This window comes from Uloborus diversus, chromosome 4 (genome assembly GCF_026930045.1).
Source record: "Uloborus diversus isolate 005 chromosome 4, Udiv.v.3.1, whole genome shotgun sequence".
In the NCBI taxonomy this organism is placed as follows: Eukaryota; Metazoa; Arthropoda; class Arachnida; order Araneae; family Uloboridae; genus Uloborus; species Uloborus diversus.
This window is the reverse complement of record NC_072734.1, coordinates 136,509,461-136,753,253: the sequence shown is the minus strand read 5'-3', so window position 1 is coordinate 136,753,253 and position 243,793 is coordinate 136,509,461. Positions and strand designations below refer to the sequence as shown.

General features: G+C 33.3%; 1 protein-coding gene across 1 annotated transcript; it reads left to right on the top strand.

Moving 5' to 3' along the window:
- Nucleotides 1-4,942: 4,942 nt before the first annotated feature.
- Nucleotides 4,943-140,424, top strand: LOC129220849 (structural maintenance of chromosomes protein 4-like). The gene is made up of 26 exons (XM_054855280.1): nt 4,943-5,023; nt 12,657-12,799; nt 17,636-17,818; nt 20,475-20,648; nt 28,567-28,731; nt 31,009-31,136; nt 33,539-33,679; nt 51,835-51,985; nt 57,878-57,991; nt 62,354-62,461; nt 62,734-62,855; nt 66,288-66,396; nt 69,394-69,525; nt 78,640-78,801; nt 88,353-88,393; nt 93,182-93,369; nt 102,382-102,617; nt 103,067-103,193; nt 103,563-103,614; nt 113,381-113,518; nt 124,492-124,636; nt 126,805-126,978; nt 133,586-133,762; nt 134,301-134,533; nt 137,943-138,126; nt 140,068-140,424. The coding sequence occupies exons 1-26, from the start codon at nt 4,957-4,959 to the stop codon at nt 140,257-140,259; spliced, it is 3,786 nt and encodes a 1,261-aa protein (XP_054711255.1). The 5' UTR covers nt 4,943-4,956; the 3' UTR covers nt 140,260-140,424.
- Nucleotides 140,425-243,793: the final 103,369 nt, after the last annotated feature.

Genomic DNA, 243,793 nt, shown 5'->3' with positions numbered 1-243,793 from the left:
TTTGATCGGGATTTTGTGAAAGGTCCGTTTTGGTTGATCGGATTTTTGTGAAGGGTCCGTTTTGGTTGATCGGATTTTTGTGAAGGGCAGACTTAGATAAAATGAAAAGCTTTCTGCAAACACAAATCCTAACTGGAAAATTTTCTGCAAATAATTATTTTGTCTAACTCACCCTTGAATAAAAAATTAAATTTATATTCATATATGAAAGAGGCAAAAAAAAAAAAAAGTGCTTTAAATCATTCAATTTTTTTTTTTCACCAACTGAAGAAAACTGCCAAAACCATTATTTTTTTCACACATGTGCTTTAAAAGGCTTTTGGAGAAAGGCTTTAACAGAAATAAACTCTGGGATTTTCTTAAAAATTCCCTTAATTTTTTTTTTTAATCAACGTTAGCAGTTTGAAAAAAAATTTCTGCAGAGCCAAAAAATTTCTGCGAACCCCGTTCGCGCTTTCGTCTATATTATGCAAGCCTGGTGAAGGGTCCGTTTTGGTTGATCGGATTTTTGTGAAGGGTCCGTTAACGGACCCAAATATCCTCTGGCCAGACCCCTGTAAGTATAGGTTTATTAATTTATTTTTAAAAGCGTGAACGTGTTTAGATTCTTAATAGGTTGTTTAAAATGTTAATTTGCATCATTTACGAATGTGAATCTTTATTTTCTGAAATTAAAGTGAAATTTTCAGTTGATTATTTAAGTATAATTTTATTTATGTTTAAAAAAATTGTTAACATGTTGAGAACAACTTTTAATAATATATTTAAGATATTAATTTGCATTTTTTAATAATGTTAATCGTTATTTTCTGGAATTAAAGAGAAATTTTAAGTTGATTAAGCGTAAGTTTATTAATTTGTTTTTAAAAAGTGAACGCGTTGAGAATGACTCTTAATACTGTATTTAAGATGTTAATTTGCATCTTTTAAGAGAGTGAATCTTTGTTTTCTGGAATTAAAGTAAAATTTTCAGTTAATTATGTTAGCATAAGTTTATTAATTTGTTAACTGGAGTGCCCACCTGGGGGGGGGGATGTTTTAAGGGTATTTTTCTCTCTTTTTGGGGACTTTCTATTTGGGGGATATTTATGGTTTTTAGGGGGTGGGCCCTTGCTCTTAGGGGGGCACCCCTGTATTTAAGATTCTAATTTGCATCTTTAGAGAATGAATCTTTGTTTTCTGGAATTAAAGTAAAATTTTCAGTTGATTATTTTAGCATAAGTTTATTAATTTGTTAACTGGGTTGCCCACCTAGGGGGGGGGGATGTTTTAGGGGTATTTTCTCTTTTTTGGAGGGGGGCTTTAATTGGGGGGTATAATGGTTTTTAGGGGGGGCACCGCTGTATTTAAGATCTAATTTGCAAAATGTACCTTTATTTCTGGAATTAAAGTATAATCTTTAGTTGATTATTTAAGTTTATTTATTTATTTTTTGAGTCAAACTGGCCCTGTTTTAATATTTTCTTTTTTAGCTTGTATGTTAGAAAAATTTTGCACGTGTATTATCTGTAATAAAAATGATTTCAAAGCAAAGTTTTATTTTTTGTTATTTCTAAATTGGAAACAAGAAAATGTATTATACTTTATGATGAAGTTTTAAAAAAAATTCTACTCGTCATGCAAATCTAATAACAAATACGACTCATTATACCACCTTTAAGATTTCAACTATAAATAATTAAAAGTTTAAACCATGTGTACATTACATACAGAATTAATTTTTGCCGAAAATTTGTCTCTTTCGAAAAAATCTGTCGAAATAAAACAATATTTTAATGTTTCATTTTATATATAGCACAATTCCTAAATTAAAATATATAGACTCTAAAAAAGTACATTTGAATGTACTTAACATGTTTTTAAAGAAATGATATGTGGAACAAGTTTGATTTATTGTTTTGAAACGACGTTGAAAAATATGCAAACATGCATGCAATCGAAATGCCGGATTTAAATGCTTTAATATTTTTCTAAATCTAATATTTAAATCATGCCTTAGTATTCTATTGAATTCTTCTGATCAAAAATTTTACATTTTTTATCATGTCATGTAGAGACGTACCGAGTAGCACTTTGGCCGAGTAGCCGAGTACCGAGTACTCGGCCTTTCACTACTCGGCCGAGTACCGAGTTACCGAGTACTCGGCCTTTCACGACTCGGCCGAGTTACCAAGTACCAATTATGTTTTAACAAGAACCACCGACACACATGTGATGAATTTTGAACTTATTGGAATAGTAGTATAGACCTCCTTGTCCATATAATAGTTTTTAAAACTAAATTCCTGGTGAAATTTAATTACGCATTATATAAACAATTTTGTTTGTCAAAAATTTTACCAAAAAATGATTTTTAAAATTAAAAATAAATAAAAGGTATGATTAATCAAGTTGGAATTAAAACAATTTACAGTAAAATCCCTCTAATGCGGACACTAACAGGACAATTTTTTTTGTCTGCAATAGAGAGGTGTCCGCAGGACAGGGGTTTAATAATGTTATTTGCATCCAACTTTAGTCGGATGCCTTTAAATCCACGAGCTCCCATTTTGTGCATAGAAAAAGGAATTCCTTGTAACTTCCAAAACACGTATCTGCAGTGTTCCTACACTGTGCTTTTAACATTGTTTTATTTCCTTTAATTTTTTAGCAAAGGTATTTTTATATTTTTATAACTAATTTTTGTTTGTATCAAATATCCATTTTTAATATAAAAATTCCATATTTTCTATACTTGCCTTTTTTTGCATAATTTTTAATAAACAAGTTTAATAAACTTTGGGGACATTAAAAGAAAGATTTATACCACTGAAGCATTACAAACTTCATTATTCTCAAAATTTAAATTTGACTTATAAATTTTAATTGTAAATTATTGCAGAATATAATGTTTGCTTTTTTTTTAATATAAATTTTGGTATCCGTCTTGGACAATATTCAATTTTTTGCAACTACTCGGTATTGGCCGAGTATCTGATCAGAATTTGGCCGAGTACCGAGTACTCGGCAAATTGGCCGAGTATGCCGAGTACCGAGTAATTACCGAGTACTCGGTACGTCTCTAATGTCATGTGTGAACAGGGTTGGACAATGCCAGTGCGCAGTTCTTAATTTTTGGTAAAAGGTGCCGGTCAACTTCCCTGTGCCCTCCTCTTTTCTTACTGCGTATTTTTTATTGTTTTAATTTTTTTCAATTGAAAATCTTCAACCCCCCCCCCCTATTTTAACCTTTGTTATCTTCCATTTTCCTCTTACCCACTATAGAGGCCTTTGCCACTTCTTATTTTGAAAGATCATTGTTGCAAAATGGGGTCAGCAACTAAAAGTTTCTCTTTGTTCAGGCAGCTGACTGAAAATTGCCCCACAACCCAGACATCGTAATTGTCCTAATATTACCAATAAAAATATTTTCTCCAGGTTTTACCTTTTAATTAATTGGGTTTTTTGTTTTTATTTAGTTGGGGAGTTATTTGTAAATCAAACTTTTTACATTATTTAAACGCTTTTTCATAACTTGGCGGATTATTTTCATATTATTTAAAGTATGAAGTGAAAGGTATGAAGTCGCGCTTGAAACGAGCACGAGCACTGAGACCTCATGTCTATTGTACTGTCCCTGCTTAAACTACTAAAGGAGCCCAGTAACAGAAATAAATTTCAGCAGTTGCCTAACCGAAATTGTAGGCAGTGAACAGGGATCTACATTTCATATTATTTAGAGACGTACTCGGGACTCTGCCAAGTACTCGGTACTCGGTGGAATTTTGATCAGATACTCGGCCAATACCGAGTAGTAAAAAAATTGAACATTGTTGAAGACAGATTTTACAATTAATAAAAAAGTGCAATCATTTACAAGCCAAATTTAAATTTCGAGAATAATGGAGTTTCTTTTGCTTCAACAGAGTAAATCTTTATTTTCATGTACCCAAAATTAATATACGTATTCATTGAAAATGGGACAGAAAAGGTACATATCGGAAATATGAAATATTTACATTATTAAATGGATTTTTGCTACAAACAAAAATTATAAGAAATATAAAAACACCTTTGCTTAGAAAATAATAGCAAATAAAACAACGTTAAAAGCAGAAATGTGTAGGAACACTGCAGACACATGTTTTGGCATTATAAGGAATGCCTTTTACTGTGCACAAAATAAGAACTTATGGATTTAAAAGACTTCTGACATAAGTCGGATCTTTTTGTCGGATGTCTTAACATACATTAGCTCACATTTTAGGCACTGAAAAAGACGTTACTTGTAACGCAGAAATACGTGTCTGCAGTGTTCCTGCACATTTGGGATTTTAACATTGTTTTATTTGCTTTAAAAAATCATTAATGTTTGGTGGATTAGAACTATAATATATTGATATAATTTGTTTTAATTCCAACTTGATTAACCATACTATTTATTTGTTTGTTTATTTTTAATTTTTAAAAAACCTTTTTTGTAAAATTTTTGACAGAAACAAAATTTTTGAAAAAAATGCGTAATTAAATTTCAGCTGGTATTTTGTTCTAGAAACTTTTTTGGACATGGAGGTCTATACTACTATTCCAATGAGTTCAAAATTCATCACATGTGTGTTGGTGGTTCTTCTTAAAACAGAATTGGTACTCGGCCGAGTAGTGAAAGGCTGAGTTCTTCATACTTTTCCACTCGGCCAAAGTGCTACTCGGTACGTCTCTAATATTATTGCATCACTTTAACTATTTGAAGGACTTTTTTTTGCTTTAATAAAACTTTTAGTCTTGTTTAAAGGCTTTCTTCATTACAAAGTCCATTAAAAAATTGAAACATATGATATCACCAAACAAGTTGTAACTTTAAACTCCTTGATAACCCCCCATCCTAAATCTACAGAGATGACGAGCATTTATTATTTTTAAAATTCTATTTTTATTCACTATTCTTCTCATGTATTGTTAGATGCTTTCTTCTGAAACATGGCTACTCAAGAAGCATTGACCAGAGAAGAGTGTGGTTATTTCGAAGATGAAGATGGAACAATCAGTAAGTTACACAATTAAGAATGAAATCCATGTTTATGAATAAATTTCACAATTCATTATTTATGAGTATCTTAAACTGTTTTTTATTCCATTACAACAGTACCCGCACAGCGATGCCTATGCTAAAAATTTAAGGGAAGTCCGTTGAATAAAAAAAAAATTATCACCCCACCCCCTGATCTGAAATCGTCATTTTTCTTTAACTAAAATGCATACACATCTTTTAAAAAAAGACCTATTAAAGTTTCTTTAGAATTTAAAACTATTCGCCAAAGCATTAAATTAGATTTACAGTGTTCATGCTCAACTATTTGTAACCTGGGACCCAGGGACCCATTAATGAAATAGATTTGGGTCCTTTGGTGGAAAAAATAAGTCCCTTAAATTTTAAATAGAAAATCTTAAGGTATAAATGAATAATATAAAAATATTTATACTTAGGGAAGAAAACTATCCACATAGTGATTTAAAAAAGGTATGAAATAAACTAAATTGGTTAATTTTGCCCCTTTTTCTGCGATTATCATTGTAAAATTATTTTCAAATAGTACACTTGCAAGACTTAGCTATGTGAGAAGCTATTTGGTCAGTTACAATGAAATTAACTTAAAATTTACTTTAAAGTTGGATTTTACCATAAAATAAAAACCAAATACCTCTGATTGATTAAGCAAAAGAGCTCTCCCTTAACCTTTGTTTTCCTGAAATTTTTTCTAGGCGAAAAAAGCGAACAGCCTCTCCCCCCCCTCATGAATTATCAATTATCATTGGCAATTTCATATAAATAGAAAAAAATTGCGATCTCAAAAATGAAACACTCTTACATGAATGGGGAAATTGCTCATTTGCAATCTTAAATTAGTATATTTAACTTCATTTTGACGCTTTTAAGATATCTGTTTTGACTTTAGGGCTATTTTTAAAATTGGGCCATTTTAATCGCGCCATTTTCAAAATGTCGTGATCGATTTATACCTGACTTTTGCAAGTCCAAATAAAAATAGCCCCTCAGAAATAGATGAATTATTAGAAAAAAAAACAAGGTTTAAGTGCTTTTGTACAAAATTCAAGTATTCATAAGCAATTTAACAAGAAAAATGTGAAGTTCAGAACTTTGTGTTTAGTGCAATCAGGAAAATGTTTTTTTCTCCAATCCTTTTATTGAGGATGCAAAATAATGAGTTTCAAAAGTAATTCTGGTTACATGAATGCAAAATAGATATCATTTTACTGTACAGTTGTCTTGTATTAATCCTGAGGATTGCATTGATACCTTATTTCTAGTCTTTATTGCTGTTTTCAGGAATTTCCCCAAGATAATAGTTGAGGGAGAACTTATTGTTAGAATACAGTACAATGAGCTATTAATGAACATGCCATATTTTGCTTCCTGAACTCTCCTCAGGAGGTCACTGTAAGCTCCAGTCTTATCACTAGAATTCTATTGACTAGTCAACAATAGGGGTGTGTTTGAATAGCTGATAAAGAGATAGGGTCATTTTAATCCATTTCTGTTGATTCTCCTGGTCATTGAAGCTCTAAAGCATTTACTAAATATATCTTCAGCATTTTTCCCAATTTTTTTTTCTGTTCTTATCTTTTGGGTGTTCTGGGTCCCCAGGACTCAAATTTTCATGGAAGTTGCATCCCTTTCCTGCGAATTTGCATAAAAAACCCACTATTGCATGTAAACGCGAACCCTGGATTTATAGTTGCTTAAAAACTTTTTAGTGAGTGAAGCGGTTATTTCTGCAATTTAAAATGTTTCGCGAACATAACAAAAAAGACATCAAATAATATCTTTAAAATGTAAAAATATTCCGCAACTCTATTGTTTATTGCTAAACTGGCCCAGCAACCATGCTACCGTAACCTAGTTGTTAGCGGGCGAAGCGAACTCCGATTGATTAGCTATCCCAAACGTCTAACAAAAGAAAAAAAAATCCTGTGGGACATTTGAAAATCATCGCCAGAAAAAGTAAAAAAATAGAGAATAAATTGTATATTTCATTAGGTTAAAAAAAAAAATATCAAAAGTTTCTTTGGAATTCAATACAATTCGCCAAAACATTGGATCGCATTTACGGTTGCTTCAAAACAATAATCCTACACTGGATTTTTCAGCGCCTAATGCTCCAAGTGTCCACGCTACCAAACTCCAGTCCTTTTGCGAGTGAAGTGGATTCTTATACCTTGGCAATAATAAATGTTTCGCCAAACAAACAAAAAGTATGAAATCACATTAACAGAACAAAGCAAACTCTGGCCGATAAGCGATCCAGTCTTTCTAACAAAAACGTTTAAACAAAAATTCACCAGCAGAAAAACAACATAATTAAAAAACATGGTACATCTAGGACAAAAAATAAATCCCGTATACCCTGTATGAAAAAAGAATTTATCTATACAAAAGCTATCGTTTGTGGAAAGGGAAAAAAACCCTAGAATCCCCCCTCCCCCCGTTCACTTCTGATGTCAACTAATCAATAATCATTCTTTAACTAAAATGCATCAACACTCTTCGAAAACCTAAAAATAATCCTTTAAAATTTAAAATAGTTTACCAAATAAACAAAACTTACATTTGCAGTAGCTTTCAAATGTAAAATAGTTTCGCAACTCCATAATTCATCGCCAAATTCACCAAGTGACTTTCTAATTAAAAAGAAAATCAATTAACATACGCACAATGAACTTAAAATAAAGTAATAACAGTAAAATATTTATGAGCAATAAAGGAAACTTTCCCCAAAATGTTTAAACAGAAAATCATTGAAAATCGTTTGGAAAATGAACCTAGTATTATAGTTGAAAACTGTCTGGAAAGTGGACCAAGTGTTATAGCTTTTTCTCGAAAGAGAAACCTTGAAAATTGACTTAATTAGAATCCTTATATCTCCTGTTCTAATTAAATGAGTGAGATGGAACAAACATCATCTTGTTCAGGAAGAAAAACCCTTTCCAACGATATATAATGCTAACGGGTGGGGCTTTTTTTACCCCCTAATTAGGCAAAATTTAGCTTAATTAGTTAATTAGAAAAAACTAATTCAAAATTTATAATTTCAGCTTCAAGTTGCACGGGCCTGGGGTACGTTTGAATTTTTGTGCCAAGTTTCAGGGCTGTAGGTGCTATCGGGTATTCTGGCCATCGGGTACAAACAGGGGCGGCATTTCAGCATTTTATTTGGGGGGTCGAGTTTCCTAAATATGTATTACCGTGCGGTACAAAACACACATTAGCTAATAGGAAGTGCTCATAAAATCGGTTTAATATGAATAAGAAATAGCGTTTAGAAACAATTAAAATTTTGATTCGTTTTCTAATAAGTTATCATACAAAACATCTCGATACTAAAGTATTTATACCTTTTGGGAAAATTTTAATGCATGATTTTTGGAAAAATGGAAGAGCAGGGAATCGTGTTACTAATCTATCAGTGCCCAGTGTCGAGCTGTTTTACCAGTACAGCTAAATAGGAAAGATTTTTTTTTTTGCCCATTGTACTTCGAAAATATAATTTTTTAACTTCCTGAGACATAAAAAAAAAATCTTTCGCTACTATTAGCTGATTGGAACAGTTAAGAAATAATTGAAGTAACAAAGTTATGTAAGAAAACACTCTTTATATCTTACTCTTCAAAATAACCCTGGCAACTTCAAAAAATGTGAGGGGCTTAATTTTTCATCATTGAATAATCTAGTCTCGTCGACGCTCTCAGTTTCAATGAGATGTCATCTACCTCTAGCTCTGTTATTCACTATTCCAGACTGATGAGTTCATAAAAAGACGAAACTACAGTCTCTGGATGTGATAACCGGTCTGTCGGTATATTGCTTGTAATTTTTTCTTGCCTCATGCTAAAAATTTTACTCATAATTGAAACATTTTATTTTTCGTTTTCAAAATCCAATCCAGATAATATAGAGCCAACCATACAGAAAAATATTTATCACCAAATCTTGCGTTAATTTTATTCGATTTTCAGTTTCATTTGTAGATTGAACTATAGTAGTACGAACGCACAGATCAATTGTAGATTGAACTGTGGCTTGAATAGTCCGTAAATTAAGGGTAGCGGATTGAAAATGTTTTGATAGAGTAAGGCATTTTTCAAAAACTTTTCTCAATACAAACAAATTGAATAAAAATTCTAACAAAGTCATACATGCTAAAGGGCATGAGCTTTTTCGCCATTGAAAGAATCGTTTTTCAATAATTTTTCTAGTCATCAAATCACTGCTTTGAAGTTATAGAGAAATGTTTTTATGGTTTTAACTCTTGAAGACCATGTTGTGTCACTCCGAGATTACATAATTATAGAGCCCCATAAAAGGTATTTTTTGATACTTTTTTTATTTTATTTAATAAGCACATGCATTTTTAAGAAGTTACTATGAAAGCATATGATGCATTGAGCACCTGAAACGTGTTTCTAGCAAAGGAAAGCGATGAACACTCATTAAATAAATATACACTTAAAAAATGGGCGTAAAAGTGAATGTAAAATATCAAGGACTTTTCTTGTGAAAACCATGCAGCCACACCACCTCCTATTGGACATACCATCGTTACACTGGGCACACAAGTATGAAACATTTAGCCTACACGAGGAAATGTCTTCTTTAGTTAAAATTAACCATGGTTCGCTATCAGTTTTCTTTGTTTCGAAAAGGCCGGAAAATACTTCATGAATTTCTAAGACATCATCCAAATAACGAAAAACCCTTTTTCCAGTCTGGGAATGTGTCGAGTTTCATCAAATAGTAGTTACTAAGAACCAGCGAGATTTTTTTTAATGAACATTGATTTCCGACTTACATAAATTAAATTCACCCATTTTCTATCATTCTGCTCAAAAAATTTGGGGGTGCGACCGCCCCCTCTTGACCCCCCTATTTACCGCCCCTGGGTACAAAGAAACAAAGAAAGAAACAAACAAAAATCATCATTTTTATATATTTAGATAATGAGTCGAATCTTTAAATCCACGAGTAGGCACGAGCATGCAGGTTGCGGTTAATGGAATTTTCTGTAACACTGATTATCCTGTTTAGTATTGAAATTTTTTAAGTGTTTCATGCATTGAAAGGTATTAAGTGTTTCATGCATTGAAAGGTATTAAGTATGCTTACCTTTTTTTTTCTTTAAAAAAGAAAAACCTGAACTAATGTCATATGCCCCCCCCCCCCCTCCGGCGACTTTTTCCTGTTAATGCCAAAAAAGCGTCGCCAAGAAAATGATGTATGATGACATACGACGTACATCTTTCTTAGCAATGCTTTTTTAGCTCCAGCAGGTAAATTCAGATAAAAATACATGATCAAAACACAATATACATTAAAGCAACATAAAACCACAGCAAAAAAACATCGTGAATATATGCTTCAAAAATATCAGAAACTAAAAAGTTTTTGTACTCAAAAAAAAAAAAAAACTAAAAGTTATTTAAAATGTTTAAATTAACACATTACTATTGCTGTTCACCAAGAAAAGATGTACCTGTAAGAATAAAAGCTTTTTACCAACATGCATTTCATCGAACAAAAACTTTTCTCATTCTCTACTAAAAAAGAGCACAGCAGTTCAAATTGCAATGTTTTAAGTGGAAAAGATCCCCAAAACCAATCACAAACATAAAAAAATCAGAAAGTAAATTATGAACTGAAATGCTACTAAATTAGCAAAAACTATAAGAGTATTATTTTACATTTTTACTTCCTTTTAGAAAAAAGGAAGTATTATATTCGCAAAAAAATTTTCACTCAAAAATCGACCTTAATTTCCATTTTGCTCGCCCCCAAATGAATGTTGAGTTTTTTTTCCACACGACCACACGTTCATATATACCTAAGAATGTATAAATGCCCAAAATATCCATTTTAACGATTCCCGAGTTAATTACAACAAGTTTTCTCATGACCTCTGTATGTACGTATGTGCGTATGTATGTCGCGGTAGGGTATATCCTAGAAAGTTGAAATTTGGTACGTAGACTCCTAGTGGGGTCTAGTTGTGCACTTCCCCTTTTGGTTGCATTCGGGTCTTTATAAACGTGTTTTTTGCCCCTTTTCAATGCAAACTAAAGTGGTGTTATAATTTGGCAAATACTTGGTAATATTTATCGCCAAGTTTTGTTGCCAACTTGGCAACAAACTTGGCGATTTTTAAAATTTTTTTTAATCTGGTTTCAATGTGGCTATTGTTGGTAATATTAAAAGAGTTAACTCTTGAATCACATAAAAATTGTAATAATGGGAAAATAACATTAAATTAATTTAAAAGGAAGTCATGTGATGCACACATCAGCTCGTTAATACTATTTCAGCCAAAAAATGCAAAATTATTCAAATTTCGCTGTATGAAAAGTAGCAATGTCTCGAAAGAACATCCCAAACATAAACAATACAAAAATATCATGCATCAAGTTGCTATCCAGAAATGCTTTCAAAATACCAAAAATATCTACTTTATTTTACATAAAATAACACCTTCATATTTTTATAAAATGCTAGAGTCAACATTTTCAGTTATTCAGTACCTACTAAAGGGATGTACGTTTACGGAAATGAGAAATTTCTAAAAATATGCATTGAAATGCTTAAATCAATCACAAAAGAATGAAGAATTTTCCTAAATAATTCTTGAGATCAATAAGAATTAACTTTCAGAATAAAATAACCGTACTATTTATGTAAAATAAATTTACATGCAATAAAAATAAAGTTAAAAAAACTATGAAAAACCCTCAAAATTTTGTAAAAACATCAAGAATTTCGAAAGTAAGAATTTTTTTTTGAATTCTAAAAAAAAGAACTTATTTTTTCATTGTCTAAATCTACACATTCAGCCTGAAACTACTAATAAATAAGGAACTAATGTCAAGAATGAAAGTACAACAACATATTGTAATCAAACAATGGTGCTGCACAGAGACATCCCTATGTTTGATTTTACTTTAAATTCTTGGTCAAGTTAGAAGGAAACTGGCATTTTCTAATATTTACACATCAAAAAAAAAAAAAACAACAACTTCTGAATTTGAAAAAAAAAAAACACAAACTTTCCTATGAGGTACATTGCACAAAAAAATAAGAATAATGATAAGATGCATACCAACATACATACAAAAGGTAAAGAGTTTGAACATATCTAGATTGCCTTTGGGTTGCCAAACATAGGTTAGTTTTGACAAAAATACCATTTTTTAAAAAAATTATTGCCTCATTGGCAAAAAAAAAAACTTGCAAAAATTTGAATGTCGCCAAATTGGGGGGGGGGGGGACACATGACATCTGAGCCAAAAAATCTTTATTGTTCCACAAAAATTTTTTCACTCATTTTTACTAGTCTGCAGACGAAATGACGTTGAAAATGTTGCTATAGTCTATAAAAAAAATTTCTTTTGATATAGAAGAAAGTTTTTTGTAAATGATTGTTTCAACTGTTAAACTGGTCTTTTTCGAATTATTAATTTTAGTGCAAGTAACCTGATATAAATAGCTAATGCTACATTAGAAATATTATGTTGGTATACGGGTACGTAGGATCTTGAATGTTTTGATGTTTATTTCATTTTTTTCTTGGATAAGTAGGTATGTTATTCATTGTTTAAATTTTCTTCTTTTGTAGGGATTGAAGATCTTGTCATTCAACCAGCTCGTCCCCCTACTTTGAGTTATGATGCCCCAGAATCTAGGCTAATGATAACTGAGTTAATCGTAGAGGATTTTAAGTCTTATGCAGGAAAACAGACTCTTGGTCCATTTAACAAGGTAAATTTATTTCATCTTTCATTTTCTGTTTACCATAAATCAAAATAGTGTACATGAATTTCTTTTATTGTCAGTTTCTTTTTTAAAATGTAATTTTAAATTTAATGAAGCTTTAATTGCAAATGCTAAGCAAAATAACATGTTATACTCCCCCCCCCCCTTCCTCCTTTTTCTTTCTACGGGAAGCAGCAAAGCAATGGGTTATAAGTTTAACATGTCTGTGTGTCTGTGGCATTTTAGCTCCTACATGAGATTGGAGTACCGAGTTTGATCATTCTTTTTCGTTCAAGAGGTGACTTGATTGAGAATGTTCTTAACTAGATCTCATCTTTGTTGGACTTTAACTAAAGGAAATATTAATTTAAACCCAAATTAGCCTTTTGTATTTTGGTAGTGAAAACTTACTCCTACATTTAAAGTATAGTACCAATCAAGCAAACAATTTTTTCTGCCTAATGATGGAATTTGTTTGGAACTTCCAAGTTATATAGAACTATAATTCTAACTTTTTCTGTTATATATGAGTTTTTTTCAAAACTTTAACTATGGGTAGTACTATAACTCAAAGTAATGTTATTAAATTTGTAATATTTTGGTGCAAAAAAAAGGCTTAAGTTTTTAATGGTTTCTGCACATAAGTTTTACATGATATTTTTTTGAAAATTATTTTCTAAATCATAGATTAAAGAAAAATACATTGATAATTAAATATATGCTCTTATATTTTAAAACTTGTGCAATTTCTTTTTTTAATTCATATTTTTAATATAATACATTTTATAACTATTGTAAGCAAAAACTATAGTAGGTAGGACAATTTTTGAAATAAATTATTGGCATTTTCCTAAAGTAGCTTTTGTTGGCAATTTAGTTTTAGATCACGAAATGGAACCATAGTCAAAGGAAGAAAATCTTCACAAAACTGTAAAAACTCTCAAATATATTTATTTTTCCTTCAATTCAAAAGTTGTCCATATATTACATTTAAGTCAATTATTGCACTACATTTGGAACACTTTTATTTGCACACACGCATAAATGTTGAAACATTTTGTTACTATTATATTAAAAAAAAAAAAAAAAAAACTCCAGAGTACAAATTGAAATTTTTAATGAAGAATGTAAGTACTATGTAACTACAGGGTGCGGAGAAAATTCCCACAATTTTATTAGATATTTCAATAGTCTGTAACTAACACATAATTCAACAAATCAACAAGTTAAAGCAATAAAAACTCTTTATTGAAACAATAATAATAACATTAAACAAAAAAATTATAACAATTGTTCAAAATTGACTCCTAAGGCTTCAATACATTTATGGAGCCGCAGTCTGAAATTGCCGACGATGCTCGCGCACGGATCCACTGTTATCTCATTCCAGGCACGCCTCAGAGCCGTTTTGAGCATAGACTAATAATAAGAGTAGACCGAGCTATGGCAACCCTTTTGCTGCTCATAAACCAAACCATGTGACTGGTGGATATCCTAGCAACAGCGGGCGTTAATCGTAGCAGACGATCAACGCCAGCGCGAAATAAAATAAATAGAATTGATGGAACACGGAAGAATGATCTTTTATGGAGTCCGATTTGTAAATTTGTTATTCTAAGTTGTAAATATTTTGTTAATGTAGCGAGTTTTTAGTTTAGATAGTATTGTGCATTTTCTTTAGTCAATTTCAATAACTCTCTAAGCAATAAAAGATGCAAGCGACCAAGAAGAATCAGCAAACGGTAAGATTTTTACCTACAGTTTCAATTTAAGATACCGATTAGTACATTTTTGCGTTAACGCAAAACGTTTACGCCATTTCGTTCACGCCAACGCTGACAGCACCAAATGAAATAAAAGTTACCGAAAACTGATCAAAAACTATTACTAATGTCAAAATAATGCATAACTAAAAGAAAAACAGTTCAATCTCTGCACCTGGAAGTTTTTTTTAATGAAAACACGTTGTCTTAAAATACATGTCGAGTGCCAAACTATAGATAATGCTGCCATCTAGCAACCCTGCTGCCAAAGTCTTCGCCAAGCCCTTCCACTAGTCACATGATACATCTATGAACCAATTTTCTTCATCAGCAAGAATGAGAAAGCTCGGTCTACTCTTATTATTAGTCTATGGTTTTGAGCATGTCGACCGTGGCGTATCGTTTTCCCGAGATTTTTTCCTCTAAGATGACCACACTGAGTAATCCATCGGATTGAGGTCTGGTGAGTTAGGGGGCCAAACATCCTTGTCCCAAAAACCTGGGAACAGATCTTCGTAGATGGCAATCGTCGATCGGGCCGAATGCGCATGAGCCCAGTCTTGTTGGAGTGTGAATCCATCTTGGCCAAAGTGTTCTGTTGCCCATGGCCTTAGTACATCGCATAGAACCCCTCCCCCCCCCCCAAATGATTAAACCTCAAATACTTTTGATGACAATAAACAATATGTGCCAAATAAATGGCCAACATACGATTTTAACGCCAAAAAAAAAAAGTTTTAAACAAAATTGTGGGAACTTTCTCCGCACCCTGTAGATTAAAATCAGCTGTATAAATAAGTTACATGTATATTTATACAAACATGTTTACTTTGAATAAATATTCAATATAAAATATAACTTTGACATATTGTAATCTGTTTTTTTGATATTTTCTCACAAAATACAATTTTTTTTGAAAATGTAGTTTTGGACACTTTTGGGCAGTTTTGAACACAAAGGTTTTGGACAGGACGTGGTTTTTAGTGTAGTGTCCAAAATCTTGCCAACCCTGTCAAAAACGTTTGGCATAAATTGAAGAAAAAGTTTCGAAAAAATGCTCTTTCAAGTAAAACCAAGTTGGTGGCACCTATAAATTTTGTTTAATCTAATATTGACCCAAATGTTTTTAAACATCTTGTATATAGTATGCCAGATCAATTGTACACTGTTATTAAAGCTAAAAGGGATGCTACAAAACATTAACTGCTATTCACTTTATATTCATAGGCAACATTTTTGCATAAAATAAAATATTCTAATAGTTTAAACCATATAAATTTTATTCTGATATTTTCATATGTTTCATAAAGATGTAATATTTAATGTTATATATTATTTCTCTAGCCTGCTTTTCTATCGCTACGTGAGATTTTTTTAATTTCTCAATCAAATTCCATGATTTACTTCTCATTTTAAAGCTTATTGTGCTGGCTAATAACAAAAAACAGACCCACAGTCTTTTTCTTTTTGTGTTAAAAAAAACCGCTTTTTTCTGGTTTTTTATTATACACTAGCCGCCTGCAGCGACCAGCTGGTTTGCCTGCTGGTCTGTAGCTTGCGGCAGCTGTGTGGCTTACTTGTCATTTTTACTTGTAAGCCAAGATTGCCGCCTTTGGCAGCTGTTTAAATAAATTTGGTAGCAACATTAGATAATCTATATCTGTATGAATATTAATTTGAATGTAATATTTTCTTTATCTCCAGCTGCATTATGTGCCCTTCACCTTTTTACGCCAAGATTGCCGCCTTCGGCAGCTTCTATCTACCAATACGATCTATCTATAAATTTCTCTATTTATTTTAACCTAACTTTTCATTCCCTAACAAAAACAAAAAATCACTCAAAAAACCATGCACTTTATTTAATTAAATAGTACAAGAAAAAAAAACCTCTCTACTATATTCCCCGTAATGTGCAAAAAGTAGAGATTCTCCCTTCCAAAAAAAAAAGTTTTTCTTGAATTAAATGTGCACAAATATGTAACATAAAATAGATACAGCAAACCGACTGGTGGGAGTTGGTCGGGAAAAGAGAGAAATGAAATTCTTAAAAAAAAAGGTAAAGTAAAAACAAACGCTTCCATTAGATCACATGGTCATGACATCATAAAATATACGATAAGCAGTAGTTGAAAAAAAGATAAGAAGCGACTAAGGTTTTGTTTTGTTCAATATTGAATCGAAATCCAGGTTGTGACGTCAGCAGCATAAAAAAAGATTTTTTTTTGACCAATACGTGAAGATATGTTTTTCAGCATTTAAAAAATAGTAAAAAAAACTAGGCTGTGTGGATTTGAAAACTTTTCTTTTCTGAAGAGGGCGAAATGTTTTTACTATAACCAACTTAAATTTTAGAAAAGAGGAAGGAAGTTTTTATGCTTTTCGCGGATGAGTTTAGAAAAAAATTAAACGTAGGAAAAAATGCAAAATAAAGATTTTTTAAAAAAATTCATAAAAAATACAAAAATTGCTCCACCTTCAATTTTTTTTTTCATCATATTTGAAACTAAATTTCCTTCATTTTAGTACAAGAAATATTTTTTTGGCTCATTATTTTCGGGATTTAAAGGGTAAAAAATATGAAAAATTGCTAAAAATCACATAAAACATTAAAGAACTTTTTTAAAATGCAAATATCAAAAATTGAATCCTGACGTGCCCTCCATCCGCAAAAAATTGCATCTGTGTACCAAATTTCATTTTTCTAGGCCTTACCGTTTTCCCGGGATGTGCGCCATACAAAAATCTCATTTTGTTATACGTACAGATTATTTCAATGAATTGCATTTCTAAAAAGGAAAATTTGAAAAGTGCATTCTGTCCATTGAACTCCGAGATTTTAAACTTTCATTATTATTTTTTAATTTCAAAAAATTCTGTCAAATATTGTTATTTCTTTGTTTTTATTCTGTTCAGGAAAGGAGAATCACAAGGTCTGAATGTTAGCTATATTCGCAATTGTGTAACAGTCTTTTTGTGACAAACTATGACTGCAGTGAAATATTTCACAATCCTAAAGGCAAATGGTAATGATAATAATATTGCTTTTAAAATGTTTCTTTTTTTTTTCCTTTTGTAGCATTTCACTTCTATAGTTGGACCAAACGGAAGTGGAAAATCAAATGTTATTGATTCTTTACTGTTCGTGTTTGGAGCCAGAGCTCGAAAAATTCGATCAAAGACTATTAAACAATTGATTCATGACAAAGGAGGTCGCAAAAGGTGCTCTGTCACAGTTAATTTTGCTATAATAAGAGATGAGGTATGTAAATAATTTTCTCTATATTGTTTTTATGAAAAATTGTTGTGAATATGTGAATTGTTTTACGGTATACTGTATTCTTTTGCATATTGAATGTTAAATTTGATAAAATTACCACTTAGCAACTGGCTTCCTTCAATAGATTTTAGTGCTTTGTGATGATAATCCCAAAACTTACAGATTTGTTGGATCTCCCAAATTTTGCATGATATAATATATCAGGTTAATTCATTGTTTAGATTAAAAAGCTGATCATGTTGTAAGGAAGTCCTCAAACAAGGTTTGTACGCCGTTTGAAAAACCTTGAAAAGTGCTTGAAAAAAAAAGTTTATTTTCAAGTGCTTGAAACCTTGAAAAAGTTTCTTAGTGTTTGATTTCTTTCAAAAATAATCAGATTGTGCTTAGAAATTTTAAAAAAGTATTTCACCAATGCAATTTTCTGAATATTTGTTCAATATGCAACATCGCGAAAAATTGCTTCTGTGTTTGGAATTTCAATCCTTTTGCATCTTGTAAATATTTTGATGATTTTTTCAATCGGAAGCTATTTTGGCGTATGGTACCTTAGATTAGTTTATTTTTTTTTAAATTTCAATAATTAACAGTAGAATTATTTTGGAAACTATGACACCATTGAACTTATTCGGATTTCGTGGAAAATTGCTCTTGTGTTTGAAGTTTCAATCTTTTTGCATCCTGCAAATATTTAAATATTTTGGCTAATTGAATGTTTTTTTCTTATATGAACACAGAGATTAATTAATGGAAATATTAAATGGAAGAATAAAAGTTAAAGTAATACTTTTAAAATGAAAAGTTATTTAGGGAAGAAAAGAATTTCAATTATCTGTAAAAATACAATCATAGGCCGCAAAGTGCTTGATAATAGCTTTCGTTTTGTGTACAACAAGAAATGTTGTAATTAAGCAACATAGACTTAGCGATGAGTGTGCGAAGCGGGATCGCAAACTTTAACAAGAACTGATTTTGCCAGATTCTAATGTCCTAAAGTTTGAAATTGAGTAGGAAACTTTCAAACCATAGAGTAAAGCGCTAAAACGATGTAAAAGTTTATTTTAAAGGGGTTCATTATTTCAGATTTTTTGAAAAACTTTTAAATTTAAACAATTGAGCACCTATCATTTTAACTTAAAGTTTGTATTTTAAATATGAAGTTGAACTGTAGTTTTATAAAGTTGAATTGAAAAGTACATCATTTTCTTTGTCTGCTAAAATAATTAAGGTATGTAACGGGTGATTGTATTTTGGTGATTCACTGGAAATCCAGTAGTGTTTGTTATGCTTTTACATACCTACGATTTTCCTCCTTTTGCTCAAATGTTCAAAATTACTACTTTGCTAGGTTGTGGGCACTTGGAACAGCATACTGGAAGAGGCTGTAATTAGCAAAGGGGTAGATAGCTTAAGGAGAATCATTTATCTTCATTGGGGTCTAATAAATTGACTAGGAGCAGCCTAGATAAGCCCAATGCCTGTTGCCGGTTATCAACATTTTGACATAATAATCTGTTTTTATATAAGAAATAACTGTATGCATTATCAAAAGTTTTACATGTGTTATTCCACGCCAACTGAAACCGCAAAATGTTTTTTTGATTTTTAAGCAATACCCTTCTGTTTGATATTATTTTGAAGGAAATTTATTGAAGTTTCTGGATTGAATAGCTGTTTTTGACTGACATGCATAGTTATGTTTAAAATTTAAGAAAAAGAGACATTTCTAATTTTAATTTTTAATATTTTAAAAAAATTTTAAAAATGTTTTAAAAAATTAAAAATGTTGTTTTAAAATTAATTATAAAATTAAAAATGTTTTTTAAAACACGGGACAATAACTTTAAAACATAGTGATTTTTCATACAGTTTCATTTTATGCATGAAGGTTCGTTGTGTCTTAGTTCATGTGTGTGCAATGATTTTCTTCATTCAACAGTATATTTTTATTTTTTAAAATTAGAAACCTTTCCAGAAACAAATTTGTTCCTTCTGTTACAAATTTTGAAATAATGTTACTTTATGTAAAATTGAATAGTTTAATCATATTTTGTAATAATTTAAATTTTTTTTCACTAATTAGAAGAAATATAGCCGTAACAGAGGGACATGGATGTGTAACAGAGGGGACACAGCTGGAATGTCCTCTTTGTTGCAGCTTGACATTAGATTTTTTAATAAAATCTCACTTGATGACACTGCTCATAAGGCATTCTGGGAATGTATAAATGGGTAGTAACATCTTGTTTAAACCAGTTTCTTCAGTGTTTTATCACATCAGGGTTTGTACGCTCCTTACAAACTCTTAAAACTTTTAAGAAAAGAAAATTCAAGCCCTCAAATTCCTGTATTTTATTACTATCTCCTTACAAGCCCTGCTTTTTTTTTTTGTAGAAAATATTTAACTGTATTTAGTCTATCAAATCTTAAGTATTCCTCCTTCCCTCCAATATTATGTTCTTCACGTTTCTGCTAAAATACCCCTCTTATTGTTAAATTTAATAACCATCACAGATTTTCACTTGTTCTCAAATGCAAAAATTCCAGATACGCCTGTTTAAAGGTACAATCTATAAAAAAAGTACTTTTATGAAAATGTTACGCCTTTATAGATTAATGTTATCTTTTATACCGTTTTTAGGGAGAAGGATATTCAGTTATTCCCGACTCGAGGTTTATTCTTTCAAGAACAGCTTTCATCGATGATACTTCATATTATGAAATTATGCATAAACGAGTTCCATATAAAGAAGTCAATCGTACTCTGAAAGCATATGGAATTGATATGGATCATACTAGGTTTTTAATATTGCAGGTAAAAAATTATTTTATATTTTAACGTGTTTAACTTATTGTAAATATTTTATGGATTGATCTTGATGTTAAAAGGTACTAGATTGTTGCTGAACAATCTGAAAAACCAAGTATAGAAAATGTAGAATTTATCAAAGAAAAAAATTTTTTTTTTGCAATTGGTGTAGGATAATTCAAATTCATTGTGCACCAAAGTATTTCATATTATTTCTCTTTCATAAAACTATAAAAATATATGCAGGACAATTATATCAGTAACATCAATTAGTGGGAATATTTTGATGATAGCAATTTATGAAAATGAACTGGCAAATAATGATTGGATTAATTTCAGTAAGTTTGTGCGTTTTGAACTTAGAAATCTAACTGGCATTTAGGAAGCAGAATACTTTTTTAATAGTAAAATTTTTAAGCATATTTCTAAAAAGTAAAAATGAAATAGACAGCGTATATTTTTAAATATTAAGCTCTTTTTTTAGTTTTGTAAGAAAATGTAACTAATAAACTGCATTTTAATTGGCAAAAATTCAATATTTTCTAATTTTCTCTGAAAAAAATACTGGAATTTTTTTCTCACATGGTTTTAAAATTTTACAAGGTGTGGCTATTAAATAACGAGACTGACACTGTTGCAGAACAAATGCGCCTGCACCAAACGCCAGCAACTAACATTTGTTATCCTAAAGCCCTCCTTTTAAAAGCAGTACCTCTTGCTTTTGTTAAAAAATCAGTATAGTCATAGCTTTCATTCAAATTAGTGTGGTGTTTTTGTTTTGCCGGGAAAATGTCGATAGAGCAACGTATCGTCGTGAAATTTCACATGAAACTTGAAAAACCCGCTACTGAAACATATAATTTATTGAAATAAATGTACAGCAATGAATGTTTATCTCCTGCATTTGTTTATGAGTGGTTTAAACATTTTAAAGATAGTTGAAAAGACATTCCAGATAATTCCCGCTTGGGTTGCCTTTCCACGGCATAAACGGAAAACAATATTGAAGCAATCAGTAATTTGATTTGATCTCACCATTGGTTAAGTATTCGTATGATTGCTGAAGCTGTACAACCGGAATTTTGAAAATATAAGTTATAAGTTCTGCACCAGGACAGTGTGTCAGTTCATTTCACATTGTTTCTCAACAGTTTCTAGCCAATTTCAGCATCTCAGTGTTAGACCTTTAAAATTAATTTGTCAAATCTTGCGCCGTGCTACTTCTAGCTTTTCTGAGGGGAAATCTGCATTAAAAGGGCAAGATTTGAGTCCGTTGAAGCTGTGAAACAAAGCAGCAAACGTGCTGAAGGGACTCACAGAAAAATACTATCACTACTTGAACGACGGAAATTCACATCGCGTGTTGTACATATAGAGGAAGGATGTATACTGAAGGTGATAAGTAAATTTGTATGAAATCAAAATAAAATGTTTTGCAACGTCAGTTTTGTTAATCAATAGCCACACCTCATACATTTCTGGTAGGGAGAGGAAAAAAAAACTAAAATTTTAAAGAAAAAAAAAATGTATGTTTCAGCAAGTGAAGATTTGTACCATATTTTCTGAGATGTAGTCCACAGGTTGCCTGTACTTGTATCTCTAGAGTTTAGCATCTTATTTTTAGGCATTTCTCAGTGCTCATTTAGATTTTACGAGAAATCTAATGTTGGTTTGTCTTGCCTACTATTTTTGAGATTTTCGATTTGCTCAGCAAATTGAAAAAAATTCTGCTGCCAGGACCTACATGTTTGAATAACCGAAAGTGTGTGAGTCAAAAGCAGGGTTGGTATAAAAACCGTTTTTTTTTAATAACCAAAAAACCGGGTTTTTTGTTTTAAACCAGCTTTTTTTTGGTTTAAACCGGCTTTATTTGTTTTTTATTGCTATTTGTAAAGAAAATAATTATATTTTGGGAGAATCATGAAGATTTTATAAATTAATTGTTAAGGAATGTTTAATATTCATATTTGTACCTAATTTCTTCGTAATTAATAAAATAATTAAGTGTAAAACCTTGTAATTTCATTTTCTCATACTTAGAGACTTCTATTGAAGAATATTGGTTGAAAATCTTTAACTCTTATAAAAATACAATACATAAATGGATCTTGGTATAAGTAATCAAAGCAATAATTTACTGTGAAAGTTCAGATATTATTAATTACAAATAACCAAAAAAAAAAATAAAAAATCTTGCAAATTAATTTTTTCAAAATCATAGCTATCTACTATAAATAAAATAATAAAAGTAAAATTAGAGTTATGCATTCTTAAGCATGGAAACTATTTTGCAGTATCTATAAATGAATCTGATGTACATTTTCAACTTCAAAAATCAAAAGATCAATGCATATTTTGTTTAAATATTAATTTATTTACCTAATGTATCAGTGACAACAATTATAGAAACAGGACAAGGTTTTTAGAAAATCATTACGTTCTCCATTGTAGACATTATTTCTCATACACTGGTGTAAGAAATTAAGAGAATTTTCTGATTTGGTCGATTATTTTCAGAACTACTGGACAGATTTTAATGAAATTTAATATGTACATACATTGAAACAATATAAAACAAATAACCATCTAAAATTTAAAATACATACGCATGATCATAAATAACACTCGTTAGAGTAGGATGGCATGAAACAGCGGTTGCAAAATTGAACAAAAAATGGGTTAGTAGGGGGTATGGTCCCTTCTAACAGACATATAAGCCTCGCAGTGTCACTCCATGCTTGAAATGAAACAGTTTGTGGGATCTTGGGGCAATTGTTTCCACTCGTTCAACAATCCTGTACTCAGGCTATGGAGGGTCCTCGGAGGGGTGTTGCAAGTATCTATTACCCGCAAAGAGCGTCCCAGACATGCTCTATAGAATTGCTTGGCCAATCAATCCAAGAAATATCCTACCTTTCAGGAAATTAGTTGACCAGAAGAGCTGTCTGCAACCTTGTGTTAACATCCATTAATATTAACTCGGGGCTAACAGCGCCCCTTAAGAGGTTGTCATAGTGCTCCGAGACCACATTCCTGTACCTCTCAATTGTCACAGAGCACTGGGCAACAAAGAATTTGCAACGGAGACCACAATGGGTATTCTTTACTAAATTGGGTGCGCTGATTTCAAAAATAGCAATAAAAAATTTCTATCACGTAAGGTTTTTTTGTTATCACTAACTGGATCATTATGCACTTCATACTTAACTTCCATTATAAATGACACATATTTTATAGTATAGATCAGATATATTTTTAGTAAAAGGTTATTTTTTATTTACACATTTCACTATTCTACATGCAGTTGTGATACACAGTACATTACTGTATTTATTATATATATTTTCGGCTACATTACTGTCTATATACATATTTTTAACTTAATTGACACGTTTCATAGATGAATTAAAATCCGTGGCTTCAATTGTTGTTTTCTTAATATACAGTATTTTAATTAATTTTCTGTAGAATTAAATTGATTATAAAATTAATTTTGATATAATTACCTTCGCATGATATAGATGTGGAAATGGAAAAGTCGTAGGAAACTACTCATTCATTTTCTTCTCAACTGACTTTGCATGTTTACGTTTTCTCTTGTATTCATGTGGATTAGTCTCTCGTTGAAGAAACCAACAGAAGTCCCCCATCATTGCAAGATCCATCTTCCTTGATATCTTTGTTCCATATGAGAAATGTCTTGGTGAAAGCGCTCACCCTGTTCGTCACTCACTGCGCCTAAGTTCTCTGGAAAAAAATCCAAGTGCGAATGTAGAAAATGAATTTTTAGCGACATATTGCATCCCAGTTTCTTATAATTTTTCAATAGATTTGAAATATGTGTTTCAAAGTTGTCGGACTTGTTGTTTCCTAGAAATCCTGTCACTACTTCCTTAAAACTTTGCTATGCAGCTAATTCTGCAGTACAAAGTTTATTTTCAAAGTCTGTATTCTTCATTAGTTTCCTAATTTGGGGTCCCACGAAAATGCCTTCTTTTAACTTTGCATAACTGAATTAAGGAAAAACTGTTTGCAAGTGTTTAAAACCATCGCTTTCTCTACCTAAAGTTTTGACGAAATTTTTAATCAAACAAAGCTTGATATGTAATGGAGGAAGAAGCACCTTCTGAGGATTAACTAATGGAGTATTTTTCACATTGTGCTCTCCGACTACAAATTTTTTTCTTTTGGGCCAACTCTTCACCGCATGATGTTTTTCCCTAGCACAACTATCCCAGAGGCACAAAAAGAACAATATTTGGTGTATCCTCCTTGAAGACCGAGAAGAAATGCTATCACCTTCAAATCAGCACAAATCTGCCAGTTGTATTTGTTGTATTTTACACATTGCAAAACTTGTGACATACTGTCGTATGACTCCTTTACGTCTACTGCACATGCCACTGTAATGGACGGTTTAATGTTCCCATTATGCAGTAGAACTGCTTTTAAGCTGACCTTTGATGCGTCAATAAATAGGCGCCATTCAATGGGATTATGTTGAAAACCCAGTTGTTCCATTAATCCGTCAATGTCCCGGCAGAAACAAATCGAATTGTCTATGGAAAAAAAAGGCGAAAATTGTCTGTTGCGAGATCTAAACAAGCTAATTTTAGTTTCTTCTGCTAACAAATTCCATTGTTGCAGTCGGGATCCTAGAAGTTCAGACATCTCAATGGACAAATTTAAATCACGAACTAAATTGTTTAGTTCAACTTGCTTTATCAAATGTGGTGTTTTTTCACTTAATTTAGGAACATAGTCTACGTCCTGAGCATTTTCATCTTCATTAACTACATCATCCAAGTCTTCCTCTTCGATTAATGCTGCAAAGTCAATAGGAGGTATGGGAACCGGTAGTCCCTCTTCATGAGCTTGCGGACGAATGGCGGATGGTAAATTTGGATAACTAATACAGTGTTTATTCCTATGCGTAAATCCCGACGTCTTCGTTATACAAAAGTAGCAGTCATCATGGTGATTACTTGGCTCTCTCCAAATCATTGGTATTGCAAATGTCATGGAGGACAGTTTCCCTTCTCTACATTTTACTAAATTAGCGCAGCAAGTCACACAACAAATATGGGGAGCCCAAGATTTATCTTACTCTCCAACTTGTATGCTAAAATACTCGCGATATGCTGCTTTTACATTCGTTGAAATTGGGCGACGCTGATCTTTAGGCGTAAACTGACCGCATATGTAGCAAAAAATATCCACGGAATTCATACAAGAACGTTTTTTGGCAGTTGCCATTTTTATCACACTATTCTGTCACAAAATTACTTTGTAGCTGAATACAATATAATATAGAGAATAAAGTAACTTAATTTGCCAAGCCGATAAAAATGCGTATTGAATGTATTGAAGTCGAATAGTGAATGAATTTTTTCGTCTTCCGCGACAACGTCAAAGTACGGTAAACAGAAAGAGAGAAGGGAGAAACCACGTGATCAAAGAACACCTGCAAAACTTTTCGCGGGAAATTCCCTACATCCGGCGTCTCAAAACTATTGATTAGCACCCACGTCGAAATTCGTTCAACTGCATGCGCGGAGGAGGAAATTTTTATTTTTTTATTTCGGTTTTTTGCTAGTCATATCATAAAAACGTCAAAAATATGTATATAGACAGTAATGTAGCCGAAAATATATATAATAAATACAGTAATGTACTGTGTATCACAACTGCATGTAGAATAGTGAAATGTGTAAATAAAAAAATAACCTTTTACTAAAAATATATCTGATCTATACTATAAAATATGTGTCATTTATAATGGAAATTAAGTATGAAGTGCAAAATGATCCAGTTAGTGATAACAAAAAAACCTTACGTGATAGAAATTTTTTATTGCTATTTTTGAAATCAGCGCACCCAATTTAGTAAAAAATACCTATTGTGGTCTCCGTTGCAAAAAAAAAATTTAAATTTGTTGCCTAGTGAGAGCGTCTCTCAAAGGCATGGAGGGGTCTACAGCCATCCCACATGATGTCAGTCCAGACCGTCAAACTTCCTCCTCCATAATGATCGATTTTGCGGACATTGGAAGGCAAATTACAAGTCCCGTTTCAGCTTGAACGACTATTCTTGTCCTACGTTTACATGGATAGAAGCAGGAACCTGCTACCTACCCTCCAATATTGGCGAAATCAACCATTATGGCGGTGGTGATTTGACAGTTGGGCAGGCATCATGTTGGATGGCTGCACACCCCTCCATGTCTTTGAGAGAGGCTCTGTGACAATTGCGAGGTATAGGGATGTAGTCTTGGAGCCCTGTGCCCACTTCTTGAGTTCCCGAGTTAATTTGAATGGATGTTAACACAAGGTCTCAGACGGCTCTTTTGGTCGACAAATTTCTGGAAGGGGAGGATATTCACTCAATGGATTGGCCAAGTAGATCTCTAGACTCCAACCCTATAGAACATGTCTGGGACGCTCTTGGGAGGGCAATGGCAACTCGCAACAATCCTCCGGGGATCATCCATACCCTGAGAACGGCGTTGTGGAACGAGGAGAAATGATTGCTTAAGGATCCCATGAACTGCTTTATTTCAAGTATGGAGTCACACTGCGAGGCCTATATGTCTGTTAGAAGGAACCATACGCCCTAATAACCCTATTTTTTGTTCAATTTTGCAACCGCTGTTTCATGCCGTCCGACTCTAATGTGTGTCATTTATGATCATGCATGTTTATTTTAAATTTTGGAGAGTTAATTGTTTTGTATTGTTTCAATGTATGCACATACCAAATTTCATTAAAATTGGTCTAGTAGTTCTGGAGATAATTGACCAAATCTGAAAATTCTCTTAATTTCTTACACCAGTGTAGTTAAATGCATTTAGGAATAAAAATTTTTATCAAAGAAAAAAAAATCATTTTAATTAAATGCCTCAGTACAAACTTAAATGAAAATATACTTTAACATTTTATTAATCAAGACTATCAAAAAAATTAATGTTTATTGATTCTTCCACCATTCATACATGAGACTTCTTTTATTATATTGGGACTAAAAAAGTTCTTTGAAAGATGAAAATTTGGCCTTAATTTTTTCTTTTTTTAAGAAGAGCAGAGTTACATGAATTTTTTCTGTTTTCATAATTTTATACATTTTCTTAAGATATTTTTACACTATGCATCGCTTCAATGGTCCATAATCTGTCTCAAAAAATCTGAAGTAATCAAGCAAATTAGGTAGTATATGAAGTTTTGGTTGACATATGCTTTTTGGACTATTTTGAAATGCAAATGGCTGATAATAATTAAAAAATTATAAAAGAGCTACTTGGGTTTTTCTTCCTTGTAATTTTAGAAAAACTTAGTTAGCCTTGTATACTTATGTGCCTAATAGGAAAACTGCATAGATTTAAAAAAATAAAATACAAAATAAAATCTATTTAGCAAACTTGCATAAACCTAAAAAATATAAGTTTCTAAGCTTATTAAATCTGTAATTTATTTATAAAGAGTTGCTAGTTACTTTGCATTAACTAGATTTTACTCTTAGCAGTAATATGTAAAATTTATGAAAACATTTAGGGAAAAACAATGAAATTAAAAAAAAATAAAATAAAAACATTTTTGAAAAAAAAAAACACTTTTTTTTTAAACCACCGTTTAAACCACTGTTTAAACTATGGTTTAAACCAACATGCTACAAACCAAACAACTCTGGTCAAAAGATTAAATTTTACTAAAATTTCTATCATACATGGTCAGCATTTTCTAATTTGCATAAAATGCAATGATGTTAAGCTGCATATCTTGCGTAGGTATATTATTCTGCTTGAATGTGGTGGTATTAATGTTTTAAGAACATTTGTCAAAATTGTTATTCAGTGTGGCTTTTGCTTTTTTAATTAGTAATTTTGTTTATGAATCTTTATGACAGGTTACAATAACTTTATTTTTGTTAGGGAGAAATAGAGGCAATTTCATTATTGCAACCCAAAGCTGCAACAGAACATGATGAAGGAATGCTGGAATATATTGAAGACATTATTGGCTCTGATAGGTTCATCGAACCAATTAAAACATTTACGGAGAAAATTAATTTATTGAATGAAGAAAAAAAACTGAAAGTAAGCTTTTAAATTTTGACTTAATTACAAATCATGTGTGCAAATTCAAAAGTAAAATATATCTAACTACACACTATATCTGGATATGAAAGTAGAGCTGTGTATAAGAGATTTATAGTTTATTTTTCACTGTTCTGCATTGATACAGTAAAATATTATTATTTCTTAATGGCAACACAGATAAAGATTTGTACAATCCCTAAAAAATCATTTGAATGATCTTATTACTGCATTATAGTCCTTAATTTTTCTTTAAGGATCCACAGTATGATTTTTTTTCTTCAAAACAAAAATTATCAACTTTGAAATACAGTGCCGTCAAAAAAAATCTTTACATTCGGTTGGCAATTAAAAACTTTACATGCAAACTTCTTTTTATGATTTTATTATTTGACCAATTCACAAGAGAGCATGCCAAGTAAAATCATGACAAGGAAAAGTTATGTAAAGTTTTTAATTTCCAACCAAATGTAAAGATTTTTTTTTTACCGGCACTGTGCAAACTATGTAGAATTTATTTTTATAGTTTCATGTAAGTATATCTCTTATACCCACAGAAATATGTGCATCTCTTTCAAAAATACGATTTTTTAAAAAGGTTTTTGGCTCATAACACACAGAGTTTTCTGTCAAACGTTATCAAACTTTCATATTAATTGACAACATACAAGAGAAACATAATAATAAAATTTAAAGTTAAAATACTGAAAATTTGATGAAATATGAATGTTTAAAGCAATTGAATTTTCACTGCGCATGCGACAAGGATAGCAATTTATAACCTTCATAATCTAAAGCTCAGGTTGATCCTACACCTCGTGATAAAATTCCAGCTTGATATCTTAAAAATTCGAAAAGTTATCATTTATCTAATGAGCCGAATTTCAATAATTCTTTGATAGGCGAGGACTCGTGAGGGGTTGTTCGCAAATAATCTGTTTTTATCTTGAATGACGGCAGGCAAGTGTTACCAGTTTGCGAACGATTCCTCGCGAGTTGCCGCCTATCAAAGAATTATTGAAATTCGGCTCATTAGATCGCTGATAAATTTTTGAATTTTTTAGATATCGAGCTTAAATTTTATGAGGAGTTGTACGATCTATCTGGGCTTGGGATTATGAAGGTTATAAATTGATATCTTTCGCGCACATGCAGCAAAAATTCAACTGCTTTAAACCTTCATATTTAAACAAATTTTTAATATTTTAATTTCAAATTTTATTATGTTTCTCTTGTATGCTGTCAAATATTCTAAAAGTTTAGTAACAGTTTGTGGAAAACTCTGTGTGCTATATGAGCCAAAAACTTTAAAATAAAACTTGCATTTTTGAAAGTACTTTCACAAAAATATAAAAATAAATTTTACATAGTTTGTACAGTGCTTTCAAAAAAAAAATCTTTACATTTGGTTGGCAATTAAAAACTTTACATAACTTTTTCTTGTCATGATTTTACTTGGCATACTCTCTTGTGAATAGGCCAAATACCAAATATTCGGTCGCAATCTGGCCGAATATTCCGCTTTCGGCCAAGAAAGTATTGAGCATGCCAAATAAAATCATGACAAGAAGTTTGCATGTAAAGTTTTTAATTGCCAACTAAATGTAAAGAGTTTTTTTTTGCTGGTACTGTATATTTCAATTTAGTCAATAGGAGTAAAGAATAACATTAGTAGGGTTTTTTTTTTTTTTTTTGAGCAATCACGATTGCATATTTGCTTTCGTATCACGGTCCTTGGCATTTGGTTCCTTTTTCAGCTTGGACCGGGCACACCAGCACCACCGGCCTCTACAGGCGCGGCTCCGAGCACTGCCTCCTGGAATCCGTTTCTCCCGGTCGATGGCGCCCATGTCCTACACACAAGGGCACTCATACACATACACATGCTCATACACAGAAGCCTTTACACACATACACACGCCTACGTGCATGCACACAGGTCTATGCACACACACAAGCCTACACATGAACGCACGTGCCTACACATACACACACGCCTGCACACTGATACACAGCTATACACACGTAACCACCCAGGAGGAGGGGCAAATTTGGGAGGACAGGAGCTGTTTCTAGAAGCAATAGCCCGCAATGAGTAGGGCCCTGTCGCAACTGGTGATTGCGAAAAACATAATTTAAATTCAAAATTTCTTTTTTTTGGTCTTGTGAAAGATGTTTTCAAAATGTTTCTCATCTTTTGAGTTTTGAATTTAATCAACTTATTGCCAAACGTTTAAAAACCATTTACGCTAACAGTTACTCTTGTTTTTTTTTTAGGTGAACGAAGCCAAGATCTTTGAAAGTGAAAAAGATAAACTTGAAGAGCCCAAAAATCAAGCTATTCAGTATTTAAGATTAGAAAACCAAACATTTATCATTGAAAATTCGATTTTACATTTGAAACGGTAATCAATTTTTAATTGAAACCTATGAGCAGCTATATGAATTAGAAAATTTAAGCTACCTATCAGATAGTTTGATTCATAAGCCATTATAAAGTTGAAATTTTATATTGTTTGTGTGATAGTTTGAGCTTTATACTGAAATATTGCTGACTATGTTTTACTTCACAAAGTTTTGACTTGGTAACAAAATCTTATTATTTTTTCATTTTTTATCTGTACCTTTAAGTTTTTATTATTTATGTATTAATGGTGGAATCCATGTTATTTCTACCAGGGCGTTACATTGATAGCTTGGAGTAGTTTGAATGTAACATACAGTATACTCTCGATTATCCACAGAATTGAGTGGCACAGATATTGCGGATAATCCGAAAAGCACTTAAAATGTGAGGCAAATAAGATAAAACTTGTCCTTACTTAAAAAGATTGTAAACCATAGACGTAAAACGTGATACAAACTGAAAATATATGCAGTTCATACAGGGCTGGATTTACGCACAAGCTAAGCAAGCTATAGCTTTGCTTGGGGCCCTAACTCCCGGAAATTAGCTTGAATCGTCCCCCCCCCCCCAAAAAAAAGAAGAAAGAAAGAAAAGAAAATTACTGAAAAAACTAAATCTCATTTTCTAGTGCTTGAAAACATTGAAAAGTTGGAAAAGTATGGCTTTGAACCATGAATGGGAAGGGGTAGGAAGAAGGAATGCCAATATATGTCAAATTCAGCTCCTTGCTACATCCTGCACCAAAAATGTAAAAATCATGGTTCTCACTTTTCTAAAACATAGTACTATTTTTTGTGACTCACATGTTTCATATGGTGCTATTTATATAATTCCGAATGCAGTAATTTGGAAATTCTTTTGTTATTGCTAACTGAATTTGTGTTTCATGCAGACTTGTACACATAGCCTGGAAAGTTTTAGTGCATTGATGAGTTATGACCCAAAACTGTTTTCGATATAAAGTTTTGAGCTTTCTTCGCCGATACTAGCATAATTTTTCAACATCAACCCAAAATTCACTGAGTGAAACATAGTCAAACGAGTTTTTTTAAATCGGATAAAATCGTTGTTCAATTAATGATTTAGATTCATACTCTGGCATAAACAGTCATTTACTAATGAGTTTTGTACTGTTGATTCAAAGTTGTTATGAGTGAGCGGGAAGTATTCCTACAAACTTATGTAAAGCTTCTCGAATGGCCTGTAACACTTTTTTGAGTACCACGAAATAGTTGCACAGTGCAACTATAAATAGAGATGGGCTGCAAAAATTCCCTTTTAAGAGAGCAAAATATTGTATGCTGCTCGCTTTTAGTCTGATAATACAAAAATTCAACTTACTTTTTGCTGTGTTATTTTGTCTCTCACTTTGAATGAGGCAACTTTTCCTTGAATGAAAATAGCGACTTTGTTCAGTTTACCAAGGAAAGATAGCCTGATGTATCAACCATCGTTCTTCATGCAAACCATTTAAAACTGCTAAAGATACTGTTGTCTTTTGCTCCAGCTGAAAAACCTTCAATTCATCTGCAAGTTCATGCGATGATGCAATCTTTCAAGTAAAGTAAGAAGAACATGTTTAAGCTGCATGCTTATCTGCTCTTGGCTTTTGTCGGATGTCTTTTCATCCATAAGCTCATTAGTTTTTGCATTGAAAAAGGCGTTCCCAGTAACGCCGAAACACGTGTCTGCTGTAATTGGCAAATTTGTGCTTTTTTTAACTGTTGTTTTTCTTACTTTACTGTTCAGCACAAAGAAATTTATTTATCTTAATCTTTCAAGTGTTTGGGATAGCCAGTGTATTTTGTATGCAAAAGTAATGATTTGTGATGTTTACCCATGTTTTCATAGTTTTTTTTTTGCATAGAAGAGTTTAGTTTTTAGAGGATAGCCTTACTTCTTCTGTTGTATTTGGGACACTATTATATTTATTTATTGTTTCAATAACTTTAAATCCTCAACAACACTGAAAATGCCAACACTATTATCAGATGTTATTTTTGTTTCATAATCAAATGTGATGGCTGCATAGAATGTGTGAGGTAATTTCATTTATTCTTGAAAATTAGTGATGCAGAAATAGCTTTAAAAAAGTTTAAGATAATTGGTGTGGAACTAAACAATGAATGGAATTGCTCATTTTTTTCAAATTGTTTGTAATTTACTAATGCAGTAAGAGCCGATAGAGTATTGGGGCAAGTTTTTTGCTCAAAACTATTTAGTTTTGCAGTTTTCTACTGTGATGTATTTAGGAGGTTTTTCTAAATTTTATCTTAAAATATCTTTTAGTGTAAGCTTTGAAACACTCCACAAAAAAATTCAAACTCCTTTTTTATCTGTGACAAATAAGTATGTACTCCGTTTGATAAATGTATTTATTAATGACTGTTTATTCAACAGCAAGGAAGCAGAGCATGAGCTACAGGTAGTTAGTGAAAAAAAGAAAGATCTTGTCAGTACGATGAGAGATGTAAAGAAGCAGATGGATGATTTGGCAGACTCCAAACATTCAGTTCAAAAGGAGCTTGAAAAAGTCACTCAGTATGTTATTATTATTATTATTATTATTATTTTTAAACATTTTGTGAGATAGTTCCACATTTTTATTTTTATCAAGTTTTTTGGTTACTTACTCATGTATTTTTACGCCTTAAAGGTTGACCTCTTTCAAGAAAAAATAGTTGTTGAAGGCCAGGGCCCGACTATGATTTTGGAAGATACTAGGCACAAAATTTATTTGGTGCCCCCCCCCCATCACCACTTATTGTAGCAAAGCAACAAAATATTTTAACATGTTAACACAGCCATGCTAAATTTGGCAGTGCATTATTTTACACTTATATTCATTATAAAAAATGGAGGTGGTATACAGGGTGGTGCACAGGAACTTCTTTTTTTGAATTTGGTGCACAAAAAGTGTGGAGCATTACAGAGTGGCTCAACCATTGAGAAGAGTTAAAATGGAGGAAGTGAAGACTTTTATTCATGAAAACAAGACCCGAAGTCACATGATGGATTTTAAAGCAAAGCATTGGAATAAAGCTGGTTTCTTTCACACACAACGTGCCAACCATTCGTTGTTGTTGAATCACGTGACTTGTTGTCTTTAGGTCAGTTTTTGAAAAGCCAATGATTGGACTTGCTCCCAAAGATGATCCACATTGCAGTATCTGTTAATTTCGGAAATTAGCTGGAAGACTTGTCCTCTATCAGTAATGATCATTCTCGGCACCATGCTTTAAAACAGTTTCTTTGACCACAAACCTCGTGACTTCAGCAGATGGTAGAGCTCTTGTTAATGCAAGTACAATAGTCAGTACACACAATAATCCACTTGTTACCGTCTCTTGATTTGGGGAACTGTCCGAGCAGATTCATACCAGCACGATGAAAAAGGTGCCTTAGTTGGGGGAATCTTTATATATTAATAGGTAAGCTGTTTTCTTTCGGTACCGATTCCTCTTCTGTTTGTGAACTGATTCCCTTCATTCTTTTTTTGTTCGGTAGCTATTGCCAAGTTTTAGTGTCATCAATAAAATTTTTTTAAATCAAACGCTAATTAACGGAGATATTAATAAAAAATGCATTTTCGTCCTAAATGGCTCTTTCTAGGCGAACGGATGGTCCAATTTTTTCGAATTTGATATGGCTGGAAAGGTTTTTAAAAAATACTCCTAACAAAAAAATTGTCAGGGCACCCAAGGTCCAATAACCTAAATCCACTAGAAAAAAAGTTATAAGCGTTTTTTAGTTGGCAAAACTCAAAAGTTTTAATTTTATCTCTTTTCCATTGTTGAAATTCATTGTTGGAAGCGTAAAACATTTAGTTTTAATTAATTTTTTAAGCCACTTTTTCTACATGAAAAATGCATTTTAATGCTTCAAGCTTGGTATGGTTGGAAAATTCGTGAAAAATACTTTGAAACACGGTTCTACCCGGTTTACCGAGCGAAAACGCCAACCCGCTAGAAGCACTAAAAAAAGCGCAAGAAGCAATCAAAAATTGGTGACAATTCATTTTTATTTGCTTTTTCACGCGACATAGTTAGCGTGAAGAAATTGCAGGATAATATTGTGGTGTTGCCAGTTCTCGCTTGAGCAAAAAGAAATAAAATAATACTTGCATTTGTTTTTATTATTGAGGCTTTTTGGGTAACTATGGGCATTTAAAATATTTTCATTTTGATTATGTTTTCGCGATTTTAATATTTAAATGAATTATTTTATGGAGTGAGAGACGACTTTCAGCTCCAGCTCTCAATAATTCCTGCATTTGCTATCACCACAAACAGATCTCATGGTGAAACTTTTAATAAAATTGGCGTATTATTACGACGTGCAGTGCTTTTGCATGGACAATTATATGTTGCCGTGAGTAGAGTTCATTCATTTGACTGTTGAAAATTTTATATTTAACAGCAAGATCATGCCTACTTTTACAAAAAATATTGTTTGTCCAGAAGTTTTACATATTAAGGGAAATTTGCGGCATCATTTCATTCAGAATGACTCCCGTAATTGTGAAATTGGTGAACTTTATCCATTTTGGCACCAATTCCAAGGCGAGAAATATTTTTCTTTTGCATTCTTTATAAAACGAGTACAGAAATGTATATTTGCAAGGAACTGACTATGAATGAAGTCCCTCTTTAAGATGGGGTTCATTAAATTGTAACCGTTCATGGCAAGGCGAAGGAAATAAATGACAAGAGAAACATACATTGGGGAGAATGGGACATCAAGCTCTTTTTTTTTTTTTTTGATAAGAACGTTTATGAAAAACAGTGTGATGTGTGGCAAAGAGGAGAGGGGTTATGGTGAAGTGTGAAACTTTGTGACAAAGGGGAGAGAGATCAAAAATTTTGAAAAGTGCATTTGTCAGTTTTCCCCTAAACCGTAATGAAATCACAAACACGATTTTTAAAAAAATTACACTATTATTGCGACATCCACTGTTTTTTAATGGACAATTTTTAATTTAGCAAGTAGGATTCGTTCATTTGACTGTTTGGAATTTAATAATTCTAACAGCAGAGGTCAAGCAACTTACTCAATAATATTAAACTTATTAAAAGAAGCATTGTTCATGCAACAGTTTTAATTATAATCTCAGTTTTACAGGATCATTTCATTCGGGAAGATTTTGATAATTGTTAAATTGGCGGGCGCTCTTCATCTATTGGCGTCAAATTTTTGGCACCAATTGCAGCTCGAAAAATGTTTTTACTTTGCATACGAAAACAAAGTAAGGAAATGTATATTTGCATACGATTGCCACAAAAAAAAGGCTGTCCATGAATGAAGTCCCGCTTTAAGATGGGGTTCACGAAATAGTAACAGATTGTGACAAGGGAGAGGAAAGACATGACAAGAGGAGCATGCAATGGGGAGAACGTGACAACAAGCCTTTTTTTAATAGGAACGTTTATGAAAAACAGCGTGACATGTGACAATTGGGAAGAGGGGGTATAGTGAAGCAGGGGCGTAGATAAGGGGGGGGGTTTGGGGACAACCCCCCCCCCCCCCCCCCCCCCCCGAAACGTTAGTCTCAAAAAAAAGAGAGAAAAAGAAGAGGGAAGAGAAAGAAAGAAAAAGAAAAAAAAATCAAAACGACTTTTTTCTGAGTAACAAAGGTCAAAAATTCGCTTCGCTCCCCCCCCCCCCCCAATGCCATTGAAAATCTGCTCCATGTGTGACCCTCAAGCATAAAGACGTCTCCCTCTGCTGCGACAATTTTTTGATAATTGAGTGAAATTTGACACTTCGCTTTAGAAATGAGATTGATTTGTTAAATCCACGTATGTATATGCAGCCTTTTTTTGTCATAGATTCTGCAAATTGTTAAATATATTTAATTGAATGAGCCGCGCAGTGGGAATATTGCATCCAGTCGAATCTGTATATTTCGAATTTCACATTAAAGAAAAAAATCGAGATAAAGAGTTTTGAAATACGGGGGCTTAAGAAACTTTTTATAGAAATTTGAAAAATGATGGTAAAAATTTGAAATCGATACTAAAGACAATATGGGCTCTTTATTAGTTTTGTTAGGTATTTATTCCATTATTACATTATTGAGTACTTTATTGCGAGTTTAAGGAATTATTTTGACAGTAAAAGAAACTTTAAGCGTATCTTTTTCAAGAAAGTCTTTTATTGCTTTTTGGTCCCTGATTTTTTTTGGATTCATTATTTATCCTCTTCAGGTTAGCAATTGCAGCAAATCTAACTTGGCCAGTATTCTACGATTTTCCTTTTTTCATCATTTGAAAAAAACTCATACTTTCTTTTCACTCCTATCATTTCGGTTTTCTAAGGAATCGCAATTTTAAGAAAGAGAGCAACCAAAGAACAGTACTAATCCAGATAAAAACGAAATTGCTTTTAACTTGGAGGACCTTTAACCATGAACTTGAAATGTTCATCTTTCATATGTCAAACCTGTGAATTTCACCCCTTTACTCTTCTTCCAAGAAAGTGCGAAACGACTGTCCTTTGGTTAATCTTCCTGGAAAGCCTATTCGTGGAACGCATTTCTAACTTATTTCTACTACCTCCTCAGCTCTTGGAGACAATTCCTCTGTTTCTGAGTTGAAGAAAATGTTTTTGTTTGCTGCTTTAACCCGTTCGCACCCAACGTCACGCGGACGCTACACAACAATTCCTCTCTTATCAGCCCAGCGGCACATATCCGCTACGCGCTCTGATCGACGCTGACGTCCCAGCGTCACATATCCGCTTTCTCGAAATGGAACAATTGAATTGAATATTTAAACGATAATAGATGGCGCTAAATGGCTATAACTTTGATCATATTCGAGTCACATGGTATTTGACCTTCATGTACACGCTTTAGTTTCTTATTTGGACCTCTCAATGGGATAGATTTTTTTTTATGTAAACAACAGTGAATCACAGCTCTGCGCATACGATTTATGAGGTCTCAATTGCTCTTGTTTATATCTTTGCTTCTCTTTTTTTGTGACGAGTAATTGAAAGAGATATACATCTAGCTGAATAAATTATGGGGGAGGGGAGGAAGGTTAAAATATTTTTGCGTATGTGTTCCAGACTTTTGGGATTCCCCATTCGATGAGAGTACAGGAAGGATTTCAAGCGGCACTGAAGTTTATGATTATTTTTGAATCCTTTCTGATATTGTTCTTCTTTATTTATTCTTTTTTATTTGGAGACTGGAACATTGCAATAAAAATGGTTAGAGAAGTGAATGAAAGGGAATGTTTTCGAGAGAATTAGGAAGCAATTTTGAGACTTGTTGCGTGGGAATTTAACTAGTTTAAATTCGTTGACCTAAGTTGTTTTAATTAAAATTACATAAGGAACATATTTTTTTGCTACATTTCTTTTTCTTTGATTGCACACTCACGATGTCTAACTCTAACTTTGTTTTTGTGCACATATTATTTAACTTTGTGCACATAGTTAAAGTTTTAGTATTCTACTTATTTCACTCCCTTCTAATAATGTAATAGTCTTTATATTAATAATTAGTAATCAGTAGTACATTGTTTAAGCAAATTTAAAATTTCAAGTCATTATTTTGAAATGCTGATTTTATATGAATATTTTTGTTCAGTTAGGCTTAACTGCTGTAAATGCTCGGGCCGATGGCGGCGTTCCATTTCGAAACGTTCGGTCCCGTAGCTGCGCTTCGTTTTCCATGCGCTGGTCCTCAAGGGGTTAAAGATCATTGGGCTTCGAATCCGAAAATGATAGCATAACCGGAATTCGAGACGATAGAGGTTTTTGTTGGTCTGGTCTCGTGTGTGTCATAGGTCAAAGTGAAAACGACCATTGCTAACCAGAGTGTCCATTGCAATCACATTGATTTTTCAGCCAGTATTTACTGCGTTTTCTTTTGGAAACGTACAGTCTGTTTAAAATAGTACATTCTAAGTGAAAGTTGTTGCATAATGAAGCGAGAAAACCCGATAACAAGCTTTTTTCAATCCAAAGAAAAAAAATTAAAATGACGAAAAAGATTGCTGTAAAAAGAGAAAGTTAACGTCGTGTGAAAAAATCAAAGTACAGTCTGCAAAGCAGCATTAGTCCCATCGGACCCTTCTGAAGGTAATTTGATTTTAATTCAAAAGAAAAACTGCATAGCATTACATGAATAAAATGTTTAAAAACGAAATGAATCTAGATTATTTCTATTAGCTTGGTTCGGATTAAAAAGTAGAAAATAAAAAAGACTTCTGTTTATAATACCCGAAATTGCTGTTGCTCGCTCAAAAAGATATTTATGTAAATTCTAAAGCAGCTAATAAAATTAAAAATAAAGACTTGAAAGGAGAACTGATGGAGAATTAGCATAAATGTAAATGCATAAAAAGCAACATATAAATATAACAATATGAAAAGCAATTTCATTTTTTGCTGGTTATAATTCACGAAGTCTTTTTTTATTTTGTTTCATACTTCTAGTGTAAACCAAGTTAGTAAAAATAGTCTTTATAGTCTGACCACCGATGAGATTGAAAGTCAAACATCCAGTTTACAGGCGGAAACGGAAGTATCTATTAGCTTTAAGGGATGCCAGCTTTTGTAGATGTGTGTTAGCCTCTAAATTAAGCAGTCACACTGAAATGAACAAAACACGCTCATCAGATATTTGATTTCCCCCTGATTTGGATAGACTGGTTTTGACAAGACGTTGCTAGAAAATTTCACTTTAAATTAAATATAGGGAAAAGAAAAAAAAGTTGAATTTTCCACAATATTAAAAAAATAAAAAATTCTTTGCTTTTGTTTTCTTTGACACAAGTATCGGAATTGGGACACCCCATTCCAACGTATGTAAGATTCACCTCCCTCTTATTTTTTTAATACTAAAAAAATTTACATATATATACATACGTATGTATATATATATATATATATATATATATATATATATATATATATATATATATATAGAAAAGAAGAAACCCCCCCCCCCGAAAGTCGGGTCTAGCTACGCCTCTGTAGCAGGGTTCGTACGCCCTTGAAAAACCTTGAAAAGTGCTTGAAAAAAAAAGTTCATTTTCAAGTGCTTGAAAACCTTGAAAAAGTTTCTTAGTGCTTAAATTCTCTCAAAAATCAACGAATTGTGCTTAAAAGTTTTAAAAAAGTATTTCACCAATGCAATTTTCTGAACATGTGTTCAGTATGCAACATCGCGAAAAATTGCTTCCGTGTTTGGGATTTTAATCCTTTTGCATCTTGTAAATATTTTGATGTTTTTTACAACCAAAAGATATTTTGACATGTGGTACCTTAGATTAGTTTATTTTTTGTTTAATTTCATCAATTAACAAAGAAATTAATTTGGAAACCATGACAACATTGAACTTACTCGGGTTTCGCGGAAAATTGCTCTTGTGTTTGAAGTTTCAATCTTTTTGCATCCTGCAAATATTTAAATATTTTGGCTAATCAAATGTTATTTTCGCATATGCTACCTTAGATTAGTATATTTTTTGTTTAATTTTAATAAAAAACAAATAAATTTATTTCATGGGAAACATGCCACGTCGAACGAACTCAGACTTCACGAAAAATTGCTTCTCGTGTTTGAAATTTCAATCTTTTTGCATCTTGCAAATATTTAAATATATTCTCTAATGGGATGTTATTTTCATATTTGCTACCTTAGATTAGTATATTTTATGTTTAATTTTAGTAAAATATAAGTTTATTTTATGGGAAACATGACAACATTAAATTTAATTCGCGAAAATTTGCTTCCCTTGTTTGAGATTTCAATCCTTTTGCATTTTGTAAATATTTTTATATTTTTGGCAATTAGTAGTTATTTTGACACTGCTACATCAGATTAGCTTATTTTATTTTTTATTTTATTAACTAAAGAGTTAAAGAATTTATTACCTTGGTCTTGTTTAATTATTTGCTTATTTATTTTTGCAATTTTGAATTTGATTATCTTTACCTAATTTTTGGTCATAACAGATTTTTTGAAAAAAAAATTATATTTCAGCAGTTGAGCACCTAACAAATTAACTTAAAGTTTGTATTTTAAATATAAAGCTGATTTATATAATTTTATTAAGTTGAATTTTATTTATAAGTACATCATTTTTTTATGTCTGCTAAAATAAATAAGGTGTATAACAGGGGTGGTTGTATTATGATTATTTACTTGAAATCCAGTAGTGTTCGTTTTTATGCTTTTACCTCCCTATATCTCCAATTTTCCCCTTTTCCTCAAATGTTCAAAATTACTACTTTATTAAGGTACTTGGAGCAGCTTACTGAAAGAGGCTTTAATCAGCAAAGGGGTAGATAGCTAAAGGAGGGTCATTCATCTTCATTTGGATCTAATAAATTGACCAGGACCAGCCTAGCTAGTCCCAGTTCCTGTTGCTGGTTATCAACAGGAACTGGGCATGGTATTTCTATGCAAAATATTTTGACTTAATAAACTATTTTATGAATTGTATGCATAGCAAAAGTTATTGTTGTACATATGTATATTCAAGTAATAGGGATCTTAGTTTTAAAAATTATTCCCCCCCCCCCCCCCCCCTTCGTCCCATTTTGCTCTTTGAAACTTTCAGGTAATTTTTTATGAACTCACAAATCACAATCACACCTGAATATTATTGCCTTTCTAAATTTAAATTCTAATTTCAACAATAACCCATTTGTTCCCGAAATAAAACTACTTTTGTCATAACATATGTCAACTTCTTGTGAATCTTTTCAATTTCGAAATATGGCTCTATAAATCTGAACTTGCACATTTATTGACTATTGCAAGTTAATCAATGCAAGCTGAATAAGCTCAAGTTTGCATTTAGAGTATTTATCATTGTTTAAGCTGCTTTTGTATATTTTGAGGTGTAGAGACTGGACTGTGGACTTTCATAAACTTTTCTTACTTCCTAATTTTTAAATTTACTCGAGAACAGTTGAAATGCCTTATTGGCTAAACAGCTAATAATACATACATACAAATAATTGATTTGCATACTTATAAATGATTTGCAAACCTAATATTTTTAGAACTTAATAGTGCAAACTGAAATAACTTTCTGGGTAGTGTTTTTGTCCTAACCGCCCTTATATTGTAATAAACCACTCTATAGCTATTGTTAATAAATGTTGAAACCAGGGGGGGGGGGGGGAATGACTTCAAAAACTCCTCTCTGGCAATGCCATTGAACTTGGGTACTTTAGTTTCTTCCTATGAAAGTTAAAAGCACTTATGAAAGGTTTTTTTTAAGTATTAATTTGCTGATTCTATAAAATATACAAACCTCTGACTGCTGCAACCTTTGAAAAACCTCAAAATTAAACCTCTTGGTATCTGCTTCTCTTTATGACCAAACTTTTCAAACATTTTCAGAAAAACATTCGACACAGTAGATCTTTCATCAAAGTGTCTCTCGTTGTAAAAAAAGCAATTTTGTTTTCCTATACTTTTTTGTATTATTGCCTTATTTCTATGTGTTTGTAGTAAATAAAATCTGCATACAATATTTTTAGTACAAATTTCTGATATTGCCTTGAAAACAAAATTTTTTACCTTGAAAAGTACTTGAAAAGTGCTTGAATTTTTTCTGCCTAAAGGGTATGAACCCTGTGTAGTGAAGTGCAAAACATTGTGACAAAGGGGGGGGGGAGGGTCAAAAATGTTGGAAAGTGTAAAATCAGTTATGCACTGTCCTTAACCATAAACAAATCACCAAGTCGATCTTTTTAAAAAATTGTACTATTATTACGACACCCAGTGTTTTTGAATGGACAGTTATATGTTGACAGGAGTAGAGTTCGTTTTTCCTTTGCATACGTAAACAAAGAGTAGGGAAATATTTATTTGCATAGGGTTGGCACAAAGCAACATGATATCCAAAATAAAATTATTCAAGCCAGCAATTTGTCGACTACGCCAATTTCTCAATGGGGGTGTTTCATTCAATCAAAAGTACTACTTTTAGTCACTGAAATAGATAGAATACGAAAAAAAAAATATTGAGCCAGAAAAAGCTTTTATTTTCTCACCAGTTGTTTTTTTTAAAAAGTTTTTTGAATGTCTGATTTTGGAAATAAGACGTGGTCTTTATGACATTATAAGTGATGTACTTTGGCGCGACTTCATTGCCGCGCTAAATATTTACGGTTTGCTCTTAACCGCGTTTCCAGATTATCATAAATTGCGCTGTGCGCTAATGGCATCAATGAGTGGCATTTTATCGCTTTTGATGCAAAAAAATTAATTTCAACCTGCGCAATGATTAAAAAGTTATTAAAGAATATTTTTTTTCAAATATTTAAAAAATGGTTAAAACTTTTGTGTTTAAGCATCCTCTTTCAGTAAAAAAAATACTTTGAAAATTTCGGAAACGATCCCATTACCGAAATATCCCCTTTCATCCATTTATTTTGAGATTAACTGATAAAAAGCAAAATTGAAATAAATTATTACTGTGGTATTGTGTGTCCGTATAAAAATTGTATGTTTTCAGATACACAGTAAACATGAGTAAGAGTAGAAATAAAAATGTTGGAAATAATTAAATTCATACAAGTTTTCTCAAATATTCATTTATGAATATGGTCGAATTTCAACCACTGGGCGAACACTAGTAGGCATTAATACTCCTGCTGGTTTTTGAGGAACAGACTTTCTTAACTGATGTTCTTTACAATGTATTACATAACGGCGAACACTGCGATTAAGTCCCGGCCAATAAAAATGTTTTCGTAATCTACTATAGGTTTTCAGAAATCCAAAATGGCCAACTGTTGGGGCATCATAAAATGTAGCAGGATATCCAGTCCCAAATGATAATGGGCAACCACCTCTTTCCTGAAGATTCGAAATTTTTCTTGCATAAGATCTTGTCGATTACTTCAAAATCTACTTTCAAAGACAGTAGTAGCCTATGCATAAGATTGGATGTATTTGAGCAACTCAGGATCTTTGCGCTGTTCAATGCCAAAATCAACATAGGTGGAGATAGAAGTAATGTCTTCGAAATTGAAGATGTCTTTGATGGGGTATCTTTACAGGCTATCGGCATCATTGTGTTTCTTTCCACTCTTGTACACGATAAAGATGTCATATTCTTGAAGTCTTAAGGCCTACCTCGCCAATCTCCCAGAATTATCTTTTAGATTAGCCAACCAGCACAATAAATGATGGTCAGTTATAATTGTGAAGGATTTTCCGAAGAGATAAGGGCAGAATTTCATAGTATCCCATACAGTGGCAAGGCACTCTCGTACGGTTGTCAAATACTTTTGCCCTGCTTTTGACAGAGTTCTGGACAGTGGTGTTCCCATAGGGTATACTCCATATACGCCGTATACTCTCAAATTTTTTTAGGCATATAGCGTAGACCCTCAAGCTTCAAAAATTTTCATATGATGACATATTACGTATATGATCGCATACACATATTGTTTGTAGTGGATTACTGGGAGTATACCCTCAGAAAAATAGAAGGGAACATCGCTGATTCTGGATGCATAAGGTATGACTCCTTGTTCTTTTGCTTTTGGACTAACATGGCACCGATACCGTAGTTGCTAGTGTCGGTGTGCAATTCTGTGGGATTGGTTTCATCAAATAAAGCTAGTACCGAGTCGGAAATGTGGGCTGTTTTTAACTTTTCAAAAGCCTCCTCTTGCGAAGGCAACCAAACAAATTTGGAATCCCCTTTTAGTAAAATCTGAAGCCGCTGAGCCCAATGGCAGAAGTCCTTGATGTAGTGTTGGCAATAGGTACAAAGCCTAAGAAAGCTTCTGACGTCATGGATGTTCTTTGGGGAGTGGGAAACTTGAACTGCTTTTATTTTATCAGGATCAGGTTTTACACCTTCACCCGATACTAAATGACCTAAAATCTTAACTTCTTTTGCTCCAAACAAACATTTTTTTGGATTTAAAACCAGTCCGGTTTCTTGAATGCATTTTAGGATGCTTGTCAATCTTTCTAAGTGTTCAGAAAAGGTCTGGAAGAATAGTACTATGTCATTCAAATAACACAAGCACATTTGCCATTTAGGGTGTCGTAATACATTGTCCATCATTCTTTCAAACTAGAAGGTCGCCCATCAAGGTATGACAGTTGAAAATTGCTCCTACATTTGAACGAAGCAATTGCCTTGTGATATTTTGATACTCCTGTAGATAGCGTTAATTGTTTTTTACTCAAGTAGATAGCATTAATTGTTTTGGTTTCTTCGTTTTCCTAAAATGAAAGTCTTACGAGTAAAACGGTTAAGTTACCAGATCATGTTCAACCTTGTCACAATAAAGCCTTTCCCTGCATGTTAAACATTACTAAAACATATTATCAATTTATCATGCTGTGGCGCAAGTTTCATTGTTGAAGCACACAGGTTACTGGGTCATCCACTATTATTTATATGAGGATTTCGCTGGTGCGTTACAAAGTCCAAAGGGCATCACTTTAAATTCGTACAAGCCGTCACTGGTGACAAAAGCTGTTTTTTCAGTCTTTTTCATCAACTTTGATTTGCCAATAGCCAGAAAACTGGTTCATGCAAGAGAAAAACTGTTCTCCTTTTAAGCAATCCAAAGTGTCGTCTATCCTAGGTGAGGAATTGACGTCTTTCTTTGTAACCTCGTTTAAATGCCGATAGTAAATGCAAAAACGCCAACTACCATCTTTCTTTCCCACTAGAACGACAGGCGAGGACCATGGCCTTTCAGATGACTAAATTAGTCCTTTCTGAAGCATCTTTCCAACATAATGGATTATTCTTCTCTCAAATGGTGATACCCTGTATGGTCTCTTCTTTATGGGAAGATGGTCACTGGTGTCAATTTTATGTTTATCCTGGATACGGCGTTGATCAGCATCTATGGTTTCATTAAAAGCAACCGAAATTTTCTGCAGAAGCTCGTGCAGTTTCGTCTGTTGCTCATCACTAAGATTCAAGGCTAGCATCCGGTTGTAATCCACTGGCGCTGAACTTTCTTTACCGATATCTTCAAATGAAGGTACTCCAAGAAGAGCATTGAGTTTGGTATTATCAAAAAACTCGGCATAGCCTATACGCATGCCTTTCAGTATACTCTGAGCGAAAAGTTGCTCATTAGCGACCCACACATCACACTTTTTATCGAGCGTGTTCATGACGGTACACAGAAATACAACTTCTTGATTCATTGACAGAAACTTATTCACTTCTATGAGAACATCTACGTCTTTGTTGGCTACGGTGGGAGCAGATACTTGTATCTTCGCTATTGAATAAGGACAAATCCAATAGTCTTTCATAGCATAAACACTGCACTGTGTTCGGGGGGATTCCTCAATTACTATTTCCTCAAAAATCAACTTCTTTTTTCCACAGTCTATGATGGCCTGAGATGCTTTTAAGAAATCCCAACTAAGAATGACATTATGGCTACATTTTGACATAACAGTAAACTCAAACAGCTTTGTAATGTTTTTGATTGTGATCCAAAGGACAGATTCCCATCGGACTCACGTAGCCACTATTAGCTACTTTTAAAAGAATGTTCTGTGATCGACGAAACTATAACTTTCTCCAGATGACGTCAAAACTTCTCTGAGATAACAGAAAAAGAAGCTGCAGATCCCACAAGTGCACATACCTGTTGATTGTCGACTGCAATATAATTTTCATGCATTGGGGCATCAGAAGAATTTTCAGGAATGGCGGCGTTGCCCTCAAGGAAGGTTGCACTACTTTGTTTTCTTTGTTTTGACTGGAGATTGAGTGGATCTTTGGTACGGCGACGGTGATCTATAACGTGGGGTCAGCGATTGACCTCGCCTCGAACTCAGCGAAGAGAGACTATCATCTGGTCGACTGATCTCATTGGCCGTATGGTGGTACGTAGGATACGAGGGAGTGTCACAGGTATACCTGCTGCGAGAGGCATCAAGAAGGGACTTTCGATCTCGGAAATAACGAACTACATGTCCTGGACGACCACAATGGAAGCAAACCGGATGGTTATCGGTAATACGCCACAGGTCTGTCTTCCTCACAAATTGTTCTTAAACTGGCTTCGGTTTATTATACGTCTAATATGGCGGCAAGATATTTCTCCCAAAACGTTCTTCAGACATAGGAGCTAAAGATTTTTCAAGCTCTTCTCTTAAAATGCCTTCAATAGCTTGTATGCTGGCTCGTGGCTCTTCAATTTGAAGTGCAGTTAGTTTCTGTATCTCCTCAAGAACGATCCTTCGAATCAGAGATGTTAGATCTTGTTCTTTGTTGAGCAATGCAACGTGAACAACGTTAGGCAATCGCCCAAATTTTGGATGTCTTATATGCTTCTATTGCATTTATGGGCGCCCATATACAAAATTTTAAAGGGGGGATCAGATATTTCCCCCCTGATTTATCAGGATATTTTCCTCATGGAAACCGATTTCAGTACAGATTAGAGATATTAAAATTTGACGTTTTTAATAACTTTTTCATTAATGGATGGAAATGTTTTTACATTTTTGCAAAGAAAAAAAAATACTAAAAGCAGGGAAGTTCTCATTTCTAAGGGGGAGGGGCTTGAGCCCCCCCCCCCCCCCCCATATGGGCGACCATGATTGCATTTCCATGTACTGACACAATATGATGAAATCATTTGCAGACTTAATTTCTTTCGTTAGTTATGCCTGGTATATATCTTCTGCTAATCCTTTCATCAAGTGAGACACCTTGTCATTGTCTGACATGCTCGGATTTATTTGGTTGCATAGTCCCAATACGTCTTGAATATATGATTGTGTCGACTTGCCGGTTTTCAGAGCTCTGCATTTTAAACAGTCCTTGGCTCATCGTACATACAGATTTGTGTCACCGAAAGTTTTTTTAAGTTCTCTTTCAAAGACTTTCCATAAGCTCAGAAGATCTTCTTTATTTTCAAACCATGCCTTGGCTGTCCCATCAAGGACAAAATGGACATTAGCAAGAAACAGAGTATCATCCCATTGGTTAAACTTTGATACTCGAAGATACTCTTTTAATCACTTAGTCGGATCTTGTCTTTGCATCTCCTGCTTCTTCCAGCATCTCCTGTGATCCCGTGAAGTCCAAATTCAGAAGTTTACGGCTTCGTCGAATATTTTCTATTTCCAAACTGGATTGATGGTACCCAGCGCTTCCACCAAATGTCACGTAGATTAATCACACAAACTACATATGAAAGCAGGTTTTATTCCAACCAAGCAAGCTATCTGGCTGCCAAGTTGCAAGTCCCTATTTTCAGCTCGAGAGAGAGTTTTTATATAGAGCTAAGGAGCATTCGAGAACAATTACGACTATTTGCATAAATTTACATATTACTAATTTACATATTTCTAGAAACTTATAGAAAGGAAAGAAAGTAAAAGAGGGAGGAAAGTAAAGTCACACCCAAGGCTTGAACTCACAAGCATTGGGTTATCAGCAGGGCCGCCGAGAGCTCAACCAGGGCCCAGGGAAAATAGTGACTTGCAAGGCCCCCTCCAACCACTAAAAAAAATCCTATTGATTGCCCTCCCCTCTTAGAGTGCCTTCTACACTGCGACACCTACTTCATATAGTAATCTTAGGCGTCATGACATGACTCAGTGTACAGTGGAGAAACGGAATTGTATTTGGCAGTTTTCTTCATAAAAAGTTTTAAAAAAGCTGGTTAAATAATAATTTTAAAAAAAGTTAACCACTCGAATACTAAACAAACATCTCGACCTCAACACTTCCCAAATTCTTGAAGTCATTCAAATTTTTTTCAAACGTATATAGTATAACAAGAGAGAGAGAGTCTACATTTTCGTTTGGAGGGGGCGGGGACTGTCATTACTAGTATCACACAATAAAATTTCGAGATTTGTGTTCAGAGTTAAAGAGAAATAACTATATATGAACCTCCAGTCATAAGGTCCTTCTCCCCCGGAAAATATTCGAAACTATAGTTCTAAAATTGCAGTTTGGACGAACACTGGTAATGTTAGGAGGAGGAGAGGTTTGTTCAGGGACTTTATAAAAGGTTAAAGCTCGTAGACTCTCTGCCTTTGACATTTCTCAAAATTTAAGTCCTAAAAATGATGTTTTTGATGAATTTTAACGAGAGGGAAGGGGGGAGGAGAGAGAGAGGAGGATAGGGGATGCTCTCTAATTTTTCAAAAATGGAAAGGAATATCCTAAAAATGCCAAGTTGCAAACCATCTTTGTTAAAGTTTTGAAAACGGAAGAGGTTCGAGTAAACTTTCCCCGAAATTTTTTTTAATTATAGGTCCTAAAAATGCAGTTATAAGCCCTCTTTGTTAACATTAGGAAAAAGGTTTGGATTCGAAACCTCTTCGCCGGAAGTATTTCGGAATTGAAAATCCAAAAATGAAGTCTTAAACGAGTTTTTTGATGTAGAGGGAGAGAGGATTGGGGTATTCTCAAGGAATTTTTTAGAAATTTAAGTCCCAAAAACAGAATAGTAAATTATCTTTAATGACAAGAAGAAAAGTTGGAGTTCCTTCACTCGGAATTTCTTTTGAAATTTGAATCCTAAAAAACGAAGTTTTATGTGGTCTTTAGTGATGTGAAGAGGACAATAGGCACTCTTCTGAAATTGTTTTTTGATTTTAAAATCCTAAAAACCTATTTCTTGGACATTTTTGGTGAAGTTGGGAGGTGGGATGGGGTTTAGGACTTTTTCCAGAGGAGTCCCAAAATTAAGTCCTCTAAAAATTCAATTACATGATAGGGACTGGGGTTTGGAAAATCTCTCACAGAAATTATTCGAAAATTGAAGTTTCAAAAACGGAATTTTAGACGATTTCAGATGATGTTAGCTGAAAGTGAATTCGGGACTCTTTCGCGGAAATTTGTAGGGATAGAAGTCTCTAAACCAAAATGAAAGATTTTCTTAGAGGATGTTGTGGGATCAGGTACTCTGGTATATGGAGGGGGGGGGATTGCTGCAATCCTATAGCTTTTCTGTTGGATTCACCACTTCGTCCAAGTATTGATACTACTCTAAAATGTTATTTTCCTCTATGTATTTAATTTTTAAACTATGCAGTGATATATTTTTTCATGTAGGGATAATGTCACGAACCCATAAGAAATGCTTGGGGGTCGCAACCCAAAGTTTGGGAACCCTTACCTTGATGTCATCCAACCGTGTTCTGGGCCCGGGTAAAAGGAGGAAAGCGCACGCTGTTTGTCAGGGTGGTCCCGCTTCTGGTCGTTTTCCTTCCCAGTAGAAAGGTCTCTGCAAGACAGCCCCATAAGGAACTGGTCCACAAGCACTTGTTGCTGTGAACATGCAAATGTTGAATAATGGGTTAAAATGTTGAATGAGAGATGTTTTTGCTTTTCCACCACCAAAAAAGAAGTTCAGTTAGCAGCATATACTCTGAAAAAAAAAATCTCTTTAAGGAGGCACCCGGACCCCTCTCGGGCCGGGCCCCGGGGATTTTGACCCTGCTGCCCCCCCCCCCCCATTGGCGGCGCTGGTTATCAGTCCAGTGCTCTAACCATTCATCCAGCTGGGTGCTATCTTGCAGTGCAAATTACAACAATATCTAAAATACATATGAGTAAAAATTCTTTTTCCAGGAATAAGGGGGGGGGGGGGTAAATATTCCAACTTTTAAGGTGCTTTGTTGAAAATGTGTTGCCATTTTAAATATGTCAATCTTTTTGCATGCAATAAATGTTTCAGTTGTTTCAAAAGTTAGAAGTGATGTATGTTACCTTTTATCAACAACTTATTATTTTATTTTGATAATTAACTGATTTTTAATCTCAAATTGTAACTTTTCTCAAATTTCTTGTAGTTAAGCATTTGAAGGGAAATACTAAACCTCACAAAGGAATAAGCAGTTAGTTGTTTAATGTTTTATTTCTTTTCAATATTAAATGTTTACCTAATATATTTTTTTTTCTTTTCATATAGTAACTTAAGTTTAATGTCTGCTAAAACTCATAGTACAGTAATACATGTTACAAATCTGAATAGGAAAATTGCACTAGGAATGTTTGAAACACAAACTTCCCCTAAAATAAATGCATAATTTTGTAGCAGCTGTGCTTTCCCAATTTTTGCAAAGTAATTATATACAGCTCTCAGTATCAGTAACACAGCTTTACGAATCTGAATCTGTCAGCTTTAGTTATTCATCAATCAGCATTGATCTGTTTTGTGCTAATGTTTCCAGTAAAAAGAAAAAGAAAGAAGAAAAAAAATCACATACCAGTAAACTTGATTGCAACATGTGATAATAAAATACCTAGCTACTATAATATAGAGTTAATGTAGCCCAATATTATATGTGTATGCATACATGTCACTTGCACAGATTTAAAAATGTGAGAGGTGTCCTGATTTTTTTTCATAGCAATTATGAAGTCTGAATGCTAGGAAACCAAGAGTTTCCTAGCATTCAGACAATCTTGTTCCAGTAACTGCTCCATCATCATTAACTCCAAATTTGGATTTAGTTTTGAATTTCCATTTTTAATATTTTTTTCAATTATTTTTTATTTGTATGATTTTATGCCAACCAATTAACGGGTTATACAATTTGATATTTATCAAACTGATAACACAGGGGGGGGGGGGAGAGGATGACCTTTAGCAATAGATAATTAGATAATGCTAAAACCTATCACAATAAATTACTTTCTACCCATGCTTCTTTTTGTGAATTTCTCAACTTTGTTTCTCTCTTTGTGTTTTAGTGATTTGGAAAATAGTTACAAAAACTTTGAGAAATATAAAGAGGAATTTAAAAAGCAAGAATGCAAAGATGCTTCGCTCTCAGAAGAGTTTAAATATGCAAAAACTAAAAAGTCTAATCTGCAAGACAGCTTGGAAAAATATCAAAAAGAGGTATAAGAATGATGATGATTCTCTATTATGTAATGTAACTGAATATAGCATAACTGAATATAGTGAAACCAATAATGCTTGATGTAGAAGCTTATAGAATTAATGTAAGTAATTATGTGAAGACAGCACTGCCCATCAAAAAAAAAAAGTAATATTCATCTCTAAGTTTTTGTATTATTTTTAATAGCTATTTCATGCTGGTAATAAAACGTAAGAAGGAAATCTACTATTAGGAAGTGGAAGATTTCGATTTATATTTGTTTTTCCCACTAAAGTTTAAAATTTCTGGTTACCTCTGGGGTATGAATTATTTCTGATTGTGAGAGGTAACGACGGGTCCGGTGGCTCTCCCCCGGGCAAAATTTGAAAATAGTAGTTCGAAAAATGCAGTTTTAGACTATTTATGGTGATATTAAGGGAAAGAGAGATGCGGGAGTCATCCCCCAGAAATTTTTTGAAATTGAAGCCTTAAAAACGCAATTGTAGGCTTTTTTCGTAAAAATTGAGTGCACAGCCAGTTTCTAGAAATTAAAGCTCCGAAAACGTAATTTAAACCAACCTTTGATGAAAGGGGAGGGGGTGTTGAAGGGGCTCACTCACAGAAATGGTTCGTAATTGAAGCACTAAAAGCGAGATTTAAGACGTTTTTCGATGATGTTGGCGAGAGAGAGAGAGGGGCATTCTCTCGAAAAAATTTCGATATGTAAAAAACGCAGTTTTAGAAGATTTTTGGTAAGGTTAATTGTTGGAGAGGTTAGGAATCCTCCCCTGGCAAATTTTTAGAATTGAAATTCAATTCACGCAATCGTAGGCACTTTTCAATACTGTTTGAGGAATAGGAGGTTTGGGAGATCTCCCGCGAAAATTCTTCTGAATTGAAGCCTTAACAAGGAAATTTTAAAGGATCTTTGGTATAATATTAGGAGGAGGTCCTCAGGGAGACTCATGAAGTTTTTTTAAACTAAAGTCCAATAGACAGAATTTATTTGACCGTGAATGATGATGAATGACTGATTGATAGGACGTTTTTCTCATTCTCATGAGTAAATACTCATGTCTAGAACATCTGTAATGACGTTAGGGCAAGGGATGAGGTGTGAGAACGTTTTCCCGGAATTTTTTCGAAACCTAATTTTTAAAACTCACTTCCAGGCCAGCTTTGGGGACGTAAAAGAAGAGTTTGGAGTTCCCACTCTTCCCTCAGTTTGGCTACGTCCCTATCTTTATTTTAAATTTTAATTGTTGATAAATATATATTGTGGTAATAGTTTCTTCCAATTTTCCTTCGCCAAACACGATTATTTGCTTGGATTTTCCATAGTAAAATTTTCAAGTTCCAGCCTAATATTTTTGTTTTCTTGAAATACAAGCGTCTGCAGGCCCCAGAAAAAGGAACTTTTAACATTTTGAACAGATATAATAGTTTTCTGTGACACCTTAGGTCTTATTTATTCCACTTCATTTTATTTTAATTGTGGCCCCTGCATCTCTTGATCAAGCTTTAATTTACTTACTATGTTTACTTTCAAACATTTACTGCTGTAAGTATTCATCACACTACTTTGCATCTCTCTTTGCATTAAACTCTCTGTGACCCATGCATTTTTCTCCACTTAGCAATGATTTTCAGGACAATATTTTTCAGCAAAAAAATTACATGTGGGAATGTTTCGGCGGCCCCTCAAGCATGGTTTTGTATAATACGGGCCGTCAAGAGACAAGGTGTGCACCATGTTAGTTTTGTAACCAGTCCTCCCTCCCATTGTGCTAATTTTACTCTATGCGCAATACTTGGAGCCGCGCCCATAGTTTCCGACTCGGCAGACATAGCCACTCTGTGACCCAGTGAACACTGTACTAAATACTTTTTTTTTTTTGTTAAAAAATGTTTGAAGCGTACATTTCACGGCCCTTACTAAGATAATCTTAATAAAAGAAAATCATGGATATTCCTAAATTGTATTTCAAGATTACATTTTCTGTTCAAATTTTACAGAAAAGATACTTTTTGTTACTTTTATTAAAATTGTTCATTTATAATTGCTATTTGAATTTTTTTGACAACGAAGAGTTTTCCCTTTTCTTTGTTGCATCGCTAAAATTAAATTGGCTGCCCCACTTCTGAAAAACTGAGGGGGAAGGAGGTTAGCACCCCTCCCCCTTGGCGTCGGCCGTGCCTTTGACCCTAAACTTACTCCAACCCCCCTTGCCCCCTTAAAATTTTAAACAAAACGTACCAAAAGCGAAATTTTTTTCAAAAGTTAAAGATTCACACAAGCCTATCCTTGAAACTTCACTCTCTCCTTTCAATCACTTCTCCACAAGAATAGGATTAGAGTATATCTGAATGTTTTTTGCATTGCCTTTAACACTAAACATCAAAATGCTTTTCAATATTTTAAAAATTATTACTATCGAAAACACTTGAACTTTGTATGTACCCAGCATACCAAAAAGTAAAAGAAGAACCTTTTTTATTTGACAAAACTTCTCTTAAAAGTACTTTATTATCTGAAAGCACACTGCCCCTTTTTTGGTCTGGAGGAAACACTAGTTCCTTCTGGGCATTTTTTTTCTGAAACTGAAATCGGTTTTAGGCCTTAGTGCAGATAAAAAGGTTACGGATCTCTCCGACAAAAATTTCTATAAGTGAAATTTTAAGCTATCTTTACTGACTTTAAGGGAATGGTGAAGGTTCGAGGACTTTGTCTGGCAATTTTCGATATTTAAATATGAAAAACACAACTGAGGGTCTTGATGCAAGAACCAGGTAAGCCCAGACTCACTCATTTTTGGTAAGACCAACAAATAACATCAGCATCCGACTGTCCGATAGAAAGGCTAATATCTTTCTCACATTATTTGCTGCAAAGCAGAGGTCTGATCTTACATATTTGTGTCCTGTTGTTGTACCAGTCGGAACTTCTATATTCTCCATACGCAAAAATGAATTCATTATTTTTTTAAGGAACAGTTTGGACTTAACTGGTTCTTCCATCAGAGTCTTAAATTGTAGTCTTAAGACAATCGTTAGTGACTTCAGGGACCTCATACCTGGAAATACCTTAGGTATTCAGTTTAGTTCTAAATCTTTTCCTGATTACAACTAATATTGCTCAAAATAATAATAATAATAATAATAATACACCCCCCCTTGGAACTCAGTCCTAATTCCCCCCCCCCCCCCCCCCCATGTTCAGGAGCTCTCCTTTCGCAGTCGAAATTTGGTCCTGTTTCAAATTCAGTTTATCGTAGATTTGCTTTCCCGTATGCAGTTCAGAGATGAAAATACTCGTATAGCGAAAATTTAAATTAGACCAATGAAATATCTTGCCAACTTACAGTATTTAGTTGAATCTGTCACATCCAGTGAAAACTAGGGACGTGCTCAGAAATTTTGGGGCCCGTCACAAATGTCTTTCACGGGCCACCTCCATCTTGTTTACCCCTACGTCCCTACATATATTTCACCTCTCATTTAAACTATCTCAGGCCCCCTTTAGGCTCGGAACTGGGCCAACAGATGTCTGGGAACATTGGGCGGCGAGCACTTTGGGCACCGGGAACATTGGTCACCGAGCCCACTGGGCCAAATGTTCCCGACACTCAATATCTTCAGTGCCCAAAATGTTTGGCGCCCAATGTTCCTAGTGCCTAATTGACGGCGCCTAATCTGCGGCGACGTATCTTCCTAGAACACAAAGCATGGCCCACGCATTTACAGCAGGGTAGCCCTCTCCCGTTTCCTCAATGTGGGAGCCATGGTCCCCAGAGTGCTAAAAACTAGAGAGGATTGCATTCGCATTTGTGGACTTCGACTCTTTACTTTGGTCCTTGCTTAGGATGGAAAAAAAAAGAAAAAAAAAACCTGTTTACAAACGCTTTTTTTACATAAAGTAAACAAATTACATGTTTTTTAAAATTATTATTATGACACTAAAAAATGGTGGGTGTGAATTTAATGTATTAAGTTCAATAACAAAAAACTGCTGGAAGTGGCCCACTCGGCGGTTGGCCCAGTGGGGAATCCCCGACTAGCCGACCTGGCCAGTCCGCCCCTGTATATATATATATATATATATATATATATATATATATATATATACATACGTACATAGCTGTACTAGTATTACTTCATATGAATCGGCATCTATCCATCAAATCAACATTTTATTCACTCCAATCCTCTGAACAAGTGGAATATTTTTTTCTATACAATTTGAATTGTGAGACTTTTTTTTTACAAAGAATCTGTGCATAACAGTTTTAAGATTTTATTATGGAGTCATTCGATGTCAAGTGACCTAGTGATCCCCAATCGACCATCTCCAATTTCAATAAAATTCTATAGAAATGTAGAGATGCCTTTGAAACTGACCTGTGCAATTTTTTGGTTTCCAAGATCCAACTCCTGAGGATCTAGGATCTCCCAAAAGAGCACTCCAAAATGGCAGATAAGCTTTTTGTGATAAATTGCCATGTTTAGGCAAAAGTTGCAGAAAGTTTTATCATGCTGAAAGCCTATTTTTAAGGGAGCTTAAAGTAGGTTTGGCTGTTCATACATTCTAGCCCTTTTGTGACTTTGAGCTCTTTAAATTTTGTGCGGCATGCATATAAACTCGTGAAAAGCGTGGTGGAAAACTTTTTCCCTGGATTTTAGGTTGTCATAAAACCTGAACAAAATAATTCAACGATTCGTACTTTGTCAATCTATTGTCAAAATAGTTGTTCTTAATGGATTACAATTGCAGAGCTTAAATATCTAAAATATATTGTTATCCTAAGTGGCTATCAAAATCGTTCAAGTGAAAAATAGACTATTTTCAAAGCACTGTAGCTCAGGTTTCTTATTTTGCACTTTCTTTTCGTTGAGACCATTAGAAAAAACATATTTTTTCTTTTCAAACATTTTTTTTTCAATGTTTTTCTTTCAGATAAGAATGAAAAAATGAGCTTGAAATACTATCTGTCGTTTACGGGAAAATTCTATGTCATAACAAATCGCCATGTTTAAGCTAAGATTGCTGAAAATTTTATTGCATTGGAAGCTTGAAATTTTAGAAGCTTAAAGTACTTTTGGTTCTGAATATGTTCTAGTATTTCTGTGAAATTGAGTTGATTAACTTTTGTGGAGCAGGCATGCAAAGTCTTGACTAAACGCTGTGAGAAAATTTTCCCTGAAGTTTAGAATGTCAAAAATTCTGCACAAAAATAATTGAAAAGATCATACTTTGTAATTCTATTGTCAATATACATGTCTTTAACTGGCTACAGTTGCACAGTGTAAATATTGATTTTCTAAAAGATATTGTCATCCAAAGTGGCTATCAAAATCATTCACGTGAAAAATTGAATATTTTCAATGCACTTTAGCTCAAGTTTGCAACTTTGCATCTCCTTTTTGTTAGTACCATTAGAAAAAAACAGATTTCATCCTATGAAAATAGTCTTTTTAATTTTTATTTTGATGTTCTTTCAGATAAGCATGAAAAAATGAGCTTGAAATACTAACTGTCATTCATGAGAAAATCTTGTTCTACAATAAACAGTGAATGTTGACTGCCATGAAAACTGGTTTATAGCGGTTTTGTAACTGTTATTAGTCGGAAATAGTTTTTCATTTCTCTTTTAAAAAGTTTGTTTGCAAATTAAATGTGACAGAAACAAAAAAATGTTTTGCTTTTGAACACACTGATGAATCAGACAGAACAAGATGTTTTTATGTTTCTCTCATATGTAATTTTCTAATTTAGAATTAAAAAAAAAACTTTCTTACTAACAACAGCTGTAAAAATACTATAAACCGTTGTCCATGGCAATAACCTTCCATTATGCATTGTAGAACGAACTTTTCTTGTTCTACAATGTCTTTTAACTTTGCTGTAATTTCAGTTGGGTAAATTGGAGAAACAGCTGAACGTCTACGAGAGTGAAACTAAAGAATTAGAAGTACTTCTTAAAAAGTTGGAAGCTGAAAAAGAAGTTGAAGACAAAAAATCTTCTGAGGTATTTTCTGTTTTTTTTTGTATAAAGATAATAATGTTTGCACACACATGTAGTTGCACACACAAATCATATTAAGTTGAATGCACCTTGCTAATAAGAATTTGGTGTGACACAGCTCTCATCATTGCACCAAAGATTATGTGAGTTGTTATCTATGATTTCTGTATCTAGTGTGTTATAATTGTGTGTCACAAAGACACAATAAAAGTGAAACTTTTACCTTTTAATTTTTTTTTAACACTCAAAACTCACTTTACTTGCACAATTTCTCTCACACCACTTTTCTTTCTGCGTCTGACTTCGACATATTTCCTTCAAAACTTTATATTTTAATGAAGAAATAAGATTATAAACAACAAGAACGTTGAACAATAATCAAAATCCGCTTGTTAAGAAAATATGGCATTTGAGACCATTTACTACATTGTATGCATGCTTAAAATGGGAAAAGGAAGTTTCTAATATTGTTTCTGCTATCAACTCTTGTAAAAGAATTAAAAGTTTTTACCATAAATTTAAAACACAAGGTTTTTTTCATAATGAAATATATGCACTAGTGTGTGTCCAAAAAAATTCGAATCTTAATTTGGAATTCCCACCAAAAGCTGTGCATGTGTATGTACAATACACATGTAAAATATTGTCAAGTTTGAACAACTCCTTGAGAGTCCTACCAAGGCTTGAAATTTTCCAAAAATATGAATGAAAGGTCAATTTTCCGAAATTCTTATGAAAATACTAATGTTCAAAACTTTTGTTCTAATGCCATTAAAATGCTTCCTTTTAACACTCTTTTCATGTATCTGTAAAATTATTCACGTTCTTTACAGTATTAAGTTCACACATAAGCCGTAAAGTTTCATGAAATTAACCAAAAACTGACTTTTTTGAAGCTTTTTTGCACATTGCAATATTTCTTCTTTAACTATATGAATCAAAACATTAATGGATATCATTTAGTGTAATAGTTCTGCAAACGTTAATATACTAGCATGCAATTACATAAGTTCCATTAATATGATAACACTGATGAGGATCGGCAAAGCTTTGTATCGATTCCAGAAGAAGGAAAAGAGCCATCAACATCTTTTGATGTTGATGTAACTTCAAAAATAGAACAAATGAGGGTTTCTCTGCTAAGTATATCAAGAGTGTGTGGGCAGTATGGGATTTCTGACATATATGCACTGCAGTAATGGCTTCAGGAACATTACAGGATCTTGGTATTGTGTTAAGTGATGGTTGCTCTAAAGTCGTTGGTAGGAATAAGCTCCGATAGCAGCGGCAGAAAACACTCTTTCTCTTCAAAACCTGCAAACTGGAAGTGAAGGGGGTTTGAAAAGTATATTTTTCGATTGTCGTAAAGAACTCTGACAAAAGAAATGGTTGAAGACAGATACCATAAAAGACCCATAAGCGAGGAACATATATCCATGATTGAAAAACCCCAATTCTCTTTATTTGGGTCACGTGACGCCAATTTCTGGAATGGGGAAACATGTTAAAACAGCAATGTGTGATTTTTGCACTGAAAATGGCTTAAGCCTCAAGGAAATTTCAGCTGTTGGCTGTGATGGCTCAGTCATGAATACTGGAAGAAAAAACGGTGCAGTTGAGGCTATAGAGAAAAAAATTGGATATTCTTTGCATGCAAGCGAGCTGCCTTTGGATCACCTGTTCGCATTCCTTGATGGTCAAACTACCGGTCCTCGTGAGTTTTCGGGACCAATTGGTAAATTGCTGAAAAGGTGCGAAAACTTACCACATGCCCAGTTTGAAGTAATTACGTGTATCTTGCCAGAAGTAGAACATCATGATTTCAGTACGGACCAGAAATACATGTATGAAATGTGTCGGACGGTTTTGAACCGCCAAAGTTCCTTGAATTTGATTAGCCGTAATCCAAAAAAAAAAATCGTACTCTAGATGGGTTGCAGCAGCAAATAGAATATTAAGACTTGGCATTTCAAGTGATTTCTTTAAATTTGTAAATCCTGATCGAATATATAGTAAAAGATAGCTTTCCAGTTTGGTTCCAAACAAAGAAAACCCCATCTTGTTTGAATGGAGCAAGGCATGTATTCAAGACAATTACATCTTGTTATCAAGGTGATAATCTGAAAAAAAAAATTCATCCTGTCATTTAAAAAAATGCTTGTTTGCCACCCGGAAAATATTCTCTTAACAATAATAACTGGTGAACGAAGGCACATCAGAGAACTCGCTTTGTGGAGAAATTTTAAGTCCAGAGAAGTGACCTTCTATTCATGGGGAAATAAGAGAATTCCGTATGAAAAGATTAAATTTAATGCATCAGACTACTCTAATGTTATCAACTAGCAAGGATGTGAAATAACTGCTCCTCCTATTTTTGCTGCCATATCTAATGAAAGTCTTCAACAATCAATTGAAAGTACCAACGCCGATTTAAAGTTCGTTCAGTTCCCTGGTCACACTTAGGCAGTGGAATGCTGTGTTAAGATGGTGACAGAAGCTTCTTTGTCTGTGATTGGTCAATAGGCGAAGCATCATGTCATTGTTCAAATCGAAAGATTTCAAACTGGTTTCATGAATGGAGGTGACAAACTATTTTTTTTTTTACTTTAACCAACTGATACTTTTAAAGTTCCGTATTTTGTGAAATATTTTTGCTTATATATTGGAGGGAATGTGTGTGCGTAAATGTACGTTACTTGTACATAATGCTCGTTTCTTTATGTTTTTTTTAGTTAATACTAATAAATCATTTTGATACTTTACTTCTAATGTAAAATGAATAATACATTTTTGCTTTATACATGTGGTTTAGCAGATGGGAAGGGCAGAATAGAACTCGAAATGCAGCCACCTCCATGCATTAGTGGCTATGTCCATGTATTAGTGACCACTTCTAATGCAGTAGTGGAATCTCGGCTGTTAATGTAATAAAGTATAAATTCACTTCCATTTAAAGCTGCATGTTGCACGGTCGCACGGTCGCACAGAAAAAATAATATCTGGGTTTCAAAAGAAAAAATATTTCAATATGCAAAAAAGCTTTAAAAAAGTTAGTTTTTGGTTAATTTTGCGAAATTTTACGGCTTATGTGCGAACTTAATCCTTCATAGAATGTGAATAATTTTGAAGAAACATGAAAAGGGTGTTAAAAGGGAACATTTTAATGGAATAGAAGCAAAAATTTTGAAAATTAATATTTTCCTAAATCTTTTGGAAAATTGACCTTTTTTGCTATTTTTGGAGAATTTCAAGCCTTGGTAGGACCCTCAGGGAGTTGTTCAAACTTGATAATATTTCGCATGTGTAGTGTCATTGCACAGCTTTTGACGGGTATTCCAAATTAGGATTCAAAATTTCGTTTTTTTCGATCCACCCTAATGTGCACATTGCAAAAACCTTCCTGTATTTTTCTTTTCATGAGATTGAAACACATTTATCACATGAGGATATAAGTCTTGCTGTATAAAATATGAATTCTTAAGTGTAAAAACTAAGACCAACAATTACTAGCTTTGAATTCAAGCTACTGTACTATCCTTTCAAATAATCCTATTTTTTAAAAGACTCAAAATTCACTTTAAAATCGTACAACTGCTGGCTTTGATTTGCCCACTTTCCTGTTTCGATAAGACATAAGTACTCGTATATTATTGGTAATATTTTGTGAAAATAAATCTGAAAACAAACATAAGTCAAAATAAAATAATTATGTACATCAAGTTATTATAACCAAAAATTTTCAAAATATTTTTTTCCAAATCAGATGGTTATGAAATGAGGAAACGTGTGTGCTGCCCTCTCCTACAGCGAAATACTTTTTGAGCAAATGCTCTGAATTGAACTAATATATATATATATATATCTTTTTTTTCTTTTCAGTTTATATTTATTCACTGATTACAAATACGTTTTCTTTCCCACAAGAGAAAGGGGTGCAGTCCGTAACAAGGTTGACAGAAACGGAGCATATGTTCAAAATAGTGGTGTTTATTTTTGTTGATATTTAATATTTATTGTCCTAAAATTTTGTCAAAATTACGTCCTAGTTTTTTAAAAATTCCCTATCTGACCCCTGCGATGGATTTTTTATATTTCGAATATATTTATGGAACTTAAACCATGAAATAAGAACCCAGTTCTTTATGTTTAACATTCATTTACATCTCAAGTCTTGTGCAGATGTTAAACAAAATTGTAGATTTTAGACCTTCGAATTCCAGAGAGTTGACTGCAGTTAATTAATTTTTAACATGAAATGGTGTTTTCAATTATGTTGCAAAATACATTGATTTTTTTTTAATAAACAGTTATTTTTTAATATATAGACCAAAATATTTGCATTTGTTGAAATACATTTTCTTTTAGGTCTTGGGATCATTACAAAAAGAAACAAATGCTCTAAAAGAAAAGAAAGATAAGTTTGAAAATCAGTTAGTTAAGTCCAAAGAAATTTGCAATGAAATTCGATCTGAGGTTAGTATTTTGTACTGCAGTTTATATTTGCAATATGTACCTTTATTTTACTATCTTCAATATATATTTTGGTATTTCTTGATATGTTAGCTTATTAAAGTAGTAACATAGAAAAGAAAGATATTGCAAAATGTAATTTTGCTTTAAATATATCCATTTCTCATCTATAAACAAATTGTATTTTTAATGTGCAATATGAAATAAAATTGTTCAATGTTCTGATTTACCTGTGAATTACAGAAAAATCACTTACTGTCATTGATGTTTTTTAGATGAATTTACTGCAATCAGAACGTGATATTTACACAAGTTCTCAAAAGAAAGAAAAGGACAAACTTAACTCTCTGGTTTCTGATTTAGAAAAAAACACAACTGTTACTGCAGCTGAGGAAAAGTTAGCTAATTTTTGTTTCTACTTTCTTTAGTCAATTTTGATTTCTCTTGTGGTTGATGTCCAGATGTCTTATCCATTAAAGAACTCATTGATAGGATTTTAAAACCATGCTAAATATATTATAAATCAAATATCTGTTTATTTTTTGATTTGTTAAAAAAAAAAAAAAAAGATCAATTTTTACTGTTTGGTTGAGTTAGCTCACCAAACATGGTTTGTGAGCTATGACATGTTTTGTGCATAAAACATCATGCATTAATAGTAGAAGGGCTAAATTGAACTAAAATACTTTTCAATAAGACGGTAAAACCTTTATTGTCTGAAACTGTTTTAACCGAAACTTCATTTAATTAAAGTCAGTTTACCAAATTTTTATTTAGTTAAGGGGTCACATTACTTTTTAGACATTCTTTTTTAATTTAAGAAAATTTCATTTTTCTTCGAAACAGTAACAGGCATACTTATTTCGTAATCCATAATTCATTTTCAAAATTTTTAAACTTTGCCTACTTTATTAAAAAATTTAGGAATTTTCAATTTATTTTAAATTCCTAAGGCTTTTTTGTTTTTGTACTAATTAAAAAAATTTTGTTTGTTAAACGATCACAATCATCATCCCTAAAAATCTGTGCATTCATTTGCTTTTGTGTTAATTATAAAATTTTCTGTGATTAAATTTCGTAAAAAAATGTAATGTTTTTAAAAAAATTTGGTTTTTAAAGGTATAACGTGCTCTAAACATTTGAGTAATTTATAAACTGATTATCCAATGCACAGTTTTGTTAAATATTTTATGCTAATTGCAAAAACTATTACTTTAAAGCTATAACTTTCATAGAAAAAATCCTTAGGGATTCTAATGACATGAAAACACAAAAAAGCGATCATCAAGAAAAAGCAATTTAAAGTTTTTCTTTTGCATAAGAACACATAGCAAGCACGCCCTTAAAACCCCTCATAACTTTTTAAATATTTGAGCTAAAGCAACGAAACTTTTTCCCTGTTTTTGGAACAGTTTTTAGTTTTGAAATAAGCAACAAAAAGTTTTTTTTTATCGTTTGTTCATCTTTGAGGTACTGTGACCCCTTAAGTAGACATCACTTCAAGGTCGCCAGAGGTAGTTGTTTCTGTTGCAGACTTGTACCTCAGTATGCAATAATCTGTACCTCAGAGTCAGTAAAGATCTGTACCTCAGAGCTGGATTAGAGTAAGTCCGAAACAATTTTCCATTTTTGAGAGCATTGGATGTAGAATCCTATTCTGCACCGAGCTATATGAACATATTCTGAAAAAAAAAAAACTTTAATAATTTACCAGTGTTAAAAGTGCACAAGTCTAATCCTTTGTCTGTACCTAGTGACTTGTTTTTCCCGCTTTCCTGTAAAGTAGCGATTACTTGACTTACGTTAGTTTGACTTTGAGCAAGGGCGCCCATATAGGGGAGCAAGGGGGGGCTCAAGCCCCCCTTAGAAATGAGAACTTCCTTGCTTTTAGTGCTTTTCTCTTTGCAAAAATGTATAAAAATTTCTTTTCCAGCCAATAATGAATAAGTTATTAAAAATGTCAAATTTTTATATCTCTAATCTGTACTGAAATTGGTTTCCATGGGGAAATTTTGGTCAAATTTTTATATCTCTAATCTGTACTGAAATTGGTTTCCATGGGGAAAATATTCTGCTAAACCATGGGAAAATTTTTGAGCCTCCCCTTAAAATTTTGCATATGGGCGCCCTTGACTTTGAGGTATAAAAATTAACCATGCATTTCTATCACTTCTGTTCCCCCCCCCCCCCCCCACCCTCCAACCTACCAGTCAAATTTTGGAACACTAAATAGCTCCATTTTTTAAAATACCATTCAATTCCAAAGCAATTAAATTTGAAAGCAAGGAAAATATTATTTTGTTATGGTCTTGTCTGTCGGAGTAGTCAATAACTGAGCTGGAGGCAGATGTCATCTCATTGTTGCTGAGAGTGACAACAAACTGATAGTTAAAATAAATTTAAAACACCAGTGAGAGTCTGCAGTAATGGTATGGTTAAACTTGTTGATTGAAGGCAAAGCTCCTGAGAAACAAAATTCTAACAATGCATATAATAAAATGATTTAAGTGTAATAAATTAATAATTCAAAAATGTAATACAGTAGAACCTCCATTATCCGAGCCTCGATCAACTGAAACTCTCCGTTAATTGAAGTCCATTTCATCTTCACTTTCTACTATCATCCAAAATTTTCTCTTAACAAACACCCATGTTTAAAGTTTTTTTCTTTCCCTCGCATTTGTTTTGTATGCAAGCCATCCTTTCCAAACTAAGAGTGCAGATAGTTGGCGAAAACTTTTGCCAATTTTTTTCAACTAGCGCAGTTGAAAATGCTACAGACGTTGTGAAAGACTTCCTGAATGTTCAAGCAATGAAAGGTTTTGAAAATTGTGAGGATAGAGAAATCACAGATTGGTTGAATTGTCTTCCTTGTCCTTTGTCATCATATGCTCAATGATGAGGAATTAATAGCAGCAGTCCGAAATTCTCCAAAAGAAGAAGATGATGAGGATGAAGATGATAGTAATTTCAAAGTAAATAAGATCATTAACAATGATGCTTTTGAGTGTTTCTTAAAATTCCATGTTTGGTTAGAACAACAGGAACTGTGATTCCTCTGAACTTCAGGATAGAGCTGCACGCCAAAAGAATGGCCAATTTATACCAAGTGAAGCTTCCATTTAAACCATTGTAAGTTTTTGCTTCAGAGATAAATTTATTTTTAGCTATAATTTTAGTCTACTTAACATATTAAACTAGATTATTATTGATGAATCCTCGATAATCCGAAAATTTCGATTATCCAAAGTTGGTTCGGTCCCAATTACTTCGGATGATCGAGAGGTTCTGTACTTTTTTTTAAAATCAATTTGAAGAAACATTTTGTGCACTTGTGTGATCTATAGTATTTTTCTAACAGGAAGAACTGTTAGTTATTTTCATTTTTGAAATCATTTTTTGCTAAAAGGACCCAGATTTACTTGGATTCTTGTGCACTTAGAACTTGGGTTAAATAAGACTCGAGAACAACACTGTTTATTATGTGTTACTGAAAAATGTTAATTTTGAAATAGCATCATCCCAAAAGAATCTGCTGATAACTTTGAAAACCCAGAAATTTGTATTAATTGCCAGAAAAGATAGTGAACAATTCTCCTCCCCCCTCCCCATTAAGAACCAACTTTGTTCAAATTTTAAATTTATTAAATTTCAAAACTTTCTTCAAGTTAGACTTGCACTGGTATTTTGTTAAATTTATTAAATTATTAAAGCAGCACTTAAGCTATGAATTGTTGTATTTATGATGAGCATAAAATGTTTTATTCACTGTGGGTTCAATTAACTAATTATTTTTTATATAAATTTTCTTTCATGGTGCTTTATGAAGATTAATGAAAAAAGATGAGGAATACATTGCAAAATTGGAATCCGATTTAGAATCTTTGAAAAATCAGCTGCTAAATTCTAAAAATGAGGAACAAAATCTTTCTCAAGAGGTAATTAATTTACTATGCATTCAACTCATAAAATACGTCACACATTTTTAATTAAATGAACTTATATAAGAAAATGAAATTCTTGTTTTAATTTATGTACACCTTTAATATGTTAACAATTACAATAAATTTAACTTTCATAGCAAGAAGTAGTTCATGTTAATCTTTTAATCTTTCTGTCCAACCAGTAATTAACACTACTTTATCCTCTTTTTTTCTTAACATATCACTATTCATATTCTGAATATTTAACATTTCAATGAGTTTCACATTTAATAACAATTATACAATTAAATATTTTCACTTTGAAGTCTAAAATCTCAATTTTGTCCCTTTTGCCATGTTGTCCTAGACGCTTAAAACTCATGAAAGGAAGTCGTCAGTAAGCTGAATAGTCAACCCATTTTGTACTCTGATCCATACATTCTTTTCAACTTTCCCTTGTTTTTAGAGAACTTTTTTTTTATTTATAATTAGAAAATGAAAAATTTGAAATTATTTTTGTGTTTAATAAACATTTTTGGAAAGAATAGGGTTGAAGCATGTCTTAACATTGCGAATTGCAGACAAATTATCGCCTTTATAAACTCCTCCACCAATTGTTTCCCTGCCACAAGATGAATCCATATGAGGACAAATCAGGGGGAGGGGGGGGGGGGTAATCTAGTCTAGAGGCTTGATTTTAAGGTGAATTTACGGGCGTAATAGAAAAAAAACTAGTAGCTATTTTTACTATCCATTTTTATGAGATTTTTATCAATATTTTAAAAGAATAAAAACGCATAATAGTTGGGAAAAAAATCAAAATTGTAGTTTGTGGAAGCTGACCAAGTAGGGAACTTTTTAAAAAAAAGGGTGGGGGGAGGGGCTCCTGGTTGACGTGATTCCAGTCCTCCCGGTGATCTGAAACATAAAGTTAAGGTTCATTCTTACCAAACAAGGATGTAGAATTGCCTGGAGGTAGTCGATTTGAAAATAATTTTTTTTCCACAAAATGGCGTCTTTTTGAAAAAAAAAAGTTCATTTTTTGGCTCCTTTTTTGAACTTTGGTATTTTTTTAAAAATTAGAAAAATCAAAAATTGCAAAAACCCCTACGTAGAGACAATTTTGATAGTACTAAGGAAGTCTGTACCAAATTTCAAATAAATCAGTGCATTAGAGCTTGAGATATCCTGTCAACCATATCGAAAAGTTTCAAGAAAAAGATGTTTCAAGTTTGCAGTCTCATTTCAACAAAAGAGTTTATTTTAACAGAATTACTTGTAACTCCAAAAATAATTTGAATTTCCATAAATCCTCTTAGAAACTTATTCTTAAAGGTCTAAACTTTGAGAATATGAAAGGAAAAATATTCTTTTTTTTTAATTTCTAGAGTATATGCGCCTTTAAAAAAGGGTAAGTTTGTAGTAGATAATTCCATATAAATATGTGGTATTTAATGAATTCAATGTAAAACATGTTGGTATTTAAGGGAATAATATTAATGCTCTGAAATTAGCATTTTATTTCTTGCATTTTGTATTTATTAATTTCTTTTTTTTTCTAAAGCATGTTATCTGTTAATGTATCAAAATAATGAATGTTATGTTTTCCTTTTTTGCTTATTTAATTTAACAAATTATTCTAACTTTTTAAATGATGTAAAGAACAAAATTAAGTGTTAAATTAATTGATTGATTGAAATCTTTTAAAGCTTTTTGTTCTGTGTTCGCAGGAAAGATAGACTAGGCGTAGACAAAAAAATGCACCATTTGACTGAGTCAAGCACGTGTTTGGCTTGGGCAGAACAAATTGGTGCCTAGTAGATGGTGAATGGGAACAACACTATTGGTTTACTTTTTTCTTTTTTTCAGAGAAAATTCATAAAAGTTCCTAGTGGCAAATCTTCTGGCAACCAGTCTGTTAACTTGCGGTCTATCTGTTTCGTGAATGGAGTGTAGTGTTATCAAAATTTTCTGATATACAGGGTGTCCATAAAATAACTTCAGGATTTCAAAGCAAAAAATTTTTAATTTAGCCACAAAATTAGGTTACTTTTATACATATTTGTAATTAAAGGTTAATTTATCAAGAATTTTATAATTTAGTAGATTTCAATATGTGCCCAGTCTGGTGCACGGCTCATATCCAAATGGGATTCAGTCTTTTCTCATGTCTTGGCCAACATGTCTAGAGTGATGTTTGCCATACAAATGATTATCCTAGTGTTGAAAAACAAACTAAAGCAGGTGGGCATAAAACTTAATGAGCTACTGATTTCCTCAAAGTTGACTGCCCTTACCTAACTCATAACATTAACTTGATATGATCTTTTAAAACCCTGGAATACTTTTATAGACACCCTATATGTTTCGTAGTTAGGAGTTGAAAATTTCTGAAATGAGATTGAACCCAAATAATTTATTCTTCCATATTGCCCTTTAAATCCTGTAACCACTTGAAATGCATTCCAAATATCTCAAAGCTGCAAAAGAATCATGCAAATAAAGTTTCAACACTATATTAGTGTCCTTCCTTGTTCTATGATATGGGATATCTTTGGCAGATGTTTCACAGTATCAGAAATTTTGGAAACATTCTTTTGAAAAGTATGGGAAAACTATGTAGTTACTGAAAACTTTCTTTCCCAGTCACTAAATTTATTTAGTTTCTCTTTATGCTGTGTTGAATTTAAATCATGTATTGAGTACTGCAACTCAATAAAAATATTCTAATGCTGGTTTTAAATGTGACATGCTCTCTGAAATCTTTTAGTTAACCTTTATCAGATCTTCTGAATGTGTTTTATTACCGAATACTTTTAGATTAATTTAAAATTGTTGTTGGTATAAGTTAAAGGACAAGACAGAAATAAATGTTGCATGAGGAATAAAAGACCTTTAGATTTTATTTGACGTCGAAAATATTATAGTGAAAGACTTCAATTCTTGTGGGGTAAAATTTCTAATAAAAGAAGCGCTCTTGTAATGCTCTATTAAATTTCTTTTTTATTGCAGTTGAAACTTAAGCGCATTAAGTTGGAAGAGGCAAAAAGTTCTATGACCTCCACCCAAAGTCGTAACCAAATGATCAATGCTTTCAGGAAAGAAAAAGCTCAGGGTCGATTTACTGGCGTTTATGGGAGATTGGTAATTATTTTCTTGCAAGTCTTTTTTATTATCTTTTTGCAAAAAATGCATATTGTTACATATTTTAGTAATTTAAAGCAGTGTTTGCATTGAATGAAATATCATTTGTGCCTTTACAACAAATATCAATACAACAAAATATCTGTTTCAACTAAATAAATTTTCTGTCCTGATTTAGCTTCCACTGAATTGCTTAAATTCCATCAAAACGAAATTTCTGATATGACAAGCAAAATTTGCAGTGTCTCGAAGTTTGTTCTAATGGGATTTCAGTGTATATCAAACTATTGTGGTACACAGTACAGTAAAACTTCTGTGAGGATCGCCTATATACAGCGACCACTTCCTTTAATGACCAATTTCTGAAGGCACCAATTTTCTCCCCTACCTACTCAATGTTAAAATTCTTCTAGAGAGACACCATCAAAACCTCTCACAAGAACCAGTGAATTGCAATACTCAACATCAAGAAATGAAAATATTTTCAGTTAGCGAAAACCAAATGAGAGTTGTTTTGTTTTCCTTTTAGTATAAAACATTTATATGAAAAAGAGAGGTGAAATTTTGTGATGGTCATCATTCCATTTCTGAAATACATTTACACTAAAAAGAATAAAATAGCAGAATTAAAAAAAAATTCCAAGCACTTTTCATGATGAATCAAAAGGACAAAATAACTTTTTTGGGTCAGAAAGGACAATAGTTACGTATTCCTGTAGTTTTCAATTATTCCAATAAATTGACTCCACAAACAAGGAAAAGTGTGGCTCAAGTCATTTATAACCAAACTTTCTCAGAAAAATATGCATGTTTCAACACTAACACTTATAACAGAAAGTTAGATAATGATAAGAAATTCTCTACACTGACTTGAGCCGCACTTTTCCTTGTTTGTGGAGTCAATTTATTGGAATAGTTGAAAACTACAGGAACACTTAAATATTGTACTTTCTGACCCAGAAAAGTTATTTTGTCTTTTTTGGGTGCATTATGAAAAGTGCTTAATATTTTTTTTTTTTAATTCCATAATTATTTCAGAAACAAACAGTAGTCAGTCACTCCAGAGATTTTTCACTGAATTTTGGAACCCTGTTGATATTACTTCAAATGCCGTTCCCTTTTTTAATGAATTATCTTAATATATAAAAATCTTCTGTGGGAACGTTTGTCACCATAAAGCTTTTAAACGGCTGGGCCGATTTTGATCAAATTTTTTGTGTGTAATTAAGTTGTGGCAAGCATGGTTTCGAAGCGCGATGGATCGAATCGGAAACGTTTTTGTTAATTAATCAACTAACTTAAACATTGGGTGGTTATATCTCCCAAATAAATAATATTTATTTTAGCGGGGAATTCAACTGAAACGCGTTCAATCGAATCAGGAGCGGTCGAAATTCTCCTTCAAATTCGAACGTTTTCGGAATCGTTCGAGTTTTGCACTTCAACTTGCTTTTTGACGTTCGATCGAAACGCGTAGGGTTGCAATCGAATGTTTTCCTTGCTCAACGTTTCGTCATATGGCCAGAAGTTTGAGGCAGCCAATCACAAAATTGAATGAGGGAATGAAGTTACCTGTAACTGCAGCTGTTGTCCTTGTTTACGTTTGTCATGTCATTCTCGTTTCGTGTGTTTATTTTTCCGGATATCTGCAAGTTATCTTTTAGTGTTAAATACAAATCTGAAAAAAGACACACACACATTTTTTTTTCTAGAAAGCTACCGAAACTTTATAACCATAACCATTTATTTGTGTGGTTCTTTTTCTTCTTAGAATAAAAAATATTTTTTTAATCTCATGAAGTTAAAATGTATTGTAATTTTAAATTTTCATGGTTCATTGTAAATCGCAAAAAAATATATTGATCTTACTTTTTCCATGTAACTTGCATCACAAACAATTGTTGCTTTTATTGGTTTTTAGTTATAATAATAGCTTAGCTCAATACATTTTGCTTTAAGTTGAATTTTGAGAAGTATATTGAGGGGGGGGGTGGTAACCGCAGCTCAGATGCAATTTTATTTTCACAAAGCACACTTATTGTGAGAAATGTCAACGGAAAATCATGGACTTGTAAACTGAATATAACAGATACCCTGTACATAAAACTTTGAAACAAAAAATCTTTTCAATCACATTTTGATTGTTCAGTGGTGTATTACATCTATTAAAAGCAACAGCATAGTTGAAATATTGAAATTTAATGAATGGTTATTAATTGCAAATTATTGATTTATTTTTACACTTATGATATGTATGTTTTCTGTATAAAAGTAACCTTTTAAATAATTAGAACTTCATTTTATCATTGGATTTAATATTTTTACGAGCAAGTTACAGTTAAGTGTTCAGTATTCTGTAAATATTTAATGTTGTTAAATTTCTTTTTGCTGATTTTTTTTTTATTTTTATAAGAAACATTACTTTAAAAAAAAAAGAGAGAACGTTTGGTTTAGAAAATGACAAAAAATGCAATTTACGAGTAGCAGTATAATTGAGAGAAAGATGCAATCAATAACCAAGTACAGCAAAACGATATAAAAAAATATTTTAACCTTGAAATACTTCCTGCTTTTTTGTAAATAGCATTACAACTTTTTTTTTTTTTTTTTTTTGAGCAATCACGATTGCTTTTTGTTCTCATTTGACTGTTTTTGGCGTGCTGTGATTTTATTTTCCCACCGCCTCCCTCTGCCAGCACCACCGTCGACTGGCCTCACGATGCTGCTCCTCCAGCAAAAACCGTCTCCAGGTTGCGTCCATATCCTACATACACACACGCATGCCTACACAACACACACTTACACGCATACCCACACACTCATGCCTACACAACACACACTTACACGCATACCCACACATTCATGCCTGCACACAGACACATACCCATACACATGCCTACACAGAGACAAATACCCACACACACATGCCTGCACACACGTAAAAAATATGTGATTGCGAAAAACATAATTTGAATTCAAGATGTCAAAATTCAAATTATTTTTTTTTAAATCAGTCTTCACAAAAATTACACTCCTCCCCCTTCCTCCAAAAAAAAAAAAAAAAACAGTTCCTGTAATTAGCCATGCAATGTTTCATTAAACAATAACTACCATTAATTTTAAATTTATCAAAGTTATATAAACTTATCAATTGTGCATATTTAACATTGTTTTCAATAAAACAAAACATTTATTACAAAACATTATCCCTGGTACTGCAGGAAGACCCAGGGAGGCTCGTTAGATTTCGAGGGTGACAGACATGATCAAACGGCCGTCTAGAGACTCATAAGTGGTCATCTGAAGAACATGATTTTCGACTCTGGGTGTAAGATCTCCTCTTTGTGCAGCAAATGCAATCTGAAACCGGCATCCCCCGACCACATCCTTGATTGTTTGGGGTTCACTCTGGCAGATGTCTTTGCTGGCCCACTACTGGTGCTTGACTTCGCTAGGGTTCATGGCATCATGAATCTGATCTAGCTGCCGCTGGATCAATGAAGGATTGTAAACAACAACAACACAAACTCATTTATTGCAGATTTGTGCTACACGATTTCTAACATTATCTACTTTCACAAATGCGGAATTATTAGTTTCCTTTGCTGTCATCATCTGTATCTTTGGCACTCATACTTGGAGATCAAATGTAAGAATCGTAGGTACAACCTGACCATCTTTCAACAACTCCAATTATTTGCAGTTATTGTCAGAGACCTAAATTACAAAAGAAGGATAAGAGTATCAATGCATTATCAAAAATATGTAACACACAAGGCCGTCCACAGAGATTTTGGGTCCCATCACAAAATGAGTTTTCCGCCCCCCCCCCCCTTTATATTGTTTACTTCTAAATTCCAAGCCTAGTTTTAAAAATATTGGGCCCCTATCGGGCGCGGGTGTCCCTTCCCTCTCCTGTGCACACTCCTGGTAACAAATAAACTTTTTATTGAGTACACTATCAGGAGTTCGGTCATAAACATACACGTCAAAACAAAAAAATTACCTACGGTAGGATACTTGACTAGATTTTTTCTTGGCAGCAGGAAAATAAGCTGACAGCAAGCGAAATAAGTAGTTCAAAGCACTGTGTCGAGGTTTGAAGAGATATTAGGCGTTTTACTTTAAGTACATAGTTAATTTGACAAACTGCTGCATGTTTTTTTTTTTTGCTATAATTTTTTTCATTAATAATTTCAATTTTACAAGCAGCAGTCTGTAGTAAATGTGTTAGAATGGAATGTGCCAGGCAATAACTCAAAAACAATTTTCAATCTCTTCTGATTCGCCAAGTAGGTAGCTATAATTTCTGTAAGTTACCGCCCATTGGCCAGGGCTAAGGCAGAAATACATGAAATTCACCACCAGCCGACATTCCAGCCGAGGACTGCAGTTTTGTGCTTATTAGCACTCAATTTGTTTGGCACTCTTGGCTTCCTTAAGACGTTTTCCACCTCCAGCTCAGTCACTTCCTATGCCGGGCTGTTGAGTGCTAATAAGCACGAAACTGCAGTCCTCGGCTGAAATGACTGAGCTGGTGGTGTATTTCAGGTAGGTATAGTTCGGCCAAACCTAACCTGGCAACGATGCAATACAGAGATAGGATCTGTCTAGCCTTCACAATACTGCCAAATTAGGTTTGCCCCAACTATAGTAAGTATAACATTTTATCTACTAACTTGATTTTTCTACCGAACCTCATTACTTGACTCTGAAGAAAGAAAACAAACGTATCCGTGAAAAATATATAGTTCAGAAAGTTATATGAATTAGTTTGAATATATTAATCAATAATTTCAAAAATAGTGTCGTAAAATGAATCATAATAGATATAATCGAGCTGTATCTCGATATAAGGTCACCCTTCCGGACTGTTTGAAACTGATCTTAGAAGTAGGTGATTTTATAAACAATTCATATTTATTTGTCTACAGTTTCTTTTAAGCTTAATATATTCGTATACCTAGTGCTGTATCCAGTATTCAGTATATTGTTGCTCAGAGCAACAGTGAACTATCTAATTCCAGAAATAACACTACTGTTGCTCTGAGGTGACGATATGCTCACTGGCCCCTAAAATGTAATGGTGCAGTCAGCGCTATGACACTCCTGTTTAAAGTATATGCTCAGTGCTGGCCTGATCAGAAAAACCTCGGACTTTCAACTGGAGGGTTCCGAGTTCGCTGATGGTGACTGGGGCATGTCAAATATGCTGTGGTCACAAAGTCCTCGAAGTGAAACGATCTTTCTGATGGTGCTGGACCAGGGATTGCTCAATTTCTGGTTCAACAAGGTTAATCAAAGAAAAGTCAAATAAAAAGCAGCTTTGAAATTGATCTCCTCAGCATTGGAAATCTCAAAGTAACAGATCAGGCACCAGTTCTACAAATATACTGGATGCAACATGTCACACAGGTGACTTAAGAAAAAAAAAGTCTAGGTGACAAGTTGTTTTAGAGCAAGAGTCTTTCAGAAGATCTTTCAGATTTTTCCTATTAACTCGGATAAATAATTTGTTGGTAGCCTACAATTTTTTTCTGGCTACCAAGAGTTCACAATTTTTGTCGGACTCTGCACATGCACTGTACGTGTATATACTATATTAATTTTACATGCATATGTAACACATCATGTTTTGTACTCACAATTTGATATTCACAGCAAATTTACCTCTTCTGTTCAAGTAGGGAACCCAATAGGTACTTGCACCTTTGTTTGATCAGTTGCATTCTGTCCGTCATTTTCATATTTCTTGGGAACTGAAACTTTTGGAAGAATTCCATTCTCCTGCCCCCCCCCCCTCCCCGGAAGATTCCAGCGTTGAGAAGGTGCAAGTGGACAGCATCTGAAATGTCAAAGAAATTGCTAAGAATAATACGATTCAAAGTTCTCAAAATAATGTATTTTTTAATGAAGAATAATAGTTTTTTATTCATTTCCTTAAAAAATATATATATTATACTCATTTATACAAATAACAAGCATTTAAACGCTTGGAAGAGGGGAGGGGGGAGGGAGGAGCAATATACAAAACTGTTTTCTTGAAAACCCAAGTAGTTTAACTAAACCTAGATGCTTCAATTTGTTTATTGAAATCTAATCAGTTACAAGAAGCAAGTTTTTATAGACATAGTTGTTATTCATAGAATTTAAAATAAATTTAAAAAAAAACACTAGTATTTTCAGTAATAAGCAATACCTTTTGATTAACCTTAGATGTTAGCAGTAAAAGAATTTTCGGAAGTAGATATATTCATTAAATAATTTCATAAAATAATCGAGACTCAATGCTGTCATATGTTACAATTACTTCGTAATTAGAGGAACTTTTATAAAATAGCTTCTTGGCAAACAAATTTTGATTTAAGTTTGGAAGCTTGTCACGATGTTATCAAGTTTAAAAAAAGGATGAATGTTCGAACTAGATAAAAACTTAATTTTAAGCAGCAATCATCGTTACAGAAGTCATAAAAGTATTTATTTGTAATAAAAATGTTAACACTCACCTGCAAATCAACTGCAGATGCGAACATAGCAAAATATTTGTCATCGGCGATAGCGATTTCTGACCGCTACACTTCGTACGCCAATGCTGGAAGATAAACAAAAATCAATCGAATCTTCCCAATCGTTCGAATCCAACCACTCTGATGGGTCACTTGGTACAAAACGTTCGAATCGATTCAGTTGAAGCCGGATTTGTTGCTTTTGATCGAAGCGTTCGATGGAAAAGGGGAAAACGTTCGAAAAATGTTTCAGTTGAATCTGCCCCTTAACCTATTGTTGAGGGAGAACTGAAATAAATATTTAACCTGTTGCCAAAGGACGATAAGAAAGCCAGCTCTGCTTTCTGTGAAATTTCCATTGTGATATGACAATTTATTGAGAATAGATAAAACGTAGAGAGAGAGAGAGAGTGAAGCCCTCATTTCCTCAAAACAATGATTTTAGGTCCCGTGACATAGCTTAAAGTAAAGTACTTGAAGGTTCACGCAAAACGCGTGTTCTGTCGTCGTAGTTGAACCATGTGACCAGAACGGTGCTTTTAAGTTTTCCTAACCAAATGATCAGAAAGTACCGTACCTAGCAACATTTGTTTCTTGGCTCAAATTCATCCGAGTTCTGGCAGTTCAAGAATACTTTAAGGATTATCAAACTAATCAGTACATTATTTTAAAGCTACTGTTAATGTAATTTATTGTATTTTTTGTTTGTTTGGCAAAATATTTCAAGTTGCAAAGATTGTTTTCCGTTTTTAAAGAGTGGTGGAGAATTGGTGACTTTTTTTTTTTTTACTAAAGACTATTTCTTAGCTTACATTTTCTCTCAAAATCCTGCATTTTGCTTCCAGTTTTTAATTGTTGCCAGAAACTATGAAACATAATAGTAATTATAAATTTAAAATACTTCTGCTTTTTAATTGATGCCATGAACAATGAATAAGTGAAATGTCAATCAATTTAATAAATCTCTTTCAAGGCTGAACTTAAGCAACCATATATTTGTGGGCATTTTTAAAAGCTTTCTTTTTTCACTACGCTTGAACAAAATTGCTTTTAAATTCGAGCATACAAACCAGCAATGCTGAAAAAAGATTAATGAAAAAAAAGCTATTCTCCCTTTATGCACAAAACATTTAGTTTCAAATGAAAGTTCATAACACTTTTAAATAAGGATAGGTAAGAAAATATATGTAAAAGAAGCAGTCGAAAACTTTGTACAATGAACCAAATAAAAACATATGACAACGTGTATACATGTACAACTAAAATCAATTTTAAAAAGTCCAAAAAAAAAAAAAACTAACCAAATGGAACACAAAGACAAACGCCGGACAAGTGAACGAGGAATAGTATGACAAAGATAAGTAAATAGGCTGAAAGTGGCCGGAACCGGTAACATGACATCAACAGAAAACAGCAAGGACACCTGTACTTAGGGAAAAGGTCATAGACCCAAAAAAAAAATGTTTTATTAAAGGAAGGGTATCCAAACTGTAAGGAAAGGGGGCGTGCTCGACAAATCATTCACTAATAAAGTAGAATTTTTCCAGATGCTGTAAGATTCCCCCACTTCCAGTCTATTTACTCATCCTCATCTTACTTTTTCTTGTTCACATGTCCGGTGTTTATCTTTGTGTTCCATCTTTCTTTTATGCACTGATGAAGGAGTTTGGTTTTATAACCCCAAAACAGCTGTTTGCAGTTTTTTTTAACTCTTTTTAATTGATTTTATTTGTACATGTATACAAGTTGCTGTATATTTTTACAAATTAGAAAATCTGTTTGAGCTTTTCAAACATTTTCACCTCAAATAAATTTTAAAAGTAAAAAATCTTTAAAATAAAATATAGAAAATATTTTTTCATTCTAAAGACTATTTCTAAAATCTTGGTCTGCGCTAAAATTTATGAGACAAAATAAGTATATGGTTTCTTTATTAAAACACTAAAAATTGCAGTTGATCTTAATGTCTTTATATTTAGGGTAATTCTAAAGCAACCAATAAAATTTAAATTAAAAACTGGGAGAAAAAGAAATAGGCGGTATACAGCTTTATACAAATAGCTTTTACTATACTGCCTCTATATCTTCTTCACTCAATTTTTAATTTAAATTTTATTGGCTGCTTTAGAATTAGCCTAAATATAAAGACATTAAGATCAACTGCAACTTTTTAGTGTTTTAACCATGAAACCATGTATTTATTTTGTTTCATACTTTTTAGTGCGAACCAAGCTTATAGAAGTAGTCTTTAGAATTAAAAAACATTTTTATATTTTATTTAAAAATATTAGTTTTAAATTGCTATTTGTATTAGCACATTTAAATGGTTTGAGCATATTTTGTAATTTATACATATATTTTTTTAATTCTCGCATTTTTGGAAACATAAATGCGAACAGGAACACGGCAGTTTTAGAAAACACCATTCCATCTTCCCTAAAAACTGCCTATCAGATTTAGACTCTAGTATTTTTGATAGGTAACAAAAGTGGCATGAAATTACATAATTAAAATAATTTAGACATCCATTTTATGCCTTTTGTGAAAGAAAACATGTACTGGGTATATTTCAGAGAATTTACATTGTTTATTTTTTATTTTTACATAGGGTGATCTTGGTGCTATTGACCAAAAGTATGATGTTGCCATTTCTACTGCTTGTGGACCATTGGATAACATTGTTACTGATACTATGAATACAGCTCAAAAATGTGTGGAATTTTTAAAGAAAAATAATTTGGGCTATACAACTTTTCTTCCTCTAGAAAAGGTAATTTTACTTTCATTTTGCTCAGTTCATATGAAATATGAAGTTATCACTTGACAGAAACTATTCAGAGTATGGCCAAGCCCAAGCCTGGATCTATAAATTTTCAGCCCCCCTGCAACAAAATCTGTAGGGTCCACCTTAGAGCAGGAATTAGTAAATAGAGGGAGCAAGTCCAATAATTGGCTAAGCAAAAACTGGCCCAAAGATCTCAAATCGATCTGAATCAACAACGACTAGCAACGTGAAAACAAGCGAAGGAAACCTGATTTCTTTCACACAATACTTTGGTTTAAAATCTATCATGTGACTTGGGGGTCTTGGCTTCACAAATTCGTCTTCACTCCCTCCATTTTATCTCTTTTCAATGGGCCCCACCCCATAGACCAGCATGTATACTTGAAACGTTAATAACTCTTAGAACTAGGTTTTTCAATTTGTTTTTAAATTTCTTGGGCCGTTGGGCCCCTTAAGAACATGCCCCCCCCCCTTTGCACTGTGGGTACACAGATCTGGCTGGCCAAGCCTAAAGAAGAAGAGGGGGGGGCAGATTTCTTTTAATTAACGAAAACAGCTTCACTTCGCTTGATTCTCGTAAGGCCTAGTAGTGCATGAGGCCGCTAGCGTGGCATCCCATCCCGACCGGCTTAATGCCGCCTCCCTAGCACTTCACCAGCTTGGCCAACCAAATTCAGTTCTTTCTTGTATGGCCATCTGATGACAGGTTAGTTTTGGATGCCCATGCTTCCTCTTGCCATCAGGGCTCCACATCAGAGCAGTTCTTGTTGGGTCTATTGCCTGCATTCTGAGAACATATCCTATCCACGACCATCTGTGCTTTCTTACCAGTGTGGTTACAGGCTTGCAGTTTGTGCGTCTGAATATGTCTGTATTCGGAATTTTATTTGGCCAGTTTGTGTTTAATATTTTTCTCAGGCATTTAGTTTGAAAGGCATCAAGCTCTTTTTCTAGCTATCTAGTTAGCTTCCATGTGTTACTGCCATAGAGTAAAACTGCTCTAACTATTGAATTGAAAATTTGTATTTTGAGTTTTGTATGTTTGTTGTTAGATCTCCATATTTTATACAGAGATTTGAAGGTTCATTGAGCTTTTTTTTAATTCTTATTAAAATATCATAATTTGAACCTCCCTCAGGACAAACATATGCCCCGAGGTAAATAAAATTGTCAACTTCATTTATTTCCTTTCCATTTATGCAATATTTTTCATTTTTGTTACTTTTGATTTTCATCATCCTTGTCTTGGCTTCCTTTATTTTCAATCCAACTTTTCTTGCATTTTCTTCCAGTTTACTTGTTTTTGACTTCATAGTTTCAAAATTTGAATGTGAAAAATTTGAAAAAATGAAAATAACTAGCTAACATTAAATGCTACAGCAGTAATAAGCATTAAAATTCAATTTTGCATACAAATAGTCTTAAGGTACTTGAGTTACCTATTTTAAATAATAAACTTTTTCTTATTTTGCCATATAATATGAATAAATTAACTAATCAACTTAGCGGGGTTCGTACACTCCTTATAAACTCCTGCTTTTTAAGAAAATAAAATAATGGCCCTTAAAACTCCTGAATTTTGCTGTTATCTCCTAATAAACGCTTTATTTTTTTATTCTACATGACCTAAAAGATTTTCTTCTGTTGCCAACCCAATACAAGTGATTACGTTATACCGAATTTTACCGAAATTCCGCTATTTTTTCGTCTGTTAATACCAGAAATCTGATTTTTTCGCTAGACTATTTTCTTCCCCACGTCCAAAAATATTTTATAAATTTCTGACAATTATGTCAATAATTATTAATAATATGACATATTGTAAACCAACTACCATTCTGAAGTTTTTTTTTTTTTTTTTTTGCTTTAATAAATTTTTTTATTTGCTGTTTTTAGACTTTTGATGCCTTCATTTTGATCAAAACAATCTCTTTTCATCCGATATGAGAATCAGAATTTTTCTGATTTTTGATGCTTATTATGCTTTTTTGGAGGGCAAATAAATTTTCAAGCCAAATTCTGTGTTATTTATGAGAGTCAAAAAGTTAAAATCTAAATCGCTTGTTTAATTTGATTTTTGCTTCAACTACATCGATTGTTATTAATAATACATTTATTTTAGAGCTCTAAATGCAGTTCTAAAATAATTTATTTAAATAAATTCTTTTATGTGCCGTTATTTTTTGCATATTATTTCATGCATTCACTTTGAAAATCGCAATCTCTTTGCATCCGCCTTGAGTATAAGGTTTTTTGCATTTATGATGCTTACTATGTCTTGTGAAGAGGCAAAGAAATTAAGTTCATTTGTATTTTTATTAAAATCATTAGATTCGAAAGGTTTTGACAAAATTCATGCTCTTTAAGAGCGTTGAATGTTAGAAAGTCAAGTACGGAATCGCTGATTGAAATTAATTTTTCTTTCAACTTCTTTAAGTGTTTTAATACATGCATAACATCTGTAGTTGGCAAAGTTTGATTTTTTGGATTAAAAAAAATTGCCCTTTTTGTTTTCTTTTTTTAATTCTGAAAATTTTGTAGATATCAATTACTTATCATGAATAAACAGAATACATTTTATACAATAGATGAAAAAGCAACTTAATAGCTAAACAATGGTACCACTATTTTCTAGAATTATAATTCTCATACTTTTCAGAAGAAACATTCTTAAAATTAGTCAGTTCTCTATGTTTATCAACGTAAAGTCACGCAAAAGTTTTGAAATGGTCATCAAAATTTCGATCGATTTTGAAGATTAAAATAATTTTTACAATTTTTTCCAAAAATAACCCTAATGTTTAAATTGAATGTTCTGTATTTCAATCTTGTATGAGTAACCTTATGTTTCTATGCCAAAATCAAACACAAGCTTCGCCAAAAATTGTTTGTTGTGTTTGAAGTTTGTCCTTTTGTATCATGTAAATATTTCAATTATTTGGATAATTGGAAGTTATTTTGGCCACTACTACTACTTTCAGTCAGCATATTGTAGTTCTTATTTCAGCAATTATTTTATTTAGTCTTTTTTTTTTTTTGGTTAGGAAATTGTTAGTACATGTTTTGTTTTTGAGAAAACACTAATTTTCAATCAATTCCAGATATTTTTTATTTATTTTCAAAAGAAAACATATTTTAATGATTACCCCCCCCCCCCCCCCCGCCCCCGTATTTGAATTTGATTCTGAGACGGCTTAAGTCTAAGAACCAGTAAATGCATATTTTACTATAAATTCAGTATGTTTTTGCATTGAATGTGTTGTATGAAAGTAAAAATAAGTAATATTAGAGTTGCACATATTTTTCCTGAAATATGTTTTAAAAAATGCATCTTTAAACAAGAAACTAGTCCTTAAAAAGGAAAATGAACTCCTGCAAAACTCCTTATTTTTAACTTTCAAAGTTGAGTATGAAACCTTGCTTGGTAAACCGAAAATTTTCAAAAAATAAAAAAGTCTTTGTTGTGTATTGAATGTTTTTGCATTGATAATTGAGGTCTATTTTAGACTTGAATTAAGACAAACATTTCTTCCTGACTGTCATGATGCGCACGTTTAATTTTGAAGAGTTATTCAAAAACCAAAAAGATTAAAATTCTAGGGCGTGGAAGTGGAAGCATCGCAGCCGCACATAACCTCAGATCAACGACTACCTTGAATGCCCAAGAACAAAATTTAAAAGACTTACCCCGTGTTGCGTGTATGTAGGCGATAGGAAAAACACATTGATTACCGTACGTTCTTTATTTCATGTTAAACTTCAGAGCAGACAAGATGACAGGACTTTTGCATGATGATCACCAGAAAAAAAACATTATTCACTTGATAAAAAAATGCAAATGCGAGGAACACATACTTAAAAGAGTTTTTAAAAAAAACGTGGGGCTGGAGCTTGCAAAGTTCGTTAAAGATCGGAAAACGACGAGTTCATTCGGATGGTGGTGAAACTATCAAATTAAAATGGGGGCAGGACGTGCAGTTCACTTTGAAGATGGTGGGGTGTAACTCAGGGATGCATCATAATCAAGGATGTCAGTTGCAGGCCATGCTATGTTGAAAAAAATGGCGCACAAGTTGGTAATCTCCATGATGACAATGTTGAGATCATCACACAATTAAAAATGGATCGGGGTAATTGCGGCTCCGTATCATCACCACCAGCTATGTAGATCATCAAAAAAAGGTCGTTAATGAAGGGCTCGATTCCGGTACATTCTGCGTGCCGCCATCGAACGCCATCATACACGCAGCTGATGCATTTTGTATGCAACCATCACTAGTTGCAGTGAAGCTTAACTATCTTGGTTAAATACATTTAGAAATAAAAATAAAAGAATTTTCACCTCATTTTGAGGTCTTCAAACACCTGGCGGAGAGCCACGGGCGTCAACAGACGGCGTGCACAATTCCTTCATTTTCGACATCATTGGAGAGAAACGGAGCCGCGAAAACATGACTGATCGGACTGAGAGCAGCAAGCAGAGTGAAGTGGGGTGGAAAAAATGAATTGGCGAATGAGCGATCAGATCCGGGTACGCGGCGATGCGCGGGAACCAATGAGTGCATTTGGCGCCCAAACAACGAAGGGAAGGGGACGCTAAACAATTTTAATGGCCGACAAGAAGATGAAAAAAATCGGATCGACGACTGAAAAATTGTCAAAAAGCTTGACGATGGGAAAAATGAATAAGTCACATATTTGATATCATAAAGTGTGCGAAATTTAAAGGGGAACGCGGGGAAAACGTGGAATGCACAAGAAAATAAAAAAAACAACTAAATGGGGAAAAAAAAGATTAAAATGACCGAAAACATGGGAAAAAAATAAATGGGTAAAAAAAATGTGATATGCATTATCACACTGACTTTTTTAATGCGGAGCACCTTGCAAGATATCTACTTTCCTTGAGGGCTTTGAAAGATGGTTGCCCCACACTTTTGTCTTGAATTGGAAAAAATCTGATGATTTCTCATTGGTTAACATGATAGAGGTTAGGCAGTGTTTCAAAACAACCAATTCATCTTCTTGTTTCCTAGAGCGGTTGCAACTCGCGATGCTAGGATTAGAACTTATGAATTTCTGGATCTGAGCTAAATGAATTACCGCTGGACCACAATTTAGACGACATAGTTTGCGCAAAACATTGTTTCAAATCTTATGCAATGCACAATATAATTAACTGCACATTTTAATTTGTAAATGCATAAATCAGTAAACATCGGATAAAGTAAAAAATGGCATTAAAGATTTTATTTAAAATCAGATACAAAGTGAATAATATTTGCAGTAAAAATATTGTACAAACACAAATTCATTCTTTTCAAAATCTCAATTTTGCAATGGAACCACCACAAGTTTCCTGAAACAAATTAATAAATTAAAAACAATTATCTATTTCAACCTCATCTTAAAAGAAAGTAATTAATTGAAACTTCTGTTATATTTATTGCAATTTGACACACTTTTTTTCAATCCTTTGGTAAGTTTAAATATATATTGGCCTTGCATATTTAATTGCTGAACACAGTTAGGACTTTTATACTTTTCATTGCTATTGGAAAAAAAGATAATGTTATGCTATGATATGTCAAAACATACTATAAAATCTCTTACAGTTTGAGAAAAAATATCAAATTTATTTAGCCGCTGTATGATCCTTGAAAACTAAGAGTGTAAGATGGTATAGGTCCCAAAGCACTGCATTTTATCTCTGTGAATACTGCTTGTACTGAAGTCAATTTTTTTGTGTTCAAAATACTTTTTTAAGGTTGCGATGTCCTTAAATATGAATGAGAGGACATAGAGACCATATGAAAAGTTAAATTCCATCTTTTTTGCCCTTCTCTCTTTTTTTTCCTCGGTCCACACTTTCTATACATTAACTTTGCATCAACAGTTGCGAAAATAGAAGTCTTGCAGGTTAAACAGGGACATGCTGTATATGTATGCAATGTATGTATACATGCATATGCAGGTCTGCAGACTACTAAGAATTTGGCATTGAAACTACTCATGCATCTAGCTTGCTAAAGCAAAAAACACGCATTCATAAGTCGCGGAAAATTACTTCCTAGGTTTAAGATTTCAATCCTTTTGCATCTTAAAAATATTTAATATTTTTGACACTTTGAAGTTAATATAACGCTTGTTTGCTGAAAATAAGCTTATTTTAATTTTTATGTTAGTAATTATGAAATTAACTAATAGTTTATAAAGATGCCAGCACTAAACACATATATCAAGAGAAATTGCTTCTTGTGTTTGAGATTTCTATCCTTTTTGCATCTTGTAAATATTTTTAATATTTTCGACAATTGGCACTTATTTTAACTCATGCTGCCGAAGATGAGATGATTTTATGTTTTATTTTAATAATTAATGAAATAATTAACTTTTAAAAACTTGCTAAGGTCAACAATGAATATATTCTTTGTGCAAATTTGTTTCTTCTGTTTAAGATTTCAGTTCTTTTGTATGCTGTAATTATTCTATAATTTGGACCACGGAAATTCTTTTAATGTATGATCGATTAGTTCTATTTTTGTGAATTTACAGTTCTTTGCTTTGATTTGTAGTCAAAAAAAGAAAAAAGACTTGTAGACTACAGAACAGTTAATTTTCTATTAATAATTTTAAAATATATAAAATTTTGTTTTTCTGTAATGATTTTATGCAATATTTTTACTGTCTTTACTATGTGGTTAGAGCATATTATATTCATTTGTAATTCTCTCTCCCTCCTCATGGTTGTCGAGGATTAAGAGTGGGGGTAAATCAAATTCGATAACTAGAAGGCTACTTATAAACTCGTGAAACTACACATGTTTTTATTAGTACTACACATTACTGTCTGGAAAAGGTTGGCAGCCCTGCATATGTACACTATATGACTAAAAGTAGTGGGACACTTTCAAAAATTCACATTTTTAAGGATTTCTCAAGAAATAAAAGACCAATTGCTTTGTAGCTTTTGTTACATAACAGGTATGCTCCAGCTGTGAGAGATTTTCCAATACAAATTATATCGCCTTTGCATTTCGTGGGTCAATAACAGATTGAGGGAGGAAAAATGTTTTTTGGTCTTTATTCATTGTAAAGACCTCAGAGTAAGCTGTAAATTTCAGGACTTGTTTAGCTTACTATGTACAATCATTTTTTATACTACTGCGGAGGTATCACTAATATTCACGAAGATATAAGCATTTCTTTCAAAACTACTAATTTTATTTGAAGGGTTTTGGCTCATAACACGCAGCATTTTTCATCAAAGCTTAGGAAACTTTCAGAAAACTAAACAGCATACAAGAGAAGCATAATGCTAAAATTTGAAATAAAAATGTTGAAAATGTGGTAAAATATGAACATTTTTTAAAGCAATTAGTTTATCACTGTGTATGCGCGAAGGATATCAATTTATAACTTTCATCATCTAATACCCGACCCAACTAAATTCCTTAACTCATAACAATATTTAGAAAGTTATCAGCCAACTAATGAGTCGAATTTGAATAACTCTTGGATAGGCTACAAATTGCGAGCAATCGTTTGCAAATAAGCGATTTATCATGAATCACACTGAACAATTGCAAGCAAATGTCACAAACTTGTGAACGACCCCTCACTATACGTCGCCTGCCTAAGAATTATTGAAATTTGGCTCATTAGATCGCTGATAACTTTCTGAATTTTTAAAATATTGACTGGAATTTTTTTATGAGTTTAAGAAGTTAGTTAGATTTTAGATTATGAAAGTTTTAAATTGCTATCTTTCGTGCATGCACAGTAAAAAATTAATTACTTTAAATGTCCATATTCTATTAAATTTTCAACTTTTTTATTTCAATTTTAGTATTATGCTTCTCTTGTATGCTGTTAAGTTTTCTGAAAGTTTCGTAATCTTTGATGAAAAACCTTGCGTGTTATGAGTCAAAAACCTTCAAATAAAATTTATAGTTTTGGAAGAAATGCTTTTATTTTTATGAATATCAATGATACCTTCTCAAAAGTATGAAAAAGAAATGTACATAGTACTGTATTACCTTCATTATCTGGCATGCTGCAAAATTGGGGGGTCATCAGATTTTCTATAACACTTGCCTGGTCTTTTATGGAATTTCGAAGGTTAGGAAAAAACTAATACTATAAAAAATATGTTCAGCTTAAAAATTAATATAAGTTATATGCATATCTTATTATTTTTAATAAACAGTTTAATTTTGTAAAAAATATTTACTAACAGTGTCATTTGTTATTTTAACAAAAAAAAAATATTGTTTAATAACGAATAATTTTATAAAAACTAAATTAAAACTGAGTAAGCAAACATTTAAGCAGTAAGTTACCACCACTAAACTAGTGCTAAAGAACTTATGATATTGAATAAATAAAAATTATACTTACTTCTCTAAAATGAACCTAAATTAATTTATTTAAAAAAATCATGAACAAATCGCAGTAACAAAAATTGTTTCTGAATTGATTACTTCATTGGCATATAATTAAGTCCATTATAATGACCTACAATAAATAACAAGCACTTATATGCAATACACATATTTTTTGAAAAAAGGTTACTTTTGGGACTTATTAATTTTTTTCCTTACAGGTTTGCTCTCTGATTAGAACTGAATGGAGAAATTTACTTTTGTTTTATTGCAAAATAAACCTTGAATTATCCGGCATGCCGGAAAATTCGAATTTCCTGGCGTGTTGGTCAACCTCGCTTTTTTCCGGCATGCTGGATAATGCGGGGTAATACAGTCAGTTAACTAATTTCTGAAATTTACTGCTTATTCTCTGCTATTCACGATGAATGATGACCAAAAAACATTTTTTCTTTCCTCAATTTGTTATTGACCCCCGAAACGCAAGGGTGATATAATTTTAATTGCAAAATGACAACTGTAGAGTACTTTTTATGTGACAAAAGTTTCAAAGCAATTTGTCTTTTATTTCTTGAGAAATCCTTAAAAATCTGAATTTTTGAAAGTGTCCCAATACTTTTGGTCATATAGTGTATATATTAACTCATTTTTCTTCATTTGGCTTCAATATAAAAAGAACCAACCATTGCTTTGATTATTGATTTTTACTGTTATAAAATGAAGAACGTGAAGCTATTTTTATGAAGCATGAGCTAAAACAATCGAATATGCACTAAGATTACATAAATTGGAATGAGCCAGCTGAAAGAGAGCCCTACGTTTTCTCCACAGAACTACTTTACATTGAAACAAGCTTCTTGATTTCAAAGTTCCCAATTGCTATTCAGGGCCATAAACTTTTTTTTTACCTTCATTTCCCTTTGTGCAGAAAAAGTGAGAGAGTGGACTCCTTTTAAATCTAGCTGATTTTTTGAGTAAACATGCCCACAATTCCTATGTATGTTTGATTGTATGATTTTTCCCCCCTCAAATTAATGAATTTAGTTTGAAACAAGTGGTTCCTCAGTTTTCATGAAGTGGTTTCCTCTATGTTGCAATTTGTTAGTAATTAACACTTCACAATAATTATTATTCCTTGATTTATCTTTTTAGATGGAAAAATGGACTGTCTATGTTAATAAAAAAATACAAACGTAAGTTAGATTCCTTTTTTCTGGATATGTTAGAGGTATGAGTTTATATATTTAGGTGTGTAATGAATGTAATAATATTTCATGTGGCAAAAATATCTTAATCAGAATATGAGAAGAAAAAGTAGTTTTCTAGAATCTGTTCATGAAAGCAAAAATACTCTGTTGGATAATGTTGAAAATTCGCTTTAGTACTACATTACCTACAAGAACTGATTATGCACAAGTACACCATACACACGCATACACACACAAAAAAAAAAGATATATTTATATTTAAAAAAAATTCTCTCACAGTAATTAAAATTGAAGTGTTTGTCAGGTGAATTTAAAACTTTGTTTTCAATATTATTCAAATTTTTTGCACAATTGAGGCAATATAGTAAGATAAAAGCATAACTATTATTTAGTCTTCAAGTAATTGAAACGAAATGCACAAACATGGAAGAAAATTATGATCAACATTCTGTAAAAGCTACTTTTAAGTTAGAAGTCACAAATAGTCTTTTTCTTTCTTTTTTCCACTTTCACAAACTCGGGCGATTAGCAGCCCTGCCGCAATATGTGACATCTCCACTAGTAATAAAGCAGAAAGCTTGTCTGGATGTCTGTTATGCGCATAGGGCCAAGACTGTTTGGTCCATTTTCATTAGATTTGGCTCAAAATCTTCCAAAAAAAAAGTTCAGAGACGCGCAAACCCCATGCTGGAAACTAATTTTTTTTGAAAATTAGATTGTGTTCTTTTTCTATTCCAGTTTTAAGCTCATTTTTCACTTAAATTTGTTAAATTTAAATCATTTGAAAGTTTGGAATTTTCGGTTTAAGATGAAATTTGTTCCAAAATTTCTACGATCATTAAGAGACTTATGAGGATTGTTTTCAGAAACTGGAAACCAAGGCTTACCTCAAGCAAGCCAAACAATTCTTAATGTATGAGCTTGAGAATAAAATTCAAAATAAAAGATAATAGAATTTAATTTTTCAACTAAAATTAAAATTTTGCTTTGTTGCTATAGTTAATGTCTTTTTGCTGCTTTGTTTCTTTTAAATTTTTGTTTAAGTACTTTATTAAACGGAGATATAAGCCTTCTGTGTTATTAAAATTGAATAAATGGAAATATTTTCACTGCAAAGAAAATGTTTGTTTTTTTCCCCTCAATTTTAATGGTTTAATTATGTTTTTTAGTCAATCATTGAAACAAAGTATGCCTAATAAACACATTGGAAATGTTTTCTCTAAAATGTTAAATTTCGGAAAAGTGTGATTTTGCTTTTTCAACAAGAAAGCAATGAAAACTTTTGCTAGACTTCTGCTGGGTACTGTAAGCTCCAAAATTAGTTCTGTTTTTTCTTTTTTCTTACTTTTATACATTTAATGAAATATAGCCGAACTATACTATCACTTGGAAATCATTTGATTGTGTTGTATTGGTTTAGTTATTATCTGATTCTGATTTATAATGTTAACATTTCTTTTCAAATAATAAAGCCTTTTTTAATTTAAATTAATTCCATAGAAATTTCCACTTTGTCTTTTGTTTAAAGTTTATATAGTTATGTTTTTATAGTATAGTAAAACAGGCAATGCCTTACTAGTACGACAAGTCATGTAATAAAGGCGAGGAATAAACGAGAATTTATCGTCATCAATTGAGGCAATGAGAAGCGAAGAATGTAAGTGCTGACATTTAAAATTTTGAGATAACCTGTACAAAAGGTGGGAGACCCTCTCCTCTGCGTTGATGCAAGGTATAGTACTAGTAGATGATTTAGAAAAAAAAAAAAAAAAAAAAAAAACAATAAAAGCCTACCTGGAATAATAAACTTCAAATTCATTTTTCTTGAAATTTAAAGCAATCCACTTACATCCTTTTGCATCTCTTTGCCACAATGCATCTCCCATATTTGCATGTGAAAAATAGTGGCATACAGCCGGATTCAAAGTAAGCAACAAATGGTCATATTTTCCCATGCAGATGTAGAAGAATATACTCCCCCCCCCCCCCCCCAAATTTAAGTATAATTGAACATTACTTCCTTTTAAACACAAAAAACCGTTCTGAAACATTTTGACTATATTCTTATTTAGAGTCATATGATAAATTTTAGTTTAAACCTAAAATTGTTCCTGTTACATTTGAAAATATCAAAGAAAAATGCATCATTTCACTAACCTTTAATATTTGACTATCAAAACCAATAATATTTAAATAGTCAAACTAAATTATCCACTTACTTGAAAAGCTGATAAAAAAACGCCACTTAAACAAAACACAGTAAACCTCTGATTATCCGCAGGGTGGCTTATCCACTGTCTTTCACACTTTCAACAAAAAAAAAGAAGAAAAAAATGTTGATAACTGAATGTGGATAAATGTTAGATGGAAAAGTGTGATTATAAATATGAAAGTCAATTCTTACCAAACCAGTCTAAAATGAATTGTTGCAGGACGTGGCTAAACAGTTTGTAAGTCATAAGAATGACTGACGATAAATAGAAAATATCAACAACAATCTATTAACCAAGTTAGCAGAAAGGGCTATAAAACAAATAACATCCTTATATATACAATAGTGAATGATCTAGTAACGTTTCTGACGTCATCAATAATGAAACTCGCGCCACGGCATGGTAATTTGATAATGTTTTTTGCTAATATTTGACATGCAGGGAAATGCTTTATTTTGAGAAGGCTAAACTGGATCCCATAAGTTAACTGCTTTATTGGTAAGACTGATTTTAGGAGAATGAAGAAAAAAAAAGAGGTCAACAATGAGTGTTATCTTCTAGAGTTTAGGTTTAATCCGCTGGAGTTAGGGTTAAACTTTCAACCATCAAAATATCACCAATTAAAAAATTGCTTTGTTCAAATCTAGAAGCAAGTTTCACACGTCATACCCTGAAAGACAATTTTCTAGTAAGTAAATAAAGAATAAATAATAATGAAACAAAATGCAAAAATGAGCCATCTTTTTTTAGCTTTTACATATTTTTTTTTACATACACTTATTGTTTTTAGTTATAGTTGAAAGGTATGCGAGTGTTATTGGTATTTTTTTAAGCATACATTAATACCATTTTTTGCCTATTTTACAGATTGTTCGCAGAATTTGCTTATCGGCGGTTACCATGCCACCCTATTCCGAGAATAATCAACAGTTTGCTGTAGTTAATTTAATATACAAATACATTTGAAGATTTAAAGTATTTTTATTATTGTTATTATTTAAAGTTCGATCATGAATTGTATTACCACGCAAAAGTTACCTTTTGAAAAATGCAAAATTCTCTAAATTAACTTTTGATACTATACTGACTTAGTGTACAAATCAGATTTGCTTTTTGTACTAGGAACAAACTTGATATTAAATGTTTCATCCATCTCTTAATTTTTTGCTCAAAATATTACTTCACATCAATATGTGGAAATTTTATAGCCGAGGCACTGTTGCAAAATAAATCCCTCCATTTCAAATCAAATTCCAAATTTTCATAAATTAAAGCATTCTTTAGTCATTCTATTTCTCTTCAGCTTCTTTGGTAGATTTCTTTTTATGGTCATTTAAAATAGGTACTTCACAAAGAAAATTGAAATGCGTTTCTATTTATCTGCCAAGTCGCATTAATCTGACCAAAGCTCAACCTATCCATTTATTGAGATTTTTTCAAAACCTAAGTACCTAGTTTTATAGAAATACTCTAAATTTAATGGATTCCTTATGTACATAAAATATCCTTTACAATGGTTCATTTTTCTGATTCGTATCAATATAAATTTCTTTTTGTGTGAGTTTGTATGCAATGCAGTATGAGACCCCAATTTTGGAATCACAAAATTGGGGTATCACAAAATCCAGAACTTTTTTATTTCAAAACATCTCTTTTTTTTATTTATTCATTTTCATTTATGAAATTTCAGAAATGAAAGTGTTCGGCAATTACTTGTTGAAAACAATACTTTCAGTTCAGCTTTTTTTTTAAAAAAATTTTGATGCCACGTGTTATGTGTGAATAAGCGTTTTGCTGTAATTGTGCAGAATATTTTAACATTCACTTTCGGTTAACGATACTTCTTTTTTTCTTCTCATAAGTATGCAGTACAAAGCATAAAACAAAAGTACAAAAGTATTTCCAGTGAAAATAAGATTTATTTATTGTATCTATCAGCGCAATGCATAGTAACAAAAACCAATGTCTGCAAACTATACATTGCTGCAAATTATCTCTGACCTTTGTTTTAGCATAGTGAAGCATACTTCAATTCAGATTGATCAAAAAATATAAAAAAAATTAGCTCAAACATTAGCAAAACCAGGAGAAACATGACAAATACCACACAACTGGAGGATTTTCACTACTTTTTGAGTCGAAATCCAAAATACGCAAAAGTCGCATCTGGAGCATTCTCAATTTGGGGTCCCATGCTGTTCTAAAAATCTGTTTTAGTCGTAATAAATGTGCTGCTACTTTTATTAATATTTGTAGGCTGCATTAAAATATAAAAAGTTTTGTCAAATCATTCATGCAGCATATCTACTGCTCTCTACATTAATATTTAAATGGTTAAATTTTTGAAATGTATCTCAATATTGCCTTAAGCAACTAGCTGTAAAATATGCTTGCACCACAATTATTATTCAGTGATATGTAACTATCTACATATCGTTATTAGTACTAACATACATTTCACTGTTGATGATTTTTTTTTCTCTCAATTTCTTGTATAAGACTTCATTGAAGAAAAAACGTTATATTGCACTTAAAGATTTTCATCTTTTCTTCAATTTAGACCAGAAAATGTTCCTCGCTTGTTCGACTTGATTACTGTTAACGATAAAGCTCTATTGCCTGCATTTTATTATGCTTTACGTGATACCTTAGTTGCCGACACTCTAGAGCAAGCTACCAGAATTGGTCTGCAAGGAAAGCATAGATTCAGAGTTGTAACCTTGAGGGGAGATTTAATTGATCTTGCAGGTATTTCTACTTTCTCATTGTTCTCACTAACAACAGTTTAGCAAAAACTTTAGGAAAATTATCTTTTTTAAATTAATAGAACAGGAAATATTTGAAAAAATACTGGTTATTTCAAAATATTATCGGCAGTAAAACTGGTGTGATAATGCATATCACATTTTCACCCATTTACATTTTTCCCATGTTTTCGGTCATTTTAATCGTTTTCTTCCCCCATTTTGTTGTTTTTTATTTTCTTGTGCATTCCACGTTTTCCCCGCGTTCCCCCGTTAAATTTCGCACACTTTACGATATCAAATATGTGACTTATTCACTTTTCCCATCGTTTCGCTTTTTGTCAATTTTTCAAGCGTTGATCCGATTTTTTGCATCTTCTTGTCGGCCATTAAAATGGCGTCGCGTCCCCTTCCCTTCGTTGTTTGGGCGCCAAACGCACTCATTGGTTCCCGCGCATCGCCGCGTACCCGGATCTGATCGCTCATTTGCCGGTTCATTTTTCCACCCCACTTCACTCTACTTGCTGCTCTCTGTCCGCTCGGTCGCAATTTCTGCGGCTCCGATTTTTGTTCAACGATGGCGATGATGAAGCATCGGTGCACGGCGTCAGGGGACGGCCGTTGCTCGCCGCGAAATTGTTAAGACCTCAACATGAGGTGAAAGTCTTATTTTTTCATATATGTTTAAAATATAATAATCAAGACCGTTACTTCGTCGCAGCCGAAGATGAGAGCGTAGGTGATCCATCACCTGTTTGAATGATGCCGTCCGATGGCGGCACGCAGAGTGCACCTGAATCGTTCCCTTAAGTAACTACCCTTTCGATGTTCTACATAGCATGAGGTGACGGTGTTGGGAAATGTGTCTTTACCTTAAGTTCATAGAACTAAATGAAAAAGGTTTACAGAACCCCAACATCAAAAAGCCGTGCAGTCTGCCAGTAAGAAATAAAACATACTCAAAGTAATTTTAAATAAATAACATTTATTAAAATATCACAGTATACAACAATAAACATTTGTTAAATACCAAAAATAATTTAGAGTGTACAAAACCCCCCAATAATCACAGAAATTTCAAAGTTAAATTATTAAATAAACACTTTTAGAAAAAACGCGAAACATTTTAGAAGAAATTGTAAAATGTCACCTTCCTGCGCTAATGCGCATGTTTACATTGCTGAAGACTTCTTGACCAAGTGTAATCGAAGAAAACTGTTCCATCATGCACCGGCCGATAGGCTAGCTTAGTTCTAGCAGAACCTCTTCAAATACCGGAAAGCAAACTTGTGCATCCACAGGAATCACATCGGAACTTTCTGGAACTCTGGTAGGAACGTCTAGGAAATCCAATCATGAAGGTCACTCTGAAGGACATCGATGATTTCAAACTGATGACTGTCCCACACCACCACAGGAGCACCGGTAAATCAATCCAGGTATTGGCCAAGGTTAAGTGTTATGCCTAATGGCAATGAACTTCATCTCCTGCGAACGTCTTCAGCAATGTTGACATTTTTTCCCTCCATTAGCCGGAGTAATTTAGAACATTCTTAAACAATACTTAACACTGAATAAAACTTATCTCAAGCCCAGCTTGAATTCAAAAACGTTGCATCATCAACGGCTCAAGCGCGCCGCAACATCAATCAACAACCTAGCATGGTTGCCAAACCTTCAAAGACCAATCCCTGATTGGTCAACAAAAAATGGCAAGACGCCAATGGGGAGTAAACACAAAACAAAAGTGAGCACTGAAAATATTTCGATCAATCTATTTATACGTTCTATGACCGCGATACGTCATCCCATGACACACCCTATTTTGCATTGGAGATATACATCTCAACTATTCCTGATTGAGTGATTCAACAATCTTTCTATTCGTTTTTTCGGCTCAAGGTAGCCAAAAACATCTCAACCATCGGGTGTTACGTCATAGGATGATTCCGATGTTGCACGATCATGCCCGAATCAATTTCAGTTATCCGCCGCTGGGACACAAGACGCGGAGTGGCAAAAGCATATCGGAGGTAAGTTTCAAAAAAATACTTTAACATTTGTAATTGAATTAAAAGCGCTCCAAGATACTGAATAAAGGCTTTTAAGCCCAACATGTTCCCCCCTCTTGGAGAACTTTTATTAATTACATACATGAAACAATTTAAATACTATATACAATATAAACATACACATGAGCTTACAATTTGAAAAAATTTATTTTTTACATTCCACCCCCCAATTAAAAATAATTCTGCATAAGGAGTTTAGACTATATTTAGATAATGGCTTCGTGAAAATGTCAGCTATGTTTACATTCGTCCTAACATATTCAATAGAAAACAATTTTTGTTCAATTAAATTTCTCAGAAAATGATATCTGACATCTATGTGTTTAGTTCTCGAGTTTTCAATTGGGGATTTCGAAAAATCAATAGTTGCAATGTTATCACAAAAAATTACAGTTTCTTTTAGTTGAAAACTTTCAATTCCTAAGTTGTTGATCTCATCAATTATTCTTTTCAACCAAACTATTTCTTTAGCCGTTTCTCCCAATGAGATGTATTCGGCTTCCATGGTTGATAATGAGACACATTTGTGTTTAAAGGTTCTCCAACTTATCGGAACTTTATCAATACAAACTATTGAACCCCCCATTGATACTCTATCCTCACGATTTGCAGCATAATCAGAATCTGAAAAACCTCTAATTCTGATACTGTTAATAGCACTTAAATTAAATTTATAGTTACAGGTGTATTTCAAATAGCCTAATAATCTTAAAAGAAAATCCCAGTGTTTCTTACCAGGATTAGCCTGGAATTGTGAAAATATATTAACTGCATATGAAATGTCTGGACGAGTTTTTCCGGCAATGTATGCCAAGCACCCTAGCAAATTCCGGTACGGGAGTTTCTCCATCTCTTTGATTTCGTACTCGGTCTTAGGACAATCATCCTTAGACAAAACCGTACCTCTTGAAATTGGAAGGGTAGATATAGGCACATTATACTCAGAAAAAAGGTTTAAAATTTTGGAAATATAAGAAATCTGATGAATGAAAATTTTATCATCATTCTCAATAAATTCAATTCCCAACAATTTTCTTGTTTTCCCCAGTTCTTTAATATCATATACAGTTTTAATTTCATCAATTACATTTTTAACTAAATTTTTATTCTTGGCAAAAATCAAAATATCATCCACATATATTAACAGGAAAATTTCACTGTTCCTCACGTAAACACAATTACATCCTATTATTCTTTTAAATTGGAATCGCTGGAGAACACCATCAATTTCATGAAACCAATTTCTCCCGGACTGGTGTAGTCCATATAAGGATTTCTTAAGTTTACATACATAGTTAGGATGAATTTTACTTATAAAACCTTCTGGCTGCCTCATAAAAATATTTTCTTCCAGGTCAGCATATAAATATGCATTCTTTATATCAATTTGAAAATGACACCATTTTAATAAAGATACAAAAATTGTGAAAAATAGTCTTACTAAAGAAAATTCCACCACCGGGCTGAATACCTCAGAATAAGACTCCCCAGGGATCTGGCGATTTCCGCCTGCAACAAGCCTTGCCTTATATCTTACAATCTCATCACGATCATTTTTCTTCAAATCATACACCCACCGGTTCCCCAGAATGGGCTGATTCTTAGGTGGAGGTACAAGTTCCCACACACCTCTCTGTTTGATGACTTCTAGTTCATCTTCCATAGCAAGTCTCCAGTTCTTCAGCTCGGGGGTGGATAAACATTGTTTATAGGAATTGGGAATTAATACTTCAACCAAACTAGCCTCAGGGACTTCTTCCTCACTTTCATCAGAAGTAACAATTTCTTCCTGGGGTTGATCCCCATTAGAGACTTCCCCACTTACAGGATTTTTGGAAGAAAAGTCAAAGAATTTGGGGTCATATTCTATTTTGTGGTCATCACAATATTTTAGTACTTCCTTTGGGGATCTCAATCGAACTTTCTTATTCCCCGCAATTGTGTAATAATAGATATCTTTTTTCTTCCCCGTTTTTCTCTTCTTCACTTCCCTAATCCATTTAACCTTATTACAAGGAGTTCCCTGAGTACTTTCCTTAATTCTTTGATCCAACTCAATTTCACTTATAGGTTTGATAAAATTAAAATTTCTTTCTGATTTGGATCTATTTAACGATTCCCCCCATTTGACATTTTCATTAAAGTTAACATTCATGGTTTCTGTAATAGTTCTGGTGTTAGGATCCCAAATCCGGTATCCTCGAGTCCGAATGGCATATCCCACCATTATCCCCTTTTTAGCTCTCATATCTAATTTCCTTAATTTAGACTTTGGTAATCCTATGTAGGCTAAACAGCCAAATACTTTTAAATGTCTAACAGAAGGTTTATTCCCACAAAAAAGCTCAAAAGGGGTTTTCTTTTCATTTCCGACTACAGTCCTGTTTCTTACGTAATTAAAGCACATAGCTGCTTCTGCCCAAAATTCCTCTCCTAGCCCGGAATCTCTTAACATTGCTCTAACACCATTCATAATCGTGAGATTATACCTCTCCACAACGCCATTTTGCTGAGGCGTATAAGTGTTAGTTCTCTTAATTTTTATCCCCTGGCTAGTGAGATAACTTTCAAATTTATCATTAACGAATTCTCTCCCGTTGTCGGAACGAACAGCTTTAATTTTCCTATCAAGAAACCTCTCATTTCTTTTCTGAAAATTCAAAAAAACATTGAATGCCTCGTCTTTACTCTTTAAGAAAAATACGAAAGATTTGCGAGAAAAATCATCAATTAAACAATAAATGTATCTTTTCCCCCCTAAGGATTCAGTCTGAAAAGGACCGGCCAGATCCATGTGAATTAGATCAAGAGGAACTTTTGACCTACGCTCAGGAACAGACCTAAAAGAGCATTTTCTCTTTTTACCCAATTTACAAGGTTCACATTCAAATCTGGGCCCCCTTTTAATTTCAAGACCTTGGGTGGCTCCTAACTTACTTGTTAAATTAATAGTGTCCATATTTGTATGAGCAAAACGTTTATGCCACAGCTCCATGTCTACATTCACAGCATTGGCCCTTTCAAAGTGATTCTTAACAGTAGGGGTATCAACATAATTGGTATTTTCACAATTTACATAAAAACTTGGTTTTACATAATAAAGTTTATTAATTAAGACTGCAGTAAACAATTTAACATTTTCTTTATTAAAGACACAAATTTTACCCGGATACCATCTTATTTTAAAACCTTGTCGGTCAATACATGATCCGGAAAGTAAATTGCGGCGCAATGTTGGAGCATAGAATACATTATTTAAAGTTATTGTTATCAGTTTCCCATCTGACTCTATTTTGAAAATTACCCTACCTATTCCTTCTACTTTACTTTTAATATTACCAACTGCCACCTCCATTTGGGTATTTTGAACAGGTTTTAATTCTGTGAACAAATTTTTGTCCCGGCAAAAATGTGCCGTACTTCCTGAATCAAAAAGCCAGGAATTTTCACATTTTGGAATAGTAGAGTTAGCCGAGATTTCGTCAGATTCTTCCACTGAACAAAACATGCCAGCAGCTTGAGCGTCTGATTTAGATTTATTATTTACTTTTTTATTTTGACTATCTTTATTCCTGCTCCAACACCGCGAGGCAATATGACCCTTTTTCTTACAATAATGACAAATTTTGTTTTTAAAAAAAGGTTTACTCCTTTCATTTGCCACTCCGTGTCTGTTGGGTTTAGAAAAAACATTCATTGCCGAATTTGATGTATCAGGTTCTTTAGTCAAATATTTGATTCTACCCTCCTCGGCTAATAACTCATCTTTTACTTTGGAGAAGGTAAACATACTTGCGTCCCACCGGTAAATAGCCTGGACAATACAGTCAAAGTTGGAGGGCAGATACCTAATCAATTGAAAAGTCCGAATCTTTTCTTCCATTATATAACCATTATCAACAAGTTGTTTATGGATTCCCCCCAACCTGGCAGCGAATAACCCAATTGATTCGTTTTCATTTAGTTTACATGAAAAGTAGGACTCCCACAATGTCGCCATCCTGGCCAGAGATGGGGGTTCAAAATTACCTTTCAGTGTATTCCAAGCTTCGCTTGGGTCTTCTATATCGTCTATCAGCCTTTTTACGTCGCCTTCTAAGTTTAAATAAATTATTGCCAAAGCTTGACCACATTTCTTCCGGTCAAGTGCAGGAATGTTTTCCCCCTCTAATTTCTTTTGGGTTACTTCCCATAGGTCTCTTTCAATAAGGACCATCTTAATATCTCTGGACCAGGTGGCCCAATTATGGGATCCCAACTTTTCTATATTTCTATAATCTTTATCCATTATCAAAAAATATTTTATTTCCCACGGGCAGACCAAACCACGCACTCTGCTACCACTTGTTGGGAAATGTGTCTTTACCTTAAGTTCATAGAACTAAATGAAAAAGGTTTACAGAACCCCAACATCAAAAAGCCGTGCAGTCTGCCAGTAAGAAATAAAACATACTCAAAGTAATTTTAAATAAATAACATTTATTAAAATATCACAGTATACAACAATAAACATTTGTTAAATACCAAAAATAATTTAGAGTGTACAAAACCCCCCAATAATCACAGAAATTTCAAAGTTAAATTATTAAATAAACACTTTTAGAAAAAACGCGAAACATTTTAGAAGAAATTGTAAAATGTCACCTTCCTGCGCTAATGCGCATGTTTACATTGCTGAAGACTTCTTGACCAAGTGTAATCGAAGAAAACTGTTCCATCATGCACCGGCCGATAGGCTTGCTTAGTTCTAGCAGAACCTCTTCAAATACCGGAAAGCAAACTTGTGCATCCACAGGAATCACATCGGAACTTTCTGGAACTCTGGTAGGAACGTCTAGGAAATCCAATCATGAAGGTCACTCTGAAGGACATCGATGATTTCAAACTGATGACTGTCCCACACCACCACAGGAGCACCGGTAAATCAATCCAGGTATTGGCCAAGGTTAAGTGTTATGCCTAATGGCAATGAACTTCATCTCCTGCGAACGTCTTCAGCAATGTTGACATTTTTTCCCTCCATTAGCCGGAGTAATTTAGAACATTCTTAAACAATACTTAACACTGAATAAAACTTATCTCAAGCCCAGCTTGAATTCAAAAACGTTGCATCATCAACGGCTCAAGCGCGCCGCAACATCAATCAACAACCTAGCATGGTTGCCAAACCTTCAAAGACCAATCCCTGATTGGTCAACAAAAAATGGCAAGACGCCAATGGGGAGTAAACACAAAACAAAAGTGAGCACTGAAAATATTTCGATCAATCTATTTATACGTTCTATGACCGCGATACGTCATCCCATGACACACCCTATTTTGCATTGGAGATATACATCTCAACTATTCCTGATTGAGTGATTCAACAATCTTTCTATTCGTTTTTTCGGCTCAAGGTAGCCAAAAACATCTCAACCATCGGGTGTTACGTCATAGGATGATTCCGATGTTGCACGATCATGCCCGAATCAATTTCAGTTATCCGCCGCTGGGACACAAGACGCGGAGTGGCAAAAGCATATCGGAGGTAAGTTTCAAAAAAATACTTTAACATTTGTAATTGAATTAAAAGCGCTCCAAGATACTGAATAAAGGCTTTTAAGCCCAACAGACGGCATGGATCCGCAATCACCTTGAAAGTACCCTGATTCCTTTTTAAGCGCGTGACGAGCTCAACATTGTCACCATGGAGATTACAGCCTGCACCATTTTCGTCTCAACGTACATCGGCTGTAGTGGGAGAGGTGCGTAGTCGACTGCCGCACATTGCTGGCCAATGCCGCTCGCCCTGCCATCTAGCGGCACTATCGGAAGTTGAAAAAAAACAACCCTCGTACATATTTATGCTTTGACCTAGTAATGTGGTGTGTAAATTTTAGCACTGGTGAAGAGGCTTGCATTAGCCTTAAAACTAAGTGTGTTCCTACTTTTGAGAGGGATACTGGCATTTAATTCACAATGTTAACTTTGTTTAACTTGAATTACAGTTGAGACTCAACTTACTCTAGACATACATCCAAGACCTCTCACGTACTAAAAAAAATTCGTGTTATGGAAAAGCTTATGTATACTATTTTTTATATACATACCCAATTAATTTAAGCACTTGTAAATGCCCCTCAAACTGTTTTGGCCCTCTTCTTTACTATACATTGCCATTACAAATAAAACTTTTAATATATTTTTTTAAAGCTGTTTTATTCAGAAACTATAATATTCAGTATAATAGCAGTATAAAATACTGCTGTTACGCAAGTAGAAAATCAATAATCAGTGCGAAGGGGTGACATAAAATAAAGCAGTATGTTACGTACAGTATGTAGTAATAATAAAATGCTGCACTTTAATAGTACTGTAGAGTAATTATTGAAAACTTGATAAGTAAGATTTATGCTTCCTGATCAGATTGTTATTTTAATATAATATTAAATGCAGCTGCTTTGCCTTTTCTGTTATAACGCTGCCATATATCCCCTGTCAGTGATGCTAAAGGGATTAAAGTCAATTCATGAAACCAATATTTAGTAGGCAATAACGAAGCCAATACTAAGGCACCTTGGTTCCCTTCTGAAAATTTTTGTGTGAGGGGCGAGGAATCGACATTAGCTCTAAAATTCGTCAGTTATGAAAACTCGGGTTACAGCCATTTCACGCAAGTCAAATGGCGTTGTGCATGTCGACTGTATTCCAAATTTGTTCTGCTACAGAATAATTATAATTTAAAATTAAAAAAAAAAAGAAACAATAAGAAAAGCTGCTTGAGAAAAGTGTTCCTTTTTATTTTTAAGTTGACCTGTCTACTTAAGTTGTCCTAGGTTTTTCTGCTTTCCTTTTATATAGTTACTTAAAATGCTTCAAATAAGTGAGATAAAAAAATATTTCGCAAAGCAATGTGAAATAAAATTTATGCATTTGTTTCTATTCATTTTGTGTTTTGCTTAAAGGTACAATGAGTGGAGGTGGTGCAAAAATGATGCGAGGACGTATGGGCCAAAAAATTGTTGAATGCACTACAAGTGATGCTGATGTGGCAAACATGAACTCTGAAATAAATGCTTTGACAAAGAAACTTTCTGAAATAAAAAAGTTATGTGTGAATTTAGAAAATCAGATTTATGAAAAGAATAAAGTTTTGGTTACAGCACAACGTAATGCAAAGAAAAGGATAGCTAATGTTGCAGTAAGTTGAATTAATTTGTCAAACATTATCTTCATACTTTTAAAAATATTTGATGCATCTTACCATAAGTTATGATTTTCCCATGGACCTGTTTTTGGTATTTGGTTCATTGGTTGAATTTATTATGTCTATCACAAGTTATTTCCTTTTTCAAGTTTTAAAAAATTAAAATTATTCATTGAAAAACGTTTAATTAAGTTAAATTCATTTACCTCAAAGTTACTTTTCATTCTTCTAACTACAAATTTAGTCTTTTTTTTTTAATTGGAAATAACTGAAGAATTGCTCATATTTCATGCATGATATATCATTTCCTATTGTTTTATAATTTTTACTATCAGATTTTAATCCATATTCTTAAAAAAAAATAATAATAACTTGTATTTTGCTGTTATTTTTTTGTTAAGCCACAATCTTTTAATTTTAATCATCTTTTCTTTGAATTTCAGTCATACAAAGAAGCTATACAAGTGCTGAAATCTCAAATTGCAGATCAGGAAATCAAAATTGCAAGTGTTGTTATTGACGACAACAAAGTAAAAGGCCTTGATGAGAAAATTAAACAAAAGAAGAAAGGTAAAATACTTGTTTGTTTTTATTTTCAACATTTTGAATGTGTTTTTGTAAGACACAGTTGAGAAAGATTTAAGATTTAGAAAGATTAAGTTTAAAGATTTTTGCTAATTGGAACTTTATGCCTATCTCTAACGGTTTTGAAATTAGCTATTGGACATCGATTAGGGTGGATACCCTGTGATGCCCGAGATAATGTTCATTCCTGGCTATAGACCTGATTATGTACTATAAATTTGCATTTAGTTATTAGTTTTGACTTTTTTTTTTATTATTTATATGCCAAATTTAAATTGTGTATTTAGCAATATAATTCCTTTTGTTTATTTTATTTCTATTCTTAAAAGTAAAATATTCTTTAAAAAATTATAGATTATGAGAATGCTATGGAGAAATCATCTTCCATTGAAAAAGAAGTGTCAAGGTATGTTTTTGAATGTGGTTTTGTTTATGCACTTACATGACCTACATTTTCTTATTGTTTGTTTCAACATTTGCATGCTTTGATACTACAACCCAGGAACAATTTATTTTGTTAACTTTTTTTGTGTGAAAAAATCATTCTTTCATTTTTTTACGAAAAACAGGGTGGCAACAGATCAGGGAAAGGTCAAGGAACTTTATTAGTCAGGGAAATATCATGGAATTTTGAGAAAACAACAAAAATTCAGGAAAAAATTGATTAAATGAAGAAAAAAAAATTTTTTTCCTTTTTTTGCAAAATTAAGTACCCTAAACCCCAATGCATTTTCTGCCAATTATTTGTTATAAGAAATTAAAATTAATGACGTGTAATTTTTCACTGCCGCATATTTGCGAATTCTTTTTCCTCAAGGTCGATGAATTGAATCCTGTGATAAACTTCCTAAGATTGCTTCTGTGTCTGTAATGTTGTTTATTTTACATAGCTTGAATTTTCCGTCTACATGTTTCATGCTTTGTAAAATAAACAACCTCACAGGCAAAGAGGAAGCCGTCCTAAATGACTTAGCTCCCTTGCCTTTACTCATTGTCTTGAAGTAATTAGCATACTGTAATCACGATTTCAAGAAAAAAATCTTTGTTTTTTAAATTAATACTGATAAAATCTTAAAAGTTAATTGGCATTTTTAATTTAATTGCTAAAATTGAATGTTAAATGAAAATCAACTTTGTGTTTTACCATTGTATTATTTGCTGTCACCTCAAATTTCACAAAGGGGTTTTTTTTTTTCAGACTTTAAAATTTTTTTATTTTAAAACCAAAGACATATATTTTTTGAAATATTGAATAATTGGTTTTAGCATTTCAATGTTGTTTCTTACTTGTTACTAAAGTAGTCTAAATATTTTTTTCGACAAATAATGGAATCATTTGAAATTGAGGTGTGTACATAAGTAAATATTTTTATTATATTCAATAGTTAAAATGCTGTATTCATTCATTAAACCCTGAGTTCTTGGTTAGAGAATAGCTCAATATGACTGGTTGTTAAAAGATTTCAATTTGTTTTACAAAAATATGTCGATTATTTACATAAGTAAAACTACATTACTTCTATACTTTCATTATTGCTTGTTACTCTTGCAGCAACAATTATACTGCTTGAAAATTCAGTTCAAGATTATTTCCATGTAAACTTTTTAGTGGTTACTTTAGAATGGTTTTAATAATTTCTTAGAATTCTTACATTAACTGGTTACTGGAAGTAACATATTTGTTTCAGATTTCCTATAATATATTTCTGTAGATAATTTAATATGCTATTTTTACTATAAAAATAAGGAGCATCTTTTCAAAATATATTTTTAATTCGCAGCTTAAACGGTTTCAAACGCTACATTTTATTTAATATGCAATGGTTTTCAGGTAGGGCAAAGAAAGGAAACCATTATCATTGTTAACGTAAATCAGGGAAATTTGGTGAATTTAGTCAGGGAAAAGTCAGGGAGTTGTTTTTTTTTTTTTTTTTTTGTAGTTCCTGTCGCCACCCCGAAGGAATCAATAAAGTGGTCTCAGCCTTTACTTTTCTTTATTGAAATGTATTATTCATTTTTAGGATTTTTCTTGCAAGGTTTTTAGATTACAGTATTTATCAGATACAATATTTTTCTCACACCTAGGTTTTTCCTGCATATATCCACTGATAAAACATAACTGAGTTTTATGTTGTTAATGAGCTTTTTTAGCCTTTTATAAATTTTAGTAACTCTTTGTAATATTTTGTCTATATGTGTTAATCTACAAACCTGTAAATGACTGATTAGTGCAGCGTTTCTTAAATTGTGTTCCGCTGAGCCCTTGGTTTCCACTGAGCTCTCTCAGGGGTTCCATGAGACTAGCATGTTTTCTTTTCACCCTCTTTGAATTCCTCGCTTAAAAAATCGATATAAATGATGTTGATTCAAAATTAAAAATAAATTTACTTTTTCTTTCATACAGTAATCTGAGAACTACCCACCTGGGTTAATCACTTTGGAGATAATTTTATTTTTACTTAAAATAATGCAAACTATAAGCTATAAAAAAAAGACCTTTTCAATTTCAACATCTAAATTTTTCCCGAGATCAAAACACCTCCTTCTCGCCTAATTTCTCCAAAGATAGCCTAAAACTGCGTTTTAAAAACTTATATTTTGAAAAATTTCTGGAAAAAGCTATTGACCTCCTAATATCACTAGTTTAAGTGACTTCAATACATGAAAAAAAAAGTTACCACCCTATAGCCCTGGCTATAGGGTGGTAACTTACTGAGTGACTTAAATGTTGAAAAAATTTCGGGAGGGCACCCCTGAAAACATCTTTCTAATAACATTACCGAATGTTGCCTAAAATTATGATTTTTGACGTCAATTTCAAATATTCTGCTCTTGATAACACCCACTCTCCATCTATGGCAGCAGTGGAAAGGACAATTTAAACATTTAAGAAGCAGTACTGATCAAGAGTCTCTAAATGGTTTAGCTCTGTCTGATGTCAACGCACATTGACAAGCGTGTTTTTGACTCTCTGATTAATAAATAACTAAAAAAAAGTGTTACAAAATAAAAGACATTTTAATTTTAATGGCTCAAATTTTTTTTCTGTGTAAATTTAATGGAACTATTAACACTATTGTAGGTAAAACAGATCACTATTTCCTTTTCTTGTTAAGAAAATATTTTAATCATGTATCTAATGTGTTCATTTCAAGATTTCTTATTCCTTTTAAAAATATTCAGAATCAAAAATACCAGAGTATTGGTATTTTAACAAATGACAGTTAGCAATTAAGTAATAAACATGACCTATAACAAAATATATTCAAAGAGTTTACTTTCAAAACGTATTATATCCACTTTTGGATTTTTTTTTTTTTTTTTTTTCAGAATCTCTAGTATAAGCCCTATTGACCCATGAATTTTTTTCTTCTGAAAATGGTTTATATCTACTGTTAAAAAATGCATAAACATGGGTTTTACCACCGAAACGGTGTATATCCATCCTCTTATTTCTCGCCCGTTTACAGCAAAGTGGAACTTATCCCTTTTTTGCTGCTATCCACTCATTCACTTTCATATTGAAAGGGAACATATCCAAATTTGAATTTGCCACTTCTAATTCAAAAGTAGTTTACAAAATAAATAGCGGAGCGAGGCACTGGCTGAGCATTTCCAATCAAGCATGATACCAGTCCGTATTAAGAGATCTTGTCACCTTGTGCAAGTCTGTTATTAGTTAGGCAAGCGCAAGTTCTACCTCAAATTGTGATTACTGAATTAATATTAAATTGTGATTCATTAATTGAAAAATTGTGATCTATTAATACCTACAATGTCGTTATTTGAATCGGTTTGGGTGGTTTCATTGTTCATACTTAATTGGATTGAAGGTCTTTTTTTTTTGAAATGTTCAATGAAAAGAATAAAGTAGGAAGGAATAAAGTAGAGTAAATATATATATATATATATATATATATATATATATATATATATATATATATATTAAAAATGGTTGAATATTCTGTTTAAAGTTTATTTCTGAAGAATTTTTTTTTTTTTTCCAAAAGGGATGATATTCACTGTTTTACACCAAAAAGGAATATTATCAGAAATATTATTGGCAATTTATGTCTGATAAAATTGCGTAAACATTCCTAGACTTATGCCAACAGTCACTTGTTATTCTACCAAAACATTGTGAAAAATTCGAAATTCTAACAGATAGTGTTTGCGCGTAAAACATGTTTTTCATTTTGTCAGAAAATATAAAACTGGATATTATCCATTTTGAAAGTAAACTGGAAAATGTGTGTTTTTGAAAAGGGATGATATCCACTGTTTTACACCACCATTATCCAAAATAAAATTGGCAATTTATATCTGATAAAATTGAGGAAAAGTTTCTAGACTTATGCCAATAGTCACTTGTTATTCTACCAAAACATTGTGAAAAATTCGAAATTCTAACAGCTAGTGTTTGTGCTTAAAACGTTTTTTCCGTTTTGCCAAAAAAAAATATAAAATTGGATGTAATCCGTTTTGAAAGTAAACTCCTCATTTAATAAGTGATGTAATGACAAATAATTAGCATGACAGTCTATGGGGTAAGAACCTGGCCACCCTCTAAAATAAATCCTGGCTACGCCGCATGGATGAAAAACCAGGGTTTCCACTACGAAAGTGAGCATTAAAAAGAAATTAAAAAACGCTGGATCAGTGCATACCTATCACTAATGAACACCCATGGCGGTAATTCGTAGTATCACACCCTCATCACCACCACCACCACCAACAGCCCCCCTCCCCCCCCCCCAAAAAAAAAACAGGAAAGTCATTAAATGTTTAGAAACAACTTCTTTTTATGTGTGTAGAAAAGAAAATTTTTAAGATTGCTACTATAAAAAAGACAAATATATATTATGAAGGCATGTAAAACTTTGCCTAATCACTTATGCGCTCAACTTTCGTTAAATATAGCTTTTCCTTTTTTTTTTATTTTTTTAAGTTCCTTTTTTTTATAACTGTAAAGATTTCATTTTGTATATGCGAGTAGATTCTATCTTTTTCGATTCTTGATTCGTTCACACGTGCTACTTGATCTTGCTCTTTTTTCACTGGAGTATGTTGGATTTTCACAAGTAAATTTAGTACTATTTTTGTTTACTAAGAAACACATTCTTTTCCGTAGGTACCTTTGATTTTGTAATTTATTGCGCTTTTCTCTTTCTTTAAATATGATATGTTAGCTGATCTGCCAGGCGTCGCGCGGGTTTGCAAGGAAACATGCAAAAACCAAGTGACCACCTATATTTTGAGGTAGCTATGTGGGTCATTCCGGTGAACATGGTACATTTCAGTTTTCAAAACTTTTTTTTCAAAGTCATCTAATCCAACAAAAATTAATGTCAAATAATGGCAAAAGGGTTTAATTTATCTGAACTATAAAAATTAATTAGCTCAACTTGGTATTAATATCCAATTTTCTCAGTTCTTTTATCAGGAATGAAAGATTTTGTCCACTCTGTTACACATTAGAAAACAACAACAAATTCAAAATTTTCAATTATTATTTTTTTTTTTTTTTTAAATATAAACAAATGGAACATATCTTTCATACAAATGCTTAAAATGTCATTGTAAAAAGCACATTTAAGTTTTATTGCTAATTATCTTGCTCAAAAATACAAAATTTTAAAAACTCATTTGCAAAAGTTAAACAAACTTGGAAAAAGATTGAGGTTGGATTATTGTAGTTAGTAATTGTGTTATTCTATGCAAATTAACCTTTAAATTAAATATTTAAAAAAAATTACAATCAAATCAGTTAAAATATTCCATAGCAGAGTGGACATACCTGATACAGAGTGGATATTATTATTGAAGATAGAAGTAATCTCTACGTTTAAGCAGAGAAAATAGATAGACAATGTTTCATTTTTTTTAATTTTGTATTTAATTCAATTTTTCTATAAATTTGTTAAGCTAAGCTTTTTGAAAAACATCAATAGCATATGGGACTTGTTTACTATTTCCATAAATATTGTCCACTCTGTTGCACAAGAAGTGTAACAGAGTGGACAAATAAGTAGTTAAAAAAAATTTTCTAAACCTTAACATAAAGTAACAGTTAAAATAGTAATACAGAAGCAAAGAGTAACTCTAAAATTACTACTTTATGTGTAATTTATATATTTTTTTTTAATTTTAATTAATAAAATTGAGGTAACATAGTGGACATTTTGTTACTCAAATTCATGGGCGGATTTAAAGGGGAGCGAGGAGGGGCAATGCCCCCCCCCCCCCAGTCTTGGAAGGACTTTATACATTGTAACAACACACTTCCCAAAATCTTAAAAGAAAAAAATCATGATTTATTTTTCTTTTCTTGAATAGTTTAGAAGTGAAAATGAAGAGAATAGCGAATGTCCTTTTCTGATGGGGGGGAGGGGGCAAGGTACACTGTATTAGAGGTAGTAAAGCGGTCAATGGGTTGCTAAAAATGTGTTAAAAATGACTATTTTGAACTGAAAATGATTAGGGAATGTATAAGTGAAAATATCGTCTGACCGAGCTATACATTTAGCTGCAATACTTTAAACAATCGACGCAATGGTTATTTCAACAAATTAGAAGCTAAAACAGAGATTTAAAAAAAAAAATTTACCTACAAACTAAACAAGCTATAGCTTAGGACATTCACTTTGTTGAAAGCCCTCAACTCCAAAAAAAAAATCATGATTTTTTCCAAAATAGAAAAAAGGAAAGTTCTTGAAAAAATAAATTTCATTTTAAAGTGCTTGAAAACCTTGAAAATTGGGACAAGTGTGGATGCAAATCATAAGTTTTCAAATTTATAATAAATGGGAGAGGGGGGGGGTACGGGAAGAAATGCCGAACTGTGTCAAATTCAGCTACTTCCGATATCCTGCAGGAAAAATGTGAAAATCATGGTTCTCCCGTTTCTGTAACATATTATTTGAGATAATTTTTCGTGACTCACATATTTCATATCTTGCTGTGTTTTTAATCCTGAATGCTGTATTTTGAAAATTCTTTCGTATTTCTTGTTTTTATCTTACTTCTTCTGCATATCTGTTCTGATCTTCTGTATAATCTGTTCAGCTCGGGAAAAAAAAAAAACACTTCTTCTATTCCTTTTTGTTTTCTGTACTATTTGTAATTGAAAAAAAAGTTGGTGTATTGGGAAATATAGTTTTTTTCCTTTTTAAATTTAAAATAGTTGCTCTTACAAAGTTAGAGTAATACTGTAAAACTACAATCAAGTACTAAATTTCAGGGACTGGAAAAGGCAAATGCAGTGCCTTAAATAATCTTAATTGTTCTTGGGTGCTTTAAAAGAATTAGATCAGTCTTTGAAATTCCTAAACAAAATGTACTTCAATTTTATTTATTATCAAATGTATAAATTATGAATCGTCCAAATGGACAGCATGTTGCTCTTTTGTGACCTATTTTCGAAATCTGTACACAATTTCTTTTAAAGCATTTTTTACTATTGATCATTTTGTATTTAATTCATTGTTGAATTTGTGGGTTGGTTGGAGGCGTGATCAAAAACTAATTGAATTGAACCGACAGCTGATGTAAGCAAATAACAATGCATAATCATCTGTTCTCTTGCTTTTTCTTTTTGAATACTGTTGATTTATCGACCCAAAAAGTTTTCACTGCATTATCATAAATTGCAAAAGAGTATGTGTGCCTATTTTTCGCCGAGATTTCGTAGTTTCAATTACCTCTATAAGGTTTTAAACTGCAGAATTTTATATCTTGTTTTACAAAAAATTCTCCGGGGGAGAAACCCTCGGACCTCCTAAAATTAGAAATATTCTATATCCCACTTAAAGTTGTATTCCCTCCTCTAAAGCTCAATTCAAAAGGACAGCAATCAAACACAAAAACATAAAAAAATAAGGCATGACTTTATGTATCACAGGGAAAAAACAACAACAAAACTTGTGGGGGGGGGGGGGGAGCCTCTTTCACCACCGACAGAAAAAGTTGTCTGCACTACAAAAGAGACCCAAAACCTGAAATCGCTTCGGCAGTGTTAAGTCTAAATCCAGTCTTGATTACAACTAATGTTGCTCAAAAAAAAAAAAAAAAAAAAAATCTGCCTCCCCCCCCCCCCCCCCCCAGGAACTTAGTACTAAATCCGCCTATGCTCAAATTTACTATCAGAGACAAAGAATGAATCTTACCTTGCTTGTTGACTGTTGAATCCACTAGGGTTAGCTAAACATGGAGTTTTTACCATCTGGTCATCTCAAAAGTATTACTAGTTTTTTTTGTAAAAATATTTTTTTATTCTTTAATGACTGTAACAGAGTGGACATTTCAAAATTTGTAAACTGTAGGGACAATTGTAAATTCCCTGCATTTTCATTAAAAAAATATTTTTCTAAAAAAATATTTTTCTAAAAAAAATTTGTTGTTTAAATTGTTACAATAAAGGTGTTGCATTTTTTATATATATATATATATTTGTTATTGCATCTAAGCAATTACTTAAATCACTTTTTAACTGTCACTGTTTTGAAGCATCAAGATTTTGCCTTTTTGACTAACATAATTTTTTTTTAAAAAATTCCTAAATCAAAATATTAAAAACAAAAAATACCTCATGATACAAAATTGCATGAAGAATAAAGAAAAAAATATGATTAATTCATATTAACTATAAAAATTTCTGTAAAAAAATCCAAAAGTGCCGGACATGAAATGTACCATTTTTGTCGGAATGACCCATATGCTTTCTCTTCTCCAGTTGCTTCCAAAATCCAGTAATTAAACCCACCTACTTTGAATTCCTCTCTATTGTACCTCCTGTCAAAACTTGAAATCTGTAGCTTTCAGACAGTTACTTACTCACCCCCCACCATTCTTGATAATATACATGTCTGGGCTATAATAATACAAGTCTGTTATCTCTTGTCACAGTTGGAAATTCTTACAATAAACTTTTCCAGAAGTCTTCATTGTTTTACTGAAATTATTTCAGCTGCGAAGAAAAATTCGATCCAGTCTGCGCAGCTCGGAGTGTCATTGTAACCCAATTTACACAAAAAAAAAGTGTAAAATCCAGAACCATTGAACATTAAAATCATATGGCCTAGGTTCGGGACTTCGAAAAAGTGACTCGACATCTGTAGTGTTGTGAAATTCGGGTTTTGCAATAATGAGGTTTGATAGTAAAAGGTTTTCTCTTCTGTTCTCTCTTGTCTACATTTTCAAGTAGCTGAATTACTGTTCTTGAGCTAAATATTTGTTGGTAAGGAATAAAATATTGTAATAAGGATAAAAATTTAAACATTGGATTTCTTTCAACCTTATCCTTTTTTGCAGCAAACATTCATAAAAATTGTAAAAAATGGTTTTGAATGGTAAATTGGCTCAAAAAAAAAGTATATTCCTTGCTTAAATGAGCTAATTTTTTAATTTAAACCACTTTTCAATTTTTTTTGTTCAATCCTCAACCTGTTTCTGTATATACTTTTTATTACTTTATTTTTAAAAAGTAGTATCTTCATCTCAAAAGTTGCTTGAAGTCACTACATTTTCAAAAAAAGTAGTTGTAGTTAACTGCATTTGTAATTGAATAGTTGTGGTTCTAGTTTGCTACAAAAAAATATTATTTTTCTTGACCACTGAACAAGGTCAGTAAGAAATGACACAAACAGATAAAGTCAAATGTTTTATTTCTTTTATGTTAATATTTACAAGTTATTTTAGTAAGAAGAAACATTTTGAGTAAGGAATAAAAATTGGAAAAATATTTACGTGTACTTTTCATTGGGTTGGACTTTTTTTAGGAAGTTTTTTTTTTGGTTTTAATCTTGTTGTAGAAATCCTTACACGCTAATCCAATATTAATTTTTCAAGTCAATGTTACAAATGACCAAGTAATTATCCTAAATAATCCATTGCAGTTATTTATTTTAGACTTTTTTTAGTCATTTGTAATGAAATTTTATCTTTTACCGGGATGTGAAGTAACTCGGCCGGGACAACGAGATTTTGTCTGAAATTGGGGACTGTCCTGGTGAAACCGGGACATCTGGCAACCCTGTGCATAATGCACATTTATGATTTCTTGCACACAAAGAATTTAAAAAAAAAATTTTAGTTATAATTTCTCTTTTAAACTTGGACAAAAATTTTGAACTTTGATGTTGAAAATAAAAAGACCTATTTCTGTATTTATCTAGTCTTCGTGATGAGATATTAAGTATAACTAAAGGGAAATCAAAGAAAGCAGAAAAGAATCTTCTCCAACTAAATAAACAACTTCAAGAAAAGACTCAATCAATGACCAAATCAACTGTAAATATCAAGTCATCAAAAAGGTATGTAATCTTCTGCTTTCAAACATATTCATTTTGCAGTTCAGTTAAATAATAGAAATCAAGATGCTTGAGAGTTTTTTATAAGCTTTTCATGAAAGTTGCATAATTCTGTAATTTAAAAAAAGGATATCTGAACCTGTAGATCGTCCAGAATTAGTGGTTTCTAATTCTGGAAGCGATAAAACTCTGGGCTGTATCATCACATCAAAAGAAATAATACTAATATTAATAATCTTTGTATCAAAACATGTTTTCCTTTTAAATTCAAAAAATTCAACCTAAAACTGTTTCAGACTCTTTTGTGTACAATTTTGCAAAATTTCTACCCAATAAGACCTGTAATCCTCTCTTTTTGAATTATCTTATCTAAATGCTGCTATGTCAATGAGAGAAATAATATCAAAAGTATGAAGCTATTTGACTTATTTTGTTTTTGTTTACAAAAAGATGTTTTGACTTTTCTTACATTATTTGTGCAATAGTTGATATGTGTTACACAATAATTACTTTTCGTTTGCTGTCAACTTTATTCATGAAACTTTTTTTAAAAATGTATTTTGATGTTGATAGCGATGCTAACATACCATGCATTTTCAAATCTTTTGTTTTATTTTTTAAGTATCTGAATTAAAGCTTTAAAGAGATCGAAAGCTATTTCACTTTTTGTTTATAAAATGTCCTAGGGTAACGGTACCAGTAAGAGACATGCTTAAGACATCGCTCTCAGATTAACTCAACTTTCTGACCCTTTCAATGTATTTAGATTTTTTAAACTATTTTTCTCCTATGCAACAACATCTCATCTAACGTTTTGCTGCTTTTGGGTCCTCTGAATTAGTCAATCTTATTTTTATTTGCTGAATTTAAAAGAAAGATCCTAACCTCAGAAACAAACACTGAAAAATCTGATGATACCCAGTAACAGACTGGTAGGGACTACAAGGAAGGTGCCCAGCATCTTCTACCACCAGTTTGCAGTGAATGAAACTGACACATTCTTTTTTATTTCAGGGTTCGTACGCCCTTGAAAAACCTTGAAAAGTGCTTGAAAAAAAAAAGTTCATTTTCAAGTGCTTGAAAACCTTGAAAAAGTTTTAAAACCTTGAAAAAGTTTCTTAGTGCTTAAATTCTCCCAAAAATCAGCGAATTGTGCTTAGAAGTTTTAAAAATATTTCACCAATGCAATTTTCTGAATATGTGTTCAGTATGCAACATCGCGAAAAATTGCTTCCGTGTTTGGGATTTCAATCCTTTTGCATCTTGTAAATATTGTGATGTTTTTTACAACCGAAAGATATTTTGACATATGGTACCTTAGATTAGTTTATTTTTTGTTTAATTTCATTAATTAACAAAGAAATTAATTTGGAAACCATGACAACATTGAACTTACTCGAGTTTCGCGGAAAATTGCTCTTGTGTTTGAAATTTCAATCTTTTTGCATCCTGCAAATATTTAAATATTTTGGCTAATCAAATGTTAGTTTCGCATATGCTACCTTAGATTAATATATTTTTTGTTTAATTTTAATAAAAAACAAATAAATTTATTTCATGGGAAACATGCCACGTCGAACGAACTCAGACTTTGCGAAAAATTGCTTCTCGTGTTTGAAATTTCAATCTTTTTGCATCTTGCAAATATTTAAATATATTCACTAATCGGATGTTATTTTCATGTTTGCTACCGTAGATTAGCATATTTTATGTTTAATTTCAGTAAAATATAAGTTTATTTTATGGGAAACATGACAACATTAAACTTAATTCCCAAAAATTTGCTTCCCTTGTTTGAGATTTCAATCCTTTTGTATTTTGTAAATATTTATATATTTGCTGGCAATTAGTTGTTATTTTGACACTGCTACATCAGATTTGCTCATTTTATTTTTTATTTTAATAACTAAAGAGTTAAAGAATTTATTACCTTGGTCTTGTTTAATTATTTGCTTATTTATTTTTGCAATTTTGAATGATTATCTTTATTTAATTTTTGGTCATAACAGATTTTTTTAAAAACAATTTAAATTTCAGCAGTTGAGCACCTAACAAATTAACTTAGTTTGTATTTTAAATATAAAGTTGATTTATATAATTTTATTTATAAGTACATCATTTTTTTATATCTGCTAAAATAATTAGTGTTCGCGCTAGGCCGTTTTTGAAGGGCGCAGCGCCCTGCCCTTTTCCATATCAGCAGAATGCGCCCTGCCCTTCTTTTAGATCGCGAAATGCGCCCTGCCCTTTTTAAAAATAAGAAATTGCACCCTGTGTTTTTAAAATGATACCTCAACCATCGTTTCTACCTGCCGCGATATCGGGGCAATTTTATTTGTCCAGCGATCGTCAGCAAAAACGCCCATGTCTTATCCTTGTTCCCAGAATTTCACCCTGAAAACGGCCCCATAAGCAAAAGGGGAAGCAAATGCCTAGGCAAAGAGGAGATGAGATTCTCAGAATTCAAACAGGCTTATCAGTAGGAAACAAAGGCATGGTCTTCCTTCTACTGAGGGTGGGTTTTTGAAAGGTTGTGGGATGGAGTAGGGTCCTCTCTGGGAAGGGAGAGATCTTTGTTTCATTCCTTCCCATCCTTGATCTTCTGAGAATCAACAATGAGAGAGGGAATAGGACATTTTCCTAACATTTCAGCCCTTTGTGTCCGTTTTTCGTCTGCACGTGGAAATTAGGCTTAGCTAATTTTAGCGCATTGCTAGTGATTGTGTAGCAATCTTTTCACATCTGTTTCTGGAAAGTTAACTTTCTGATTGTTTCCTAAGAAGAACATATTACAAAGCTTACTGGGCTAAAATGCAAGGGTATTTTTTTAATATCTTGGATTTTTAACCCCCATCCCCTCCCCCCCTCCGATAAAAACCGTTTGAAATTGAAATATCGCATTGACAGGGCTTTCATTCAATTCTTTCCTTTTTGCTAAGTATTTTTTTTATCTTTGTATATGTGTGATTCATATAACAGATTATTTAAAACACTTATTGACATAATACAAAGCATACTTTTGACATACTTGTACTTTTTTCTAACTAAAATGATCTTGCACTGTTTCATTTTCTTTTATAAATATTATACAATTGATTTTTAAAAAAAATCACAAAATTAAAATGCCGAAATATTAAATTTTCACAAAAATTGTCTGAGATAAAAATCTTACTTGGCCCAAGCTGCTTATGCATTGCATTTAGGAGCGCATACATCTGCCAACACATTTGTGTTCTGAATTTGAACAACTCCAAGACTAGGAAATAGAGCTCAAATAAAGTCTTTAGTTTTTCAACTTGCTACCACTGCATTTTTGAAGCACTGCAAGCAGTATTTTATGTTAATTATTCTATTTGAAGTGTAATATATTTAAAAAAGGAGAATTTACACTCATCACAATTTTGATGTCTACTAGAATAATGGCACAATGCACACTACTAAGCAGTTTCTTTGGTAGGAAGGAGAGATCAGTAATTAAGTATTGTTTTTCTTAAATTGAAATTCAAAGGGTTTTGAAATGCCTATAATATTTTTTTACTCTTATAGATAGTTAAAATTATGGTCTGATAAGTGTTGAAAAACACACAAAGTCAAGTTTCAGCATTAGCTAAATGTTCCTTTGCAGTGTGAAAAATATGCGTAGCTTAGTTGGCATTTGTGCGTGTGGTGGGGGGGGGGGGGGTGAGCTAACTCTATTCTGAAGACAAGTGCGTTTTCTGGATGAAATCTTTTTTAATACTAAAGTCAGTGGTGATGGCGATCAAGGGGGGGGGGGGGGTCATGGTGCAGACTAGACTGTTTGAGTTTTTAAAAGGTGTTTTAAGTGTTATTTCTCCTCCTAATTTTTTTTGGGGAGGGGGGCGCTCAGTACTTTTTGAGTGGTGCATCATTGGTCTTGGGTGGGGAGACACCGCATTGAAATAGTGCCCTTTTTTTAAAAAGTGCCCTTTTCAAAGGCCAGCACCCTGCCCTTTTTTTTTTCTAGAGTGAACACTACTAAAATAAATAAGGTGTATAACAGGGGTGGTTGTGTTATGATTATTCACTTGAAATCCAGTAGTGTTCGTTTTTTATGCTTTTGCCTCCCTATATCTCCAATTTTCCCCTTTTCCTCAAATGTTCAAAATTACTACTTTATTAAGGTTGTGGGTACTTGGAGCTTACTGAAAGAGGCTTTAATCAGCAAAGGGGTAGATAGCTTAAGGAGGGTCATTCATCTTCATTTGGATCTAATAAATTGATCAGTACCAGCCTAGCTAGGCCCAGTGCCTGTTGCTGGTTATCAACAGGCACTGGGCATGGTATTTCTATGCAGAATATTTTGACTTAATAAACTATTTTATGAATTGTATGCGTAGCAAAAGTTATTGTTGTACATATGTATATTCAAGTAATAGGGGTCTTAGTTTTAAAAATTATTCCCCCCCCCCCCCTCGCCCCATTTTGCTCTTTGAGACTTTCGGGTAATTTTTTATGAACTCACAAATCACAATTACACCTGAATATTATTGCCTTTCTAAATTTAAATTCTAATTTCAACAATAACCCATTTTTTCCCAAACTAAAACTACTTTTGTCATAATATATGTCAACTTCTTGTGAATCTTTTCAATTTCGAAATATAGCTCTATAAATCTGAACTTGCACATTTATTGTCTATTGCAAGTTAATCAATGAAAGCTGAATAGGCTCAAGTTTGCATTCAGAGTATTTTTCACTGCTTAAGCTGCTTTTGTATATTTTGAGGTGTAGAGACTGGACTGTGGACTTTCATAAACTTTTCTTACTTCCTAATTTTTAAATTTACTCGAGGACAGTTGAAATGCCTTATTGTCTGAACAGCTAATAAATACATATGAATAATTGATTTGCGTACTTATAAATGATTTGCAAACCTAATATTTTTAGAACTTAATAGTGAAAACTGAAATAACTTTCTGGGTAGTGTTTTTGTCCTAACCGCCCTTATATTGTAATAAACCACTGTATAGATATTGGAAATAAATGTTGAAACCGGGGGGCTGGGGGAGTAACTTCAAAAACTCCTCTCTGGCAATGCCATTGAACTTGGGTATTTTAGTTTCTTCCCATAAAAGTTAAAAGCAGTTATGAAAGGTTTTTTTAATTTGCTGATTCTAGAAAATATACAAACGTCTGACAGCTGCAAGCTTTGAAAAACCTCAAAATTAAACCTCTTGGTATCTGCTTCTCTTTATGACCAAACTTTTCAAACATTTTCAGAAAAACTTTCAACGCAGTAGAGCTTTCATCAAAGCGTCTCTCGTTGTAGAAAAAGCAATTTTGTTTTCCTATACTTTTTTGTATAGGAAATTATTTCCATGTGTTTGTAGTAAATGAAATCTGCATACAATATTTTTAGTACAAATTTATGATATTGCCTTGAAAACAAAATTTTTTACCTTGAAAAGTACTTGAAAAGTGCTTGAATTTTTTTCTGCCTAAAGGGTATGAACCCTGTATTTATGCTCACAACTTGGTATACAGTTTTGTCACCTTTAATTGCAAGCACTCAGGATCCATTTGGATTGAGAAAAAAATGCAGTTTCTTAGCAATTAAAAATTTGATTTGGATTTTATAAAATGTCAAGGTAATTGTCGTCTTTTAAATAGTCGTGAACGGTCTTGAACCAGTTGCCTAGAAACTTTTAAACCGGACAATATGAGGTTTTTATTGGTCCTATGAGTGACTTAAGAAAACCATTATATCATGAATTCCCAGATCTTCAATCAGTAACATAATTATTTCTCCCCAATTCCTTTAAGAGCAGCTTCACACTGTCTAAAAATTCTTCTTTTACTATTGAAAACCCTGCCTTAGATGATGAGGCTGTCCAGAGTACCAGTATTTTCTCCTCATCCTTTGAAAGCATCCTTTCTGAAGCGGCAACACTCATACCGTTACTATTTACATCTGTTCTTCACTGTAACAGAATTTCCTGACATGGGCGGGGGAGGGGCATCCTAAACTAAAAAAAGAGAGGTGTAATCCCTATTCTGAGGTTCCAAAAAATGTATGGCATGAGTAACAGACACCCTTTTTGACCAATAACAGACACCCTGTCTGACACTAGTCACTTTGTTCGATTTTCAATATTGAACTTGTAGGCACAATGGAATCAATGAATAACCTCTTTTGGAGCCAAAAAAGAAATAAATGCAGAAGGCTTCAAGGACCAGTGGCGCACACAAGGGAAGGGTCCAGGGGGTCCGGACCCCTCCCATAGGTCTTGCTTTTTTACCGATTGATTATGATTCTATGTATTTTGTACGTAGAGTAATTTCAAACAAAGGTAACAGTACTTTCAGTTGTTATAAGTGAAATAATAAAATCCTCATGTTAAAAGATTTTTTAAAATGTTGTGCACTATTTCTATAACGAATTGCCTATAAGACGCAGAATGATGATTATAAATGAGTGCACTGGAATAAAACCATGTTTTTAGTTTTGTAATTACAGAATAAAATGAGATTCTATGAACTTGAATCCATTTTTTAATTATAAGAAAAGTAACAGCATAAATTATTTTGCTCTCTGGTTATTTACTTAAGTATATTTCATTAAACAATGTTAATTCAATTTCAATAGTTTATTTGTTACTGTTTTTCATTCCCGGGAATCGATAAAATCAAGCCAATATATTTGACGGCCATGGGTGCAAGACCTTCCGTCTCAGGACGGATTTCCGTCGTGGACAAAATTTCCGAGACGGAGGTCGGGACAGAAAGAAATTCTATTACTTTCCTTCAGTTTTTACTAAAAAAAGAAAAATTGAGTGTTCGAAAAATATGCTTTGATTGCAGGATCTTTCCATAACCACGAATTTACATGGACATTTGTTGGCCGAGAGCCATTATTTTTTTTCTTGGAGAAATTCCTAAAGTTTTAGAAGGATTAGAAAAGTTCACAGAACTTACTTCCTTCTTTTTTCGAACTTAGAAAGTCATCCCGTTATTTTACCGGCGCTCGAATCGTTTCCCAGAGCCAACATTCCCTGCATGCGTTTGTTGACCCGCCACGATGATGTGACGTCATAGGAAAGATGTTGAGTAGATTCTTGCTGTATGCATGTGGGAAACAATTTTAAAGAATTTAGTTTTAAACTGTAAACTGTGTTGAGTTGTTTCCTCAATGTAATTTATGCATGCTTTTTGATATACGTCACACCATCGCGTAGGGAGATTGGGAACGCTATTTAAGTGTGAACTCTCAATCAATCATTCTCTTATTGTTTTACCATGTTATGACTGCAGTCCGATGTTTTTCTGAGGTGCTGAGATTGTGCCTGGGAGCTGTGTGCTCCGGAGTTCCACGTAGTATAGTGGATTCTTTTTAAAAGATGTAGGAAGTTTTGTCTTTGAGCCCAGCCAGAAATGCGGGCATGTTCCAGTTGTTGCCTTGAGATGAGTTTTTAAGTGAAGGATTTTCTCTCTAAAATTGAGAGTTTAAATCAAGTTGGTTTTTTTTGCTGTGAAAAGGCCTAACAAACAGGACCAGGGGCGCCGACTTGCAAAAATTATTGGAGGGGCCGGACATCACCGGGGGTTTAGGGTGTTATATAATCCCTCTGAGGTCCCCCACCCCAAATAAAGGTCAGATTTTTGTATCTTGAAAATGCCATATTTTCTGGTGTGTATAATTTTAACAAATAAACAGTATGTGACACGGCGTTTTCGAAGTAAAAGAATCTAAAAATTGGTTTACAAATTTTCTGGTTCAACTTTTAAATCCTATCACTTGTCTTAGTAAGAGATTTTTTTGTTCTATTTTATGGGGAGCCGTGCAGTGCCGTAGCTAAGCATTGATATTATAAGGTAGGAAGGACACTTGACTTGAATGGAAAGGCACTCCCAGAGACGCAGACTTTTTTTAAAAATGGGGGAGGGGGGGAACCGGGGGAAATTTTCTAAATTTGAGATGAAAAATAGTGAGTTTTAAAGTTTTTTTAAAGCATTTTAAAGTCATATAATCAACATTAGAACCCCAAAAACTCGACAAGCCTGACACATATTTTTTGGCTTTGAAAAAAGGAATTATAAATACAAACACGCACAGTATTTTCGTAAAAAGGTAATTTAATTTACGCATGTTTTTTTTTAAGACCAGTTTTTTCATTAGTTATACCGTCTAACATATTCAAGTGTAAACGCAGTCTCTCAATGTCTAGGTTATTTTTGAAAACTCAATTGATTTTTCAAAATTTGTTTCACCTCTGTTTAATAAAAGCAAGCACTCTTGTTCAACTGCAATGTTCTGTGCGAGTTCAGTTGATGTAAACCGCCCAATAATGCAAGATTGCACCATTTCACAAACCTCAATGTAAAGTGCCTTTGGGATTTTGAAAGCATGCGGTGAACTGGCTTCGTTGTTTTCATACTTTGGTATACGTCGATTCCGAGGAAGCGAAGGATCATCATTTTGTGAAGATTTTTCTTTTAAACATAATTCCCAAAAGTACTCAAAACAATCACGCCTCCCATTTAATGTACAAATCAAACCCTCATATATTTTTTCCAGATCAGCAACACTTAGATGAGCTCGTCGCAGCGCTACCCACCGGCAACAGATTTGACCCGTAAGTTCGAGCACTGGGACAAATTTTAAGTGTGCTTGCAGCATTATAACACCATCATTATTCACACTACTCCTTTTCAGTTAACCTGCTTACTACCGTAATAATTATTTGTTTTAACTAATTACTGAATGTATATTACAAGGTAAACTATCTTCAAACAAGGAAAATAAAAGATAAATTTAATGAGTTTAGAAAACATAATATAACTAATACTTTTCTTGATTTATTGGGGGGGCTCTGCCCCCTTAAAAATATTTTTGAGGGGGCTCGGGCCCCCTCGGGCCCCATGGAGTCGGCGCCACTGAACAGGACCATGGAAGGTCCACGCTCGAGAGCTGGATTGGATGTTCATTAGATGGACGGATGGTTCCTGTTGTCCAGGAGGACAGGTTTCTTTTCTGAATTCAGCATGGTGGCATGGAATGGTCACGGACAATTTTGATATGGGATCCAAATTGGTGGATCGCGCCCTCACATGTTTGTGCCAACTTTTAAGGAAAGAATAGCTTGTTTAGTATGAACTTTTTAACTCGATCGTATGAACTATTCTGTTTATGGCATTGGACTCAAGGTTGTACTTATATTAATCTAGTCATATAAATTTTACTGGAACTTTAAACGATACTATTTTTAAGAAATGTTTCCTACTGATATTTTTGAGGGGATTTTTTTTATTCAATTGTTGGGGAATGTGAATTTTATTTACACTTATTATTTCCATGTTTTGACATATTTATTGTTTAATAAAATGTTTATTTAATTGTTAAATATGTGTCTGTATGTCCTTTCTTCCCGAGCAGATCATTCCACAAATTTTCAGTTGGGTTTGTTAGCTTAAAACCTGCTTTTAGTTCTTTGAACTTCGGATTTTGATTGAGCTATCAGTTTGAATTGCCCAACAACATTCTCTTGATTTTCCGCTATGAGCTTGTTTTGTTTACAACGTGCTTTTGGAGGTGTGTGTCCTTTCGTTTTGTTTTTCTCATTTGCCAGTTCATTAATCGCCCATACCCTTCTCCCACCTTTCATTCTTTTCTGGTTTGCTCGCGCTATCTTGGGGAGACTTTCCGATCAAAACTGGTTTATGTTGCAAAAGTGAAAATCTTATGTCAAATGCGATTTTATTGCTGCAATAAAAATATTTAAGATTGGCAGAAAAACTAATGGCTTGGAGCCCCGATTGCTTTTACTTCTAACATCATCCAACATTGCCTAAAATTGCGTTTTTGGAACTTCAATTTCGAAATATTGCCGAAGGAGAGTTCTTGAACTCCGTCCCTTCCATAATGCATTCAAAAAGCGTGTAAATGTTATGAAAGAGGGAGTACAATTTCGTTTTTAAAGCTTCAATTTCGGGGAGAGCCAGCGCCCCCTCCCTCTTTCTATAATATTTTTGAAGATCACCCAATATTGTGATTTTGGGACCCTGAACCTCCCCTTTCCCTGAACTTTACCAAAATGGCTTATCATTGTGCTTTTTAGACTTCAATTTAAAAAAATTGAAGTTTTTGAATTCGGGGAGAGCCCCCAGACCCCCAATTATTGGTGGTTTTTGGAACTACGATATCAAAACTCTTAAATATTACAATTAAAACTACTAGGTCCATATTGTTAGAAAAGTCAAAAGTGAAAAATTCAAAGTAAACACAGATTCCAAAACTGCCATACTCAAAATCTACAACATTTATGATCACAAATTTTTCCTTAAGCACGTATGTGTGGGGGGGGGGGGGGGGGGGGGCTCAAAATATTTTCCGTCTTGAACACATCCCCAAACTTGCACCCATGTTGACGGCATATTGGGGTATGATAGGAGAATAAGGCTTTTGACCTTGGACTCTCCCCTTACAAAATTCCTGTGTGCGCCACTGTCAAGGACCAATAACAGACATGGGTGTCTGTTACTAGAAAAACAAGTTTTCTGGAGATGAGTAACAGACATAGATAAAACTCACATTAGAAGTGATTGTATGTGAAAAACGATCTGAAAACCAAAAAGAGCATTGTTCAAACATTAAAAATACCTCCAGCATGTGCTCATTACAACCTTTTACAATGGAAAATGATGGTTGAAAACACTCACCTTCTTAACGTAAACAGCTAGCTGCAGTATGAAACACCAGCTAACCTCGTGATGGCTATTTATAACCTTCCATTACTGCCTCGTAAATACCATCTGACTCATGAAATTCACTCTGATGACACTAGATGGTTTCGCCGTATTCATTGGCCACAGCAACATCAGTTTAAAAACGCCTAAAATTCTTACTATTTAAATCCACACTTATGACTGTCTGTTACTGGTGCCGTCACCCTAGTCTACTGCAAATTAAACCATTTTTACAATTTTTTTACAACACTTCTTTTTTTTTTCACTTTCAGAAATATTGATAAAACAAAGAAAACAATAGCTTCAACTGAAAAGGAAATTGAAGATCTAACAAAGTCTTTAATTGATGTAAAAGAAAAAAGAAAAGAATTAGAAGATCAAGCAAGAGAAACTCATGAAAAGAAGTTAGAAGCTGAGGTTAGTACTAAATGAACTAATCTATAGAATTAAAACAAAGAATACATATGAGACAGTGAGAAGCAAAGGAATTTAAGTGGCCATTTTCAAGTTTTGAGTAAAATGCGTTTAAAGATAAAATCCTAGGTAGACTTTCATTGATTTTTTTTCTAAATCATGCAGAACAGCACCACCTACCATGGCTACTCCTACTATATCTTGTCCTAAAACAAAGGAGAGGTTCCCCTACTATTTGTACTGGTTATCTCCAAATTTTTAATTTTGCCATTTACATCCCTTTGCTTCTCACTGCCTCATGTATGTGTGCATGTTCCCTATACAAACCCATAATTGGTCGGATATTGACCAAATTTAGTTCATAAGTATTTTGGAAGGTACTTCAATAGTAGAAAGGTGGTCAAACACTAAAAAAATATTGAAGTGTTCGAAATTTTAATTTTAAGATCCAAAAATGGCAATCTTAAAATTAACTTTTTTACTTAAAATAATTCTCATAGAGCTACAAATTTTGCCCCATTGAAAGTCCATACTAAATGCCTCAATGATTAATATGCATCTCATTATGTTGATGCAGATTTGAAAGCACTGATGTCCTTATTCACATGAGTACTTAGGAAGAAGAGTTCTTATTTAAAAGCAGGCTTTTTTTTTTTTTTTTTTTTTTTTAAACCTATTTTAATGAGATTTTTAAAAGAGTGCTGCTTTTATTTTGAAAGTTTTCTTTGCCTGAAACAGGCTCTTCAGAATTATTTTCTAAAATCTCAGATAGAGATTTTCAAGAGGAAATTAACATAATTTGAAAGTTTTCCTTTACTTTCTCATAAATTTTGAATTTTTGTAAGAAAAGTAGCAAGTAGCACTTGAAGTACAGGGATTATTAATTACTGGACTTTATTTTATTTATTCTGGAAATTTTTAATTTTTCGGAACAGAAATAAGTCAGTAAAATAAGTTTCAGGAAAAAAACTCCTTCTCCCTAATTTACATTTTTATCCCCCAACTATCCGATCTCTGTGTGGAACATATAATGTTGCTATGTATTAACGCACAAAATAGATAGATTTCTCTTTAAAAAATTACACACCATTAAAGAATAAACACTTTTTTTTACCCCAAAACATATAAATTGCATTTTCAGTAAGTTACGGCTCTATAGCCAGGGCTAAGGCAGAAATACATGAAATACACCGCCAGCTCAGTCATTCCATCATTCAGTCAGTGATGGAATCTCAATCATTGATGGAATGACTGAGCTGGCGGTGTATTTCATGCGGGGGAACATGGGAATTGAAATGGTGAAATATTAACTCTGCTTTTTATTATTTTAACTATATGTAGTCTATTCCTGTCAGGAAAAACATACCGCTGAAGATTAAAGCATTTAGAAATACATGTAATTTTAAAAATTGATACTCATATTGTAATATTTTGTTGTAAGTCAAAAATTATTTTAGTTACTATAAAATGATAAAGCTCTTGTTATTAACATTTTAAATATTAATTGAGACCTCCTAATATTCAATGCAGTATTAATTTAGTTAATATTAAGCTTATTTGTATTTTAAAGAAATTGTATAATTAGTCGAGTACATGCGGGGCAAAGTAAAATAGTTGGTTTCATTAATTCATTTACATTCCTTCATTTAGTTATTCACTTATTTATTCATTCATTCACTTATTTTCTTATTCATTCATTCTTTTACTCACTCATTTATTTTTCCTCATATATTAATTAATTTATTTAATTATTTGTTTATTGTTTTATTATCTCTTTATTTATTCATTCAGCCTTTTATTTATTGATTTTTTTTTTAATCAAAAATGATAGATAATATTAGAATAGAAAATATTTCATTGGAAAAATATATCGTATTTTTCATTTTGCCCCATGGAAAAAAAAAGTGAAAAATGTACACTTTTTTATTAAAGGCTCAAATTAACTCCCAAAAATAAAAAATGCTGTTTCAATGCAAGTTTTATTATAAAATAAAATGTTCTTTGTGTACTGTAATTTTCAAAACAAATTTCTGATTTGTTCATTTTGAAAAAACTCTGTCATCTTAACCTTCCCACTTAACCTTTCACTTTGCCCCACATTCCCCTATATAAATTGCATTGTTTCTATTTAAAACCTGCCCATTTTTTATTCTAATATTTTATCAATTTAGAAACAAATTGAAGAATTCAAAGGGAAAAAAGCCAATCTTAAGAAAGGAATTGAGGAGATCAATGAAAAAGAGCACCAATTAAAGCTACTAGATATTGAAAGAAAAAATGAACTCAAAAATTTAGAAGCTCTTGAATCAGAAAAAAAATTAGAAATCAAAGCCATCAATGCCAAGGTAAGTTCTTTTTATTTATTTTTCTTCTTCTAAGTTTGTAAACAGTATCAAGAGTTTCCCTATCTATTAGCCATTTCAATTCCCTTTACTCAATTTGAAAAGTTTGAATGAAAAGAAGGAGCCTCAACAGAGCCAAGCACTGCAACATTTTAAAAGTTTTAAGAACCACAGTTCCCTACATTCATTGAAGTTTTTCAGAAATAATTTCTTTCTAAAAATATAAATCTAACACTGATATACGCATTGAAAACCACTGTCACTTTATTTCCATAGTTACCAAGTATGTGTTTTAAATATGACTCTATTATTTCCTTGAAAGTGCTTTTTAGTCTCCAAAATTTGCATGTAACTAATGTCTCCCGTCTATGACAAAAACTGCTTTACTTGCCTTAAAGGTTTTCTGAACAATCCCATCTTCAAATAGTTTCATGAAAGCCGCCTTTGCACCTTTTCGTAGTAATGTATGGTCAAATAATGAAGGTTGGTGCGATGCTAGTTCAAACTCAAAATAAGATTTCAATTTAACAGGGCTGTCACAGATGCAAATAATTCTAATAAATATTTGCTGAGATTTTATTGAAACTTCTACACCTCACTTTGATAGACTTGAAATTCGCTTGCGTTCCTGTGTAGTTTTATTTCATTGAAAGATTTTCCCACCTTTTTTTCCATTTCTTTCAAGCCGACTTTATATGCTTCATTACTATTGTAATGGAGGACCATCCGATATTGTGTTGTGTCTTTGTTATGATGATGTTTCTAGCCATCACAGGTTTAGATTAACTCTGAACGCTAATTAAAGGGGAAAGTTAGTTTATTACATTTCGCAAGACTAATAGGGTCATTCCATGTCAAGTGATCCAAAGTTTTTTCCCTCACCTTTTTGTATTTCTTTGAAATTTGGCTCATCAATTGTACCTTTTGAGGTAGTCAAAAGTCCAAATTTTTAGATTTTTATCTCTATTATTTTTTTATTTATGACACTTTGGTTTTTCGAAAAACCCTCTTTTTTTTCATGGATACTTGAACATAAAATATGCGATAACTCAGCACCAAATATCGATAGAAAGATTTGGTAAAAAGCATTTTAAAGTACATTAGTTGCTGTTTAATGGGATATGCAACACGACTAATGTCAGAAAAATTTTAATTTAAAAAAAATGAAATTTAAATTTCTCAGTAAAGGTATAATGATTTTTTTTTAAAAATTCCCAAAACTTTGTGTGTATTTTATGTTTATTTGTGCAAAGTTTCAAGTTGAGATCTCAATGGGATCATATTTTTATGATTTTTTAAATAAAATTTGGCATATGAAATAATGACATTTTTCAGATTCTAACCATTTAAATATGGGGTTATCTTACTGGAGATGGTCTAGTAAGTAGTAATTGATCATGATTATGCTTGAAATGAGCTGACATGAATTTGTAGATTAGACCCCCCCCCCCTCCCTCCACCACACAACCTTTTTTTATCTCTTTTTTTTTCAAAACTGTATTAAAAAAAAAAAAAAAGCCGAGACGCACGTTGCTAAACATCAGTAGTGACTAAGGATTATAAGGGGGGGAGGGGTCATAAAAACTAAAAGTCCGAAAAACTTGAACAGACAAATAGAACCACTCATTTGCAGCTTTTTTTTCTTTCGGAAAGTGGGACGGTAGGGGAGAGGGGGAGGGGAGGGGGCAATCTGGAATGAAGCTTAACAACACGGAAGGTTATGCTCAAACTAGCAAAATTTCTTGGATCTATAACTGCTTTTAATATATGTATAAATAGATCTTACTGCATTGCTCTCCTTTACAACTGAAATTAAAAAGAAAACTAGCATTAAAGAAGAGAAAAAAACAGCTGCTCTCCAAATGTTGTAGAAAGACAGTTAGTTTTATGCAGACAGACATATGATCTGATACTTAGATTTATTTTTAGTTTAGTATGAAAAGAATGGAGCAACACGGGGTGGGGGGGGGGAACACTCCTATTTTGCTATGATTTTGGGGCATACTATTTCTTTCCTCCCTCCAAAATCGAAAGTTGGTGCAAGGGTAGGGGATGAAATGAATCATAACTTTCCTTATCAGATAGTGAATTAATAAAATGCACTTTGTGAAGTTCGAATTGAAAAAGAAACACTTGGTCTGGAAAAAAAACATCAGGTGAGGCGTGGTACTAGTATAGTGTTAATTGTATGTGTGGGTGGGTGGGGGTGGGGTTATGTACTTTGTCTTGCTTTAAAGAAGAACATTTACCAGCTTTTAATATGTTTTCTATTCATTTTGTTTTATTTTATTCATTTATTTGTTTTTTACATTTTGAAAATAGTTTTGAAAAAAAAAACAATAAAAGTGGTGGTGCGGGGAGGGGGGGCTTTTTCTAGTTTTAAGTAAGAACATTTACCAACTTTTAATAAGTTTACTATTCATTTTGGTTTTTTATTTATTTATTTTTTTACATTTTGAAAATTAAAAAAAAAAGAGAGATTAAAAGTGGTGCTGGTGTGAAATATTTCTGTACAGCATTTAAAATAATTGTAACAAATAAATAAATAAAATTCAGACGAGGGGGTTCAGCATTTAACTTTTTGACCCAAGACACTCTTAAAAAAGCACAGAATTTCGTTTAAAATTTATAAATTCCGTGATTTTAACAAAAATAAAAAGAAATTTTATTTGTTTACTTCTTAACAAAGCGTAATAAACATCAAAAATTCAAAAAATCGGAATCCCATAGCGGATGTAAAGAGATCGCAATTCTCAAAGTGAAGGCATCAAAGGTATAAAAACGGCTTGTAAAAGAAATATTTTTGATAAAATTATTTTTAAATTGCATTTTAGAGTCCTATAATAAACATATCATTAATATCTGTGGACACAGCTAAAGAAAAATAAAATTAAACCATTGATTCAGCATTTTAATTTTGTGACTCATAAAAGAAAATGGAATTTTGCTTTAAAAACTTAAAGTGCGTGTTCTAACAAAAATAGACTTTTCATTTATTTGCATCCTAATAAAACGAAGTTAGCTTGAAAAAAGAACAAAATATGATTCTTATATAACGGATGTTAAAAGATCGTATTTTTCAAAATGTAGACATCTAAAGAAAAAAAAAGGCAAGTAAAACAGTTTATTTAAAGTTAGTCATCCTTGTTAGCATCGAAAAATCAAACCCATATAATTTTCTCCCAAAATAACAGTTGAACATCGCACCGCACCATAAAAACGCAATTATTGACAAGCTGGTAAAATGATGAGAATATTTTCTAATCAAGTCATTATAAAGGTTTAACGCCAGATGCTAAATGGCGATAATTTTAAAAGTTGGTAACCCTATCTGAAGCGATCACATTTTTTCCCCACTCTTACGATCCCTTTGCAGTTCTAAGTTCATTTCGCTGATATATATTATTATTGTTTATTAAATCATCAGCGGGAAGAAAAGTCCTTACCAAACGCCTTTTCAGAAAAGTTTACAACAACACCGCTGCTAATTAGCTGTGATAAAACAAACAAAATTATTTGAAACCAAACTTATTTCCAGCTGTTAATTTCTTTCTAAGAAGCAAACAAGCATTATATTTACATGAAATACACCCCCAGCTCAGTCCATTCCAGCCGAGGACTGCAGTTTCGTGCTTATTAGCACTCATAAGCCCGGGATAGGACTAACTGAGCTGGAAGTGGAAAACCTCTTAAGGAAGCCAAGAGTGCCAAACTGGTTGCTAATATAGAATTAGCACTGACCAGAAGCATGAAACTGCAGTCCTCGGCTGGAATTAACTGAGTTGGTGGTGTATTTCATGTATTTCTGCCTTAGCCCTGGCTATAGGGCGGTAACTTAACGAAGCATTATAGTTATTTGGCAGTAGCAATTTATCGCTTGCAGGAGCATCACAAGAGTGCCATTTTTTTTTTCTTTGCAAAATTAGCAGATTTTGTATAAGCTGATCCCTCTAATTTGAAATTATCGGTTTAATATGCGTTATTTTGCTTTCAGATTTGCTCCTTCAAAAAACAATTTGTGAAAGATCCATTCTTGTTTATCAGAATTTTGTGAAGGGTCCGTTTTGGTTGATCGGGATTTTGTAAAAGGTCTGTTTTGTTTGATCGGGATTTTGTGAAAGGTCAGTTTTGTTTGATCGGGATTTTGTGAAGGGTCCGTTAACGGACCCAAATACCCTCTGGCCAGACCCCTGGCTTACCAATCTACAAATTTATTTCAGCTCATTTCAAGCATAGTCATGATCAATCATTACTTACTAGACCATCCCCAGTAAAATAACCCCTTATTTAACTAGTTAGAATCTAAAAAAATGTCATTATTTCATAGGTCAAATTTTATTTAAAAATTCATAAAAATATGATCCCATTAAGATCTCAACTTGAAACTTTGCACAAATAAACATAAAATACACACAAATTTTTGAGTTTTTTTTTTTTTTAATCATTATACCTTTTCTGAAAAATTTAAATTTAAAATTTAAATTTCATTTTTTAAAAACTAAAATGTTTTTAAAATTAGTCATGTTGCATATCCCATTAAACAGCAACTAATGTACTTTAAAATGCTTTTTACCAAATTTTTCTATCTATATTTGGTGCTGAGTTATCGTCCATTTTATGTTCAAGCATCAATGAAAAAAAGAGGATTTTTCGAAAAATCATGTCATAAATAAAAAAAAATAATAGAGATAAAAATCTAAAAATTTGGACTTTTGATTACCTCAAAGGGTACAATCGATGAGCCAAATTTCAAAGAAATACAAAAGGGTGAGGGAAAAAATTTCCCAAATTTTGGATCACTTGACATGGAATGACCCAATACAGCTATATGGGAGAGAGGGAGTGCAACAGACTCTTACCGTGGGACGACATCATTTTTCCTGCCAGAGCTCAGAGCGTGTACGTCACCTTCTCGTCTTGACACCCCAACTGCTTCTCTCCAAAAGGGGTGTAAGGGGGTTTCTGTGTGCTGCCTGTGCTGAAGGCGCCATCTTGCGAGAATCACCAGAATCGTACGGATTTCTACGCCACACTATTAACTGAAGAGTCGCATATCAACCCCGTCGAAAGAGAAATCAGTTCACTAGAACTGCAAGCAAAAAGGTTATGCTGATTCTACCAATCTTTGAACTTCGACATATCTTGTAGGTCCCTTGATTTTCGGCTTTCTCTTAGCTCTACATGTTACTGATGATTGCTGTAGTTCATTCCTAGAAAACATTGAATAGCCTCAATTAGTCGTAAAAATGAAGGTGCTCCTTAAAGCCCATTTATTTAATGTACTCTGAGCTATTCCTCTCCCATGAGTTAATTCTCCTATTGATTTTAAAAGATTTCATCAATGACTGCTCTATACACATGTCACTCCAAATGCCAGAACAAAACTTTTTTTTTTTTTTGGTTTTTGGACAATTTTATAGATGTATATATAAACTGTATAATTTGTTTAATAAATTGACAAGAGTAAAATAATATACACAACAAGCCTTGTAACATCATTAGTTTTTGAACACTAAGCACATACTGTTCTTGTAAGGTTTTTGAAAGGATAGGTAGCAAGAAAGGTAGGAATCCGGATTTAGTGGGTTTTTTTTTTTTTTTTTTTTTTTTTTAATTTTTAAATATATACATTATGTACTAACATCCGGCAAAAATTCAGCTTTCAACGAATTTCCTTAAGTTATAACATTTTGCAAAACAACAGGTCACAAGGATCTTGTTTTGCGTGTTGGATGTGGCCTGCTGGCACCACTGGTTTATAATATTGTATGAAATGAAATAAAAAAAAGAAATACTCCGGTATCATCATTAATTTTCAAGCTGTAATTGTATGATCATTCCGAAACATTGCTCTTACAATGTTTCAGAAGGAGTGGAGTGGAGAGGAAGCAAGAGGGTAGGGTCGGGACTTTGTTTTTTAGTATATACTTTATGTACTAACATCCTACAAAAATTCAATTTTCTCTTAATTAGTTGCAACATGAAAAGCGTATAATCATAGTATTGCTCTTGCAATGTATTATGGGGGGAGGGAGGAAAGCAAGAGGGGTGGGGGTCGGGACTTAGTGCTTTTTTAGTGTATGCTTTATGGGGCTAACAGCCTGCAAAAATTCAGCTTTCCCAAAATTAGTTGCGACAAAGCCTTTTTTTTTTACCTTCATTGACTGAGCTAACAAGAAAAATATCTTCACAGTGAACCAAGCTCACTTTTGTTATCCCTCCAAAATACGACTTTTTGTATGTAGTCAACAATCTCAAGAATTAAAATTTTGGAAGGTGGGAAAAGTTTTCTCTGTTTGTAATGCCAATTACAGATGAAACGACATAAAATGAGGGTCTACTGTATCTGATTTACAAGTTTAAATAATACTTAAATTGGTATGTTACGCAAATGTTGATGGGGGGGGGGGGACTTTTAAACCTACCCTAAATTATATTTTAAGTTTGCATTCTTCTAATCTTTATTTTCACTTCAAATTTTTAACTTGAAATTTTATTTAGCTTAAAATTATTGTTCAAATGTTTATTTATTTTGTACTTGTGTATTCAATGTTTGTTGATAGTATAATACGTTGTTAAATGTGCTTATTTTTTTTAAAAATTTCTGTAGCTGACAAAATTGAAGTTGAATGAAGTAGAAAATGATAGTACTGATATTCCAACTTTAACAGCAGATGACATCAGCAAATTGTCAATGAGTAAACTTTACAGTGATCTTGATCTTTTAAAACTTCAAATGGAAGAAATAAAGCCAAATTTTTCTGCCATAAAGGAATTTCGGATTAAGGTAATGAATGATTTTGAAAAAAGGTTTCTTTGTGTTTACTCCATATTTATTGCAGAATTCAGCTGGACTACCCATCATTTAGTGTATTACCTAAATTTTAACCCTGTCTGTTTTCCATTATGCCATTCTTTTAAAAACCCCACACCAGACACACAGAAACAAATTTTCATGTATTCACAGCATTTGATTAAGGTTTATTGACAATGAAACCAACCTTTTTTTTTTTGGAAATAAAAAACTTCCTATTTCATAATTACATCCAAGAAATGCATTTAAAACAATGCATCCCTTTTTAAAATTATTTATCAATATCTCAACGTCAAACTTGACTGCTGTTATTTTTAAATATACTCTAACAGCTATATTTGTATCTTTGTGAAAAGTAAATAAATAAAGAATTTTTTAAAAAAATAAATAACTTTTCTTAAAAAGATTTAAGGTCCAGTTTATTGATTGTGTTTTCTTATAGCTGTTTTTAACTCTATTTTATAGTTTGTTCTTTCTAATGATCTTGCCTTTTTTTTCCTCTCTTTAATAGGAACAGCAGTTCTTGGAAAAGCAAAGTCTTGTTGATACCATTACCCATCAAATTAATATAGAGAATTTTAGATTAACAGAACTTCAAGACAAGCGTCTTTCAGAATTCAATGCCGGATTTTCTATAATTGCAAACAAGCTGAGGGAAGTATATCAAATGCTTACATTGGGTGGAGATGCTGAGATCCAGTCGGTTAAAAATGCTGAACCTTTTGCTGAAGGGATTGAATACCAGTATGCTAATTTTAGATTCAAAAGATATTGATTATTTATGCATTTAAGTCATTTTTCTTCTCTTTTCCCCATCACATATTTACTGTGCTTAGTAAGTGATTGAATGTTAAAGAACTGTTCTATATATTAGTTTAGTATTTATTTTTTGTGTTTGTATTGAATGGAAATAATGTGTGAGTGTTTAATGCAGAAGTGGAGGATTTTCATGTTCTTACCTTTTTGTGGTTATGTGGAAATTCATCATTTTCCAATCCAATTTTGTAGTTACCTTCACATTGTTAGAAATAACTGCTGTATAGATTGTCTTGAAAGTAGAATTATTATCAATTACAAATCCTACTCTTTATACGTTGAACTAAAATGTTTTGATAGGTTTTTTTTCCCCATAAATTCATGTCTCCTTAATTGCTGAATATTTCATGCTCTATTGAAAAGATATCTGTTTGTTGTGACATATCCTCCAGCTGTCTGGCAAAATCAGACAAGGTCCAGAAGGCCGTTGACCTTAAGAAAGTCGATGACAAGAAGAGTAGAAGAATATATGTCCCCTCTTGAAAGTCAGTTCAATATGTGCTCAGCAGAAGGTATCTGAGCTTGGCACTTTGAGCTGGCTGAAAAGATCTTTCTGCCTTCAAAAAACGAGAGCCTTTTAGTATGACCACTTGCCAATCATAAAATTGTAGTTCGAGAGGCTTTCATAGGAAGAATAGAAATACTTGATCTATCTTCTACTGTGATCCAATTGTGGAGGCGTTGCTATCTGAAAGGATCCAGAGGTCTGTGAAGTTGTTAGCATTGAGAATAGCTTCAAGCCCATGCTCAATTGTGATTAATTCGCTTTTGAAGACTGATGACAAATCAGGGTTAGGATCAGGGATGGAGCGTTTGTCTCCCGGTTTCTCAATGTAGATACCACTACCAGCATAATAGTCCAGTCTACTGCAGTCTGTAAAGAATTTAATGGTTTCTGCGGATCCGCGATTTTCTGCTTTTTGTATTTTTTTTCATTTTTAGGCAATTGATTGTGATCTGTTCTTCCCGTCAGGATTTTTGCTGACTCACATGTTCTTTCTAAGGTAGAAAGAAGAAAGGAACTTCGTTTCGTGGGTGGGGAGGGAAAAAGATTCGAGAATGACATAGAAAGTGTCGGCGTTTATGCATTTCGAAATCCGATTGCATCCACTTCCATAACACTTGCTCATTTTTATCTACTATGCCATCCTATCGCTTAAACATTTATAACTTTTTGTAGACTATTATTTTCAACCCTTGTATTTTGACTTCGGGCTGTTTTCATCCCTGAGATGAGTTGAGATTAAGTCCTTTTTAGTGGTATGGATAGAAAGGTCAAAAGAGAAATAGACTCTGGGGAGGCTCTTTGAGGGACTAGAGCAAGACTTTAATGAGTAAGGATCAACATCTTCATAGGGGCATAAGTTAAGCATGGCTGAACGGACTATTTTCTTAAGCCTTTGATTTAAACTCGGGTAAGTAAGGCATTATGAAATACAGTAGACCCTAATTTTATGCGGGGGCTATGTTCCACGTAAATTAAGACTTATTAGCCTTAAAATACAGGTTAGGTTCCATATCCATAGGTGAAACAAAATACTTCATACATTAATTAATGTGTTCTTATTCCGATACATATGCACAATGTGCATAAGTAAAACATGAGTTAACTCAGTGTTTATAAAAAGAGCTGGTTATGATATTCTTTTGGAAGTCAATAATTAATTTTTCTCTGGAGCTCTTTGTGGGGCATTACTTCTTAAGTGATCACTTGCGTTATTTCCATGACGAGATCTTCCTTCGCTAACAAATCGCAAAGATCATTTCACTGTCAAGGAATTAATCAAAATTTTCAGTGAGAAAGTTTTTGTTTGTGAGTCATCAATGTCAGTATCTTCATTGGTTTTGTTCGTTCTTTGTCACTTCTAAGAGCTCTTCTTCCAGCGACTCTAGTGTTGTTGTGCAACAGGATGACAGCACGCTAAAGTTAACCGGACCATACACAGCCAATGCAAAAAAAGAACTTTTATGGAAATTAAAGTGGGAAATCTCGAACCACCCCCCTTACAGTCCAAATCCATCCCCATATGCTGCCACATCTTTGGGAACTCAAGAAGGCACTTCGGGGACAAAGATTTCATTTGAACGATGAAGTAAAGGAGTGCGTTCATAATTGGTGCTAGCAGCAACCAAAGGACTTTTATGAGCGTGGAACTTTCCCAGTGGCATAAGTGTTTAAACAATTTCGGTCAGTATTTTTGAAGAATGTGGAATGAAATCTGTTTTATAGCCTCTGTCTTGTTTGTTATCTGTTTCATAGCCCCCGGTTATTTATTGACTATCCCTAGTATAATCATGAACTTAATTGTAGAGCTTGCCTTTAATATTCCAAATAATGTTTTATATTACTTATTCTAATGAAAAGTTAGAAACATGTGCTTTTCTGGTACTACCCGTGCAAAGCAAAAGTAAAATCTTTACTGGTAGTATATATTAATTCAAAAAAAACACACACACACACACACAGAAAGCTGAAAATGTTGAAAAAAAACTAAGAGTACTGAAATATATGGAGAATTACATGATGATGTGTACATTTATTGATGATGTAGGCGAATGCTAAAACTCAACATACAGAGCAGCCAAAACTTTGATATTCGGCGCTTTGACCAGATTGCACTTCGTGCCATCTCGAGTTTCAGCAGTATGCTGATATATTGCTCTAAGCTGTGTGGCTTAAGCAGTAGTCTGTTCACACAGACTGCATGATTACATTTCGTTAAAAATTCACCATACTACTAACCGATTCCCCAAAACCACACAACTTGGGTCTATAACTTACAGACTGCCCACAGATTTTATGGAATTGGCAAACGTCCAGTTAAGATGAATTTATCTGAATGAGGGGAAAAAGTTAAAATTTGATGCACATGTTCCTCTTGTTTGAATGTGACTTTGCTTAATTTAATGACAAACACACATCTACAAAAGTAATAGATGGGTCCATTTTTCGCCTGTAAACCGGAAGTTTGCTTTTCCATCTAATCGGTGCTCAGACTGCTCAGCTTATTTTCTAATTTTTTACTTTCACTTTGCAAGTTGAGAGCCATAACACACTTCCTGGCTTTTGCTAGTGTGCAAAATTAATGTTTGCTAACAGTGTGAAGGTAATGTCAGCTGTAACAAGTGGACACATGCCTCAAAAGCTCGATTATGGCTATTCCAGACAGATTAGTCCAAAACAAGGGAGAAACTGCAGTCTGTGGTTGTCCTAATTGGGCCGTTGGTTTTGCTTTTTGTGAAAGTAATTATCAATTAATCATAAGAGAATATTGTATGAAAATTTGAAAAATAAAATTTATATACATCTCAAAGTAAAATTTTGCTTTCTTTACAGTGTTCGTCCTCCCAAAAAAGCTTGGAAATATATGCGTAATTTATCTGGTGGAGAAAAAACTTTGGCCTCACTGGCTTTAGTATTTGCTCTGCATTACTACAGACCAACTCCCTTCTATGTGATGGACGAAATTGATGCTGCTCTTGATGAAAGAAATGTTGCAATCATTGCGTACTACTTAAAAGTAAGTATATTTCTTGAATTTTTCTCCACTCCCAGAACTCTCCAAGGCCCCAAATGGTGCTAGAATTCTTGTAAACTGATTGATGTTTCAAGCATGGTAAATTTGGCCTTATGTCCCATTTAAATTTGAAGAAGCATCAAAATCTAGTTGAAAGAAGAACAAAATGAAACTTATTCTGAATGACTTTATGCTATACCTGAAAGTAAATGATCAGCAGTTGTTGGATTTTAAATCTGCCTTGAATTTGATTAAAAATATTGATGTTTTTAAAGGTGTACATTTCTTAGTTGGATAGTTATTTGCCAAGAAAATGTGTTTAATGTCTTCTAAAATTTTTTTAACTCCTGAAAAAGTTCTAGAATTTTTTTATTAAAAAGAAATACAAGTTCTACTTCAAGCACATAATTTAAAAAAAAATTCATTTTTTGTTTTCTCCTTATTCTGCTAGCATTCACTTTTAGAGTTTCCACAAGTGACCAGTCCAAAATTGAAAATCTATCTTAAAAGTTGAAAAAAAAAAAATGAGTTTTTGCATTTGAATTTTCTTTTCTATAATCCTGAATTGCGGTAAGACTCTACTCGTTGGGATTCTTGTTTTTTTTTCAAATGGCTCCTTTTGCAGTCATAACTGCAAAAAACATATGATTTGAGTTATAGATGTCAAATTAATGCCAGGGGCTGCAAGCTATAGATTGAGTGCTGGTTACGTTTTTGTCTGAAGAAGATTGTGTAAAATCAAGAGGATTAAGTATAAATAAAATAGATTCCAGGGAGTATAGAGGCTACTGCCCCCAGGAGGAGAGTCATGCTTGCAGAAACCCCTGGACCAGAGCAGTTTGCATTTATAAGCATAGAAAACCAAAATCAAGGGAAAATTAACTGAGGTTGAGTGAAAACAATAAGCAGTCGTAATTGCTCAAAAATTATTTCTTAGGTTGTTAAAATTTTCGGTCCAACTTTTAGCAATCCCTTTTTAATTGGCCTGAAAGTGTTTTTTTTTTTTCTTTTTCCATCGTCTTAACAATGCCATTACTTATGTGGGATCAAAATGCACTGAATGTGCAAAAATGACTTAAACTCAGGGTTGTTGTTTAAGTGTAATATTAAAAGCAGAGTGGTTTTAACATTTTCAATAAAACAGTGCCGGGTCTAGTGATTTATTGATATTATAATCAATGGCTCATTGAAAGCAAAGTCCTTATAAAACAAGTTTGACTTTATTGCTGTTTAAGATTTGCTTGATTTTGAAAAAAGGAAAAGACTTACCTATGCTTCAACATTAGTAAAAGCATGCCCAAATAATTCGTAACATTAAACTTTTTAAACACATAAGATGTAGTCTAAGGGAACTCTTCTTGCAGATTGCTCTAAGTGTTGCTTAAACAAATGAAAAATTAATGAATCAGCTGGTTTTTTAGTCATTTTTCCCATTGAAGAGCGGTGCCTTTTTGATTTACTTCAGCCTTTACCTATGTGATAACACTTTATAACCAATAATTCTGCTCAGTGCTGTAGTTAGAAAAAAAATTTACGTGGAAACGAACCTTGAGGTTGGAGGGACTCGCCAAAAGAAATGTGGTTTGAAAGCTATTTACACGACATTTGCATTGTTTTTATAGTAAAGCCCCTAATATTTTGGAGGACAGAATCCCCCCCCCCCCCCCCCACTTAACTTCGGCAGATTCTACTTTCAGTAAGAACTCTAAAGCATTAATTCAGTATAACTTCAATTTAACGATACCCGCTTTAACAATTTTCTCAATGTAATGATACATTTCACTGGGTCTGGATTTGACTGTTGAATATCTATGCTCCTCGATTCAACGATATCCTTGATTTAGCGATAACTTTTTTCAGTCCCTTGACAATTGTTAAATCGGGATTACACTGTATATTTAATTAGTTGAGCAGTGTATTAAAAGATGTATTTTTGTTGTTTAGGAGCAGACAAAGAATGCTCAGTTGGTAGTTGTTTCATTGCGCAACGTTATGAATGAACTTTCGGATCAGTTGCTGGGAATCTTCAAAGTAAATGACTGCACTAAATTTCTTAATCTAACAAATGTTTCATCGTGGGCAGAAGAAGGGGAAGAAAACCAAAGGACCAGTGCTCAAAGTGTTGGAGAAACATGACATCTCATTTTAGACTTTTATATGACATAGTGAAAAGCTTAATATGAAGTATTTTATATTGAAGCATTTAAAATTTTATGATCTTTTGTATGTTTTTTATTTAAATTTTACACATCATATTGTGAATATTATTTTGCGAAGCATTTTCTCATCAGTAATAAATTCATTCACTTTTCCCTTGTTTTATAAACATTGTTTCTGTGTTAATCATTGGTTTTATATGCTTTGTTTATAATTTAATATGCACCAAAAGGGTAAGAAAATCCTATCATTTCAATGTTGAAATCAAATGGTCAATTATGTACCAGAAAGGTTCAATATTTGCCTGTAATAGTTAACCTTTTGCGCTCACATGTTGTTGCATCTGCAGACCCCGAAGAGTTCCTATTTTTCCTATTTTTTCCTACTTTTCAGATCTCTCTCCTTATTTTCCTACTTTTTCCTTTTTTTCCCTACTTTTTCTTTCTTTAGTATAGCACTTTTAATTGTGCATTGATTCTTATTTTTACAATGCCGCACCGATAATTTTCTGCATGTTTCAATTTTGAAAAGCAAAAGAAGCAAGCAGATCCTGAGCTTTTCATTGACTGACTACATTAATTTCTGGAAAGAACAAGAACGCTGCGGCGTTTGCGTGTTTAAAAGTTAAATTTTCGTTAGTAACTTTTCTGCCGTTGCGGCGTTTACGATCGACTTTTCTTTTTACCATCCCGACTTCTTCAGCTTACTGATTTAACGAAACTAAAAAAAAAGGATACTGGCACATTCTGATGCAATTATATATTATTTACCCATCAATTACAAGCTTTAGTTAAAGCAAACGGCGGACTATTCAAAAAGTTCGGGAAAAGTCGAATTTCCTAGTCGCAAATTGTTTGTATGATTACAAGTGAAATGCAGCTCTATTTAAACAGAAAGGCAATGTAAAACCTTAAAAGGAACATAAGGAAGCAAAAAATGAAAAACTTGTGTACATATTTTGTTAATGTTAGTGCAAAATAAAATCGACAGATAACAGAAATTCGCAAAAACGGACCACTTCAAAAATATTCGTGGAAACTAACTTTTTTCGTACATAAATATGATTATCGTTCATTCTAAATCGTAAACATGATTATAAAATTTATTAAATTTCATTTTCTTTCCTTGCAAAGAGTTGTATTTGCAAAAAAAAAAGGGGGCAAAACCTGGATGGGCAAAACGTTCCCAATTTTTAGAGAAAAATCGGAAATCAATTTAAATGGGAGGTTCCGTTTTTATTTCTTCACATTTTTAAAAGTTGGGAGATTATGCCACTAGCAAATATGTATTTTTTTTTCTTTTTAACGGGTATTTTCTACTCTGATATATCATCAATATCGAGGAGTCGCTCATCATTTTTACGTGCTGTGTTTATGGCAATGCGGCATTTCTGAACATTAAAATTTTTTTTGAAAGACTCTTACTCTTTTTGGGGTGCGGCAATTATACCGATGCGGCGCATCTACTGTAAGTTATTGTACTTAGTGCTTCTGTTCAAATGGATGGGGGAGAAAGATATATTCAGGCATTTGATGCCAGATGCTCCCCTCTCCCCACTCTCAATTTCGTGAACAATTTCCGAATGAATTGTTTTGTTGTATGGTGAAGATTGAGAGAAACTACATTCCTTCCCTTTTATGCACAGAGATTAGAAACTGATCTTTGTCTTTGATAAAAATGTTATGGTTACCATGTGCATGGATGTTTCCCTTTTTTTTTTTGGTGACAAAAATTTTGGAACAAGAGGGAGGTAAAAATCGCCAAATCATTAAAACAATATTCATTTTTATTGCTTGATTAAAATTAAAACTGGCCGTCACATTGATTCCCCTCCCCCCCCCCCCCCCCCGCCCCCGGAGGTGACTAGCGAAGGATGTATACTAAATGCAAATTTTATCTGAAAACAACAAAAAGTGCCCAAACTTGTATAGTGAAGCATTAATTTTCCAAAGCCAGGGAGGGGAGAAATTGACCCAACTGACCCCCATAAATGACGTGCCTTAAACAAAAATGCATGTTGAATGCTAAAAATACATAACATAGTACAGTCGACTCCTACTACAACGCGATTTGACTTAGGCGAAATGGCTATAACCCGATTATTTCACAAGTAAATAATATTTGACCTAACGGGGATTCCTTCCCTGTAGCAGGAAAATTTCCAGAAGGGAATCACGGTGTGAAAGTGTCAGCTTTGTTATTGGCTACTAGCAGGGCCGATCCTAGCAGGTGTGCAGGGTGTGCACCGCACAAGGGCGGCCAAAGCAAGGGGCGGCCGCGGGCCGCATCATATAGTTCTTATAATCAAGCAAAATTCTTCAAGAATTTCTCACAAGATAACTTATAATAAATCGAATAAATATGCTGAATTTTAAATGTTCAATTATCAAAGTACGTAAGGTTCGATTTCCCGACAGCATAGCATAGTTTAAGAAAAATAGAAGGTTAGGGAACATTTTGTTGGTTTATTGTCCATTAATATCTACTCTTTACACACATGCTTCATTTGGTTGCAAAATTTGTGACAGAACCGTTAGGCATGGATACATGGGAGGAGAAATGAGGGAAATGGTCCCCCTCCTGAAGCATGAAAGGGTGCCTTCTAAAGGAGCACCGAGGGCGGCCACTGATGTTTACCCCCACCCTTTTATAGACCTTTACAATGAAGACATATTTTATTTATATAAAAAAAAAGAAGCGATACTGATTAGATACTCTCGCAAGCATTTCAAACAACAAATTCTGTGTTCAATAATCATGGATGCGTGGAGAGAAAGTGGAAAATTGCGACTCCCCTGGGAGTCAAACATATTTGAATGACGAACTAAAATTTTGTAATTTTCCCCCTTTACGGTAATTTTTTCTAATTAAGATACCGAATGAACTACCCGGTTTCTGAACAAGTAGAGGTCAGGGCTCTTGCACCGGGAAGCAAATTTAAATGTAACTCCAAAACGAAGATCCAAAAGGATGCCATGACCTCCTTGACGAGACTAAAGAAGGCTTAAAATTGTGTTTCTAGGACTTAAATTTCGAAAACTTTCGCTGGTTGAACCACCGATCTTAAGGACCCAATTAAGTCTCTGGTTCACCCCTTTCACGTTAACTTAATCAAACATAGCCTGAAAATGTTGGCTCTAAAATCCAAAAGTTTTCAGTGGACAGCTTTTCCTAATGTCATCAAAAATTGCTTAATGACATTTTTCGGAGTTCTTTTTCGAAATTTTTGCGATGGCGGACCCAGAAATCTATTCCTAACATTACTACCAAAGACAGTCTCAGCGTCTTTACAGATGTCTCTAATCCCACCCCCTCTCACTTAAGTATTGAATTACTTTTAAATTAAAAAAAAACCGCCTTCAAAAAATACCCAGGAACTAAAAAGCAAAAAATAACTGATTACACTTACATTCTATTTCCTACCCAAACATAGAAATGAAATTTATTTTACAATTCCAGTACAAAAATCAATTAAACTAAACACCGAATTATGAAATAAACACTGATTCAAATTACTATACGATGAATTATTTTAAATACCTAACTAAATATATACGAGCTCTTAATTTTTAATAACCTTTTGAAGTCGGGGCCTCCTATAAACAACAACATAACGTAACTGATAACCCACCGAATCCCGAATTTAACACTAATTTAACTAAAGGCGAAATTAGTCTTTAAAAGTAAACCCACTCAGTTACGTTAGGTAGTAGTTTATAGGATAATATAGGATTAATTCATCGTATAGTAATTTAAATCAGTGTTTATTTTATAATTCGGTGTTTAGTTTAGTTAATTTTTCTACTGGAATTGTAAAAAATTTCATTTCTATGTTTGGGTAGGAAATATAATGTAAGTGTAATCAGTTATTTTTTGCTTTTTAGTTCCTGGCTATTTTTTGAAGGCGGTTTTTTTTTACTTAAAAGTAATTTATTTTTTGCTTTTTAGTGGTGTAAATAACACGGCGAGCGTCTCGGAGACTTCCGACGATGTGAAGAAAGGCTTTTTCAAAGGTGTAACTAATGTACAAAAAAAATCGTCTTCATCATTTGTTCAACTTTATCAACGTTTGCTTTCCGAAAGCAAATGCACGAGTCACGCCCGCTCTTAGTCTCATCGTTCTCAAACAATGCCTAAAATATGATTTTAGGACTTTAATTTCTAAGAAATTCCGGATTAGAACTGCCTGGCTTATGTAACTTTTTACGGCGCTAGGCCCATCAATGGCCGAAGTGAGGTGGACAAAAGTTAATAGTTGTATTTTTTAGATATATCGAAAAATATCCGAAAAATCCGCCGAAGCTTCCCAGTTTCGTTAATGTCTCCAAAGATAATACATAATGGCGCTTTTAGAAATATCCGCTTGGGAGCCCCAAAACCCTTCCTTCCCAAAAATAGCCCATAATGGATTTAGGCCGCCAGATCCCCTACCATAAGCAAAGACAGCCTAAATTTCCGTTTTAAACTCCAATTTCGAAAACTTTCGATAGGAAACGATTGAATCTCCCTCCCTCTAGCAACGTCAACAAAGGTAACCCAAAATTGCGTGTTTAAAATTTTAGTTTCATAAAATTTTCAGGGAGAGCGCGATCCTTCCTAAGTTACACTCACCAAAAATAGCTTCGAGTTGATTTCAATTTTGAAAGAATTTTAGGAATGAGCTCCAATATTACTTTCCCCTGAAGTCTCGAAAAAATTCCAGAAATTGCGTTATTTGACGTCTATTTTGAAAATTTCTCTATGCACCTTGAATATACCCGACTCTTTTGTCCTTTTAACCGAACACAAACAAAGGTGAACTAAAACTATTTTTCATACGCCAATTTCGATAAATTTCTCGGAGCAAGCCCCTCTCCTCCATCCTTCCTCTGATGTCACCGAAGACAGGCTATAAAATGCATTTTTACGACTAGTAAATTTTGGCATCTATTACTTTCTTAAAAGATGTAAATTGTACCTAAGGAGTTTCTTATTATAAAACTTTTCTTCCTTCTTATAAGTTCATCATTCTTCTGTTTTGTTTTCTTTTTTCTTTTTTTTTTTAAATTAGAACTTGGTATAGAAATTTGAAGAAAGATTTATATGGACTTTAAAGATTAGTCAAAATATGCAAATTACCCTTGAGGGGCGGCATATTAGGTCTTTGCACACGGGCGGCCGACACCATAGGATCGGCCCTGGCTACTAGAACATTAATGGACCTTCATCCTTTTAGTATCACTGGCTGCGGAAGTTCCCACACCGTACTAGTCTGAACATAGCAGTGTTTGTGTGTACAACTTACTACTCCTCATTTACCATATTTTTTTTTCCATTCTGAATGCGAAAGTTGATGAAATATAATGACATCTAAGAGCACAGTTGCAACTAAAGTTTGTGAAAAGAGAAAGTTTCTGACAATTAAAGAAATGCTAAAGTTTCTCGATGTGTTTGAACAAGTAGGAAGTGGAGCGAAGGTAGCACGACAATTAGGTGCGAGTGAATCTCACATACGTACAATTAAAAGTAAAAAAAAAAAGAAAATCTGTGAAAGTTCGCCGCAGGATCATGCACAGGGTTGGAGGACATCTGTTGGCCTGGGCCCGAGCCTAAAGTTGATCCGAGATTTTTAAGGGGGGGAAATACGTGTAGAGATGTAAGGGTAAACAAACAGTATGGAGGGGGCATAAAAGTCATTTGTGACGGGCCCCAAAATTTTTGTGCACACCCCCTGGTTCGCCGAGTAGTGTCTAAGCAAAATGCAAAAATTATGAAAATGGAAGCTCCTCTTGTATTGAGAATGAAAGAAACCAAGAGGAGGGGTGGAAGCGTTATAAAAGAACTAGCAAATCAACTGAATTTAAAAATGTATTAGAATAATGGTTTTCTTACAGAGCATAAATCATCAACATTTTTTAAAGTTACAAGTATCATTACTGGATCTACTGCACAGTATTATTATAGTACATCATTTTATTATTACAATACATACAGTACGTACCATACTGGTTTATTTTATGTCACGTTGATCACTGATTTCGTGCACCGTGACAGTATTTTATGTTGATTAAAACGGCATTTTTAAAAGTACAAATAAAAATTCAGTTCTTTATGTAAGAAACGATAATGTGTAGTTAAGGTATGGTTTAAAACAGTTTGAGGTAGTGTTAACAAGTGTCTAAAAAAACTAGGTATGTTACAAAAAATTTTACACTTACACAACTTATACAACACGAAATTTCGACTTACGCGAGAGGTCTTGGAACACATCCCTTGCGTAAGTCGGGATTCGACTGTACAAACCCTTTAGTTTACTTATTTCGTTATTTATTTAGTTTAATTACTTTATTATAAATTTTATGTCCCATATTTAAGAACAAATTTATTTTAGTTCTGCATTTTCAGCCTTTTTCCTTGTTTTTCAAATTTAAACATCTGCCTCTGTTTATGCAAGAATGCATGTCAGCTGCTGATTATTTTCAACTAAAACTAATTTAATATTTGCTTTGCTTTTGTATTATAGTTTATGACAACATGAGCTGAAAGTGTTAGAGTATTTTCAAATAATAAATGGATGCTCTCGAATGTTTTTGTCTTTGACAAAACAAATCTTTAACAGAAATGGTTTTATTGCACCAAAATAGGAGTTTTATTATTATTATTATTAGTTTTTTTTTCACACTCTCTCTCTCTCTTAAAAATTTTATTACTGTATTGTTGAAAAGTGTTTGTTTGTATTTTATTTTCATATTTTTGTAATTAATATCTTTGTTTCCACCAGTTTATTTTTCATACTAATGATTGTCAGTCGTCTTGACGTGTGTGTAGTCCTATCTCTTCCTATTTTTTCAAGTGATTTTTCTCCTACTTTTCCTACTTTTTTAATTTTTGATTCCTTATTTCCTACTTTTTCTCCTCAAAAAACCACTTCGGGGTCTGCATCTGCAATAGGATAGGTTTTACTCAACACAATATGTATTAGGATCTGTGTCCCAGGGTTCGTACGCTCCGGGAATTCCGGGAAAACCGGGAATTGTCAGGGAAAATGACACTGTCAAAAATGTCAGGGAAAAGTCAGGGAGTTTTCAAATTTTGTCCTCCAAAAATTTTTTTCCCATTTTTTTCCCAAGGAATTAAGTACTATGAGATCTAGTCTTCGTTTTTATTGTGATTTCACGAAAAAAATTGTAAATTTTTATCTAAACCGACGCTGACACTTAAAAACTGCAATCGAAAAATGAACGTTTTTTTTTTCACAACGAAAAATGCGCCAAAAGAGCGAAGATTTTCTTACATGGAGTCGGTGAGGGGAACGCATTTCTTTCTACTGCCTAAAGTTTTAGATGGGTTGCCACAACATTCTGTTCGGTTCAGGGTTCGTACGCTCCGGGAAAACTTGGAATTATCAGGGAAAATGACTTAATCAAAAATGTCAAGGAATTTTCCAAATGTGTCCCCAAAATTTTTCTTTTCCCAATTTTTTTCCCAGGGAATTTCGTTTTACAAGATCTAATCTTCATTTTTATCGATGTATTTAAAAAAAATTGTAACAATTTTAAAGCAATGAAAAAAGTGGCGACCCAAAAAAATCTTCAGCAGCCGCCATTTTTGGCTCTCAGTAGTTCCCAAGGGTAAAAAAATCAGGGTGAACAGCAATTATGCACAAACTCAACAGGAGAGAAGACAATTTACTGCTTCGGAAGCACAACCTGTAGATGGGAGGGTCGATCGGGGAAAATGGTTTTTTTTTTTGATCGGAAAATCATTTCAGCTACGTGTGAAACGTAGTCGCCATCTTTGGTCATTCACAAGATGGAAGTAGATACGATCCAAAAATGCCTAAGTTTCTAAAAACAAAGCAGAATTGGATGTTTTCTTTAATTGAAAACTGATGAAAACAACAAAAAATGGTCTGCAAATTGTTTTTCTATTATTATTTGAAATAATTTTCTTAAGAAATGAAAAATTTTGTTCTTAAAACTTAATCTTATCCTCACTGCCTCGGACGCAAATGTGATAAAAACTTTTCAATGAATTGTAGTATCATGAAGATTTATTATTTTTTAATTGTCTTCATGCAACAAATTAAAGTTATTTCTTATTTTTGGGCATAGCCGCCATATTTGGTCATTCCCAAGATGGAAGTACCCAAGACGTTTTAAGTGCCTAAGTTCCCGAAAACGGCATTGGATGTTAATTGCAATGCAAACTATTGAAAACAACACAAATTGTGCCCTTTTTTTCCGGATAATTTGTAATTATTTTCTGGAAAAATGCAAAATTTAATCTTTATAACTTTTTTTTTGTTTTAATTGATTTAGACTCATATGTGCTAAATACTGACTATTTTGCTTTTATTGTAGTGTTTTAAGGATTATTAATTATTTATTACTACTTTTATACTACAAATCCCAAAATCTACTTATTATTTTAAATTTTTCACTTTGTCGCCATATTTGATCGTTTGCACAATGGAAGTAGACTTAAACTTCCAGAAACAGAATTGGACGTTTATATCAATGTGTAATGTTGAAAATAACATTAAATGTGCAAAAAGTTATGAATTTTTGAAAATTAACTATTACTTTCTAGAAAAGAAAGTTTGAAATTTTAATGTAAGCGTCCTTTGATATGTGAAAAAAAAAAAAAAAAAAAGATTATTGGCATTGGCCTATGATTGGCAGATGTTGATTTTTGTTACTATGAATTACATGGTATACCGATTGATGCAACAAGTTAATCATATTTATACTGAAATTTAGCATTGCATTTTGCTTAATATGTTTCGTGTAACCTACTTATAAGAAAATAAAAAGTATTGTAAACCAAAAGCGGATGCTAAAAGGTTGCTGCAGGACTACAGCAAAACGCTATAATATTACGCGTGACATCAAAGAAACGCTAAAATAAGTTGAAAGTACTCTGTTTTCAACAAATAGTAAACAAATTAAGACAATTTTGAACAAAATGTTTTAAAAAAAACTTAAAATTTTGACAGAGAAAACAAACGAAAAAAAAAAACAAGTTTTTTTTTTTAAATCTAAGGGGAGAAGTTTCAGTTCTTCTGCATCGCTACTTTAAACAATTTTAATTATTTTGAAAATATTACTATTTAAACTTAAATTTTGAATGAAGCGAGTAACCTGGAATTTTCTAAAAAACAACCTGGAAAACCTGGAAAAGTCAGGGAACTTTTTTTTAAACAAAAGTGTATGAACCCTGGGTCCATATGGATAATTTTAGGAATAGGGGATTTCAAGCAGTGCTGTGGAGTCAGAGTTGAACTGATTTTGGGGTAAAGGAGTCGGACCCATTAGAAAAGAGGCCCACTTGAGCTTCTTTTTTTCTTTAATATTTACTGACTCCTCTAGCATTTGAATCACCAATTGATTCGATTACATGTATGAAGGCCTATTAATAAGAAAATAACTTTGTTTGAGAACCAGCTGGCTTGATTATTTATTAAACTTTTTGCAATAGCTACCTATTATGTCCCCTAGCTTGCTTGGTTGTTAACTTTCTTTAACTAATAGCAACTGTCAGCAAACAGTTTTGTTGCCTAGCATTTTCTAAGTAATCACTTTGAAATCAAAATAATATATTTTTCACTTTGGATCTCGGTTATAAAATAGTAAAAGGAATGCATTTCTTGAGCAAATCAGGGCCTTTAGCTCGGGAGAAAACATCTGAGGGTGTTCAGTAAATTCAAATAAGTATTGTTTTTTACTCTAAAGACTATATTTATAAGCTTGGTTTTCAGTAAAAAGTGAAATAAAATAAGAATATGATTCCTTGCTTACAACACTCAATAATTGTGGTTAATCTTAAAATCTTCATATAAAGGTTAATTCTAAAACAACGAATAAAGTTAAAATTTGAGAGATGAAGAAATAAATATAAGTACAGTAAAAGAGCTATTCGTACAAATCTGTATACCGCAGCATTTTGTGTAAAATTTACTCCAGATGTACATGAACCCGACCGTTCTCTGCAATATAATGCCTTATTTTTGTTGCAATTTTAAAGATTAAGTCTAATTTAAGATTTATGGGGAACTTTCCATAATTAAAGTATTTATATATTTTTTTTAAACTCTGAAATTGGGGTGTCATTCACCAGATGTGTGTCGCCCGGACCCCCTAGCGGCCCTCCCCCCCCCCCCTCTAAAAAAAGGTTTTTTGGCCTAGCAATAAAGCTTTTCTTCTCTCAAGGTACAGTTTTCAAATATTGAAAGCACACGATTTGATCAACGTCTGTTTGTTAAACATTAAAGGGGAGCAAATTAATCCTTTTCAAATTTAAAAAAAAAAGATGGAATTTTTAAGTAATTTCACTTTTAAATCGCAACAGTTGGAAAATTTGATTTTCAAATTGAATTTCTGATGCTGTCGGCACCTTAAATTTACAATAAATTCAATGCGAATATTCATAAAAAGGAATTAATGTTTCAATAAATGTTTAGGGTTTTTTTCTCCTTTCCAAAAGGAGGGAAAATTGCAAAAAAAAATACATAGATAAAACCGGAGTTTGAGTCGAACGTTTCAAAATAACACCCTGATTTTGAGGGACTATGCCTTTATCCCAATGGAAAACATGAATAAATAAATAACTTTCCAAACTTCAGTATATTTCTGCTAATATATTTCCGTTTTTGCTGCCCCCCCCCCCCCCCATCTGCCATTATTTAATTTTCTCTCTCAGCTACAATATAAAAGTGCCAATTCTGCACTAAAAATAATTTCTTTCTTCAAAAAAAGACAATTCTCTGAATGTGTTCCGTGTCAGCATCAATTATTGCCGAACTTTATTCCAGCAACTCAGAGGTTAAACCAAACTGTGCAATTGTTATTTTCTTGGTAAGATTGCAGTATTTAACTAGCACCCCCCCTTCCCTTGCTGTCACCCTCAAATCCCAGTGCAGTAGCTTAGATTTTTGAAAGCAAAAAACTAAACATTGATCTTCATTTCCAAAACCTAATAGTTGATTAGGACCAGAACTTGTTCCTTGTTGTAAAATTTGTGTTTGTATTTTTTTTTATTATTATTATTAGCTCTAGAAGTTATAAAAATTTGAGCAGGATTAAAATTAGTAATTATTAAGTGCAATAATGAATCTTGCATATAATAATACAGTTTAAGGAATATGGTGCAATCATCACATTTAGATTTGCTACTTTCCTGTGATTATTAATTCTGCCATGAGCAGTAACTGCAAATTTTTTGTTTTTCATTTTCTTGCATTTTTTGTCATGCTGTATTGTACGTTAGCTTTATTTTACAAGCTTGCTCGTTTGGTTTCCACTGGAAAAAAGATATCTAATTCCAATATTTCCCAATTGTTAATATTAAGTCTAAAACACATCTCCAAAACTCATTTCTGCAGATACTGCCGTGTACCTGCCCTCGGTATAATTAAAATCTGGCTTTTTCAAATGGAGACCTTGCTTGAAGTTGCTGTTAAAAGAGACATTCAGTGTTGCTTTTATCAAAGCATTTTTCACAGCAATCTGGGCCCGACTAAGACTTTTGAAGACACTGGGCACGAACTTTATTTGGCAGAGGCAGCTTCAGGACCATGCAGTCGCACAGGGCTCCTCGATTCCCCCCCCCCCCCCATTTGTTTACACCTTTGTAGAACAAGTTTGACCGAGTTGAAAGCTCTGTTGAATGTGAGGCCCCATTATTATAAGTGCAAAACAGGGGCGACCATGGTCTGTCGAGAGCCAGAAGGCCCCCCTTCACTTATGCACTAATACTGCCATAGACTAATAATAAGAATAGACCGAGCTATGGCAACCCTTTTGCTGCTCATAAACCAAACCATGTGACTGGTGGATATCCTAGCAACAGCGGGCGTTGATCGTAGCAGACGATCAACACCCGCGAGAAATTAAATAAATAGAATTGATGGAACACGGAAGAATGATCTTTTATGGAGACCGATTTGTAAATTTGTTATTCAAAGTTGTAAATATTTTGTTAATATAGTGAGTTTTTCGTTTAGATAGTATTGTGCATTTTCTTTAGTCAATTTCAATAACTCTCTAAGCAATTAAAGATGCAAGCGCCCAAAAAGAATCGGCAAACGGTAAGATTTTTACCTACAATTTCAATTTAAGATACCGATTAGTACATTTTTGTGTTAACGCAAAATGTTTACGCCATTATGTTCACGCCAACGCTGACCTAGCCGTTCCAAATGAAATAAAAGTTACTGAAAACTGTGATCAAAAACTAATTACTAATGTCAAAATAATGCATAACTAAAAGAAAAACAGTTCAATCTCTGCACCTGGAAAAAAAATTATAATGAAAACACATTACATCTTAAATACATGTCGAGTGCCAAACTATAGATAATGTTGCCATCTGGCAACCATGTTGCCAAAGTTTTCGCCAAGCCTTCCACCAGTCACATGATGTATCCATGAACCAATTTTTTCATCAGCAAGTCTGGGAAAGCTCGGTCTACTCTTATTATTAGTCTACGAATACTGCTCCTATGTGCACCCCCTGCCGCCCAAGGGTCAGGCCCCAAGTTTCTGGCTATAGCCTCACACAACTCTCGTTGGCCCTGAAGATTAATTCCAGATGTTGTTTTCGGTGGAGGTGGAAGTAGGAGAGTATTTGTGTTTTTGCCTTGAAATTTAAAAGTTAGATGTCTTCTAAAAGAGGAATTCTCAGCCTCTGTTCCATAGGCTAGGCAATGGTCTGCAAAAAGTGTGACTGCACCTGGGAGATTTTTACATGGTTGCGTTATAAACATCCTCATATATATAATAGCCAATGATCAAGTAATCCGTGATTTTCAACAATGAATCTCGCGCCACGGCATGATAATTTGATAATATGTTTTGGTAATGTTTAACATGTAGGGAAAGGCTATATTGCGACAAGGCTAAACTCGATCCGGTAACTCAACTGTTTTACTGGTAAGATCCATTTCAGGGGAAGGAAGAAACAAAAGAACGGTCAACAATGAACGCTACCTACTGGAGTTTAGGGTTAATCCATTGGAGTTAGGGTTACCACCAAAATATCACCAAGCAGGCAATGGCTTCGTTCAAATGTAGAAGCAATTTTCATCGGTCATACCTTGACTTGCGATTTTCTAGTTTTCTAATGCAGTTATATTACTCTTTCTAATTTTTTTTTCTTTTTTTCTCAAGGGTTATTTACTTACCTATTAATAATTAAGGGAGGGTCAGGAAGAATTGGGCTTCGGGAGAAGTGGCACAGCTGCATTTATAAGCCAAAGTAAAGCGGGAAGAAATATTTCTATCTTGTTCACTAGAAGTTGCGGATGCAGAGTAGATCGAATCAAGCGAGAGTCTACAGCTGCTACAACTATTGGACGAGCTAGAAATTTATTTTTATTATTTTACTTTGGCTTATTAATGCAGCTGTCCCATTATTTCTCCTGGCTCCCCACTCCTCTCCCGCACTTATCTCTAAATTAACGTATTGTTGTTAGCAAGCTTGGATTTACCTATAAGCTAAACATGTTACAGCTTAGAGACTCATCTTTTTTGGGTCTCCAACTCCCGAAAAACTATATGATTCGTTTCAAAAAAAAAATGAAAAGTTTGAAACAAAAAACTCTATAATTTTTAAGTGCTCAAAAACCTTGAACATTTGAAAAATTTAGTTACAAACCTTGAATTTTAAAATTTCTAAAGAATGTGAGTGGAAGGGGGAAGACAAACTGCAAAATTCAGCTCCTTGCTACTCACGGCATCAAAAAAGTATAAATCATGGTTCTCACATTTCTGTAAAATATAGCTTGTGCTTTTTTTTTTCTTATTCACATGTTTTATATCTTGAGAAAAATATTGCTCGACCTCTTTTTCTTTTTTTGCACTACATACTTGTATCTGGAAAAGAATTGTTGTAAGGAGAAATCTACAGTATTTGTAAAAAAAAAAAAAAGTTTTTTACAAGTTGATAAAAATTCGGTAAATCGATACGGTCAAGTATTAAAATGTTAGAGACTGGAAAGTGCTTTAAATACACTGCTCAAAACAATTAGGGGAGCAATCAAAAATGTGAAGAAAACCGTGCGAGACAGCCACATATTGGCAAACAATGGATAGTACACACGTATCAATGCGCAATACAGAAAAAAAAGGTAAAAAAAATGGAATTACGCTTTAGTTCTTGGAAAATATGGAAAAAAACATGAATAGATTATCTAGGGCAACAATTTGGCTATATGAAAACGATGAAAAAATATACTGTTTAGACATGATGCATAAGTTTTAATAGGGAGTATGGTCTCCTCGAACAGCTAAGACTGCTGCACACCTGTTTACTATGGGTGCGATGAGGTTTTTGATCTGACTGTGGAGAATACTGTTCCACTCCTCAAAAAGTGAAATCTCCAAGTCTCGAACAGTAACAGGCGGCCTTGGTCGCGCAGAATTCGTCCTCTGAGCATGTCCCAAACATGCTCGACTGGATTCAGGTCAGGAGAGCACGCTGGCCAATCCATACACTGTATTGTTTCAGTTTGAAACATGTTCTCCACCAGATGATCTCTATGCGGTCGGGCAATATCATCCTGGAAAACAAAGGAATTTCCAATGGCTCCAGCGTAAGGGATGACATAACGTCACAGTATCTCGTCTGCATACCTTTGGACCGTCAAAGTGCCATTCCGAAAGATATGCAGGTCCGTACGTCCGCCTATGCTGATTCCACCCCATACCATCCAACCAACTCATCTGTATTGTGACCTTTCACGAATGAATGCCGGGTCATTTCGAGTGACCCCGTACCTCCATACCAGAACACGTCGGATGTCGCACTCCAGACTGATTTGGGACTCATCTGTAAATAACACTTGGCTCCAATCATGTTGCTCCCAATCTCGATGTTCAGCAGCCCATCTTCTTCGGTTCGCACGATGGAGTGGGGTCAACGGAATGCAGACCATTGACCTATGTGCATAGTGCCCTCCCTCATGAAGCCAATTACGTACTGCTTGGCTTGACATCCTTCGTCCTGTTGCCAAGAGCAACTGTCTTTGCAGCTGTGTAGCATTCTCTGTTCTGTTTGGACGGGCTGTTAACAGTATATACCGGTCATCAGTTGCTGTACTGGCTTGTGCCCGACCTTGCCCTCGTCGACGTCTAACATTTCCTGTCTCTTGGAATCGATTCTACAGCCTTGCAACAACACTTCTGGAGACTCCAACAGTGTCTGCGATACTACGTTATGTTTGCCCAGATTCCAGTTTGCCTATGACACGCCATGTCATGGATTCCGGTAAATCACATTGTTGAGACAACCTCAATTAACCTTGTCTAAGAAAAAATACTGCGTAATCAAATTCCACAGTTACGGCAATAAAACAGACTTTTCTACAACATCCCGATTTCTGCCCTTATCTCCTTTTTCTGGTTTTTGATGTCATGAACTATGATTTGCATATAAAGTTTTCTTCTTCCGTTTTCTGGTAGGATTTAAATTATGGATTATTCATTGTATGTTACTTATTAGTATGCATCTTTGCGTAATTTTGTTAAAACCATGTGCTCCCCTTATTGTTTTGAGCAGTGTAGTTTAATTGTTCTAGAGTCCTTGAAAATAATTAAATAAGTCTTAGTGTCCACTTAAAAAGTGCTTCAATTTAATTTCTTATCTAGTGTAAACTGTAAATTGTTTGAATGATAAGGATGTTACTCTCTCGTTACCTATCTTCTAAATCTCCACACCGTTTCTTTTAAGAGTTTAATGTATTTTTTGCTAGTAATCATTTTGTTTGTCTTTGGGTTTGGGAGATGATCAAAAATCAACTTTACCAAAAGCTGATGTGAGCAAATTACAATGTGCGTTGTGTTAAGTTTTGGTTTTCTTATTTTTTCTATTTATTTTATTATATATATATATATATATATATATATATTGTAGTTTGAATTGTACTTTATAAGGCCTCAAAACACAGAATTTTGTATCTAGTTTTCAACATTTTTCACGTGGGAGAAACCCCCAGAACCCCACAAAATAAGGATACTCTATATTGCATTTAAGATGGTCCTTGAATAGAGATAAAAACAGTCGGGGGAAAAAAACGGAAAATTTCAGTAAAAAACTGAAGAAAAAAACGTTTTTTTCCCTGGTTTGGAAAAGTTGATTTTTTTTCAACTTTTCAGGAAGTTTTAATTGAAATTTTCAGCAAAAAGTGATAAAATTAAAAAAATTTCATACTTAAATTATGATGCTATTTCCTTCTCCCCTACTTCTTTCTTGTATGTTAAAATACTGTCTAATTTTGAAAATGCAAGTTGTTTTATGATAATATAATTTATATATAGTTCAAAAAACATTTAATACTTTTTGCAGCAATAAAGAAATTTTTTTAACAAAATTATCTCAATAATATCAATTTGGGGAGCTGTTAGAGGTGAGACTACATTTATATCTATTAGGGCAGAGCGATGTAAGAATTACTACATCATGATGCTTTGACAACCTTACATCATGATGTAAGCAGTGATGTTCCCATCCATTTTTCTGAGGGTACACTCCCAGTTATCCATTACGCACAATATGTGTATGCGATCATATACATAATATGCCATAATATGAACATTTTTGAAGCTTGAGGGTATACGCTATGTGTCTAAAAAAAGTTGGAGAGTATATGGCATATATGGAGCCCTATGGGATGGTCCTATGGGAACACCGCTGGATGTAAGCTTTTTTTCTTTTTTTTAATTTTTTAATAGCTTTACTTATAACTGCATGTTTAAATTTTTAATTTTACATAATATATTCAAGATTAGAGATGTAAAATTTCCGGAAATTTTGAAATGGTGGAAAAAGAACGGTTTTTACTTTTTTTTTTTTTTTGTGAAAAATTGGAAAAAATTAAAATTTTGATTTCTTTATGAATAAAATTAGGGTTTCTTAACAGCTCTGTGTTTCTTGGAACATATGAAGGGTTTAGCATTAAAAAATATATGCTATCCACATATCTTCTTTTTGTTTGACAGAAATACACATAAAGGTAAGTTTAATTTTAAAAAAAAGATTTTTTTTTTCTAACTGAGAGCTTTTGTGGTCAAACACCAGAAATAAGTCAAGTCATCATTCAACCAATAATATTGGGTAATGTGTGTCAAATCATAATAATTACATTTTATATTTTAGATTGCCTTTGAAACTTAAAATATTAATTGAAATTTTCGACTTTCAAACATAATTGATATTTTTTTTGAAAGAAAAATAATACAAAGTTAATGTCTGAAAATGAAAGCTATTGAGTTTTGATTTCTTCTAACGCAGTCTAAGTCCAAATCAAAACTAAATTGGTTTTTCTTAAGCTGAACTAAAACTTTAACTGGAGTTTCAGTTTATTCATATGGCTGTGCTAAGCACGTTAGTAAAAGTAGTCGTACCAGCACTTTTGAACAAAACTGAGTTATTAGAACCAAGTTGTTCTCTGTTTCGTATTTTACTTAATAAATAAAATGTTTTAGGATCATTTAATCAAGAACTATTTTTTGAAACATTCTTTAAAAAAAAGACATTTGAATCAAATATATCGAGAGAGCCAAACTTTAAAACACAATATCTCAGCTTGAGCCCAACTGCAAATTCCACTTTTTTTGTTTAGCACTGCAGTATACAGGGTGCGGCAAAAAATATATATATATATATCGGACAAAAATTGTATTATCGAATGGAAGAAACGTAATTTCATTTTAATGAGTGCCTAATTTATTTTTGTTTCTTACTTTATTAGAAAATACTTTGCAGTGTATTTCCTAGTTTATGCATTGTTTTTCGGTTTTCTTACAATTTTAAGCAAAATACATGCTATTTTAAGTTGTTTAACCAAGTAGAACAACAGCTCGTTTGCTTGTGCCTCAGCAAACAGTATTTAAAATGGTATGCCGTTTCAAGTAGCTTGGAAATGATAGTCGATGTCCGGAAAGTTGACAAAAACGAACAATGAACAGTTGAGTTAATCATCAGGTCATCCAAAAGTGAGTTCAATGAAATCCTTGGATTTCCACGAGAGCAGTCTTTCGTAAGATGAGAATTTGTGACCGATAAGTGCGACTAAGGGAAAAAACAGCTCAAACAGAAGTTTTACGAATTCCAAAAAGTTCAGGCATTCGTATGACTCCATAGATGCCAGAAACGTTTGAGACGGGCCACAAGTCCCCGCTGGAAGATATACCTTTCACTGATTTACCATTGAACCAGCTCATATCCCCCAGAACAATAGGAATTGGTCTGTAGACACGCCAAGCACCTTAGAAAATGTTAAATATCGCTAAAATCAGAAGTCAGGCTTGGTCTGTGATGTAATCAGCACAAGCGAAAAAACATCTCTAGTTTTTTGTGGATGAGGGCTGTAAAATGAATGAAAAAGTGAACCAGAAGGACAGTTTAGAAGTTAGTGTACTTCCTAAGAGCACTTTAGCAATGTATACTGGACATTTTCCTTAAACTCTACACCGATTCATATGGCCAAAAAAGACAAGTGTGATGCAAGGCGCATTGTTCAATGTGATATCTTTTGAGTGAATGCTTTACTCGCTAGACTTAAATCCCATTTATTATATATACACTGTATGGGTTATTTAGGAGTCAAAGGTAAGTCCTAAGCTACACGTAATTTTGAACTCTCTAAACCAATTGCTTTATAGGGAATAGGATTGATTAAAGGACTTGTGGCCCTTGAATGAAAATTTCAATAAGCAGTTGCATCTCTGTATTACTGCAAAAGGCTGCTAGTTTGTAACCAATTAAATTTATTGATTGCTAAAGGTTTACTCATATTATTATTTTTTGTGTTTTGTTAATTTGTTTATTTTTAATAAAGTTTCATAGAAAATTGCTTGTCCGTTTTTTTTTTCTTGTCGCACTCTGTATATTTGATTTGCACAGTCAGCAGAAACATAGTTTTGTGGTTAAAGTTATGCTTGTTTGTTGTATGAAGAAGGAAAATAAATTCTTTACTAAGATTATTAGTTTAAGCTTTTTTGCAAAAAGTATTATTAAACGTTTTTTGATCTATATGCAAATTATATTATCATACAAAAACTTACATTAAGGTTAGACAGTATTTTAACATAAAACGGGGGGAGGGAAGGGCTTGCATTAGAATTTAAGTGTAAGAAGTTTCTAATCACTTTCGACTGAAAATTTCAATTAAAACCTTAAAAAGTTGAAGAAATTCTTTTTTTTTTTTTTTTTTTTTTTCAATTTTTCCAGAGTGAAAATTAACTCCTTCAGAAAAAAAAACGTTTTTTTTTTCGGAAATTTTCCAGGTTTTTCCGACTGTTTTCATCTCTATACAAGTTGAAAAAATTTAAATTATACCTGCAGGGTTCGTACGCCCTTGAAAAACCTTGAAAAGTGCTTGAAAAAAGAAAGTTCATTTTCAAGTGCTTGAAAACCTTGAAAAAGTTTCTTAGTGCTTAAATTCTCTCAAAAATCAACGAATTGTGCTTAGAAGTTTTAAAACAGTATTTCACCAATGCAATTTTCTGAACATGTGTTCAGTATGCAACATCGCGAAAAATTGCTTCCGTGCTTGGGATTTCAATCCTTTTGCATCTTGTAAATATTTTGATGCTTTTTACAACCGAAAGATATTTTGACATATGGTACCTTAGATTAGTTTATTTTTTGTTTAATTTCATTAATTAACAAAGAAATTAATTTCGAAACCATGACAGCATTGAACTTACTCGGGTTTCGCGGAAAATTGCTCTTGTGTTTGAAATTTCAATCTTTTTGCATCCTGCAAATATTTAAATATTTTGGCTAATCAAATGTTAGTTTCGCATATGCTACCTTAGATTAGTATATTTTTTGTTTAATTTTAATGAAAAACAAATAAATTTATTTCATGGGAAACATGCCACGTTGAACGACTCAGACTTTGCGAAAAATTGCTTCTCGTGTTTGTCTTTTTTGCATCTTGCAAATATTTAAATATATTCACTAATCGGATGTTATTTTCATATTTGCTACCGTAGATTAGCATATTTTATGTTTAATTTCAGTAAAATATAAGTTTATTTTATGGGAAACATGACAACATTAAACTTAATTCGCGAAAATTTGCTTCCCTTGTTTGAGATTTCAATCCTTTTGCATTTTGTAAATATTTTTATATTTTTGGCAATTAGTAGTTATTTTGACACTGCTACATCAGATTAGCTTATTTTATTTTTTTATTTTAATAACTAAAGAGTTAAAGAATTTATTAGCTTGGTCTTGTTTAATTATTTGCTTATTTATTTTTGCAATTTTGAATGATTATCTTTACCTAATTTTTGGTCATAACAGATTTTTTTTTTAAAAATTTAAATTTCAGCAGTTGAGCACCTAACAAATTAACTTCAAGTTTGTATTTTAAATATAAAGTTGATTTATATAATTTTATTTATAAGTACATCATTTTTTTATGTCTGCTAAAATAAATAAGGTGTATAACAGGGGTGGTTGTGTTATGATTATTCACTTGAAATCCAGTAGTGTTCGTTTTTATGCTTTTACCTCCTTATATCTCCAATTTTCCCCTTTTCCTCAAATGTTCAAAATTACTACTTTATTATGGTTGTGGGTACTTGGAGCTTACTGAAAGAGGCTTTAATCAGCAAAGGGGTAGATAGCTTAAGGAGGGTCTTTTATCTTCATTTGGATCTAATAAATTGACAAGTACCAGCCTAGCTAAGCCCAGTGCCTGTTGCTGGTTATCAATAGGCACTGGGCATGGTATTTCTATGCAGAATATTTTGACTTAATAAACTATTTTATGAATTGTATGCATAGCAAAAGTTATTGTTGTACATATGTATATTCAAGTCATCATTATTCCCCCCCCCCCGCCCCATTTTGCTCTTTGAAACTTTCAGGTAATTTTTTATGAACTCACAAATCACAATTACACCTGAATATTATTGCCTTTCTGAATTTAAATTCTAATTTCAACAATAACCCATTTTTTCCCAAAATAAAACTACTTTTGTCATAATACATGTCAACTTCTTTTAAATCTTTTCGATTCCGATATATGGCTCTATAAATCTGAACTTGCACATTTATTGTCTATTGCAAGTTAATCAATGAAAGCTGAATAGGCTCAAGTTTGCATTCAGAGTATTTATCACTGCTTAAGCTGCTTTTGTATATTTTGAGGTGTAGAGACTGGACTGTGAACTTTCATAAACTTTTCTTACTTCCTAATTTTTAAATTTACTCGAGGACAGTTGAAATGCCTTATTGGCTGAACAGCTAATAAATACATACGAATAATTGATTTGAATACTTATAAATGATTTGCAAACCTAATATTTTTAGAACTTAATAGTGCAAACTGAAATAACTTTCTGGGTAGTGTTTTTGTCCTAACCACCCTTATATTGTAATAAACCACTGTATGGTACTGGAAATAAATGTTGAAACCGGGGGGGGGGGGGGTGACTTCAAAAACTCCTCTCTGGCAATGCCATTGAACTTGGGTATTTTAGTTTCTTCCCATAAAAGTTAAAAGCACTTATGAAAGGGTTTTTTAAGTATTAATTTGCTGATTCTAGAAAATATACAAACCTCTGACTGCTGCAACCTTTGAAAAATCTCAAAATTAAACCTCTTGGTATCTGCTTCTCTTATGACCGAACTTTTCAAACATTTTTAGAAAGACTTTCAACGCAGTAGATCTTTCATCAAAGCGTCTCTTGTTGTAGAAAAAAACAATTTTGTTTTCCTATACTTTTTTGTATTATTGCCTTATTTCTATGTGTTTGTAGTAAATGAAATCTGCATACAATATTTTTAGTACAAATTTATGATATTGCCTTGAAAACAAAAATTTTTACCTTGAAAAGTACTTGAAAAGTGCTTGAATTTTTTTCTGCCTAAATGGTATGAACCCTGACCTGATACTATAAACGGATTCAATCAGCAAGAAATTGTTTAAAAAAAAAAAACAGCATTGAAAGTGCAAGATAGCAGAAAATGTTACAGACATGTGTTTTGAGATTACAATGAACCTACTTTTACTTCTATATCTAATATATAGAAGGAAGTATTGGATTCGTGCAAATTTTTGAATTTTGGCGGATTCGAACGTTTTGAGGTGTGCTGAGTCCATTTCGACTATTTTTAAAAAATGTCTATCTGTCTGTGTGTGTGTGTATGTGTGTCACGTCTGTGTGTGACCAGTTTTTTGTGGCCGCTCTACAGCAAAAACTACCGCATGAAATCGAACGAAATTTGGTACACATACAGTGGCTCCCAAAAGTCTTCGTACACCTACGACTTTGAACGAAATAGGCCCCATTCCATTGGTTAGAATTAATATTTCGAAATAGGTATTTAATTATAAGATCTATGATCCATTTTTAACAAAACTACATGAAAAGTTTTAAAAAATATTGAAACTTAATTTTTTAAAAATCAAAAACCAAAAAGTGTAGGAAATTTTATGTCACAAAAGTCTTCGTACACTTTATAAAATTTCTATATATTATTGAATGATCTAACTTTTGATTAAGTTATTAATTAGTGGAATATTATACAGTATTCATAACACCTTTTAAACGTCTGGGAATAGATTTCATTCTTTTTCTTTCATTTTTTTTTTTTTTTTTTTGCGTAATTTCTGAGTAAGTGTTCAACCAACTTCGAGTCTTACTGTTTCTAGCACTATTTTCGTTTTAACGCCCTATTTTCGTAATCTAGCCTCCAGATATCTCTAAATACGTTACATTAAGTTAAAATCTGGAGATTGAGGGAGTATTTTTTAAATTTTAGGACAATTTCGAGGCACTAGACGCAAACGTTGAAAACCGTGTGCTTCTTATCGTTATCTTGATAAAAAACAAAGTTGTCTCCAATAACCAAATTTTTGGCTCAGAGTTCAAAATTGGTTTTTAAAATATTTAAAGGAACAGCATAATTCATTATTTCATCAAAAAATTACAAACTACCAAGTCCTGATGCTAATATGCACCCTCACACTAGAACACCTCCAATGTCCTGATTAACTGATCCAAATAAGTTCTTAAGATTAAGTCCCTAATTTTTTCTTCTACATACAATTATAAAAAAAATAACCAAAAATGTTGAATTCATTTTTATCTGTAAGTAAGACGTGATTCTAAAACGTTTTTAGCTTATTTAGCATTGATTTGCGACGAAAATCGTAAGCTTTCTGTTTTTCGCATGACCAAGAAAATTTCTGCGGGAAGAGGTCCCATTTAATCCAGCTAATCAGAGAACTTGGCGAACAATTTTAGGTGAAAATTAAATGTAATATGTTTCATTTAACTCTGCAAAAACTTTTACAGCACTCAAATGTGTATTTTTCATAAATTTTTTAACTTTAAATCTCCGATCACGTTTTGTCAACTTTGCCGGTTGACCTTTTCTTACCTTGTTTTCGGTCCAATTCCTTTCATTAAAGCATTTTATCAAGCACTTTACTATACAAACAAATAAATTAACTGATTTAGAGACATTTCAAACCAATTTACCACTACTGTGGGAAAAAAATTCAAATTTTTAATGGTTGGTGTTTGCGGTTTTTTACGAATATCAGCCATTTTACAGTAATAAGCACAATATTAAGGAATAAATAAACAAAAAAAATAAAGCTGAATGACTTATAAGGGTCAACACAATGCAAAAATATTAATAAAACGGCATATGATAATTTTAATCAGGAATTTATTCGGAAATATTTGAGTGTACGATGATTTTTATGGCGTGTTATTTCTCTGTCTCTTTTTTTTCTGACCCATTTCAAAAAGAAGTTCCGTCAATATTTTGAAAAAACCAATGTGTTGTGTTTAGAATGACATAGGAATGATGTGAAAATATATTGGACTTCATATTCAAATTCAGTTTCGAGTTATTTTGGTTTTACTAAAAAATTTCAAAGTGTACGAACACTTTTGGGAGACACTGTATGTGCCGCTATGTGAACTTGTGCCCATTGGTTTTTGGCGCGAATTCCTCCAAGGGGGGTGGAGCAATGGGACGTTTTTTGAGTTGCGCGTGCTTGCTATTCCTCAGGAAGTAACTGGCGGAATCAAACAAAATTTGGTCCATATGTTGCCATTAACAGGAAAAGGTGCTGATTCAATTTTGGAGTCAATAACTCAAACGGGGATTGAGCTATAGAACGTTTTTTGTCGTCAATTGTGACTGCTGTATCTCAAGAAATAATGAACGGAATGAAAGAAAAATTTATCGGCAAGTAGCCCTTAGTGGGTATAAGAGCTGATTTTATTTTGGTGTCAACAGCTAGAAAGGGAGTAGCGCAATCGCCCGTTCTTTTTTTCCATTGTGAGTGCCCTATCTCAAGAAGTAATACTACGTTCTGGTTGAAATTTGGAATGTATGTGAATCCATATGTAAACAGGCTTTGGTTCAATTTTGACGCCAATCGCTCCAAGAGGTGTTGATTTTTTTTTCTTTTTGCTAATAAAAATAGAGCTTTATTAATGCAACAATAAGAAAGATAAATCGTAATAGATTGTCTTTTGCGCATTTCTCGTGATTTTAATTGTGTGGAAATGATCGGAAATATTATCTCGATGATTAAAAATTTTTAACTGTTGCCATCTTACGTTTGTTAACAAATAAAATATTTGTAATTAACTCAAGCAAGGCTTTTAAAATAACTTTCAATTTTCGCTCTTTGCTTTCCTTTTGCAATAATTCAGACATTGAGATGGTCGTCAAGTTTTTGCATGTGTAATTTTGCTTTTGTTGGGAATATTGCTTCCTCGTCAAGCATGGATAGGGATCAGAAAAAAAAAAAAGAAAAATATAGAAGAAAGTTTCGTGATGGCCACAACATACTAGTTCAATTCAAAAAGATGTGAGCTCATGGAAACAGTCTCATCTGCTTGCATTTAAAAAGAGGTTCCTCGAAGCACCAAAATACATGTGTTTTGGTGAATGATTATAAATTAAGCTTTGTTCATCAATGAATTTTCCGTCTAGACTTTTAAAAAAATTGCCTGCCGGGGCTGGATTTAGGGGAGAGCAGGCGGGGCCCCCCATAGTAAAATTTTTAAGAAATATCCTAACTTTCACAGATCAGCAAAAATTTTACGTTTTTTCTTCCCTATAAATTATAATAATAATAATATAAAAAATAAATAGCAGTAGCTTCAGGATGTATTTACTATTAAAGTGCTGATCGAAAATATCGGATATATACATATATATCAAAATATTCGGATGTATATCAAAGTATCATATTTTTGAAAATATTATGATCTTTTCGAACCTTGATTAAGGGCTTCCACTCCTTCATTGCCCTGGGGCCTCCACACTTCCAAATCCGGCCCTGTTGCCTGCAAGTTTTGAGAAACATGGCGGTCTTGGTTTGCTAATGGTACTTCCATACAGAGAACTTCTACACACTGAACATTCTTTAACAAAACTTAGAGAAGAATTTATTTTCCTTCTTCATGAAACAAGCAAGCATAGCTCTTATCACAGAACTATGTTTCTGCTGACTGTGCGAACCAAATTGTATAACTGTCCTGCTAAGCACAAAAGTAGAATCTACAGTTGAGCTCAAACTGAGATATTGCGCTTTAAAGTTTGGTTCATCCATATATTTGATTCAGAGATGCCCCCTTTTTTTTTTTTCAGAATTTTTTAAAAAAAATAGTTCTCAATCAAATGACCCTAAAACATTTTATTTATTAAGTAAAATGAGAAACAGAAATCAGTTTGGTTACAATAACTCATTTTTGTTCAAAAGTGCAGGTATGACTATTTTTATTACTGTGTTTAGCACGGCCGTATTGTTAACTGGAACTCCAGTTTAAATTTTGGTTCCGCTTTAAAAACCATTACGCAGTTTTGGTTTGGGGTTTCTGTTGGAGAGGTAAAGAAAAACCAACTTAATTTTGAGTTGGAGTTAGACTGGATTGGAAAAAATCATAACTCAATAGCTTTCATTTTCAAACAGTAAAGTTAGGTTGCAAGGAAGAGAAATCGTACTATTTTTTATCATAAGCATTTTTTTTTGAGCATTGATAGCATTTTAGACAGCCATTAACTGACCACTCCTTAACAACAGTATACATGAGTAGTTTTTACATGCCTTTTTTTCTTCTTTTTTAGTTATTATAATTATTTACTTAGAACACACTTGAATAATCAGCGTACCTCAGTAAAAGAACCTGCAGAAATAAATTTAGGGGAATGTAGAAATAAATATCGGGAGAGTTACTTATCCAGTCTAGCACCGAAACCTCTCTTTCTCTTAGCCATCTGAAGTCGGTTTCGAAATGTGACACTAAAATAAGCGATCTATATCTTGCTCTTGCTGAAAGATAAATATGTCTCTGCATCAATATTTCAGAGAGAATATTATGCAGTATTCCAATGTAACGATAAACATATACTGGATTTCTATGATACTGCGAAATTTACCTGTTGATTTCAGATCAGCTGTCCTGTTTCCAGCAGCACTCATGCATCTCCATACCAAAACGGATATCGAAAATTCGAGAGAGCGTCTTACACAAGATTTCTCAGAAGCTTCACCTTTAATGGACAAACCCTAACTCCTCCATCGCCAACAAATATTCAAAACTAAGATTAATCTCTGAATAAAACTTTTCCACTCTTGCTATCTCCTGATAAAGTTTCTCTTTGCATCCTGAGAGCACTGCACCTGTTCATTATTTTCATCTTTGGTTTTGCTTAGAGCATCCGCGATTGAAGCTTCTGTCATAAGTGTAGTTGACTTCTACACGACAACTCTGGATCCTTTCTAACAGTTAGTGAAACAAAAAAAAAAAAAAAAATTAAGCAGTTATTTTGATCGATTCACTTTATTTTGCGTTAATCTCTCCAGTTGTTACAAGCTCTCTACCACATTTGTTTCGGTTTCGTTTTAGTTGGCTGGTTTTTCTGTATTTCTTTAAAGTCTTCGAAACCGCAAATTATGAAACATTCATTTAACTTGAGATAAATTGTTGTTTTTTTTAGCTTTAAACAATGATACAGTGCAAGATTTCCTTATTGCAAAAGATATCTTTTGGACGGCCCATTTTCTGCTAAAAACTAGCATAAGATTTTCCGAGTGCCAAGTTCAATACTTGTTGCAACCTTTTGGTTAACCGGCATGCAAATATTTTCTCTGACTTCACAATTCAAATTTAATGAATTTATTGTTCTTAATTTTTTGTCTCATATGAAAAAAATATATGTTCTTTAAATCTGTTACCGACCCTCAAATTGTTAAAATAACGTCAACAAAGTTATTAAAAATTGTTTTACCACATCCTGGCTAACATGCGTCATTTTTTAGCCAACTTTTCCAGTATGAGTCAAAGAAAGTAAAAAAAAAAAAAACATCGCGAAAAACAAAAAAAAAAAAAAATTCAAAAATAAAGTAGGTAAATAAATATTGAAAAATTGGAAAGTAAGTTATTCAGATGGGGAAAATGTGTCTGTCTGCATATCTCCCCCCCCCCCTCCCCTGATAACTTTTCAGTGAATAGTCCGATTCGAACAATTTTTTTTTTTGTTCGAAAGATCTCGGCGAGGACACCTCATTCCTATATTTCACTTTCTGATTTGAACAATGTTTCGTTTAATTTTGAATATTCAAAAAACATAACATTAGCGCCTATGGGGAAATTTAAGACAAACATAAATCATGCATTTAGAGACGAATTTGATTCAAGCAAACTTTGTTGGAAAAAGTTTGTGATGAAGAACATGTACCTATAGAAAATATCTTTTTGATTTGAACAATTTTCCGTTCAATTTTGAACAGTTCAAACCCCTTAATAATAGCTCCTGCGAGGAAAACAAAAAACAGCGAGTGGCTGGAAAACACTTTTAATCTAGTTATATCACGGAGTTTCGCCATTTTATCCCGGATATTGGTTTTAGGGAAAACAAGATGGGATTGCGCTAAACGAATCTTTTGGCACCACGCAGAAAGCCGGCCGTGGAAAAAAGTTTCGACCCAGCAAATTGGGTGGAGGATGCGCAGTGGCGAATCCACAGGGTGAGGGAGGATCGGGATGATCGCCCCCTCGCCCCCCCCCCCCAACACATCACATAAAATTGTTTATAACTATTTTTGCGACTTTAATTCCAAAAATTTTCCAGGGGAGAGTCCCTAAACCCCCTTTTTCCAATGTCATCAAAGATAGTCAAAAATTTTGAATTTTTCAGCTTTTATTTCGAAAAAATCGCCGGGAAAAATTTCTTGAGTCTCATCCCTTTACCTAATGCTGCAAAAGTCATCCTACAATTACGTTTTTATCACTCCAGCTTCAAAAAACTTCTGCGGGAAGACTACAAAACCCCCCTACCTAAATTTACAAAAAAATCTTAAACTGTTTTTGGAGCTTTAATATCAACATATTTCCCGGGGAGAGTTTTAAAACTCATGCCTTCGCCTAATGGCTTTAAAGAGAGCTTTCAATTGCGTTTTTAGGACTTCAATACCGAAAAACTCTGGGAGAGAGCCTCCGAGCTTTAGCCCATCCCCTAACATGAATGAAAATCCTCTAACATTGTATTTTTGAAGCTTCAATATCGAAAAGTTGAGAGACAGCTCCTGATCCCATCCCGTTCCTTCCTCCATCAACGTTATAAAAGATGCCCTACAGCTACGTTTTCATGAATTTAATTTCGAAAAATTTCCGGAGAGGAGCGCCACAAGTTCTTCTTTCTGTATCTTTCTTTCATCATTCGAAGATCGTAGAAAACTCCGGCTTTTGGAACTTCTACATTGAAAAAGTTCTGAATCCCATGTCTTCCGCTCCGTCATCAAAAATGGCCTACAACTGCGTTTGTAGGACTTCAAATCTAAGCATTTTATTCGGGGAAAAGCCCTCGAACTCCTCTTTTTTTAACGTCATTAATCTAAAATTCCGTTTTTGAAACTCCAATATCAAAAAACGACGGGGAAAATTCCTGAATCCTATCCTTTCCCTTAAAACCACCAAAAATTTAATAGAGAGAGTTCTAAACCTCTCTTTTTCCTATTAACCACCAAAAAGCGTTTAAAAATGCGTTCCTAACAATCATCAAACAAAACCATAACTATCTTCAAATTTTATTTACAATGCAATTTTTGTATTTCATTATGTTCGGTACGAAAACTATGGTAATAAGGAGATGCCATCTGATTTTAATATTAGAACCTTTCTCTTAGGCAGTGAGAAGCAGAGAGATGATGTAAGTGGCAAAATTAAAATTTGGAGATAACCAGTACACATGGTAGCGAACCTCTCCTCTGTCTTGGGGCAAGAGATGGTACTAGTAGCCTTGGTAGTTGCTGTTATACAGCATGATTTAGAAAAAAAAATTCAATGAAAGCCTACCTGGGATGTTTTCTTTAAAAGCGTTTTACTCAAAACTTGAAAATGTCCACTTACATACCTTTGGTTCTCACTGCCTCAACTGAGGACCTATAAATGGCTACTGAAAATACTCACGAGTCCTCAAACGAATCAAAAGGTGAAGGGTTTAAATTGGATAATGGATTCAGAATACAAATCGAAATTATTTTTCTTTTTTTTTTCAATTTTTTAATTCTTGGTAGTCGAAACATTTTTCATTCAAAGTATTTGAAACAAACATATTTCGATTACAAAAAAAAAAACTGTCGTGCTTCAGTTCTTAAACTTAAAAAAAAAATCATTAGTACCCCCCCCCCCCCTTGCCATATAATGCGTTAGTCATTCGCCCCTCCCAAAAGGATCGTCTGTATCCGCCACTGAGGTTGCGTTCTTATTTTCACAAAAAATAAAACTAGATACAGTAGCAAATAAAAATGAAAATGGGGCTATATGACTGAATACTAAATTAAAAGTGTTCTGTCCACCTTCTGCTAAACAAAATTTTGAATTTTCAAATCTACCTTTACTACGTACATCATATAGAATTCCTGAAATACTTTCATTTTTTCAAATGACAGAAAAACAAAAAAGTAGACGCTCTCCTTTTCAGGTAATGTAGTGTTCTGTTGTACTAATAAACAGGAAAAAAATGAACATTTTTAAAATTGGCATTTTTAAAAAAAAAATTTAAAAAAAGTTTTAATTTTATTTTTTTTAAGACTGTGGAAAGAAAACTTATACACATTTCGAAATGTTGCATATCTTTTCAAACAGGCAAAAAAAACCTTTTAAATAAATCAAACTGCAACAAAATATATTGTACCGTTCTTGAAATAAAGAAATATCAAGATTTTGTCGAAAATTGGAAGTGAGAAAGATGCAAGGGCCGCCATCAGGAATTTTTTTAAACAATACCGAAGTATATCCTGATCCCATTAGTTTTATCATATGTTACATTCAAAAATTGAATTGACATGGATTCTACCTATACAGTTTTAGGTAAAACATTTCGATAATACACAAATAAAAAATATGATTCAAACATCTTTCACTTACGCTGAGCTCAAATCCAATGGAAGAAATGTGACTTATACCATTGGAAAACGAGAGAAGAAAAAAATCTAAAACTCTATGCAAGTGAATATTTCTCAGAAAAACGAATGACTTTAGGCCAAACACTTAAAATCACTACTTATCCTGCCTTTTATGTGGAATTATCCAACAATAAATTACTTTTAAATAAATTAAAAAAAAACCTCCTTCAAAAAACACCTACCAACTAAAAAGCAAAAAATAACTGATTACAATTTCCTACCCAAACCTAGAAATGAAAAATATTTTACAATTCCAGTACAAAAATCGGCTAAACTAAATACCCAATTATAAAATAAACACTGATTTTAATTACTATACGATGAATTATTTTAAGCACCTAACTAATTATATACGATCTCTTAATTTTTAATAACCTTTTGAATTCGGTGCCTCCGACAAACAACTACATAACTTAACTGACAACCCACCGAATCCTGAATTAAATACATTGAAACCTGTGTAAGTTGACCACTTGCGGTGCAGTACTTTGGCGGTCAACTTAGACAGGTGGTCAACTTATAAAGGGGGTGATGATTTTTTTTTCTTGTCATTTCTTGCACCATGTATTCATTTTTTGACCAATTGACACTTACTCTTTCCGTTCAACTCACTTTCATTGTTTAGCATTACTTTGAAACAATAATTTAAAATGTTATTCAAATATTTTTAGAGGTTATTCTCTCAGAGTGACGTATAATGTGTCATGTAAATTTAAAATTTCAGTAAATTGATCAAAAAAAAAAAAAATCATTGTTTATAAAAAGTTATTGGAGATTAATAGTTCTTAAAATTTCATAGCTAGTCAAAAATAACAAATTTTTCGCTTATTTTTTTTCTTATATACATTTAATACATTTATAACCATGATGATCTACTTTTCAACAAAATAACTCCTTATTGAAGTTTGGCGCACTTATTAGACACTAGTTTTAGAAATTCCACATATGTTAGCTAATTTTCTCTGGGTTCCTCTCTTTTCAATTAATTTTAATATTTCATACTTTTTATCAATCTCAAGTTCAACTAACTTTCTTTTTGAAGCCATTTTATGTAAAACACAAAGAGCAACAAGCTGGACTCTCATAGTTCTAAAAGGCAGTTGGAAATGAAAATGTCCTATTTCTTAATCCCTTGCACCAGAAATACTGCTATGCAAGTAACTTTTACTATAGCACAATTCCAGTGTTGCCACAAAATATTGCAACTGGAAAAAAATACTTTGTACTTTTCACATGTTTTCATTGAACAGAGAGTACAAAAGGTAATCTCAAATAGAACAACAAAAGAAAAACAAGTTTGGAGAATAAAAGGGTTCTTAGTAGTTTTCCAATGTGGTTAAACTTACAAGGAGGTTTAGTTATGCTGCTGCTTTATTTAGTTGGTAAAATGCTGGTCTGGCATCAAAAATATTCTTGGAAAGCTATAAAAAAATAATAATAAAATAAAATAATTTGCTAAATTAAGTTTTAAAAAATAAACCAAGTGGTCAACTTACAAAGGGTTTTTTACAATACTCCTAACCAAATTTGGGGTACATTAGTGGGCAAGATAGACAGGTGGTCAAGATAGAAAGGTGGTCAAGTTACAGAGGTTTTCCTTCATTATACAAGATAGGACTAATTCCGTTCCTGACAAAAGCGGTCAACATAGACAGGTGGTCAACTTACAAAGGTGGTCAACTTTACAGGTTTTACTGTACTAATTTAACTAAACGCGAAATTAGTCTTTAAAACTAAACCTACTCAGTTACGTTAGGTGGTAGTTTATAGGAGGCCCCGACTTCAAATGGTTATTAAAAATTAAGAGATCGTATATAATTAGTTAGGTACTAAAAAAAATTCATCGTATAGTAATTAAAATCAGTGTTTATTTTATAATTATGTGTTTAGTTTAGCCGATTTGTGTACTGGAATTGTAAAAAAAATTTCATTTCTAGGTTTGAGTAGGAAATAGTATGTAAGTGTAATTAGTTATTTTTACTTCCTTTTACAAAAAAGGAAGTATTTGCGAAAAAATTTTCACTCAAAATTCGGCCTTAATTTCCATTTTGCTCACCCCCGAATTGATGTTGAGTTTTTTTTTCAACCCGACCACACGCGGATAAGTGCCTAAGAACGTATAAACACTCGAAATATCCATTTTGACATTCCCCGAGTTAATTACAACGACTTTTCTCGTGACGTCCGTATGTATGTATGTATGTATATGCGTATGAGCGGATGTGCGTATGCATGTCGCATAACTCAAGAACGGCATTTCCTAGAAAATTGAAATTTGGTACGTAGACTCCTAATGGGGTCTCGTTGTGCACCTCCCCTTTTGGTTGCATTCGAGTGTTTCTTAAGGGGTCTTTTGCCCCTTTTTGGGGGAAATCATTGTTAATTTCGATGTATACTCAAGTGGTGTTATAATTTGGCGGACATTTGGCGATATATCGCCAGTCTTTTTTCAGCTCCCGAGATCCAAATCCTAAGAATGCAGGATTTCCTTCCCCCCAAAAAGTGCTCTAAGCTGGCGAATCAGTTTGTGAAACGAATTGCCATGTTTAGGCTAAGGTTGTAGAAAATTTTATCCCACTGGAAGCCTGAAATTTTTGGACCTACAAGTACTTTTAGCAGTTAAAACGTTCTAGTATTTTTGTGAGTTTGATCTCATTAGTTTTTGTGTAGCAGGCATGTACACTCTGACAAAGTGAGGCGGTAAAAATTTTTCTTGGATTTTACTCTGTCATAAATTTTGAGCAAAAATAATTCAGAATTTCGTACTTAGTAATTCTATTGTCAAAATACTTGTTTTCAATGTGTTACAGCTGCAGAGTGTAAATATTGATTTTGTAAAAAAATAAATAAATAAATAAATAAATCTTCGAAATTGGTGATAAAATCCACCGCATAAAAAATAGCCTGTTTTTAATGACCTGTAGCTTAAGTTTGTCACTTTTTTAATGGCTTGTTAACCATTAGTTTGTTACCTTGCATTTTCATTTCGTTAGTAAAATTAGAAAGAACAGATTTTTTCCTACCAAAATAAGTTATTTTTTTCGAATGGTGTTCTTTCAGATAAGGATAAAAACATAAGTTTTAAATTCTGCCTGTCGTACACGAGAAAAGTTTGTTCAACAATGTATAACAGATGGTGATTGCCAAGGAAACTGATTTATAGTAGTTTTACAACTGTTATTAGTCCAAGATAGTTTTTTATTCTTTTTTCAAAAAGTTTGCCAATAAAATGTGATAAAATCTGAAAAATATCTTGTTCAGGAAACATACAGAACAAGATATATTCCGAATCTATCTTGATTGATTTGCAAACTTAACTTTTTAAAAAGGGGAATAAGAAAGTATTTTTGATTGATAGCAGTTGTAAAATCACTGACCATGGTCGGGTTTCCATGGATATCACCATCCGTTATACATTGTAGAACGAGCTCTTATTATAATCAACAAACCGTATTTCAAGATCATTGTTTCATCCTTATCTGAATGAACAAACACCGTGGGGGGTTCCTGTTCCAAAACGGTGATTTCCTTGCTCCAGCCTGCTCCAAAATCATAAATTTTCCTTCTCCTAAGTAGCATTTTAGCTGTTCCGAAAGGGCCCACATCCCTGAGTGTAGATCGGCGTTCTCGCAGCCAGGGTTGGCCCGATTGAACCCAATTGGGTTGTGCCCAATGAGTTTTTTTGAAAAAACCTATTTTAAAAAACCCATTATTTAGCCCAATTTTGGGTTTTTTAAAATTTTCTGAGAAGTTTTTAAAAAAATTAATTAATTTAAATACTTTCACAATTTAAACTTCTTTTTTATTTGGTCTTCACCACAGACAATGGACATAAAAAATGAATTTTGAACTTTAATAGTATTTCTTAACTCTTAGCGGCATTAAAAAAATACTTCAAAGATTTTAAATAAATATATTTAACTTTTTTCTTTAACTGGTCAGTAAATAACTCAAATTAAATTGACTAAGTCAAGTCACGCCTGATTTTCTCAATGTTTGTAGATTGTACACAGGAAACTACTCTAGCTAAAAGGCTTTCATGTGAATTATTTTCTGCAAACCAACACGTCACAAATCTCGAATAAACAAGGTATATTTTTACTTTTACAAAAAAGGAAGTATTGTATTCGCGAAAAAAAATTTCACTCAAAAATCGGCCTTAATTTCCATTTTTCTCACCCCCGTATGAATGTTGAGTTTTTTTTTTTCAACCCGACCACACGTGGATATATGCCTAGGAACCTACAGACACCCGAAATATCCATTTTGATGACCCCCGAGTTAATTACAACGAATTTTCTCGTGACGTCTGTATGTACGTATGTATGTGCGTATGTGTGTATGTATCTCGCATAACTCAAAAACGGTATGCCCTAGAAAATTGAAATTTGGTACGTAGATTCCTAGTGGGGTCTAGTTGTGCACCTTCAATTTTGGTTGCATTCGGATGTTCCTAAGGAGGTCTTTTGCCCCTTTTTGGGTGGAAATCATTATTAATTTCGATGTAAACTCAAGTGGTGTTATAATTTGTCGGACACTTGGCGATACATCGCCAGTCTTTTGACCGCCAAGTTTTGTCGCCAACTAGGCGACAAAATGTGCGATGTTTTTTTTTTTAATATTTTTTTTTTAAATTTTTTTTTAATATGGCCACTGTTGGTGAAATTTAGAGAGTAAACAATTGAATCACATTAAAATTTCCAATAATGAGGAAATAACATTAAATTGGAGTAAAAGGAAGTCATGTGGTGCACACATCAGCTCGTTTTTTTAGAAATTAACAGGTTTTACAAACGGTCGAGCAGAAAACAGAATAGGATATACAGTATTTTCATTATCTTACAAAAAAGTTTAATATTTGTTACTCTGTACACAGAAATAGAAAAACAGGCAACATAAAATTCAAAGAAATGTCTTGATTAAGTTGGAATTCAGTAAAAAGGGATTTAAAACTACTTGAGGTTCTACAGTAGTTTTGCATAACAAAATGAAACACAATAAAGCAAAATGCAAAAAAAAAAAAAATGTAATAATTAAAAACAATAGATTTTATCACTCGAGAAGTAACTTTGCTTAACTGTTGGGTAATCATGGAAACTAAAAAATGTGAAACTTCACCATTCTCGGGTTTCGTCGTCTTTTATACTTTTCTTCAGAAAACGCTGAGTTCAGAAAACTAGTTTTCCAGCTTTTTTTACCCCGAGATAATTTTTGCACTTTGTCTATATACTTACGCTACAATATGCTACAAGTACCCCCACATTTTCCCTAAAAAAAAAAAAAAAAAACACATTAAAAAAAAAAACAGCATTAGTTGGTTTAAAAAAAAAACCCTGGGTCCTTGGGCTTTAAAAAAAACAGGGTTTTTGCCAACCCTGTTTCTCACTTATGACTCCTTGGTGTGTACAAGTGTACATGTAGGGGCGTGCACAAGAGGGGAGAAGTGACACCTGTTGGCCCGGGTCCGACCCTGAAGGGAGCCCAATATTTTTTTAATTAGGCGTGAAATATAGAAGTAAACAATATGGAGAGTGGCTCGGAAAAGCCATTGTGACGGGCTCCAAAATGTCTGTGCACGCCTCTGTTCACATATACACTTACATTTAAAATATTTTCTTTTTCCGCCCCCTCGAGAAAGTCATTTGAAATAAATGGCCCTGTTATATCAAGATTAAGCTCACAGAGCGCTGGAAACCACATCCGGCATATTCCCTTAAGTGAATAAATTTGTTCTATACGAAGCAAAAAAAAAAAAAAAATGCATCTGAGTGAATCGTCTTTATTGAGCGCTGCCGAAGCCATTTTTTTCTTAGAAATGATAGGCCCGCTCTTCCTTGTTATTGGTAAAACGGAGCATATCAGAAAACGTAAACGAATAAAAGTAACAGAAGACGATAGAACAGTTCCGTTCTCTTGCGTGCATCGGAATGAATAGTAACAGAAGCTCCTCTCTTGGTTACTTTTCGACGCACTAAATTAGTGGAAGGCTGGACATCAGATGGAGATGCTTCTCACCAGCGTTTTGTCTCCATTTTTCAGTGAATTTGATTGCAACGGTAGGTAATAATTTGCTTTTTAATTTTTATTGATCAGAGTTTTCCAAGTATTGCTCCGTGAAGCTTTGCTAATATGAGTTTCCCAAGATATAATAATGAGCAAATGGAGAGTAGAAAGATTTTTTGTAAAAAACTAATTTCAATATAACATTGATCCACTTGTATGCGCTGTGTGTTATATTTGACGGACTGCAATCACAGGCGTGTGCATGGGGGAGTCACCAGCCTTATAGCCTTATTTATATATATATATATATATAATTAAGGCTATAAATATTTACTTGCTAAAAACCTTTATAAATAAAGCTCTAGACTAGGAATTCTGAATAGTAGCCAATGACGACCACAGTCAAAAAAAAAAAAAAAAAAAAATGATAGTAGACATTTTTGACTTTTGTTAGACACTTTTTTTTTTTTGAAATATATTCAGTGCAAAAAATAAATAACCTTAACGGAGTTTGCTCCGAATTACGTTGTCAAGGTGGAGTCGATCGATTCGCTGAACGTAACAAGATTGGAAACCTGTTGTACTCCTAGCACATATATACGATATGATATTCAACAAATAAAAAAACACATTATTGCCACTTCTGGCGACTAAGGCTTGATTTTTCGGTAGCCATTTCCAATGAAATGGTTGCCCGTTGGCGACCGCTAATTTAGAGCTTTATTTGTAAAACCATAGGGCTCCCGCATCTCTTTTTGTTAGGACCTAAGCCCTGGCCTCTAATGATTATTGATATAAATAAAAAGGCACCATTAATTTTAATTTTATATGACACCTGATATACCTTTTATATGTCCGCCTGATAATAAGAAAGATTTCAAAATGCAACTCCTCTGAATCTCCCCCACCCTCTCCTCCTCTCACATCCTGTCAAAAGCATTACGGAGCATCTCAAATTTCGTTTAAAATCTTCAATTTCTGAAAATTTCGCGAAGGCTCTCGAATACGAAACAACATCGCTTGAAACTGCATTCGAAAATCATTTAAAACTGCATTTTTAGAGCTTCAGTTTCGAAAGATTGCCGGCCCTAATGCTACCAAGTATGGTCTTATACAATCACGTTTTTAAGCATTCAATTTCAGAAATATTCGGGCAAAAGCCTCCGAACTTCCATCCTTTAATATCATCAAAAACTAGGTTTTTCTAACATGCCTTACGAAAAATTTAAGTTAGAATAGCTTCTGGTCCAATTCTCCTAATATCATAGAATACTGTTTAGGTTTTTAGGACTTGAATTTTGAAAAATTTTCCAGGGGGGAACTCCAGAATTCCGTCATTGTATAAATCTTCAAAGTTGTCTACAATTGCGTTTTTGGAAGTTCAATTTCGAAAACGTGGAAGGGTAAAAACATTGATTTCTATCTATTTTTCAAAAAAAAAAAAAAAAAAAACAATCGGGTAGAATCCCAGAGTTCCATCCCTTATTCTAACGTCAATAAATATGGTCTATAATCACGTTTTCAGGCTTCAACTTCTATAAATTCCCGCGGAGCCCCTTGTATCTTTTTTCCCCATAACACCATCAAAGAACGTCGAAAATTGCGATTTTCGAACTACAAGTTTCAAAAAATTTCCAGGTAGAACCCCCGACCTCTCTTATTAATAGAGATATTTTTTTTCACTTTGTGTCACCTTAAAACTATTTTCTAGTTGCGCCACGGCTCCTGTTGTCATGTTTTGACAGGCATAAAAATTTTATTAGTTGTTCATCACTTAGAGATTAGATAGATATTCAAAGTGGCTTTAATTTAGATATTAAAATATTTTTTTCTTCCAAAACGCATTATTAGCATATCATAGGAGCTGTTGAACTCGGAATAATTTCGAGATATCAAGTAAAAACGTACACCACATTGGGAAATTAAATTTTCACACATTATTTTTTGTATAAATTAAATCCCAAACTTTTTTTTTTCCATTTTATATTTGTCTACGAAAACTCCCTCCTGGTGTTAGTAATATTTTCCTCGAACGCCAGAGTATAAAGGCGCTCAAAAGGCACGCTTGGCGCGGCTCTGCTCCTCCGTAATATTAATATTAGTGTAACAAGTTATGATGTTAAAAAAATGTTTAAATATTTATACATATTTTTGTATAATCAGATCGTAAATTTATTACTACTTGTTATTATTATTGTTCAGTATTTATTTATTTATTTATATATATATATATTTTTTTAAATTCTTTTGTTACTAAATAGTTGGTCTGCAATTTAGTGTTATAATACTAACAGGGAATAAAAAGACGCAAAATATTTTCAATTAATGAAAAACTGAAGTTTAAAATCATTTAAAAAAAACACATTATCAAACTCTGAATGAATCTCAAAAGCAATACAGGCTGACAAGAAATAACTTGACACACATGATACATTATAATCTCAATGCTAATGAAAATATTTCGACCAAACTTCAAAATTAATATGAATACATTATTTCGTCTAATATATTTACAAATTTCCAAAGTGGCTACCTTTATTTAGCCTTAATACAGAGCTTTAAACACGTCACAAAATTTTCGGCTATGGGTCGCAACTCACTTTTTGATATTGTATCCCATTCCTTGCATAAGGCTTTCTTTAGGGATACTAAAGTTTTATGAGGATAAGTGTGTTTAGAACACACCTCTGTCTCCAATACCTTCTTGCATTGTTGAACAGCATCAACGACCCCAATCTGTAATGGATTGGAGTGGAATACTTTTCGCCTCTGAGAAGTTGAGCTATGGCGTTGAGCAAGTCTATTTCTTTCAAGGGAAGCTATCAGTAGGAAGAGGAATTGTTTGGTGCAGAGTTGGGCTACCATTGCAACCTTTTTATTGGCGAGAAAACCCTGTGCCGCTTGCTACTTCTTACCTGAATAGTAATTTTGTTCTCCAAATGGGCAATAACACTGCAAACTAAATCTGCAAGTTCTTAAGCCGTTTTTCCTCGCCCCTGTTTCAACTAATGGAAGCGTTTAATCGGTCGGGCAGAGGAGCTCAACTTGCCAGAGGTGGACAGTTGTGTGCTAGTTTGAAACACTACTTGTTTTTGTTGATCAGAGGATAAAGATTAACCAAGAAATATATCGCAAACTCATTTTGGAAGATGTTGGAACTTTGGAACTTGGTTCCAAAAGTTTTTAAGAAACAAAAGATGGACCTTCCAACAGGATTCCGCACATGCACACAGAACTAAAGGCACTTAACATTGGTGCAAGCACATTTTCCCAAATTCATTGGAGCTCATGAATGACCACCATATTCCCCAGATTTGAGTCCAATGGATTATTCTGTTTGGTCCATCTTGGTAGGGTGTGTGCTAAACCTCAAAAAACTTCGACATCCCTAAGGAAATAATTATGCAAGAAATAGAATATAAACTCATAACCTCATAAAACTTTGGTATCATAATATATCATAAATTTACCTGAAGGTTCATACAGTTTTTTAGTAATATTTAAGTTTAGCTTATTATTCAGTTTAAAATGTGTTTTCATGTGAAGAAAATAGTGATGGAACTACACTAAAATACAACAGCTGCTAAAACAAAGAAATTGTCACTACAGAAACACAAATTGGCCCGGTTTGATATAGTTACATAATACTGTTTGATTTAGTTAACGACCTTACTGCAATTCCGTATTTTTCTTCTGTGTGGACTCCTTTCTTAAAATTGGTTTAGTTTTTCTAATATTCTTATGTAAACGTCGTATATTTCTTACTTTTAATTTTTTCATTTTTTGCTTTCTTATTTCGTTTTGTGATCAACTAATTCCAATTTGTTTATCCTTTACTCTGTTTCCTCCCCCCCCCCCAAATTTCTCCATTTGTTACGTTGCTTCCATACATAGTTTTCCCGTCGGTAAATTTATTGCTAATTTATTCAGAGTGGTTTCATTTTTAGACTATTTGCATTATTTATGGGTTTTCTTGGAAATTTATTACTTAACGATTTTTTTCTGATGGTATAATAAATTTCGGCTCCAGGTGATATTTTATCTATTTGTTTGTTCAATTTCTATTTTGTGGTATTTATACTATCTCCTGTTCCACCGTGTTACTTTTCCCGGATGACTTTTCATCCAGAAGCTCATACTTCTTTGCATTGAAAAAGTGTTCCTTGTAGCACCGAAACACGTGTCTGCAGTAATTTGCATTATTTTGTGCTTCATAACGTTGGATAACTGATTATTTTAATTGTTCATTATTTTACATTAAAAATGTACATGATGATGAAAACTTTATCTTTTCGCAAAGTATAAAACAAAATGGAAACCTTATAACGTATTTATAAATCTTTAAAATTTATTGAATGTGTAGAGAACTTATCCTTGTTTTAAGAGTAAGCTGAATGAATTCATCAATTCAGATTACTTTATCATCAAGGTGTTTTGCCTTCTTCATCGCAATTGACCAATTGAATCAATTTCAGAACTTTTGTTGACTCTAAGCTGATAAACACAGAAAACTGCCGAAATTTTAAAAGTTTTTCTTCTAAAACTTATGAAAATTATAATTCCAGAAAATAGTGGCAATTGCTGTTTGGTGATATTTCGATAGTTGAAATTATAATCCTAACTCCAGTGAATTAACCCTAAACCCCAGTAGATAGTGTTTGTTCACAGTTGTTGACCATTTTTTCGTTTCTTCATTCCCCTGAAATGAGTCTTACTAGTAAAACAATTAAGCTACTGGATCCAGTTCAGCCTTGTCACAATACAGCCTTTCCCTGCATATTAAACGTTGCCAAAAGATAGTAGCAAATTATCATGCCGTGGCGCAAGTTTCATTGTTGATGACGCCAGGAGCGCTACTCGATTATTGGCTGTTATATATATGAGGATAGATATTGCCATGAAATGAAAATAGCTAAAAAGTTGCTTTTTCATCGATTGTATGAAATGTATTATGTTTTTAAATGGAAAGTAATAAATATTTACAAATCTTTGAAAGTTTTGAAAAAAAAATTAATCGAAAAAAAATTACAAACCCTGTTCCACTGAGTCAGTGTAAACGGGCCCTGAAAAGCATTGAATTTCTTTTTGAAAGCGTTCTCTGTATTTACATACATAACATTCACATTAGGGTTTCCAATCCCGCGCTAATTTCAGTCCCGTGGGACTTCGGGACTGAAAGGAGTCAGTCCCGCGGGATACCGGGATCCAGCGGGCAGTGGCGACTCTAGTGCCGGACAAACCGGACCCCTGTTCGGGGCGGCATATTTTAGGGGCGGCATTTTGGTTCGAATGTCTAAAACACATTTTTCATTTGGAACAAACTTGTGCAAAACTATTTTGCAAACATAATTCCTTTTTTGTAGCTTGAAAGTCTGAAAAGTACGTGAAGGTTGTAGGAATTTTTGTTCTCCTACGTTTATTGTACCGTAATTGCTGTCGCCCAACGTCAGATGGTCATTAGGGTGTATCGAAAAATACATTTTTTCGAAATTCAATTTGTCAAGATAACAAAAAGTTGCCCCTACCGAACCACATTTTACATAAAAAACTCTATCCGAATCAAAAAATATTTAAGTTTCCCGCACGTGGCCAAAATTTATAACTTTCATCAAAAAATCAAGTTTTTCTAAAAAAAAGTTTTGAATAACAGAATTTAAAAAAAATTTCATGTTAAAAATTGTGAGTAATATAGCCGGGAAATATCGTCAAATAAAAGGTTTTGCTCTCATGTGGTATAGTGATGGTAAAAAAAAAAATTGCATCACCTGCGCCGCAAAGGCGAGGAATATCATCCCGACTGCATTCAAAACACAGTCAAGCATCCCTTGTCCTAGATGATTTAGGGATGTATTTCTGATCATGGAGTTGGTGGGCTTCACTTTGTGCAAGGAACAATAAACGCTCAGGTGTATCCACTGATCTGAACTAGAATTTCTGGATAGCTCACTTCCCCTTAGCCGGGGGAAGCCGTTCGCCGCCTTCATGGAGAGGGTTTCGGGTGTGGTTCCAGCTCCTAGCGTGGCTACTTTATCGCTAGTTTGGCAGATATTTGGCGAAGATGCCTTTTGGGGAGGGCTCTTTTGTTGTTCATTGTTGCATTGTTCAATGTGGTTCCAGTGTTGGATTTTAAATCGGATGCGTATAGTTTTTTTTTTATAACAATCAATGTCAACTTGTAGTGCATATAATTGCTCTTATACAAGCATCAAAATGTTAAAACCTCAGAGAAAACGGTTCATCTGTGACAGGGGCGGACACAGAAAAAACTTTTGGAGGGGTCTGGAAATTAAATAGCGCACCCCCCCTCCCCCGCATACAATGTTTCATAACAAAGTTTTCATGACTTTATTTTTTAATGTTTCTTTTAGGATCACTTAGGGCCTTTTCGTCTACTTTTAGGTACATAAATATCATACACTAATATGCTTTGAATGTGGACGTAAAACATCTTTAACATTTCAAGCGAATCAGGGGTGCCCACAGGAATGGATACTGGCGCAAGTTGCGTAATCAAATGTTTTATTTTTTTTTGGGGGGGGGGATTGTTTTAATGTTTTTATTTATTTTTTTGAATTTGATTAATTTTTAATGATTATTTTTTTTAATTTAAATTTATTGATTAATTTTTAATTTAAATTGTTTATTTCATTTCATTCTGTTTATAATTTATTTCATTTATTTATTTAGTGTGTGTGTGTGTGTATGTATGTCATTGGCGTAGCACAGAACTTTTCTGATAAAATAATCAAAATAGCGATTAAAATTAAATAAATTAAAAAAATAAATGCAATAAAAAAAAGAGAGCAAAAACAAATGAAAAATTTTAAAAAATGGAAAGAGGATTGAGAAAAATAAGGGGGGAGGGATGGGCACCCCTGAAACGAATTAAATACTAAACCCAATATAACATCACTGAGATATTATAAAATGAACGGTTTTAATTAGGAACATTGTCATACTGATTATAACACGAGGGCAAGGCTATTAAATAAACCCATACCTCATTTGAGTTTTTATAAATTAATTTATATTTTAGCTGTAAAATGTCATGTAATTAGGAAAATCATAACACATAAGTTTTATTGAAGAATTCAGAAACTCTGACCTGGATCTACGTACCCGCAGACTAGGGACGTATCCACAGGGGGGGGGGGACCACTCCCCCGAATCGTTTTGCAACGTAAAACGGAAGAAAGGATTTTTTAAAGTCTTAACTGGGTAACTATTAAACGAGTGAAAATTGAAGAAATGCAGAATAAGCAATTAGTTCTCATTAGCTGCAAAGCATACTTAAAATTTCGACACTTATTAGGGCTCCCTGCTCTCTTTCCCAATTCAATTCAGAGCCGTCTAGGACAAGGCAGGTGCTCGGTCAGTTTGGTAGACTTCCCCTCCTCCCCCAAAAACTCTTATAAAACTTACAGTACGCCAATTTCGGGACTCCTCAAGGGTCGAGCCCCTAGTTCAGGGGTGATTGTGTTCCGGTATTTTACCGAATTTCCGGTATTTTCGGACGTATTTCCGGTATTTTTATGTCCGAAAATACCGGAATTATGTTTTTTTTTTGTTATGTTTTTATCTCCCTACCTCCGCAATTTTTTTAAATTATATAATACTCATCAAATATACCTGCAAGAGCCTTAAGATGGACACCTATCCCTTAAGATGGACAAATAAATGTCAAGATAATTTGTATAACACCAGCTCAAAAGCAACTTTGTAACCCATTAAAATTTAGTCACATGTACACACAATATTTTGACTCAGAACTATTTAATACTATGGAAAAGGTGCACTTAAGTAATAAAGGGTCAAATATCCCCCCCCCCCGGTCTCGCTTTGAAACTTTCAGGTATTTTTTGATGAACTCACAATCACCCCTGCCCTAGTTTCCAATTAGGCAATAAGTGTCTGATTACCAAGATGCGCCTAATTCAGCTCCTTCCTGCCTAAAAAATGCAAAAAGACGATTCTCGCGTTTTTGTGAACTTAATTATTGTTGTATGCATAACTTTTAAAAGGTTTTGTTTGCCTATTTTTCTTCATATTCGTAGTCTCAATTGCCACCATATAAGGCCTCAAAATACAGATTTTTATATCTCTTTTTCGAAAATTTTCCCGGGGGAGAAACCCAAGGAAACCCTGAAATTATGCATGTTCTACATCCCAGTTAAAGGGCCACTCTCCTGTTACCAGGTGAATTAAAGATAATAAGAAAATAAAAACAGCGGGGAGCATTAAAAAATGTGTGTGTGTGTGTGTGTGGTGTGCTAGGGCAATGTTCGAAAAGAGCGATAACGAGCCCCTCCCGAAAAAAAATTCTGGATACGGTCATACCGCAGGCCCCACAACACTAAAAGGCCGACGGCCCAAGAAACCAAGAAAAAATCAAAAAATAAAAGAAATCTTCATACAAATTTTAAAGGATTCAAATATTTTTGTAATGTTTTAGTAAAAAATTCAGGAAAATTAAACGCATACTACGCATCAAGAACAAAAGCGAATCTTAACTAATAGGAGCCGACATTGAAATTACAAGAATTTTTGAATTTCGGGAGAGGGGAGCAATGTTAATTTATGGGACACTTGTTTCTTTGCTGACATAATTCATAAAATCGGGTTTAAAAAGCCCACATAACTATCTAGGAGGTAGAAATATTAAAGCAGTTAAAAATATACAACAATCACTCTTTTCATTATTAAGGAGGGGGAAGTGAGCAATCCCATAGGCTATTATGGGCATTGCTGATTTTTTTGCAGGAGGGCCCAAAATTTTCAGATCCGGGTCGGCAAAAACTATTTCTTTGCGAATTTCAAAGCAGTTACAGATTTGTTTTTAAAGCCATGATGCAGTTGAGGTGACATTTTGAAACTACCTGCTGTTTCTATTAATATAATTGTTTTACAAAGAAACTACCATGTGAGTTCTTTTATTTTGCATTTTTATGAGCTGAAAAAGAAATCTATTATTTTGAAAATAGCTTCTTGATAGAAACAACTGTTTTAAGAACGTCTACATATTTTTTAAAAAAATTATTGATTCCATCAAAGAAGAATTAATGGACGAATCGTGGTATTACGTTCCCTTGAATTCGAAGCGAGTAAAAATGCTTTTATTCAAAATATTCTGTGTATGTTTGGTGGTCTTTTTAAGCAAAAAAAAATTATGTTATACAGAAGTCAATTAAAAATAATTAATGAATTAATTTATCCTTTTGGGGGGGGGGGGGCTCTGCCCCCCCCCCTTACTCTTCCATAATCCGCTACTGATCTGTGAGTATTAGAATCATTTTGGTTTGTAGATATTTTTTCCTGCTAAGTTTTCGGAAGAAACAAGTTGAATTGTTTGAAGATTTTGTTAATAAATAGTTTAAACTAAATTTTATTTCATACCCATGTATTAAAAAAAAAGATAATGAATGCTGTTTAATGGATAATTGATTCACGTTTTTTTTCCGGTAAAGGTAAGCCGTAACCACTTTTATAGTTTGGACTTTTAATTGGGTGATTTCATTTTGAGGTGGATTTAAATCAAAATTCATAACTCATGTGTGTGTTTTAAGTAGTTATCATAGTTATCATATTAACAATAGAACATGAAGCATTTCACGTATGACCCAAAATTATGCAAAGTTAATTCCCCCTGAAACACTCACAAACTTTTTTTTTAGGTTTTTATTTTTCAAGAAAAATTTGTATTACAGCTGTTTGAAAATAAAACGGAAAATTGTTCAAATCAAAACACATTATCTATTTCTCATCAAAAGCTCTTTCTTACAAAGTTTTATTGAAGCTAATTCGCCTCTAAGTTCAAAATTTATATTTGCCTTGAAGTTTTTTTTTGAACTGTTCAAAACTGAACGAAAAATTGTTCAAATAAAAAATAAAATGTGGGAATGAAGTGTCCTCTTTCGATCAAAAAAAAAAAAAAAAATATGTTCAAATTGGACCGTTCACTCAAAAGTAATAGGGGGGACAGAACAGACAGACATTTTCCCTCATCTCAATACCCTACTTTGAAATTTTTAAATTTTCGATATTAATTTATCTAATTTATTTATTTTTGACTTTTTTTTTTTTGGTTTGTTTTTCGCAATGTATTTTTTAAGTTGCAGAAATCCTTTGATATTTTCTTCTTTCTCTGACTTTTAGTGGGAAAGTAAGCTAAAAATGAAAATATACAAATGTGCGCAGATTTAAATTGTATATTTAATTCAAATTTTTTAAAATTTGATTTAAATTTTAATTTTTTAATATGTTTTTTACGAAAATTATAGGTTTTTTTTTTTAAAATCTTAAACTGAAGGTCGTATTGCTTTTAAGAAATGAAATCAATCCCTTTACATTCTGCTTCAAATAATTCTTAAAATCAAAAAAAAAAAAAAAAAAATTGATATTATTAAAAATATGTTTTTATTGTTTTATTATTAATTATTTTTTATTAGTTTAAAATCATAAATTAATTTTAATAACTAAACTAATAATTTATCCCAAAAATTAATGTAAGAAAATATAACTAAAATAATTAGAAAATCACTTGCAAAATGCGTGATAAAAATATATCAAAATATATATAAATCGAAATGCGTGATAATACCAATTTTATTAAAAAAATCAATTTTCATGGTATTCGTATATGAAAAGAATGTTATACCTATGTCATTAAAAAAAAGTATATCCGTTATGTCATTAAAAAATATTTAGTCGATACGTTATGTTGTAGTTTCGTTCTTCGCGACGCGGCAAACGAAGAAACAAAACTTGGCGACAAAAATATCTTCAAGATTGAGCTACGTTTTGTAAAGTACTTAAAAGAATTCGTTGGCCACAGAAAAAAATCAATCCTGGTAGCTCAGAAAATGAAGAATTTTTAATCACTTATTGCGTTTGTAACTTTCGAAAAGATTAAAATAAACGTTCTGCCCGCATTTAAAGTCGAGCAAAATTCCGTAGGACTCCATGGTCAAGAGTGTCCGCTCGGGTGGGGTAGGGGCGTTTCCTCTAGGGTTGCTGGCCTTCATTTCCTCCACGAGCGGCGGCGGGGTGTAAGCCTTCCAGTTCTATTGAGTTCAGTGGGTGTATCTTGGCATTTCTTCTTCTTCTTCCGGAGTTCCTGGAAGAAAATAATGTTGAGGACTGCGTACTGAGCGCTTTGCCTCCCTTTCGTATCTTATATTGAATTAAAAACAGTTGTGTTAAGGCAGATATTTTTATAGCCGTCTTAAATGTATTAAAAATTGCTTAGAGTTATATATATATATATATATATATATATATATATATATATATATATTAGGGTGGGCCGAAATAAGACGAAAAAAATTTTTTTTCGAAATCAATTTTTGGATAGCGCACAAAAGTTGCGTAGTGAGCTAGTTAGCACTCACAAAAAATTTCTTAAACATTAAAAAATATCTAGCCAACGCTATTTGACACTGAAAAACCGAAAAAAAAGTGAAAAATGAATTTTTGTCGAAATTTTTTTTTAAAAACTAAATTCCAAATATTTTGCTGGAATGCACCGAAAATGTCATATAATGAGCCAGTTCGAGCCCATAAAATGTTTCATTGATTTTAATGAGCATTTAACCGCTCCTTTCTGTAATCAAAAACTGGAGAAAAATGAAAAAATATTGAATTTCTTTAAAAACCAATGTGAAAATTATTTTTCAAAATTAAATCATAGACAAATTAATTAAATAGCACTATTAATCATAGTAATTATTATCACGCAATAGTATGATACATTTTCTAGAATTACATATAAAGATAATAACATTTTGAAAAAGAAATCTTCAAATTTGATTTATAATACCTCAGGCATAATGAATATTATTTTTTGGAATAATATTGTCCCTTGTTATCAAATGATGGAAGTTCTTTCCTATTTTGAAGTTTGGCACGAATGTATCCATCTCGTGCAGTTTCACCACGAAATTTTATTGCAACTTTGGTTATTAGTTTCACACAACGTTTCACAGCTTGCGTGTGACAGGGAAATTTCTCGACAGTGAACTCTGAAGGCTGTTCTTCGCACATTTCTGTCAATTGTTGGTCTTTTAGATGCATCTTTCAACTGTTGATCTTTTAGATGCATTGTAAGAGGTGGCTCTGTAACAACAGTTTGCCCAATCAACTAAATCAACATAATCAACGGCTTCAAAATTGAGTTTAGGACGCTTAAAAAATCGTACACCATCCGAGCTCTTCGTGTTCTTATTTCTAGAGTTCAGAATGCGCCTAACAGCTAATCCCCGAATGTATTTTTTTTGAGTCAAACAATATTGTCAACAATAGCTGTTCAGGATGAGCGAAATATGCATTATTTGAGAGAACTTTGAAAAATATCTCCTTAACGTTGTCTGGAAACTGCCTTGCAAGAGAAATCATTTTCCAAAAATGTTGGGCACCATACTGGCAGTTCGGTTTCATTTTTATTTCAAACCACATTGGAGCATAAACTAACATTACATACTTTACAAGCATTGTAAGATTTTCTGATGGAGTTGGTGTACAAGCGTATAGCCTATATACAAGCGCTATACTATACCCAAGCCCTACATACAAGCTTATCAAACGGTTTGCAGTTGTCAGCCATCGCGCATGACTGAGTTTCTCTGGGCTACTGTCAGCCATGCTAGAAGGACAACTACCATCTTTTACGGCAAGACATATTCTATATAAATATTGTTGTTCAGTACTTAAACTTTTTCTATCTTTCATGTCCAAAAACAGAAGAATAAGTCAATTTTATCAAATTTGACCACCGGATTTTTTTTTTTTTACAATCTCTAAGAAGTTGTCCGATAGCTCCAGAATACGAATGTGGCCCTTTTGTGCAACCGTCCAATTCCAGAATAAGATGCCTCAGTGGCAACTTATTAGTATGCAGCAGACATATGTTCCACTGTAAAGGTATTTGGAGATATGTCTCAAGTAAACGAATTACTCCACCTTTCCATCCCGTATTTACATTTGTTCCGTCGCATCCAATAACCGTTAAGTTAAGCAAGCTCATATTATACTTTTTTGCAAAGCCTATAATACCTTGCGATTTTTTTTTTTTTTTTTTTTTTTTTTTTTTGCACTTTCAACAACTGCTAGTGATAAATGACCGATGTACTTGCTACCTGACTCTTCTATCAGTGCTACATGGTGCTTCAGATGCTAATTTTTGATGGCTAGATGTCTTTTGAAGGGTGTCATCTTTGCGGCCGTCAAAATACAAACTCTTTATAGCTGCCCCTTTAACTGCTCTTTAATCCCTTTCTCTTAGCTCGCTCCTTTTTTTTTTATCGACTTCTCTCCTTATATTTTTGTTTTGTTTAGGAGAAACTAAGTCGAAATCAGCGAGAACTGCTGTAGCAATTTTAGCCCCTGCTCTATTTGAAGCGCCAGTTAGATCTGCTGCTAAAGCTGTATGAGGCATAGAAAGTCTCATTTGACTTGTCGTTGTTGATGGCGCATCAGTTCGCTTACGTTTTCTTGAAAGCGGATAGTTCAATTTAAAATCGTCATCTGTATTTTCTGTGCTTTCTCCTGATTCAAGCTCTGTTTCAGGTTCATTCAATGTAATATAACTTTCCTTAACCCTGAATCCACTTGTGCTGGTTACTGATATGTCTTTCTCATCTAAAGCAACACTTGTTTCAATTTTTTGGCATCTTTTTTCTCTTTTTCGTAGTTTCTGGCTCTATCCATTTTTCCAAATATTCCTAAACTAGTGGTACCCGCACGGCTTTGCCCGTAGTAGAAAATAGGGCTCGACCGATGGCACTTTTTGGCCGATGGGCCGATGCCGATTGTTGGCCGATTGTTCAAAGAGGGCCGATGGCCGATGGCCGATTGTTTTCCTCCAAATGGCCGATGGCCGATGGCCGATGGCCGATGCCGTTGGCCGATGGCAAAAAAAAAAAAATCAAACAGAAATAAATTGATAAGATTGTCAGGGGTTTAAAGGATCATTGATTCATTTCACTTTATTTCCTTTCTGCGAATAAGGGATTGTAAATCACAAAAAAAAAAAAAAAAAAAAAAAATCAGATTTCGACCTAAATTTTTATTTTACGATCATCCAATTTATACTTCACATGTTTTTTCGGCACATCTGTACATGCATATGTACCTAAGAACATATAGATGACCGAAATATCCATTTTGAACGCCTCCTCAGTTAATTATCGCAAATTCTTTTGTGATGTCTTCATGCGCGTAAACTTGCGTGACTCAAAAACGTTATGAAATAGTAAGTTGAAAACTCATACGTACTAGTATGATCTAAAAGTTCGAGGACAATTTGCATAAAACCTTACCCTGAATAGTTCACATTATCGAAACACATCTATCTACAAAATAGTCAGCTTGAACGACTATGCACTTCTGCCGACGTTCGTATAGCTTTTACAAGCACTCCTGGAAGAAATTTTTCGCAACCTCCTGTAAGGCCTCTTGCGTTGCTGCTTTGACTTCATCGTGGGTAAGAAGGCGACTTTCATGTTGAGGATGCACGGTACGATTGGTCAATACTCTGGTATGACAAACAAATAACATAACGTTTCGTCGAACTTAGCTCCGTTTGACTTTTACCTGTTCCCAGCAAAAAAACATTTCCAAGGACGCCGCTTTCTTCTGTCAGGAGAAGATAAAGCTTCATCGTAGAAGGTAGCGAAAAATGGTTTCTAGGAGTGTTTCCAAAAGTTATATGAACACTGGCAGATGTACGTAGCCCCTCAAGCTGACCTTTTGAAGGTGAATATGCTTCGGTAATGTAAACTATTTTGGGTAAGATTTTATACAACTTGTCCCCAAACTTTTGGACCGTACTACGTATCATCTGTATAGGGTTAAGCTTCTCCTTTTTTGACTGCTGTATGATGAAAGAGAAAGAACAACAGCCAAAAATAAAAATAAAAAAGGAAGAAAAAAAGGAAGAAGAACAAAGATACTGTTTAATAACCAATTGATTTGTTTTGTTTTTTAATTGAACATATAACTAAGATTTCAGTAATATTGTAATAATGTATGGATTTAGGGACATTAAACATAGTTAAAAAACATTAAATTAAGTTGTTTAATCATTCAAAGAAATAAATAAATAAATAAAAAATAAAACTATGAAACCGTCAACAAATTACGCAATTGAAGTGAAAAGATTTCACGTAGACATTTTTTAGTCATCAAACTAAAGAAAAAAGCTAACAGATAAATTACAATATTAAATCAAAACAGGAATATTTTTATATTTATTTAAAATTTATGAATAGAAAAGTTTGCATTTTTCATAAAAGCTATAACAGTGACATAGATTTTGCTGAAAAAAGAAATAGTCATGAAAAGAGCGAGGTTCTTAAAACGCAGCTACAATAAACAAACTCAATATTTACACCAAGTTAATAACTGAATACATATACTACTTGATCTAATGTTTGCACACATAATCTTGAACAATTTGATTGTTTAATCTTTTATGAAGTTTACAAACAAGTTCAAATTAAATTTTTCAATTTAGCAATAATTTTCTGAAATTTAAAAAACTGCATAATAGAAAATCCTTGAAACTTTTCCATAAAAAACAAAAGTAACTTATTCATTGATTTTATATAAATACATAAAAATACTTACTTACAACAGAAAAAAAAATCGATCGCTATTAAAGATGCAAAAAAGATGGCGCATTACGAAATATAGGAGAAACAAGTATGAGAAATACGCAAAATGACATTTTTTGACCGAAATAAATGATCGCTTAATGTTAATATTTAAGAAATGCTTGAAACGACGAGGGAGGGTTAGGGGGGTCACCCTCTGATTTCGGAGTGACTCACACTTCGGCCCCAACCTCGGTCTCGTTTTTTTTAGTACAGAACCGCTACCACCAAAGTCTCGGAAAAGTTTCTGAATCTACTTCAGCACTTCCGAAGAAAAAATTCAAAAGTCCCATTGATTTCCGAATTATGTCACCATTCGAAACGTCTTTAATCAATTTCTTACATTAATGCTCTAAATTCTTTCTAAACAATAGATAAAGTTCGAAAAAAAAAATCTCTAATTTTATGAATGGTGTTAGTTTTAAAGAACTCAGAAGTACAACTAGAATTTAATTTCAAAAATTCAGGGAGTGGCAGGAGAGGCCTCGCAATGTTCTCGGAAATTCAAAAAATAGTCGTAAAAAATAGAGTTCAAAATAATCATAAAGATTCAGCACAAAAACCCTTTCAAAACTTGCACCCGAGTTTGTTTTGACGTGCAGTGGCGGATTTAAAATATAGCAAATGTTGCAATTGCGCGGGAATCCCCATAACCATAGGGGCACCGTAGGAGTTACAAAAATGCTTCTGATTACAACTTCTGTGATAGAGAAATAGGGCCCCAAAATGTATTTCGACGGGCCCAAAACTTGTAACTCCGCCGAAGCGATACAGAAAAGACTGCATTACTGTGATTCATATTACAAATATCGAAAAATTAAAAATTACCGTCGGTTCTACTGGAATGTAATAAAATGACACAAAAACCGGTTTCGCCATTTCATATTTGTTTCCATAGTCTCCAATTCGGCAATATATCACCAAATGATCGTCAGTATGAGACGCTATATTAGTTTTGCATTGAAATAAGTGATTAATAACTTAAAAAAATGAGTAAACAGGCTTTTCAGAACACCCGATCGAAAACAAAAAGGGAAGTGCACAACTGGAACGTACGCACACCTCACATGCGAAATTTATCCTTCTACAGCTTACCATTTTTGAGTTATGACTTCTAAGAGATATATACGTACATCCAGTAGCAAGAAACAACGCAATAATTAACTTGTTTGGTACCTGAATGCAGTATGAAAAACTCTTTCAGGGGTGACTAAAATGGAAATTCATACTGAAATTAAATTAAACAATTTTATATGAAAACAATAACTCCCTTTACTTTGTATTAAAAAGTAAAACAGCAATGGTCCTTTTTTTTTTTTTTTTGTCAAAAACATCGGCCAATTCCATCGGCTTTTCGATGTTTTTAAGGCCGATGGGCCGATGTTTCCTGCAAACTAGCATCGGCCGCCGATGCCGATGCCGATGGCTAAATTGTTGAACCATCGGCGCCGATGCATCGGCCAGGCCGATGCATCGGTCGAGTCCTAGTAGAAAATTAAAAGGTCATTTGGTTCACCTGTATATTTACAAATAATGGATGATAAATTTCTCGCCAATTGGCTATGTTCATTCGCTCTCCCATGTTACGGTTCCACGTCATGATAATTTCGCAATTTACTCGTCCATCGTATGATAATTTTGCTCCGGAAAATGTTCTTAAAATTGAAATAGAAAAAGAAAAAAAAAACGAATGTTCGAAAAATCGCTTCGAGATGCACACCCTCATGCTACAAACTAACTTAGTGCCAAATTTCATGAAAATCGGCTGAACGGTCTAGGCGCTATGCGTGTCACAGATATCCAGACATAAATCCGGACAGAGACTTTCAGCTTTATTAGTAACTAGTGGCACCCGCACGGCTTCGCCCGCAATAGAAAAATCAAAAGGTCTTTTGGTTCGCCTGTATATTTACAAATAATGTATAGTGAATTTTCTCGCCAGTTGGCTTGTACCGACATTACGGTTCCACGTTATGATAATTTCGTATCTCGCCAATTGGCTTGTGCCCATGTTACGGTTCCACGTTACGATAATTTCGTAATTTATGATAGTTTTTTTCTTAAAATTGGAATAAAAAAAGAACCACATCGAATTTTCGAAAAATCGCTTCGAGGTGCACACCCCCATGCTACATACTAACTTTGTGCCAAATTTCATGAAAATCGGCCGAACGGTTTAAGCGCTATGCGCGTCACAGACATCCTACGGACATCCTACAGACATCCTACAGACATCCTACAGACATCCTCCGGACAGAGAGACTTTCTGCTTTATTATTAGTAAGGAAGATATTCTACGAAATGTATGAAAGTCTTTGAGGATTTCAACTAATTTACTGACAGATACTTCTAATGTTTGGTGAAACTAGCTTCAACTTTTTATTTTTGACCCCCTCCCCCGAAAGTGGTTGAAAAGTGCATTTTCGCCCTTTTTTTCAGTTTTTCAAGGTCAAATAGCGTCGGCTAAATATTAAACAAATTTAGCGAAATTTTTTATGGTTAATAACGGGCCCATATAGCAACTTTTCCGCACTATCCAAAAACAGATTTCCAAAAAAAGTTTTTTCGGCCCACCCTAATATATATATATATATATATATATATATATTTATTTATTTATTTTGATGGATGAAGCAACTGAATGTCCAGCAGTTGCTGGAGACATCAGGGGCTGGAGATCCAGGAGTTGCATGCAAATGCAACTGAATTTGCATGAGTATAATATGCAAATGACTGAAGTAATCTGACAGTATAAAAGTAGAGCAATTAGAGGACGGGATCAGAAGAGGGCGAGGATACCCCTTCCGTATCTTGGATCCTTAAGCAAATCCAGACTAAAAATGTCATTTGAACAAAAGTGATTAGCCTTTATAGTTTTTATAATAAAGTTCCTTTGTTCAATGTTTCTACTACAATCCCATATTAAGTGCTCGGTACTTTCAATTTTTTGGCAGGTCTCGCAGATGGGGGTATTTGATTTTCCTAGTTTAAATAGTTTTTCTTTAGTTAAGAAGGAATCGGTTAGGATTCTATTCAATTTTGTTTCTTCGCTTCTGTTCCTGATCCACTTATATTTTTCATTGATGGAGTTTACAATTATTTGGAGAAATATTTTGATCTCTCCCATATGATTTGCAACTCTTTATTCCTCTCTTTTTTTATATGATTTCGCGTGTCATTCCATGTACAGATAGGAGACATAGGTGTTTGGGAGCATGACTCTGCTTCTTTGGCTAGTTTGTCCGCTTCTTCGTTGTCTGAAATTCCCTTATGCCCTGGGACCCATACTATTTTGATTTTGTTCTTTTTTGAGAGTTCCGATAAGTAGTGTCTTGTGTTGTATACCAGTAGATCTTCGTTTTTGTTTTCTTCTTTTAGTGCTGTAATGGCACTCAAGGAATCGGATAAAATCATAACTGGGGAGTCATTTTTAATAAGGAATTTTGCAGCGTACCAGATAGCCCCTAGTTCTGCCGTGTAAACTGAACAGATGGGCGGGATTTTTATTTTCCTTTTTATTCCTTCCATTTTGTTATAGATAGAGAATGCTGTATTATTTGATTTTGAACCATCAGTGGCCCAGATGTTATAATTGGGGTGTTGTGTTTTGAATTCTTCGAAGGTCTGCCTGATGATGTAGTCTGGGTTTGGTTTTTGAAATTCTTTGTTCTTCAGGATGTACTCGATGTTGCTGATGTCTATTTCCGATTTTATGTTTTCTTTACATATGCAGTTTTCGTTCGCCCTGGTTTCCCTTTCTATTTTTTCTAGGTCAGTAATTATTTCAAACATATGTGGTTGGTTTTTTTGGAAATTTTTGATTGAAGTGATATATTTTTTATTCTTTTTAAATTTTTGTTTGCTGATGTATTTTATGTAATTCCATTTGATGCGGGTTTCTATGTTTTCTGTATCTGTAATGATCCTGATTAAATTATTTGGAGTGAAGGTATTAACCCCTAGTGCTTTCCGTCATAGGCGTCGGAACCGGGGGAGCTGAGGGAGCTTAAGCTCCCCCTGGAATATTTCAGACCGGCTCAGCTCCCCCGGAAAATTCTTGCACTGCTGTTTTTTGCCGAACATTGTTTACCTCAAACCTGATTTCAAAAATGTGATCTGCCTTTTTTGGGAATTTCGGAATTTCTACCCAATAAGCAACAAAAAACAGTGAGCAGACGGAGTGGTTAGTGCACTTGAATTCACCTTCACCTTTTTTTTTCACTGTTTAAACACTCTTGATTGCCGAAATGCGGGAAAGTGGACTCTACTCCGCGGCCTGCGAAAATCAGTACCAGTCATAACCAAACATTTTTTTGGGGGGAGGGGGGGGGGCACCAGAGCCGTCACCAAGAAGGGTTTTGCTCCCCCCCAACCCAGTTTTTTTAGAAATGGCGTCACCAATTTCATATTAGTGATGATGAAAAAAAAGCAGAAAGGAAACCTTTGCAATCTTAAGAACATGTAATAGAAATAATAAGTGAACAAATAGAATAAAAGTGTCAAAAAGAGTTTTTTCTGCAAAATTTGAAAGCAAATGCAATCTCTGAATATTATTTAGGAACATCCAAGCAAGGTTATGCATTATGATTTACCTCTGTCTAGAATACATTTTTAAGACCACTCAAATTAGAAAAAACATCTTATTTTTGATTTTTGGGCTAATATCTCTATAATTCTGGGACAAAAGATTAAGTGTCTAGCAAGCTGGGGGTGATGAGTCAGTTTGGCATTTAAATATGAATAACATGGGTGCTCCAGATATAACTAAAAAAGATTGCTAAGGTTGTTTGTACTTGTTCAAATAATTTCAACTTTCCAAAAACTTATCTCATTTTAAGTTATCTGACCCCTCAGATTATACTTTACGAAGTAACAGTTATTCTTGTTTTTTTGCTTTCTAAATTACAATTTTTTCGTCACTTACAGATATATTTTCATGACAAAATTGTTACTTTTCATCGACTATTGCAGAAAAAAAAACCCCAACAATATTATTATATTAATATTTTATAGTTTCTATGAAAGACTATTACAAAAACTTATCTGAACAATATAATACATAACGAACACTTCATTTTAACACATTTCCAACGTTCTGTTTCTCCGCCCTCCTGTTTCATCTATACGCCTTTTTCTAGTTCTCAGAAAATAAGAAATTCTTCTAAATACTACGTTGTCGAAGCCTCCCCTTTCCTCCAAAATTATTACAGAACACCTCAAATTTTATTTTCAAGGCTCCAATTCCCTGAAAATTACCGGAAGAGAGTCCCTGAATACCTTGCCCTCCAAAACATGAGAGATTATGTAATGTTCCGTTTTTGGGACTTCAATTTAAAAAAAATTGCTGGACCCTAATCCCAACAAATATGATCCACAGTCTCGTGTTTTAGCGACTATAATTTCGAAAAAATTAACGAGAAGGAACCTCTGAACCTTTTCTGATAACATCATTGAAAAACGCTCTCTAGTAGGACTTCAAGTTTAAAAATTTCCAAAGTAGAGCCCTAGTACAGCCTTTTTCTCTGACATCATTGAAGGTTGTCTACAATTACTTTTTCAATTGGGCGGGAGATGTAAATCGCTTCGAAAAATCAATTGAGGACAATCCTTCGAGTCATATTTTCACTAAAGTCAACAAATATGGTACACAATCGCGTTTTTAAGACATTAATTTCGAAAAATTTTCAGGGAAGGTATTCAAACCTTTTCTCCCCTTGACATTACCAAAGATCGCCTATAAATTTGTTTTTAGTACAAGAATTCTGAAAATTTTCTGGGGGAGGATCCCCGAAACTCCTCTATTTCTACGTGCTCATCTTCGAGTACTGACTGACCTTCTTTCAAAACCAGAAGTTTTAACACCTCATTCTCTCTACAAACAATTGATACAAGATAAAAAAAAAAAAGAGATGGAAGCTTCGAAGCTAATTTCATATGCAGAAAAAAAATTTAAAGTCCCCCCCCCCACCAATTATTTTAAGAGGCCACTGCTTCTGCCCCTTACATACCAGACACTTCTCATAATGTGTCCCAGCTCCCCCTACTTCTAAAGTTCCTACGCCTCTGCTTTCCGTAAAGCTTTATTTTCTGTTGTCTCAATTTGTTTTTGATTCGCTTTTGAATCTTTGACTCTGATCGTAATTCCGTAATTGGCTTTAGCTATAATTGTTTGCTTTGTGACGTTGAGAATATTAGCGTAACTAGCGCCAGATTGAATGCTCCCAAGCCAATTTATTACGTGCAGCATTTTCTTCATTTTTCCATTTAGGTAATTCGTGTGAACATTCCACTTTAGGTTGTTTTGAAAATATGCTCCTAGGATTTTGTGATTTGTTGTCCACTTGATGTTATTCCCTGTAAGTTAAATTTTGTGGAGTTTTTCTCGTTTTTAGGGGAGAAGTCAGTTAAGACGGTTTTTTCTGTTGAGATAGTTATTTTGTTTTCTTTACTCCATTGTTACAGGGATAATAAGTTTTGGTTTAGCTTTTCCTCTGCTTCGTTTTTGTTCTTCCCGGATACAATGATTGTCGTGTCATCTGCATAGCAAAATATTCTACCTTTCTTTATATAATTTCCAATGTCGGAAATAAAACAGTTAAATAGAAATGGTGATAAAATTGACCCTTGGGCTATTCCTTGGTTAATTATGGCTTTTTCAGAATTCCTGTTGTTCCAGCTTATTATTATCTTTCTATTGTGGAGGAAATTTTGAATCCATTTTATAATTTTGTAGTGTATTTTGAATTGTATGAGTTTTTGTATCAGCCTTGGTATCCAAACGTTGTCATAAGCTCCTTTAATATTTATGGCGATGGCGTACACAAATCTTTTTTTTCCCCTTAAGTAATAAATTAAGTTATAAAGGTCATAAAGATAATCCTCCGTACCTCTTTCTTTGACGAAGTCATATATGTAGTTTGGAAACACTTTAGTTTTTCTTCTGTTGATTCTATATAATATTATTTTCTCTATTAGTTTACTGATATTTTGGGTTAGTGCAATAGGTCTATAATTGTTGATCTGTTTGGGGGTTTTCCCAGGTTTCTTAATTGGGACTATTTTTGAAATTTTCCAGTCTTCGGGAATTTTGGCAGTTTGCATGCTTTGATTAAAGACGTTTCTTAACACTTCCAATCCCTCATCTGGTAGAATTTTAAGAACTTTGTTTGAGATTTGGTCTGGGCCTGGGGCTTTATCCCTTGTTGTTTTTAAGGCTTTTTTTATTTCGTCAATGGTAATTTCCTCAGACATTTTAAGTTTTCCTTCTTGTTGAGAAATGGTGTCCACCGTTTTTTCTGTATTGTCACTGTTAGAGAAATGTCTCGCAAATAGATTTGCCTGTTCTTGAATATCTGTTACCTTGGTTCCATTGATTTCTATTGTTAGGTTGTTGTTTGTGTATTCCTTTTCTAGATTTTTTTTAAATTCTGTTAACTGTATTGTAAAGCTCTTGGGGGCTGTTTATTTTATAATTTTGTTTTCTCCGGTATTCTCTTCTTGCTTTTTTGATATGGTGTTTGAGTACGGCGTTAGCTTTCTTGTAGCTAATCCAGTCCTCCAAAGAGGAGGATCTTTTTGCTTTGTTTCTCTTCTTATCTCTGTCTGTTTTTAATTTTGCGCATTTTGGGTTCCACCAAAAGTTGTTGTTTATTATTCTGTAACTTATGCTGACAGATTGTTGTCTGATCGTTTCTTTTATATTTTTGGTTATGTGGTTGTATTGAGTGTCTTTGGAATTTACTGGAGAGTTTGTGGGAAGTTTGTTTTTTAGATCCTCTGTGATGTTTTTCCAGTTTTTGTACGATTTAATGATGTAGGTTTCGCCTTTCTTTTCTATGTTTGTTTTTATTAAGAATGGGTAGTGATCGCTGCTTCCATGTTCATCTAGGCGAGTTCATGAGAAAATTTTATTATTACTGTTTTCTATTATTGCTAGATCTAGGATGCCATCTTCTTTGCCTTTATTTATTCTGGTTGGTATATTTTCGTTCAGTATATGTAGATCATTGTCTAGGACCCAATTTTCTAGTTTTTTCCCACTAGGGGTGGTAAGCCTGTCTCCCAAGCTTTGCGTTCTGCTATTGAAATCTCCAACGAAGATTGAAAATTTGTCGGTTTGGCCGCGATTTTTGATATTCACTGCACTTGTGCCTCTTAATTCCTCATATAATGGGAGTTTACTGTACAGTTGAACTTAGTTAATGTTAAATGCCAGAAACTCCACAATTTGTTCGATTAGCTGTTATTTAAAACAGTTGCATAAATAAGTGAAATAGTGAAAAAAACAAATGAGTATTGTCTTTAAAAAATGAATTACTACTATTCATTATTGCGGTATGAACGTATCTGTTAGTTATTAAGATTTTCCATTTTTTGAAAAGAAGGATGCTAAACAGTGGAGGAACAAGTGATAATCCGCATTGACACATAGAAAGTTCCGAGAAATGTCCACAGACAACAGGTATAAGGGCTTTATGCTCCATACAAAAATATATAACGTATGGTTGACTTTTTAGTCGTACAAAATGATGTATAATTTCGACAAAAAAATGGCATTCATCAGCAAAAGTTTTCAGAGGAGGGGTAAAAACATTTTGTTTGTCTTGGCCTAAACTTTCATTTGAATGCACCTATTGTGCATAAGATTTTCGATTTAGTTATGTATAATGATGTTCCTATCATTTTTTCTGAGAGTATACTCCCAGTAATCAATTATGCACAATATGTGTATGCGATCATATGCATAATATGAAAATTTTTTAAGCTTGAGGGTATAGGATATATGTTTTAAAAACGTTTGAGAGTATACGCGTACTATATGGAGTATACCCTAGGGGGGCACCGCTGATTATATATAGTGGACCCTATCTGAACACTCGCTAAAGTGAGCACTGGCCTGAAACATAAATTTTTGGGAGGGCGGAACACAAGATAGTCCCAGAATACATGTGCATTATCCAATTTTCTCCTATAAAGAACACGTCCATAATCCAAACATTTTTCCTTGATTCCATGATTGTTTCAAACCAACTTAACTAAGAAAATATTCGTTTTAACCGAGATTTTGCATCAACCGTGAATATTGGGAATTTAACAATATTTTTGCATTAATATTTTATTATTGGGTCTAAATGCTACTAAAATATATATATCGTCACCTCAGAGCAACAGTAGGATATCTTAGTATTCTTCCTGGGATTAGATTTCTTACTGTTGCTCTGAGGCGACAATATTCTCTTGCTATATTATTTTCTACTTTTTAAATTGAACAATCACTATTCGTATTCAACAAACAGGGGCATGCACAAAAATTTTGGGGCCCATCACAAATGACTTTCCCGTTACCCTTTATGTTGTTTATCCCTTTTTTCATCCCTAGTTTAAAAAATATTTTGCCAACAGGTGTCCTCCCCCACTTTTGCACGCCCCTGGCAATAACTAATCTGAGTTTTTTTTTCTTTTTTACTTCTTAAGTTAGTGCGTACTAACTTGTACGAATTGTTTGTGTTATGTGGGAATTTAAATATTTTGTTTGAATGGTTAGCTATACAATTTTAGCAAACATTTAGAATTAATGTGAATGTTACTTGATGAAAAATACAAAATTTTTGTTTTTTCCCAATAAATAAGAAAATATTTCAGAATTTTTTTGCTGCGAGCTGTCACATTTCCTCATCAATATCGCAAGCCCAATGAATGTGCATGTAACTGAAGTTGGACAATTCCACGGTGCCAAAACATCCCTGGGCTGTCACATTGCAACAACTCATACATGTCGCATTACGACGTAACTGAAGTTGGACAATTCCACGTCTTCAGAACATCCCTGGACTGTCGCATTGCGACAACCCATGCACGTCGCATTGTGACGTAACTGAAGTTGGACAATTCCACGTCTCCAGAACGTCTCTGGGCTGTCGCATTGCGACGTAACTGAAGTTGGACAATTCCATGTCTCCAGAACGTCTCTGGGCTGTCGCAATGCGACAACAACATCACATTGCGACGAACCATACACGTCGCATTGCGACGTAACTGAAGTCGGACAATTCCACGTTGCCAGAACATCTCTGGGACGTTTCTGGAATGTGCCGTAACGTGCCCGAGACGTTACAAACGTCGCAGTCCGACGTATTTGCTACGTTGCTGAGATGTGACTGTGCTATGTGGGTACATGCACCATCAAGGATTCCATGCCATGGATATCGTAAGGAATGCTATAAGGGGGTAAATTGTCTTTGACGTATGTACACACTCCTCCACCTTTATGGGGAAAGTCCTTTTCCTTACTGTAAACTGTGTATCCTTTAAGTCCTGGTATTTTGCTGTCAGGTAACCATGTCTCTTGAATGCAGATGATGGGGGGGGGGGGGGGGTTGCACCAAGCGACAATGAATTTGAGAAAATCAATGTTGGCGAGAAGTCCTCGTAAAGTCCAACAAAGAAGAAAATTAGACCACGACGACATAATAACGTCAGCAAAAACAACAGAACACAAAACAAGCGAGACTAAATATCTCCCGTATCCAATTCAATGTGTCTTCTGTGTGAAATTCGTTTTGTTCGAATGGGCTCGAGTAAGGTAGTTCGGTGAGCGATCCCTCGCTTGTCACAGTTATTCAGTTTGAAGATTTCTATTTTTAATTTCTCTATTTCCGCGTTTTTTAGGTTGCAGCTTTCGCATTGATGTGATTTAATTTGATTGGTTAATTTTATCAAGACTTTTAATTTTTCGATTTCAGCTCTCAGTTCTTTGATTTCCTTATCTCTGCTATCTAATTTGTCGCTAAGTTCCGTTACAGTGATATTTGCTTTGTTTTTTCTTTCTACCTTGTTGTACCTCTTCGCAGGTTCTTCTGTCTTGGTAACGCTGGCCCAAGATTTATCAGGGGTGTCGGTTTTTAATTGTGTTTGGGTGGCTTTTTTGATTTTTTCTTTGTATACTGGGCAGTTTTTGCCTGTTGATAGGTGATTGTCTTCGCATCTTATACATTTGGGGGTCATTTTCGCAGTTAGCATGATCCCCTCCACATGTCATACATTTTGTTTTTCCCTTGCAGTCTTTTTTTTTTGATGTCCCTTTTTTAGACAGTTATAGTATACCTTCGGTTGCTCAATGTATTTTTGCGTTTTGTATATGATCCTCCCGATTTTTACTTCTTTTCTGTCAGTTTTCCCAAGCTCTTTGATTAGAATAACTGGTATCGGCTCTTTGGATCCTTTCCTGCTGAACCTTATTATTTGTGCTATTTGAACTTTGTCCTGTGTCAAATATTCCGCTATTTCTTCCAATTTTATTTCAGTATCGACATTTTTGATTATGTACTTTGAGGTTATAGTCTCGTCAATTATTCTGGTAATGATTTCCGTATTGCAAATTTCTTTGGTTTTAGAAATATTAATCACTGTATTTAAGTTCTTAGTTGTGATTACTAGGTTTTGTTTGCCTGTAAGATTGATGGTGTCATCCGCAGCAATTATCTTGTCTAGTTGCTCATTGAGGGTTTTCGTGTTATTTGTGGGAATTTTGTTGACAACGCCTGTTATTATCAGTTTTATTGTTTCACAACCATTTTTGAATGCTATTTTGGCTTTTTTTACTATATTTATTGCCGGTTCATAAACGTTATTGTCAGTTTTTATTTCTTTTTCTCTGCTACTTGCAGATTCAACATTCTCTACTTTCCTTTTGGTCGAATTTTTCATGTTGAACTCTCATAATAAAAGAAAAACGGGACTTACCGAATGTGGTTCTAATAAGAAATAAATCAGTAGAGTTACTTCCGCACGTGTCGAACGTGCAGCCAAATATATAACACCTCCGTACGCAACCTTATGCAAGTTCCTCCTTTCCAATGCAACACTCCACCACGCACCCGTCAGCTTTTTGACCTTTTTCAATCTTGGCATTTTGGAGGAGAAATTGCTTCAGGGGGCCCTGCTGTAATGAATTGCTTCAATTCATTACAGCAGGGAGTGAACCCTAATTGGTTTCACCAAATCACAGTCTCAGTAAAAGTTTTTATATAACTTCGCTAATTTTACCTCTCATTTAAAAGAGACATTCAAAAACTTGAGCCGCTTAACGTATTTCAAGTAATCCTGTGTTTCCTCCTCGTGTCACCCTCCCAAGTACTGACCACGCCCGATGTTGCCACTCACTTTTTGCGTTTGAAAAGCTTTCAAAAGTTGCCGTCAAATGTCATTGCAATTGAATTGTTCTATTCCTCTGAATCAAAGGAGAACTGTAACATAAATTCGTTACGTTACAGCCCCTTTTCTCGCATCACGATGCATACGTTCAACGATTCAACATTCCTCGCAACTCCAAATGCTCCAAAAGGCTTTAAAAATAATAAAGAAATCAAATCAATCAAGTAGTTAAATGAAACATACATAGTTTCATATAACTACCTAAGACATTCTGTCTCGATTTCAAGTGCACGTTTTTTTTTTGTCTAAATGGACAACAAATTTAACAAAAGGAGTTACGAGAAAGTGAATTTTCGAGTGGTTGGGTAAAAAAACTTGTTGGAACTATCAGATTACCCCATATTATTATTAGAATTTTATACATTGAACTATATTTATCTGTATTTTTTTTAACCTCAATTGCTGCATTAGATATTCTAACTATCTAGAAGACGAACTACGACCACTATTCTGAAACTATATATCAACACATAGCCCCTCCTCTTGGCCAGATTTTTGAGGTTTTCTGCATATTTTACTATTACTTCGGATTGTTTTTTGTTGTTAAACGTTGCGTACCCAATAGGAGTTTTAGAATCTTACTATATACTATTAAAATCTGTGTCTCTGTCTGTGTGTCATGTTGGTATTCGAGCGAAGCGAGCAGAGGTGGAACTCTCTAGTACTAGAATTAATATTTGTACGTAAGAGGGATAGAAAACCCTTTTCCTCCCCCCTTCAGTAGTTTGGTCAGGCCCCGGACTATTACATGGGTCCATAGGTAGGGCCTTGGTCCTTAAATCGTAGGAGTCCAAAAAAACACTACCAGTAAAATTAAATAAACAGTTTTATCAAAACTATTTTAGCAAAAGAAAAAAGGTGTTGTTATACCCATATCCAATAAATCATTATTTTCAAATTTCATTTAATATCTGCAAAAAGTGAATAAATAAATAAAAAATCGATAATCTACCCAACCAACCAGAAGTTGAGATATCGGTTATAGGGGAAGAATCTAAACGGAACCTCAGGCACTGATCCAAAGTTCATCATAGTTAGCCTCTGACCGCGGGATTGCATTATTCTTCTAAAAATAGAAAAAGTTGTGCTTTTAGAAAGACTGATTTTGTTACTTGAATTAGTAGTTTTTTGAATTCGTACACCAATTGCAGAGCACTACAAAGTCAGATCCCAATTAGCAATTACTGTTTGGTGTGCAAACGTGTGTCCTAAAAAAGTCCAATGCGTCTTAACAAAACATCGCTCATATGGGATGAGAAAGGATTTTTGCTCAAAAAGTAATGAAAACACGTGCTGTGACTCCACTGCAGTTGGTTTTGCTGAAATTGAGTACTTGCGGACATTTTGCAAAATATCCTCAATAACTTCTTCACTTACTGAAAGATTTTTCTATTCTTATGCTTGGTTTTTGTTCAAGAACTGCAAATTTCGGACAAAAACGATGGCTATTGGATGTGCATTTTGCTGTATCCAGTTTATCAAGTTAACAAGACGCTAATATGGGGATAGAGATAGTACAAAATAAATAAAATTCTAATATTGGATTTGTAAACTTTGATAGAACATGGAGTCAACGGTATCGAGTTTAGCATTAAATGTTATTAATTTATAGGTAATTAGAAGGGATTTAAAAGCACTTACAACTAAAACATTCATTCCTGAAATAAACTGCCACTCTTAGTATTTTTGTACTTCATTTTTCCAGTAGTTGCTGTCACATATAGGTAAATACGATAACCTGAAGCAAAGGAGGATCAAAGGAAACATGATTCAGTTGTTTAAACTTATCAAAATGAATGATGGTAATGGATTAAATTTTTGCATTGAAAGCAGGACGAGGGGTTGTTGTTTTAAGCTATTCAAACCTCAGGCCTAACCTGGAAATAAGGAAAAACTACTACCTTAGTAGGGTTGTGGGCACTTGGAACAGCTTACCGGAAAAGGTGGTAATGAGCAAGGGGCTGGATAGCTTTAAGAGGGCCATTGATCTTCATTGAGGACTGATCAATTGACTAGGACCAAACTAGTTGGGTCAAAAGCCTGTTGCTGGTCGTCACATTTGTATTTGCATTTGAATGTCAAAACGATCGAGCCATAAATACTAGTACACATCGATGGCCAAAACACCGTGCAATTTCTGACTTAACACGTTGATATAAAAATTTTCATGCAGCCATTCAAACGAAAATAAAATTCTGCGCTTCTCCTTTATTAAATACAGACTTATTCGGTAATCCTTACATGTCCACAATTGTGACCTCTTCTGAAAAGTTAATGTAAAATTTGATAAGGCTGACGAAAACTCGAGTGCTAAAAAATAAACTATTTGGACAAACACGTTCTTATCGTGCCTGAGCTATGCCGTCGTTCACTGTGACCTTAACCAAATTCTCCATCAAAAATTTTGCAGCCTCGGTCACGTTTGCCATTGGACAACAAAAGAAGGCTTGTGCTGTCAGTATCTACTCTTAATGTCAGAAATCGCCTTTTTGTAAACATGAAACTTGAAAAGTGATCGGAAAACATGTTCATTGATACATGAGATGTCAACAAAACTTGCCCAACTCTTCTGTTTTGGAATATGCATTTAGATTGATTATGGCATGAAAGGATTTTATTCGCCAAAGGGAAACTGCGATTGATCGCCAACTAATTGATAATACTCACTAAGATGAAAGCATTTCATGGAATCTGATTCAATTTTTGAGATTAAACTTCTACTTTACCAAATAATTTCGCAGTAAGAGAAAGGTTTCCATAATAGCGAGTGAGTCACAAAATTGAGGGAAAGACACTTTCAATTGCGACACACATAGAACGCAACGCGCTTGGCTCCTAACAAAAATGGGCGTCATGTAATATCCATGAAGTGAAGCAAGTTAAAATCTTGTTCGACATTAATATCAGCGAGAAGCAAAGGGATGTAAGTCGATGTTTTAAAATTTTGGTTAAATCGGGTTTAAAGTTTAGATCCTCGGTTCCTAGGCAGACTCGTCATTTCGAACTTTTCCAAGGAGGGAGGGAAAGGGCGGGAGGGGACGGGAAAATGATATATAATGAAAGCAAATTGACTAAAAAAACTAGCCACTTATTTGTAAATACATTAATATTCCGAAGCCAGGGGAAGGGGAGGGGAGTGGCAGTCAAATCCATATGACCCCTCTAAACGAGGAGTCTGTTCCTAGGTAGACATCAAGAATTTTTTTCTAAATCATGCTGTACAGCAGCCCTTACCAGGGCAACTATTGTTGGGGCAAACCTAACTAGCAGCATCGTAATGCTGTAATTACGATCTGTGCCAGGTTATGTTTGCCCCAACTTTGCCGAACTTAAACTTTGCAGGCCTTAATAATCGCATAAAGAAAACATACTGTTTTTTTTTTTTTTCATATCGCCAAAATGTTCCTCAACTCCAAAATATGACACGCGTCCTTTCTTCCTTCTCTACCTATTTTAAGGAATGGACTCGTTTTCTAAATGATTAACAAGGGTCTTTTGTTCACGGTCGGACTATACTAATTACCTCCAAGTTTTTAAGTTTGGAACTAACTTCCCTTTGCTTCTCACTGCCTCAGTTCTACAATAGAACTTTAAAATTAATGACAGCATAAATGTCCAATTTAAACTACTGATTCATTCCCAAACTGATTTTTCACTTTGCAGAATGTTATCTCTATATATAAAACTAGGGGGCTATGGCCCAGCTCGCTGCAGTTCCCCAAACCTTCAAAGGTTGCTTTGCAATTTTATTTGGTTCGTGAGGATTTCAAGCGCCTGTTAGAAAGAATCAGATTAGGAAACACGTTACAGTTAGAACAAAATAAAAATCGCACACCCCTTCCAGTAGAAACAATTATTGAAAGTAGTTACAATTTTTGAAACTTTGAATTGCGACTATCCTATGATTGGACCACTTTTGCTTGGCCAATCCTATACCATCGGTTTTGTAATATTTTTACCTAATTTATTTTTATATAATTTATGTGGAAACTCGATGAGGGTAAATTACTCATTATTTGGGCACTTTTTAGCTCCTGACAACCCTGATTAGCGACTGGAAAAGGGTAGACAACCCTACTTTAGCGTTTTATTCACAGCTTTTACTCTTCATTTACGATAACAATTTTCGGAAACTCCGATGAGGGTAAATGACTCAATTTTAAACACCTTTCAAACCCAGGCAACCCTGATTAGTTGACGCGAAAGAGGTAGAAATTCTTACTCTCGCGTTTTATTTACAACTTTTACGTTTAATCTATGGTAACAATTTTTGGAAACTCAATGAGGGTAGGTTAGTAGGCATCCGACAAAAGCAAAAGCTTTTGTCGGATGTCTTTTCATCCATAAGCTCATTACTTTTTGCATTGAAAAAAAGCGTTCCCTGTAGCGCCGAAACACGTGTCTGTTGTAATTGGCAAATTTGTGCTTTTTTTAACGTTGTTTTTCTTACTTTACTGTTCAGCACAAAGGTATTTATTTATCTATTTTGCATGATGTTTTTTGATTTATTTATTTAAGCCTGATTGTGAAATGTACGTCACTTGAGACAATTTTTATTTTAAGGTGGACCGAGCAAAGCTGGGCAACGCAAATAATTTCTTATATGAGGCTTAGCTTAATGAAGAGATTGTTGCATTACACACTTAGAAATTCTCACTTCCTCATATACCAATGATAGCCAATGATTGAGTAACGCTCCTGATGTCATTAACAATGAACTGATAATTTGACGATATGTTTTCGTAATGCAGGGAAAGGCTTCATTATGATATGGCTGAACTCAATCCGGTAACTTAACTGTTTTACTGGTAAGACTGTCATTTCAGGGAATGAAGAAATGAAAAAGTGGTCAACAATGAAAGCTGTCTACTGGAGTTTAGGGTTAATCCACTGGAGTTGGAGTTAAAATTTCAACTATTAAAATATCTTCAAACAGGCAATTGATGCGTTCAAATGTAGAAGCAGTTTTCACCCGTCATATCTTGACGGGCGATTTTCTATTATAGTCGAGAAATAATAATTAAGGTCTTTCACACCAATTAAATTGCAGACATAGAAACAGATCACAAATGCCCAATTTCAAATAGCTTTAACCTTAAAGTTTTGCAGACTTTCTAAAATATTTCCTCTGAAGAACTATCAGTATTTCTAAATACCAAGATTTCATCAAGAACACTTTTTCATCGTAAAAGATACCACAATATTTTATGATTCAAAAACACTTATGTCAATCGCCGCCGGTTAATTTGCGTTATCGGAATAAACATGGGCACTCGATTCTTAATTTGGCATGCTTTCCAAATGCCGATGCATATCACTACCACACAGCTGGTCTTATCTTTCAAGACTCGGGTTAAGTTTCTTTTTTTATTTTCAAATGCATTTTCCATTCTTAAGCGTGGACCTTAAAGTTCGAATTCTGTTTGCAATTCGAGTGGGTTGTTTGTCGTTGAGACAGAATCGGCATAAACATTTCAGCGAGGTTATAAACGAATATGTTTTCAGTCACTAAATTCGCCATACATTATATCATTGTTGTAACGTCAACAAACAGTTATTTCAAGAGTTAAAAGTATTTTGTTTAAAACAAACTGGAGAAATGTGGAAAAATTGCATGTGCCGAGCTAACAATTACGTTATTCTTGCAATTCTGGATTACTTTTGAAGGATGTAACCGTCTTGGGTAAGTGTTTTTTTTTTTTTTTTTTTGTAGACATATATATTAGGGTAGGGGAAGAGTTTTTTATTTTTGGTGACACGAATCTAAAGTTATCAACTATTCGACAGTTATCTGTCCGTTAAAAAGAGCTATATGCAGCCAAAAATGTATTTTATTTATATTCATGTTGTAAAATTTAATAATACGAGCTAAGAATAAGGTAATTACTTGATCAGTTGAATATTATAAGCACTCATTAATGCCAATTTTAATACGTTTAGCTCTTGATAACATTGTTAGAAAAAAATAGTTAAAAATGTATTAGGAGTGTCTTGTTTTTAAAATTAGATTAGTATAATGTGAATATTTAGTATATTAGTATAATGTTTTATTATATCTAATATAGAATGCTATTGTATCTACGGTGGTTATATTGTGCACAACGTCTATGAAGATCTGCTTATAAAATCTGCTGATGTTGTCTAAAATAGAAGACTATAAATGAAATCTGAACTATTCTTACCATTAAACTATAATAAATAGTGATTTATGAATATTAGGATCAAAACCTATAGAAACTTTTTATAAACTGTTAAGAGTAATTATTTTTGCTATTGCTGTTACATTTTTATTGTTGTTTTGTTGATGCAAAAGGGGTTTGCGAAAGAATGCGTGACAAAATAGAACGTGCCAGGTAAATTTCTTATAGCTAATTAAGAACTGAACAAAGTTTTCATACGCTTTTTGTAAAGTAAACAATTTTTTTTTTTCAATGCAAGGGTGTAGTTTAAAAGGGTTTTTATAAAAATACTTTTTTGGCGTAAACTTTTTAAAAGTAATGATACAACAGAAAACTAGCATTGAAAATTTGGAATAAAAAGTTAAAGATTTACCTAAAAGTTATATTAAACTGTTTTTCAAAAATGCTTAGGTATATTTTGCAAAGTAATATTCGGGAAAGTATGATTTAAGAGATAATTAATAACCTAAAGCTGCTTTTTGATGACTTATGCTTCAAAAATTTCGCCCCAGACCCCATATTTAAGCCCAAAAATTACACTTATGACCAGGGCCGTCCGAAGAGCAGACGGCGCCCGGGGCGAAAGTTTCCTGACGCCCCCTCCCCCATACTCACAGAAAAATCAAGTTAGTTTTTAACATCAATGCATAATAGATACTTATTTTTTTTTTTTACACATTAATGAACAGAACAATCAAAGTGCTATGCATAATACAAATTAAAACAAAAGCAATGAATCTGTTTCGAATATTTGTAAAACAGTTATGCCCCAAAAACTTTTCGAAAAAAATGAAATGTTGAAAATCCAAATACTTATCAAAATGTTATCCCACTAGATAAAAAACAAACAATCAAAACTGAGTTGGTTATTCATATTGATCAAACTAAGAACACGAATAAATAATTTGCTGATTATAAATAGAAAATGTATTTATCGAAGTAAATTAAATCAAATTTAAATTTCGATCTGGACTCATCCAATGATTCTTTTCAAGAGTTTTTTAGTCTTACTTGTACCAACTTAATACTAGCTTTCATATATGTATTAAAAAAAGCTGTTATTCTTTTGCATCAAATACTTGTAAGTTTTAGGGAGAAGCTCACAAATACTCAACAACATCGAAAATCGCTCAGAATGGCGTTTTTGGAGCTCTAATTTCTAAAAATCACTGGCCCTAATATTACAAAATATGGCCTTACGAATTGCAGTTTAAGACTTGTGTTTGAGAAAATATTCGTGCAAGAGTCCCCATGCCGCCTTTCTTTATTATCACAAGCTTCAATTTTCTAATATCAAGTCTTCAAAGTTTGTTTAAAGTTGCGTTTTTGAAACTTCAATGTCGAAAACTTGCAGGGGGAGAAGGAATTGATTTCAAACTATTTAAAAAATAATCGATCGGAAAGAGTCTCTGAACCCTTACTGTAACGTCAATAAGCATGACCTATAATCGCGTTTTTAAGGCTAAAATTGTGTTTTTAAAATTAAATACTCAAAATTTTGACCGACCAACTTTTGACCTTTTTTCCTATCCCACCAAAAAAGATTTTTTTTTTTTAAATGTGTTCTCTTAAAACTTTTTTATGGTTACGTCACTGCACACAGGGGCAGAATTAAGCAAATTTGGTGAGAACTAGACAAAGGAGAAGTACCTTTTGTTTGTTTCTAAACAGTTATAGTCCCAAAAAATTGTATCTGCTTCAATGATACAAAGGAAATGAATATTTTGGAGATAGAGAGAGAGGAATAATTTCGTGCCTTAGGAAAAAAATAGAGAATCAATGCAATGCTTCCCTATTTTGTGTGACTATGACTTGTGTATCTATGATAAACAAAATGAGGAGGCGCCGCAAGGCGCCCTTAATTTTATACAGTCGGGGCATTTTATACGATGAGGGGCCCTCGTGAAAATGTCGTCTTCGTGTGAATGTCGTCATGTTCTGTCGAAACGAGGGGCGCCTTGCGGCACCCCCTCATTTCGTGGCGGCCGGGGCGATTGCCCCGCTCGCCTCCCCTTCGGGACGACCCTGCTTATGACTCCCCTCCAGAAGTAAATCATTACTTTATATTCAAGCAGCTGCTTCATAGTTTATTTTGTTAGTCAGGTAACCATACTTGGGAAAGTACCCTAACTTGGGATATTTTGAAGAAATTTGTTTTGAGTGCTTGTACATTTGTCAAGTGTTCCATCAGCAAGAAATTAATGATGTTTCAAAGCGAATTCGTAGCTGTCTTCTGTGGTTATGTGAGCTGATTTTTGATGCTGCAGCTTTAGGGTTCAGTTTAATTACAGTTTAATTAAATTTTCAGCAAAATATGCGTCTTTTAAGCATGGAAAGAAATAATAAATTTATATCCACGCTCACTAAGTAGCATTAGTTGAGTTTTGGTCACACTTCTCGCCAATGTACTTGTGCTCTATTTGTGCATTTGATTTTCACACTTAACTAATGCGGTTTAATTTATGCATAAATTTAAGAAACAGCAAATACGCTCCTAACTTGGGACACCGCTCTGCAAATAATAGAAGCTTGAGAAAACGTCAGTGGTAATAAATAAATAAATGAAGAAATGTATATAATACATACATGCAGGTATATACAGGGTTTTCCGTTTAAACCTGCAAGACCTCTATTTTCGCAACTGTTAGTTCTAGATCAGCGGTTCCCAACCTTTTTCTCTTTGCGAACCCCTTGGAACAGGCAAAAAAGTTCGCGAACCCCCTGATGTTGAAATTAGTAACATGTAAGAAACAATAAAAAAACAGCATGTTTGCTTTCCTTTTTTGCAGCATTTGATTGCAATAAACAAAAATATAATTGTGAAATATCATTAAGTGCAAACATTAATAAAAAGTTAAAACTACATCTACAAGAAAAATTATAAACAAGAAGTTTTATAAACCAACTATTTTTTTTAAGCATATTTTAAATTGGGGAAAAAATCCTTAATGCGATATTTGTGGCTGTTTGACGGAACAAAGAAACTGAAAGTTTGGTTCAATGTCTGACAGTTTGAGTCTTAAATCAGGCTCTGCATTCAATCTGCTTCGGTATTTATCTTTGAGATAAGTATAGGAGGAAAATCCTTTCTCGCAGAGATATGTTGTACAAAATGGTAATAAAATTCGAATTGCTTTTTTGGACAAAATGGTATAGTCATTTCTTACACTGAGCAGTCAATTAACGAGAGCTCTTTAAAGGTAGTTTTCAATGAATTATCACAGGATAACTCGATGAGCATTTCCTTTTCAGGTAATGTCAGGGTGTTCTCTAAGCATGGATTTCCTTCAAAAGGATTGCGTATCCAGTTGTTTGAGAGAGGGACGTTACGCCTATTAGGAAAATACTCGTCAAAAGTTAGTTCAAGATGTTGCAGATGTTCACATACATTTCTTTTAACGCTTTCATCAAGTTTCATTGAGTTTTCTGATAAAAAACTACTAGGAGAAGTGAAACAAGAAAACTCACCCATTTCCAGGCATTGGATCCAGAAATTCAATTTTTTTACCATAGCTTCAATTTTATCATATACAACGAAAATATTAACAACTGCACCTTGCAATGATAGATTTAATTCATTTAATTTTGAAAAGATGTCAGCTAAATATGCAAGCCTTTGCATCCAAAGAGGATCGAATATGCAAGTGGACAAGTGAAATGGATGATCAACAAAAAATGCTTGGACTTCTGACTTCAATTCAAATAAGCGTGTCAAAATTTTGCCACGGGAAAGCCATCTAATTTCTGTGTGAAGAAGTAAAGTAACATGAAGGCTTCTCAATTCCTCACAAAGCGCGTGAAATAGACGGCAGTTTGTGGCACGTGATTTTATGAAATTTACAATTTTTACCGCATCATTCAAAGTAGCGGATAATTCTGCGGGAATACGTTTACATGCTAATGCTTGTCTATGAATGCAGCAATGAGTCCATTCAATTTTCTCGTTGATCTTCTTTACTCGCACCACAAAGCCAACAAATTTTCCTGTCATTGATTTTGCACCATCCGTGCACACACCCACACACAAAGACCAATCTATTCCATTTTCTTCAAAGTAACTGTTGACCAGTTCGAAAATTTCTTCTCCTGTTGTGTTGATTTTCAAAGGTTTTGCAAATAGTACATCTTCTTTAATTGTATCGTTAAAAATATACCTAACATAGACAAGTAATATTGCAGCGTTTGCTACATCAGTCGACTCATCAAGCTGGATCGCAAAATTATTCTCTTTTATTCTATTCACAAGTTCTTTCTCCACATTACTTGCCAAATCAGTAATTCTGCGTGATACTGTATTGTTTGATAGCGGAACCAGGTCAATTTTTTTTGCTGACTTTTCTCCCAGCATACACTTAGCAATATCTTTAGCACACGGTCCAATTAAATTTTCTGCAATTGTATGTGGCTGTCCAGATCTTGCAATTCTATAACTGACTCGATATGAAGCTTCAAGGGCCATTTTACTATCTTCGTTGGATTCTAACAGGAACGTAGAGACGCTACACTTTTTATTATATTCCAATTTTCTTTTAAAATATTCGATAGGTTTGTCCTTGTGTGTCGGATGCTTTGTTTCGAGGTGTCTTCTCAGAAGTGACGGTTTCAAACTGCTGTTCGCTAGAACTTCGTTGCAGAGAAGACAAAGCGGTCTAGGTTCAGACTCTTCTCCAGTAAAATAAAAGCCCATTTGTAAATAGTCACTGTCATATTTTCGCTTTTTTCCTTTTTTCTCCCCTAGTTCACTTTTCTGTTTAGTCGGGGGAGGCGGCAGTTCATTACAGCTATCTATTTCAATATCCTGTGTTGATTCGAAAGTTACTGCTGATGTTGAGGGTTGATCGATTGACTGCTTGTCCATTTGTCGCTCAACCAAACTACCAGTTTTCAACCATCGATCCATAACAGCAGAAAGTTATTAAATCATAAAAATTACCAACACGATTATAACTTCACAAACAGAGTAGCAAGTTCACGTAGCAAAACCAATTGCTTTGTTTTCAAGCATCTCTAAAGTATCTCTAAATACGTCTGTTAACAACTATTTCCCCAGAACTACGAGCATGCTGATGTTATATATTTTTGAAAACGAACAGATGAGTAAAATCCAGTAATAAATTTTAAGTTTGGAGCCTTTTGCTGTCATGTCTGCTATTCGATGACTGAATTCGACGGAAATTTCCGAGTTATATTTCAACCAGATTAGAAATAATACCCCTATGATGCATTGTTTGAGAATTCTTTATTTCCCGCCACAGCTTAATACAACGTTTCTGCATGGCGCCTCGCAATAAAGAAGGAAGGATATCTCTTTTTGTTGTCTATCGAAAAAAAAAGAGAAAATTTCTTTTTAACCAAAATTATAAAACCGCTGAAAGATTTTTTTTTTTGAGCTTAATACAGGAGTCTGGCGCGTTTTCAAATTAAAAAAACAAATTTAGTAACTATGTGTGCAAATTGAATATTTTATAATTTTTTACCAAACTAGGAAAAATCCGCCATTGCACCGAAATTTTCGCGAACCCCCTTCCTGCACCTCGCGAACCCCTGGGGGTTCGCGAACCACCTGTTGGGAACCTCTGTTCTAGATGCATACTTTCAATTACAAAAATGTTCAAAATCAGATGCAGGGTTAAGATATTGAAAGTTTGAAGCAAAAATAAAAACGAGTCAAAAAATACAAAATTTAGCTTTTTATACGAGCCCTAGGTCCACTAACTTATATTCAGGGAAATAATATCCATTGAAAAATAATTCCAACACAAAGTTTGAAATTAGTACGACCAATATTAACCGAGATATGAAACGCAGAGTTTTGTAACTTACACCACTTTTCACTCGCTGTCAATAACACCTTTTGGGGGAAAATATAGCTGTTAACAAGTGTTTAAAATTATATGTGTGCATAGAGTGTGGTTTTTCAAATTGTTCGAGGTTTTGTAGTGTATTTTTGCGCACATCACGTCATAGCATTTGCGTTTATTTTTGAATAGCAATGAAAAATATAAATACCTTGTTTTTCTTACCTTGACGACCAGTCGTTCTTCTGAAAGGGCGATAAGTTCCAATCTCCTCTTCTATATGGTCCCTTAAAACTTTGAACTAGAATATCTCCTTGAGTTTTGGTCGCGGGTCATTCCGACGAAAATGGTACATTTCATGTGCGACACTTTTGGATTTTTTACAGAAAATTTGATAGTTAATATGAACAAATCATATTTTCTTCTTTATTCTTCATGCAATTTTGTATCATGAGGTATTTTTTGTTTTTAATAATTTGATTTAGGAATTTTGTTTTAAAAAAATATGTTAGTCAAAAAGGCAAAATCTTGATGTCCCAGCTTCAAAACAGTGACAGTTAAAAAGTGATTTAACTAATTGCTTAGATGCAATAAGAAAAAAAAATCCAATTATATTGCAACACCTTTATTGTAACAATTTAAACAATAAATTTTTTTAGAAAAATATTTTTTAATGAAAATGCAGGGAATTTACAATTGTCCCTACAGTTTACAAATTTTGAAATGTCCACTCTGTTACAATCATTAAAAAAAAAAAAAAAAAAATTACAAAAAAAACTAGAAATATTTTTGAGATGACCAGATGGTAAAAACTCCATGTTTAGCTAACCCTAGTGTATTCAACAATTAACAAGCAAGGTAAGACTCATTCTTTGTCTCTGATAGAAAATTTGAGTAACAAAATGTCCACTATGTTACATTAATTTTGCTAATTAAAATTTAAAAATAAAATCTAAATTACATATAGTGATGTGGATCGGGTAAATACCCAGCTGGTAGGTAAATATTTTTTGGGTATTTACCCGTGTATTTACCCAAGGCCTGGGTAAATACCCAAAAACTGGGTATTTTACAAAAAAATGCAAAAAGTGAATGGGAATTTTTTTTTTTTCAAAATCTAAATATGAAATAATTGGTAAAACTGATACATACATATGTATTACACAGTTTATAATATTTTTAATTGAAAGACTTGATGAAATTATGAAAGAAACATATCGTGAACCAAAGAATTTTTCTTTTCAATGTCATAATTGGAGAAGTATAAGCAATTCAATGATGAACTTGGAAGAATAAACAGAGAAGTTATTAAGACTATGATGGCATTTATTTATTTTATTGCTGTTTAAGTGATAACGTGGCAAATATAGAAACAGTTTTCACATTAATAAGCAAAAAAAAAAAAAAAACAAAATATTGTTTTATGTTGCCTTGCTTATTTGCATTTGCTCCCCAGTACTTCATGATGAAAATTTATTCAAACTATTTTTAATGCACCCAATTAATGATGTAGGGTGGGAAGATAAACCTTTTTTTTTTCGGTATTTATCCGAAGGCAGGGTAAATCCCGTAGAAAATGAGCATTTTGCAAAAAAAAAAACTTAAATGGTATCAAAATGTGATGTTTCTTTTTAAAAACCAAAAAAAAAATGATTAAAAATTTAAAAAATTATGTATTATAATTTTTTTAATTAAAGGCCTAATGAAATCTAAGGCTTTATTAAAAAAATGATATGGAGAATACGCCTGAACATTTGAGATAGGTTTGGAGGAAATTTCTGTAGAAGATATAGGTAAATAAATAGTAATAATAAATTGAGCGACATTTCGTTACATTTTGATGTCATGCAGGGACATATTACTCTGTTATAAAAGACTAGGACCTTAAAAAATTGATGTTTGTTTCTTTTTTTGTAACCAGTAGAGCTTTTTATTTTTTGTAGAATGGCTTTTTATTTCTGAAATTTGGCTATCAACATTGATTAGGCATATCCAACACATTTAATGTGAATATCATATTTGATTGCTAAGTTGTTTCACACAATAATTCTTTAAATATGTGATCAAAATACAATTTTGGGCAAAAATTTATTGTTTTGTATATGGTTGGTTATATATATATACATTGTGGAATACATACAGAAAAGTATTTTAGTTGAATATAAATTTTTTAAATAAATACCCGGGTAAATACCCATTTTGGGTATTTACCCGGGTACATACCCGGGTATTTACCCCTAAAAATAAATACCCGGGTATTTTACATCACTAATTACATATAAAGCAGTAATTTTAGAGTTACTCTTTGCTTTGTATTACTATTTTAACTGTTACTTTATGTTTAGGTTTAGAAAAAAAATTGTAACTACTTATTTGTTCACTCTGTTACATGTCCACTCTGTTACACTTCTTGCGTAAAAGAGTGGACAATATTTATGGAAACCAATTCCACAGAAATGGGGAACTGATGACCAATTTTTCAAAATCATATTTTTCTCACAAATTAGTTATCATTTTGAAGCTTCTGAGTTGCAGTATAAGAAAATAACACAAATTATCACAAGATGTTAATCATTTGAGAGTTACAAGCCTTTAAACAAAAGTATAATCGACACGCTGCCACAACTCATTTTTTGATATCTTATTGAACTTAGTATTTTAAACTATAATTGCAATATTTTTCAAATTGTAATTGCTTCAGATGCTTGCCACAACACTGTAGAACAAATGTAGCATCAAAAATGAGACCTGAATGTTTTTTTTCTTCTGTAGAAGCCCATTTATAATAGGCACTTTGATGAAATTACGTCCGACACCAAATTACCTAAATGTGTGTGCTGTGTAAAATTGGATGGAATATTTTACAAAACATTTTACCTGCAAATCAGAACACCAGTTACTACTGAAAATGTGCAATCCAATCGAAATTCAAAATAATAGTTTTTTGTTTTTTCATGGTGTCGGACGTAAGATAAAAATTACGTCCGACACCGCATTACGTCCGACACCAAAATTTTAAAATTTAATACCTAGTTCTAACTATGGGATTTCTCTAAATTCAAACAGAGGAGGTGAGGGACTGCAGTAATATCATTTATTTGCACTGTAGTCATTAAAAATATCTTTATTAATAGTTGTTCTTCCTTTAAAAGATTTCTTCTTAATAATGAACCAGGAAATAGATTAACCATTACTCATCCAATTTTTTACAAAATATTTTTTTCTAGAAGAAGTGAACTTAAAAAGAATTATGTATATACATTTTTTTTTTCAAACATCTCAACTCAACTCCACAAAGTTCAGTGTTGAACATGTGTTAAATCAGTGTTCACAGACACATTCTTCAGCAGTATATAATATATACCGCACAATGTATGCATTTGTATCTACCATGAGAATGTAAGGCTGGAATAAAAGAGTGCATGTACTCTGAATGTGAGGTTTGCGTTAATAAAATTCACTTGTTCAAACCAAAAACAGACATCCAATCTACCCCAATACGATATTTTCAGTGGCAAAAAGGTGATGATAAAATGTCAGAAGTAGAATTACTTAGTACATGCAGAGAGGCTTTTAGGGAACTTGTAAAACAGAAACGAAATTTTCTCCTTCACACGTTTGTTAAACGAGAGCAAGCTCAGACTTTTGAGTACATTAAAATCTCAAGTCAATGGTGAAAATGTTGTAATGCAGCTAGATTTTTCTGAAAACTCTGCAATATTCCAGCAAAATGAAATTCACTCGGCACATTGGGCACATGCCCAAGCCACAGTCTTCACATCTCACGCATGGATTTCCAAAGAAATCACTCAAAGTTTTGCCATAATTTCCGATACTTTAGATCGTACTAAAATCACTGTACATAAATTTGTAAGATACGTTTTAGATTACCTTAAAGTCAACTACCCAAGTATTCAAAACATTCAAAGTTTCTCAGATGGGCCCCGTTCACAATTTAAACAAAGATATTTATTTTCCAACTTATATTTATTTGAACAGAAGTGCAATATGAAACTAATCTGGATTTTTTTTGCGACGTCCCATGGGTAAGGGGTTGTCGATGGCATAGGTGGTACAATACTGGAGGAATGTAAGAGCTGGAAAGGTGTTCATCAATACACCGCAAGAGTATGCATCTGTGGCTTCGTCATTAATTAAAGACGTGCATGTACACTACATATCATCTGAAGAAATCATGCAGGATTCCGCAACTTTGCTCCAATATTGGGACAAAATCCTTCCAGTTCCAAGTATTCAATCCGTGCAAACTGCGTCAAAGCGATTTCGTCCAATAAAATTTGTATTTCAGACACCTCTTCTTCAAAAACCTTTAAGATTGTTATGCTGTTTACAGAAGAAATGTTTGACAGTGATGTTTTCGACGAACTTAAAGATATGGATTTTATTTCAAATCTTAACGTAAATGACTGGGTTATCGTTCGGTATGAGTCTGTACATTACCCAGGATGCATCACTCAAATTTTGAAGAGATTGAAGTCTCTGATGCATAGGGCAGAAGGTCACTTTAAATGGCCAAAGGAGGAGGATAAGATCTTTTACGTGAAAGGAAATAGCTTTAAAAAAATTTCTCCACCTATCCCAATAGGAAGTAGGGGACAATTCACAACAAAATTATAGAAAAGATGAATTAAATACAAAATTTTAAAAAATGAAACATTGTCTATTTTCTCTGCTTAAACATAGAGATTACTTCTATCTTCAATAATAGTGTCCACTCTGTTACAGGTATGTCCACTCTGTTACAGTGATATTTTAACTGATTTGATTGTATTTTTTTTTAAATATTTAATTTAAAGGTTAATTTGCATAGAACTACACAGTTACTAACTAGAATAATCCAACTTCAATCTTTTTTCAAGATTGTTTCATATAATAATCTAACTTTCGCAAACGATTTTTTAAATTTTTGTATTTTTGAGTACGACAATTAGCAATAAAATTTAAATGTGCATTTTACAATTACATTTTGAGCATTTGTATGAAAGATATGTTCCATTTGTTTATATTAAACAAAAAGAATCAAAAAATAATTGAATATTTTGAATTTGTTGTTGTTTTTAAATGTGTAACAGAGTGGACAAAATCTTTCATTTCTGATAAAAGAACTGAGAAAATTAGATATTAATACCAAGTTGAGCTAATTAATTTTTATAGTTCAGATAAATTAAACCCTTTTGCCATTATTTGACATTAATTTTTGTTGGATTAGATGACTTTGAAAAAAAATACTTTTTGAAAACTGAAATGTACCATGTTCACCGGAATGACCCTCGCACAAATGTCAAGTTTTTTGTGTCAGTAATAGTTTGCAATGGAGATAGATTCCATAAATATAAGTTGGGGGATCTAGGGTCCATATAAAAAGTTAAATTTTGTATTTTTTGACTCATTTATATTTTTGCTTCAAACTTTCAATATCTTAACTCTGCATCTGATTTTGAACATTTTTACAATAGGAAGTATACATCTAGAACTAGCGGTTGCGAAAATAAAGGTCTTGCTGGTTAAAATAGAACACCCTGTATATATTTTAAAAACGACTAAACACTGTGGACAATGCATGTGCCATATCGTTTACAGGAGGAAAATTTCTTGCTGGTGAAAAAAAGAAATCTATCTGTGAACCAAAGACGTTTTGACAAAGCTTGACATTTGTACGAATTGCCACAAACGTAAGATTTTTGAGATTTGTTAGTTCTACTAACAAAACTTAGTTGAATTTCACGTATAATGACGGATTGAAAATGAATGTGAAAAGGTGTTTCCGAAAGGTTATCGAAATGAAGAAAGGAGAGAACTAAATATCTTCTGCGAGAGAAACTATTTTTGATCACCAAATATTTTTAAGTGCAAATGTTGAGGGAAACGCAAAAACATTACATTCAGACGAATTAACGCAGTTGGGGAGACATCAATATTTTCAGGGATAAATAGACATTCTCAAATCTGTAAAAGTCTTAAAGACTATTATTTGTATCTAAGGTTTTTTTCTCTTATTTAATTGTAAAAATATAATAGTTGTTCCAAGTTATTATCTATTGTAGCATATATGAAATAAAAAAGCAAAAGTGTCCCAAGTTAGGTAGGAGGATTCCTAACGAAGGACAATGAATAGATACATTTTTGCTTTTATGTTTTAAGATAACATATTTACACAACTATAACTTGTCCTGGGGTAGAGTACTAAGGTCCTTCCATAGAATAAAATTTTCGTTGAAATTAAAACATATCGCACACATTCAACGAAAGTGACACCACTCAAAATTTTGAGCCATGGTGTGGAAACAAAGTTAAAATGCCTGATCTATCAGTCAGAAGAACTTAAACATCATGCGAAATTACCTTGAACCCTCAACATAGCAGTTTTGTAACTTTTAAATTCAGCTAAAAAGACAGAAACTAAATGGCGTTGAATGTTGTTAAGTATCTCATTTGGATTTGTGCTTTTATTTAGAAAAATGTAACTTTGAGTTGTGACGTTTCAAATGAATAAGTTTACCCTTGAAACTGTCCCATTTCAAAATGTGATAAAACTTGAGAAGTGAAACAACTAGTCCAACTTCTTGTTAAAGTTAGTTTTATAATCTTTTTTTTCTTTTTCATCTATAAAATTCTTAAATTGTTATAAATTGTATTTTCATATAAAGTAGAATATCTTGTTCCAAATTTGCGAAAGATAACGTGCTAAGTTTTTTAAGAGTGTTTTGTAAGAGCTTATGAGCACGTATTTTGATTTTTAAAGCTTATAAACTTCTTTTGTCAAGTGACCATTCTAAAAAAAAATCTTGCACAGAAAAATTGATTTTTTTAAAAATAATTTCTAACATTGAGCATTTTAGCCTACAATTTCGGAATCTAATCTTTGATTATTGTTTGTGGTGTGATATGATTTAAGAACCACAAATAGATATTTAAAGTTGTTTCAATTTCGTTTCACTAAGAATTAGTGAAACAAAAAGTTTTCATCTTTGGAAATTATATAAGCAAACTGTTTGTGAAGACAATTTACATTGAGCAGCACTTTAATGTATTTTCTTAAAAGCAAACCTCCTGCAATGAATCACCAAAAATCTGTTTTTAAGCGACTACTTATTAAAGTAAACTTAAATCACAGGCAAGAAAAAGGTGTGATGTTAAAAAGCAAGAGATTACGCCCCACCTCACATATCCGAGCTCTATCAAAGTCGTACACCCCCACCCAGTCAATACCAGAGGCGTAGTAGCGTCCAGTGACAGTTGAAGATTTTGTTCTCCCCCTGTTGACAAAATGAGGGATGAGTTTTTGTTTTCCTTCAATGATGTTCAAAAAGGAGGGGTGTTTGGGGGTGCTCCCCCGGGATTTTTTTGAAATTGAAGCATTAGGAATGCAATTTTAGGCCATCTAAGGCTATTTAATTGGAAGTAATGGCATTCGGAACTCGCCCCGGAAGGATTTCGTAACTGAAGTCCTACATACGTAATTGTATGTTATCTTAGATGATGTTAGAGAAGAAAGGTGTGAATTCGGGAACTCTCCTCCCCAACCCCGTAGAAATTAGTTTTAAAACGAAATTTTCGACGATCTTTATTAAATTTGCTGGGAAGCGGTGGGAATCGAGAAAGCTCTCCTGAAAGTTTTTTGAAATTGAGGTCGTAAAGCGCAATTGTTAAAGATTTTTTTTTCCTGATGCAGAACGATTGGAGACTCTAGTGAAGAAACTTTTCGAAACTGAAAACCAAAAAATTGTAGGAAATCGTTTATGACGCCAGGTTTTGAAATTAAAAACTTAAATACGGAATTGGAAACATCTCTGATGTTATTACGAGAAGGAATATGGTTCGATAACTCTCTTCCGTAGTTGTTTCGAAATTAAAGTCGTAAAAACAAAATTTTGTACGATTTTAATAATGTTGGAGAAGGGCTGAAATCAGGGGCGCTCTCAGGAAAGAATTTCAAAATTGAGGTCCCAAAAACAAAATCTTAGACGATTTTCAATAAGGTAGGAGGAGGGCTGAAATCAGGGTCACTCCCCAGGAAAGTTTTCGAATTTAAGGTCCTAAAAACAAAATGTCAGACTTTTTGATACGACGCTAACGTGGGGCGTTATAGAGATCTTTGCCCTAAAATAATCGAAGTGAAAACTAAATATGCATTTGTAGAACCTCTAATGCTGGGTGACTGGATGGGGTTTGAGGAATCTCCTCCGGAAAATGTGAAGTTTTAGACCATCTTCAAAATGTTGGAAACGGAACAGGGGGAGGGGCGCTCCTGCCCAAATGTTTTGAGTTGTGGTCCTATGAACGAAATTGTTTGCTTTCTTCGATGGTGCTAGGGAGAGAATTAGTGTTTAAGACCCTCCCCAGAAATTTTCGATGGTTAAGTCCTAAATGCGCAGTTGAAGATCATCTTTGACGATTTTGAGGGAAAGGATGTGGTTCGCGTTGAGTCTCACTCAAAAACTTTTTGAAATTGAGGTTTCATAAAAAAAACAAGTTTAAGTAATCTTTGAAGATGATAGTGAAAACGGATTCATGGAATCTCCTCTGAATTTTTTCGATTAAAGTTATAAAAATGCAATTTTAGGCTACCTTTGGTGACGTAAAAAGATGGGGATAGACTTAGAAAACTCCTGCTTCCTCTTATTTTGCTTTGCCCATAATCTTTTCATTTTTATTTTTGAAAATATGTTTTAAAGCATCCTGACCCACTTTTTTCTTTCCAAAAACATTTAACTGTTTTAGTTTTTCCATCATGGTGTTTTCAAAATTTACCGTTCAAATTTTTGTTTGTTTGAAAAACACGCTTTTATCCCCAGAAAAAAACTTTTGACACTTTGGCCTGAGGGGATATTTAGCAATGATATCTTACATATCTTTTGTCCTTTTTATTTAAGTGTAAATAAAGTTTGTGTGTAAGTGACTTCAATTTAGAACTGTTGGTGTCTCTACCTTACAATATTTTGAACCACTCTTTCTCTCTATATTTTAATTTTTCTTCTATTTAAAACATATTTCGGGGCATCCCATGTATTTTTATTTGCTTTGTTGTGATCTTCGTGGTGAAGATTTGAATAAAAATATTCATAAAAATAATGTATTGAAAGTAAACCTCGATAATTTACGTCATTATTGGTAAAAATATATGAATTATGTATAATAAATTATTTATTAGGAACTTGCATGTAATGCATGTGTGTGTAGAGAATTAAAGCAGTCTATGGTGAATATTTTGTACAAAATATTAGATATGATTGTCAGAGGCGCCCCAAAGGGGGTCATGGGAGGTCACTGTGATGTTCCTAGACTTTCCTTATTTCACAAAAAATGTCAAATAAGGAAAAAACAGGATTTTCCGAACTGACAGATCGGAAAATTTGGAGACAACATTGTATTTTTTATTTCTTTTTTTTAAGCATGTCAAATTTTTCTTTTTGTTAGATGTTGGTACGTATGCATTAGGGTGGTCACAAAAAATCAATTTTTAAATTTCTTCCGCGGCACCCCCCTAAAATGTGCCAATGGGCTAGAAAACATGATTTGCAAAGTTTCAGCTTAATCTGATAATATTAACACGTGCCGCAAAGAGGCTAAAGTTACGAAAAATAGCGATTTTTAGCAAAAATCGTAGTTTTTCCTCTTTAAAACCAAAACTTTTCATCCTAAAAACTTCGTTCTGGTCTCATTTTATAGGAAATTTTATTCCTTGATGAGATATTTCATCTATTTTTTTAAATAAAAGTTACAGAATGGTTCTTGGCATTATTCAGGTCAGGTCATGGAAGATATCATCAATAAGGAATTTTCACGCAAAGACCTAAAAGCATTACAATATTCAATTACATTTATTTGTTCTTTGTAAATTTTAATTTATCCATTAAAAAGGCTTCATTTGGAGGTATTTTAAAAATTAAATGCAACAAATTGCTGTTTTAAAATAAAAAATAGTCTGTTTAGAAGAGAAAGCAAAAAGTTTAAACTACAAAAAAAAAAAACTTGCATTTTCTTACTTACACTGTTAAATAATATACACTGAAAAGACATATATCATTATGTTATTACTTTTCACTGACAAATTAAAGTGGTAATGGCTTCGATATGGTAGATTTTGATGAACGTGGAAAAATGTGCCTGAATTTAGACATAACTTGTAATAGAAACAAGTTAGTTAGAAATTAGCTTTACAACTCTTTCAGCTGTGACATTGACAACCCTTAAAGTGTTTACTTTTTTTTTAGTTTTAATATAATATTGATTTCTACACTATTCATCAAGACCAGCATTTAAAAACGTTGAATCGATTTCGAATCTCTTTAAAAAAATTTAATCTCTTAAATAGTTGGTGGAGAAATGAAAAAATCTACTTATTTGTCCAATAAACTAAGCTTCTTTCCGACTGAGCTGTGCTTTTGTATCCCTATCATCACAATCCTCTTCATTATCTCCTACTTCAGGTTTTAATTTTGCAGTCTCCCTTGTTACCATACTTTTCCGTAAATATCGATGATAAACAACCAAATATCTTCAATACCTTTTATCTCTAAATCGATTAAGGAAACCTGATCCATGAAAAGATATATTTTTAAAGAGTATATGAAGAACTGAGAAGCAAAGGGATGCAATTGACAGAATTGAAGTTTTGGAGATAATCATAGAAATAATAGGGGAACCTCTACACTGCTTAGGGGCAAAAGATGGTAGGGGCTGTTATATAGCATGATTTAGAAAAAGAGTTTAATGAAAGCCTAGGATCTGAACTCGAAACACGTTTTATTAAGAACTTTAAAAAGTCCACTTACATCCCTTTGCTTCTCACTACCTCATTAGGTCGTTTTCATCCATCTGGGGCGATGAATAGCGCCAGGTACTCAAAAAGTAACGTTGTTTGGGGAAAGACTTCCTAAACAAGTTAAGTAAAGTTGAATGAATTGCTTGTAGTCATCCCTAGGCTGCTACTGATTTTATTTCTGAAAAAGAAAGCTTGAAATTTCACCAGGATTGCTTATTTTGTTTTTAATCTTCTATACTTGCTTTGGAATGCCATTCATCCTGAAATTCTTGAAAAATATCTGGTTGAGGACTAGTGGACGTACCAATTTTGAAATCAAGTCTTCTTTTAAATCAACTTCTAAAATGTGATAGAGATTTGCTAAATACAATAACTTTTTCTGGAACAACTGTACCCACAAAACGCAGTTTCGCACTGCAAAAGTCCTAACAAGTCCCCGTCTAAGAACACAGACCACTTTCCTGGGAATCGTAAATTTTCCTGCAATTTTTCGTAACTTTAGTCTCTTTGCGGCACGTGTTGATCTCATCGAAATGACTTGAAACTTTGCAAATCACATTTTCCAGTCTGTTGGCACATTTTAGGGGGGTGCCGCAAAAGATTAGTTGAAAAAAGTTTTTCCCCATGTACCTTGTGACCACCTTAGTGTGCATGCTCGTATTATGCCATTCGCTAAGATTTGAAGTTTTTATTCGGTAAATTGATAATTTCCCCTCTCCCAAAAACTTTAACTTTGGGTGCCCCTAATGATTGGCAGTTATAAATATGCTTGAATTAATAAATTATTAATTGCGAAACACATATTTACTGACGTAATTTAAAGATATCAAGAGAAGAATAGTTTCAGTAACAAGTTTTATAACTGGACATTTTCTAGATCATGGTTTTTACTAATTTCCCTGTGTGTGACTTACTTCTAATAAGTATTTTCACTTTTGCAAAGCCAGGGGTGCCCCGCGGCTACTAGCCCACCAGCCCTCAAACCTATGCCCGTTTTTTTTTTTTTTTTTTTTGCTCCCTCGAACCTGCGGTGCCCTTTGGAAGTCAAAGTTGACGCCCTCTTGGAGGACTCTGTCCGCCCCTGGGCAAAGCTATATTTTTAAGAAATTATTGTTCAAACCAAAGATATTGATAATTATCTGCTTTGACCCGAAAAGGAACTCGACTCGATCATTACGCCTCTTCCCCGTCCTCAAATTGCTTTTTTTTTTTCTGCCTGACGGGCTGGTTGCAATCTATTCTAGTTGAATTTTGCTTTTTCATATACAGGGTGTTCCGTTTTAACTTGCAAGACCTTTATTTTTGCAACCGTTAGTCCTAGATGTATACTTCCAATTGCAAAAATGTTCAAAATCAGATACAGAGTTAAGGTATTGAGCGTCTGAAACAAAAATAAAAATTAGTCATAAAAAACAAAATTTAACTTTTTATACGGGCCCTAGGTCCCCTAACTAATACTTAGAGAAATAATCTCCATTGAAAACTATTACTGGCACAAAGAACTTGACATTTGTGCGACCAAAACTCAAGGAGATATTCCATTTCAAAGTTTTAAGGGACCATACAGAAGATGAGAGCGGAACTTTCAAAAGAATGACAGGTTGTCAAAGTAAAAAACACAAAGTATTTGAATTTTTCAACAATAAACGCAAAAGTGATGCGCAAAAACACATTGAAAAACCTCGAACAATTTGAAAAATCTTACTCTATGCACACATATAATTTTAAACACTTGTTAACTGCAATATTTTCGTAATTCCTCAGTGACATAACTCCCCTCCTGCCCACACACACAGACCCTCCGAAATAAATTTAAATTTCGAAAACAATGAAATATATTTGCAGAAACATTAATGATGAAACTTACAAGTAACAACATACAGGTGCGAATCACGTTTAGGAATGAATCTTTGCCCAATGATAGAACACTTAAAAATATAAAAATATTGAACCCGTGGTTTTTTTTAAATATATATTATTATTACTATTATTATCATTATTTTTTAAGGCAACAAACACCTTTAATGGGGTGAAATTTCCCCCCTAAATATTGAATGATTGGGAGTTAGAGGGTACAATATATTATTTTATTTTAAATTTTAATTACAAAATTAAAATACCGATCAAAATTTGAAAAAAAAAAAAAAAAAAGAATTTGACGTGTTTCGGTATTTTTCTGAAAATACTATTTATAGGGGTAAACTATCCCTCGCAATCTTGCCCCGTCTCGCGGCTATTTGCTATGAGCAATTCCATGTCAGATAAACCATCTTCTTGACTTTATGTCCAATTTCACTAAAATTTGGCATGAAAGACACATATGGTAAGAGAAGTAGTCCTGCCAAATTTTAGATTTCTATTTTGAAACCTGTTTGAAATATAAGCCTGTAAAAAACTCAAAATGTGCAGAAAAAAATGAAAAGACTGTTCTTGAAAATGACTAACTTCTACCCCTTCATTTACCCCTTTTCAGAAAAATCCTGAAACATGTCAACTTTAATTTGTTTAATTTTTTAAACTGTCAATCACTGTTTAAATTTTTGCAATTAAAATTTAAAATTAAAAAAAAAATATTGTACCTTCTATGGCAGTGCTTCTCAACCTCTTTTACTTTACGGAAGACTTGATAGCTTGCTCACTCCTTTCGGCACACTGAATATTAAATTTCATATGTCAATATAGACATTGCTTTCATATGGATATAATAATTAATCTTTTGATTATTTCAATTTCTTTAGGAATTGAATTTATGTTCATTATGAATTTTAGTGCTGATTACAACCAGAAAGTCCCAAGTTTTCTCTTAAGACGAATGAGACACTTGTGCCTGTCTTGTGGGACTGACGCTTTTTATACAGTCATATGTTGGGAAGAACTACACGAAGTGTTTAAATCGAGGATTTAAACATGATGTATGATACTGTGTTGTTTTTGAAAAATGTCAGTGCTAAGATTCCCACGTCATAAATATATCGCTCTTTTGGAAAAAGAGTGCCCCAGTACGAAATTTTTATTTTTTTTTTTTCGCTTAAAGGCCTTCAAAGGACGTTATCTTCTTTGGAAAATAATGACAGATTTTTTTGTTCTAATATTAACCACTGGAGAGCACAGAAAACTTACCTTTCTTAATGCGAATTGCCTGAAGAGTTCAACTTTCAACGCTTCTCCTATAAAATTTCATTTCTCCGTATTATGGCGCTCTTCTTCCAAATGAGCGATATGTTCTTTAAAATGGGTACAGTAACAGCTCATGGATAACGTGATCGTTTTGTAGGGGAGAAAGGGGTTAGTTGTTATAATTTTTTTTTTTTTTTTTGCTTAAACTATTTGAAGTACTATTTACATGTGTGAAACTTTAAAATGCATCTAGATTGTTTAACATTTACAACATATTTTTAAAAAAATGTGATTAGAAGTAATACTTTAAAATATTTTAAGTTATTTGAATAAATGTACTTACCCCACCACGGGGCATGTTGTTACACTATATGGGGTTAGTTGTTAATGAATATTACACATTTTGTGGTTTATTTTGTTACAATTTTACAAATTCTTAATCACATTAAAAATCAAAAACGTTTTGGCTTTGCAGATTTACTTCATTAATGACTTATTCTGATGAACTATCATCATCGTAATCATTATCCAAATTACAATTTTTACAAGCGTAAAAGTTATCTAACTTAGTACATCGTCATGTGCTTATTCGTCACAATTACGACATTGAAGCCATTTAGTTGGTTTTCTGGATTCCGAGTACGGTTTAACGCACTCTATGAAGAAGCAGTCTTCATCATCTTCATCCGAAGGACGCACTGTTTGGACGCACCTTTTTGCACTTTTTTTGTCTTTGCGTCTGTTGATTTCTTCTCTTTTAGAGAAAATTTCCTTTTCACAGATTTTTGTTTCCCAGCTTCTGCTTGCAATTTTTTTTTTTTTTACTGGTGTATCTGTTAAAGTGGCGCTGACCTATGGTTACCGCTTGTGGACCATCTTCACTTCTGCACTGTCTGCAGCGTTGGAGAAAGACCTACTTTCGAATAATGCATTATTTATTGTTATTATTATTGTTGTTATTATTATTCAACTATACATATTAACAATAAATTAACTCATACAATGCAAGAGATCAGAATTATTATTATTATTATTATCGTCATCCAACTGCAGTATTTTACATGAATTAAATCATGCATTGAAACAGATCAGATATGCTACTTACCACAACTAGCATTTTTCATCTTACTGCAGAATCGCTGCCTTTCGTAATGACCTGACAGTACTTCTTTAGCCACCTCCAGGTATGTTTCTTTAGGTGTTTCGCCCCCGTCCATCTTATTTTTATAGTCCCCCCGCTATACCACCATTCAAAAGAAAACATAATATTAAATTGAAACTTGCATGGGGCAAGTAGTTACATGTGACAACTTGCCCCCATATGACGCCACTTCAAAGGTTGGCCCATGTAACTGGTATTATATCTTTTTACAAAACTTTTAAATATGTTAGCACTTACCTGAAAATGTAGGCTTTCACGTGGTATAGAAATTAATCCGTTATCTGCAACGGCTTTGTCACAAATAGAAAAATAACAGCGGAAAGAAAAATTGCTTCCAGACTCAAAAAACCGTTTTCCTTGAGCACTCTCCCTGCTACTGACTGCAAGCACTACAGTGATCGTCAGGGAATGCAGATGTGTGAATGATCTCACCTAGTGCAGCGGTTCCCAACCGGTGGTTCGCGAACCCCTAGGGGTTCGACGAAAAAAATATTGTAATGGCGGAGTTTTAACATGCCTGTTTCTGATGAAGTCTCACGTTCAAGCGGTTTCAAGCAAACTTTGCTCCTTTTTTATTCATTTGTCTCTCGCACATTCGATACTCTTTACTTCTGACACATTTTACATTTAAAGAATTCAGTATGTCATTGCAAAGCGCCGGTTTTAGCGCTTGAAAATGAGTCCTGAAGCCATGCTGAAAAAGCTTTACTTATAAATTTTAAAATACTATGTAAGCTTTTGATCGGAGAGGTTGATTAAAATTGATGAAAATATTACATAGAGCATATACCAGCTTCTCAAATATTTTGATGTTTAATTTCTTTACCATTTGAATCCGACGAAGAGCTATTGCTCTTCTCGTGTGTTGAGTCAAAAATGCATACAAGTGAGATCGCGCTATTGTTTGTTGCTATAATATTCACACTACATAGACTACCACTTAATTTGAGCTTTACTGTCGAAAAAGAGAAAGAATGGCTAGTAACCCAAAAATACCACAGGAAGTATGGAAAATAAATTACGTTAGTACATTTTCGTGGGTGAAAGTCTGGCAGTGTGAGATTTACGTAGTAAAAAAAATCAACGGATTTTAACCATGCATCTTAATTTGTGCTATATGTAAATAAGGAATGTATAAAATTTGTGAAAAAAAAATTCTCTTGTGAGCTTAAAAATATTTGTTTTGTTAAAAATCGCCTTTTGTGTAAAATTAGATTAAATGCGTTTATTGAAAAATAGATGCTTCTATTATTTTTCAATATACGCATTTTACTCCGCACTTATAGCATAGTTACAAAAAAAAAAAAAAAAAAAAAAACTTTCTGCAATCAAACGATTACAATATATCCTTATCAAACTGCTAGGCTCGTACTCCTTTTCAAGATGACTTAAAACTAGAGATCTTTCTCATTTTACTGGAAAAAAAAGTTCATTTAGTTAATTTGAGACAGTTCCCTGAAAGATATTTTAAAAATCATTCTTTGATTGACTTCTGATTTAGTGATAAAGATAAATATAACCTTGTGTCAATAAAAATTTCAGCCAAACTTTGAGCCTCTTTGTTCCACAAAAAATCCATTTAAATTTTTTTTCCAAAGTTGATAGAATTTCAACGCAGAATAATCACTGTCCTTTTTTTTTACCCGACTGCGCGTGCGCGACGCAAAGGTGTCTAAGGATAAAGTGTTTATCAGTCTATGTATGTATGTCCGTTTCTATGTGGCATTCTACAGGCTAAACGCCTTGGCCAATTTTAGTAATTCTTTAGTCAATCGATTTTTTTTAACCTTGGAAGTGTCACTAAACACATGACAGTAATCAAAAGTACCATTTCAAAAACCGGTTGCCATTTTGTCAGTTCGGGATCGGCGCACGTTGGGTGTTGCACACTGTGTCGCACGCTACCTGCGTGTGACAAATGCAGGTAGTTTTCGCTGCCTGAATTTTTTTGTTTACTAAGTCTACTAATTGCTGTCTCAATGGCCTAGTGGTCTAAGCGATTGCTTCTCCCACTTGAGACGGTGGGTCAAGGACACCCTCGCTCCGGATGTACTCTTCCCCTCTTTCTGATGTAAATTCTTTCATGTGTTCTTTATATGTATTCTGTACTGTAATAAAAAATATATCATGCGTAACGAAGACAAGACACTCAGATTGTAGTCCTCTTCAAAATAAACCCGTGCAATAAGCACCAAAAGAAAGTAAATCTACTAATTCAATTTTCATCTCTAACATGTTGCAATTGTTTTTGCTTTGATTCAAGGGACTGAGTTTCGCGACGTGTACTTTCTTGAGAGGCTTTTTTAGTTTTGAGAGAAATATTTGACTGACCGGGGGGGGGGGGGGACGTTTCCGATTTCGCGTCATCATGAGCTGATGGCTGTTTATATAGGCTGTTTATATAGCTGTGCTGTGGTTGACTTAAGTTCACGCATTTTTGCCGAAGGTCAAGCACATGTAGCTTTAAGCCGAGTTACGTCCCTAGAGGGACTAATTATCAGTAGTTTAGACCACCGCAAGTTACTTAATAAACCTTACGATACAAACAAACTCTCTCAATGAAATGACAAGGTTGCGAAATGTACCGTCTTATAATCATAATAACTAAGTCAATGAAAGTTAACTGAAAAGTGTAAAATAAAAAATTATTAAATAGAAACAAAAAAACCCCGACTGCGTAAAAACCAAAAAAAAAAACTAACAAGAAGTTCCGTCTAGAACTAGACGAGCCTACTTTCCCGTATACCCATACTACTTTCTAGTACCTGATCAATATTCTCAAAAATAGCTAAAATCGCAAATTTTTTCAAACATATATTTTTTAATATTTTAAGCTGATTTCTAGGAATAAAATATTCCTTACTTTTCTTCAAAAAAAACGAACAAATAAAATATCAGCACCTTTTAAACAAAGCAGCTAATACACTTCTTTCCATTAAAAAAAATTTTTAACAGCTTTCAAAACGAAAAAATAATAATAATAAGTTCATTAAAATAAATACATCATATAAAAAAAATCGTTTCTTTTTTCCCCTGTTGCCAAAAATAATTTTTTAAACGAATTAATGCACTTACCAAAATAAAAAAAAAACAATAAAATGTCAACTTAAAGAAATAATTTTCATTGTCAAAAAAAAACTAGTATGTTGTGGCCATCACGAAACTTTCTTCTATATTTTTCTTTTTTTTTTTCTGATCCCTCCCCATGGTTGACGAGGAAGCAACAAAAACAAAATTACACATGCAAAAACTTGACGACTATCCCAATGTCTGAATTATTGCAAAAGCAAAGCAAAGAGCGAAAATTGAAAGTTATTTTAAAAGCCTTGCTTGAATTAATTACAAATATTTTATTTGTTAACAAACATAAGATGGCAACAGTTAAAAATTTTAAATCATTGAGATAATATTTCCTATCATTTCCATGCAATTAAAATCACGAGAAATACGCAGACGACAATCTATTACGATTTATCTTTCTTATTGTTGCATTAATAAAGCTATTTTTATTCGCAAAAAAAAAAAAAAAAAAAAATCAACACCTCTTGGAGCGATTGGCGTCAAAATTGAACCAAAGCCTGTTTACATATGGATTCACATATATTCCAAATTTCAACCAGAACGTAGCATTACTTCTTGAGATAGGGCACTCACAATGGAAAAAAAGAACGGGCGATTGCGCTACCCACTTTTTAGCTGTTGACACCAAAATAAAATCAGCTCTTATACCCACTAAGGGCTACTTGCCGATAAATTTTTCTTTCATTCCGTTCATTATTTCTTGAGATACAGCAGTCACAATTGACGACAAAAAACGTTCTATAGCTCAACCCCCGTTTGAGTTATTGACACCAAAATTGAATCAGCACCTGTTCCTGTTAATACCAACATATGGACCAAATTTTGTTTGATTCCGCCAGTTACTTCCTGAGGAATAGCAAGCACGCGTAACTCGAAAAACGTCCCATTGCTCCACCCCCCTTGGAGGAATTCGCGCCAAAAACTAATGGGCACAAGTTCACATAGTGGCACATACGTGTACTAAATTTCGTTCGATTTCATGCGGTAGTTTTTGTTGTAGAGCGGCCACAAAAAACTGGTCACACACAGACGTGACACACATACACACACATACACACACACATACAGACAGACAGACATTTTCCAAAAATGGTCGAAATGGACTCAGCACACCTCAAAACGTTCGAATCCGTCAAAATTCGAAATTCGAAAATTTGCACGAATCCAATACTTTCTTCTATATATTAGATATAGAAGAAAGTAAAAAAATCGTCTGCGCATATTTTTCAAGTTTATTCACCGAAAATTAAATACCTAAATTAAAACTTTAGCGTGAAAATAAAAACAAATCATATCAACAATAATTATTTCACAGTTAAAACCACAGAAGCGGAGTCGGAGTCGGAGTCAATCTCATTTTGGGATAAAAGAGTCGGAGTCGAATATCCAAGAATTCGCAACTCCAACGAACTATAGGGGGCACTGAAGTCACTGTCTAATGGCGGACTTAAAAACTAAAACAAACGCACATGGTAACGTAGAAAATGCTAAAAGTGTTGTGATTTTTGTTCGTACGTCTGATTTTTTCGCTTTATTCTTTTTAAATTAATTTTCAAAGTCTTGTGGATATTCTGGCCCACGTAGAAAGAAATGAGAATTCAAGAAGCATTACTAAACGTCAAACATTAATGCACACTACGTAGTTCGTAGTTCTAAGCAGCCATTTTCACGACGTTGAATTCGATATTTATCAATTCTTGATAAAACTAAATAATAATTGTGGCCTGACAAGACATCATGACATTACATTCATACAAGAACAACAATTAATGCTAGAAAATTCAATATGACATTACAAATTGTTATCGAAAGAAGATGATACTTTTTTGCCTTGCTTGGCTAGCGCTTATTGTTTTCCATTTGTAGCTGATGTATTTCTCTCGAATTCCCGAATCGGTTAATTTAAAAATTTTCTGTTTCGATTTTTCTAATTTCTGAGTTACGATTTAATTGTGTCATGTTATATAAATCATCAACAAAATTGTCACGGATATATGGTGGTAGTTTTCTTTTCAGTTGATTGACCATTATTTCTTTTCACTTATCGAATTCTGTAATCTTACTACCATTTTATTCCACTCATGATAAAAATTAAAAATGGTTTAACTAAAAACGCGAAATCTCGCCAAGGCTACTTTGCTCGCACTATAATAAAATTATAACCCTAAACAAATTTGGCGAAACCTTTCAGCTGAGAATAAAAGGAATAAAGTAAATTCTTTCTTGGTTATTCATTTTGTTCTACGATAATATATTCAAGAAAATATTTTGCATACTGTCCATTCCAACTAAATGCTGCTGTAAAATATGGTAAGTTTAATTAATTTAACAAATAAACAACATAATTAAAAAAAAACCCATATTCTTACAAATTCATACAAAACAATAAAATGTTTTACCTTGTATAACGTTATCCAAGTTTGTTAATCCAGAATTTTCGCTTTCCCCAATTATTAAGGAAATAATGAAAACTAACATTATTTTGAGAAGCTCGAGAATACTACTAAGGAACGAATTAATTTCTGTAGCTGAAAGCAAACTAAGACACATCGATTGCGTTAATAAATACTCAGAACAAACTGCCTGTGTTTACGTCAACAGACACACGTGGAACGCAACGAGGCAATGTTTTAGTTTCATTTGCAGTTTTGTAAATCACCGCATGGTAGCGTATTCGAGCGCTGGAGTTCCGAATCGGAGTCAGTCATTTGTCCTCCGTGTATAAATGTTTGCCAAAGCTACGAAGTCAGAGTCGAAGTCGGGGAGTCGGAGTCCGATTAATTGTCGGGAACAGGAGTCAGAGTCGGTGTCATGTGCCCCTAAATTCTCGGAGTCGGAGTCGGGAGTAGGTCGTCAAGAGCTATTTCCAACAAAGTTTGTTTGAAGTAAATCCGCCTTTAAGTTCGGAATCTATATTGACTTTCAGTTTCCCCTTAGGCGCTAATGTTAAGAGATTTGAACTGTTCAAAATTGAACGAAAACTTGTTCAAATCAAAAAGATATTTTCGATACATGTTTTTTATCGAAAGTTTTTCCCTACAAAGTTTGTTCGAAGCCACTTCGCTTCTAAGTTCAAGATTTATTTTTGATTTGAATTTCCCCGTAGGCGCTAATGTTACGTTTTTTTGAACTGTTCAAAATTGAACGAAAAATTGTTCAAATCAAAAAATGAATTATGGGAATGAGATGTCCTCGCCGAGATCTTTCTAACAAAAAAAAATTGTTCGAATCGGACTATTCATTTAAAAGTTATTAGGGGGGGGGGACAGACAGACAGACCGACAGACAGACAGACCGACAGACAAGACAGACCGACAGACATTTTTCCCCATCTCAATACCCTACTTTCCAATTTTTAATTTTTCAATATTTATCTACTATTTTATTTATTTTTGACTTTTTTTTGTTTTTCGGGATATTTTTAAGATGTATTAAGCCTTCTTTCATGCTTTTTTCTTCTTTCTCTGATTTTTACTGGGAAAGTAGGCTAAAAAGGATTATGTATAAGCCCAGTAGTTTAGAATATATTAAGTACTACTGAATAACTACTCCATTGAAATAGTTTTATAACCGTACACAGATAAAACAATTCATAAATTCAAAAGCAGAACAGAAGGATCAACAGTCGGGGCGCATTCAAATTTTACGGGGTTCCTTGAAACAGAAAGGAATGTGCTTCGACTGTTGATCCTTCTATTCTGCTTTTGAATTGATGAATTGTCTTATCTGTGTACGGTTATAAAACTATTTCAACGGAGTAGTTATTCAGTCGTATTTAATACATTCTAAACTACTGGGCTCATACATTCTCCTTTTTATTTTTTTGGTTTTTACGCAGTCGGGGCTTTCTGTTTTTATTTAATAATTTTTTATTTGGTGAATTTGTTTTGCATTCATTTTTAGCGATCATTTTAGTTCGTAGCAATGTTTGTAATTCTCTATTTTGTAGTTATGTTTTCGTTCTTGTTGTTCACTGTGAAGCAGCATTAAATAAAAAAAAATCTCAAAAATTTTATTGTCTATGTGTGCATGTATGTGCACGCTTCCCCCCCCCCCCCCTTGTTACTTATTACCTAGTACCCAAAGGGTTCGTCAACTTCTTTCGGGGTTTGAAAGGGGTTCGTAAGGAGAAAAAGGTTGGGAACCGCTGATCTAGTGCAAGGAAAGTCAGTTTTTTCTGTTGGTCAATTTAAATTCGAATGTTACAACTTACCCCGTGTAACAACTAACCCCGGTCTCCCGTACTCTTTTTACTCACATCCAATATGCGTCCAAAAGCACTTTGCTTATCCCCGCTTTAAGGAGCGGTCATTACTGAGGTCTATGAATTTTTCTCATGCCTTAAAAGAAAGTTCCTTCTTGAGGCGTCAATTCCTCAGTCATATTGTTCAATGCCAGTCAACTAGAAGTACTCGTAGTGCTCAAACTTTGTTCCGAATCATGGCCAAAAGTTCTGCCACTACAGTCAATAGCTTTTCTTTCAAAATGTGTGTAGCTGATTCGTTTGAACATGAACAATGAGCCAAGATCTAATGGGGTCGTTTCCGAAATTTTAAAAGTATTTTTTTTTCTGAAAGAGCATGCTGAAAAACATAGGATTCGACCATTTTTCAAATAATTTGACAAAGTTTAATATTTTTTAAATTTTTTTCAATCGGTGAGCAGATTTAATTTTATTTTTTACTCTTCGACACATGACATCACAAGTGATGAATTGCCATTCACTGATGCCGATTTACAGAGCGCAATATTTAATTCGCTTCTGTATTCACATGTATTGGCAACGATATGGTTGATAGCAAGCGTAGAGCTATAGTGCCTAGATAGTGCTATATCTAATACACTGCTTGACAATTGCTAAGGAAAAATTACATTTTTTGGAATAGTTAAGAATAGATAATGATTAAAGAAACAGAACGAAATATATAGTTAGTAGGAAGGATGTGCCTTTATTATAAGTACAAAATAATACAAATATTACTGCATCAATGAAGTAAAAACTTAAAAATAAAAAAATAATCCTACTTAGATGATTTTCATACAACAACAAAAAAAAAAATGATCTGGGCCAGAATGATTTAGACATGAGTACCATAATATGATGTTTGATTACCAGGGACACTAAAGCACAATTTTACATCTGTTTTCCATACTCCCCATTAATCATTGAGGAGTGCTTGGGGGATGTTTTCCTACTCTTCTCTCAATGCGGATTTGAGTTCTTGTACTGTTTTGGGAGGGACGATTCTTCGCGCAACACGTCTGCCAAGAGCCTCCCAAGCAAGTTCAATTATATTTAAGTCGGGAAAGTAAGCAGGCCACTGCATACGGAGAATGTTTTCACTTTGCAGTATGTCTGACACTTCAATGATCCAGTGTGGCCTTGTATCGTAGTCCGTAAAGAGAAAGTCTAGACCTACAGCCCCCCCTAAAACGACGAACATGGTCCAGCATAACATCTCTGCAATACATTTGCGACGTATCGATTTCTTATTCAAAAATGTGAAGCGGTGTTCTGCCATTGTGCATGATGCCTGCCCACACCATGACGCCAGGGCTGTACCGATCACGTTCGCAAACAAATTTTTGTGCACAACGTGTTCCACGCTCTCTCCACAGTAGTTGGTGACCAGAATCACTTGTTACACTGAAACTAAATTTGTCAGAGAACATCACTCTATACCAATTTTGACGACCCCACCAACATTTTCTTTACATCAGCGTAATCTCTCTCGACGATGGCGTGGTTAAACTTGGATGCAACGTACAGGCTTCCATGCATACAAACCGACATTATTTACTCGCCATGAGATGGTTCTTGCAGAAACATGCGTACTGGTAGCGGTTGTTAGATTTGCAGCTATCTGTCCAGGAGTGAAATTTCTGTTCCTTTTTGCCATGAGGGCTACATAGCGGATCCTCTGAAGGTGTGGTGCTTCTACCACGACACCCGGCATGCTTTTGCAAAACATTTCCACCTTCAACGACCTTCTTTAATCGGGAGACGGCACTTTTTGATACACCCATTGCAGAAGCCACTGTGGTGACACTTTGACCTGCTTCTAGTCGTCCAACGGCTCGTCCACGATCGTAGACCCTCAAATGATGTCTTGCTGACATTTTACTCTTAAGTATTTCAAGAACCAAACAGAATTTCAGAGAAAAACCTTTTTTATTACCCAGCACTATTTTTGTTAAAAACCAAACAGCGTGAATTTTCATACGAATCATGAGCGTGTATGCACTGTCTTTTATACAGATAACGAGTTTTAGTCTACCACACCATCTGAACTTGAATTTATTTCCATAGGCCAGGTGGTTGAGGTACAAATTTGCATTAGTCACCTGTTCCTTAGCAATTGTCAAGCAGTGTATATAGAAGAAAGTATTGGATTCGTGCAAATTTTCGAATTTCGAATTTTACAGATTCGAACGTTTTGAGGTGTGCTGAGTCCATTTCGACTATTTTTGGAAAATGTCTGTCTGTGTGTGTGTGTGTATGTGTGTGTCACGTCTGTGTGTGACCAGTTTTTTGTGGCCGCTCTACAGCAAAAACTACCGCATGAAATCGAACGAAATTTGGTACACATATGTGCCCCTATGTGAACTTGTGCCCATTGGTTTTTGGCACGAATTCCTCCAAGGGGGGGTGGAGCAATGGGACGTTTTTTGAGTTACGCGTGCTTGCTATTCCTCAGGAAGTAACTGGCGGAATCAAACAAAATTTGGTCCATATGTTGCCATTAACAGGAACAGGTGCTGATTCAATTTTGGTGTCAATAACTCAAACGGAGGTTGAGCTATAGAAAGTTTTTTTTCCGTCAATTGTGACTGCTGTATTTCAAGAAATAATGAACCTAATGAAAGAAAAATTTATCAGCAAGTAGCCCTTAGTGGATATAAGAGCTGATTTCATTATTATTATTATTATTTATTTATTTTTTGGTGTCAACAGCTAAAAAGGGGGTAGCGCAATCGCCCGTTCTTTTTTTCCATTGTGAGTGCCCTATCTCAAGAAGTAATGCTACGTTCTGGTTGAAATTTGGAATATATGTGAATCCATACGTAAACAGGCTTTGGTTCAATTTTGACTCCAATCGCTCCAAGAGGTGTTGATTTTTTTTTTTTTTTTTTTTTGCGAATAAAAATAGCTTTATTAATGCAACAATAAGAAAGGTAAACCGTAATAGATTGTCGTCTGCGTATTTCTCGTGATTTTAATTGTATGGAAATGATCGGAAATATTATCTCAATGATTTAAAATTTTTAACTGTTGCCATCTTATATTTGTCAACAAATAAAATATTTGTAATTAATTCAAGCAAGGCATTCAAAATAACTTTCAATATTCGCTCTTTGCTTTGCTTTTACAATAATTCAGACATTGGGATGGTCGTCAAGTGTTTGCATGTGCAGTTTTGTTTTTGTTGGGAATATTGCTTCCTCGTCAAGCATGGGGAGGGATCAAAAAAAGGAAAAATATAGAAGAAAGTTTCGTGATGGCCACCACATACTAGTTTTAGTTAGCAATGACACCCTGCTCAGAGCAATTAGCTAGAAATGAAAGTTTAGGGCTATTATTTCAGCCACCCATTTGAAATAGGTTTTGTTTGGTTGATGTGACGTTACGTCTTGCCACCGAATTTAAAAAGATCTTGAATGTTATTTGTTGCTGTTTCGACGATTAATATTTTGTAAAGGTTGGGTTGACATAATTAAGCCCATACCGTTGGATTATTGTCTATGAATTATCGAACCAATGGAATTATTTAGACCTGTCTCGTGACAGTGAAGAAAGTGACAGAATTTCGCGAAACTTTTCTTGCTACTCCAAAAGAATTTTATTCTCTTTATTTGAACACTCAAACTTAGTTTTAGCACTTTAAAAAATTTGGCGTAATGTTTGTAAAGGTTTAACCTTTGGTTTAACTATCCTTAAACGAAGGTGACACATCCGTGAAGGTCTTTAACCCTCCGACTACATTTCTGGCAATTTCCATGGGCTGCGTAAATGCAGTAAAAATTGCTCATGCCACGATTTCCATGTGTAAAGCTTATTTAAAACCTTATCCCACTACTTCAGCTCTTAAATGTTAATACAGCAGAGTCTCGAAAACTTGACCTAATGTACCTAATGTGGACCGAGAAGTTCTCGGTGTACATTAGGTCCCGAGAAGTGGCGGAGTTTGTGACAATTCTGGGTTATTTGGAATGCTTTCGCCATAGGTTTTTTGCGCGTAATTTTTTCGTCTAGAATGCGACTGAGTAGATTCGGTTGGGTTATCGAATGGCGAGTCTTCGTGATTGTATTGATATACATTTTTCAGACTGATAGCTCATCAATTTGCAAGCCACATAAATTCTGTTTCAATCAAGAGTTTCGTAGATTGTGTGTTCAAAAAATTGAAAAAAGAAAAAAAAATCGCAAAGAAATTTGGTGCAGAGGATGGTAGGTAAGACTCTGCCTTGAACCTTGTTTTGAGATTTATCACACTAAACATTATTTCCAATGTAATTTGTGTCAGTTTAGTGAATTTGTTTTATTTTGGTTTTTGAAAACAAAAAAAGCGAAGAATATTTTTAAAAAACTTAACCAACTAATAAGCCAGAATGTTAAATCGAGTGCGGCCCTCGCGCAAAAAATGAAGGTTGGGCACCATTGGTTCATATTATCTTCTCCATTTTTTTTTTTTTCCAGATCTGTGTGATTTATAACGGCGCTTTTTATGAAATGCGGTTTATTTTCAGGATTATGTTGACAACATTGAATATGTTCAACTCCAAAGAATGGAATCGAACCAGTTATCTTCCAAGCAGTATTTTTCAAAATTGAAATCAATGTGAATTGAGTTCATCTTCATCATCATGTTAACAGCAATTTCATTTCTGTATTTTCATGTAAGTTATGCATTTTCTAGTAAATCTACCATATGTCCTGTTAGTAAGACTGAAAAAAGAATGTTTCTCATCTGTCCATTCCAGGGTCTACTTCGCTATCAGTACACAAATCAATGAGCAATCTTCCTTTTTTATGGACTGCGTTCGATTCGTCTGCGCAGTTCACGAAAAGGAAGATATGCGCATTGAT

Excerpts from the sequence above, each read along its gene's own strand:
- LOC129220849 (XM_054855280.1), top strand. The coding sequence starts at position 4,957 with ATGGCTACTCAAGAAGCATTGACCAGAGAAGAGTGTGGTTATTTCGAA. Across the intron at positions 33,680-51,834 it reads GAGCTTGAAAAAGTCACTCA|TGATTTGGAAAATAGTTACA; the intron begins GTATGTTATTAT and ends TTTGTGTTTTAG. Across the intron at positions 78,802-88,352 it reads CTTTTCTTCCTCTAGAAAAG|ATGGAAAAATGGACTGTCTA; the intron begins GTAATTTTACTT and ends TTATCTTTTTAG.